The 217849-nt window shown below is 49.3% G+C and overlaps 69 protein-coding genes across 69 annotated transcripts; 31 read left to right on the forward strand and 38 right to left on the reverse strand.

The window, feature by feature from the left end:
* Positions 1 to 2519: 2519 nt before the first annotated feature.
* On the reverse strand, positions 2520 to 2837 carry FSUBG_845 (uncharacterized protein; the record flags this gene model as incomplete). The annotated part of the gene is made up of 1 exon (XM_036686860.1): positions 2520 to 2837. The coding sequence occupies one exon, from the start codon at positions 2835 to 2837 to the stop codon at positions 2520 to 2522; it is 318 nt and encodes a 105-aa protein (XP_036543431.1).
* A 317-nt stretch (positions 2838 to 3154) lies between these two features.
* On the forward strand, positions 3155 to 4114 carry FSUBG_846 (Allergen Asp f 4; the record flags this gene model as incomplete). Its single annotated transcript, XM_036686871.1, has 1 exon — positions 3155 to 4114. The coding sequence occupies one exon, from the start codon at positions 3155 to 3157 to the stop codon at positions 4112 to 4114; it is 960 nt and encodes a 319-aa protein (XP_036543432.1).
* Positions 4115 to 6399: 2285 nt separating this feature from the next.
* On the reverse strand, positions 6400 to 9867 carry FSUBG_847 (uncharacterized protein; the record flags this gene model as incomplete). The annotated part of the gene is made up of 7 exons (XM_036686881.1): positions 6400 to 6423; positions 6614 to 8183; positions 8237 to 9038; positions 9088 to 9171; positions 9225 to 9281; positions 9334 to 9498; positions 9552 to 9867. 7 exons carry the CDS (start codon positions 9865 to 9867, stop codon positions 6400 to 6402), a joined length of 3018 nt encoding a protein of 1005 aa, XP_036543433.1.
* Positions 9868 to 10643: 776 nt separating this feature from the next.
* FSUBG_848 (uncharacterized protein) lies at positions 10644 to 12170 on the forward strand (the record flags this gene model as incomplete). The annotated part of the gene is made up of 3 exons (XM_036686892.1): positions 10644 to 11184; positions 11236 to 11348; positions 11406 to 12170. The coding sequence occupies 3 exons, from the start codon at positions 10644 to 10646 to the stop codon at positions 12168 to 12170; spliced, it is 1419 nt and encodes a 472-aa protein (XP_036543434.1).
* A 12-nt stretch (positions 12171 to 12182) lies between these two features.
* On the reverse strand, positions 12183 to 13725 carry FSUBG_849 (alpha beta-hydrolase; the record flags this gene model as incomplete). Its single annotated transcript, XM_036686903.1, has 5 exons — positions 12183 to 12760; positions 12811 to 13024; positions 13100 to 13394; positions 13446 to 13551; positions 13608 to 13725. 5 exons carry the CDS (start codon positions 13723 to 13725, stop codon positions 12183 to 12185), a joined length of 1311 nt encoding a protein of 436 aa, XP_036543435.1.
* Positions 13726 to 15910: 2185 nt separating this feature from the next.
* Positions 15911 to 20161, forward strand: FSUBG_850 (uncharacterized protein; the record flags this gene model as incomplete). Its single annotated transcript, XM_036686915.1, has 1 exon — positions 15911 to 20161. The coding sequence occupies one exon, from the start codon at positions 15911 to 15913 to the stop codon at positions 20159 to 20161; it is 4251 nt and encodes a 1416-aa protein (XP_036543436.1).
* Positions 20162 to 21487: 1326 nt separating this feature from the next.
* FSUBG_851 (dihydrolipoamide acetyltransferase component pyruvate dehydrogenase complex) lies at positions 21488 to 22986 on the forward strand (the record flags this gene model as incomplete). The annotated part of the gene is made up of 2 exons (XM_036686925.1): positions 21488 to 21805; positions 21931 to 22986. The coding sequence occupies 2 exons, from the start codon at positions 21488 to 21490 to the stop codon at positions 22984 to 22986; spliced, it is 1374 nt and encodes a 457-aa protein (XP_036543437.1).
* A 745-nt stretch (positions 22987 to 23731) lies between these two features.
* Positions 23732 to 26255, reverse strand: FSUBG_852 (c6 zinc finger; the record flags this gene model as incomplete). The annotated part of the gene is made up of 3 exons (XM_036686935.1): positions 23732 to 25519; positions 25569 to 25939; positions 26048 to 26255. 3 exons carry the CDS (start codon positions 26253 to 26255, stop codon positions 23732 to 23734), a joined length of 2367 nt encoding a protein of 788 aa, XP_036543438.1.
* A 545-nt stretch (positions 26256 to 26800) lies between these two features.
* Positions 26801 to 28369, reverse strand: FSUBG_853 (uncharacterized protein; the record flags this gene model as incomplete). Its single annotated transcript, XM_036686946.1, has 1 exon — positions 26801 to 28369. One exon carries the CDS (start codon positions 28367 to 28369, stop codon positions 26801 to 26803), a length of 1569 nt encoding a protein of 522 aa, XP_036543439.1.
* A 1005-nt stretch (positions 28370 to 29374) lies between these two features.
* Positions 29375 to 34927, forward strand: FSUBG_854 (SEC7 component of non-clathrin vesicle coat; the record flags this gene model as incomplete). Its single annotated transcript, XM_036686957.1, has 2 exons — positions 29375 to 30643; positions 30695 to 34927. The coding sequence occupies 2 exons, from the start codon at positions 29375 to 29377 to the stop codon at positions 34925 to 34927; spliced, it is 5502 nt and encodes a 1833-aa protein (XP_036543440.1).
* Positions 34928 to 35372: 445 nt separating this feature from the next.
* Positions 35373 to 36531, reverse strand: FSUBG_855 (uncharacterized protein; the record flags this gene model as incomplete). Its single annotated transcript, XM_036686968.1, has 2 exons — positions 35373 to 36328; positions 36378 to 36531. The coding sequence occupies 2 exons, from the start codon at positions 36529 to 36531 to the stop codon at positions 35373 to 35375; spliced, it is 1110 nt and encodes a 369-aa protein (XP_036543441.1).
* Positions 36532 to 37082: 551 nt separating this feature from the next.
* FSUBG_856 (DNA-directed RNA polymerase III subunit RPC7) lies at positions 37083 to 37972 on the forward strand (the record flags this gene model as incomplete). The annotated part of the gene is made up of 2 exons (XM_036686979.1): positions 37083 to 37202; positions 37295 to 37972. 2 exons carry the CDS (start codon positions 37083 to 37085, stop codon positions 37970 to 37972), a joined length of 798 nt encoding a protein of 265 aa, XP_036543442.1.
* Positions 37973 to 38471: 499 nt separating this feature from the next.
* FSUBG_857 (uncharacterized protein) lies at positions 38472 to 40124 on the reverse strand (the record flags this gene model as incomplete). The annotated part of the gene is made up of 4 exons (XM_036686990.1): positions 38472 to 39270; positions 39319 to 39505; positions 39578 to 39885; positions 40054 to 40124. 4 exons carry the CDS (start codon positions 40122 to 40124, stop codon positions 38472 to 38474), a joined length of 1365 nt encoding a protein of 454 aa, XP_036543443.1.
* Positions 40125 to 40474: 350 nt separating this feature from the next.
* On the forward strand, positions 40475 to 41627 carry FSUBG_858 (pre-mrna polyadenylation factor fip1; the record flags this gene model as incomplete). The annotated part of the gene is made up of 4 exons (XM_036687001.1): positions 40475 to 40639; positions 40691 to 40743; positions 40803 to 41035; positions 41089 to 41627. The coding sequence occupies 4 exons, from the start codon at positions 40475 to 40477 to the stop codon at positions 41625 to 41627; spliced, it is 990 nt and encodes a 329-aa protein (XP_036543444.1).
* Positions 41628 to 41863: 236 nt separating this feature from the next.
* On the reverse strand, positions 41864 to 42790 carry FSUBG_859 (uncharacterized protein; the record flags this gene model as incomplete). Its single annotated transcript, XM_036687012.1, has 1 exon — positions 41864 to 42790. The coding sequence occupies one exon, from the start codon at positions 42788 to 42790 to the stop codon at positions 41864 to 41866; it is 927 nt and encodes a 308-aa protein (XP_036543445.1).
* Positions 42791 to 43344: 554 nt separating this feature from the next.
* On the reverse strand, positions 43345 to 44224 carry FSUBG_860 (uncharacterized protein; the record flags this gene model as incomplete). The annotated part of the gene is made up of 3 exons (XM_036687024.1): positions 43345 to 43841; positions 43930 to 44039; positions 44091 to 44224. 3 exons carry the CDS (start codon positions 44222 to 44224, stop codon positions 43345 to 43347), a joined length of 741 nt encoding a protein of 246 aa, XP_036543446.1.
* Positions 44225 to 44863: 639 nt separating this feature from the next.
* Positions 44864 to 45735, reverse strand: FSUBG_861 (peptidase m50B-like domain protein; the record flags this gene model as incomplete). The annotated part of the gene is made up of 2 exons (XM_036687035.1): positions 44864 to 45478; positions 45538 to 45735. 2 exons carry the CDS (start codon positions 45733 to 45735, stop codon positions 44864 to 44866), a joined length of 813 nt encoding a protein of 270 aa, XP_036543447.1.
* Positions 45736 to 47052: 1317 nt separating this feature from the next.
* On the forward strand, positions 47053 to 47781 carry FSUBG_862 (methyltransferase 13; the record flags this gene model as incomplete). Its single annotated transcript, XM_036687046.1, has 1 exon — positions 47053 to 47781. The coding sequence occupies one exon, from the start codon at positions 47053 to 47055 to the stop codon at positions 47779 to 47781; it is 729 nt and encodes a 242-aa protein (XP_036543448.1).
* Positions 47782 to 49131: 1350 nt separating this feature from the next.
* On the forward strand, positions 49132 to 51438 carry FSUBG_863 (FRE1-ferric (and cupric) reductase; the record flags this gene model as incomplete). The annotated part of the gene is made up of 1 exon (XM_036687056.1): positions 49132 to 51438. The coding sequence occupies one exon, from the start codon at positions 49132 to 49134 to the stop codon at positions 51436 to 51438; it is 2307 nt and encodes a 768-aa protein (XP_036543449.1).
* A 1993-nt stretch (positions 51439 to 53431) lies between these two features.
* On the forward strand, positions 53432 to 54723 carry FSUBG_864 (uncharacterized protein; the record flags this gene model as incomplete). Its single annotated transcript, XM_036687067.1, has 2 exons — positions 53432 to 54081; positions 54135 to 54723. 2 exons carry the CDS (start codon positions 53432 to 53434, stop codon positions 54721 to 54723), a joined length of 1239 nt encoding a protein of 412 aa, XP_036543450.1.
* Positions 54724 to 55820: 1097 nt separating this feature from the next.
* Positions 55821 to 56663, forward strand: FSUBG_865 (glutathione S-transferase; the record flags this gene model as incomplete). Its single annotated transcript, XM_036687078.1, has 1 exon — positions 55821 to 56663. The coding sequence occupies one exon, from the start codon at positions 55821 to 55823 to the stop codon at positions 56661 to 56663; it is 843 nt and encodes a 280-aa protein (XP_036543451.1).
* A 200-nt stretch (positions 56664 to 56863) lies between these two features.
* FSUBG_866 (uncharacterized protein) lies at positions 56864 to 59844 on the reverse strand (the record flags this gene model as incomplete). The annotated part of the gene is made up of 2 exons (XM_036687089.1): positions 56864 to 57474; positions 57525 to 59844. The coding sequence occupies 2 exons, from the start codon at positions 59842 to 59844 to the stop codon at positions 56864 to 56866; spliced, it is 2931 nt and encodes a 976-aa protein (XP_036543452.1).
* Positions 59845 to 60477: 633 nt separating this feature from the next.
* Positions 60478 to 61932, reverse strand: FSUBG_867 (chromosome condensation; the record flags this gene model as incomplete). Its single annotated transcript, XM_036687100.1, has 1 exon — positions 60478 to 61932. The coding sequence occupies one exon, from the start codon at positions 61930 to 61932 to the stop codon at positions 60478 to 60480; it is 1455 nt and encodes a 484-aa protein (XP_036543453.1).
* Positions 61933 to 62991: 1059 nt separating this feature from the next.
* Positions 62992 to 63779, forward strand: FSUBG_868 (uracil phosphoribosyltransferase; the record flags this gene model as incomplete). The annotated part of the gene is made up of 3 exons (XM_036687111.1): positions 62992 to 63171; positions 63224 to 63323; positions 63373 to 63779. The coding sequence occupies 3 exons, from the start codon at positions 62992 to 62994 to the stop codon at positions 63777 to 63779; spliced, it is 687 nt and encodes a 228-aa protein (XP_036543454.1).
* An 85-nt stretch (positions 63780 to 63864) lies between these two features.
* FSUBG_869 (DNA ligase 4) lies at positions 63865 to 66877 on the reverse strand (the record flags this gene model as incomplete). Its single annotated transcript, XM_036687121.1, has 2 exons — positions 63865 to 66736; positions 66795 to 66877. 2 exons carry the CDS (start codon positions 66875 to 66877, stop codon positions 63865 to 63867), a joined length of 2955 nt encoding a protein of 984 aa, XP_036543455.1.
* A 1559-nt stretch (positions 66878 to 68436) lies between these two features.
* FSUBG_870 (Mg2 transporter like) lies at positions 68437 to 70495 on the forward strand (the record flags this gene model as incomplete). The annotated part of the gene is made up of 2 exons (XM_036687133.1): positions 68437 to 70100; positions 70336 to 70495. The coding sequence occupies 2 exons, from the start codon at positions 68437 to 68439 to the stop codon at positions 70493 to 70495; spliced, it is 1824 nt and encodes a 607-aa protein (XP_036543456.1).
* Positions 70496 to 73101: 2606 nt separating this feature from the next.
* On the forward strand, positions 73102 to 74845 carry FSUBG_871 (alkaline phosphatase; the record flags this gene model as incomplete). Its single annotated transcript, XM_036687144.1, has 2 exons — positions 73102 to 73641; positions 73697 to 74845. The coding sequence occupies 2 exons, from the start codon at positions 73102 to 73104 to the stop codon at positions 74843 to 74845; spliced, it is 1689 nt and encodes a 562-aa protein (XP_036543457.1).
* Positions 74846 to 75402: 557 nt separating this feature from the next.
* Positions 75403 to 77307, reverse strand: FSUBG_872 (peroxisomal serine-active lipase; the record flags this gene model as incomplete). Its single annotated transcript, XM_036687155.1, has 1 exon — positions 75403 to 77307. The coding sequence occupies one exon, from the start codon at positions 77305 to 77307 to the stop codon at positions 75403 to 75405; it is 1905 nt and encodes a 634-aa protein (XP_036543458.1).
* Positions 77308 to 78664: 1357 nt separating this feature from the next.
* On the reverse strand, positions 78665 to 79428 carry FSUBG_873 (NADH dehydrogenase; the record flags this gene model as incomplete). Its single annotated transcript, XM_036687166.1, has 2 exons — positions 78665 to 78873; positions 78954 to 79428. 2 exons carry the CDS (start codon positions 79426 to 79428, stop codon positions 78665 to 78667), a joined length of 684 nt encoding a protein of 227 aa, XP_036543459.1.
* Positions 79429 to 79971: 543 nt separating this feature from the next.
* FSUBG_874 (RPL34B) lies at positions 79972 to 80691 on the reverse strand (the record flags this gene model as incomplete). The annotated part of the gene is made up of 3 exons (XM_036687177.1): positions 79972 to 80160; positions 80415 to 80538; positions 80654 to 80691. The coding sequence occupies 3 exons, from the start codon at positions 80689 to 80691 to the stop codon at positions 79972 to 79974; spliced, it is 351 nt and encodes a 116-aa protein (XP_036543460.1).
* A 1801-nt stretch (positions 80692 to 82492) lies between these two features.
* Positions 82493 to 83006, reverse strand: FSUBG_875 (uncharacterized protein; the record flags this gene model as incomplete). Its single annotated transcript, XM_036687188.1, has 3 exons — positions 82493 to 82692; positions 82755 to 82818; positions 82881 to 83006. 3 exons carry the CDS (start codon positions 83004 to 83006, stop codon positions 82493 to 82495), a joined length of 390 nt encoding a protein of 129 aa, XP_036543461.1.
* A 1533-nt stretch (positions 83007 to 84539) lies between these two features.
* Positions 84540 to 85166, forward strand: FSUBG_876 (uncharacterized protein; the record flags this gene model as incomplete). Its single annotated transcript, XM_036687199.1, has 1 exon — positions 84540 to 85166. One exon carries the CDS (start codon positions 84540 to 84542, stop codon positions 85164 to 85166), a length of 627 nt encoding a protein of 208 aa, XP_036543462.1.
* Positions 85167 to 87803: 2637 nt separating this feature from the next.
* Positions 87804 to 89591, reverse strand: FSUBG_877 (chitin deacetylase 1; the record flags this gene model as incomplete). Its single annotated transcript, XM_036687210.1, has 6 exons — positions 87804 to 87873; positions 87924 to 88097; positions 88157 to 88277; positions 88429 to 89142; positions 89192 to 89256; positions 89308 to 89591. 6 exons carry the CDS (start codon positions 89589 to 89591, stop codon positions 87804 to 87806), a joined length of 1428 nt encoding a protein of 475 aa, XP_036543463.1.
* A 1057-nt stretch (positions 89592 to 90648) lies between these two features.
* FSUBG_878 (chitin synthase) lies at positions 90649 to 92994 on the reverse strand (the record flags this gene model as incomplete). The annotated part of the gene is made up of 3 exons (XM_036687221.1): positions 90649 to 92230; positions 92282 to 92904; positions 92950 to 92994. The coding sequence occupies 3 exons, from the start codon at positions 92992 to 92994 to the stop codon at positions 90649 to 90651; spliced, it is 2250 nt and encodes a 749-aa protein (XP_036543464.1).
* A 2648-nt stretch (positions 92995 to 95642) lies between these two features.
* Positions 95643 to 97077, forward strand: FSUBG_879 (Vi polysaccharide biosynthesis vipA tviB; the record flags this gene model as incomplete). The annotated part of the gene is made up of 2 exons (XM_036687232.1): positions 95643 to 96254; positions 96307 to 97077. The coding sequence occupies 2 exons, from the start codon at positions 95643 to 95645 to the stop codon at positions 97075 to 97077; spliced, it is 1383 nt and encodes a 460-aa protein (XP_036543465.1).
* Positions 97078 to 97584: 507 nt separating this feature from the next.
* Positions 97585 to 98783, forward strand: FSUBG_880 (chitinase 1; the record flags this gene model as incomplete). The annotated part of the gene is made up of 3 exons (XM_036687244.1): positions 97585 to 97770; positions 97827 to 98058; positions 98107 to 98783. 3 exons carry the CDS (start codon positions 97585 to 97587, stop codon positions 98781 to 98783), a joined length of 1095 nt encoding a protein of 364 aa, XP_036543466.1.
* A 333-nt stretch (positions 98784 to 99116) lies between these two features.
* Positions 99117 to 100046, reverse strand: FSUBG_881 (uncharacterized protein; the record flags this gene model as incomplete). Its single annotated transcript, XM_036687255.1, has 1 exon — positions 99117 to 100046. The coding sequence occupies one exon, from the start codon at positions 100044 to 100046 to the stop codon at positions 99117 to 99119; it is 930 nt and encodes a 309-aa protein (XP_036543467.1).
* A 1894-nt stretch (positions 100047 to 101940) lies between these two features.
* Positions 101941 to 103535, forward strand: FSUBG_882 (DNA repair rad9; the record flags this gene model as incomplete). Its single annotated transcript, XM_036687266.1, has 5 exons — positions 101941 to 102054; positions 102115 to 102252; positions 102302 to 102665; positions 102714 to 103327; positions 103374 to 103535. The coding sequence occupies 5 exons, from the start codon at positions 101941 to 101943 to the stop codon at positions 103533 to 103535; spliced, it is 1392 nt and encodes a 463-aa protein (XP_036543468.1).
* A 59-nt stretch (positions 103536 to 103594) lies between these two features.
* Positions 103595 to 104683, reverse strand: FSUBG_883 (alpha-tubulin suppressor; the record flags this gene model as incomplete). Its single annotated transcript, XM_036687277.1, has 1 exon — positions 103595 to 104683. One exon carries the CDS (start codon positions 104681 to 104683, stop codon positions 103595 to 103597), a length of 1089 nt encoding a protein of 362 aa, XP_036543469.1.
* Positions 104684 to 105012: 329 nt separating this feature from the next.
* FSUBG_884 (prephenate dehydrogenase (NADP+)) lies at positions 105013 to 106862 on the forward strand (the record flags this gene model as incomplete). Its single annotated transcript, XM_036687288.1, has 3 exons — positions 105013 to 105128; positions 105681 to 105727; positions 105829 to 106862. The coding sequence occupies 3 exons, from the start codon at positions 105013 to 105015 to the stop codon at positions 106860 to 106862; spliced, it is 1197 nt and encodes a 398-aa protein (XP_036543470.1).
* A 206-nt stretch (positions 106863 to 107068) lies between these two features.
* On the reverse strand, positions 107069 to 108548 carry FSUBG_885 (uncharacterized protein; the record flags this gene model as incomplete). Its single annotated transcript, XM_036687299.1, has 5 exons — positions 107069 to 107366; positions 107420 to 107781; positions 107834 to 108151; positions 108206 to 108388; positions 108435 to 108548. The coding sequence occupies 5 exons, from the start codon at positions 108546 to 108548 to the stop codon at positions 107069 to 107071; spliced, it is 1275 nt and encodes a 424-aa protein (XP_036543471.1).
* A 1184-nt stretch (positions 108549 to 109732) lies between these two features.
* On the reverse strand, positions 109733 to 110359 carry FSUBG_886 (60S ribosomal protein L32; the record flags this gene model as incomplete). The annotated part of the gene is made up of 4 exons (XM_036687310.1): positions 109733 to 109841; positions 109895 to 110016; positions 110107 to 110231; positions 110323 to 110359. The coding sequence occupies 4 exons, from the start codon at positions 110357 to 110359 to the stop codon at positions 109733 to 109735; spliced, it is 393 nt and encodes a 130-aa protein (XP_036543472.1).
* Positions 110360 to 110828: 469 nt separating this feature from the next.
* FSUBG_887 (40S ribosomal S16 protein) lies at positions 110829 to 111502 on the forward strand (the record flags this gene model as incomplete). The annotated part of the gene is made up of 4 exons (XM_036687321.1): positions 110829 to 110894; positions 110963 to 111034; positions 111161 to 111250; positions 111302 to 111502. 4 exons carry the CDS (start codon positions 110829 to 110831, stop codon positions 111500 to 111502), a joined length of 429 nt encoding a protein of 142 aa, XP_036543473.1.
* A 755-nt stretch (positions 111503 to 112257) lies between these two features.
* On the reverse strand, positions 112258 to 113796 carry FSUBG_888 (aar2 containing protein; the record flags this gene model as incomplete). Its single annotated transcript, XM_036687332.1, has 1 exon — positions 112258 to 113796. One exon carries the CDS (start codon positions 113794 to 113796, stop codon positions 112258 to 112260), a length of 1539 nt encoding a protein of 512 aa, XP_036543474.1.
* Positions 113797 to 118229: 4433 nt separating this feature from the next.
* Positions 118230 to 119769, reverse strand: FSUBG_889 (transcriptional regulator; the record flags this gene model as incomplete). The annotated part of the gene is made up of 4 exons (XM_036687343.1): positions 118230 to 118258; positions 118310 to 118642; positions 118709 to 118889; positions 119053 to 119769. 4 exons carry the CDS (start codon positions 119767 to 119769, stop codon positions 118230 to 118232), a joined length of 1260 nt encoding a protein of 419 aa, XP_036543475.1.
* A 13363-nt stretch (positions 119770 to 133132) lies between these two features.
* On the reverse strand, positions 133133 to 135637 carry FSUBG_890 (ATP-dependent RNA helicase DBP2; the record flags this gene model as incomplete). Its single annotated transcript, XM_036687355.1, has 7 exons — positions 133133 to 133179; positions 133237 to 133389; positions 133446 to 133574; positions 134033 to 134140; positions 134199 to 135167; positions 135220 to 135344; positions 135492 to 135637. 7 exons carry the CDS (start codon positions 135635 to 135637, stop codon positions 133133 to 133135), a joined length of 1677 nt encoding a protein of 558 aa, XP_036543476.1.
* Positions 135638 to 136439: 802 nt separating this feature from the next.
* On the reverse strand, positions 136440 to 137952 carry FSUBG_891 (kynureninase 1; the record flags this gene model as incomplete). Its single annotated transcript, XM_036687366.1, has 3 exons — positions 136440 to 137360; positions 137414 to 137751; positions 137808 to 137952. The coding sequence occupies 3 exons, from the start codon at positions 137950 to 137952 to the stop codon at positions 136440 to 136442; spliced, it is 1404 nt and encodes a 467-aa protein (XP_036543477.1).
* A 780-nt stretch (positions 137953 to 138732) lies between these two features.
* FSUBG_892 (NADH dehydrogenase) lies at positions 138733 to 140603 on the reverse strand (the record flags this gene model as incomplete). The annotated part of the gene is made up of 3 exons (XM_036687377.1): positions 138733 to 138806; positions 138865 to 140169; positions 140249 to 140603. 3 exons carry the CDS (start codon positions 140601 to 140603, stop codon positions 138733 to 138735), a joined length of 1734 nt encoding a protein of 577 aa, XP_036543478.1.
* Positions 140604 to 144872: 4269 nt separating this feature from the next.
* FSUBG_893 (uncharacterized protein) lies at positions 144873 to 146495 on the forward strand (the record flags this gene model as incomplete). The annotated part of the gene is made up of 3 exons (XM_036687388.1): positions 144873 to 145367; positions 145469 to 145532; positions 145591 to 146495. 3 exons carry the CDS (start codon positions 144873 to 144875, stop codon positions 146493 to 146495), a joined length of 1464 nt encoding a protein of 487 aa, XP_036543479.1.
* A 193-nt stretch (positions 146496 to 146688) lies between these two features.
* FSUBG_894 (hydroxymethylpyrimidine phosphomethylpyrimidine kinase 2) lies at positions 146689 to 148833 on the reverse strand (the record flags this gene model as incomplete). The annotated part of the gene is made up of 11 exons (XM_036687399.1): positions 146689 to 146733; positions 146782 to 146861; positions 146916 to 147090; positions 147170 to 147292; positions 147343 to 147408; positions 147457 to 147607; positions 147658 to 147817; positions 147871 to 148258; positions 148341 to 148423; positions 148476 to 148657; positions 148781 to 148833. The coding sequence occupies 11 exons, from the start codon at positions 148831 to 148833 to the stop codon at positions 146689 to 146691; spliced, it is 1506 nt and encodes a 501-aa protein (XP_036543480.1).
* A 758-nt stretch (positions 148834 to 149591) lies between these two features.
* Positions 149592 to 153865, reverse strand: FSUBG_895 (sexual differentiation and meiosis ste20; the record flags this gene model as incomplete). The annotated part of the gene is made up of 3 exons (XM_036687410.1): positions 149592 to 151316; positions 151375 to 152872; positions 152919 to 153865. The coding sequence occupies 3 exons, from the start codon at positions 153863 to 153865 to the stop codon at positions 149592 to 149594; spliced, it is 4170 nt and encodes a 1389-aa protein (XP_036543481.1).
* A 1866-nt stretch (positions 153866 to 155731) lies between these two features.
* Positions 155732 to 156694, forward strand: FSUBG_896 (urate oxidase (uricase); the record flags this gene model as incomplete). The annotated part of the gene is made up of 2 exons (XM_036687421.1): positions 155732 to 156515; positions 156570 to 156694. 2 exons carry the CDS (start codon positions 155732 to 155734, stop codon positions 156692 to 156694), a joined length of 909 nt encoding a protein of 302 aa, XP_036543482.1.
* A 488-nt stretch (positions 156695 to 157182) lies between these two features.
* On the reverse strand, positions 157183 to 157780 carry FSUBG_897 (ribosomal L13; the record flags this gene model as incomplete). Its single annotated transcript, XM_036687432.1, has 2 exons — positions 157183 to 157701; positions 157760 to 157780. The coding sequence occupies 2 exons, from the start codon at positions 157778 to 157780 to the stop codon at positions 157183 to 157185; spliced, it is 540 nt and encodes a 179-aa protein (XP_036543483.1).
* Positions 157781 to 158342: 562 nt separating this feature from the next.
* On the forward strand, positions 158343 to 159373 carry FSUBG_898 (Superoxide dismutase 1 copper chaperone; the record flags this gene model as incomplete). The annotated part of the gene is made up of 4 exons (XM_036687443.1): positions 158343 to 158366; positions 158475 to 158604; positions 158660 to 158737; positions 158859 to 159373. The coding sequence occupies 4 exons, from the start codon at positions 158343 to 158345 to the stop codon at positions 159371 to 159373; spliced, it is 747 nt and encodes a 248-aa protein (XP_036543484.1).
* A 4229-nt stretch (positions 159374 to 163602) lies between these two features.
* Positions 163603 to 165418, forward strand: FSUBG_899 (oxidoreductase; the record flags this gene model as incomplete). Its single annotated transcript, XM_036687454.1, has 6 exons — positions 163603 to 163617; positions 163682 to 163831; positions 163886 to 164221; positions 164271 to 164432; positions 164488 to 165342; positions 165398 to 165418. The coding sequence occupies 6 exons, from the start codon at positions 163603 to 163605 to the stop codon at positions 165416 to 165418; spliced, it is 1539 nt and encodes a 512-aa protein (XP_036543485.1).
* A 561-nt stretch (positions 165419 to 165979) lies between these two features.
* On the reverse strand, positions 165980 to 168150 carry FSUBG_900 (glutamyl-tRNA synthetase; the record flags this gene model as incomplete). Its single annotated transcript, XM_036687467.1, has 5 exons — positions 165980 to 166693; positions 166763 to 167020; positions 167073 to 167462; positions 167515 to 167625; positions 167683 to 168150. The coding sequence occupies 5 exons, from the start codon at positions 168148 to 168150 to the stop codon at positions 165980 to 165982; spliced, it is 1941 nt and encodes a 646-aa protein (XP_036543486.1).
* Positions 168151 to 168991: 841 nt separating this feature from the next.
* On the forward strand, positions 168992 to 170515 carry FSUBG_901 (uncharacterized protein; the record flags this gene model as incomplete). The annotated part of the gene is made up of 4 exons (XM_036687478.1): positions 168992 to 169049; positions 169156 to 169214; positions 169274 to 170365; positions 170420 to 170515. The coding sequence occupies 4 exons, from the start codon at positions 168992 to 168994 to the stop codon at positions 170513 to 170515; spliced, it is 1305 nt and encodes a 434-aa protein (XP_036543487.1).
* Positions 170516 to 171582: 1067 nt separating this feature from the next.
* On the forward strand, positions 171583 to 172365 carry FSUBG_902 (SNF8-like protein; the record flags this gene model as incomplete). Its single annotated transcript, XM_036687489.1, has 1 exon — positions 171583 to 172365. One exon carries the CDS (start codon positions 171583 to 171585, stop codon positions 172363 to 172365), a length of 783 nt encoding a protein of 260 aa, XP_036543488.1.
* Positions 172366 to 173224: 859 nt separating this feature from the next.
* Positions 173225 to 174413, reverse strand: FSUBG_903 (uncharacterized protein; the record flags this gene model as incomplete). Its single annotated transcript, XM_036687500.1, has 3 exons — positions 173225 to 173596; positions 173802 to 174077; positions 174216 to 174413. The coding sequence occupies 3 exons, from the start codon at positions 174411 to 174413 to the stop codon at positions 173225 to 173227; spliced, it is 846 nt and encodes a 281-aa protein (XP_036543489.1).
* Positions 174414 to 176621: 2208 nt separating this feature from the next.
* Positions 176622 to 178946, reverse strand: FSUBG_904 (ATP dependent RNA helicase; the record flags this gene model as incomplete). The annotated part of the gene is made up of 4 exons (XM_036687510.1): positions 176622 to 176684; positions 176748 to 178442; positions 178497 to 178570; positions 178622 to 178946. The coding sequence occupies 4 exons, from the start codon at positions 178944 to 178946 to the stop codon at positions 176622 to 176624; spliced, it is 2157 nt and encodes a 718-aa protein (XP_036543490.1).
* Positions 178947 to 179033: 87 nt separating this feature from the next.
* FSUBG_905 (ATP dependent RNA helicase) lies at positions 179034 to 180315 on the reverse strand (the record flags this gene model as incomplete). The annotated part of the gene is made up of 2 exons (XM_036687521.1): positions 179034 to 179803; positions 180288 to 180315. The coding sequence occupies 2 exons, from the start codon at positions 180313 to 180315 to the stop codon at positions 179034 to 179036; spliced, it is 798 nt and encodes a 265-aa protein (XP_036543491.1).
* Positions 180316 to 182860: 2545 nt separating this feature from the next.
* On the reverse strand, positions 182861 to 186152 carry FSUBG_906 (NAD-specific glutamate dehydrogenase; the record flags this gene model as incomplete). The annotated part of the gene is made up of 2 exons (XM_036687532.1): positions 182861 to 182894; positions 182950 to 186152. 2 exons carry the CDS (start codon positions 186150 to 186152, stop codon positions 182861 to 182863), a joined length of 3237 nt encoding a protein of 1078 aa, XP_036543492.1.
* Positions 186153 to 195508: 9356 nt separating this feature from the next.
* On the forward strand, positions 195509 to 196034 carry FSUBG_907 (mitochondrial import receptor subunit tom-22; the record flags this gene model as incomplete). Its single annotated transcript, XM_036687543.1, has 2 exons — positions 195509 to 195602; positions 195661 to 196034. The coding sequence occupies 2 exons, from the start codon at positions 195509 to 195511 to the stop codon at positions 196032 to 196034; spliced, it is 468 nt and encodes a 155-aa protein (XP_036543493.1).
* Positions 196035 to 196875: 841 nt separating this feature from the next.
* FSUBG_908 (adenosine deaminase) lies at positions 196876 to 198259 on the forward strand (the record flags this gene model as incomplete). The annotated part of the gene is made up of 4 exons (XM_036687554.1): positions 196876 to 196952; positions 197015 to 197684; positions 197745 to 197757; positions 198171 to 198259. The coding sequence occupies 4 exons, from the start codon at positions 196876 to 196878 to the stop codon at positions 198257 to 198259; spliced, it is 849 nt and encodes a 282-aa protein (XP_036543494.1).
* Positions 198260 to 198359: 100 nt separating this feature from the next.
* On the reverse strand, positions 198360 to 201129 carry FSUBG_909 (mitofusin; the record flags this gene model as incomplete). Its single annotated transcript, XM_036687565.1, has 2 exons — positions 198360 to 198706; positions 198756 to 201129. 2 exons carry the CDS (start codon positions 201127 to 201129, stop codon positions 198360 to 198362), a joined length of 2721 nt encoding a protein of 906 aa, XP_036543495.1.
* A 512-nt stretch (positions 201130 to 201641) lies between these two features.
* Positions 201642 to 202491, forward strand: FSUBG_910 (uncharacterized protein; the record flags this gene model as incomplete). The annotated part of the gene is made up of 4 exons (XM_036687577.1): positions 201642 to 201647; positions 201713 to 201988; positions 202042 to 202299; positions 202351 to 202491. The coding sequence occupies 4 exons, from the start codon at positions 201642 to 201644 to the stop codon at positions 202489 to 202491; spliced, it is 681 nt and encodes a 226-aa protein (XP_036543496.1).
* A 2092-nt stretch (positions 202492 to 204583) lies between these two features.
* Positions 204584 to 206366, forward strand: FSUBG_911 (phosphatase; the record flags this gene model as incomplete). Its single annotated transcript, XM_036687588.1, has 2 exons — positions 204584 to 205825; positions 205872 to 206366. 2 exons carry the CDS (start codon positions 204584 to 204586, stop codon positions 206364 to 206366), a joined length of 1737 nt encoding a protein of 578 aa, XP_036543497.1.
* Positions 206367 to 208920: 2554 nt separating this feature from the next.
* Positions 208921 to 212746, forward strand: FSUBG_912 (uncharacterized protein; the record flags this gene model as incomplete). Its single annotated transcript, XM_036687599.1, has 4 exons — positions 208921 to 208994; positions 209055 to 209242; positions 209323 to 212643; positions 212700 to 212746. 4 exons carry the CDS (start codon positions 208921 to 208923, stop codon positions 212744 to 212746), a joined length of 3630 nt encoding a protein of 1209 aa, XP_036543498.1.
* A 1293-nt stretch (positions 212747 to 214039) lies between these two features.
* FSUBG_913 (ARO80-positive transcription regulator of ARO9 and ARO10) lies at positions 214040 to 217211 on the reverse strand (the record flags this gene model as incomplete). Its single annotated transcript, XM_036687610.1, has 4 exons — positions 214040 to 214401; positions 214456 to 216236; positions 216291 to 216560; positions 216622 to 217211. 4 exons carry the CDS (start codon positions 217209 to 217211, stop codon positions 214040 to 214042), a joined length of 3003 nt encoding a protein of 1000 aa, XP_036543499.1.
* Positions 217212 to 217849: the final 638 nt, after the last annotated feature.

Here is a 217849-nt window from a genome sequence, read left to right on the forward strand (position 1 = left end):
CAGTATTTTGATATTCGCTAATCTGAGCACTCACAGCATATGAAGAAGCGTGATGTATGTAGTCTGCAAGCCAGCCGCACACACTCATATATCAACCCATGGTCTCCAGTCTTGCAATCTCTTGCTTTGTCTCACTGCTATTTTAATCACAGTCCAGCTTCATTTTGCGAAAATTATTAACGAAGGCACGGAGTAACAGAGATTAGGTAGGAGCGGGAGCTTTATTGAAGATCCCTGGATTATGGCCGAAGATCAAACTCAATTCAGCTACGCCGTGCCCCTTTTCAACAAACCGTAGGGAGTAGGATTGAATGCGATGATGGTTGTCAGTGTTTGACATGAGCTTTCACTCAATCTCGCTCGAGGAGAGCCCTAACTAAAAGGTTATCTTGTTGATGGTTCTCCTTAAATCAACATGGCCTGAATAATACATACACAACAGTGAGTGCCAGAAATAGCAACATTCTCCACATATGATGACTATAGCCACCCAAGCACATAATAGTATCACCAGGTACGGAGTCATTAGTTAGTTATTGTCGGGAAGGATTCAAATGAGACGTAAGATGCTGACTTGGCAATTAATAGCTCACGGCGGGCTACTTTCCCTGTTTCTAGAAGCCGTGACGATGCCGTGTTGATGAGACAAACACAGTCAAGAGCCATGGGCAGAGTCAAAGACACTGGTTGGCGTGTGAGCGTGTTACAGAGACAATCAAAAGAAGCTCGAAGCATAAATGTTAGTTCAATGGCAACATTCCAGTCCAGCGAGGGAAATACTACTCCGTAGAATTGTACATAATATCAGTTGATGGTTCCCTCGCCCTCCTGATCTGCTCGGAAGGAGGATTATTAAAGTATTCATGGGTAATATTCTCGATCCAGTTCTTAAAGCCGGTAAAGGAACAGGACCCCTTGAACCCTGGTCGTGCTGGGGTTTTGCTGTAGGTAAGCCTCGTATAATATTCACTTTCCTTAATGGGCAATCAGTTCAGTTCAGGATTGTAAGCAACCGGACTAGGCTTGAATAGGTAGGCTTTCAAGGTCTCGCACGAACAAAGAATATTTTGTTTCAAGTTTTTGAAAGACGTCTGTGTAAGGGAAGGTATTCCTTTGACTCTTGGAGCAAGACCACGCATACCTACCTTATCTTAGCACCATCAAACAATGCAACCATGCATACCTTATTAGCTTACTTAGGTGATTAGGCCCCGATCGCAACAGACCGATCTGCCGTGCGTCACCGCCTACCGATTCCAGCATGTCTCAGCTCAAGACTTTCCTTGTCGAGTCAGCGACAAAGGGCAAAGGGCCTCCTCTCCGACGTGAGTGGCTGGATGGACAGTCTCATTTCCACTGCCCCTAGAGATCATGCGCATGCTGTGGACGGCGCTTCTGGCCGGCATCATTCCATCGAGGGAAGCGAAAGTGTCTAATTTGATTATGTCTCGTCAGCCTTTTTTTTGTTTACCACCTACGTACGACTACGTATGTACGTACATACTGCACTGTTTGGAAAGGAGGCGCTTGCGTCGTCTGGGGCAGACAGACCAGACCACTACGAAACACACCAACGAACGGGTCGAACGGTGAACGAGGCAAGGAGGGCGCCGCCTCTTTTCCACTTAGCGAATGGGACTCTGGAGATGCCACGGGAGAAAGACAACAAGGTTTGTTTGGGCTGTTGGGGAAATAACGCCAGTAGCTTATGCCACAGCGGCTGTTGTCACGAATCGCACGTATACATGCATCGCTGCCACGAGTATCACGATTTGCAGGTCACAGCACAATTGCATACAGTTGCGCATCCATCCGATGGGTCCACGTATTCAAGTGTCGATTCACCGCATTCATGATAGCTGCCACGACATCCGACACCTCAGTTGTTCACCAGTCAGACAGATAGATACCACCAAGGCACCACTGTACTGTACATGTGCAATATGCAAATGCAAGCCAGTATGCAGGCGTACGAGCCGTCACCGACAGAAACAAAATCACTCGACACACTGACTGAGATGACTGCATGTTCCTTCTCGTGGCAGCCCATCACTTGCTTTTTCCGTCCCCAGCGTTTCAAACAATCTCTTCTCACTGATCACCACTGGATCGCGGCATTCGTTCTTGTCACTTGCCCAAGAATAGAATATGAACGACTTCATTGACCTGAAGGAAATGAGCTCTTCATCAATGTCCCGAGAGCTAGAAGGTGATCAGCGGTTACCCTACCGTCCTTCTATGCCTTAAGCTCTTTTCCGGTCTAGCCTACCGCTGGAACCAGTGTTCCTGTTTTCCGTTTACACATCTCATCAATAAGTCTGGCATAATCTGCTGACGCGGCCGGCGATCTGGTGTCTCTGGCGGGTTCGATTTTCTGGCAGTGGACCAGATCAAAGACTCTACGAGGCCTGCCAGGTCTAGCAGGTACAACGACCTGGTTGGCTATGTCGGAATTAGGACGACTGGGAGGTGAGATGGCCCAATCAAGTAGCCTTGGTACCTGGCAGGGATAAAAGCCATTACCCCTGGGGCTTTCGCGGAAGCAGAGCTTGAACTTGGACTGAAAGGGTGTGGTGGGCCTGGTCCATGACCTTGGCATCAAGTGCTAGCGTCGTTTCTGCATTAGTTAGCCCTGGTGTTGATACCGGTGCAAGCGTTGCTGGTAGCTCGCCCACTTCCCAGGTCCACATCCCAGTGCTGCATACATATGCGTTCTGGGCGAAGGAGACGGAGAGGGATGTGGGAATTGCAGCAAGGGTCTTGTCCAGCGGACCTGAACTTGCAGGGGCGTGCGTGCCGGCTTCTGATGAGAACGGAAGAAGAGAGATGAGAGACATGGTGTCCACACAGACACCACGCCACGCCTCCCAACTCGGGTTGAAAGGAGACTCAAAGACACACACCCCTTGCTCACCTTATAACCCTCAATTCCTCCCCCTTCTGTCTCTCCTTCGATTCTTCACTCCTCAGTCTTTTTGGATCACGGCCTTTGCCTTCTGTCACTCCTTCACAGCACTACGCTGATAACACTCTCTTGAACCAACTTACCTTACAATCCTTATAAAAGGCAAAAGGAAGTATTCCGGAAATACAGCCATTTACCAAAAGCCGTCACTCTTCCAACACAACACAACATATACACAAATCACTCAAAATGAAGGTCTCTTCTTCCGTTGTCATTCTGGCGGCCGCCCTCGGCGTCTCTGCCCACCCCAGCGGCCACGCTCACCAGCGTGCTCACGCCAAGCGCGACTTCGTCGTTGCCAACAAGCCCGTCACCGTTGTTGAGTACGCTACTCAGGTCGTCACCGCCGACGCCGCCCCTGCTACCGCTGTCCCTGAGGCTCCCGCCTCTCCCAAGGTCGATGCCGACACCGTCCCCAAGGCTGCCACCAGCGCTCCCGCCGCTGTTGCTTCCACTCCTGCCAAGTCCAACAAGAACAAGGGCAAGAAGCACAACTCCAGCTCCAGCTCCGGTTCAGGTTACAAGGCTTTCTGCGGTGGCAAGAAGGCCAAGCGTGCCACTCTCGAGGACATTGCTTCCGTTGGCAACACTGGTGTTCCCGGTGACTTTGGCTGCAACATCATGAGTGTCGATGCGGATGTCGCCGACAAGTACGACTACACTGTCACCTTCAACAACGACCACGATGGCGACAAGGAGTGTGCTTGCTGGAACAAGATCGGACCTGATGGCAAGATCGACGGTTTCTTCGCCCAGAACGTTGCTCTGGAGTTTACTGTTGCCGCCTCCAGCTCGCAAGTTGTTGCTTTCGACAGCGACTCCCAGGGTGGCTGCGCTTGTGCCACCGGTAAGGTCCCCACCACAAAAGACAACCTGTGGGCCGGTACTTGGCTCGAGTTCGACTTCGGCAGCACACGAAACAAGAACTGGTCTGGCGCTGACGCCTCTTGCCTTGTCTCTGCCGCCGCAAAGCTCGACATCCCCGGTCTCCGAGTCTGCGACACCTCCGACAACACTTGCTCTACCATCAACCCCGGTGGCACTGGCGAGAACGCCTACCTCGGTGGCATGGAGGCTGAGGACGGCATTGGCATCAACACTCCCGCCAAGCAGGTCCGCCTCACCGTCGACATTGACTACTCCGCTTAAGCTACATCGTAGCGTGTGGTTTGGTCCATTTGAGAGCTGGACCTCCGCGTAAAACTTGATTTTATAGAATTGGGCTTATTCTATCTATACCTGGTGTTTACGGTGCTCGGAATTCAGCCATCCAGGGCGATCCTGGATCTTGGCTTTGGGATCTATCTATTATACCTTCTAACATATATATATTCATAGTGTTATGACATATATTCATTTCTCCTGCCAATTGCTTATCTTGTGACTTGTAATGTGATTGAATGTGTTTGCTTCAGATTAATTAATTGCGTTGATCCCCCGCCAATCCCCAGGTTTGGTCAATCCTTTTCGCCAAGCGAATCATCTATCTATCTTGAATCCGTCCCGATCGCGCCGAATCCTATGAGCGAAAGGATCGAAACCCGCGAGAAAACGCAACTTGTATCAACAAGATGGCCCCCAATGCAACGACCAACAGTGAGGGAGACCCACCATGATCAGCACAATCTTCATCTCGATTTATCGAAAATCTCTGCCTCTTCCTTGCGTCTTTTTTTGTTCTCTTGGAGTTCTTGGTATGTTCCTTAATGATGGAGACATGACAATCAGACTTTTCACAATAGGCTGTGAACTGCCCACGAGAAGCTCTGGTGGTGCTACTAATGCAGGTTCAGCTTCCATCCATTGTTTCAAGATAGGGAGGGGCTTAGTGGGCCTTTGTCCTTGTTTACAGTGCATATGCAAGCACACAACGTAACGCATCGCAACGCTTACGCGGAATATGTTTACTTTTGTTGGTTGCACAAGCAATAAGCTTCAGTATATTTTCGAGACTAGAGGGTCTTTGAGCAACCTCGAGATCACAATTACTCAGCTGTGACGGAGGTGGTTGAGAAATGGTGTCACACAATCATCCGTACTCCGTAATATACCTAGGTAAGGTACCTAGGTAAGTAGGTAGGCTTCATTCCTCGGTAGCGGGCCGCACCCTACAACCACAAAGGTAAAGCCATGTAATGTGCTGTGCTGTGCTTGTCTCCCTCTAACGAGCAACTAGTAGAAGAAACTTTACCCATTAGCAGCAACCGCTGATTCAACGCTCGCTCGCTTCTGAGGCATAAACTTTGTTCTTGTGGGCTTTTGCCTCCCAACGGCTTTCGGTACCTGAGTACTGGAACCAATCAGAGCAGTCGATGCCCTGACTAGTACCTGGCAGATCACAACGTGGCGTGGGTGGAGACAATTGTGTACTGTGCTGTACTGTACCTACAGAGCTAGAGAGCCCTGCCCTACCCTACATGACAGACTTTGAAAGTAGGTGTGCTGACTCAATCGTGACAAGTCTTTTAGCCTTGGATGTCACATGCTGTGGATGTTCTTGGCGGGTGCCTGTCTTTCTTTGACTCACGATGGCACTGTGGAGTGAGTTAGTATCACCGAGTGAGTTTGAGATGGTGGGGACGATAAGTCAAGGTCTGTAGAGGGTTGTTGAAAAAGGTGGAGGTGTTTAAAGTGTGTGCATTGTATGTGATGTTCGATGCATCTTGCTTAGAAAGGTCACTGAAGGAGTTGTTGAGAGTTATCATTGTGTAGCATTGCAGTCAGTACCCCAACAGCCATCCAGTCACTTTCTTCAAACAAGACCCTGGAATGTTTTGCAAAGCAACTTCTCGCAGAATTCATAAATCGCTCAAGAATCAATCTCTGTAGTCTAAAAGTTACTGACAGAAACGCTAAATAAGCACACCGATCGGCGATATCGTCCCGTGGACCCAACCCAAACTCAACCCAACTCAGTAGCCATGTGTCAAGCCCAGCGAGAGTCCACTCGGGCCGTGGCGATGTGATAGGAACTGCTCAACTAGTGGCGAAGAACACCAAAGACTCTTAATGAACAGTAGGTACTTGATTCGTAAGGTGGAAGCCTGACAAACAGGTGGATTGCCCGCTGAACATGATTCATGGAGAACTTTTAAGCTACTGGGACTAGAATATGCAAAGAGAAGTTTTCATGGTCACTGAGTGGGCTACCATGAACGTGCAGTCTAACAAGTAGTGTAAGCAATCGGCTGGAAGAAAAGAATGTCACTTTGTGGCACACCGTTGCATTGTAAGTCGGTGATGTTATAGCCTATCGGAGGTTGTGTGCTTGAGAAACTAGCAGTGACTGCATGAGGGACCGTTAAACTTTAGTGGAGTTTGTCAACACTTGGTCGCGGTCGGTTCACTGGTGCAGGAGTTACTTGAATCACTATAGGTAGTATGTATGCTTGGTAGTTGTGGAGGGTATAGAAGGCAGTGTTTGATCGACTGAGTTACGTGTAAGGACAGGCAAGCCACTGATAAGAAAGTATAGAACAAGTCCAACATCTGATATAGTTGGATATAGTTAGTGACGAAATATATACAAGTCCTCATCGCTTATTACGCTCAGAAACTAGAACTACCACAACTGCTGCCCCCTCCACAACTCGAACTACCACCACAGCTAGAACTACCCCCTCCACAACTTGAATGTGAATGACTGACACTCTCTGCAGCGAGAGCAGCAGCAGCAGCCGCCTCGGCCATCCTGATAGTCTCCCCACTTGCACAGTCTGCTGCATTGCGTGTTGAACTTCCACACCCGCTTGCGCAGACATGGCACGGCTTCTCGGACGTTGGACTGAAGTGGGAGTCGCTGTAGCAGCCATCTACGTGATCCATGCCTATGTGGTGATGGGGCACTAAGTTGAGCCTATCAATGTCGGGTGCCGGGTTTGTACCTCCAAAGTCAACATAGTTGTGCTGCGTCAAGTCTACGTGCCCGCCGAAACGTCGCTTTCGTAGGTAAGCTGGCATATCAGGCAGACCGACACGGCCATCTCGCTGTAGTTCATACGCCTCGATTTGCTTGGCGCGAGTGAGGGTTGCCCAAGGAGCAATAAAGAAATGGCTGTAAACTCCAGCTTCGTAGTAGTGGCTGCATGGCTGAGCACGGTGAATACCGCCAAGTTTGACTCTTGCTAGAGACGGATCAAGGGTGCTCTGTGTAAGGTCTTTGTGCAGCCATGCAGTGGCCTTTTGGAACTTGACCGACTGAGCCATGGCTGCAGCGGCTTGGTGAAGAACAGACATAGCCGAGAGGACTGTAAGTCGGTTCCGCATCCATGAACTTGCAGTGGCACCTTTGCCAACAGCTGTCAGGTCCTCATCAGTCAACGCTGGTGCGTACATGTGACGGTCGCGTGAGAGATGATGCGAGGATATAGACCATGAGTCGAATGGGAAAGCCCAGACATGCTTGGCAAGGTTGCAGTCACCGCATTTGGTAGGATATCTCCCATAGGCCTCTGTACAGTCCCAAGGATATAAGTCCTGGTATTTGTACAGCGTGCTGCCAAAAGCACCCCAGTCATACCAATACTCTTGATATGTATCGATGATATCTGATTCGTCGTGACGTCCAAAGTGGAAGCGGAGGAGGTATTCTTCAGTGAGCCCGAACGGAACATCAAACTTGGTTCGTACACCTCGTCTCTTGTATCCCTCATCCGGGCATACAAAGCTCATGGTGTAGAGACGGGACACATCAGAAGACATGCCACCAGGCTCTCCATTGACGAGAGGCTGGAAGAGTGTCTTGTCGATGAGTGAACTGCAGAAAGTCTGACAATTGTTATGTGTTGCACTCCAAGCCAGCTTCACGTCTTGGTTCAGAAGCCGCCCTGAAATACTGCCAAGATATACCCTTAGCCTAGGACTGAGCAGCGTCTTGAGTTTCTCCAAAGCTGGCTCAAGTACTTTGTCGATTAGCTTGATTTGATCAGAGGTAGGTAATCCAGGATCGTCGAATGGCTGTTTACAAGCCGCCAAGAGATCCTGAACGATAGAAAGTTCTTGATCATGAGAAGCATAATCTCCGCTGAATGGCACACCAACGACTTGCTTCATGATGGCCTTGTATCTCTTGCGGTCGGTAGCCTTTCTTTTACGTTTCCATACAGGACGATCCTGGCCGCCCCCAATTGCGAGGTCTCTGTCAGGCATTGTCTGCAGGTGGAACCGTTCGTGGAAGATTGGCATTTCTCGAAGAGACACGAGGACACCGCCTTTGGTACTGGATTATCTGTAAGTTGGTATTGGCAGGGCGGCAAGAAAAGAATTACTTACTGTGCGACCCCGTTCTCAATGACGATAGGGCCAACACGGAGTGCCATATGAACATTTCCGTAAGGATACTTCTCCACGTACTTCCTGAAGAACAGGGGGATATCTCCGTCTTCTGCTGCTTCTTCCGCCACGCTGACACTAGTCGAAGTAGGTGAACGATCGTCTGCATGCAAACTGGTCTGCTGAACAGTCTTCATCCTCTTGAGCCGCCCACCCCGAGGCCCGGATTCATTCTTCGACTTCGGCTCTTCCTCGCCTTCGAAGTCACTAACATCTCCCTTGGCAGAAGATGTATATCCATAAGACCAGGTATACCTGTTCTTTTGCTGTTCCTCCACTCTTGCCTTCCAATTGGACTTCTCAATATCTTTCCGAGACCGAGGCTTTGCCCCTACACTGCTTTGAAGTCCGAGATATTTTGCCTCAGCGACTGCATCGCCGAGTTGAAGAAGCTTACATTTACCCTTGACGTCGCTGCCATAGCCAGTGTGTCCTTCTAGCCAGGATATAGGGAACAAGCTTTCATCGTTGCTGGCATCAATGATTCTTTGACACGCACACAACTTCCTACTAACCTCAGGCGTGATTGTCTCTGATAGGATACAGTGCTTATAGGCCTTTGTATATGGGTCTTTTCCGTAGTAATGGCTTCGATAACATTCTTCGCAGATTATGCCAGGATCGGAGCCATCGTCGTTGCGAATGAACATACTTCCGCGAACAACTTTCTTGCATTGCTTTCGCATGCAACGAAGAGGTTCGAAATTTGGAGTGAAGTCATCGTTGAACTTTGAAAGTGCGACTACCACATATGAGTAATGTAAAGAGGCACGTAGCAGGAACGGACTCACGTTGGGGAATGGCTGGCCTCTTCCAGAACCCGAACATGTCAGGAGGTGGACGATGCTCGATCAGTTTTTCCATATCAAGAAAGCCTATGCGTGTGATCAGTCACGTTGCTTGAGTATTTGCAAATGTCATCACATACCAGCAGCTTGGAGGAGGATCCATGCTCTATGCTCCATTCCTTTGAGCTTGATACCAGCTAGAACTTGTAAGTGTATCTTCTATTGACGTTTGTAAATTGCTAGACGTACCTTCAATCGATCCTCTTACATCACTCTTGATCTGATCACTTGCTTGCTGTGTAATTCGATCTGATATGGAATCGATAATAGCATCTCTTGCGAACTTGCGCCCATATGCCTTGCTTTTCGTTGACCAATTCTTCTTGAGCCGAGCCTGTTCCTGCTTCATTTTCCCTGTGAAATGTTAATACGATTTCACTATTGGAAAGGATCTCATACCTACTTACCATATCGTATGGCGTGTGCTCGAGATTGCTGACTGACCGAGTCAAGAAAAGTATCGAAGCCATGGATGAGATCATCATCCTCGTCTTCGATAGAGACTTGAGCGAATTCTGGCTGCTGCCACGCTTTAAGCGTGCGAACGATGTTCTCAAGCTCGGCCTTGACTCCATCCCAGTACAAGCTCTCGAGCTCCGAGAGAACATGGTCTTTTCCAGGGCCGACACGGGTCCATGATATGTCAGGCGCAGAAGTGATGTGGGATGAAGGCAGCGAAGATGCTGCGAGCACAGGGAGAACCTTTTGCCTCAGCCGTGACATTGTGAATGACTTGGAAGAAGAACGGTCGTCGATGGTTCAAGCTGTATTCGCCGGTAATTGTCGAGCGAATATGATCATTCTTATTCACACGATGAGGTATTTGGCGATATACGAGAAATAGGCATCATAATTATTGCTTGGTCTCCAAGACATTCATTGTCGAAAGCCTCACAGGCTGCCTTCTCGTTCTGATGCTGCGCCCCAGCAAGGGCCCTGTTTAATTACCTACCTAGGTAGTTCAGCTCGCCCGACTAGAGTGTTTCAACATCCAAAACAGCAAGATTGTCGCTGGAACTTCAGTAGCCCACCTCTAAATTCCGCAACCTTTCAAGACATTTCCGCTAGCCGAGGCAGATTAAGAGGAGAATAGGCAAGGGATCTGATGGCTGCCTATCCGTACCTATGGATAATTACCTCTTGCCAAGATAATCGACGCTTAGAAATGATGCGTCTGCAAGATACGATACAGCAGATGTCTATCGAAAATGGTAGAGGCGTAAAGTACCGACAAGGATATATTGCTAATGATAAGCGCTGTTGCCCAGTTTCATCGGCGGCTCAGCCCTGTGGTTCGACTCATCTGATGCTCTCTAATCGTCTTGGTCTGATCAAGGCATACCAGCTCAGACCGATGCTGGATATCAAGACTGACTGGCAACACCAAACTCCGACTACTCTTTTGTGATCCAGACTTAACCACTTATACTTGAAAGACCCGGCGCATTTATATTTGTTTCTCCAACCGCTTCGCCTTGATACCCAAACCTCACTGAAAGATGTCGCATCTCATCGGTTACAACACAGGTGCACTTCACCAAGCCTGCAGCGACTTCAACAACAACATATCAAAGACATACTATCCTTCAGCCACCGACTTGGATGAAAACCCCATCATCCCTAGACCTGACATCTTCAGCGAGCTTGATGACTCCCATAAAGATAACCTACCCACTCCAGTGCAATGCGCTGTTCACCTAGAATTGCTTGAAGCTTTTCATGCATTGCGTATTAAAATTCTCGACTCAAAGAAACTCGACAAGGCGTTCAACTTGGGCGAACCGACCAAGAAGATCTATCGCCGCAAGTATATCAAAGGCTTGAAAAAGCATGTCAATGAAGAAGTTACACTAAGAAACCCGTCGTGGGAGGCCAAGCGGGACAAGAAATGGACGTGGTACCTTGGAGAAGCAGCGCGAAGGTTTTTGGTATGGGCTACCAAGTTCGATGCTTGGTTGGCTTCAGCGATGGGAAAAGACGGCGTCAACGATATGAAGACTGGAATATCAATGACTGATTCCTCATGGCTGCCACCCGTGGGTGAGTATCTCACTTCTTCCACAACTGGCCAGTAACTGACCATTCAACAAGATATTCTGATGATATGGCATGCTTTCCTCCTTAACCCTTCTGACTATCTGGACTACTGTCGAAACCAGCACTGGGACTACCTCCCGAGGGTCAACTTCCCTTGGAAACTTATTGTGCGTTTATACCAGGCAATGCCACCAACTCCGTAACATGAACTAATTATGATGCAGCACGATTCAATCAAGTCGCAAGGACCCATTCGTGATACCTGGGTAGTCACTGGAAAGACCTGGGAAGTTCCTGAAGGAGAAGCAGTCATTCCAGGCACTCTTCTCAAATCAATTATCCAACAAGGCAACATGATAACACAAGATATTGGCAAGCCATATACTTCTCGCTTCATTGGAAAACTCGTCGATAATGTCGAGCGCCAACGCGTCTTCGTTGAAAAGATGAACGCTCATCTATGGATACGAAGCCCAGCACTGCAAGGAACCCTTCGCCGAGCAGTTGAGAGATACGAGAGGTATCTGAAGCTTTTCGCTCTCTATCCTGGCAAGATGCTGGTCCCTGCACTCGACATTGACCTCGTCTGGCATACCAGTCAACTCTCAGCAACAGCATACCTGAATTCCATGGAAGCACGTTGTGGCCGCTTCATTAACCATGATGACAAGATCAAGAAGTCAAAATTGGCTGTCGGAAACGACGAGACTCAGACTCTCTACCGTATTCGTTTTGGAGAGGAGTATACGGTTTGCTTGTGCTGGGAGTGTCAGGCTATTATGTCGGCTGTGGAGAATTCTGCTGATGGAGATGATTTTCTTGGAGAGTTGCCAGTTTCGGGGTTTGCCGAGACCCTCGCCGACAAGATATTGGCTGATGTTCAGTTTTATCGGGCTGTGGAATCTGCAAGACGGAGAAACCATGTGAAGTTGCCAGTTCGGTCAGAGGACAAGACGCATTCTCAGAATTGGCCATTAGTTACTCAGTAGAACTATTTTTGATCAAGAACTTTCTCCTTGTAATCTCCCGTCTGGCTTCCAGGCTGACCGATTGTTGAAAAGTCCATGTTCTAAAGCACCAATCCTTTCTTCGTAGAACCTCTTGCCATGAACAGTAACACGGCAGAAGAGCAACTTTTGGAACTCTGAAGAACTTATTTCAACTGCTTTGAGACTCATCTGATTGTCAACGTAGCGCGTCAACAGAATAAGTCGTGGTCCGACATGGTGGTAGAAAGGCTGAGGAAAGCGCCAAAAGTTTGATTCTTTGACTGGAAAGTCTACAGAATCGTCTGAAAGACGGCGTTTGTCATCTCTAGTAGATCCTAAAGCAGCGCTGACTATCCCCTCGCTTGTTTCGTGCTCAGAAATGGCTGCCTTTGGTAGCAAGTCTAGCATTGCTCTGGCGACATCTACCAGAGATAAGATGTAGGGTTTGTCAGCTCGCGTAACCACATCAAACTCATTGATCACGTTGACGCATGTAGTTCCGCTACTTGGCTGAAAGATATCAAGATCAACGTGCCGGGTCAAGCAAGGAGGTGCTCCAAACGTGACACACGAAAACCTCGCTGACTGGTCTGTATCTTGTCAGCCAGTTTCTCTTTCCATACTTGTTTCCATAACTTACTCAAATCTTGGTTAGATATATGGCGAAGATATAATAATTGTGATACAGCTCCGCCGGCGGAATGCCCCGTAAAAAGAATGTGAGGTCTCTTCCCACTCGTCTCGTCAAAAGACTCCAGGTACTTGTTGACAAGATTTGTGACAATCGATTCCAGAGCTCGTGCACTATTTAGAAAGCCAGAATGTGCCTTAAGGTCGTCTAAGCATCCCTTTGACTGTTAGCTGGGTGAAACCCTGAATGAGGTGACACCAAAATGGCTTGATGAACAAATTGGTGAAAGGGAACTCACAATAAAACTTTCAGTCGTCCTGGGCTGAGCATTGGCATTAACAATGTGGTCCATCTTACTAGCACTTCCGCGTATTGCTAGCACCAGAACCGGTAATGAATCAGTCATCGGCGAGCCTGCCTTTGCCTCGACGACAGTTGATGTGATGAGTTTTACGGTCCCGGCGAAAGAGCTGTCGACTACTTGATCACGGCGAAACGTGCAGTAACTGGTATCAGCCAAGGTGCTCTCGAGATCATAAGTCCCACGCGCACACTTCCAGGCCGCGGATATGAGCTGGACTTCAGATTGAGACCTATAGAACCGAGTCAGGATGTTTTCCTGGAATGAAAACGGGAATACTCACGGGTTCCATTCTATTGATTCGTCATCGTTAACCTTGGAGTTGGTATACTTGGCTGCTTCTTGATCTAGACGCTCAAGCAGCTGCCGAAGCTGTTCATTCAAGCTACCTATTGCAATTCCAAGTCAGTGAGTGCTAAATCAACAAGCTAGACTTACGACTAACCATTCAGGTTGATCTCGCTCAAGGTATCAGTCAGAGCGCTCGATAATTCGTACGCAGCAACTGATGCCCCGCCTGTGTTGCTGGCTGAGTATGCAGTCTTTGAAGAGGATGAGCCCATGATAGATTGTGAGTTTGTGAGTTTGTATACGAAGTATTTATTGACGGACTTGGATCTGCATATGGTCTTGACGAGTGAGTGTTCTATTGCACAAAGTTTTGGGCTGACATTGTGCTATAAGAGGGAGCTAGGTCCGCTGCTTTAGTATAGTAGAGGGAGCAACACCATTAAAAGCACAGGCATTATAAACTCGTGACTGCTGATGCTGCGCCTCGAAATTTATACAAAACTGCCTTTGTCACCTAAGAAGGGATCTTTTGATACAAATTTGATATTGATCTACGAAAGTGAAGATCATTGTTAGGTAGAATAGAATAATTATTGATCTACACCAGAGTTACAGTCTCTCAGTTTAGCTCCAGATCCAGCCCAAAGCCGTTGGAAGATCAAGATCTCGGCAGCCCGAGCTCTTCCGTGGAATCAGACGACACTAGTGACATTCGAAACGTCGCGTGAATTGAGATAAGTAAGTCTTTGCTTCAGATGTTTTTTCTTGTACCAGGTTGTAGGGAGAGCGATCTGAAACCTCTTGTAAAAGCTTCCGGATTATCGGGAGTCAGGCATTCACACCACAGTATGTATCTGGCTAGATACCTTAGTTAAAGTATATTTTCCCAGGGCTTCCAGGGACTGCTGCACTGTGAATTCAGGTGTGACTATGCTCCAACACCAACAAAACACAACCTAATACATCAGTCACATCACATCTTTGCTGGCGACGACAGCACGCAAAGTTCTGTCTCATCCTTGCCGCTTATTAGGCAAAGCATTATATCTGACGACGCGACGATTACATACAGTACAGCATCAGCCTGACGGGGCACTCTCGTCCTGTTAATTTACCAGGTCAAGCAAGTTCGGGCCACAAAACAAATGCCGCTCGCTCGCTTGTTGACGAGAAAACGTTTCCTGTCAAAAATGTTTGGTTTGCTAACATAGTTACATACATACATAAATACAGGCATCTGCAGCTTGTTTAATTGAACAAGGCAAGGATTTATTTTCCGGTGATAATCTTCAGCATTGCCATAATGCGCCAAGTCATGGGTATAATTTCGCCTGTGAGTGATTTGTTCAAGCGCATGGATAGCAGGGGTAGGTATCCTCACTTTATGCAGGCAAGCAAGCAAGCTAGCATCTGGGGAACACAACGTCTTTCTGGGCAATTCGCCTTGATGAGCTAATGAATGCTCACCAGACGATAGTGTCCTCCTCCTCGAAAGAAAGACATTTCTCCGTGTATGCAACCACCCTTGCCCATAACCTGCGGCTGCTAAGAAACAGCAGCGGAACGGTCTACCGCAGTCCTAAACGCCTCATCGCAAGCGACGAAAAACAATTGAAATCATAGGGTTGCAGTGCTATCGAATACCCTGGCCAATAATTGAAACTTACGTCTGCTGTGCTGCCAGGTCTTCGGAACTCAAGGAGAGTACCCCTGTTGGGCCTGTTTCATCTAGACTCGGCTTATCCTCTTGTGGGCTACCGTCTCCTTATGACACGGAGAAGCGATGACATTTTGAGGCTCCTCCGACCAAGACATGGGACGGGGAACTGCAGACATGCAAGTGCTCGCCTGCTTGGCCTTGTAAAACTGTATTATAGTAGGGCATTAGCTCTCTGTTCCCTTGGCCTGGGACCTCCCTATTACATTCTGCTGGCTAGCATTACACATACATACATGTATAGAAAGTTGACTTATGCGAACAAGGAAGGCCTTGATATCAATCTTCCAATGTGATTTGTCTCTTCTCTTCTCTTCTTCCCCTTCGTCACTTTCTTACTGGCATCTCACTAGCTTAGTAGTCACTTGCACTTTTGTCTGTTTTTGCTTCTTGCTTACCTACCTTTCGTCTCTCGTTGAAAAGTTTCTTCCAATTGTTTTCCAGTCCTGCTTGGCCTTGGCTGCATTCATTCTTTTGTCTTCGTCACTCTCTGTCTCTGTCCTTTCTTTTCCACTTCTGATACGTTTCATCACGTCACATCTGCTTCAATTCCATCTCACGAGAACCTGTTTTACGACTTATTCTGCTACGATTGCTCTCTCGACATGGAGATATAGAATCCTGGGAAATCTCCACGGTAGCATAATCTTCAGCATCATGGTTTTGCTGCCAAACATGATAATGAACCGACCATGCACGATACTGAACACTCTAGATAATCACACAACTTTCTATCGACGATGGAATCTCAAGCGGAACAAAGTACGAAGCTTGCTCGTCCAATGATACGCCAGCCCGTTGACTCGTATCATCGACATATCCGCGCTGTCCATGGAGTCGAGAACTCTTCAGAACCTGGATCTTCAAGTGGCTTGGGAAAGTCAGACTCGCACCGACTTGGGTCAGCTTTGTCAGGCTCCCAGCACGGAAACGTCGCTTCGTTCTTCGACTCCGAAAGATTGGCCAGCTCTGCTGCTCCTTTTGATCCAAGCAATAATCCTTCACCATCAAGAAGCAGTGGAATACGATGGCCTTTTCTGGGAAGCATCAAATCGCGAATGAGCCAGGCTTTCCCTGATTCGCCGCGTCTTTCGCCATCCGAACCTACTCAAATCGAATTACCATGGCGCCCAGTCTTTCTGCATCGACGAATATTGGCCATCTATGCTGTTGTGTTCGTTGCTTTGATAGCAGGAGTGCAAGTTGCACTTCAGTTATCTGAACACAATGGAGGCCTTCACGAGTCCGACGATCTTTCGAGATATCTGTGGCAGTATGGAACAACTATAATATTTATTCTCGTGGCTGCTTTCTGGTACAGAGTTGAGTTCCAGGCTTCTGCTTCCATGCCGTGGATCCGCATGTTGAACACACAGGTTGAAGCTAACAAGTCTCTCTTACTGGATTACGTTTCTCTTTCTGAACCGGTGGCTGTCTTCAAATCAGCTAAAAACAAGGACTGGCTAGTAATGATTCCAGTCATTGCTGGCATAATCTTCAAAATAATAGTCATTTTCTCTGTGGCTTTCATCACACCCAAAGTCACCACCGTTGCCAACCACAAGATCGCTACAACAATTCAATCAGAATTCGCCAACAGCATTTCCGGGTTGGAAAACGTCGGATCCTTGCCGTATTTAACTCTTGCAGCTCTGGCAGTTGACAATATCACTTTTCCAAACGGGGTCACATCTCGAGCAGCTTACACGCCATTTATAAGCGATATCCCCGAACTGAAACAGATCACAGCAGTTGTGGACGGATTTATCGGTGGCATGGACTGTGAAGAAACCGAGCTGACTTTGAACTCGATACGACTGCAAAACGGGAATGCTATGTTGTTGAACATGACCCTCTCGGATGGAAAATGTTCCTCAAACCAAACGATCACAAGCACGAAACTCGCCAACTCGAGTAATGAAGACCTTTCGAGAATGTTTCTTGCGCTTCAGCCAGCTCGATGTGGAAATTCTGCGAAGGACGATGATCAGCGAATAGCTGTTATGGCTGGCGTTCTGGATGCCGATATCGATCAGCTCAAGCGCCAATCAAGGACATCAAATAATCGTCTCAATGGCACAATATCGTCATCTGCTTCATTTCTGTGCAAGCCTAACTACATCATCACCAGGATAAAGGTTTCTAAAACGCCCGAGGTCGTCCTCTCCGTTATCCCCGCCCAACAGGCGACAAACACCACACTAAGTCAAGTGCCAGCATGGACCGTCGCTCGAGCTATGCTTGACACCTTTGAGTCCGGCCAAGCAACAGACCTGAAGTTGTTGACAGCATCCACGAACTCGTCGTACAGCCGAGAAGCCATTCTTGATATTGACGAAGCTATGTCGGCTGCCATCGCGTTGAGTACAAGGGATGGAGGGGATTTGCCGAGTCTGGCGTCTTTAACGGAGAATGATACTCTGAGAAGACTTTCCGAGAATTTCTTGACGCAGTATTCGGCCCTAATTGCTCGATATGCCATGATGGAGCCATCGACTAGCACTTCAACAGCCATCGCAAGCTACGTTGAACGCCGTATTGTCGTACGACCGGTGCCAGCCTACATCATAACTACATTTCTTGCTATCTGCTTTGTTCTGGTAATGTCAACAATGTTCCTCGTTCCAAGGAAAGGCTTCCTCCCACGAGATCCCAGCACCATCGTTGGAATGGCTTCAGTTGTGGCACATAGCCACCCGCTGGTAGAATGTCTGAAGGGCATGGGAGCTGCACCCAACAAGGCCTTGAGGGCAAGACTTGATGGCTCGACCTACCTGAGCGGAGCTGAGGGTCACGAAAAGTTGGAGAATCCCAACCTGGGCTATTACCATATCTTTGGAGGCAACGCACCTCCTGCGAACGTTCTACCACGTCGATTCGACTCCTCAGGATGGAGACAACCTGTAACATTGCATGGACTGATTCGGTTGATTTACATCCTTGTTCTTGCTTGTATCATAATAGGATTCGAGATCTCCCTACGAGTGTCGCAGAGGAATGATGGGCTAAGGACGATGAAGGACGATGGAGCGTACATCGCATGGACTGTGGTGCCAGCCTTGGTGCTTCTGTTAGTAGCCATGTACATGCTTTCCTTGGAATGGTGGACAAGACTTCTCTCGCCGTTTTCGCATCTCTCACGTCGAGGAGAGTTTGAAGAAACGGTCGGACTCAATCTTGTGAATGCATTGAGGCATGTTGCGTGGTCAAGGGCTCTGAAGATCCGTGATATTGCTGCCCTGGCTGCCATCTCTGGTGGGTTTGTTGCACTTCTCATGGTAGTCGCAACAGCTCCTCTGTTTGAGCCGATGCCAGTCGGCCAGAACACCAGTATCGCTTTGCGTACCGAGGACTTCTTCGCCAACAGTCTAGCATCCTCCAACGACGATCCTATCTGTACTGACTGCACCAACGATACCATCATGGCATCGCTGATACTGGCCGGCGACGCACCATACCCCCCTTTCACATATGCGAATCTCAACGTACCGAATATGTCGCTAGCCGAAGCGGTTCAAGGGAGCGATCTCACGTTCAGTGCACGACTTACAGCAATCCGCCCAAACATGTCATGCCGACTGTATCAATCCGATGAGATTTCCACCAACCTCACCCTCGAGTACAAACTTGACGATAGGATAGTCAATCCACTTCGTGTCGATCTCGAAGGCGAGACCTGCCGAGGAACTGGAGAGCGCAATGGTAGCAATGCAATTATTGGGACGACAATGACTTCATTTCCTGCAAATGGCAGAAGCCTGAGTAGGAATACACTCTTCGGTGTCGGCTTGAGAAAGACAGCGTCATCGCCGCATTGTTCGGACTGGCTATACATATGGGGAGAACTAGTCGATGTGGGCATTAGTGACATGCCAGTGAGCAGCATCAATGCCCTTGCCTGTAACGAATCCATTGAAGCAGTTGATGTCGATGTTCTCTTCCACGGACCCGACGATTTACGTCTCTATCCGGACCATCCTCCTATTCCGGTCGAAAGCACTGCCCAGGACACGACTGTCGCCATTCCAGAGCTCGATTACTCAAAGCTCATCAACGTAACCTCAGACGGTCTCCTTGACACCTTTTTTGCAATGCTGAACGCATCTCAGTTCGCAATACCCGACAGCACATTCAGTGGCTCAACTCCCAGTGCCGCAAACGAAGTCCAGTCTGCTATACTATCCCAGCACGGAATCATTAGGGCACAGTCATTGAACTTCAAGAGTCGACGGCGTTTGTCCTCAAGAGGAACATTCCCAGTCGCAGATGGGACAAATATTGTCAGCGGTATCGATCCTGATGAGCCGGTTTCTCAGGCCGTCCCAGTTATCAGTGGCAGTCAAGTCACAGAGAGTGTTCGCCTTCGACAGGATGCGATCGCCACTCGAATTCTACAGGGCATCGTGGGCGCCTTGGTGCTTCTTCATATCATTTCGTGGATCTATTGGAGGCGGATCAGGCTTCCTCGTTCGCCAACGACCATTGCATCTGTGACAGCACTTCTTGTTGATGGCAATCTTTTCAAATCACTTCCCCGAGCCGCACAATGGCAGCCAGACAGTGAGCTTGAAGCCATTTTTACAGAGCGAGATACACCGCAACGATTCCAGCTTGGGTTCGACCGTAAAGGACGAGGTAGAGGACGTGACGGCCGGACAAAGAAAGAAGAAGGCAACTTCGGAATCCGTGCAATCGTTCGCAAGGAGTATATAGCAGAGGAAGTGGAAATGAGGCCACTGCCTCCTCCAAAACCACCACCAAAGCCGGTCAAAGAGCGGATCGGAGTGGTTCGTCAAGGAACGGGATTGCTTGGGGAAGACGGTACCCCAAGGAAATCGGTGCTGGTTACTAAAGGACACACAAACAATTCAAAATCGAAGAGCTCCAAGGGCTCCTCGGGGACCAATGGGCCCAATAGAAAGAGATCCATCTCATCAGCATTGAGTGTACCAAAAGAGATGGTGAAAGTATGGTGGGCTGGTGGAAGTTGAGATTGTAATGGACTATGAGAGCGTGGAAAAGTATAAAGATGATTTGATACCTCGCATATTAGATGTATGTAATGATGATAATTTAGATTTCTTCCATTAATGATCATGAGTTGGCACTGAATGTTTGATAACTACCGACTACTTGCAGTGACTGATCGTGGTCTGCTCAGGACAAGAAGTTATTGCTGCTCAAAATCATCTGCCCACGAATGGGCCCATAGAGCATCACGGGTTCCATGTCACGACACCCCGCAACTTTATTAACAATGCTTTTTCTCCATATGGAAGAGGTGTTTGCATCTGGCAGTTGAAGTCATCAAGGGTCTTCTCCAGAGTGTTTATTCCCGTGGACAGACAAAAACTTGGATAAAAATCGACCAATTGAACCCCACCACAATCCGGGCCGATCTGTCCCGAAGTCAGGATGGACAATTTGCCCGAAGAAAATTCAGCAACTCCGGAGTGCGAGATAAGATACTTCAGCAGGGCCTTGATAATTGTCTCAACATAAATATCAGGAAGTATTGAGGTATAGACATGTCGGTCAAGCTGGGGGACTTGGGTGGGGTAATAGAGTGCGATTGGCAAAAGAATGCTTCAGCTATAACATTGATAACTCTCACTGACTTACACATGCGTTGTTCGCTATTCTTGTTCACCCGGACTTCGCTCATATCGCGTAATGATCCCCCGAACCCAAGGTACCATGATGGCGTTCACGTCCCTTTTTTTTGTTGCGAGCTCCAATCCTTCCAATTTGGCGGGTCATCCCAGTCCCGTGTATGAGGGCTAAAGTTCAGTAGCTTACAGTGCATCAATCCCCTAAAGTCTTTGAGAAATGGCCCCAAATGCCCTGAATCTGCCCAAATGTTGTCCTCTCAACGGTCGCATCGGAACTTGAGAACCACTAACGCTGGGTTCTCTTCAAGGCCCCTGCAGCCACTTTGAGTCCCGAAATGGTTTAGCCCACGCCAAAGCTTCAAAGTACCTCACTCTTCGGAGCTCAACACGCAAAAAACTCCACGTCTATCCAACCCCAAGAATTTCCTCCGATCCCGACTCTTTCTCTCCCTCTCCTTCTCACGCCAGAGCTGCATCACTCTCCGTCCTTGATCTCTTCGCTCCGCTCCTCGAGTTTCTGTTCGTGACCGTCAGTCACGCATCTCGATACTTCTGTTTTCAATTGCCCTTCCGGCCGGTGAGTCCTTTTCCCAGAGCCCCCAAAATCCCCAAAAGTGGCTCAGCCATGTTCATATTCGCGCTCCCCCCCATGCCCATCACCGACTAACATCTCTGTCCTTCAGAAAGATCTTAATACCTCCCACAATGCTCAGCGCCGCTCTCCGAAGGCGCGTTCTCGCCCCTACCCACAGCGCCCTGCGAACCGGCTTCGCTGCCCACGTTGTGCGACACTATGCCTCGTTCCCCGAGCACCAGGTCATCAAGATGCCCGCTCTGTCGCCCACCATGCAGGCTGGTAACATTGGCGCTTGGCAGAAGAAGCCCGGTGATTCTATCGCCCCTGGTGATGTCCTGGTAGAGATTGAGACCGACAAGGCCCAGATGGACTTCGAGTTCCAGGAGGAGGGTGTCATTGCCAAGATCCTCAAGGATGCTGGTGAGAAGGATATTCCCGTCGGCAGTGTAAGTTCCTCAATTTTTTTGAAACCACTCAGGTCACCTCTCGGTCCTCGGGGTATTTACCTCCAACGCTCGATATCACCCACTGCTGTTGAATCATGTCACTAACATGCAATTCTCTGATATAGCCCATTGCCGTCCTTGTTGAGGAGGGTACCGATATCTCCGCCTTCGAGAAGTTCTCCGTTGAGGACGCCGGTGGTGACGCCGCTAAGCCCGCTGCCCCCAAGAAGGAGGAGAAGTCCGAGTCCAAGTCTGAGTCCGCTTCCGCCCCCGAGCCTACTCCTGAGCCCCAACAATACCAGTCTCAGGGCCGTCTCCAGACTGCTCTCGACCGTCTCCCCAACATCTCCGCTTCCGCCAAGCGACTTGCCCGTGAGAAGAACATTAGCATCGATGGCCTCAAGGGTACTGGCAAGAACGGTCAAATCACCGAGGAGGATGTCAAGAAGGCCAGCAGCAGCCCTGCCGCCAGCAGCGCCCCCAGCGCTACCTACGAGGATATCCCCATCAGCGGCATGCGCAAGACCATTGCCAACCGTCTGGTCGAGTCCACCCAGACCAACCCTCACTTCTACGTCACCAGCTCCATCTCCGTCAGCAAGCTCCTCAAGCTCCGCCAGGCTCTGAACAGCTCTGCCGACGGCAAGTACAAGCTCTCCGTCAATGATTTCCTCATCAAGGCTATCGCTGTCGCCAGCCGCAAGGTTCCCCAGGTCAACTCTAGCTGGCGGGACGGTAACATCCGCCAGTTCAACAACGTCGACGTCTCTGTTGCCGTTTCCACACCTACTGGTCTCATCACCCCTATTGTCACCGGTGTTGAGGGCCGTGGCCTCGAGGCCATTTCTAGCCAGGTCAAGTCTCTCGCCAAGAAGGCTCGTGATGGCAAGCTCAAGCCTGAGGAGTACCAGGGTGGTACCATCTCCATCTCCAACATGGGCATGAACCCCGCTGTTGACCACTTCACTGCCGTCATCAACCCTCCCCAGGCTGCCATCCTCGCTGTTGGTACCACCAAGAAGGTTGCCATCCCCGCTGAGAACGAGGCCGGTGTTGAGTTCGACGACCAAATCACCCTTACTGCCAGCTTCGACCACAAGGTCGTTGACGGTGCTGTCGGTGCTGAGTGGCTCAAGGAGCTCAAGCAGGTTCTTGAGAACCCTCTTGAGCTTCTTCTGTAAATTAGGGGTGTAGCGTCAAGTGACCCCTTGAAAACCGAATTATGCTGGGAAAGATGAAAGGGCTGGTCCAGCGAGGAATGACTTTTTTATAGAACAGGAGGAGATGATCTCTGAGGGATGGGGATGCGGTAAGGAGTTTACTTGGGATATCGTGGGGACACCCATGAGAGCATTCCTGGGTAAGGGTCGGTGAATCACGACGACGATGAGCATCTATGAGGACACCCACAGAGCTTCTTCGTCTGATCACGCCGCAGCATTCGTGGAAGATTTACGAGGCCGGAAAAGCCCGTGTACAATGACCATTGATTAATAATGTTATATCTTTTCGAACTTGGGGGGTGTTTTGGACAAAGAATCTATTGCATATGCCCTCATTATATGTTTCCTCCCATTGCCTGCTTTACGACCGCCGTATGACTACTGAAACTGTGCTTATACCGCATACATCACGACAAAGTTTGAATATATATATATACGATTCTCCCCTCATGCGATCAATGGCTTGGTCTGAGCGAAGCAATTGCTGAGATGGGTCATCTGGAGACCAAGTTCTAGCTGTCATGATATAGTAATGGTCTAACTTATTGACTAGGATCCGCAGAGAAAGTAGCAGGTTTGATGGTCACAAGATAAGCTTAGTAGGGAAGAGAAGCGGCTGCCATGTTAAGTGCCCAGGTACATTAATATACAAGGTGAGATCTTCCTTTATCATCAAGTCATTACATATCCCTCAACGCCAGGTTCAAAATTGTGATACAACGGATGGATCGACAGAGTCAAACTGCTGAGGCATACCCATGCCACCTCGAGCCCAGTTGAAAGTCCCCATTCCATCTAGACCAAGATCACCACCCATTACCATCCAGTCAAAAGGCATCTCCATAATGCCCTGCATGGCATCGCTATCAATCGCTGGCACATCGATGTGTATAGCCTCTTCGTCTTCAGGCTCGTCAAGCGATAAACCTTCTCTCTCGGCGACTTCTTTCAGCAAGTCGTAGGCTTTTATACTCATACTAGCGCCTGTATCAACGACTACTTGATCGACGTCTTCCTGCGGTAGTCCCATTTCGAGGACCTCGGCGAGGGCGAGAGACACAACAACGAAGCAATATCCTTTTACGCCTGTCTCTCCAGCACGTATACGTCTCTCAAACCAAGTCTCCGCACTTTGGAGAACGGCGCGAAGTTCAAAGAGGTTCATGACAGGGCCGCCGCCGAGGCTATCATTCTGCTCCTCTGACTTCTTGATAAATTCGAGTGCAACAGAGAAAAGCGTTTGAGTTGGGATCACACGGAAGACGCCCGCTCCGTTTGTGATGAGGCGGTTAAAGCTGACTACAGGGTCCAGGGAGCCTCCAGGAGAAGAAGTGCCGTAACGAGGTGTCGATAGGCCAGTGATCTGCGCGAGCTTCAGAGACGAGTCGAGAAATACTTTGCGAGAGTAGTAGTAGGTTGGATCGGAGGCGGAGCGGGCGACCATTGGTTGATGAAGAGAGAGGAAGCAACGGTATGTGAACATTTGAACAAGAGAACTGTGGAAGTGGGTAAAGATTGTTCGCGGCTGGTGCCTCTGGGCTTCTGATAGAGCAGCGAGTGTCTCTGTTAATGTGCGACATGCCTTTGTGAGTTCGGAGTTCAGCCGGAGTGTCTCTGCATATGACTCCTTGGATCTAAATTCGTTGACGTGCTTGATAATGATGAGGCGAAGAGCAAAGGACTTTTGGAGGGCCAGCTGGACTGACATGTCAGTCAGAGTCTCGGGATTACCAGTTGGTTTTCTATCAGAGTCTGGCTCGTCTGTGAGTTGATCATCGTTCAAATCTGCTGGGGAACGTGTATCGTAGTGTTTCGAGGAGAGAAGAGGGGGCCCTCCAGCATCATAGGAGCATTGTAGATTAAGCTCGAGGATGGTTGCCCAGAGGCGGCGACGGATCTCGGAACGGTAGACGGACATGTTACCAAGATGCCTTGGGTCCCGATGCAATCCCATGTACATAGCCTGTCTGACCAGACTGCCTGCCGAAACCCAGGTAAGGTCCTGGCCAATCGCACAACACGCTTTGGCGATGACCAGCATACACATGATCTGGATACCAGCGATAGTCATTCTGCTCTTCTCAGGTGGTATCACAAGCCAGATTTGGGCCTCATGGACCCACTGCATTGAAGTCGCACGCAAGCTGAAGACATCATCGTGAAGAGTTGCCCCGATAGCCATACATAGCTGGAGCTGAATCAGGAAAACCTGACTGGAGGCTTCAGGATTCTGCCAGTATCGCTCATACTCGGACATGAAGGTTGGACGGTGAAGAATCCGGACTACACCCTCGAAAGTGTCAAAATAGGCACTAACGAGCTGATCGGCAAGGCCGCGCTCAGGAATATTCTCGCCCAACTTGTCAGTCGACACAGCTTTGTAACGATTTGCTTTGATGGCGCGACCCAGAGCTTTACATTTGGCAAAACCAGCGTGGTGTTGATTCTTGCGAGTCTCTGCCTCTTTGAGCATCTCAAAAACACCGGGGAACTATAAGATCTGGTTAGGAAGATTCTGTTACGCGCTATGGACTACTGACCATATGTATGCCGTTCATCCAGTGGCTTTGACCAAAGAACCTCGTCTTAGAGACAGTCCCCTTCATAGGAGCCGACTCCGCCTCCTGATCGTCGGGCTCTATAAACTGGTCTTGTCCCGGTTGTGTGATGTAACAAGACTCGGCTAGCTTCTGCTCCAGCTCCTTGACCCTCGCAGCCAGAGCGTCAACTGTAGAGGCTTCTGAGTTAGATCCTATTGTTGAGCTCGGGATGCTACTGGATTTCTGTCTTGCAGATGAGTTTGATGGAGACTGTCTCTGGGTAGACCCAATGGCTGGGGCCGACCTGGCCGGCACCTGGGAGTTTGAGTCTGAACTACCAGCATTACCTGTACCTTTCTTGACACGTGAAGCTGGTATGTGAGTTGGAGCATAAGTACAAGGTGATATCTTGGATTTGACGCAGTTCACGCAAGGTAGACTACGATCACATCGAATCTTGCGGCGCCGGCATTGCTCACATGAGAGGGCCGGCCGGCGCCGCTTCTTCTCCGTCTTGGCGGCCGAAGACACGGTTCCACCACCGGCAGTTGCTGTTTCGGCCGATAGATCAAAGGAAGTATCCTGCAGATCTGTCGCTTCTGTAAGGGTCTCCTGACTTGCATCTAGCGGAGTATTAAAAAAGAAGCTGGGGGTTGAGAGTGTGATTGGGGGTGAATTGCCGGGCATACTTGATGGATCGACCTCAAGAACTCGGCCAAGAAACAAACAAAAAAAAACAGCCAGGCACGGCAAATTCAACAATGCGAATAGTCTGGAGAAAAGCTGTAATTTGAAGTATATGTCTGGGATACAATGACTGGGGATATGGGCAGTATCATTCGGTGGAGATGCAAAAGGCCGAGCCAAAAGACCGAGATTCTATAAGTGACAGTGGTGTAAGCTAACCCTATAGGGAAATGGTAAAGATCCCCCAGCAGTTGCTGATGCAGAAGCAGGCGATTCCTGCTGATTATTAGTGTAAATCTTAAATGATTCTAGATTGCCAGAGTAAGATTCGGTTGAGGGTTGGTCCGATTACTATATAATGCTCGGACATACGTGGACTTTGAGGATTTAAGACGTCAACTGTTTAGTGCAATGACTACTAACCTACGGAGTACGGCACCGGACTTATCTTATCAATCAAGATTTGGATATGAATTCGTACCCAGTGACTGACTGTATTAGTCTACCTGTCTACGTTTTGAACATTTCGATACAGAGTACGCGCATCATGCTTCATCATCATCATCGCCATCAGCCCCATCCTTCTCTTGCCATCCCTCTCTTGGCTTTGCAGCTTTGGCTAATAGGTTCCTCGTCACTTCTAACCGAAATATTTGGGGCCCAGTTTCTTCATCACTCTTGCGATGCGCCTCCACCCAAGTTCGGATTTGCCCTCGGACTTCCTTGTTGCTCGTAACAGTAGTCAAGCTAGCCGCCCACCCGTACATGAAGATAGACAACTTAGAGCTCTTGAAGCCACTACTCAAAGCTACGTCATGGGCGACCTGAGGAAGGGACCCGTCGGAAATACCACCGTCAATAGCTTGCATATCCCATGCCTCGTCGATTACGGAAACAGGTATCTGAATATCAGGTGGTAAGGGGTAAATGGTGAGCTGCTGAAAACACTGCCTCGTGAGGTCTGATGATGTTCCTTTCACATCGTCACCCCAGGGAACCAATAATCTCCCTCGCTCGCGCTCAGTCTCGGTGCCAACAGTTCGTAGTACTTCGTGAAAATGATCCGCTGCTTCACGGGTACATACAAGCTTGCGGCCTGTCAACACGGGGTACAATACACGAGACATGAGACCCCCTTCATGAGCGTTCTCTTCGTCTATCTGGGCACGCGTCGTACGCGACTGCCACGGTTGGGGTTCAAGTCTGAGGTGAGTCAAGTCGGAAATAAGATCGATGAGGATGGTGTGATCAAGGTTGATGGTGGATGTGAGTGATGCAAGCTCATCGCCAACCAGATTGTCAATAGCTTCGTTAAGCGGAGGGGGGGATGCCGCGGCAAAGTCGCTATCCTGATCTTCAATGATGACTTTGACCAGTGGATCAATGTGTTCTAGTTGATCAAGGACTATGTCAAGCTCCCTTTCACCTCGACTAAGACCAGTCAGAACCAGTCGTATCTGAGGGAATCTGTATTCGTGACGATTCATTCGTGCAGCATTTACCAGCCGTTGTACGTATTTTGCCAATGGGGTATCCTCCCACTCATCTCGGTCGACTTCATCGCCGAGTTCATGGTCACCCCATCCCCATCCGCTATCGTTCAACTGGCGAGCGAGTCTATCGCGAGAGATAGCTTTAGCAGCAACCCATTCTCGTCCTCCTTGAACAACATCGACCTCAACGCGAGCTTGTTCTTTTAGGAGTCGGTGCAGATTGTGTTTCTCCTGCCCTGAGACCTGTCGTTTTTGGATCTCCCGTTTTCGCAAATCTTTTGACGAGCCCTGAAAGGACTGATTTATAGCAACAAAGCTATGGCTTTTCTTGAGACGGTTCCACTGAGCAATGCTCTGTGTTGTTGTGGTGGCACTCGCATCAAGCTTCTGTTCTCGTTTTGTGCGTTGCAAATCATCAAGACTTGTACTTGAGACTGTTAATTCAGTGACAAGGTTGGATAATGTTGCATTTTCCCGTTCCAATGTGCGTAAGAAAGTTGGTAAGCCAGATGTCGATCTAGATTTCAACTGTAGAGCTTGGGTGAACTGCTTGACTTCATGTATGGTAGTGTCAAGCAAAGCCAACTGCCCTTTTGCCGAATCGAGCAGTTTCTGTTCCATTTTGTTGACTTGCAACTTATACGGCGACCTCTCAGAGTTAGGTCTAGGGGAGGCAAGAAAACTTGCGTGACAAAATAGCTTATGTAAGCTTGAGATAGACTCAAGCAAATTTGATAGCCACTTGGTAGGTCTTTGGAATGCTTATTTTTGGCACCCATATTAGATGCCGAAGTTTTGCTCACTATAAGGTAAGGAATGTCATAACTTAAGAGGTTAGCTCATATACACTGCAGATTTTGAATAAGCCGCAATCGACAGTTGGCATACGTCTTGAACCAAAATAAAAACTATAGTTGAATTAGCCTTTCGTGAGAGAAGTTCCTTGGCTGTTGATTTAAGTAAGCCCTCTCGATATCTCTCAGATAGATCTATCTTACTTAGGCAACACAGCAAAAATACTTCCACATCTGTCTCCATGAATCTTTTTCCTGCAGGCTAAGAGCACTAAGATGATTAAGCATTCCCTCAGCCACATGTGGCTATTGAAATGACTTAGAGAGTTGTACTGGTACCTGTCTGAGAAGACACTACGTCCATTCTTGGCCGCTAATTGGCGGGCAGCTTACGAGGCCTTCCCTGGGCTAGGGGTCCCGTAGTTAGAGCTCATTTTCGGGAAGCGGAGCCTCTGGAAACGCTGTCCACTTTGACTTCGTACCCCTGGTACTGTACTTGTTGCAGCGTAATAGCTTTGAGAAGGGTCAGAAGCTGACAACAACACCAAGACACGGGCTATTTCCCTCTTCTCTCATCATTTTTGTTGGCTTCTGTCCAATCTGTATACCCACAGCCGTAATTCAAGTTCAATCTGTGGGCTGCGCCGAGACTTTAAAGGTTCCTTTACGTTGGAGACACATGAACTTAGCTCCCTCTCCCGCAGCGCCCACGTCTCCTTTCTTTAATTGCCCAGGGAGCGACATCAGCTTTACAACCTCTCTCCTTCGACTTCAATCTTCTCGACCCTCTGCACCCTAAGCGAATGGCCACTGGCCCTTTTTGCGCTCCCCCATGAGCTCCCTCAAATTTGTAGTGTCCTCACTAGAGGCCATTGCCTCGTCCAAGGATGCTCAGCGCAACAAGCAACTAGCCGACTCTACTACCAAAGCACTTGAAGCCATCAAAGAACAGGACCAGCTTCCTGATCCCGAGATCGTTTTCGCTCCTCTACAGCTAGCTTCTCGATCCACAAATGTCCAGCTTACTACGACCGCACTCGATTGCATCGGCAAGCTCATCTCATACTCATACTTTTCCGTTCCAAGTAACCCCCCCGAGGGAACCGAAGAGGGTGCCGAACCTGCCCCTCCCCTGATCGAGCGAGCGATTGATACGATATGCAATTGCTTCCAAGGCGAAACGACGGCTGTTGAGATCCAGCTTCAGATTGTCAAGTCCTTGCTTGCCGCTGTTCTCAATGACAAAATCGTCGTTCATGGTGCTGGTCTCCTTAAGGCCGTCCGCCAAGTCTATAATGTCTTTTTGTTGTCGCGGAGCACGGCCAACCAGCAGGTTGCCCAGGGGACCTTGACCCAGATGGTCGGTACTGTTTTTGAACGAGTCAAGACGAGATTACATATGAAGGAGGCTCGCCTGAACCTGGAGCATCTCAAGCATGGAGCCAGCAATGTCACGTTCGACCAGGCCGATACCCCAAACGGTGCCAATGACCATCACGACCGCGACGAATCCCCAGCTGAACACTCCGAAGCTGCGAATGCGTCGGCCGAGCCTCCCGAGAGTGGTGCCAAGCTTACATTAAAAGATCTCGAGCATCGCAAGAGTTTTGACGATTCGAACCTAGGTGACGGTCCTACCATGGTAACGAGACTTCAACCCGAGCGCAAGGAAACAGGCACCCCGGTCTCTGACCAGGCCGGTCATGAGTCTTCACCTCTGGAGGATGGCGAGGTGTTGGACGCTGAGGACGAGGTCTACATCCGTGATGCTTACCTCGTCTTTCGCTCCTTTTGCAACCTGTCAACCAAGGTTCTACCATCCGACCAGCTTTACGACGTCCGTGGCCAGCCAATGCGCTCCAAACTCATTTCTCTTCACCTTATTCACACCCTTCTTAACAACAACATTGCAGTTTTCACCTCTCCATTTTGTACTATCAAGAATTCAAAAAGCGGCGAGCCAACGAGTTTTCTTCAGGCTATCAAGTTCTACCTTTGTCTAAGTATCACGCGCAACGGTGCCAGCTCTGTGGACCGGATATTCAACGTTAGCAGCGAGATCTTCTGGCTGATGATTAAATATATGCGTGCCGACTTCAAGGTAAGACTGACGTATGCACATAAAAGATGAGATAACTTACAAGGATGACAGAAAGAGATCGAGGTATTTTTGAATGAAATCTACCTAGCACTGCTTGCGCGAAGGACTGCGCCTCTTTCTCAAAAGTTGCAGTTTGTTACAATTCTGAACAGATTATGCGCTGATCCTAAGGCACTTGTTGAAATTTACCTTAATTACGACTGTGACCAGACAGTCGATAATATTTACCAAACCATCATCGAAGACCTATCAAAGTTCTCTACCACTCCGCTTACTATTACTACAATCAACGAACAAGTCTATGAAGAGATGCGACTAAAGACAACGCCTGCGAGCGAGTGGCAGCTCAAGGCAACACTTCCGCCCCCTCTGACCGTTGCTCATATTGCTCCTCATCAGGAAACCGAACCTGACTATCCTAAAGAGTATGCAATCAAGCGCCTATCTATCGAAGCTTTAGTTGAGACTTTACGATCCATGGTGAATTGGTCGGCACCCATCCGAGGTGATCCAGAGCCTCCACGCTCCGAGAACCACGATCCCAAGGCTTCTCTCGATCTTCGACCGTCAATTGATCCAAGTATCAATGACAGCATCTCTCGTGTCGAAACCCCTCTACCACCATCAACCCCTATATTGGAGGATGACCCGGATCAACTGGAGAAGGAAAAGGCAAGGAAGACAGCCCTGATGAAAGCAATTAACCAATTTAATTTCAAGCCGAAGAAGGGTATCCAGATGCTTCTGCGCGATGGCTTCATCCCGAGTGACAGCCCAAAGGATATTGCCGAGTTTTTGATAAAGGAGGACAAGCTCGATAAAGCGCAAATCGGCGAGTACTTGGGCGAAGGTGACCAGAAGAACATTGACATCATGCACGCATTTGTCGATACCATGGAATTTGCCAAGAGAAGATTCGTTGATTCTTTGCGCCAATTCCTCCAGTCCTTCCGTCTGCCTGGTGAAGCTCAGAAGATTGATCGATTCATGCTGAAATTCGCGGAACGTTACGTCCTCGGAAACCCAAATGCCTTTGCCAATGCAGACACAGCATACGTGCTGGCCTATTCAGTCATCTTGCTCAACACTGATTTGCATAGCGTCAAGATCGCCAAGCGCATGAGCAAGGAGGAATTTATTAAGAACAACCGCGGTATCAACGACAATGCTGATTTACCCGATGAATATCTCCTCGGCATCTATGACGAAATCGCCGCCAACGAAATCGTCCTGAAGAGTGAACGTGACGCTGCCGCAGCGGCTGGCAATACCCCCGCCCCATCAACCGGTATCGCTGCTGGCCTTGGCCAAGCTCTTTCTAACGTGGGCCGCGATTTGCAGCGTGAGGCCTATATGCAACAATCCGAGGAAATTGCTCTGCGTTCTGAGCAGCTCTTCAAGGACCTGTTCAAGAGCCAACGCCGCAAAGCCGGCACAAAGTACATACTTGCAACGTCGTTCAAACATGTCAGCCCAATGTTTAACGTCACCTGGATGTCAATATTCTCTACACTCTCAAGCCAGATCCAGAAGTCTCACAATCTTGAAGTCAACAAGCTGTGCCTAGAGGGTATGAAGCTCGCCACTCAAATTGCCTGCTTCTTTGATCTGTCGACACCCAGAGAGGCTTTCATGTCGGCCTTGAAAAATACAACGAACTTGAACAACCCACAGGAAATGTTGGCCAAGAATATTGAGGCACTCAAGGTCGTTCTCGAGCTGGGACAGACTGAGGGCAACGTTCTTCGTGAGTCATGGAAGGACATCCTGATGTGTATCAGTCAACTCGATCGACTTCAACTCATCTCGGGTGGAGTCGACGAGAGTGCTGTGCCTGATGTGTCTAAAGCTCGTTTCCTGCCACCACAGAGGTCAGAGACCTCTGATTCTCGCTCTTCATCAAACTCCAAGAAAACCACACGGGCCAGAGCAGGAACTGCATCCAAGGGCTTCTCCACCGAGATTGCCCTGGAGAGTCGCTCAGATGAGGTGATTCGTAGCGTCGACCGCATCTTCACCAATACCGCAACTCTTACCGGCGAGTCCATGGTTTACTTCGCCAGAGCTTTGACAGAAGTCAGTTGGGATGAGATCAAGGTATCTGGTTCCAACGACTCACCTCGTACATACAGCTTGCAAAAGATTGTTGAAATCAGCTATTACAACATGAACCGTGTAAGATTCGAATGGAGCAACATTTGGGAAGTTTTTGGTGAGCACTTCAACCGTGTTGGATGCCACAATAACATGAACATTGTGTTCTTCGCTCTTGATTCTCTACGTCAGCTGTCAATGAGATTCATGGAGATTGAAGAGCTCGCTGGTTTCAAGTTCCAGAAAGATTTCCTGAAGCCTTTTGAGCATGTCCTTGCCAACTCGCATAATGTAACTGTCAAAGACATGGTTCTCAGATGTCTGATACAAATGATCCAGGCCCGTGGAGATAACATCCGATCAGGCTGGCGGACCATGTTTGGTGTTTTCACAGTTGCTGCTCGTGATCCTCACGAGAGCATTGTCAATTTGGCCTACGAAAACGTCAACCAGGTGTACAAGACCAAGTTTGGAGTCGTTGTTTCCCAGGGCGCCTTCACCGATCTGATCGTATGCTTGACGGAGTTTTCCAAGAACCTCAAGTTTCAGAAGAAGAGCTTGGCCGCTTTGGAACTATTGAAATCCCTGATTCCTGCTATGCTCAAGACACCCGAATGTCCATTGTCGCAAAAATACAACAATATCCCACCTCCAGATGGCGCCATACAAAATTCCGAAAAGCGATCCCGATCAAACACATCTGTTGAGGAGGGTTACTGGTTCCCTGTTCTCTTCGCCTTCCACGACGTTCTCATGACTGGAGAAGATTTAGAAGTGCGATCAAATGCTTTGGAATACTTCTTCGAGACCCTGCTCAAGTATGGTGGCACTTTCCCATCGGAGTTCTGGGATATCCTGTGGCGTCAACAACTCTATCCTATCTTCATGGTGTTGAGGTCTCGGCCAGAGATGTCTAATGTCCTCAACCACGAGGAATTGTCAGTATGGCTATCGACCACTATGATCCAAGCCCTGCGGAACATGATCACTCTCTTCACACATTACTTCGATGCCCTGGAATACATGTTGGACAGATTTCTGGAGCTTCTGGCGCTTTGTATCTGTCAGGAGAATGACACAATTTCGCGAATCGGAAGCAATTGCCTTCAACAGCTAATCCTCAAGAATGTGACCAAGTTCAAGCCCGAACATTGGAATAAGCTTGTTGGTGCTTTCGTCGAGCTCTTTGAGCGAACTACCGCGTACCAACTCTTCACTGCCACTGCAATCAACAACACGGCTTCCATATCACCACCACCAAATGGCCTCGAGTTCTCGTCGGCTGCCTCGGGAACCACGCCTATGGATGAGACATCTCTCAAAATTAACGGCAAAGAGGAATTGGAAGATGACCACAGTGTTCCACCCCCGTCAGCTGAAGATGAGCTCCAGACACCAACGGCTGACGCCCCTCACATCGCCCTTGAAGAGTTTAAGCCATCTTCCAATCTTCAGCAACAGCCTGTAGTTGTTACAGCAGCCCGAAGACGATTTTTCAACCGAATCATCTCTCGTTGTGTCTTGCAGCTCTTGATGATCGAGACGGTCAATGAGTTGTTCAGCAACGACACTGTCTACGCACATATTCCCTCGGCAGAGCTTCTTCGCCTCATGACTTTACTTAAGCGGTCTTTCCAGTTTGCCCGCCGCTTTAACGAGGACAAGGAATTGCGCATGAGACTCTGGCGTGAGGGTTTCATGAAACAGCCTCCCAATCTTCTGAAGCAGGAGAGTGGCTCGGCAGCCACTTACATCTCTATTCTTTTCCGTATGTTTGCGGATAATGCGCCTGAGCGACTGGAGAGCCGGCCTGCCGTGGAGGATGCGTTAGTGCCCCTTTGCAAGGATATTGTTCACGGCTACACTACTCTTGAAGAGGAGAGCCAGCATCGCAACATCGTCGCATGGCGGCCCGTTGTCGTCGATGTTCTAGAAGGCTTTGTCACATTCCCTGAGGATGCTTTCAAGAAACACATCCCCGATTTCTATCCTCTTGCGGTTGAACTTCTCACCAAGGACCTCAGCGCAGATTTGCGATCATCACTCCTCCTGGTCCTGCGACGAGTTGGAGAGGTTGGCCTGGGTATCGAGGGCATGACACAAGCGGGACAACGGCGAGACAGCGAAGCCAGCAGAGCTACAGCAGAACCGGTTGGCGACCGAGAGGCGGACGCAAGGAGAATGCTTTAGGATGGGCGCCCCCCACGGTTGTTGACGGTGAGGAGAAGCAGGGCGTTGGATGGATTATTAGAGAATGTTGGTTTTCATGACGTTGTTCTAGATACCCCAGGCTATCCCATACGGCGGTAGGCCGGCCTGGGAATTCGTATTATGAATTGTATCGGGATGTGACAATATACATGTATGTATTCAAACCCATCCCATCGGTGCTGGCCATTATTTGATCGTGGGCATCAAGAGCTTAGAATGACCCGACAAATTCATACTGAGTTCAGTCAAGTATTTCGTCATATGCTGTACAGAATCTCACATACAAGATGAGGGGATAAAAGTTTGATATCTTTTTTTATTGATGTGCTGATCTACCTTACAGTACTTAGGTAGAACAACTGGCCTCTCCTTACTTCTATATTCTTTCTTTCTTGTTCCTAAGCTCCGTCGAGATCATACTGCGCTAGTCGAGGATTCGACTGATGTACCTAGCCAATGGTTCTGCCTCCTCCTGTATGGTTCGATCTGGAAGCGTCTTCAGCGCCTGCTTTAGTTCCTGATCTTGTGAACTCGCCGCTTTGACAACATTTCGCACAATAGCATCCTTATCCGCCGAGTCTCCTGCAATTCTCATGATGCTCACGAATGATTCGTAAAAAACGATGAGAGTCTGATGCATGAGCACATCGCTTGTGTCCACCATGCTTAGCGCTGCCCATTGGAGTAGTCCATGTCCGATGGACTCATCGGCGTACTCGGGAAGAGGAAACAAGTCTGGGAATGGGGATATGGCCATGGCACGGGGATGAAGCGCAGTAAGTCGGGGAATAAGTCGAAGAAGACGATCTTGAGCAAAGGTTGCTTGACGGTTGATGATCGCAGGTCGGCATAGTGAGACGATGAGTTCGAGGTAATGGCGATCCCAGATGACCAGACGCCAGAGACTGGCGTGACCAGGGACCCGGCGCTTGATGAGCTGTGTTTCTGCTTGGCCGGTACCATTCACGCCGTTGGACATGGTTGTGTCAGGAATGAAGTCGCAATCTGTCTCTAGCAAACTGCCTAGCACTCTGGTAGATCGACCGCCGACATCTGCATCCGGGGAGTTCAGCCATATCCGAAGGAGCTCCTCAACGACCTCAGGCAAAGAGGCCAGGGAATCAACCTCTGTAGGACTGGAGGCAGCCTTGTGAATGATGTTGAGAGCGAGTAAATTTGCGCCAGGAAGCGGTGATTGGAGAGCAGAAACAAGAGATTCAGCACCGCCGAGTGATAGACACTGTGTGAAGGAGAAGGGAGAAAGAAGCTTGGTGGTCAAAGAAAAGACGACGCTGAGGCTTGCAGGATCTTGAGTGGTGGTCTTTAGGAGAGACATGAGCGGAGGGAGTAGAGTTGGCTGAATGATAGGAATGTTTGAAGCTGTAGGCAGTCAGCGTCTAGAGCATCTGGGTTGTGGGTGGAGTTTTACGTGTAAGTTGAAGCTCAACATGGTCAAAGAGCTTGTTGTTCAGTGGTGCATCTTCATTTCCTGGCTCATGAAGTTCAGTGAGATGGGCCAGTAACTCTGCCAGGCCGGTGACAGGAGCGCTGTCGCTGGTTTGGGGCACGACTCGCTCACTCATGGTTTCTTTACACGATGTTGATGAATACGCAGCGAGGTTGGCAAGTGTTTGGCTGTGGTTGTAGTTGAGTGTCCGTCCGTGTTAGTAGGTGATTGCAGTGGATGTAAGCTGCAAGTTCACGGAGGGGTACGTAGTCTAGGTAGGGAGCCTGAAGGGAACACCACGTAACATATCGACCGTTGAGAGATGCATCTAGAATTTCTGTGGCTACAAAGTTACCTAGTTACAAACACTGAAATCTAGCGCAAGCACATTAATGTTATCATCCTCTAATATTTGATGTCTCTGTAGAATAAAATGCAGTCAACTAGTTACAACATGGAACCTACGCCTGCTCAGCGGGGCATCGTCATGGCGGAGAAATTCCGCCCTCTCTTTTTTCTGTCCGGCGCATTCCTATAGAACTTAACTTACACCCCGCAAAAAATCATTCTGCGTCAAACCTCAATCGCGAATAGTAACAGCTACAATCACAGTCAGCCTAACTCGACCCGCCATATAAATATCCCCTCGGCCTTCGAATTGACTCCTAACTCGACGCGCGCACTCTAATGTCTCGAGGTGGTCGAGGAGGCGGCCGTGGTGGACGCGGCGGCGGTAGAGGTGGAAGGCCCAATGTGCCCTGGGACACAGGCGATGAACCTGATGCGCGACCATCTGAGCTATTTCCCGTATGTTCTTGTATTCTGTGCTCTATGGCCTTGTCGAAGCGCAGGAATTGTGTTGTGACTCAGTGTGACACACGTTGCTGACTTGCAAACAGCCATACCTCGTTCCTACTCCCCGAGAACTAGCCTCGCACGAAAAAGCAGCTGTACAACACTATCTTCTACTACGGCATCAAGTCCACGCCTCTCCTCTATACACGTCCAAACGCACAGCTCTCAATGACCCAACAGCACCCCGCAAACACTACGGCCAGGCACAAAAGAATGCCCGCTTCGGCATCAAGAGCAAGGCCTCTTTAGACCCCTTTACCGCCGTGCCTACCTACTCCCATAAGTTCGTTCGCGAGGAACGTGCTCTTCCAGATTGGTCCAACCGTCCAGTATGTCGCGAGCTCTTCCCTATGGAACTCTACGAAACCATCGACGCTGCATCCGCCAACGACGGTGGTCTTCCAGGCGGTTTCAAGCGCCGGAAGTTGGAGCTCAGCAGCGTTAGCGCACTTCCTAGTGCAGAGGAAGCTTTTGGTATGGGAGGGGATGGCGAAGACGAGATGCAGGGCCATAATTTACTTGAACGGTTACAGGCGCTCAAGGAGGAGGAAGGCGACGAAGCTGGCGATCTTGAAGACGAAGAAGGCATGGAAGAGGAAGAGCAGGATGAAGTTTACGACGACGAGGATGCGGGCGATTATGACGCCGAGAACTACTTTGACGGTGGAGACGAATTTGACGACTATGGCGATGATGGCGGCGATGGAGAAGGGACCTATTAGTTGGTCGCTAAATGCTTTCACAAGGATAACAAAAAAGAGTATTTTGGAGAGGGCGCAGCGATCATTTGTATACGTATATATATATATATCACGGCACAGCATTGGTTTGATACCCAAGTCCGCGATCTTCGTGGTCGTGGCAGATAATGAACTTGACATATTTGGATCAACCTTGCGATGTTGGTCTTGTATCCTTGTGAAGCTCAAAGCCTTGAAATGCCTAAGAGAACATGGGTATCTCCAGATATTCCCCTAACTTTACCCCCTCGGCTCTCAATAACATCAGCAGCTTTTCTTTTGTCGAGTAATATTCATACATGTCGTAAGGTTGTATCCTCACTAAATTTCCTGCTACAGTTGACAATCCCGTATCCTACGCTTCGCCCAAATAATGCTTCTATGGCCCTTTGTCTTCAAACATGGAACGGACTCTTGCAATGTCCAACAGACTGGTATTACCGCAGCGCATCCCTCTCCTTATCATTCATGCCGCCGTCTTCTACGCATTCATGCCCATAGCGTAAACTCCACTGTCCACAATTCCAGCCTGGAGGCGCGATAGCCGTTCTCGAGTATCGGCAATCTGTCCAGCCTGTGCAACAATGGCGCTTCCCGTATCCCTGAGCGCCAATAAAACCTCGTTCAGTTGATCCTGGACGACTACGCTGCCAGCACTACGGTCTCGTAGAGCTCGGATCTGCTCGTAAAGGCCGTTCTCGACACCAGGCATATCTCGCTCAATATCGCCGCGATATTCATCGAGACGAGCCTTGTACTTTTCAATATCATCACATATACGGTTGAAGTAGGTGATCAGATCTTGGGCATCCGCATGTGTCGACGCAGCATCTGCGCCCCCGGAATCAGCAGCTGGAGCCTGGCTGGCGAAAAGACCTGTTTGGTGATAGTGTGTCGGGAGTTTGAGGTTATCGGCGCCTCGGAAGCATAGTCGGGCATCAGCGGCGTTCTTTCGGGTTTGATCCTGGAGAGCTTTGACGGTCTGGATATCGTTGTTGAGGGCAACTTGAACAGTTCGGAACTTTGACTCGACAAACTTGACGTCTAGACCCAGTTGCTCAATATCCTTCTCGTGCTGGGGCATGAACTCGCCAATCTCGTCTCGCATCTTGATAACTCGTTGGATACCCAAGTCCAGCAACGCAATTTCATCTTGTACGGGCTTAGCAAGGTCATCGAAGCGGGTACGGGGGCGAATGCTGTCGTAGTTGATTTGAACGGCTGAGACTTGGTTTGTGGATTGGCCGAGGGTGTTGTTCTGCTGAGGCTGTGTTTGGCCACTGCTGAAAATTAGTGACTGTCATGACAAGGAGCTTCAAACAACTCACAACAGACTGGTACCGGTAGCGGGCTTCGCCTGAGATTGACCGAAAAGACCTCCTGTATTGCTTTGTGTATTTGTTGCTGTAGATTGGCCGAACAGACCTGTGCCAGTTTGTTGAGGCTGCTGAGTTTGATTTTGGGTAGATTGGCCGAAGAGGCTGGTGCCAGTCGTTGCAGGTTGCGCTGTGTTTCCTATATTTCCCCAGTGAGCTCCCGAGATTTGTGGCTTCTGACCAAACAGAGCAGCTCCAGTCTGCTACTGACCTTGTTGTTGGGTGTTGTTGGTGGCAGTGTTGCCAAAGAGCCCAGTGCCTGTGCCTGTGCCCTGCGTCTGTTGAGTGTTTGTTGCGCCGGTAGCGCCAAAGAGACCACCGCCAGCTGCGGGCGTAGTTGTTGTCGCTGTCGTCGACTGTCCAAATAGACCGCCTGTTGCAGGTTTTTGCGCAGCGTTGCCAAAGAGAGACATGGTGCCTGTTGCGCCTGGCGCTGTTGTTGTGTTGGCGGTGGGCGTAGAGGTGGTAGAAGAACCGAAGAGACTACCAGCAGCGGAGGGCTTAGAAGCGGCGGTTCCGCTGTAGAATGGAGTGCGCCGGTTAGTAAGAAGAGAAGAGAGATGGACGAGGTTGCAGACGAGATGAAGGTGACGAGCTGAGTTAGGTTGGGTAGGTAGGTAGTGCTGAGTAGGTTGGGTGGATATGATGGATGGTGAATTGATTGTTTTGTTAGAGTGTGGAGCTTACAAGGCGTTAGCAGCACCAGTGTTGATGCTTAAACCACCTGCTGGGCCGCTTGCTGAACGGATCAATGACATACTAAGGGCGAAAACAAAGCCCTTTGATGGAATGCGACAGTGGCTACAAAGTTAATTTCACGCGATCTGCCCGTGTTTTGACGCCGCGGCACGACAAAAAAGTCTCCAAGCTTGTTGGAGAAGATGGCGCTTGGTCCATTCTGGCCTTCGGTGAGACTCGGTGAGTATCCCCGGAGCTGCGGTGAGTCGAGTTCCGGAGAAATGCGGCGCCGACCAACCAATAGCTGCTTTATTGTGAGAGCTTGAGCTTGACGTCTTTGTACTTACATATCAATTCTCGATATCGACCAATTATAGCCGCAACTACTTGATTTTACACTTGCCAAACCCTTATTGCCAGAATCGCAAACATGGATATCGACGACGAGGATGATTTCTATGTGCCAGATGAGCCAAAGACCGAGACCACAGCTCCAGAGGATAAGAAGCCAAAAGCAGATGATTTAGAAGAAGGCGAAGAAGAGGATGAGGGTGCCGCTATGGATGAGGATGATGACTCTGACGAGGATGACTCGGTATGCGATCTGCGACACGTCTAATACACACCAACTGACATAATTTCTCAGGACATCGACATCATCACAGAGCGCAAAGATGGCACAAAACCAGAACCACCACAGTACGCTATACCTTCGGGCGCTAGGTTCTGAGGTTACTAACTAGTCCTTCCAACTTTAGACAGTCCAAGTACAGTGATATTCGAAACATTCCCCAAAGAACAGCTTCAAGCGATGTGCCAACACAACCTGCGCCAGCACGTAAGGACTCAGAATCACGACCATCAGTTAACGTTGCTGCGCCAAGCGCCGACAAGACTTCTGCTGCGGCATCTAAATCAACGATAGACGTGAACGTAAACCCGATTCACCCTGGAACTGGAAAGCCTATAACACAGGTCAACATTGACGAAGGTTAATAACTCTACCGATTGTTGTCGCGCAAATACTAACATGAGCAATTCAAGACCTACCAGATAGTGACAAGCCATGGCGAAAACCCGGTACCGATATCAGCGACTACTTCAACTACGGCTTCGATGAGTTTACATGGGCGCTTTACGCTTCCAAGCAAGAGACCGTCCGAGGAGAATTCGGAGCCGATGTCTTTGCCCAGAACAACAAGAAGATGATGGAAGACTTCAACATGATGATGATGGGCGGTATGGGTATGCCAGGAGCCGGCAACTCGGGTGCTCAACAAGGGGGAATGCCTGGTGGAATGGACGGTATGCCTCCTGAAATGCAGGCCATGATGCAGCAGATGATGGCATCAGGTATGGACCCGAGCCAAATGGATCCCAGTCAGATGAACGCCATGTTCTCTGGTATGCAGAATGCTGGAGGAGCGGGTGCACAAGGAGCACAGGGTGGCCAAGGGGGTAACTTTGGCGGTGGTTTCGGTGGCAATCAAGGTGGTTTTGGATATGATCAAAATATGTCTGGAGGCGGAGGAGGAGGAGGCCGGGGAGGATTTGGGGGTCGCGGACGTCGGGGGAGATGGTAATAGCCTCTCTCTGAAGTTGCCCCTTGTGAATTTCACAGACCAAAACCAATGGGCTTTGTCGATTTGTTAATGGGAGAACCTGGCGTTGGGGCATTTTGCCGATAGGCATGGGACCATGATAGATTGGCTCTCTTCACGAGCTACCGTACTCAGGAGAACGAGTTACCACTGAGTGTAGGCTTGAATACACGTCTTGAACTTGTCTCTGTACCTGCAGATTATACCCAAAAAAGAAACTAGTAGCTAAGCTTCACTTCAACGATCTTCGCTGGCTCTGTCTTTCCGTCCACATGCACTGCATTTGCTCCACAAGTCGAAACGTACAGAACTCCTTCATCCTCACCAAACACACATGCTGTTGAGCCTGCGACATCGAATGCCTTTGCTTCACCCGCCACCACCACAGCCTCTCCACCACTAGCGGGGATTCGTACGACGGTGTTTGATATATTGGTGCACACGTACAAGGCCCCATCGTGAGCTACAACGAAATCATCTGCGACAAGTCCCGGTGTAAGCGTTTCAAAGGAACCTGCAGCCTGGGCTTTTTGCGTAACGAGTACACGGTATACACAGAAACGGCTTGTCGTTGTGTAATAGACATAAGTTTGCTCTGAGAAGCGATCGACTTTGATACCATTAAGGCCAACTTGAAAAGGGGCATCGGCTGGAATTGTAAATGTGTCGTCTTCCAGGGTAACGTTGTATGATCCTGTGGCAACACTGAGCTTGTATACTTTGCCATAGAGGCAATCTGTGACGAGCGCAGTGTTTTCATCCCATGTAGCTATGCCGTTGATCATGCCAATCTCAGGCATATCGGCTATCTTGGTTACCTTTGCCTGTTCACCAGTGAGATCTGCGACCCAAATACTCCATGATCCAGGTTTGGGCTTGGCACCTCCGATCATGTCAAATGAGCCTGCAGCTACCGCAAAGACATCGGGCTTGAGACAACAGATGCCGGTGAGTGCTGGGTTCGGGATGTCATCTGGAAGAGGGACGCTGAGGATCTTGGAGCCACTTGATTTCTCAGGATCAATCTCCCAGACCTCGGGGACATCGAGGCGAGTTGCCAAGATAGTCCCGTTTGGTCTGAGAGTGATGTTCTCAAACCAGGTTGGCTGGGAGTCGAGCTGGAAAATAGTTCGAGTATTGGACATGTTCTCAGTGTTATGTTGTGAACAGCTTCTTGAGGTTCTGGCTCGTTCAGCCTGGTATATCTTTTAATACTGAATTGCTACATGTAACAATTGCCTTTGCTTATCCACCGGGTAAGCAGGTTGCCACATCTCTTATTACACAGTCCTCGGGATGCAAGAAGACTTCTGACGTTAAATTAGGTTGCCAAAATTACTTAGTCTAAGGTTCTCTAAATCTATACTCAATTATACTAAATCAAACTAAGCTTACCTAAGAATTTTTATCACCTAAGATAGAGGTCCTAAGTTTTATTGCACCCCCTTGACAGTCAGCCTGAGCGAGACCTACGCGTGAGATGCAGGATTGATCACCATAGATGGGCATCAATTAACCAATGATAAGATATTTCCTGCAGGATTCAAGATACCTGGCCAAGTAATGGTTCTGGCTATTTCAGATCGAGTGCTCTTTGTCTGCTACGAAAACGAATTCCTGTTCGATGACCATATAGACGTCATTCAGCTTGAAGACGATCTCGATAGGGCTCACAGCGAGCAATCGTCTTGCATCTCACCTAAGCGAGTCTCAGTCTCTGAGTGAATCTAAAGTTCTGCTCACACCAAGCTTCAAGTTCCTTTCCATCAAAGCGAGCTGAACCAGCCTCGTATACCACATCTCCATCGTTAAAGACACAGACATAAGACTCTCCATCAACCACATTCAATGCCAGCGCATTTATAGAGACCTCCTGATCCTGTTTCTGACGCAAAACCGGCTCCAGGTTGGCATATTGACCCCGGAGATCGAATCTGAAGCGATTGTCCCGATACTGCGCAACCCAAGCGTTACCTACACCAAGCCAAAGACTGTCAACCGCAGATCGAACGGCGTCAGATGTCACCTGTAAGCCTCGACGGACTATCTCATGAGGGAGCTCCCACTTCTCAGTTCCATCGTCTACACGAGTGTAGAAAGTCTTGTTAGGACCGAGATAGAGGAATGATGGGCGTTCAACATCATGTTCTGTGTAAAGATCTGCAATCTCCCCATAATCCTCAAGGTCAGAACTGTCTGTTTTCGGTGGTCAGTCAAGTCAACTGCAACAAAAAAGAACACCACTTGCTTTGTGCGGCAATATTCCCTTGATGATAACGACGACATTGGAAGAAGTGTGGATCGGGACCAAGGATGATGTATGCAGTCTTGTCGAGCCCCTTTCGATGATCAAAGTCAAGTTTTGGTTGACCTCCCATCCCTCTGTGAACTCGTCTTCCACGCATGTCAGCAGGCATACCTCATACTGTTACTCTGTTGACTCACCCGTAGCTTCTTGCTGGGCCACTAAAGAAGTAGCTCTCTCCTGCGAGGCTTACGGTGGCAGTTTCATGCGAGAAGTCTTCTCGCTGCGTTGGTCGACCGATGAAGGTACCGGGAACAGAATAGGGATCGGACATCTTGCAAGGTTGTTTCTCGGTGAATTGGTTGCAAGCCGGCTGGAACATCGTGGGGGAATAGCCAGTATCTATATACTTGACGTGATAGAGATGCTAGCAAATGTTTCTGCTATTGATTGCGGGCACCTACCGCTTTTCTTGTTTCATGAGGCTAGAGAATGGCTTTACTACAGTCACAATGGTACTACAAGCGGTCTGTCAGACTCAAACGAGTTGTGAAAGGACCGACTGTGTCTGAATAGGGGCATACAATGGGCGTCTTGATTTGGCGAGATACCTCAAGTTTGCCGAATGCAATTCCACACCATAACCTCATCAACATTGCAAACATTTCCGAAACTGGCCTGGTCGATCTTTGTGATGTAATTGTATCTGTTTTTTTCTTTAATTATTATTTCTGTAGCAAGGAAGAATCGGCTTCCAAGGGGTATCAAGGCAAACACGCTCCTATACGCTGGGTATTTGTAACACATGAGGTAGTTGTGCTCAAACCACCACCTGGCCATCCAACCTGTTTTCGTTATCATAACGAGACGTTTCAAAACATCTGCACTAGCTACAACCTCCGGATGATTCCATGCCTAGGTGTGTATACAGCCAGCAAACATGAAATTTTGGTCATATCCTCAAACATGTAGCTCAGGTAGGTATAAACTTCTGTGAATCCTTCTCTTGCTGGGCAAAGGATTGCGAAAAGGCCGCCAAACCAGCAACAATGCCAGCAGCCATGAAAAGAACCGAAATGACAGCCCAGATGGCACCCCAGCACTGCGATGAGCCGCCATATCGCTTTGCGAAAACACTCGCGTCGGACTCGTTGACTTTGCGCAGGATCAGATCGTCGCAAATATCCCACACGCTGTACAAGGAAGACATGACACCAATGAATAGGACGACGAATCGCAGCGCTTGGGCGTGTTCGATGAACCAGCAAGCGACGAGGAGTCCAACGGCGAGAAGAACAGTCGCAATGGTAAGCCAATCACGCTTCCCCCACCAGAGCGTTAGCAGGAAGCAAACGCCGAGAACGATACTGGCGATTTTGCTAGCCACGATGTTGAATCCGCAGAAGATGAGTAGCGCGCCGATGATGGAAGAACCGAGATAGCCAGCGGGCAGTGACAAGCCTTGACTGCCGCCGTAGAAATGTGTCACGCCACCTTCGTTCGGATCAAGAGTGATTGACTTGACATGGCCACCTGTGAGGAGAACAGTAAAGGCGTGGCCAAACTCGTGAAAGGCGATGACCAGCATCTGCGCGTGTCAGCAGTTAGTTGACTTGGTGATTGTTTGTTAGGTGTTGGGGTGCATACCTTGAAGGGCCAGAGGACCATGCGGACGTAGGGGACGTTCCATAGGATAGCAATAGCCACAACATAGACGCCGATGATGCCCAGTGTGACTTGCTGAGTGTGGGTTGGGTTCTGGAGGTCGCGTCTGGTTATGGTGTTGAAGGTGTTTTCAGCTGCATATCCCAAAGCCAGCGATGAAGGATCCGGGTGCGGAGCCATGGTGATATCTTTGACGGATTGAGACTCGCTATCGAATCGGTTTTACGGGTGAGAACCTAATTGCGTGCGACTGGTTGTAGAGATCTGTTGGGCAGTGGATGGTGTTTACTCGAATCGCAAAGTCAATAAACGAAAGAGATGACTTTGAAGCAAGGAAAAGCGAGTAAAATCAGGGTGTGATTGTTAAAAGACAGATTTTTATTAAGCCAAGTTCCCCTCCATCGACTGACATTCGGCAGCAAACGCCTCGTAAGCCGCCGCTTCACGACTTCTCTTGGCTTGAATTCAATTCAATTCAATTCAATTCCTTGCGTGGTGTTGACGCGGCATTTCGGGGCGGAGCTGAAACAGCGCCTCGCTCTAGAATGTGGCTGGAAATAACCGCCATTGGCTGGTATTAATAGGGGACGGGGTTGCTAGGCTAGGGGAGGAAAGAAAATATAAAACCTTAACCCTAAGTAATAAAAATATTTAGGTAGATTTAGCCTAAGTTTAGGGGATCTTTGCTAAGTTTATTTTGGCACCCTAGATTAAGGTCCGGTGTTTTCTTGCTCCCTGAGGCTAAGGTACTAGGTTGGGAACACCCTGGAATACCTACTAAAGTACCCCATTAAAACTTTGACGTGACTACGTCATCTGCCTCTGAGAGACACACGCACGACCTGGGCTTGGTTGAATAAAGACGGTCAAGGGCCCTCCCAAACAAAAGTCGGCAATTAATGTTTATTTATTCGGAGACAATGGACCCCTGTTCCTATTCTACAACTTATTCTAGGCTAGACCCGAGCCACGCTATTTTATGCTATAAGAAAAAGACCACTAAGCTTGGTGATATCTTCCTGAGCATCAGGTATATTCAATGATCTCACTGATAGGAGACCGCTCCTTTGACACGCGCTTCATGATACGTATAAGTACACAATACAGATAACTCTGAGTACCTTACAGTGTCCAGCTATCAAGCCCCATAGTATGGGTGTACAATGATGATGACCATCATGACAATAGCGGCAAGCATTGCCAGTCCCTAATTGTGAACTTGCCCATTTGGCTAGCATTCATCTTTCTCACCGAAAGAAAAGCAAAAACATTGACATGAAGCTTCCAACTTCTTCTACCGCCCCATCTATCACTGCCAGCAGTCCCAGTTCTGTGGGCCCAGATAACGAACCAACAACCAGGATTTGTGCAAAAAAACCACATTGTCATGATACCGCAAAGCAAGGACCTTCTGGCTGACCTCAATCGATAACTCAGCTAATAAGCGGCTCTACGGATACTAAACAGAAAATACTACCTACCTAACGTTAAAAGACCATGGCATCCGCACCACAGATCCCACCCATACCCATCTCCCCAAGCATCTTCCAGACCACACACAGCGCCTTGGCCTTGATGATGGCCTCCGATTTCGAGAAACAGAGCTACTGGCACAAGCGCTTCTCGTCCGAAAAAGCCTTCGAATGGCTTCTTCCCTCGGCCGATTTCATGCCGCTCGTCAAGCCCGTTCTCGACCGGCTTGACCCGACCACGGCCCGCATCCTCCACATCGGCTTCGGGACAAGCGACCTGCAGAATCATTTCCGATCGCGGGGCTTCCGCGATATTCTTAACATCGACTATGAACCACTCGCTATTGATCGGGGTCGCGATCTCGAAGAGCAAGCCTTTGGAGACATTCAAATGCGATATGATGTGCAAGACGCTACACAGCTAGATCTGTGCGAAAAGTTTGATCTTATCGTTGACAAAAGTACGGTTGATGCGATTTCATGTGGTGGTGAGATGGCGCTGCGGCGGATGGCTGCTGGTATCAAGCGTTGTCTTGCGGACGGTGGCGTTTGGATCTCGTTCAGTTATTCAGCCTACCGATTTGACCTGGATGACTTTGCGTTTGACGTTGAGGTCCTTGCCAAAGTCTTGACTCAAAAAACGTTGCCGAATGATCCAGATATATACCACTGGTGCTATCTTCTTCGGCCGAAGCCAGATACCACTCCGGGTTCCCCTATAAGTACGGACGACAACCCTGCGGGAGAAGGCTGAGACTACAATGCGCTTATCAAATCAAAAATGGCTATGCAATTCATTGCTGGGATGGAGTCCCATTGCTATAGAATAGTCAGCTTTGACCTGACGATGCGCCAGCTGGCTGGATAGTTCTCTTTTGTCCCTGATTGGACAACTCGCGGTTCTTGGATTTTCTTTCCTGTGAATAGATGTTATCAATAATGGGATTAATTAAAACTTGATACTATTTTATGAAATGCCTACAAACTATTTTACCAGAGGGTCGATCGAACTTGATCCTCGACTCAAGGGTAGCTATTCTCCACTGGTTTATATGGCCGAGCGACAGAATCCACGTTACCATGTTAATCAAAAGTACATCATATCTTCCGACTTGTAGTCTCTCTTGGTAAATCTGAAGAATGCAATAGGTACCTAGAAGTCATGCGTGAAATTCTCTCGGGTGTTCATGTGTGAGGTCTGGTGATGGGATATTGAGATATGGGAACCACTTGTAAGTTCAATTGTTTAGAGTAAGGCACTTGTACGTATCAAGAGCTGTATAAGGTCGCGAAGAAATATCGATTAAGTGAAATGGAGAGTTTTGTTCTACCTAGGGCTTTATTCTTCCTGAAATCGGAAAATCCTGCTACACCTAGGTAACTTCTGGGCAACTTAAAGAACCGCATGTGAGCTTCCAGATCAGACACGCTTACAAGGTGATCCGAATAAGGTGGCCGGAATAGTAATTCCACCAGATAGTCTGTCTCGAAGAGTTTCTACAAGACAAGATCCAATCACCACTAGGTTCTAGGATTTGTCCCAGATGGGGAAACCTTCTCAAACGTGCTCATCCTGTGCCAAGACCACAGGCATTCCCAGCTCAACGGTCTCAACCACTATAAACGAGCCTATCAGGCCATTGATGACAGACACTTACACTTAAGAGAGCATGGATTTGTTCTAGCCAAAGAGCGGGATGGTGGCATTAAATCTGAGTTAATTTTATGCTTATCGTGACTACCTACAGAAGCAGACACCACCAGCATGAACATTGTCCATCACAAACTTCGGGTCAAGAGTTTAATCACTCTCAAGCATACCTTACGAGAGATCTGGACTTTTATCAAACCTTGATTCATCCTGAGTTTGTGCTTCTTTAGAGTTGAACCTTGGGCATCCTAGTTATCCCAGCCAAGTTCACAGAAACCAGACCCAGATCACTTATTCCCCTCCACTTCAAATCGAATAAGATAGACCCCTAGCCAAGACAAAACTTGCTCACCGTGGCGTGTTATCACCCCAGCTCACGTCTACTCGCAAAGACTTAAGGCTCTCGATGCCCACCTCTGTGTGTCCAGATTGTAGGATCACATCCCAACAACTATGGTTCAATCAAAACCAGTGGCTTTAGCAGCCCTCATAACACTATGTGCCACTGGCGTTCAATCCGATGGCACAGGCCTCATTGGCTGGGGAAAGACAATGTATAACCCAACCTGCTCTTTCGCCTGTCGACAAGTTATCCGAAAGCAACAACTCTCCTGTACTCCTACCGAGTCGACCGAGAATCATGGGACAGCACATAATCCCGTCACGACACCGCCCGATTGTTTTGTGGAAGACCAGGTCTTTCTTAAGACTATGGCTCTTTGTATAGACACATACTGTCCTCTCGCAGGAAATCCTTCTATGAGTCTGGTCCAAGACTATTGGGCATCGCATCTTGGAACAGGAACTATTGGAAAGTCTGACTATGTTCCGGTCATGTCGTATGAAGATGCTTTGAGTGCGGCCAGGGAAGACGAATCAATGGCTTCCCATAGCACAAATTCGACGTCTGGTCACAACAATGGTAGCCATCATAAGAAGAGGACTGGTATTTTCCCGCGCCATGGTGGCCACGATACCTCTTCTCACGAAGGCTTAGTAACTTTCAATGTGTCAAGTCCCTTGCCCGTCACCGCTGGCGGAACAGAGCCCCTCAACGAGACCAGCTTCATCGGCCCTGAGGACTGGCAACTCCAGTATAACTATCTCTTTGACTTTGAGGCCAACGAGGCTGGCCATACAACGATGACTCTCACCGTCACACTCGTGGCCATCTTCCTCCCAGCTATCATTTCTCTATTGAGATACATACCTGGTCTGACTAAGAGTCGAGGATGGTCTTACTGGCAATCATTTCTCATTGTCCCAGCGGTGTTTGGTAAGCGACACCGTGAGCCAACTGTTGCTGGTAATGTTCCCAACAGTGGGCAGGCACTCTACATCGCCTTAATCAGTACTCTCAACATCCTGCTCTGGCTCGGACCATATACAGTCCATCAACCTCAGGCTGGTTTTGCCTCCCTTAAGATGCAGACAATCAGCGTCGTGGGCAACCGGGCAGGTGACATGGCAATGGGCAACGTTGTGGCATTGTTCCTATTTTCAGCTCGCAACAATGTTCTTCTTTATTTCACGGACTGGAGCCATAGTACATATCTCCTGCTGCATAGATGGCTTGGATACTGGGCTATCTTCCATACAATCGTTCACTCTGCCATGCTTCTCGCAAACTATGTCATCCAAGGCACCTACGAAGAAGAGCTGGTACGCGAGTACTGGATTTGGGGTATTGTAGGAACAGTGGCAGTATGTGCGATATTGCCCTGCTCCCTGCTGCCAGTCAGGCAGAAGATGTACGAGTTCTTCCTTGGGTCGCACATAATCTTAGCCCTCCTCTTCCTTATTGGATACTACTACCATATCTGGTATCTTTATGAGTACAATTGGGGATACGAGATCTTTGCATTCGTGGCTGGAGGTATTTGGGGTCTCGAACATGTCGTTCGACTAGTTCGCATGGCTTGGCAAGGTAATCGAAAGGCTACCATTTCGACCATTTCAGATGTTGACGGAGAGTATATCCGAATCGAGATTGATGGAAAGCCTCTGGAGGGTGGTGTTGCGTATCTTGCTTTCCCTACACTTTCGTGGCGTTTCTGGGAGACTCACCCCTTTTCCGTCGCACATTCTGGCTCATTGACTAGTGAGAATAGCCACCAGCCATCGACAACTGGTGCCAAAGAGGAAAGCGTGGCAGTCTCACGTGGTTCTGAGACAGACGCCGAAAAGGGTGTTAATATCAACCAGAACACTTCAGTTGTTAGCGCGACTGAGGGGAGATCTACTGTATTCTATGCTCGGGTCCGAACGGGCACGACCAAGAAACTCGCATCACGGGTGTCTGGCCAGCAATCTGAAGCACTTCAACTTCGGGTGATCGTCGAAGGACCCTACCATCATTCTGGGGATATTTCACCTCAACTCTCGCACTGCAAAGACATTTTGTGTATTGCTGGAGGTATTGGCATCACAGCCTGTCTCCCATATCTTCGGCAAGGCGCTTCAGGCAATACCAAAATTTTCTGGTCGAGCCGCAAGAAAGGTCTTATCACAGCCCTAACATCAGCTCTTACTGATCTGCCAAGGAGTGTGAAGGTCGAAACGGTTGTGGGGGAGCGTTTGGATCTTAGGGGCATCTTGACCCAAGAATTGATTGGAGCGCCAGGTGATGGTGCGCTGGCGATTGTCATGTGTGGACCTCCTGGTATGGCTGATGAAGTGCGTAGAGACATTGTTGAGATTGTGAGGAGCAACGCCTTATGCCGCGCCTATGTGCTCTTAGATGAGGCCTATTCTTGGTAGTTTTGGTGGTGGTATGTCACTCAATTAAACAATCAAGATGACGATCTGCCCACTTGACGTAAATTCTACACTAGATGATCTTGAATTAGAAGTGTTCATCACTATAAGACTACGGAGTAGATGTCTTGTGTAATCAATCTTCATTTCATCAGGCCCAAGCTGGCGGGACTCAACTAGACTAGACTAGCCATTATGAGAAACGCGGACCGAGCGGATATATCTACTTGAACTCTATTCAGAGACGTTCTCGTTTCAAGATGAACTTCTAGATCAAGCTAGATTATTCTGTGTCGCATTGACCTATGTTTGACGTAAACGTCAATTTCGGCATCGATAGTTGGAAACTTTGAGTTGCACATAGTCTAGTATGAGTAGGTATGCTATGTAAAAGTTCCTCAGACCATCACCGTAAGCTATCGATGGTTGAATTTCCCATGTGGGATATTCTCGTAATCAGCATCGTATACTGACTACTCAACTGAAGCGGTCAGCATCTGCATGTCATTGGTTCTGTGGCCAGCAAGGTCACGTTGGAGATCACGAGTGCAGCGTTGACCCGAGCGAATAATTGACAAATACCAAGAGCTAGGTACTTGGTACTAAGCTAGGCCCAGAGGCACAGTTCTCACGTTTTACCCCTGGCAGCTGCATCCTTGACATCCGATGACTTGAAGCTTGGCCCTGTAGAGAAGGACAATACTACCTACGTAAGGTAGCCTGTAGGTAGGTACTAAGGTAAGGTAGGTGATGGTTTTGACATGCGGTGGCGTTAACTAGTAACAGCGCTCGCTCTGGAACCTCCTGTATGTGAGACCACCTGCCTAATGTGTATTTTTCTTTATCACAATTAGGTATTCGTGGCGTTGAATTAGTTGTAAAGCTTGGGCCCGAGTGCCCAAAACAAAAGACCACATGGCATCAAAGTATGTCTGTTCTGAAGTGTGAGTGCAAGAGTTCGTTCACTTGACATGACATGCAGATCGATTGATACATACCTATCTAGCTGAGGGAGCTGGTTAGAGTTCCCCGATACCTATAGTTAGACGTTGGATCTACAATTACCCGACCATACATACATAAAAAGCAAACAACAGAATTTTCCATTTTTCTGATGTGCATATAAGATCTGTGTTATATGCCAACAGCTGTCAGAACGACAACCAATGATCCAGAGACCCAAAGTAAAAAACGGACCGACCTCAACCAAACCTGTTGAGCCAGCTGCGAAACAAGTCAAGTTTCCAGCCCTGGCCCTGGCCCTGGCCCTGCTACTCGGCTGTGACATCCCAGCCTCTGATCGTTCAATGATAATCGACTCTTTGAGGTAAAAAGCCTCGGCTACTGTATGGATCCGCATCCGCTCCGCCCGGAAGCCAAACCTCGAATAGCCTAAGGCCCTAAAGCCCCCCCTCGGCCCCAGCGTTAGCCCCGGCAGCTTGGTCCAGAGCAGGCAATTGAATGTCAAAATCCGTGGGTTTCCCCCGAAGCCTCGACGCCATTTCCATTTCTTTAGTGCCTGTCTAGCCGTCTCTCACTGAAGCCCTCAGGCCCTTGCTCTGGAGATTTTTTTTCTTCTTCAAGCCGCTAAACTAGGGTCCCCTGGCTCTTGCATTCGACCACTGATGATGGCGTCTTCTAGCGTAACTAAGCCCTCCCATTCCCTTCTGTAAGCCATTAGCCATCACCAGGAACCCGCCGTCACGCGAGGCCCGTAGGCTCGCAAGCAAGGTACGGTATAATCCACTCTTGGGTCTTGGGCTTAACAACGAGGATCTCAAGGGTGTCAAGTTGCCCTTTACGGCTCCATGCGTGGAGGCGGGTCTACGCGGAGGCGAACGGCGAACCGTCCGTCCCTCTCTTCTATCGGCTCACTAGAGTAGAGTAGAGTAGAGTAGGTAGTTATAATCACGCTCCCTCTGCTTCTGTCACCCGCTGCCGCGGGCGTCTCTCTTCTCGATTCACGATACCAGTGACTGACTGACGGACTGACAATATGCGCAATCCACCGCCAGAGGTGATGGCCTCATGGCCCCCGCCAAATTTTGTCAACCCCGTTCATCGTGGGCCTACACTGCTCATTGTCGAGGTCACTATCATGTCTGTGGCCATCCTGACACTCATGGCCCGTTTGTACGTCCGTATATTCAAGGTCAACAAGCATGGGCTCGATGACTGGCTGATGCTGGCTGCCATGGTAAATATCCCTCCCAACTCAACCCAACCCCAACCTCGGCTGCATGTGCAACCGACGATGATCATCTCCAATGCTGACTTGTGGGACTTGCAGGTGTTTGGTATTGGTGTCACTGTCTGTGTCATTCTTGCAGCTCAGCTCTACGGCTGGAATATCCATGTCTGGGATCTCAAGAAGTCTCAGGCGGAAAATGGTCGAAAGGTTTCACTCGCGGCCCAGACACTCTTTCTGTTTTCCTCGGGCCTGGCAAAGAACTCCATCCTCGTGTCATATCTCCGTATTGCCCCGGCCAAATCTTGGCTTCGTCGTTTGACTTATGCCTCACTGATTCTTGTCACCTCACTCATCTTCATTTTCCTTATTGTTCTTTGGACACAATGCAACCCAACCTCTGCATACTGGAAGCTGGACGGAGGTGACAGCTGCCGTCCTGAAGGACCCAGTGTACTGTAAGTCACTATTTCGAGTTGTTCCTGATAATCACTAACGATATACCTTTTAGGAGCCAAGCCATTACCACTGTCATCACTGATCTCCTTGTCTGCGCCCTTCCTCTACAAACACTCTTCCACCTAAAACTACCTTTCTCCCAGCGAATGGCCCTCATTGTCGTCTTCTCTCTCGGCCTCATCGTTGTCTTCGCGGCCTCTATGCGCGCATACTATACCCATTATGTTACCGACGAAACCTACGATGTCACCTGGCAGGGCTTCCACCTTTGGATCTGGACAGCCGTAGAGGCCAACCTTGGAGTTATCTGCGGCAGCATACCAGCACTTCGACCCCTATTCCGAAACATGTTCCGATCCAAGAGCAGCAGCTACTACAACAAGACGAACTCTCACGCTTATCCACCCGGCACAGCTCCAGGAGTTGTCACAGTCGTCACCAGCCCCAAGAAGAACTCGCGAAACTGGACCGATAGTTTACAAAGAAGCTCCAAGGGGGTGAGGATACAAGACGACCATATCGATATTGAAGGAGGATACAACGATGCTAGACGACAGAAGAGCTCAGATAGCGGAGCGTCGTCACTCGAGATGGACACGTGGCCACCAAGACCACAGCCTAGATCTTGGCCTACAAATTGACGAGGTATGATAATTTGACATAGTTTGGCGTTCTTGAGACTTGCTGGGTGGGATTTGGATAAGCTTTGCGAAGCAGGAATGGGCATCATGGATGAAGGTCTACTACTTTACTAGACACCAAAAAAGGATTCAAACAGAACTTTGCTCAACTGAGCACGACATGATTAAAAACCTTTCGTGTTGACCATATATTGATTCCCCTCACAAAACTGAATGGCATCCTCTTATCCCGTCGAGTGCAGAGAAGACAGGTTTACCCGTAACGAAGAAAGGCAACTTGTTCTGGAATTTATTAGCCGCAAACTTCCATTCTCGAGCCAATTGACATTCCACGACCACGTGAATTTCCATTAGCTGAAAGTCAAATTACATGGGCAAAGCTTGATTGTATTAGACCTCAAGCCCGCAAATGCCAAGCCTTCGGAGATTTTGTCCTTGTAGCGATGTGATGGGGTTAGGTTAGTACCTAAGTAGGGACCTTGTGAAGACAGCCTAGGTAGGTCAGGTTAGTAGTTATTCCCGGCTATACCCTCTGCGCTGGCAACACGAGATCAAATAATTCAGTATGATAAATGGGTGAATAGATGCTTGGCATCATACGACATGTGAATCAAACAGTGACATCAAACCTAAAACTACTGACGTTTTGTACGTACATGATCTCATGTTGAGCTCCAACCCCGCCTACTCCATTCATCCCCACTCCGTCCGCCCCGTGCCGTCCGGCTTCAGCTCCGGATCCTACATATCTATTCTCGACCGAGTACGTATGACACAATGTGAATGAGCATTGAGTGTCAGTAGAGGAGCCAGAAAGGGCGTATATGTCCAATTATGACCTAAAATAATGCTGACATCATCTTGACAAAGGATTGATTATTGCATGCATTAAGAGGTTGGCTCCCAAGGAAGGGATGGACCCCACTCCTCCGCAGCCGATCCCGCATCCCGCTCCGATGCAGGTGAGCTGAACTGAGCTTCCTTCCTTCCTTCCTTGAGACCGCCGTATTTATGTAACATCGTCTCTCTAACGACTCTATCTCTCCTCACTTTCATCTTCTAACTCTCACATCAACACCTAAATAAGCACCATCGCCATGTCTCAGCCAGAACCCAAGCGTGTCAAAACTGATGACGATGCTCCCTATGAGCTCATCTACTGGCCAGTCATTCCCGGTCGCGGCGAATTCGTCCGTCTAGTGTTCGAAGAAGCTGGTGTCCCTTACTCAGACGTTGCGCAGAACATAGAGAAGGGCATGAACGCAGTCAAGAGTCTTACTTCTGCAGACAACATCGGCGATGAGCATAACCCACCTGCTCTAGCTCCCCCAGCCCTCAAGCACGGCGATCTTCTCATTTCTCAGACGCCCAATATTCTTCTGTATGTCGCTCCAAGGGTCGGCCTGGCGCCCAAAGAAGGAAACGGCGTGTATCATCTCAATGAAATTGTTTTGACGATCCTGGATGGTCTTGTAAATGAACTCCATGATACTCATCACCCTATCGCCATTGGTCTCTACTACGAGGACCAGAAGGAGGAGTCCAAGAAAAAGTCCGAGTATTTCATCAAGGAGCGCCTCCCCAAGTATTTCAAGTACATGCAGCGAGTGCTTGACGCCAAAACCAGCGGTGAGGGCCCATGGTTATATGGCGACAGCTTGACCTACGCAGACCTCGTACTTTTCCAGGTGAGTGACACTTCCACGATGACCAACAAGTTCTTCCCCGAGTCGCTAACAACCCTCCAGGCTGTCGATGGCACCAAGTTTGCCTTTCCCAAGTCTACCGAAGCATTGAATAAGTCTGGTGAATACGACGGCGTTTTCAAGTTGTATGATGCTGTCAAGGAGAGGCCAAACATCAGCAAATATCTTCAGAGTGACAGGCGCAGGAAGTACTCCGAGGGAATTTGGCGACACTACCCCGAGCTGGAAGAGTAATAATAGCCTAAGGTTCAAAGATTCACTCCCCAGACAGAAAATTTAGCCCGTGACATTCACGTCGAAGAAGTCCAAAATGGTAGCATGCTTTTATTGCCTAAAGAAACTCCAGAATGCTACTATAATACCCAAGTTACCATTCCTTTTTCCCAGCCCAAAAGTGTATTGTAAGACCTCCCGGTTTATAATGTGTTCATAAATCATGATCGATGCCCATAATATCCTGTATCAATGCTGTCATGCCTGACTTGGATATTATCTTTCCTCCGCTGGGACATCGAGGGATCAACGCCCAGCGTATGATCATCCCACTCTACAGCAGGCCTCTTCTCACCCGTTCGCGTCGTCAGCTTTCCATACAAATATGTCCCTCCCAATTCTCGAATACGCTGCTTGCGTTCCTCCCCGTCCATGTCCGCCATACCACTGAAGTGATCTACCATATTGCTCTCGCTCACGTAGTACATAGCTCCAGCAATGGAGCGAGGATCTACTGGCATATCAGGCCAACGGACAATGAAGCTGAGGAGTATGGTGATTGCCATCAGAGCCAGAATGCCAACAGAAAGTCGTGCGCAGATATCGTGGGAGACTCGTACTTGTGATAGCGAGTAAGGGATGTTAGCAAGAAGAATTGGCATAAACTCGGAGAAGATGGCCATTAGAGCGACCAGACCGGGAAATATTTGTCCATGCTTGATCGCAGACCAGAAACCAGAGAAAGGATTCGTAGGTCTCGTGAGCAAAACTGAGTTGGATGCTGACTGGGGACCATGCGACATGACCTGATATGGCACAACCATAGCGATAGCTGTTTCGAGTCAGCTTCAACCGAATTAGGATGCTTCAAAGAGAACTTACTGATAAAGAAGGCGGTCCAGCTAAAGGAGATAATAACTCCAAAGGCGGCAAACAAGAATCGAACACCAAAAGTCTGGCTGTTCATGAAGTTCTTGAAGGAAGATGACTTGTCGAGTGTAAGATGGTAGTATAGCAGAAACACCATTAACCCAACCAGGAACAGCAGAAATACTAAACGCCAGGCGAGACCGAGCATGAGAAATGGGTTCCTTCGCCCCTTTGCGACTGCCTGCGTGTCCACAGAACTCGACTCTGAGAGCGGATGATTATGCTGAAGGTTCTCCCTGGCATCGTCGTAGAGAACAATGCCATACTCAGTCCGGCCTGCACGGTTCTCGAAGAATCCAAACCCGTATCGCTTCTCTGCCATCTCTTTTTCGATTCTTCGCTCAGAGTCTTGCTGCGGTCTGATATCTCTGTTTGAAGCCAGCGATGCAACTCCTGCAACACTCCAGGGGTTTGCATACACCCCAGTGTGGAAATTTCGAAGGAAGAAGAGCAGACCGCAGAGCAGTAAGACCATCAGACCTAAAACTGCAAGGAGGATGCGTGACGATAGTGGTGAGACACCCAGGGCCGGAGCACAACCCTCATAAGCGTTGATTTTGCACTGGCCGTGCATCTTGAAACCGACTGCTTCGACTGCTAGAGGCGTCAGAAGCGCTGAGAACGAGACGATCAGCATCGTGATGAAAGGTACTGGGTGACCATCGACAAGACCATTGAAAGGCTCTACAATTCCTGCCCAGCCACCAAAGTGAAGGTTCATCGACTCTGGTCCCATAGCACCGTCGACCCGGTTCAAAGCGTGGAAGGGCTGAAAGAGTTGGGCGTTGTAGTCGATGACTCGTGCAGGTATTGACAGCATAACTGCAAGGATGGGAGGAAGAAATTTGCCCAGGAAGTACTTTCCAGCATCGAGCTCATACACTGTTACCACGGTCTTGACCACTCCCCCGGTTGCTCCAGCTTCTGATGCATCATCGGTGCCCGTGGGGGCAATTGTGGTGGTCTTTTCGTAGGTTTTTGTTTTCCCTTTGATTGTCGATATTATCGTCGAAGAAGCTGTTCGTGCAGATGTTATCGTCTTGAGTTTGTCGGTTGACTTGGTAGATATGATTGTCGTAGGTACAGCAGACTTGGTAATTGTTGCTAGCGATGCGGCCTTGGTTGAGATTACTTGGTTAGTCGTGAGCAGTCCGTCAACTCCAGTCTCAACGATGTCAACTGTGGTCTCAAAAGCGTCGATCTCGCTGACAAATGTTTCGCCTTCCTGAGAAACAACTACCCCGACCGTCTCGATATCCTTGACCTTGGTGACATAGGTTGTCGGGTCCAGCTTCTCGACTTTCTTCACGGTGTGGTCGTCTTCGACAGTCACGACATTAATAACAGTGGGCTTCGCCTTTTCTGTCAGCTTAGGCTTGCCAATAGGCTTCTGGTCTGTGTAGACAGAAGTGATAGTGATTTTGCCATATGAGACATAGGTGCTCGCTGATGCCGTCGTTTCTCCAACGCTTTCGTATTGAGTAGGAGCCGCCTCGGTGATGACATGCGACAGAGTCTTTGTTTCGCCATCTTCTACGATAGTGGTGTAGATAGTCTCGGTCCTATCTCCCTCCAGAGTAGACGTGTATGTGGTCACCGCACCGGGAAGAGAGTAAGCCTGGGTAATCGTTATAGCCTCTGTGTAACTGATAGTGCCAGGCGCAGCGGAGTCGGAGTCGGAGCCAGAGGGATAGACGACCGAGTAGCCCACACTGATACTTGTGAAAACGGATTTTGTTGCCTCTCCCGGCCTGGTAGTGACGACCTCGGTGACGACCTTTGTTGGGATCACGGTATAGTCTACGCTCGTCATGGTAGAACCATCCTTTACCGTTGTTGTAAGGTCCCAGTGCGTACTGTATTCTGTGGTCTCAATCGTGGTGGTGTATTTACCTGTCGTGCCTGGTACAGTAACAACAGTAGACACGTCGCTCACGATGTAAGTTGTCGCGAGTATTGTTTGTCTTGCAACTTCAGGAGTCATTACCGCATCGTCCCGTGGGAAATTCGGGTTGACATTGTTGCTTCTCTTGTGGATGATCTTTGCTGTCCCATCTGAGTTGGGCATTTTTATCAGTGCCCAGATGACTAGTCCCATGACAGCCAGGAGAAAGGCGACCTGGCCGATGATAAAGTACCATCTTAAAGCTGTAGGGCGATAAAAGGTCCTTTTCTTGCCGGAGGGGAATTTCTCTGAACTGGTGTCCCAAGATACATCGTCTGTGACTTGGGGCTCGTAGCGCACGTTGACGCCAGCCTGGTGAGAGTACATGGCGATGGTGACTCTGGAACCCTACTTTGGGACAAAGTAAGGAGTGAATAGACTATTGTCGAGACATGGAGGAAATAAGTCACTATTTACTGCGAAAATCAATCGAGAATGGAGGGAAAGAATAGAACAGAACAGACAATAACTATAGGCTCCCACTTATTACCAAGGGCAGCCCAGCCTCAAGATATTATATGCATATCTAAAAACAGACCAACAACACCTAAGTTAGCACAGCCCAGTAGGACTCAAGGACCCCCAATGGTAATCGTTTACCGCTGCGAATATAAAACAGAGTGGCGCCCACCCAGGTATAGGGCTGAATCCCGTAGCAGGGGTTGATCCTCTCTGGCCTTTGCCATTGGGCCTAGCATGAGACAAAGCTGCGAAGCTAAGGATCGAGAACAAGGATGCGGCTGAGGTGAGCAGAGGGTGCCAAGCCAAGAATATCCACCAACTGCCGGACGGACGCTCCTCAATTGGGAGCCTGGGAGCCTCCTTTCATTGTCGTGACCATTGAGAGCAACTTCAATGTCGCGAATAAGACCATCAAGGAACTTGTTGTCCTCAGCGAGGCTGCAAGAGTTGCCTCATCATCCCCACACCAAATGGCCGGCTGCATCTTTAGGCAGGTCTCTATACTGTGCACAACAATTTGCTATACCCATCGCTCCATCGTAATCCGCCCATGATAGCGATCATCAATACTAGAGCCGTCACAACACTGGCCGTGCCATAAATCCATGCACTTCGCCGCCTCAGAGTGCTAAGTTCAGCAACCCACGTCGAAATGGTCGTCAAACATCCACAGAAACCATCTTCCATGCCCTCCAGCACCTGGCAACCGATGACTCCGCCAACCGGCACGTGTGCGAGATCCCATGACATGCCCAAGATCACAGTACCAAATACATTAGCAGTAAATGTTCCCAGAGGAAATGTTTTCATCTTTCCGTTGAGGTAGAGCGACAGGTAGAAGCGTAGTAAACAGCCCAATGGCCCAAAGATCAGCGCGAAGAGGGCTTGACCACGCCAGGCATTATGTGGTGGGAATATGGCGAGAAGTACTGCACCAAGCCAGCAGCCCAAGCCCAGAAACACACCCAAAGGATCAAGTACCCGTCGGCTCAACGAGAAGGGAATTGATGGCGTGACGCGCTCAAGGCCAATAGCCAGGTGGGCACCTAGGAACAAGCCAGAAAGTGACAACGATACAGTGGTGATGATGACAGCTAGCATCGCCATGAAGGAATAGCCCCCATTGCGACTCGTCGGCGACTCTGACCACCCAGGCGTCTTCAGTTCATTAGACAAGGCCAAGAATACGTCCTTGATGAAACTCGAAAAAGTCGTGAAGCTCCCACAGAAGCCCGTTGCCATTCCGATGTACAGAGGAATCGTCTTCTTAGTCGCAAGATGCGCTCGCTTTGCCGCGTCCAAGTCTGCCCCCACCTGCTGACTTGAGCCAGATCCATTTGCTTCATCGTTTTGCTTTTTCTTGGCCCGCTTGATAGCTTCGTCGTAGGTCGGAGTTCCCCACTCGTTGCGGAACAGCTTGCGATCCTCGGCAAGAAATCCCATAACAAGACTTCCACTAAAATTGGCCCATATCGTGTTGAAGATAACGGGAGTGCCGCTGTAGCGCGTCAACGCAGTTAGGCCCAGACGCGCTAGTACTCCAAGTATCGCGAATAGCACGAGATACGAATGCGTGTAAAGGCTTGTGAGCAATTCTGACGTTTTCTTCTGTGCTGCGTCTTGCGGTATAGGCTCTGGTTCGACGGGGGTATCAGACCGGACAAAGTTGGCGTGTCCTCGCGGTTGGCCTTGGGTAGGACATGGCGAGAGCTCTTGTAGCGGAGGAACAGGTTCTGTCTCGTCGAGGTTGCTATAATCTTGTGGAACGTCGTATGTACCGGAATCGATTCGCTCTGCCCGCGTTGCCAATTGAGCTGTTGTTTTGGTTGTTTCGCCAGGGGTCTCCCTTTGAATCGGTTGCTCAGTTATGTCGCCCAACTCAGCATAGTCGTCTGGCGCATTGTGCGTCCCAGAACTCGATTGTTGCTTTTGAGCGGCCGAATCGTCAGCCATGGTTTGATCGTTGCGTTTTCGTCGAGGAGCCAGTCACTTCAAGTCAGAGATTGCAACATGCTAGACTATGGCGACGCAGTTTGTGGTAACGAGTCATTTTATTTGGACGGAACAAGTTCTTGCTGCTGTTAAATTACGATGTCTAAGGTTTATTAATGATATAGTTTGTGGCTAGATTCGTCGGATATGACGGCATTAAAGGAAAGAAACATCCCGAGCTCGCTCTGCCACAAAGAGATAGAGATAGTTAGGTGACTGGCGTTTTGATTTCCATATTGTGGAGGCGTTTTGCTGTGGAGTCACTTGAGTTGAGTCGAGAGGAGGAGAGCAGAGAGCAAGGGTTGGCTAGGTTGGATATATAGGTAAGAAAAGAGATAACAAGAGCAAGACACGGGCGATAACTAGAGGAAACAGCACGATAGATAGATAGTTTGCATCTTGGCCAATAGCATCCAATTGATGCCCGAGCAAGTATTTGTTAACAACAAGCATGAATATCTAAAAATGTTGAGTCCTCACCGCGTTTCAATGTAGCTCCTAACTATCGCTGACAGCGGTGAGCTCCGTCTTATCTTATCGCACCCCGCCGCCATCCTCCGAGCATTCCCCTGTAGCTTAAGCTCTAACCCCGCCGACATACGCTACCGCCCGCCTCGACTATCATTGATTGTCCTTGTGATCTCTCTTGGAACGACGATTGGACTGGGTATCCAATCTCACGTAGTACCAACAAACTGATAAACAGGTACGGATACTGTACCAACTGTACAGCTAAGCACAGTTACAGGTACTGACAGGTACGGTACAGTCAGTCAGTGCTTAACGTACGTGTCTCCAAGCAAAATACCTTACCTTACCTTACCTTACTTACCTGACACTGCTTGCTCACATACAAAACCCCCCTCCCTCTCCTGTTTCTTTCTGTTTCTTTCTCTCTTCTCCTTCTTCTTCTCTCCTTGGCTTCGTCCCAGCATCTCATCTCGTCTTGTGATGCTTCATCGTCTCCTCGTAGATTCTTTACTTTTGTGAAATAATACGTGCATTCGTACTTGACTCATAATGTCTTCGTTGCCTTCAAACGTCCATGTCTCTCAGCACCCGTGTCTACGGGCAAAGCTGAGCCAGCTTCGCTCAAAGACAAACGGTCCTAGAGACGTCAAATCACTGATTCATGAGATCTCTCTGATTGTCTCTTGTGAAGCTCTCGCCTCGTCTTTGGAAGCCACAGAAGGGACTCAGGTATGAAGCATAATAGAATTGGTGCTTTCGAAGCCTCACTAACCATGATCAGGATGAGACGCCTTTGGGCTTCCAGTTCACTTCCACAACAGTGCAGCCAAGTACCATGTGCCTGGTTCCCATTCTGCGATCAGGTCTTGGAATGGTAGACGGTTAGTTCAGTCGCTGCTTCACTCATACTGTCTAAACTGACCTCTCCAGCCGTGCAAACCATGCTCCCTATCCCAATTCCTGTTCATCATCTGGGCATGTACCGTGAGCCTTCAACTCTCGACCCAGTCGAGTACTACAACAATCTTCCCCAGCAAGTCCCGGGTGACTCCTCCAGTGGCAATGCTAGTAGTCTTGCTATCGTGGTCGATCCTGTTATTGCAACCGGTGGAACCTGCGCCGCCGCCATCCAGACCCTTCGTGAATGGGGCGCAAAGAGAATCATTGTTCTTGCCGTTATTGGAGCTGACGAGGGTGTTCAGAGAGTCGCTGCCGAGTGGCCCGAGGGATGCGAGGTTTGGATTGCTGCAGTGGACAAAGAGTTGACCAAGGATGGTATGCTGAAGCCTGGTCTGGGAGATGTTGGTGATAGGCTGTTCTTAACTATCGGCAAATGAGTGCACTTTACGGGCTTTGGGCGTTGTATTCTCATCGCATTAACACATAGTTTAGATAGTATACATCATAAGAACCCCATATTCCTCAAGCAATCATAAACTGCTCCTCGTCAACTAATGTGCTCTCGTTCCAGCACTCGTCAATCCATTTCCCTGTCACTAATCTTGGTTGCACGCGCCTTGAACTCAGTTCTTTTCGTGCCATATCAGCGGCCTCTCCCACTTGCATCGGGTCGTCGCCCTCGATCACCACATGTGTCACAGACAGATCATTGGTGTCATCTGTAACATTCCCCCCGCCGTACTTGACAAGGTGCTTTAGCCTCGAAATCTTGTTGTCGCCAGCTTCCACGGCATGAAACAGCACTACGCAACGTCGGAAGGTAAAGCTCCTCAATCGTCCCAAGTCTTTCCCATGTTCCTCAAGCTGTTGGAGAAATTCATCCTTGTCAAAGTGCGTGCCGTCCTCAATCTTAGGGATGTCGCGCATTAGCTCTCTGAGTTCTTCGATGGAAAGATCCCGCGCGTAGCTGTCCCCAAACTGATCTGTGTTATCTTCTGCCGCTCGCTGTAATTCATCAGTAGCGTGAAACAGATGCGAAGGTTCAAATGGCAAAAGAAACGCCCCCAATTCCTGCTCGAGACAGTCTCTTATCCATTTGGGGCGAATAATGTCAACGGCCCCTCCTTTAATGAGGCTCGCCACCTTCACCACCTTCTTGTCGGCTATCAGGACCATGTTTGTCCCTGGCAAGGCTCGTTGTACGACTGTGCCGCCATTCTCCTTGATGATGGCTTCAAGCTGGGTCTTGGTCTTTTTATAAGGCCGGAGCGCTTCTGAAAGCACGCAAAAGTCCAGTCCCTTGAAAAGGTTTGTCGTTACTCCCTTGAACTCGGGTACAATCGCGTCTTCTCCAGCAATGATCAGCTCTCTCTTCACTCGCTTGGGATTGCGCCGCTTCCTGTCCTCAACCGTCATCGCCTTCTCCTTTGACTCTTCATCAACTCGCTCCTTCAACTCCTGGAACTCTTCAAGGGAGAGGGCTGTATCCCAAGTTCGGTCCAGTCGAAGTCTTCTGAATCGCGGGAATCTTAGTGTGAAGCCTCTAGCAAATTGATCTGAAGGCCCAACACTGGCTGCTTTCACAGAAACGACAACAGAGTCTTTGGGTCGGATCCAGACATCTGGTCTCTCATACTGTCTAAGCTCTCCTCCTCCAAGTTCGATGTACTTTGATGGCGGATTCTTCTGGTCCCATTCGATCCATTTGCCTTCTGTTCGATGCCGAATCTCCGCATAGTCTTCTGCACGGAAACCGCCACCGACTTTGAAGAAGCTGAAACATTTCTCCGGATCGGCGCCAGCTTGGATGTGATTCTGGGTAACACGCAGCCCACACAGAAAGCTTGATAGCATACCACCTCGTTTCCCTGAACCATAATAGCCACCAATAATGACACAGTCGAGGGACTCGCCAAACTCGGACATGTATTCGGGTTTGACCTTGAGCCAGTCATCATTTCGACTATTGAGACGGTACATAGATCGCGGGTTCTTCAGCACAAGGCCTTCAGAAGCATTAGCGACAACCTCACGGAGAAGAGGCTCGATTGCGTCGGCACTCGTTGCCTTAGCGTAACTATGAATTTCCAGTCGGCGATGAACAGATTTGATAGCCTTTTCCAAAGCCCGATGTCGATCACGTAGGGTATATTGAGTCAGAGGTTTGTTGTTCAGGTAAAGGATATCAAAAACTCGGAACAATGGCCTGTGGCCTGCTGAGTCTGTGTCAGACTTATTCTTCTGTTCCGAAAGCGCAGCTGTTTTGAGGGTGCCAAAAGGCACTATCTTGTCGACACCCATATCCCAGGTGATCATTTCGCCGTCCAAGATCAAGTTCTTCACTCCAGATGCAAACGCGTTTTTCAAATGTCTAGTTAGACTTGAGTTTTCGTCTTGAAGACCATCGCCATAGAGATAGGTGTAATCTTTGGCTTTCCGTGACCAGAAACAGAACCTTTTACCGCCAGGGTGGCTCTTGTCTTGGACCATATGGACTTGCATACGCTCACCGTCCAACTTTTCCTCGATCCAGAATTCGGTGTCTTCCTCGGTTGGTCGCAGAAGAGCGATCATTTTTTCAAATGATGAAGGCATCTGAAATTGTGCGAGCTGTGGTTGGAAACATTGCATCAAGGCAACACCAGTCTCCTCCTGCTCAAGGCGGGTTTCTGGGTCATGCAGCTCCCAGCAAACACGTCTTAGACTTGAGGACACACTGAATAGAGCATCTCCGTCTGGATGCCACAAGTCAAGGAAAGTCTTCTCCGTGGCCCCGACTTTCATCTGCTTGAGGACGATCCGGATGAGCCACATGAGCTCCTCTGAATTCATGCGATTGTAGAAAGTCTCAAAGACTCGCAGGTTCTCTGCCTCTCCTGTTGAAGCAGCGAGCTTATCAAGCTGCTCATTGACTTCTGCAATGGTCATATTCCCAACCTCGGTGCGCATTGGCCTCTTTGAGATGACTTCAAAGCATCGTCCTGCGAAGTCGCCCGCCAAGCGCGAGGCAGTTGTCTGACCTGGTAGCTTCCAATGCAACAGGTTGTAGCCATCCTCGGAATTTTTGTCGATTTTCATAAGCTTGACGAGCAACTTTCCAATTGTGTTTTCTTTGAGCCCATATACTCCACGGTCACGGTCTTTGTCTGGCAGGATCAGGCGCAAAGCGGGATAGAAATCAGGACCAACTTCTTTGCGCCATCGAGTGATGAAGCGCTCTATAATGTGCCGACGCTGTTCATGAGGAGAAAGCTTGTTCACACCGCGGAATCCTTTTCTAGGGCCTGCACCAGTGGCATTCTGCTTCTTGTTCTCATTGAGGGGGTTGAAGACTTCTCGAAACAGTTCAGAGAAGATGAGCGTCTTTGAGTGATTCTTTGGACGATTCGGAAACCTTGGGCAGGGTCAGTATGTATGAGGATAGAATTTTTGACGGATGATGAATTGCTCACTTTTCCTCAATCTCTTCGCGAGTCATGCCCACGATGCCATATTGGATGTCGTCTTCATGCTGTGCCTCATCAGTTTGCGACATGATGTTTTGTTTACTCTAGTTGTAAGCTGGGGCGGTTGCAAAGTAGCGATGTATGGAGAAAGCAGTCTCGAAACTGCGACGATGATTATGAAGAAGAAGTGCGCAACAAATCATCGAAATGGGATGCGTGATGTTTCTCTCAAACAAAGAGTTCTGCCATTTTCTTTGTTCAACTGCTCAAGTCAGATTAACGTGGGCGTGAATGAGCTACCTTACCTATGCCCGGTCTGCGCAGGAGCTCCAACTGGGGCGTTGGCGGTTGCTGCCTGTAACTTCACCAGGCTACAGAGGCAATTGAGGGCCCGAGCTTACTTATCTAACTACCCTGTACTTCTCGTTATGTCAGCAACTGAAGCGTCTATCAACATGATCACAACAGAGGAGATGGAACATTGAAGTGTGATTTGCTACGCCTTATTAACTTAAATGGAAAGACAGGATCTTCTGAAAGCTACACATGACGTTGAGTATTAGATAGGTACTTTTCAGAGTGGGTTTCTTCTTTGATGATAATTTCTGGAGAGGGCCATCAAGAAAAGTCTAATAAGAGAAGGTAAGGTAATCAATGAGTTTCGATAATACTAGAAAAGGGTTGATAAACAGCATGTACGGAGTAAATCTCTGTTATATTCATAAGTTTGGAAGCGTCTGACTTTGATTTGTGGTTGACTTCTTAAAAGGTGGTCTATTGTCAGTCTTTCAGTATCGAATTTGGTACTCTGCAGTCAAGATCGTGACCTATTAGTGCAGTGCTACTGGCTGCTTTTCCAGAACCTTGCATTTTGTAAATAAACTGCGTTAAGAAATGATTCGGTGGTCCTTGCGGTCACTGAGACTGACTATTGTTTCGGGTCTCTTAGAGACTCATGATCAATCATTTCTCGCGTACACAAATAATTAAATGAGGCCGCATTCGACATTGATTACCTATTCTGTGTTGTTCTATGCCGAGACGGAAAAATGTGGATAAGAAGCTTGTTATTAAAGCTTGGCCTTGGAGTATGAGATTGCTCATCGGCGATTGGCGTGGAGATTTATCGTGAAAGACCTCAGGACGTCATTCATGATGGCATTCTTCCATGGACCAGGGACGGGTAATCGGCTTCAGCCCCTCAAAGTCTGGACCTTTAGAACACACTAAATTAATAAATGGCCAGGTTATTTAACGGTGGCTGCGATATACGAGTTGAATGGTTGAATCCAATGCTCCAGGCCAGGCCATTGAGAAACAACCCCCTACTCCCCTAAACCGACCACTGAAATTGGTGCCGACGGGCTGAACTTCCCCTGCATCGCGACGCCGCGGCGCATCCATCCATCCATGAGGAATCGAGCACCCTTGAATTTATTTTTATGTGAGTCTTAGGTAACTCGAACTGGATCTGATCCTTTTCATTCCTCTCTCTCTCAGCTGAGCTGGTAGTTAGGCTTTCTACAGCTTTGAAGGTTACTTTTATTCTACGCGCTCCTTCGACTGGCTGCAATACATGCATACCTAGGTACCTACCTTACTCTACTTAATTCTCGCGCCTTTTGCAGGGCATCCTCCCATCAATCCAATGTCAAAATCACGAGACTTCGCTGTCCCAGCGGAGGACGATAACGCAATGCAGCCTCAGGACGATATAGAGCAGAGCAGTCGCCAAAGCCATTCTTCAAACACCAATGTATCTGACGAGAAGGATCAGCATGTCCGCTACAACCTCACCCTCAACACGCAGAACCTCTCCCCGCCCAAGGCCGAGCCTATGCGGCCAGTGCGTTCCGACACAGAGGTCCATCGCGAAATGACATTCTCGCCCTCGATATTGCGACGCCGGATGACTCGCGCCCCAACATTCAAGACGGTGGAGGATTACGATGAGTTCGACACTGCATTTGGCGATCGCCCTGGTTGGCAGCCTGGCTCCGAACCTGGCTATGACCCAAAGCTTCCTGACGGAGGTCATGCTTCGATGCCTGCTCTTCAAGCACACTGTGAGATTTCTGTAATCGACTTTTCGCAAGATAAAATGGTTAAGCGCCACTTCGATAATGTGAATTTCATCGACTTCCTTGAACAGCCAAAGGAAGAATGGGCCAAATGCCGATGGATCAACGTCAATGGACTCAGTTGGGATGTTATTCAAGCAATTGGCAACCACAAGGGTCTTCACAAGCTTGCGCTGGAGGACATGATGCAGATTAGGAATCGGACAAAGGCTGATTGGTATCCCAACCACGCTTTCATCGTCATGACCCTGCAGAAACTTGTCCACCTCGTAGACGATGAAGATGACACAACCAGCACCAGCAGCACATACTCTAGCAAGACGCTCGGCGCTTTGAGAGGCTCAGTGAGGCAGCTTTGGAAGACTCGCAGAGCAGCCGACCCCGAGAAGGACTTTCAGACCTCGCTACAGCCACAGGACCCTATGACAGCAGACCTGCAAGAGACGGGCATGATAAGGACATTGCAGCGTTATCACGCCTCGGGAAATGAGGCACGCACAGAATTCATGGAGAGCCATTCATCCCTGACTCCATATCAGATGGCAGTGTCGGCAGAGCAGGTCTCTATATTTCTAACATCAGATAACACGGTCATCTCTTTCTTCGAGGTCTCGGCGGGAGACATTGAGCGGCCCATTGTCACCCGTCTGAGTACCCCAGGCACTATTCTTCGCGAGTCCAATGACGCATCCTTGTTATGTCAGGGCATTATCGACGCTATCATCGACCTCGCCATACCTTTGACCTCTATTTACACAGACATCATTGCCGATATTGAGCTAGATGTGCTCACATCGCCAAGTATCAGTCAAAGCAAAAAGCTATACATATGCATTAGCGAGATCAACAAAATGCTGAGCTTCCTCAACCCTATTGACAACTTGGTCAATGTGCTGCGGGATCACAAGACACACATGACCCACGACCAAGCCATGCAGGCACTGGAGAACCCTTCAACTGGTGTTATTGTCACTCCCATGACCCACACATACCTAGGCGATGTGCTCGATCACTGTATTATGATAACTGAAGCTCTACAACAGCTCAAACAATCATCCGACAACCTCATCAACCTTATCTTCAACACCATATCGGCCCATCAGAATGAATCGATGAAGCAGCTTACCACTGTGACCATCATCTTCCTTCCTTTGACGTTCATAACAGGATTTTTCGGGCAGAACTTTGCGGAAGAGGGATTCCCCGAAATCCACCATGGTATTTGGTATTTGTAAGTGTTTATTTTATCCAATGTTCAGGGGATACGAGAAACTTGGGACCTCTATCCTAAATCACGAGAAGACTTGAGATAAATCTGGGATAACTTAGTCCACCCTGAGACTAATTATTCTGGCACCTTGATCAAGAGTCAGAAGTCTTCTTGCTCCCTCGCGCTTGTTTTCTTGGGACGGGCTGTTTACAGCGCAATACTTTTAAAGTAATGCACAATACTAACAACATTTTAGCTGGGCCTGCGCCGTTCCGACTGTTGTAGCGACCATCTTGATTCTCATGAGAGAGATGATTTACAACTGGCTGGTGCGAGTCGTGCAACGAAGACACATCCTTACACTTAGGAAAAAGAAGAAGCGGTCCAAGCAGCAAAAGATCAAGCTTAAGGTGTGATGAATACGCTGCGGGCAGGTAGGAGTACTCAAGGCCTTTATTCCAAAAGACAACAAGACTAATGGAATTTAGCATCAGCTTAGGGAGCTTTTTTGATGGGCTCGTTTTTGGCGGCCTGTTATGAAGCCCGAGATGCTTTTCCTCTCCAAGGGCTGCTTATGAAGTTGAACAGCGGGAACATTTGCATTAGTGATACCCAAGTATTGGCAAAGGAGTGAGCGTGATTTATCTATGAGTGCAGTGAATTTGAGAATAGCATATATGAACAACTTTACCAAGCATATTGGCCCTTTACAGAAGGTGTAAAAAGGCTGAGAACAAAGCAAGCTATAATGAAGTGGCCTATGTAGATTTATGCATCAAAGAAAGATGTGTTCTTGAGTGAATTCTTAATAGTGTTATAGATATCTCTATATGAAGTTGAGATTAGACTTGATGGATATAGATAGTAGAACGTATACCTTCCAGGTCTCCGTCTTTACACTGCATACGACGAGGGTGCTAACGTCGTATCTCACAGCCACAACATCCCCCTTTCCATATCTGGCATTATCCCCTCCTTTTTAAAACGGTAACCCAAGGTAGGTACTCGGAGTTACCAGAGCGCAACGGGTCAGACTTGAGCATTCTTTGACAGAGAAGGGACAGGGCCAATCCAGTCAACTCTCTTCCTTGAGGTGCACCAATACCCCTCAGAAGATGTTGTACGAAACGGAGGAGGTCTAGTACTGGCTCTGCATGCGTAAGTCAACAGTTTTGATTCAAGCGTCCATCAGCAAGCAATGAAAGTAACTCATGGCGCATCATAAGGTTGTATGATATAGTTAAAAGACTGAGGGTATACATATCAAAATACGACCAACTCCTGACAGCTTTGGCAGTTGTCATCCCTTCCGTGCGCCGCACTCATAGAAATACATCCTTCACCTTCAGCTTGAGCTAGACCTTCTAATTTGGCTTAATTTATCGTACAAACGCTCTCTCTTAACCTTGCCTGTTGCCCGGGTGGTAGAAATAAGGATATCCAGGAACCATGATAGAAGGGCATTCGAACCACCATCGCGGGCAACAAACGCCATGTGTCAGAATTATTCGTGTGTTGTGCCAGCCAGCAACACAATGATCGGGGAGAGTAAAGGGGAGCTCGCTCAGACCCTGTGTTGTCCAGGCATCTGGATCATTGATTCGGTGGATTTCTTGGTATACTCGGGGGCAGGATGTTTCGAAAAGGAGTTGGCCATAACATCCGCAAAGATTTAGAAATAAAACGTAACCACACATGTGGGCTATTGAAAACTCGTTCTGGGGGCCCCGTTGAGTAGCATGAGTGAGCCCAGAGAACGAGAAGCATAACGATGGTCCTGGTGGCTGAGCTTGAGGCAAGTCGTTTGAGTCTCAGGACATATCATGGTCAGCATCTTCGGATTGTCGGTAGAGATGAAGAGTGGTGGTTTGTCGTTCGTGGTTCGGACGCCGGCTGCGAACCTTCTGATTGTTTAAACAGTTTGCGCTTCTGCTCGGTTTGAGGGTCATTGTTAGTACCAGGCTCATGTGTAGCAACTTGCCCCTAACGAACTGTTTGACAGCCGCTCACTTATGCCGAAAGCAACGTGCAGCTAGTTACTCCGCGCATGAATAGCGAGGCACAAACCATTCTGTGGCACCAACCTGTCATTCTTGATCCGCCAAGACTGAATCTGACATGTCGGTCTATGGACCAAGAGATTCTCAGTTCTGTTGGCTGTTTAGTATGACCACTCGGCCATTAACGAGCGGGAGGAAACATTATAGCATGAGAACGTCGTTCTCGAAGGGTGAGATGAAATACGATGGCCTTTGGCCTAATCTTGCTATGAATTCACAGTACATTGTACAATGAAGTCGGGTGAAGTACATGCTCGGCTCAGGCTTATACCAGTCCAATAAGCTTGAAATTTGAGTTATCGTATTGGACGGGTCGTCGCGAGCCGTCACCGCCTGTTGAAACAACGGTACGGAAGTCGGGTCTACTTCTTTATTTAAAGATGGATCTGTTGGATGCCCCGGTGAAAGTGAGGGTCGTGAAGATGCGAGTCTGTAGAGGTTTTGTAGAGAGAGTTTCTTTCATATAGGTAGAGTTCGACCACCTATAGCCAGTAGATAAACACATGTGAAGAGAGAGTCAAATGCATATTTGGAGACCACCCAGAAAAGAGTAAACCCCCATGATCTCAATTACCTTAAAATTATGCTCGCGTGGTCAAGATAAGATCTCACCATTGGTTATCTTCTCCAAAAACCGATTATCAGTGAGCAATAGACCTTCATCCCGCTCCACCCACGTGAACCACTGATGTCACCCGGTCCACCGCTGATGGAACTGTAAGCCCCCTGTAACAAGCTCTGAAGCTACCCCCGCATAGCTCCAACTCGTAGTGTCGCATAACCAAATCGCCCATCCAACCATTTTCTGTCGATTGTCTTGTCTTGTTGCACCTTGCACAACCCAACACTCTCCCTTCTTCTTACGCGGCCAGATACCGTACAATGGTTTGTCTCTCCTCTTCTTCCCTTCTGCCTCAGCCCGAGACTTATCTTGTCATCCCACGTTTTCTTTCTAGCTGACAATGTCTTCTCCTCAGGCCAACGAAAGCGATCCTCTCTTGTCCGGTGACGGTGACGGCCGCTCCGATGCTCAGGCCGATAAGGGTGCCCGGAACTCGCGACTCCGTGAACTCGGCCTCTTTGCCTGGGCTCTGATTGCCACTGCCGCCGTCATTGTTGTTGCCATTTGGACTCAGCATGAGCAGCAAACCAAGCATGATCACAACACGCCCGCCTCTAAGCGAAACCTCGTCTTCATGGTGTCAGACGGCATGGGACCTGCACCTTTGTCCTTGACGCGTAGCTTCCGACAACACGTGGAAGAGCTTCCCTACGGCGATACCCTCACTCTCGATAAGCATTTCTGGGGCACGAGCCGGACTCGCTCCAGCAGTTCCCTGGTTACAGACAGTGCTGCTGGTGCTACAGCCTTCTCCTGTGGCAAGAAGACCTATAACGGTGCTATCTCTACACTCCCTAATCACGATCCTTGTGGAACCGTCCTAGAAGCTGCCAAGCGTGCTGGATATCATACTGGACTTGTTGTCACAACAAAGATCGAGGTATGTATGGCTAGAGAGTAACCAAGTCATGATGAAACTAATCATTACTGTCTAGGATGCGACTCCAGCCTGCTTCAACTCCCACGTGGTCCTCCGCGAGATGGAAGACGAGATTGCTCTTCAACAGATCGGAGAAGGTGTCCTCGGCCGAACTGTTGATCTGATGCTTGGTGGTGGCCGCTGCAACTTCTTGCCCAACAGCACAGAGGGCAGCTGCCGAGCCGACGACACGGACGTGATCAAGATTGCAAAGGAAAAGCACAACTGGACCTACACCGATAGTCGCGCTGGCTTTGACGCTCTCAAGGGCGGCAACAACGTCAAGCTGCCTTTGCTCGGACTCTTTGCCCCAACTGACATCCCCTTTGAGATTGACCGCCGAAACCACAACGACGTCTACCCCTCGCTGAGCGAAATGGCCAAGACCGCTCTTCGCGCTCTTGAGAAGGCTACTGAAAAGAGTGACAAGGGCTTTTTCATCATGATCGAGGGCAGCCGAATTGACCATGCTGGCCATATCAATGACCCTGCAGCTCAGGTCCACGAGGTTCTTGAGTATGACAAGACATTCCAAGCTGTTCTCGACTTCATCAAGGAGAGCAAGACTGAGACTGTTCTTGTCGCAACCAGTGATCATGAAACTGGTGGTCTTGCCACTGCTATTCAGGAACCTGGTCACCTCCCGGTCTACAACTGGTACCCCAAGGTACTTGCGAATGCTACCGCTTCAGCTGAGTGGCTTCACGCCAAGCTCCACGCACACATCGCCTCTGATTCCAACATCAAGAAGAATAAGGAGAAGCTAAAGAAGTACATTAACGAGGAACTCATCGTCCGCGGTCTTGGTATCTCCAACGCCTCCGATAAGGAGATCACCACCATTGCTGATCATCCTGAGAGTGCCCTTGTCCTCTTCTCGGCTCTCATCTCCCTGCGCGCTCACGTCGGTTGGAGTACCCACGGCCACACTGCCGTCGACGTCAATATCTACAGTTCTGGTGGCCCCCGAACAGAGAACATCCGTGGTAATGTTGAGAACACCGATGTTGGCAAGTATCTACGTGAGTATCTTGAGGTTGACGTTGACGCGATCACCTCGGAACTCAAGGAAAAGATGAGCAAGGCCAATCTTCAAGATGTTGGCATGGAGGCACTCGACGAAGTTTGGTCTCTTGGTAACAAGTACCATGCTATTGAAGTTTAATGGACATACTGCATTTCTTAGAATGATTATACGACTTATATGGGTCTAGCAAGAGGTGGGTAGGGAGATCTTGATCAAGATATGTAGAGTGGTATACCCAATCTATAGTAGATTTACTTATTAGCCTGCCCATGATGCATTTGAGCTTTTTGAGTTTTCATACAAACGCAACTACAGCAACTTCTTAGCTGCTGTCTGGACATTTGAGACAGCGCTCGATATATATCCCCTCAATTTACATGGAATCAGATTATCAAATTCATCACAGGCATCCCAGGCATCCCAGCATGGCGCCAGTGGCACCCAAGTTTAAATGCGTTGACCACTTTCAATTCAATACAGACCCGAAAAATTGGGTAAAATATCATATCTGTTCAGTGACCGCTACAATGCGTGACTGCGATCAAAACGCCGAGCAGCCCATTATCTATACGCTAGTTACCAATAAAAACCACCGGCCAGACTCCTGGTTGTTAACTAAGCCAATACTTTAGACCAATAGACTCCTCACTTGTGACCATTAACCCCCTTAACCAAACGCCTTTCACCCTTGTCCATCATGCCTGGCTTGCAGGATCCGAGCCAACATTGTATCGTACATACAGACGATCCAGGAAGTGCGAGTGACGGATCCCATTAGGCCGCGCCTTGGCAAATGTGTCGATAGCCTCTTGAACACCGAATTCGCACCGCTCAACGAGATAGCATACGATAAAGTATCCCGTGCGGTTGAAGCCGTAATGGCAGTGCACTCCAATAACACATTGCTCGGGATTTGTCCAGCCTTCGGCAGTAGCGCGCGCAGGCTGCCGACTTCGAAGGTCGTCAACTAATTTGATAAAATCTTTAACCTCACGATCCTCTGGGGGTATCTTGGAAACTGTGGGGAATTTATGATAATGGATTCCGGCTCGTTCTAAGCCGCGGGGGTCATAGTGAGGCTGGACTTTGGAGATATCAATGATATCTTTAACAATAGAACCCCAATTTGAAATAAAATGCTGTGGAGAATGGACATCATCCACTTCACGAAGTGTCTTGAGTGCCCGGAAAATGGGTTTTCCAGTACGTCCAATCGGCTCGGATACTGGAGTAACAGACTTCCATTTGTTGAGGTTTTTGACGTCCCATTTTCCCTCACGGTTGAGGTATTGCAGTTGCCAGGCCAGGGAAAGTCTTCCAGTAACGTGTGTGGCCAGAAAATCAGAAATCAACCCGGCAACGGTACGAGCTGAGCAAGGGGCGTATAAGACAGCGTGTGTTGCAGGTAGTGGCATAACAGTGGTCTTTACTACCTTCCTGGGGTGATTCGGTTGCGCAGGTAGTTCAGTCACAGGCTCGCTGGGGGTTGAGGGATCATTGGGGCTGTCTTCTTCTGAACTGGGAGCTGCCGAAGACTTGGGCTTTGTGAAGTCATCATCATTGATATCTTCAATAGCTTGTGGAATATGATCCTGCGGTCTTGTAGAAGTGCTGACGGGGGCCGCAGCTTCGGCGATAGCCTCGTGTGTCTCTTCTGATGCCCCTGTTTCTGGCAGATTCTTCTCAGGGTCCAATGCTTTAGCAATCTTTGTGGCTGCTTCAGGTGAAACAGCAGTGTCCCCCTTAGCACCTATCAAAAAGACGGGGATATTTAATCCTGCCCAGACCTCTAGGGTCGGGAGGCCGCCTTTAGGTTTGCCGTTGTGATAGAGTGGTAGAGCGCCATTGGCATAACGCCTAAAGACCGGGGTTCGACTCTGTCTGTTAAAACGATATTGGAGTTTTCGGGTGGCCTCATCAGCATCCTTTCCAACGAAACGCCTGACGCTGGTACTGTTGTGTCCTCCCCAACCGGTCCATACTCGCCACAGATCAAAGATCCATCCCGGAGCCCAAAGTCCCATCCGAGCCCACCATGTCATTGATTCATCCGGAGGGCTTGACACAGGGCAGATAGCCACCAACCCTACAATGTACTCAGCTAATGAGGTTGTGTGCTCGACTTGCGTGTTGGCCAGCTTAGCAGCGAGACTTGTCCCCATGCTATGGCCGATCAGGACCACTCGTTGGCCTGCGTCCTTATCTCGATAGTCCTCAATAATTGTTTCCAAAAGCTCTACCAAAGCATCCGTCGTGTAGGCTTCCCAATTGAGGACCGAGAAATCAGATCGACCACAACCGGGGTAGTCAATTGCCATGCAAGTAGCCACATCCACCAGACTACTCAACAGAGGATGGAACTGGGCAACAGAGCCGCCCAAGCCATGCAGAAATACCAATAGTGGCAATGGAGCAGGTTCTTTGGGTAGTTCGTCTGCCTTGATATGTTGTCGGTAGAAAACCCGAATTCCAGCGTATGTGAAGCGACTTGTTGTATAGGACTTGAACTCTGAATGATCCTTCAGCAAGGTCGGGTCCGTGAGGTGAGGGTCAGTGGAGTCGATATCGTCCTGTTGGACGCTCACTGCAGGAGAGGCCATAAGTGCGCCTGGGGGGCTTGTACTCGGATATTGGCGGAGGTGTTATAAGTTTGTTGCGAATTTTCTATAATTCATAAGAGAGAGGGACTGAGTCGCAATTGGATTTGAGTTCAGGTTGATTGTTTAAGTTGCATCAGAGATTGAAGCTGCTGTTGAGTCACCAACGAGGTATTGATAGGTATTACACACGAGTAAGGTAACACCAAATTCGCGTGTCTCTCCGACCACCGCAGCTGTCTCATACAATCGGCATGAAGTGAGTCAAATAGTGCAACGCCGCAAAGACTTGCAGTTTCATAGAGAAGCCCGGTTGACGACGGGAACTTGTTCAGAACGATCAACCCAAGGCCCAGCCAAGCTTTTGAAGTTCTTGGATCCTAGGTATGTGCCCCACGCGAACCGCGGTCAGGGCGCGCCAAACAACAAAAATTTGCGCGAATTGTGACCTAAAAATGTCAAAATTCGATGCTGAATTCGATGATCTTCAGTGTGGATATTGTGTAGCGTTGCTGGATTGACATTGACGATGAGACTGGAGTTTTGGTTTTGAGTAATTGTCAAAGTCGGGGGAAGCAACCAATTACACAATTGCATCATACCTTGTGGGCGAATTAGATCGCCATTTGGGGAACCAATTATTTGTGCAGGAGTGAGGAGGCATGTTGTGCATGGAGCCTACCCTGAAGATGATAGGATTTCTGAGTACCTACCTTACTTTCCTCTCCAGTAATCGTGATTCTTTTTATTTATATTATTAACTTAATCAAGTTGGCTTCGAGTATTGCATTTTCGACAATGGCAATACGTCTTTGGCTTAGGGACTGCGTAATTGGATAAATAATACGGGCAGTCATGTGCAACAAGTGCAAGTACTCCATATCCATTACAGCCCCCAGGGGTATCAAATGTTAAATCTGGTACTTCAATTAGTAGCTAATCTGCTGTAAGATAGATGTAGATTAGCCTAGAATTATCTCTATTAATATACTGAGTATATAATATCTTATTAGTATTTGTAATTCCGTTGTGGCAAAAAATACCTGAATAATCGCAGAAATGCACATTTGATACCCCTGCGGACTGTACCCATTATTCTTGGTCATGTTGACTCTGGCGACACAAATCCCTAGCCTCGACTGTTGAAAGATATATCACGGCATTAAAGAACGAATATAGAATTTGAAGACTGGGAGCTTTCCGAACCCCATGCCGATTGCTTTGTATGGGCATAATAGTCAGTTTGAGGACTCGCCATTTCCCTGTTTTAAATAGCAAATATATGCAGCATCTTGCCCTCTCGTTCATACTCTTACAATAAAAATACACTTTCGAAGTGCGCCTCTCGGTTCAACTGTTCTCATTCCGCTCCAACACCGTCCTTCCATCCAATGGGTATTAGAGCAGCTGCTACGTTCGAAACGCCCCGTTCTGTGGCCAACAAGTTGAACTGCGCAGCTGCATTTCTCGTGTCTAGAACTTCGATTCGCATGCCGAGTTCCGATATAAGTCGTCTCGTTTCGGGCGCCAATGGCATGATTGATGGGCCGACTCCGATGATAAGAAGATCTGTAACTCGGTTAGCAAAGGGCATTCAATTCAAGGATGCAAAATATGTCGTGACGCAAGTGACGAGTATGAGCACATACCAGGTCGGGGCCATAGTAGATCAAATAGCGCAAATGCCTTTGGTGGTAGCTCAAACTGGCCCTTCTTGTTGACAAGGTTCATTGAGCCTTTGGCCTCCCACGGACGCCAATTGAACACCTCGCCATCAATCAACAAAACGCCGTTGCCGCCTGTCACAGTAATTCCGCTGTTCAGTCCAAATCCATCATACATGCACACGTCGACCGAGGTTGAAGGCGCTGGCGTGTTGCCGAGCACGTCGAGTTCGGCAAAGTCGGTTGGGGGAGGCTGCGCTGGTGGCTGTTGGTTCTTTCTCCGGCTCGGAGGGGTGTGGAAAAGTCGGCGACTTGATGTAGAGGCTTGAAAACGAGGTGAGACTGTCGATGTGGCGGCCCTAGAAACTGAAGTCGCGGATCTAGGTTGAGGCACCTGGACGAGAGCTTGGCACACTGCTCGTTGTGCGCTGCAAGGCCGGATAAGACTTCGCAATGCCATGACGGAATGCCAATCGTGACAATATCGTGGGTTTTGAGGCTTACGGTTGTGGTTAAGGAAGGGTTTCTCGTTTCAATGTATGAATTGGAAGAGATTGTCAAAGTAAGTGGGGGATAGATAAATTTAGCACGTCATGATTTCACCTCGCCTTATTCAGTCTACGAATTTGAGATGACACAAATGGAGAACATGTTCAAATGACAGGGAATCAATGAAACACATATTGTCAACCTGTGGATGTAATTTGACCCAGTTGGCGCCATTAATTTTTATCTCACTTTCATGGTCATAATTTTTGACACCTTCGCCACACCAACAATACTTCATCACTCATGCATGATCCACGCCAGCTTGATGTTCTTTCTCATTCAAGTCACCAAGAGGATAGTAGCAGTCCTAAGACGGCGGACGGCCAACCATTTGGCACCGGCCCGATGTATCATGCAGTCCCTTTTTGCCTAATGAACACCAAAGCAATGAACCGAGTCCTCAGAGTTCCTTGCCTTTCCCACGCAAAGCCTAACCTAGCAATGGATATTGCATTTATTTCTTCTTCTGGCTCTGCTCCTGCTCCTTGAGCACCTTCTTGACGATCTTCTGCTCCTCAATAAGGAAAGCTCGGACGATACGGTCGCGGACACAGTTGCCGCATCGGGAACCACCGTAGGCGCGCTGGACGGTCTTCTTGGGCTTGGAGATCTGAGAGTACTCGCGGGGTCGGAGAGCGGGGATCTATACAAGAATTGAGTCAGTTCTGATGTTCCATGGTAGATCGAGAATCCTTTGCGTCAGAGAGTTAAGACAAGACGGGAAGCTGGTTGGTTGGATGGGTCATGCTGAATCTCCTTCCTCTCGTAATATGTAAAAGCCTTGGCCTTGACGCTGCACCCTCTCACTGCATCGCAAACCAGCCAGTGCCCGTTTGCCGTCCTCGTGTTGTCTCATCCCTCGTGTAGCAGAAGATTCGCTCGTCTTGGTCGACTTACGCCTGAGAGCTTGGAGCCGCAGTCACCACACTTGGGAACGGTGCCTCGCTTCTTGATATGCAGCACGCGGAGCTCACCACCGGGGGTACGTATGGTGCGGGTGGTGTTGGAAGATGTGTTCCAGCTAGGAGCATGGTTAGTTCCTGATCGTATGGTCGAGTCGAAAGTATGAGGCTGTATGGAGAGAACTGGTATCTCGACATATTGAGACTCGACAGTTTCGTAGGGAAAAAACTCACCCGTTGCGGCGGCGGTAGGTGACTCTGTGGTTAACCATTGTAGCGGCTTGGTGAGTTGACTGAGCTGCTCGGGTTAGTTGGTGTTGGACGTTGGTCGCGAGAGTAGGAGAGGAGATTTCGCAAAACACTCGAGTTGTTAATTCTGTGTGGGTGTGTAAAATTCGTGGTGGGACTAGCGTTCTTAGCACGTGACACAGCCACAGTGGCTTTCCGCCAGCCGCAGGTTCCGCTTGAATGTAAAAGAGATCTTCAGGGTAGGTAAGTGGGGAGGAAAGAAAACTCTGGACCTTGATCCTAAGCAATGAAAATATTTAGGTAAATCCAGCCTAGACTTAGGGGACTCTTTGCTACGTTTATTTTGACACCCTATATCAAGGCCTGTATTTTTCTTGCCCCCTAAGGGTAAGGTAGTTCCATTTACGGAGTAGTTGGTGGTGATATGTAGATAGAGAGAAGCAACATGCTTCATTTATGTCAGTTTCGCAAAAACAGAGCATATCATATCTCTGTGCTTCCCAAAAGCCACCGTTGGGCGAAAAGAATTTGCTATTATCCAATGGCTAGACGCTGCGTTACAACAGTGGGATGGATCGACATGGTGAATTAGGCTTTGCTTTTGAGACCGAAAAGACCAAAAACTCAGCATCAGTCGCAAATTGACTCTTTGAAACATTCAACCAAGTTGTTTAATCTTTTAATTTGCTCTGAGTAATATATCCGGTGCCGGCTCTGGTCATTCCTCCTTGCCCAGCCAAGGCTATCTACCCATGGTCGATCTCGCGGCCAACTCAACTACTTGTATTCACATGCATACAAATGTTATTTAGAAGTTTTACCGAACACAGAAACAGTAGATACCGAGATGCTGAGTCTTGACTGAACCTGATGCCACATTACGTTGACGACAAGTCACAATGTGACTCGATCAGTTCTCAGCATGAAATCATATCTCTATTATAGCAAATATTTAGAAATAAGGTCAGTCGGTAGAAGATAGGGAAATCGCTCATCTCCATCACTATTGGTTCTGAGTTCTCCCCCCGAAAACTTTGAGCCTGCTCAAGCTATACACTCTCTATGATTTGGAGATGCAGAAGAATATAAGCTTTTGCGGTCCACGTTCCACACGCTTCATAGAGAGGCCTTAGTAAATAACATGTAGACTAGATTAAGCTAGAGATAAAGATTGTAAAAAGTCCAATGTCACTGTTCCATTATGATCTATCCTTCGTGACTCGGTGTCGGCCCTGATGTATCCTCCGCCGTCAGGCAATGTAATGCGGTTGGCGAACCGAAAGTTAATATAAAGCTACGGAGCCGTAAGGAAGCCCATTTGAAGCAGGGGGAACGTAATTTCAGGGGCCTCACAGTCTTGGATCAGACCTTAGGGCGTGCAGTCGAAAATGGTCAACCTGTCCCTGCACTCGAGGAAGAAATAGTCTTATGGAAACTTAGGGGTTATCTCCCTCGTTCCCAAACTACAGATGCAAATCAGGACAGTTTGACCGTGACTGATCACAAACTCTAGAGGAGTGCCCCGAAACATTGTTTCCTTGCATTGAGCTTCTGGTTGCCTCATCGATAAAGAAGCAACATCAGAATTCATAGTGTCGACTATAACCAATGAGCAAGGCGGCGACGATTGCATCTACGATCCATCGGATCAAGAACAACTGTAAAGTACTTTGTTCTAAACTTGATAATATAGATGTGCCGTCTTCCATTAGTAAAAAAAAGTTCGAAAGCATTTCCTGCACTACTCTTGCTCCTATCATTAATGTCCCAATAATGTAGTTAAACCATCCATAAACGCCTGTGCTATATGTTCCATGTATCTCATTATTCTTCATCCATTCTGAACCAGTCTGGGTGATCATAATATTCCCAAGTCTTGATACCCGTGGGCTCTTCCTCTTTCCTCTTCTTGGCCTGCGCAAAGATTTCACGACTTTTGTCGTCGCGCATCAAGTCAGTAACCTCCTTGATGTTTGCTTGCGCTTCATTGACTGAGTTCATGAAAGCTGCAAACATGACATCGGCTATACATAAGTGATGGGTCAGCTCAGGATGTTTCGGAGTATGAGTACACCAGGGAGCCTACGTGAAGGTTGCTTTTGCACAAGCGGCTTGATCATCTTAGGAATGGTGTCGTTCAATTGCCGGACCTGAAACAAGAGCCTGATGAGCAAGTTTGCATCCCGTTTTCTCACGTTGAAAACAACGTTACCTTGATGTGCAGAAGCTTGAGGCGTTTCATGGCTTCCTCGAGGCGCGCTTCATCCCAGTCATCCTGGCCGGCTGCATTTGACGCCTGAGCCTGAGCCTGATTTTGGACGGCAGGCTGCTGGTTCATGTTTGCGAATGGGGTAGGAAGACCGGTAAAAGATAGGATATCCAGGAGTTGATGGCGCTGAGGAAGCAACACGAGATCGCAGGTGACCGAGCGAATGAGAGGCTTGCGTGGACAATGGGGAAAGGATCAGACTTGCAAAAGTGGACAGGGCTCTATTTTTATTCCGAGATGGATACCAAGGCCTAGCAGAAATGGTCAGTGCTTGCACTGTAGACTTTGTTGATGCAGGGAAATATTCTAGAAGTAAGGAATGGATTGGATGGATGCATACTCCGTACAAAAGATTAACTGTGTCTTCCTTCGTCTTTGCCTTGCGTGACGTGGGGCAAGCGTTGTCAGTTAGGGGAAGGGAAGAAGCTTTGACGTTTAGATTCCCGTTGGTGCAACCAAGTTCAATGAGACCGTAAGCACATGTAGTTGGAGTAAAGTACCTTAAGCTGAACCGTGTTGAGGGAACGAGTCTCGATTGAGCAAGGGACCAGGAACCAGGAACCAGTGACCCGTATAATGGGACTGCAACTGTAGCTGTAGCTGTAGCTGCGACTGAACTGAACTGAACCGAACCCGTCAGAGTAAGCCCGCACCGTGTCGATCGATGGAGGTGACATACCTCGAGTTCTCTGTCTGGACACGGATATTGTCAGTGTATCACGGGCATCTAGGTAGAAAAAGGGTCTACGAGAGAGACAAACACCTCAATGTTCATGAAACAATGGAAGTCAAAGCCCGCAACTGCTGCGTCTACCCGTACCAGCCGCCAACTCTAACGCTCTATTCAGCCCGTCCGTCACGTGCTTGGCATCCAAACAGCCTTTAGGTGATGATGAAGCCTCAACAAGCCTGAGCTTCTTCACACCCCCTTCGAACCGTTTCCCCGTTTCCACTTGGAGAACCTGATTTATATCAAGGCCCAGTGCCTCCGGCAAACATATCTCTTTCATCACAAGCCTGCAATCGTTCTTACTCTTTATCTTCCATCGTCGCACCCGCTGAAGCTACACAAAGTCACCATCTCAACCTCTCAGCACGTTGCTTGACCCCTCCACACCCTTCCCTACTTACTTATCCACTCCGTTCATACTGTCAGGTACCTTACCTCACCTTGCTCTGCGCGAAGCTACCCCCTGGCTTGTGCTTGACGTACAAAACGACGCTTCGCAGCATCCATCAGGTACGTAGACTGCACCCTGCTGTCACCTATGGCCCCGCCTTTCTGCATGTCTGGCTTGTGAATGGCCCGCCTGGCCCGGACCGGATCAACACTAAACCTTGTTAGGTCCATACCTGTATCACAGTTAGAACAGTGCGGGAAAGTTGAACCCAGCCTTTTGCATACCTGCCCTGTAAACTACACCATCGCGACCAAAGCCAAAGCCAACAGCATCTCTCGTCCATTCGCGATTTCATTCTACGCCACGCATTCGGTCCTATTAAAGCACTCCGAAGCCTTTTCTTCTTGGGCAAACTTATTTGCCCTCTCCGCTTTATCTTAACCGTTCCGTTGCAACCGCCACCCTGGCTCAATCACTCGTCATGCCGAATACACCACCTCCAGCGCTATTACCCCCACCAGAAGGTATATTTAGGACCTTCGAAGATTTGATGGCTTCCGTCCAGCGCGTTGCAAAGGACCAGGGCTACGGAATTGTCAAGCTGCGCGCTTCAAACTATCGCGACGGAAAACCCACCCGGTATGACCTCGTTTGCGACCGCGGTGGTGTCAAGTACAACAGCACTGCCAAGAAGCGCAACCCTTCGACGCGCAAGATTGATTGTCCCTTTCGCGCCAAGGCTGTGTGTGAAGTTCAGCTCGGAAACCAATGGCGTTTTGCTATCCAAGAGGGGCGTCACAACCACGAGCCACGAGCTCCCTCTGGCACGCCTGGCCAGGAGAACGCGCCGCTGGCTACATCGATCCGATCTTTCACTAATAAACTCGACCGCCTGAACCACGACATGAACCAGGGTCTGATGCGCATTGAGCAGCGTCTCGACAACATCGAGAAGCGCATGGACAATCTTGAAGCCCGAGCTGGAGGCGGCTACGAACCACGCTTTCAGGCTATTGAACAAAGACTCCAGGGGATGGAAGGCCCTCGCATGGATGGGATGGGTATGGACGATGTCGAAACACGTCTTCTAGCCTCGACGGTAATGTAGGAAAATGGCCAGTTAGGTGCGGACACGCGGCATCTCGCCATGGACAATCACCAATGAGTATCAAGATACCTGGTCGATCTGTCGGGAAACATCAACGCCTACAACGGCGACGGAGTTCATATCAACAAAAGTGGTTCACAGCGAAGTGACTTGTGAAAGTTATACGGTCGTTGGTGGTTCTCAAGGATTTTTGCTAATGACAAAGTACGAACTGTTCAGGGCGTTTAGGGAAAGGAGCCTACAAAGTTGAGGGCTATGTGAGATTTACTACTACCACTACCCTTGATGGGGTTACGCGCATGGGATTGATTCGTTTGTTTTGTTCTTTTCGACTTATTACCCTTCTGTCTCTATTTCTTCGTACGAGAGGATGGCTTTCTTATTGTGGAGATATAAAGTCCAGCGTGTACATTAAGAAGTCGGCAATCAGCCGTGTGATGTTTGACAGATTATTATTTACAATCGCATCAACTATTGCCGACATGTTTTTCTTTCATTGCCGATTTTGCCCTGTGCCCCGACTTGATCTACAATACCTACATGTTGCTACCCGTCTGAGGCTTAGCCATGCCATGTCTCGAAATGCTCACTGACCAGGGCAGCCGAGCTTGGGCCCTCTCTAACTAACGCACGCTTCCATGTGGTATTCCCCTTGTGGACATGGCCATTGACGCCTCGCACACTGTACAATGGGTACTTGTTCATTGAGGCAAACAACGTTTTCTGGTAACTAAACTCTAGATCACACTGGCCCCACGCTTGACAGATCTGTTTGCGATGAGGATATTGTTTTTGCTTTTTATGGCACTTATCCAGCACGAGCTCACCGACACGGAGCATATCTCGATGAGTGTTGATCGTGGAGTTGGTCAAGAGGTGTCGGTCTAGTGCTGGGGCTCGAACGTGGTGACACAGGCCACGAGAAGTATCAGATGCATACCTAGGCAGTGGTAAAATCAAGATCCAAGCAAGATCTAGGGGGACCACGATCGCCTTTGTTCTATGAGGCTGGGATACATGCCCCATGGTCTGGGCTATTTTTGTATCCAACGATGAGCAGTTGACTGGTTGAGGTTGATGATTTCATCATTGGCTACTAACCTCTAGAACATGGTTTTCCAACCAACAATTGTTTGCTGTCTTTCAACAGGTCGCGGCATCATTTCAACTAAAACATGGCAATCGAGCAGAGATCTCCACCAACAGAAGATCCGAGAGGTGACAATGCAGTTGCATCTTAATCGAGTTAGTAGCATGATGCACCGACAATACAATCACCTTGTGAGAACTTCATTTAAGTCTGAGGCCTGATGTCAGTTAAGAGCTCTATTTCCAAGAGCTGTCCTCCTTATTCGTCATCATGAAACGCTGGATGATAAGTCACAGATTTCAGAAATGGCGCTTAGCCACCGTGACTGATGGAAACATCCGGAACATGCGGTGCCATGGCACAAACGGCTGCCGCTTAGTCGACGAGTGCCGCCGCCTCAAACGCTGACAGACAACGGCTGGACAAACAACACTACCTAGATTCCTGGCGGTTGTGCAAGGCGAGGTAAGGCGCCTTGCCGCTGGTCGATACTTATGGCTGAGAAACTTCAGGTCTGTCTAAAGAAATGCAGAATCCAAGCTGAAAAATAACTGTGGACGGTTCTCAGACATACATGCACGTGTAAAAGCCATCGGCAGCCTCCAAACGCCCGCCAAGTTACCAATTTGAGCTGGCCGAAGTTGGGCAAAGTTGATCAAGGCAGATATAAAGGTATTCCCCTATTGACTGGGCATTTTCACGCCCGGAGATGCTCGGAGTTGCTGGTATCCGTGCATCTGTTGACACCCGTGCTATATCTTCGAGGAGATTACCCGCACATAACAAAGCATTGTAATGTATGCAGATTTGTGAGATACAGCGGCTGCATGCATTCTGCCGCGAGCGTGGCCAGATCCGCGGCGCCTGAATTCACAAGGGCCGGCACGTTGTGAGAGTGACAGATCCTAGTTGTTTGTGCACACAAGAACACAGCCGACATATCTTGTGTCACCTGGTGGCGCCGGTCGAGTCCTCATAGGAGTAAAGCCCCGGCGTTGACGATAAAATAACATCTTGAGTTTTTGTTTGTGATGGCTTGGCCAGTAAGAACAGCAATAGCATTATTCTCACATATGTCCGGTGGATTTACCAAGAATTTCGGACGTTATTACACAGGCTTAAGAGATCATCAGACAGGGGCTGGTATATGGTTGCTTTTGTCAACACGGGCCAAGTACTGCACTCCGCCGTGTTGGGCCAGTTGGACTCAAAATCGAGTCCCGTTGACTTGTAACTCAGCTGCGTACCCGTGCTGTTTGCTGAGAAATTCCAGGGGCTGGTATTTCCTGCATTTTGAGGTACTAGGACTTTATGATCGACTCGTATGAGGTCAGAAGGCGTCGGTATACACCACAGAGAGACATGAGGACTTGCTGGAAGAGAAACCATAAGAGTCCAAGACCTATATGGCCTTGCGCCAATACTACTTTGAACGTCAAATGCCTATTTGCTTAAACCACGTCTATGATATGAAAGTATATAAACAAAGGTGAGTTACCATATAGTGGCTTGCAGCTCTACCGGAGGTTGCATCAAATTCCCGCGCCTCACTCAGAGGAGGTGCAAGTTCCGAAGCCACTCTGGCATCCAGTACCACAATATGCGCTCATCTTGCCACTAGATACGCTATTAGACCAAACGTAGTAATGGGACGAGAGAGAACTTACCAGTTTCCGCTCTTGGAGCAGCAGTCTCCGTATGTAGAGCCCTTGCATGTCTGGTGATACTTGTCACCGCAAAGACCATTGGCCGAGACAATGAGAGCACTTCCAGTAGTCCACTTGTTGCACTTTCCAAAGTTGGATTGACAACCGCCATCACAGTATCCGGATGTTGAGCCGCTGTAGAAGAAATAGTTGGTCAGTGGCTTGTCTGCTAGGGGCTAGGGCTGAAGACTCACCAGAAGCTGTTGTAGGAGCAACAGTCTCCCCACTTGGATCCGGTGCACTTTGCGCCGCCATTCTTAGCACCGCATGTGCCATCCTTGGTAGTAGCAGCGGTCGCGGTAGTCGGTGAAGCAGCTGTTGAGCATATCAGTACTTGCTTTCTTGCAGCTTTGTGGGTTCAAGATAAAGCTCCGAAACAGCCGAGTGATACCACATGCTTAAAGAACCTCTGTGATACATCGGGGCATGCCTCGATGGAGTGTATCGTGCAGGTGAAAATACTTACAAGGAGTGGCACTGTATACAGGCACTGAGGACTTGAATTTAGGATCAGTGACATACCAGTTCTCACGGGCATCTCCCAGACACTCTCCGACGGGAACGGCCTTGTATCCCCTGTCCTTGATTGTCTTTATCATGAAAGCAGTGAGATTGTAGGCAGTTTGCTCCTGAACATCATGGCTCAGCTCGATGTAAGCATTGGCCTTAGCATTAGTGGAAACGCCTTTAGAGAAAGTGTTCTTGCTAGTCTGTATCTTATCGGGAGTGTTGTTCTCAAAATCCTTGGTGTCGAGGTTCCAGTTGATAACATGGTAACCAAGCTTGGTGGCATAGTCAAGGCAGCCGGACACTCGGTTGCAGGTTCCGTACGGGGGACGGAGGTACTTGGGGAAGAACCCGAAGATGTTGCGGAAGGCCATCTCATTGTAGATGATCTGCTGCCGACGGACCTCGTCACTTGAGGCAGTGAGATCCTGGTGCGACCAGGTGTGCGAGGCGAGCTGATGACCTTCGGAGTACATCCTGCGGAGGATCTTAGGCCAGCCTGTAGTTTCATCATCGATCTGGCCCTTGCCAAGGTTGGTACCAGTGATGAAGAATGTCGCTTTGATGTTGTTCTGCTTGAGAACATCCAAGACTTGGTCAGTGTACTTATAAGGGCCGTCATCAAAGGTCAGGGCGAAAGTTCCAGGAGTAGTGCAGTTGGTGATATACACATCTATGTATGGTCAGGTTGGTGGTTCAGGTAGCGATACTTAGATACTTACTATAAGGGACCTTGCCGTTAATTGATCTGGGGATGTTTGCTGTGGTATCACCCTTGGGCTTCTTGCTGAACGTGAGTTAGGTCAGGCGTTAACGGATAGATCGGAAACCAACATACTTTCCATCACAGTTGCCGTTACTATAGGCCATTTGGCATTGGGGTGAAGAGCAATAAGGCGACGTGGTGCCACAGTAGCCAGCGGCAGAGCAACATTGTCCTTTGGGACAAGAGCCACTATCCTTTCCACAAGAGGCTCGTTTCTCGAGCCCATCAGACTGAACTGAAGCATGCTCATGGCGAGCAGCGATGTTGAACTCAGCTCCCTTGCGTCTGGCCATAAAGTCATGTGCAAAGACCATGCTGGGCAGAGCAGCCAGCGACAGGAGAGTAAGAGACTTCATTATCAAACACTAACAGTTATCCAACGAATCCTTTTGTGCCGAAGAAATAAAGACTGAGGATCGACATACAGGTGCACCACAGCTTCTAGATATAAGTACGAGTCCTTCGTTTTGGACCATTGAGTACTTTAAATCCTTGATGCCCGCCAGACATCTTCAGGACTATTCTCGATCTGAACAACGGGCCTTGATGACGAGAGCTGCATTACGGATGTTTTCTTTTGTGGATAACAAAGATAAACCATTGACGTAAAGTTCTTTTTTAGTCTTGTTCTCCTATTTTCAGCTCCAACGACAATGACGAGGCGTTGTTGGCTTTGACGCTTCCACCGGTAAAGACTCTCTCTGTGGGTCATGCAATGGTCAAAGAAAGGATCGACTATACCATTACTGATCGGCTATTGGAGAAAGAAGACATAGTGCAATGATAAGAGTGAGCGAATTTGGTCACTTTCGTCATGTGAGGATCCCAAACATGGAATGCCATACACCATCAACGATTGATTGTGCCAAACCAATTCACCATAGTTGGAAATGTTTAGCCCATGGCGTTTTACACCACCCCTTGTTCCTGGCAGTAGCCGCACTTTACCAGGAGAGGTACGGGATCGACACGTTGTTAGAGGAGCTTCTGGGCCGCCGCTCCCGATTCTAGCGTGGTGGCTCTAGCCTTTGAGCTAACTATGTATGTAAATGTAAACGCCAGTCTTTCAGGTGGTGGGTGGGGAGACCGCGCTTTGATGTAAGTAAGTTGACGACGTTGAAAGAGGCGGCTGAGGAACTCTACAAGGATGTCTTTGTGAGACTCGAGGGCATAGCGGTCGGTCGATACCTAAATCCGAGGATATACACGTACATCCCAATGCTATCTATGCACCCACATCGGGATTAACTAACATTTAGAAGCTTTAAGTCTATCGTATTGTGGCTTTGGCGCCCAGCTACTGTAAACTACTAATAACCGAACTACCAGAGTTGAGCAATTGGCGGCATGTATACTACAGTCGGCCTCCGGACTGTTCCTCCCGCTGCCGTCTCAGCAACCTGGTTCCTTGCACTATTCAGCCCGTGGTGAGGTTGAGCCACTGCTAGAGCCCTCTAATCTTTGCTTTTCCTGAACCCGGTCTTCAGGTGTTTCAGCGATGACCTTCCTAGTCTTACCCCAGCCAAAGCTATCCATGTTAAAAACAGCAAATACCATGACTGCAATGTTCAGAAATGGTCCGAGAACAACGAATATGAACAGGCCAAAAAGATACTGAAACCTCTCCAGCATCGACTGAGGAAGCCAGACAGCCATGATAACATAGTAGATGAGTGGTACAATCATGATGCCTGCAAAGGCCATAATGATCCACCACGGCTGATGCATAAAAGCAACGATCATGCATCCGATAGAAGCAATTACAAAGACATTGAGACACCACGTAAGGACATTAGAAAAGGCCAAGATTCGTTCCCACCATTGGCAATGTCTTGCTGTCGTCAATAGCAAATCGTTGCTTGTAGCTCCAAGTGTCCAGCGGCGGCGTTGGGATAAGAAAACACTCCAAGAATGAGGCACATCCGTGTACGCTCGAGCTCTCAGAGCCTGTCGAGTTTGCGCCTCTGGGAAAGTCGTAAGAAGCTGACATATGTGATTTCTGTCTTCAGAGGCAGTGGCTCGGATGCGTGTAATCATGCCATCAAGTGGTCTAGGATAATACCCAAACAGCTCTACCAGCACCTTGTCACCGCAAGTCATGTCGCAGATTCTTAGCAGCTGACAACATCCTGGCAGACATGAGACCTTTTTGGTGGCAATGGATTGATGCAGTCGTCTCAAGCCTTGAGCAATTGTGTACTCGGCATTCTGATAGATTGACCACAGATTCCAACTGCCGTCCTTGAAATCGACTGCAACATAGCCACAAACGCCCACGGTATTTGCGTATTTTGATTCTTTAAGCAGCTCTGAAATGCAGCCCTTGTCAAAGACGGTGTCTGCATCCATGCCGATTAAATGGTCCACTTGACTGACCTTGACTTCTTGTGTAAGCCAGTCGGTCATTGAGAGCAGGAATTGTGAAGAAAATATCGTAGTGGGGTTGGTGTTTCTGATATTGAACTTGTACAGAAATGAGCGGATAACAATGAGGCTATCGCGTTTCCCCTGATTTTGCTCTTTGACAATGCAGTAGAATGGAACGCCCTTGTAGTAACCCCATGAGATCTCGACATCCATGGCTTGACCATCCCAGGCTCTATAAGCTCTGGTGATCTTCTCACGGTGGAGTTGCTCGACAAAAATGTCTTCATTGAGGTACTGGGATGTTGTTTTCTCCATTCCTGGCCCGCGGACACGGCCGTCGCAAATGACCATGATACCCCTCTTGTGGTTGTCAATACCAACTTGATCCACCAGAGAATCAAGGGATTTGGTACATTCTTCCAAGGTTTCGTTGTAACAAGGCATGATCATGATGAGGTCCTCAAGATGATCCGGCTCAATGATCTTCTCAGCAGAGATGAGGTTCTTGAGAGTGAAACAGATGATGGAGGCGATCATGATGCAGTTGAGAACAAGGGGGAATGAGATGAATGGGATGTAAACATAGTAATAGCGAGGCCACCACCAAGAGGCAAATATGAACATAAAACTTGATCATGTTAGGATTATCTTTATCTTGTGTAGGAGTGTTGAGACTTACTTGACAGAAATCAGAAACGCAGTCATGATATGCTTTTGCCGAGTGACTTTCCTCTGACCGTACTTCCTCAGGTACTCATCCAAGTTCTGAGACTCGGAGTCAATCTCAACCTTTGGGGTAGGAGCGGTATTCTCCTTCAGGATTGAGTTGCGAGGAGAGGTTTGAGTGGCAGTGGCAGTGGCAGTGGCAGTGGCAGTGGCAGTGTAGTCGACGGCCGGGACCGAGACATCTTCAATACTATACACCGACTCGCTGTCCCGTTGTCGAGCTACCGGGTCAGGCAGCCTTGGACAAGGAATTATGAGGTCTTTTTGTTGAGAAGACTCTCCAAGAGAAGGGCTGCTTGGCTTAGTGGGAGGGTTCGACGAGAACTGGGAGACAGATGTCTGGGCAAAGGATGACTTGTATGAGAGGGAGGAAGTGAACAATGAGGGGCCAATGCTTTCATCAGACGACCTTGCGTCGTCTTGACTGGTTCTCTCCAGGATGTCTCCCAGAGATACATCACGGAAGTGTCCCTCTTTATCTTTGAGAACATATTTGTTGTTTGGACCCTTGGTAAAGAACGACGGGAGAGGGGGATGGCTCTTTTCCTGCTGTGTTCGGCTTCTCCGGGGGGCACTCTGTTGCATGTTAGCAAGGCCCTACTAACGAGAGAGTTGACTTACAGTCTTCTCAGAAGTACTAGCTTCTGGAACATGAAAAGTCTCCATGTTGTTGGTAGTACAAGCAGACAATGGTTCTTGGAACGGATGAAGGAGAAATTAGAGCATATGGCAAGGGGCAGATAACTTCTACATCAAGAGATAAGTTATACTGAGACTTAAGCTTAACATAAGCATCATTACTCGATATTTCACCCCTATCATAAAAGAACACTCCTTTCTCTTCCTGGATCGAGCTCCATGTTGCCCAGTCTGCCAACTTCTCACCGTCAACTCTGACGCGATCATGAGCTCGGACATCTTCCACTGACGTCGATCACCTCCATTCGTGAACCAAAATTTTCTCTTCTCTTCATAATCGCTCAAAGGATACTGTTCTGTGTTTTGACCCCTATCACCAAGTCCAAATGGGGCTTCATCTTACACTGAGAGGGTTGTCAGAAGTTGATCGCGATGATGATCATGACCAGATTAGTAAACCCGGTACGGAGTGTTTTGAAACGCAAACTAAAGAAGAGTAGTTTGCTAATTAGGCAAACGTTCCATTACCGTCGAAGTTGGTGTTGGCTCTGATGCCACCAACGTCACGCCGTCTGGTGGTGAGCCCTTTTAGTCTCTCGCGGGCCCAAGACGCAAGACTTGCTGCTCCACCGATCGAGGAACCATGTCGATCGGATTAGCAAGGTTTTGCAACGTCCGGCCGTCGAGAGAAACTTTTTAACGGTTCTCTGAAACCAGGTATCTGGGTTACCTGGAATGCGGCAAGTCTTCTAGCGAGATTCCATGTTGGAATGGGGAAGCCGGAGGCTTTGCAAGTAAAGTCTCCTATAAGTGCTGCTACTCTTTATTGCAACAACAGAATTCTTCATTGATGTTAGATTTGGAATAGCTAGGCTAGGTATGTGTCACTTTGACAGCTTGTCTGAGCACATCACCTTCTACCAAGTCTCGTAGTGCCCACCATTTCCCTCATTAGCCATGCACCGATGGGATCGTTGGAGACAAACAAACACTCTCTAGCCGATTATTCAACTCTATGCAACCTTCAGCTTACTGAGGAACTCCCGTTCAGGTTGCCCACTCACCTGAACTAGCTAGAACTTGTCTTTAGGCCTTCCATGTTGTGAAAGAGGGTGTGTTCCTCACCGGATGAAGACTCTCCAGTGGTGATAAGGGCGTCCAAATTGTGCCTAATGCATGAGATCAACTAGCTGCATGATACTATTTGCAAGTTTCTGTTTCTTTTTGGAACCAGGCAGACATGAGTGGAACTTGACGTGAGTCGTGAATATCGACAATCATGGGCCAAACGCCATAAAAACTCGGTAAGTCAGCTTATAGCCCAATTAAACAGTACATCTAGGGGTAGAAGACTGGATCTAGCTTCAGCATCTTGTTCATATGCTCTCATGAGGCGTCATCATGCTTAGATTTCTTGTTTATGGGTGGAGTTCTGGTGTTGAAAAGCAGGGTTAATGGCAAACAAGTCTCCCATGTGTCGATCCAGAGCAAACTCTTAAGCTCATATAGCTTACCTTTCTAGGATTTCTTAGTCAGACTTAGAGGTATAGCTTTGACCTCGTACAGAAACACCACGGGTTTGTGATTACAAAATTCGGGCTCGCCGTATCCACGCTTACCTCGGAGAGAAGCTCCAAAATATAGCAAACACCCATGACATAATGATGAACTAAGCGATCTATGGATAAATTAAGAGCTGGATTTTAGTTGGAGCATGGATCTAAGATCACTGATATTGTAGCCGTAGCGATATTTCGGAGTGTCATGCTAGTTTCTTATTCACCATGACTACCTACCATAGTAGTACCTTATGTTGTTGCTGTCTGAAATTAGACGCCGAAGAACGCTTCCAGCCTATAAATTGAGTTCAGTCAAGTGATATTTTTAATACTGGATTAATATCGTATGATCGTCAACACACATCCCCTCGATTCGAGGTGCCTCAACATCATAAGGAGTGAGCGGTGATACTAACAAAGGTTAACTAACAAACAGCAAACAAAGTGGATGCGGCTAATCTAGTCACGCTCTAAAACATGCAACAAAGCTTACAGCCACTGATGCATCAACATGAGGAAGCCGCTCAAAACACCATCTTTCCAACGTTTCCCAGGATTTCCGCTCGGGAGGCGTCAGAGTTAATCCAACATAACCTCATGTTGCCCCTGCAGAAGTCCTGCCAAGACCAACAGTTCCTGACTTAGCTTCCGTCGTTTATCTCCTTAGGTGAGACACTTTACTATATCGGGATGATCGACTTCTCAAAGGCTCTTCGTGGAAAAAGATCAACGTCGACTGGAATGCGGAGCCAGGAGATTGAATCTAAAGCCGGACGATTTTGGTTAATGCTCGCGATTGGGTACCCTTTAGTTCCTATGGATCAGCTTTGCGATTAGTAAATTGGTAGAAGAGGTAGAGGTCGTTTGTTTCATGATAGTGATGATCTCATCGTGGAAACATCGTTGAGAGAGGCGGTTCGCTTCGGTGTTGCTGTGAGAAAGTTGAGTGATCTTCAGGAACCAAGGCACAAGCTATGGATCTTGCGCAATAGAGCTTGGAACATGGAAGTACAATGGCTGAGGGCATATAATTAGATGTAGGATGTCGGTCAGTTACGTTCATGCTTCGACTCCTCATATCTCATCTACTATATTCTTCTTGTCTGCTCAACAGGAATGGCCCAAGTGATGCCTCCAAAGCCAGTGGCTAATCTGCCTTCCTTGGCTGAGAACAAGATTCTTCCATTGACACCTCCCGGGGATTCTTCTCCTTGGCAGCGTCTCGATAATCACTTTACGTTTTATCCTGACAGCCCTCCCCTGAGCTCTCCATCTCCATATACAGATGATTTTGATCAGTCACTCTGTCAGTCCGTTGAGGTCAGCCAGAACGATGAGCCAGTCATTGCTGTCATCGGTGTTGGCTATGTCGGCACACATCTGGTCAGCTCGTTCTCTTCAAAATACCAAGTCATTGGGTTTGACGTCTCTGCAAAGAGAATCAAGGACCTTGGGGTTGAGTATCAGGGGCAAGAGAATGTGCATTTCTCTCGGGAGTCACAAGACTTGCGAAGAGCTACGCACTTCTTGATATCAGTACCAACACTTCTCAGACCCGACAAAACTATCGACTCGTCCTATCTTCGTGATGCGTTGAAGACTGTGGGTGAAGTGGCTCGTTCTGGGTCAACGGTTGTGATTGAAAGCTCTGTGGCGGTCGGTATGACCCGTCAACTACTCGGTTCATTGGCTGCCAACCGCCAGTTCTTCGCCGGCATGTCTCCCGAGGTAAGTCTTCCTTCGTCCAGATATTTTGGGCTCACATACTAATGATTCGTAGCGGGTCGATCCTGGCCGCGTCGAGCCTCCTGTCCAGTCCATCCCAAAGATCATCTCGGGCTTGGACGATATCACCCCGGGCTCCCTCGACGCTATATACAGAGTCTATTCTACTATCTTCGAGACCGTTGTTCCAGTTTCGAAGCCAGAAGTAGCCGAGATGATGAAACTTTATGAAAACTGCCAGAGAATGGTGTGTATCGCCTATGCCAATGAGATGGCAGATGCATGTATCCCACATGGCATCAACCCATTTGAAGTCTGCGAGGCAGCCTCTACAAAACCATTCGGATATATGCCGTATTCGCCTAGCGTTGGCGTGGGCGGACATTGTATCCCAGTGAACCCCTTCTATCTCCTCTCAAACAGTCGCTTCCCTTTGCTCGAGTGCGCTACACTTGCGATGCATTCTCGGCCATCAAGACTAGCCGAGAGGGTGCTGGAAAGACTGAGACAAAGAGTCACAGGAAGAACGCCTCGGGTTCTTGTAGTGGGCATGGGCTTCAAAGCCGGCCAGTCACAGATCGACAACTCCCCAGGAGCAGATCTCGTCAAGAGTCTCGCTGTTTCGCGTGAAGTGGACGTATATTGGGCGGATTCTCTAGTCAAGCAATCTGCACTACCTCAAGTACGTCGTCTCTTAGATGAAGACTGGAGAAAGGATGTCCTGAGGAAGTTTGATATTATTGTTGTAGCCTCCAGGCAGACGGACTTGAGTTTTGATACCCTGGATGACCTGGATGGAGTCGAGATTGAGAGATGGTGTCAGTGATTCATAGTATGGCAAACGTATATTCAGCAACGTAGGTGTCCATAGATTGTCAATATTGCAATAAATCAAGTATCGCACCACATAAAACACGCTGCATCACGTTTATGCAAAGCTGTTGCTGCTGCTGATGGCGGTTCGTGTAAGTGGCAACTGAATTCATACTGGTCAACTGGCTGGCCACGCATGTCTCGCCATTTCCGCTTCCGCCTCTTCTTTGGTGCCCGATGATCTCATATTTCTTTTCGTGACGACTATAAATATGACATGTTTTCTTTTTCGAATCGTTCAGCAAGCGGCTCTTCCAATAAATCATCAACTACCTACTTGCTAACTCTTGGACCAACGAAAACACGGCACCTGTGGGTCAAGCAAGTACTGACTGGGCTGAGTCTCTGTGCAACGTGAAACTATTGCTTATTGATACCTAAATCATTCTCTTATACCTAAGGAAGGCCTCTTCTTTTTGTTCTTTCTTGGTCTCTTCATTGCTATTTGCGTCCGAACAAAATGTCGAACCAATACATCAACGCTGTGTACTATCCCTCGTGGCGCTGCTATAAAGAGCGCCCTCCTTCATACCTAGACACTGCTTCAATCACTCACATATTCTACGCCTTTGTTGGGTATGTTTCCAAAGCGTCAAAATATTCTCAAGCTAATACAGGCAGTGTTAACGAGGATGGTACACTTCGGGTACGTAGTCCTATTCGAAACCCTACAGCTATACTGTTCATTGACTTCATCTGTAGTCCATCGATGATTGGGCCGACAACAATAAAGTAGTAGATGGCGAAAAGGGCTGTCTCGCGGCACTTCGCAAGTTGAAAGACCAGCACCCTCATATAAAGACACTCGTCTCGATAGGTGGTGGCTCTAGCAGCAAGGAATTTCCTGCACTTGCAGCAAGCAAAGCTGCAAGACAAACCTTTGCTCGCGAGATCAAGGAGTTTTGCGACGCCCATCATTTCGATGGAGTTGACAGTGCGTTAATATCCAGGCCAAAGTTGCTCCAAAGTTAACCTCCAACAGTTGACTGGGAGCACCCTCAGACTCCAGAAGCTGGAAAGAATTATGTTCTGTACCTCCAGGCCATCCGAGAGACCATGCCAGCTCCGAATTACCTGCTGACAAGTGCTCTTCCCACTGGCGAGTACTGTCTCAAGCATCTCAATCTACCAGTCGTAGCCCAATTGCTCGACTTGCTCAACCTCATGGGCTACGATTTCACAGGCGGCTGGACCGACGTCTGTGGTCATCATGCGCAGCTCCTACCTCCAAGCAACAACCTCAACGAGGTGTATCCCACTCTTCGCAAGTCATGCCAGCGTGGCGTCGACTACCTTCGCTCGCAGGGCTTCCCAAGCCGTAAGATAATCCTCGGCATTCCAGTATATGCCAGATATTTTGGACAGGCTCGTGGACCAGGACATCCTTTCAAGGGCTCGGGCGAGATTGACTACTGCGATTTACCAGATGAATGGGTAGCAGGCGCAAAGGTCAACGAATCCGTCGCAGCGGCATCCTTTGTCGATACTAAAGGAGACAAGGGCTTCGTCTCTTTCGATGTTCCTGGCACAGTTTGTGTTAAGGCGAGGTATGCCAAAGCAATGGGTCTAGGTGGTCTCTTCTACTGGACGGGTGCTGGTGATCGAGTAGGCCATCAGAGTTTGGTCGCTACGGGATGGAAGACACTTCATTCCAAGTAGCCGCTCGATTACAGGGGACTGATTCATGAGACACACAAGATACTTCACATGAGGTTATTTTAGAAGATGAGCCTGGACCAAGACTGGCTTGTTCGTTTTATTTGTTTTCACCTACCGTTGACTACCGTACCAGAGGGCATATATTTACCCAGCAATGTTTTGCACTACCAAAAGTAGATCCTACACGAACCAGGCTATTCTGTCCTTGAGGGGAGACATACCTGTGAAATCAACTACCAATTTGGGTGGTGAAATCTACTGTTCGCATAAGAAAACTCTGATTAAGAAACGTCAGTAATATCACTTAGTGATGGGCTTACCTTGTCAATGGGATCATTTGAAGGCATCAGCATCCATGAACTGATCCCACAATGCGTCCATCTCCTCCTGGTTTGGCTCTTCTGCCTCTGCCGCTTTCTGTTTGTCTTTTCCCTCTTGCGCCGCCAGACAGTCGCGTTCTTCCTGTACTCGACGTTCCTCGTGAATCTTGTTATACGAGTCAACTAGTTCTGCAAACTGGGGAATTTCAGTTTTGGGGATATGGTTCATCTCTGGATTGATCAGGCCCTGTACGTCTAGCATCAAATCCGCTGGCTTCACAAAGACTCCGGGGGCATCGGAGGCAGATTCTTGAGGTTGCTGCTCAAAGAGTTGAGGCGGAGCCATCTGACCGGGCTGCGCAGATGTTGTAAAGAATGGGATCTGCTGCTGCCCTAAGGCCTGATACTGAGGAGACCATTGAAATCCATACTGAAAGGCTGGCTGCCAAGGGAACGCAGGGATTGCCTGCTGCTGGGGGGCCGGGTCTTGACGATCTCTCATGTTTGCAGAAGCCAACTGGGGCGGGGAGGCACTTCGGCGACGATCACCAATATGTTGAATACGGGCTGGAAGAGGACAAGCAGCTGGGACACTGCTTCGCCTAGGGCTTACCAATACGGCCGGTGTCTCCTCACGACTCCCAAAAATGGAGGGATTGTTGCTCACGCTCCGTCTTCCAGGCCGACGTGAATTGTTGGAGGCTGTGGGTGCTGATTGTGCCAGCAGACCCGACCCATCGTCATGATCAGGCTTGGGCTTTGCGATGGCACGGCGACGTCCAGGCCCAGGAATCGGGCGAGATGCCTCTTCTCCTATAACAAAGTGCTGTAGGAGAAAGCGGTTCTGGCTGAGTTGGCCACGGGTTGAGCGGCTGGAGCGGCGAAGACCCTGTTGCTCGTTAGTGGAAGTCTCAGCAGGAGTTTTAGGGGAAGAATCGGTCATTTTGACAATTTCTTTTCAGGTGTTGATTTTACTCGTTTGTGCAGAGGTGAGTGAGCAGTTGGGGATGATATGGAGATGATAAGTGCTTCGATTGCTTCCAGTGACTATTTATGTATGCCATGACTTCGTCTGCCACTGGACTGGAGATGCACTGTTCTTCATATCTTCGGTAACCCATTGTGATGGGCTTCAGGAAATGTTCAAGTTCAGCACTGAGAAGCTGTGTTCTCGCAAAGGATGCATCAACATCTGATAACGGCATTACATGAACAGACACTTATGCCGTGCCATCCTTTTGTACCGAATAGCAATGCACCTGTACTAGAAGGCTGATTAAGAATGAGAAGTGAACAGCAACCTAATAAGAGCTATGTCATGATCATTAATCAGCGAACAAGAGACCATGGAGGGGATCTAGTCGCTGAGAACTCCATGAACCAACCGTCATTTTCTGATGAAAGGACAAGGTTGTGTGTGAAAACGATTTCCTTGTTATTGCAAACGCTAGAGCCACTCTAACACTTTACTTGTGTGATAAAAGTAGAAGAGTGTTGACGCGTAGATATCGAAGGCTTAAGGGTGGGATTATCGTGGCTTTTCGTTGTGATGGTGTTTCACTTGGATAGAAGAAGGCAAGATTTACATGCATCAAGCTTGATTTTGGAACAACCATGTTAAGCCCTCCCTTTATGAGACGCAGGAAAATTTATGGACCTTTATCCCAAGTGCCGAAGTAATTGATCTAAAAGTATCCTAAAACTACCCTAAATTTAGCTAAATTTGCCTAAATCTTTTATATCTTAGGATAGAGATAGTAAGTTCCTTGCTCCCTCTCTATGCATTCCAAGATATGCCACCAAAGGGACGATTGTACTGTGAATCAACATCATTTACGAAACCAGTGATAGAAGATAACTTGCTAAATGATTTATTCAGTTTATTCAAATTGTGTTAATATTTATAAGTTCTTTCAGCCAGAAATAAAGTCATACCTACCTTAAGCAACCTTTACTAGGTACATCATGTGTGGCGTGACCTTGACACCGCCACTAAGCCTACGTCACTGAGCGCCAAAAGATGTCACTGGCGAGAAATCGTAGATCGAATTACAGAGAGGCCTCTCCCATGGTCCCTGCCAAGGCAGCGATTGGATTGGGCTGAGATGTCGTATAAAGTTGATCTGCAACCCCCCAACACCTTATTTTCCTCGTAAACAAGCTTCTTTCAACGACATCTCTTCAACTTCAACACAAAGGTGAGCACAAGCCTTTCACTTCCGTCAACCATACCTACCTGAGCTAACAAGACACGTCTAGATAACCATCACTTTCAAACAAACAAACAAACACATAACATCATGGGTCTCTTCTGGTCAAAGGGAGTCGGTGGTCGCCATTTCGGCACCAGTGTTCATGTTGACAAGCACGGCGTCCGACGGGGCCCTTGGCGATTCTCTCTCGGAAAGTTCAGCTGTTTCCGTCGCTAGGTGCCTCAGCTGCCTAGTCGCTTGAGATGGCTGCACCTAAACAATCTTTTGATGGAACAACACACGTCTTGACGGCGCTGGAACGATGACACGACAGTAATGGATTTTTCAGGAGTTTTGGGTCGGATGAGGGATAAATATCAGATTGTTCCTCCTAATAAAACTTGACTTTTCACCAAATTGAACTTGACTGTGATGACGATGTATTTTCCTGGTGTTTTGCTCATCAACTACAGGGTAGGGATAGTGGGGTTCCGGATCCACACTCGTCAACTCCGACTTGTCATGGCTGCTGCTCTACGAACGTGAACGTGTGCCTGCCATTTCAAAAAGAAGACATTGACTTCACAACTGTCTTCAAACATGGCAAAAATATTTTCATGAGCAATTCAAACAATTCAAAGCGTCATGGCGCTACTCAATTTCACCCTCAGTGAGGAAGGTGTTTCCGCCTTTCGCGATGCCCTCATCTGCCTGAACAAGTTCAGTGACGACGTTTCACTCGAGGCCCGCAAGGATTCAGTATGTTCAGCATGTGCCAGAAGGCTCCCATCCAGCTCGTCACTCACATCTCACCTCTAGTTTATTCTCACTACCCTCAACACCTCAAAATCTGCTTACGCAAGTGTCAGATTTGCAACCACCAAGTTCTTTTCCCGGTACCAGTACCAAGGAAGTCGCCAATTTCGTGACCGTTTCTACTGTACACTCTATATCCGAGTAGGCTTAACTCTCCCCTCATGTCATGGACCATGCTGACCATCTGAAGGCTCTGATCTCTCTATTTCGAAGCCGTACGGCGCCTGACTCACAAAGAGATGCAGAGAAGCAAACGCTCGTCGACAGATGCGATGTCGCAATTGAAGATGGAGAGGGAGTTCAAAGTCGATTTATCGCACGTCTTATCTTTCGAAATGGACTGACATCTACACACCGTCTCCCATTCGAGGCTTCCGTACCAATCCACGCCAAGTTCAACAAACAAGATGCCCCCCACCACTGGACAATCTCTTCACGCACATTGCGGCAGCTCATGGATCACTTTGGCCCTGGGATTGAGTTCCTCGATATCAACACTGATGGAGATCATGTAAATTTTACTTGTTTCAGTGAAAAGACTGTGAGCGAGGATGGTGCGTGTCTCTTGACAAAATGCTTGTCTATAAGCTGACATTGAATAGCGGTCTTGAAGAAGCCACTCCAAACGTCAATCGCCGTCGAAGCGGAAGAGTTCGACGAGATTGATGTGGAAGACAAGCTTCACATTGTAATATCCGTCAAAGACTTCCGCGCTATTATTCAACATGCTGGCATCACAGGCAACGATGTGTCAGCCCGATACTCAATCCCTACACAACCTATCCAGCTTTCATATACTGGCGACGCTATGTCATGCGAATTTCTCGTCATGACTGTTGGCGAGCGCGGGACCAACACTGGCCAGAGGACTAAGAAAGGACGCAAGAACGCAACTCAGAATACTGGCCCGCGTCTGGAAGCTACATCACGGCGGCCGAGCATGGCTCCTCCAGAGTCACAACCAGCACCCGCGCCTGTGCCTCCTCCCCCATCGTTGCCTCAGCATAACCCAACACCACAGATGAGCGCTGCTAGAGCCAGCGCTTCGCGCGTAGGGGCGTTTGACCTTCGGCCCTCGCAGAGACCGGCACCACCAGCGACTAACAGATCCGAGAGTCTATTCGTTGAGGATGAAGGTTGGGAGCCTATCAACTACGAGGATGAAGAGCTTGCAGAGGACAATGCTAAGCTGGGTTGGGATCATAGCATTGATCCTGTGAGTTGAAAAAGCCCTTCTTGTGACCGCGTACTGACTATAGTAGAACGCTTCTGATATGGACGCGAGTCGCTTCTTGGAGAACCTTGCTCCTGTCGAACCCCAAGCCGAAATTCCCCATCCACCACCAACAGATGCTGAATCAACATATATTGAGCCAACACAAAAGCTGACAGAAGTCGAAAGTCTAGCCCTGTTCCCCGACTGAGGACTGAGGACAAGGAAATGCTATGGAGGATGAAAGACGTGGCATGTAGACGAGTCTATTCACTCAGCTGTAATGAATACCCAACTGGTAGCACACCCTGCCCCGACTTCTCCTATTTTAGAGCCTGGGGGAATGAATCTAGATGAAGCAATGACATTCCACCGACCCTTGACATCGTTATTCTCAACTTGGGGTCCACAGTTGCCGTGTTCACCCCATCCCCATGATAGAACATCGCCTGCGGAAGAGAGAGCAACAACATGTTCGCTGCCGATTGCAATCTTGCTCAGCTCGGGTAGATTCGGTGGGGGTAGTTGTCCGTGATCATCTCGTCCCCAGGCTTGTAGAGAACCGTCCTTTCGCAGTACATAGATATTTCCCCAACTTGAGCCTACGTCCAACCATTCAGGACATGTCTCGGGTGCACCTGAACGAATATTCCATTTGTCTGAACCTAGAACCTTCATTTGTCCGCTTTGTGGGTCGCCAAATAGACATGTGAATTCTCTGCCACAAACAGCTCTTGTGATCTTGAAGTCGATGCCCTCGATCTTTCGAGGAGCATGAAGGACTTGGCCTGGCTCACCAGCTTGGGACTTTCTCGCATTGCCCCAGCCGTAAGCATCGCCATTGTCGAGAACTGCAACGACGTGCCCCATGCAAGCAGCCAAGTCGACGACTTCTGTTCCCAGGGGTGGAAATTCTCGAATTTGGGTTGCTGATGGTGTTCGAACGATGAGTTCTCCCAGACCTAGTTCGCCTTTCAATCCCGCCCCGAGACTAAAAACTCGAGTCTTCTTTCCATCTGCATCTTTAGCCACAGCGATAGAAGCCTCCCATGTTGCCGTGATCAAGGCAATCTCGCCAACTGGAGATTTTCCATTCTTGGTAAGCTGAATCTCTCGGAACACAGCTGCATCTGGACCAGTGTTCAATCCACATGCACCAGGCGTGGGATCGCCACTCCAGTAAATTTGGCCAGCTTTCGTAAGAAGCAACGTATGGTTCCCACCCGCTGCGACTTTTGTAATGGGGGAGGTTGGAGGGCCAGGATGGAAGAGGACCTGCTTCGGCACTGAAACGTCTTCTTTGTGGCCAATGCCCAACTGACCAGAGCCATTGGAGCCTAACGCAAACACGACCTCCATTTTAAAGAACGAAGCGAAATTATGAACTCAACCAGTGCAGTCATCAAAAGCTCCTCCCTCCTCTTGAACTTCTACGTCCTTCTCTTGATGCTGAAGTGGATAGCTTCATAGATCCACCTATCGCTATAACGCGAAATATTGATGGCTTACGTAACGCGCTTGAAATCTCCACCATAAAGAAGGTCGCGAACTTTTTTTTCACTCTGACTTTTTCTTCACTCTCAAACACACTCTTTTAAGCTTTCCGCACAAAGCTCTTTCAAAGCACTGTCGCTTGAGAGGATGTGATTCGTGTTTCCTGCTCTTGCTATCCTCGCGCAGCAGATAATATGGCTTCACAATCGCAGCCCGTCCCTGAGGGGATGGAGAACTTCGTCGTCGGACTGATTGGTATGGGCGATATGGGCAAGATGTATGCCGAAAGGCTGTCTGCCGCTGGCTGGAGGTAAGTCTTGAATCCATTGCGATTCGTACTTCCAGCTCCAGCTCCTTTTCTTCAAATGGTAAGCCAACTCTTCCTCCTCAACATCCACCCCCCTCACCTCTTTCATGATGACTAGAGCGCATTTGGCTCGAGCATTGTTCAGGGACGCCTGGTGTCCGTTATGGCCATCAGAACCGGACCTGTGCTCTCAATGATGTAAACGCTTGCTACCTTAATTATCAACTGTCTGAATTTTCACCCATCTACCTCATTTTGTTAGCACTTCTGCATTGACACAAAAGCTAACAACTACAAGAACAGATACTCTCTCCTGTGAATGCAACACCTAACCTGATGCCGAGTGGCTAACGGCGGATCTACTTTAGAATTATGGCCTGCGACAGAGAAGAGAATCAGGAACAGCTTCAGAAAGAATATGCTGGAAATGTATGGCTCAGTAATTCCTGTCTGCTCTGCCTCGCCCCAAGTCGCTGAAGCTATCAAATAGAAAAATATAGAAATTTGTCGAAATGGCCACTATGTTTCCCGCGCAAGCGACTACATCATCTATAGCGTCGAGGCCGCCGTCATTGACCGTGTAATTGCTCAGTATGGACCATGTACGCGCCCTCTCTTCGTATCCCTTGTGAATGTTTTCTTTGAGCGTCTCTTCTCGAGGTTAAACAGTAGCCATCATCTAGACACTGACTGTTGTGACCAGCTACCAAGCTTGGTGCCATTGTTGGAGGCCAAACCTCTTGCAAGTCCCCCGAGATCGCTGCCTTCGAGGCTCACCTCCCCGCCGACGTCGATATTATCTCGTGCCACTCACTTCATGGCCCCAATGTTGATCCGATCAACCAACCCCTTGTGCTCATCCAACACCGCGCCCCAGACTCAGCTCTTCGAAAGGTTGAGACTGTCCTTAGCTGTCTCCGCTCAAAATTTGTCCATCTCTCAGCCCGCGAGCACGACCGTATCACCGCTGATACTCAAGCAGTCACCCATGCAGCCTTCTTATCTATGGGCAAGGCGTGGCACGCTAACAAGCAATTTCCTTGGGAGCTGAGTCGATATGTTGGCGGTATTGAGAATGTCAAGGTCAATCTGATGTTGCGCATCTACAGTCAAAAGTGGCATGTATACGCTGGCCTTGCCATTCTCAACCCTGAAGCGAGTGAACAGATCTCACAGTACGCACGAAGTGTCACCGATTTGTACAAACTCATGCTCGAAGGAAACCGCGAGGGTTTCAGAGAACGAGTCTACCGTGCACGCGACAAGGTATTCGGTCCATCCACGACCTGGGACACACGTCCCTTGCTCGAGCCGTCGATCTTATCGTCCTTCTCGCTTGGTACGCCTACTGATGAGCCTCGACCCAACAACCATCTCTCGATCCTTGCAATGGTCGACTGCTGGGCAGCACTCAACATTGTGCCATACGATCACATGCTCTGCAGCACTCCTCTCTTCCGCTTGCGTCTTGGTGTCACTGAATATCTGTTCCGCAACGAAGATGTCCTTGAGGCAGCCATTGAGACTGCAATTGAGGATAAGACGTACCGTAGCGATGATCTGGAGTTCACTTTTGCAGCACGGGCCTGGGCGGAGTGTGTGAACCTGGGGCATTTCGAGACATGGGAGAAGCGGTTCGTGAGTACTCAGCAGTTCTTTGAGCCACGATTTGAGGAGGCCAAGGTGGTGGGCAATCAAATGATGAAGAAGATATTGGAGAATTCCAAGGATAATTAGTAGAGATGGACCAACCATAGGTTAACAAAAGAATACTCCGACAGAAGCAAATGTTCCAAGACTCCAGACAAAGCCTGACTCGACCAAGTATCAACCAGTCCGACAACCTTTCAAACGCCGCAAAACCCCAGACCAGTTTTAAGTGCACCGCCAAGTCTTGTAACCTCACTGGTTTCCCAAGCACACACTTTTCATAACCATCATCTTTATACCTGAGTCACCACATCGGGAACTCTAGCCTCAATGCTTTCCTCTGTAATCGCAACACCATGGTCAGTTCCGAGTGACATAGTCGATGGTTCTTCGCTATTGCTCTCGTTCTCGGCCCCTGAGGACTTGATATTGGAAGCTTCGCTGAGGGACGAGGTGGTTGTTGAGAATGCATTTTCGCCACCACCAAAAAGGCTCCAAGAATATCCATCCAGAGGAAGGATATTAGACGTACTAGACAACATTTGATCAGTCAGACGGCGACGTGCGGATCTCGGACCAGGAGTAGTGGGACTGCGCCGTCTTGGTTAATAAGGCCGGCTTATAACATCACTCTAAACACTTACCGAGGAATCCGTGTGGCACGCCCTCTTTGTCGTGGGTGCTGACCGTGGGTTTGGTCATCTTCGTGCTCGTCAGGCGCCTGGAAAGTAGCCAGCCATGGCCAGGGGTTTCCCAGCAAGTCGGGCGTCGAGGCAATAGTCTCTACGTCGCCCTGAGCGGCATCGGCCAAGACCCTCTCCTCGTCGCGCATGCGTTGCCTTTTTGCAGCAACGTTCTTAACAGTGGGCAACTGCCGTGCTCCTCTGAGTCCAGAGATTGTACTCCTAAGCCCGTTTCGAAAAGGTTGGTTCTGATTGTGACTTGCGAGCATACGGGCAATCTGCTCGTCAAGCAGTTCCATCATTCGACGATTGCCGATCTGAGGCTGGATGCCTTGGTCAACAACCTGCTATTGATTATCAGGGATCTAAACTCACTCTCGGGCGGTGCTCGTCAATATGCCTAACAACATCTTTGTCAATGACTGGCCTTCCGCCTAGAGACTCGAAACCAAAACCGGCAGCAGCTGTTGGAGTAATCTCGCCATCGGCGACTGCATTGAGGCTCAAGAATGCCCGATCTACGCACACAGGGCGGCATCTCTGGCAGATCTTGTACTGACAAAGGGTTTCTTCATCAAGGTTCCGTCGTCCCTTATCACTGAATGAAGACTCGAAACCTAGGGGTGGAAGAAGATTGCTAAACAGAGCGGAGGTGCTTTTTTGTCGTTCCTCCTTTGCAATGACCTCCTTTAACTGCCACAGATATCAGTATATCTCCAGGGCTACAGGAAACTATTGTTGCCTCACTTCCTCTCGTTGTCTGAGGATAGTTGCAATTTGATCTGGTCGGTAGGATGCCATCTGCTGGGGAGTGAGTTCTTGGAGGAAGCTAAGTTTGTCGCGTCGGGCTTCTGCGCTGCCTTTTCGAACAACCATGTTCTTGCGAAAGCTGAAATCCAAGTAGTCCATGCATGGCTGCTCTCCAGTTAGCTACCAAGGTCTACCAGATATTGCTCTTCCGTGGAAGGCCTCTCACCAGTTTCTCTTCAATCATCTTCTCGTGATCCTGTGTACACTGGTAGAGCCAGCCAAACTGACCGGGCTCATGACAAGAGGAACATTTAGAGTCTGCGTCGTAAATCCGGGTCATGGTGAGATGGGTGCATGTTGGTTTATAGGGTTGCTGATGCATCAACCGTGGTGGTGGTAGAAACGCCATTGTCATGCTAGAAAGGCCAGAATCGGCGAATGTGCTCTGAAGGTGCATTAAATCAAATACTTGGGCATATAGAGAAGACGACAAGGTTCGGAGTAAAGGAGCCCGAGTCAAGTTGTAAGAGGCTGGTTGACTATAGACGATGCCGAGTATAAAGTTGCTTCATGATATTGAAGAGGTTACCAAGAAGGGGAACGAGAGGGGCTCAAGGGAAATTTCCCATTCAAATGGAATACGGAAAGGGAAGTTTCTTTTTACTGGCAAGCTGAAGACGGGACCTGAGGTTTGGCTTGTCGTCATGGCTGGCTGTTATGCCATGAGATTGGGCAAGTGCGAGGCAAGTGGCAGCTGCCTGCCAACCGCCAGGGTAGCAACATCAAAGCAAACTCTTTTTTATAGATACCTTTTCCAGGCGAAGACTTCAGCCTTCAGCTTTTAAAAGGTAGATGCTCTTGAGATATAGTCAAAGATGGGTTGCAGCTGGTTCTGCTAGACTTTCATCATGCGGTCCTAGGGCATCAGTTTGCTTCACTTCAAGGCTGTGATCTTTGTCATCAAGTCACAGTTTCCTCCAGCGTACGATTGTCTTCTTGAAAAAGCAGCGAAGTGGGTTAATGAATTTGTTTAAGAACGACAAAGCCCTCAGGCATTCATCCTCTTGTCGTGATTGTGTCCAGTAGCCAGGGAAGACGCCGCTGGATTGTCTTGCCTTGCGGACTATTGCAATCAAATTCGGGTTTGTTTAGGCACCAACGTCATAAGCAAGATTCGCTGCACAAGTGAACCTGTCAACATATTGATGCTCTTGAGGGAGCGAAATGGAGCCGGCATGGAGTCTTGTTTATATTCATGGTCTCATCCACAATTCACAATATGTTCGCCCATGCCACCATCAGAGACCTCATCAGTTTCGAGTGGATCAGACATATATTCCATGTCACTTCCGCCTCAAAAGAGATTTTGCTACTCAAGCGGTTGATGCCAGATATCATTGTCGTTCAACGGCGCGTTTTTTTATTCTCTAGCATGCCATGGAGCTATGTGCCAGAACCGCAAGTAACGCAAACCCCTTTCCGATGCATAACCGTAAAGCAGCCCAATAACCGATCCATTTCCTTTTAAACCTCGGTGGTAACCTTCGCCTTGGGGTTGGTGACCTTGACACCCAGTTGCTTGGCGCGGGCAATGATGTCAACTCGCTTCCTCGACGAGACGTTGTGGGCAATCCTGAAATCATGGTTAGCTACAGTTGGTCGAGTGAGATTGGAGGGAGAGCGTACTCGGCAGCGTGGGTTCGGTTGTGCATAAGGAGAAGCTCGACATCGTTGACGTTGCTGACGAGGAAAGCCTTGTGACCGGAGGGGGTCATGTAGCGGGTCTTCTTGTTGGAGCCATAGCCGATCTGAAATCATGCAACATTAGCACTAAGTTCTGTCTCCCGCCTGATGGAAAGTCGATAATTCACGTCAGGCCTCGCAAAGGTTCGACATACAGAGGGCATGGCAATGGTGCCGCGGAATCGTCGTCGGACACGGCTGTCGATACCCTTGGGCTTGCGCCAGCTGGGGTCGACACACTTGAAGCGATCACTCTGGTGACGCTCGAAGCGCTTCGTGCCTGCACACACAAGTCAGCATTTTGACTATACCATCACTCGTTTCTCCTTCGTTCGCTCGTGTTGTCGCAAAGGAATGTCGAATTTACGTACGCTTCTTGACGATCTTGACGTGCTTAGCGGCAACCATTCTGTAATGTGTTAATAAAGCGTCTTGGTTGATGGTAGATGTGGTTTGCTGACCTGACGACTGCACAGGGGACGGTTAGTAGAACGTTGAACTTCGGCTGTGAGTTGTTAGACGCACGAAAATTTGTCAAGGTGGGCAGTCCGGCTCACAATGCTCGTAGTGTTCACGTGCAGTGCCCTAACGAGGGTCGATGGTTTTGGAGATATGCGAGTTTGCCGTGGAAAAAAGAGCGTGCAAGTCTTACTCTGAAAAGGACTAAGTCCGTTGATGTAATTTTGTCTACGAGGTCTCAATTTTTCGAAGCCCTGGCTTTGTGCGTGGGTCTTCTTCTCATTGGCTGAAAGAAAGTCACGGTCCCACTCGGCACTAGCGCCTTTCACGAAAGAGACAGAATCTAAACTCCCACCAAAAGATCACCACGCTTTCAACCTCCGCCCGCCGCCCAACGACAACACCAAGACCAGCAATCATGTCTACTCAGTCAGTGCAGTGTTTTGGTAAAAAGAAGACCGCCACCGCCGTTGCTCACTGCAAGGTACGCGAAATTCCAGCAAAAAGATGAGAGAATGAACCAGAGAGGCTGACATGACTTGAAATTTCCAGGCTGGCCGCGGTCTCATCAAGGTCAACGGACGACCTCTCTCTCTCGTCCAGCCCGAGATCTTGCGCTTCAAGGTACGAATCACGAATGCCTCGACCGTTTACGAAAGCACGTCGTTCAATTATCGAATCTGATATGACGATGCTCCCGGATGGTGTTTGTGTCTGTTGGGAACCAAAGATTAACACTCTTTTCCTTAGGTCTACGAGCCTCTCCTCGTTGTTGGCCTCGACAAGTTCGCCAACGTGGATGTGAGAGTCCGCGTCAGTGGTGGTGGCCAGGTGTCTCAGGTTTGTTTCCCTTTTTTTGCCAATATATACGACAGGCTAACTGTATGTTAGATCTACGCCATTCGACAGGCCATCGCCAAGTCCCTGATCGCCTACTACCAGAAGTTTGTTGATGAGCACTCCAAGAACCTCCTCAAGCAGGCTCTCGTCCAGTTCGACCGAACCCTCCTCGTTGCCGACAACCGCCGATGTGAGCCCAAGAAGTTCGGTGGTAAGGGTGCCCGCTCTCGCTTCCAGAAGTCTTACCGTTAAACGGTCAAGACTTTTGTCGGAATGGGGCAAAAAAGCGTCGAGCCGGAGCGTTGGTGCAGTGGAGGATACTACGGGCAGTGCGAAAAAGGGACTGGAGTCACAATTTCCCTGGTTTGGGGATGGGTTTCCCATTAGCATTTGCATGGTCTTGCTTTTGGCGGATTGTAAAGGATCTGGCAGGCAAATGAAATCTTCAAAGTTAACGACGCGGCCCGTGCTGCTTCGCACTGTGATGTTAATGAATTGCCTCCTTGCTGGACTCGCTCCGATACTCAGTTTCCATTTTTCACCTGTGACGATAACTGTTTTCGCATTTGACAAGAATATGCAAAAAAGAGCATCGGGCTTGTTTCCGTCGAGTCAAGACCATTTAATACAGGCAATGCAATTTGCAATTGAGTTGAAACAGCGTTGCTGACCAGTTAGACTGCTGACCGTGGTTTCGAACCATTACCCTTCTCTCGTGCCATCATAATCAACCTAGGCCTGTTCAATGGGTTCAATGCATTAATAGACGACAAATGTTTCGTACTTTGTTGCTGCTACGAGGACAAATCCCAACTCCTAACTCCAGCTTTGTAAACTTAATCGTCCGATCGATCCAACTGCATTCCGATGGTGAGCTAGTCCTTGCACGCAAGGTAACACATTATGCTCTGTTTCTTCCGTCGCGTCCGGAACCTCCTTGCTGTTGTTGGCTTTGCCAGTCTCCCCTAATATTTGGAAGCACGAAACATTCTCGTGAAATAGCATATCTAGTCGTTCCACGAGACAAGATCGCGTTGTCGTCCAGACTCATCCAGGTCAACAATCTCTGGTGCCCATTCTCCACGCTCATCTTCGGCTGCCAAGTCAGCAACCTCCAGCTCGACTTCCTCGCCATCTTCCATCATGACTTTGCCTCGGCGTAGATAGTCTCCGCGAAGATCCCAATCCAGTGTACCAGTCACAACAGCCTCAAGTCCTGCGAAAGCTGTAGCAACAGTCAATTGCTCAGATGTGGCATTGTTCCCTAAACCCTGCAAAAATTCTTCCAAGCGTCTTTTGTAGACCGTAAGTGAAAGTCGAAGATCTTTCGTTTGTGACTCTGCAGTATCAAGAATTGAACCTTCCAGCCAGGAGGCGCTATACGTGAGTTGGGCCATTAAGGTTCGAATGAATGCGGCTGCAAGAGACGGTCGGCGGAGGGGGAGGAGATGAGCACGGAGAAAAATCTTCAGCAACATATGCCACCATTGCTGGATGCATGAATCGTTCCCAAGGTGGACGCCTACAACGAAAGAGAACTGGAATTCGCCGATAACGTCGTCAGGGCTCAGATCATTATCAGAAGCATCAACCTGCGACAAGATATAAGGAGTTGCATCCGTGGCTCTTAAGGTCCGGTCGGCTCCGGTATTATCTGTTGAGTATGTTTTGGTCCGTTGGCTAAATGCGAAGTCGAGCTCGCGAGCCTTGAGCAAAGAATTTGAAATTGAGTTGTCAAGTTCCATCTCACCAGCCATGAGTATCGACCCCTTGACACGATCACCGGTATGTACCGTCCAGTTATCGTAGTTCTGTCCCGTCACTCGATTGAGAAGACTCTCTGTGATCTTGCCAGTCAACTGTTCCCACATGTTGAGATTTTTGTGTGAGGTAGCCTGAGTAAGTTCACCATTGGCGGCGTTTACTGCACTTGGATCTTGATAAGGGACAAGTTTCGAGTGGATAGTGTCGAGATTATCGGCTTGAATGCGGGCTTCAGCACGAGCTGAATCACCCAGAACCTCATTGTATCTATCCCACTGCATAACATGGACAGTGTCGACACTATTAGTGACAATCCAGAAACCACAGCGAGCAGAGAGGCCGCCTGGGTGAGCAACCCAGAAGAAATGAGCACCTGGGGGTATGTCCCTGACGCCACCAAAGTGCTTAGCTGTGAATGATATTGAGTCGTAGCCAACCGTGAATACTTCGGGCAAGTCCAATATGAGTACCACATCTCCGCCTCCCATGTTATGTGTTAAGGGTTCCCAGCTTGGGCTGTGGAAGGTGTTGGATGAGCCATGTTGAGAGGTCTTGATCACAGCATTCTCACTCTGTCCCGAGGGAGGATCCAAGGGCGGAGGGCCATCACCATCTTGTTGCTCATGAGGCGTCTCGCTGACTTGGTGAACATGAAGAGTGCCCAGAGGATGTGTTCCTAGTACAGACACGGACTTTGCAGAGCCACCGCCGAAAGATGCGCTTGAGTTCGATTTCGTCAAACCCTTAGGTCGTGACGGGATGGACGGGAGATCTCCCTCCATTTTGACAAGGTGGCAACGGGTCCTGCCTGGAGCGGGCGACGGAAGCTAATAATCTTGAATATTCGGATAGTGTTACTCCAATATTGATATTGAGTTTCCGGGTGTCTGAGTATTGATGCAGTACGAGATATGATGGGATGTAAGGGTACAGTACAGTGCTGAGGCTGATAATGCTGAGATGGCGGGGTAGCAAAAAAAAAGCAGGCAGCCCAGGTTACCTAGTTGATGAAACTTTGTCAGATGTGATACAATCAAGACTCAATATGCGTCGGTACTTGACTTAAATTTAATGCAGTTTTAAAATTCCTACTCTTCTAAACTCAACAAAGGTTCCGGGTTTCTTTTGGCGATTTCTTTGCGTGTTTGACTTGGCAATCCTCTTCGTATCCAGGGCTTTCTTCGGCCGCGTGGCACAGCCTAGACTACCTTACCTATGCACGACAGCACGTCATCAGCAAAAGGCACGAAGGGCTAAATGACATTCTCAGACAACGAGGTGAAGGAAATTAATATTTAAAGGGAGACGGCACATTTATTGAATAACGCAGTTGTGACCCAAATTCACCGCTGAGATAATGTATGACTTTGGGTGTGATTTGGTGATTGATTGCCTGATGTTGCCTTTTCCCACTTTTTTCGTCAATACCTTTTACCTTTTACTCCATATGAGCATCACTTCAGCAAGACGAAAAAGACATCATTTAACGATAAATGCCACTTTTTGGTATTAGTTTAATGCAGTGCTTGAATATCTTCACAAGCAAAAAATACTTTGAAGCCTTTTCAACAGCTCTGTATCATGTGAAACTGTGAGTGACATGCCACACCCTCGAGTCGTGGAGTCATTGATATCTCAAACTTCAGCACTTGCTTGTGAGTCAAGAAGAAAGCATGTGGTCAAGCAGTCGGCCCTATGATGGGGGTGAGTTGACGCATCCCCGGAGCAAAAGCATCTTTAGATTTCTGGCTGCCTCGCTTTCGTCCCGAACCGCATTCCCGCAAGCCTCCAAATTCGATGTTTCAACGGTCATCTGGCCCACGGCTGTACTCAACTGATTATTCTGCTGTAATGTCGATAATAGTAACGATGCACGAGATGCTGCATAGTTGGTCACTCAACCACCATCTCGATAGTCTTATCAGAGAGTTGCTAAACCCAGCAGTCCAGAATAGTCGAGGCTTTGTATGTGAAACACAACACATGCTTGCTATATGCCCGATCATATAGCCGCCAAGAACTATCCTTTCAGCTGTCATCCCAAACCAAAACTTGATGGGCTACTCCTCCACCGCACGCCCTGTTTCGACATCGCATCGCATCCTTCCTGGCTCCCTGCAACGTCACCACACATTAACCGCAACGAGGTAGAGCCCTGCTATGGATCGATGCTAGAACAAACACCGCCACTATCATGGATCCCGTAAGTGCCGGTCAAGGATGCTTTGCGTGCGTCCGTGTGCGGCGTAAGTTTGCTACCATGCAGAGCTTGTGCATAAACCCTGGCTCAGGCTCGGGATGACCGATAGTCGTATCACCGGGCTTTGTCTACTGGGAGAAACACCATGATTATTGAGAATAGATTCCTCTAATAGGTAACTATTCTCCTGTAACAGAGCATTACTTGAGTATAGGTCGAGTATACTGGTGGAACAATCTCTTGGTGGGCTGCGATGGGGTTGAGAGTGAAATCGTCCCACATATATACCTACGATGAAACATAGCAGCAATTCATTCCAAGGTCACAAACGTTTATGAACTGTCCCGGAAAATCAGATACCGCATTCGTGGTTACAATTTTGTGGTTGGACAGACATATGCAGCCAACTTCAATATGTATGCATGTAGTTCAATTTAAGCGTGTGCTCTGTGACCTCAGCCTTACCTGTGACACGACAGCCAAATCATTGTGTCATACCGTTGAACTTCAAGACAAACCGTCAAATGGTCGCGTATCACGTACCTGAATCCACCCAACTTCACACCCGTCTCAGACTCTAAATCCCCGCACCGTTGACAAAGTATAAAATACCTACATACATTAGTACTTGCGTATTCAACGGCCAGCCATTGCCGTTCAGGCGTGTAAAGGTAAACCTTGGTTTGACGTCCCGAGACAAAGGAACTACTAACAACTGAGTTCTACACATGCGAAAATTAGTTTCATGGGGTATACATATACAGACACGAAACAATTCTGGACCCCAACAGCCCAAGGGCCATGACCCATGTCTTGTCTCTCCTCTTGTCTTGTCTTGTCTTGTCTTGTCTTGTCTTGTGTTACCTGACAGTTCACTTTGCTAGGTACTAGAGGCTTGCAAGTAAGGTAGGTAACGTCAGTCAGTAAATACTAGGTAGGTACCTCGAGCACTAAAAGATGAGCGGCTAAATTCTCCTAGCGCCGCGTGGTCGACCCCTTGTTCATCCGCAACGGCATCAGTCACACTCTCACACACACTTACTTTGGGGTCCTTTGGCTGCACGCTACGCACGCACTTTTCTCGCCTTGTTTCGCTTCGCTTTGGCCTTGGTATAAGTTAGTTGGCTCGCTTTTTTGTTCTAGTTGGAATTCCCCCTCGCTAGGGTTTTCTTTTCGCACGCGATCCAGTACACGCCCCCCTTGTTTACTTAGTACATACTTACAGAGTACCTTACTTTAGTCCCCTTTCTCGATGAGACGTTACAGCACCGCGGGTAGCTCATCGGCACTCAAGGGTGGTGGTTTATAAGGCTGCGACTATCGCGTCCAGACCCTTAAAGATGACTGACTCATCGACTCTCGCTCAATGGCATACCTATATTGAGTTATTCTCTCCTGACTCGAGTTGCATCATAACCCTTGTCTATATCATGAAACTCTATCCAACATTTGTATCCATATTGTATATGCGCAGTAGATGCATGGACCTCAAGCAGCGCCGTAGAATACAACTTCACCCATAACTTCTCACATTTCTTTCCCCTTTCCTCACATGGATCCCAGCTGTAGATCCTCTCGAGTATCTACCTAGGTATGTCGGGGCCGGCCATCAACACCAATCGCATATGTATGTATGTACGCATACGCACACACCACACACACTGGCCTCTCGCCAATCTATAGATCTGCTGGATATATCAATTTTGCCCCCTCCCACTTGGCGTTGCTTAAAGCCGAGAGACATGATCAGACCACTTCCATCCATTCTACCTCCTTGTTAATAAGCTAACGTGCACTACACATGTACGTCAGGCGCTTCCATGTCTTGTGTTACCCGACCTTTCCCTTCTCTACCCTTTGCCTTGCCCATCACCACCATCACCCAATCTCCAATCCTTGCCTTTGGGCTCTTTTGTTATTCACACCCTTGACTTGGACTTGGGACTATCCGCGTAGATTAGCGTCTGTAGCACAGCAACACTACTCGACCACCCCCATCTGCAGTATGTATGTATTGTGTGCAACACAACCCTACCACGGCACGCCACCCACGCTTAACCAGGTTTAAGCATCATTCCCATGTGTCTTGATCGATTTATGCCTCTTCTGAAAAGAGGTAGGGCTGGTTTGTGACCCGACAGACCGGTTCACTAAGTCTTTGTCGCATTCTGAAGTCGTTTTGAGGACTTGAGTGTACATAATTCATCATTTCAAGTTTACTCCTTGTTTCGTGCTTCTGTTCATTCAAGACTCGAAAATGGCAATATCACTGTTCAGACACACAAATCTGATTTAAAGAAACTCTTTTACACTTGTGGTTTAAAATTTGTACTCATTTCACAGAATGTAAACGCCCGTGCGATCCTCATATACTGTCGATGCATCTATTCGTACCCCCCTGATTGGCCCATTTGACAAGTTTAAGTGAGGCCCGTCTCGTATAAAAAAACATATCTTCAATACCACACCACACCATTGTCCACACATATGCGCAAGCAAATGGTGGCCATGCCCTCCGGTGCGTCATCAAAGACAAATTGCTGCAATTCGGTTTGGCATGACCCCAAAGCATAACAGATCGTCGTAAATGCAAATAAACACGCCAAACCTCCGGGACCACCTACCCCTGACCAGAACCTGATGATGATGAAAAGAAATTGACAACTCCTTCACTCAAGATCTTCTTCGAGGGCATATACGTGTAACTCCAAGAAATGAAACCAAGAAGAAAGGGTCCAATAGCTGAAAGGATATGCAGGAACCCAATGGAGATCTAGGACCGGCCAAGGGGTTATGCGAGTCCAAGTAGAGGAGTAATTACCGGGCCGAGAAAACGTTAGGTTGCGTTTCTTCCCCTCCAAATCGGCCACACGCTCTGAGGCGTCATCAGATCACCCTAATGACAGCTCAGAAGCACAGCGATCATTCCAATATAATACAGCGGGTATCAATCTTCTTTCTGACTTTTGGTGAGTTTCCTCCTCTAGTACCTTGATCCTTGCTTGACGATCTGTCTTAGTGGCTTGGGGGTTGACCACCGTTTGCTAAGCCTGGTTAGTTCATCCACTAAGTCACCCTCTGCCTCTGCAACATACATTGGTAAGGAATGCCCTGACTGGGCTGCGCGTAAGGCGAGTGAGGTTGATAATTCGAGTACATATGGCTGTTGTTATAGTCGGGGAGAGGCTGCTGAGGAACCCCAGAAGGTGGTGGCGGGTACTGAGCAGGCTGGTATCCGATGGGAGGCAGCTGAACTGTTCGTCCCGGGTAGGATGAGGTAGGCGTGCCATCAGGACCTTGAGGATCACCACCTCCATTCTGAGCGGCGGCGGCAGCAGCAGCCTGGCGTTGTCGCTCCTCTTCGGCCTTTCGGTTGGCTTCTTCTTCCTTCTTCCTCTGCTTCCACTCCTTGCGGATCTCTTTGAATTCTATAGTCATTTGTTAGCCATGTGCGCTCATCGACAAACATATATGCGCAATCGTGAGCAGCTTACCTTCGGGTGTTCGCTTCTGCCCGTGAGACTGCATGGTAACGTGAGCGTTCAAGTGGTTCAGTGTGCCGTAGGCCTTTTCACAGCCATTCCATCCACACTTGTACATGCGCTCAATCTCCTCGTATCGTCGCCGAGGTCGTTTATGCTGTTGCGCACCTGGAATGGGAACGAAGGAGTAAACCTGAGAAAGTTAGTAATGCTCGTAGCTCAAGTAGCAGGCAATTCATCAAGCTGAACCAAAACTGGAATAATCAACGCGTTTCTCACATCTTCAACGTGCGCGCGCATTGCACTCTCCTCGTTCCAGTTCACACGTGAACGTGTCTGCAAAGGTCGTAACATACCTGGTTTGGTCGTGCTTGAGGTGGCGCAGAGGCAGGGTTTTGGGCGTAAACTGGGTGACCGGGAGTCAAAGGCGCACCACCGTGCTGAGGGTAACCAGCCCAGTCTGGCCGAGGTTGCGCATACATGCCGCCACCTGGGTGGGAATAACTGTGTGTCATGTCTGGGTTAGGCGCGTAGGGGGAATGCTGCCCATACGAAGCGTAAGTTGGGCTCGGCGCGGCGATGGACGGATCTATAGGAACATCGTTGTCAGATTTGACCGGATGGGTCTGATGGCTACGCCCATCCTGCTGGGGCATTGACGGACTGTTCTGTTGTTGCGCCATACCTCCAGTGCTGGTGCTGCTGGTAGGGTGGTATGAACGCTGGACGTGCTCTGGGAAAGATCCTGATCGGGCTGACTGAGGATAGACGCCGTACTCGGAGGTGGGAGTGGCTGAGGTCGAATAATTGACTTCCTGCTTGACAGGATATTGCGCAGCAGATGCGTGATCTGCCCTCGAACCTTCAGAATTGGTGTCGCCGAAGTTGCTTGGATAGGGCGAAGGCAAACCTGACTGCGAGTACTCCGTAGCACTTCGTTCCATAGAGTTGGGAGAGCTGAGGAGCGTGTCAAGGGTCGCCTCGGAACCAAGTTTCGCGATATTGGAGGCAGAATGCAACGATGCGTGGTTGTCAACAAAGGTATGAGGTTGCTGTGTTGGCACCAGAGACATGCTACAGCTCCACGGGGCTGATGATAAAGAAATGGCCGGCGAGGTTTTAGCTCAGACCCGCGTCAAGTTGGTGTTTGCCCGTAGCAGGGGAAAGAAGTGCAATATGGCTGAAGCGCTTGCAACCAGACTTGCGGCGGCGCGGCAGTATATGTTGTTGGCGGCGGCAGTAGTAGCGCCGTTTGCAAGACCAAAGGTTGGTTTATGGTTAAGTGTGTGATGCGAGCTCCTAGGCCGAGTCCTTGAGCGCGGATCTTGCTGGGGAGGGGAGATAGAGATGGGGGAATGGAGCCTAGGGCAAGGATAGTTCGGTTTTCCTCGATCACAGAGAGGTCGGGCTAAGTCGCCCGTAGCTCTTGGGGAGCGACGCACTAATATAGTGCGATGTTGAAATCGGTCTGTTAGGTGGCTCTGCCGAAGGCCCAGAAGCAAAGAGGGCCTAGCGTCAAGAGGGGGTGCCAAAGTGTATCTTCCCACGATACACTGACTCTCGTCTTTCTGAGCGACTCAAGGCCTTGCAGGGGTGGGGGGTGCTTCTATGCTATACTACACGTACGTCTACGCAAGAAGCCTTCTCTAATGACGGAGAACTCGAAAGAGAAGCGGGACCGAATAATTTTGTGAGGTCCCAAGGCGAGAAATGAATGACAGAGTGTGATGGACAACGTACATACACTCCTCAGCCTAGGGGCTAAAAAAATAATTGTTGCTATCGATGGGACCAGCCGTCAAGAAGCGTAACGAACGTGTGTATAGTTGTATGTATGTAGGTATGCGCGTCGAGGTTTGGATGACAGTCGAACTGGACTGGTCTGACTTGTTTGCTAGGCTGGAAGATACCGAAGTGCAACGGGTCGACGCGAAACAGTCGGTAACGTACCGCACAGTAGGGACAGCGAGCGAGCGAGTGAGTACTGAGCAGGATGGGATGGGACAGTCTAGCCAGCACACTCAAGCATAGCTTAACCCAGGGCAGTGGCAGTGGGATCCTGCGCTTACCAACCTTGGTGGATAGCGTGTGTTTGTTCGAACGAGAGGGGCGTGCGAGATTTGCGTGCAGTTTTTACAGCGATGTCGATTACTGTAGCAAAAAGTACAGCAAATGAATCCCAAGTTGGGGTATTTCCGTCGTAGTGTGATAGATGGTGAATGGCCTGGACTGGGCCACCTAGACAAGATGGGCTAGGCTTGGCTCACAGGCAAGAAATCTGCTAGCTTGCTCGAGGTCGATCGTTCTGCCGAGGAGTCCCCACGTCGCCGGTGCCGGGAGCCGCTGACTCGTTAGGATTTGAGCGAAAGCGGCGAGTAATTACGAGAAAGACTAAGCGTCTTTTCAGGGGAGACCTTATGGAAGGTTGAGGTAAAGCTCGAATTCGTATGGCGTGCGGAGAGGAATTTGCTGTCGAGTTGGGAGCTTTGAGGTAAGAGGAAGGGGATAAAAACACAATTGCTGAAATTGAATTTTTTTTTTTTTCTTCCCTCTCCTCTTTGTCATATCAAACCTACCAATAATAAAAATCCAATTGAGAAATGCACCCCCGGTGCTGCTGGAAAGAAGCAACGCATCAAAGACAGGATGGTAATTATGCTGAGCCAGAGGAACGGGAGATCCCTGTCCCCTGTACTGGTAGCTAATGTACCTTAGGAGCTTAGCTACCTGACCTTACTGTGTGTGTCCTGGAATCTGCGCCTGTCCTGCTGGCTGGGAATGGGAGGTGGTCTTTGCTTTGCTCATCAATATGCCCCCCCTGTTTGGGTGCAATCACACACGCAGGATGATGACTTGCAAATTTTGGTGACGGAGTGTGTGTAGAAGAGAATCGGCGAATTTGGTCATGATTGTTCTTCTTGCCCGTCTTTCATTGAATGGGTCCCTTGTACGCTTTGGTATTGATCACGCCTTGTCGTGTCGGGCTATCGAGGCTGAACGCGCTGTCTGCGGCCGAAAAGCCACGACGTCTGGGAGACACGATTGTAACGCGAGCTCTGCCCTGCTGTTGAAGGCCATCACGAAGCCAGCATGATGGCGAGGTGACCAGGGGGAGAGAACATGAATGACATGGGTAGTAGCCGCGTGCCCTGCGCTCTGGTACCAAGGTCCACTCAGAGGACAACCCCGTACAGGATCCAAGGGCCCAAAGGAATGTCCACCCTTGCCAACCCTCCATGATCCTCGGACGGAACCTCCTCCACCCAAATACTGTACGTACTGTGCAGAGGTACGCCGTAGATCTGCGGCCTTTTCCACTAGCCCAATCAATGTCGACGTGGCTGTGATTGAACCACAGGAAGAGGCGTCCAGGATGCTGGAGTTTGAATGCAGCTCGGGCTTGGCTAATTAAGTCCAAAGAGGGGTTAGCACTGAGTTACCGATAGGACAGGGTGCCAACGGGCGACAGAGGTCATCGATCAAAGAGATTGAATGGGGTTACTGGGCACGCGGATTGCCACGGCCGATGGAGGGAGAGATTGCAGAATCCTCTTGTGACCTCAACTGACTCAAGGTCAAGACCGAGACTTTTACAAGCAATCAAGACGGAGTGTTCGTATCGTACGCGTACGGGTATGTGCCGCTGAGTCGAGGCCGAAGAACGTGGCGGCGATACCCCAATGGGTGTGAATGAGCCCAGCGTCGTGGTTCCCAGCACACGCTAGTTACAGTCGAGCGCAAGCCAAGCTCAAGGATGGATCAGAATATTCTCCGCGACACGGTTGTGTAACGACAATTTCGCTGCGCAACACACGCGATGCTATGGATAGCGAGGCTTGTTTGTGACGTGCCAACGTGGGATAGTTGGTCGATGTGGAATCGACAAGTCCCTGACTTGCAGGCCATCATCCTCTAGCAAATGTTTGGATGCCGACGCCGTTGATCGGGCTAAGGTTTCCGTATCCGCCATTTTCGAGCTGGCTTCAGGGGGATAGCTAAGTGTAAGGTAGTGGCTCTGGTCTGTAGTTTTAGTTCAGCCCTAGAATGCGTTTACTTGGTTTCTGAGATCGGTAGGCGCTATGATTTGGCTGGCGCCTTGGGGACGAGATGAAACGGTATCAGAAGCAGCGCCGTCATATCGACAGTCCACAGCGCGCACAGTGGCTATCATCCAACTAGGTACTTGACTTTGTTGCGCTCGCTCTCTACGGAGTACCTCAGGTATAGTATGCCATGGCATTGTGGCTGATACTGTAACTGGCAGGGACAGGGAAAAGCTGCGTCCTCGGCACCTTGTACGTATCAGAAACAGCAGGGCGCGTGATAGATTGTCGGATTGGCGTGCGGAGAGTTGGTCCAATTTGACTGGTAAGTTATCGCTCAGGAAGGACGAAGGTTACCTTATGTTGAAAGGCAACACGAGATGAAGGAGAGTGACCGAGAAATTTAACATCAGTCAGGCGGACGGACACGTCGCTTGATCATCTCTCGCCCTTATTTTATTTTTGACTCCATATGTGTAACTCAAAGCAATGGATAAGAAACTCCAATGGCTCGCTCACAGCGCACTGAGTTTCCTTGTGCCATATACAAAGTACCTACTGTACGTGACGAACACTATTATAGAACCACCACTGAGTATTCATAGAATCTCAAGATGGAATATTTTTGGAAGACAGGAAGCATAACTGGAAGCTAAATAAAAAGTCTAATTCTTCATTGCCAATTTCTTTTTCGTCCAAATGATTCCGTCTATGGATTGAAGCAGCAGTAACTCTGGATCGAGAGCTGATTGGATCCTCACTCTCTCTGTCTTCCATTATGTCCGTGAGGTACTAATAAGGTACTTACCATGGGTAGCTCGAAAAATTGTGAATTCTTTCGATTGGCTGTTAGTCTGCTAGAAATTCAAGTCTATGGCCTTTGGCTGTGTGCATGGAAATCAAATTCGGAAGGTGAAGGGAAATGAGGGAGGTAAGGTACCTAAGTATCCGTACTGTAGTAGGTATCTCCAGATCTTCAAAATCTCGACTTGGTTTCCTCTCCACACACACTCTCTCTCTACGACCACCACATCTGAGTTCTTTGTTTTATCTTAACAACAAACAATTATCAGGTATCCAGGCAAAAATAAAGTAGAAGAAAAAAAGATGCCATACCTATTTGCCTGTTTCAGCCTTGTCAGTTTTCAGATTGTTTCTCTTTACGCACAGCCTCGCACAGTACATATTGCAAGCAGGAGTCGCTTCTTGGCTTCTTTATTTGTGGGCGATCTAGCCACACAGTCTTGACATCCTGGCAGGTTTGGCACATTTCTAGTCAAATGATCTGTCCGAGAAAATCCAGGGTCTAGTTAAACAAGATCCTAAGCGACCCGAGCATCTGGGAGGAACTAAAAGGGCCTAAATGCCCCAAAGAGGCACAGTAGGTTGGTCTACTGTAGCTGGCTGGTGTCTCTCTAAGCCAATAAGTGGATTACCTTGCTTCATTAGCCAGGTACTTCAGCTAACCTGTTCGTCAATTCATTCAGAACAAAACTCCAAGTCATAGGGAGCCAATACGACTCGAGGCTCAATGCCTCCGCAACCAAGAACAGCAGCAGGATTGTCACTTCTGCCGCACCACACCGCGATGCATCAATACGGTGTCTGACAACACATGTATGCAGACGCTTCGTTCATTGGGCCAATGGCTGTTGAATATCGCCCAACCAAGCGACTGGGCCGTGAGCCCCAACTCTTGCCCCAGTCAAGCAGGGGAAGCTTTCATGAAAGCTGCCGTGGTATCGTTGTCTATGTATGTATAGCCCTCCGTTGATCCAAGTTCTCATGTCGTCGATATTGATATGATACGCCCCAAGTCCCAATTCGCACAAATTGGCCTGCCACTATTTTGGACCGAATGACACCATTACTGTTGCACAACCCAAATGGAAACATTTAAGAACGCTCCACGTGTTGACTTGGTTCTGTGTTTCCACTGAACCTACAAGACAGTCTCAACTGATGCTCACGTGGAGTATCCACTGATGCGCAACCCATGCCGATTCTAGCACTTGTGCTTGGGTGGCTGGGCCCCAGTGCGACTCTCACGAATTATAGCTCTTTCGCGACATGAGGTAGAGGAGTCGTCCCACCACCGTTGGTCGGCGTTTTGATTGGGGGCTAGGTTTTGCAACGTCGAGGGTCTCTGGTTTCCATCTGAAGCACTGTGCCAGGAGGGACACCCACACCTTCACCATCAGGGCCGACGTCAACCTCAGCAAATTTGTCCGTGCGCCTGATATGCAGGCGGAACAACTTCTCATTTCCTTCTTGGCATAGATGCATAGACACCTGAGCACGCTGTCTAAGATGCTTCCTGATCACACCTGCTAGTCGTTCATCTCTCTGGGGCCTTCACCCAACTCCTGAAGGACTTGGAAGCTATTCCACTGAGACTCAGGGTCAACATATCAAATCATTGTGTCCGAGATCGCCGTGTGGGGGGACTGGACAATGCCAATGGTGTGGTCGGGTCACTTGGGCGCCAGTTCACGCGCCCGCACATGGAGGACAACCTAAGTGTGTCCTAGCTCCCCTGTCACGTAAGTGACAGAATTGCTTCCTCAGCCCTGACTCGCTTTCTGACCGTGTTTTTGTCCGCAGTTCAAGAGACGAGTCTCTTACTTGGTTAGGGTGATTTGAAGCCTTTAGTGTTTTGTCCCAAGTTGCGGGGAACTGGAGTTACTGGTAAACTTGCTGGTCTATGACTGACTACCGGCATGAAGCAACGAAGTTCGTTTGTTCGCACCAGCAAATCATGATTCCAGGTGGGGTACAGAAGCACATTCGCCTCTCCCTTTTGATGCTTCGTGAATGCAACCCCTCCTGAGCTCCCTTCCTGACCGCCTTCGATTCGATGCATTCATCCGAACGTCCAATTGTTACGCAGGGCGAGCCTGCAGACAAATATGATAAAGCAAGCATGCTGGATTTCTTTTGCGACATTACATTTGGACATGGGTCCACACAAATGGGACAGAGGACCCCGTTGATGCACACTTTGCCAGTTTCTGCAGGGGAGCAGTTGCCTAGACCGACAGCATGCTAGGGTTGAGTAACGCTGTACGAAGGCTGGCCAAGAAAGATATTCGAAGCTCGTCACTCTCGTCAACTATGGCCCACATGCGTATGTACGGGGTATTTCTTGGAAACATACGGAGTACACAGACAGTATCAAGGCGGTGAGTAGCCCCTGTCATTGGCCTGCCCCGTTTGCACCATCACAAGACGCAACAAAAACAATTCAAGATCGAGCTTGAAGATTTCCATTGACCGACGCGTTTGAAAGAAGATTCAAACAGTCCAACGACGATACCAGCCCACTGGAAATCTTGCTGACTTAGTGGCTTCATACTAACTTAGAATGGGGTAAGCCGTCTCCGACATCTTTTGATCGCAGGCGTGTGGATATCAATGGACGGTTTGCCGGCTTTGGTGTCCCCGCCCAGCACTGAAGTCAATCTGGATGGAAAATGAGTTTGTGTCAATCGAAAGACAAACTCATTCATCCCCGTTGGCTGAGCAAGCCCGTGAATGAATCGATCAGTGTTGATGATGAGTCGCAGTCTTCGGCGAAGAGATTGCCCAGAAGGGGAAGCTCACATGCAGCAACATTAGTACCCAAATACAATGTTTCTTTCTGATCCGGACATATCCTTTTTATGGCTTTTTTATCTGAAATCACTTGAGGAGATATCAAGACAATTGTTCCTCTGAGCCTGAGATGGCGTGCATTGCCAATTGTGCATAGGACATCAGATACCTAATTGTCACCCTTCCAGCTGCAGATACATCTTATCAGATGGGGCAGATGTTGGACAAGGGGCACTGAACCAGTTGCTTGATTTACCTGGGCTGCTCGCTAACAATCTACTGCAATGATCTAGTCCAAGGCCACCTCTACAAACGCGATTACGGACAAGCCCTCAATTTTGTTTCATGATTATGGAGGGTTGCCGAGTCAATGATACCATGAGATTGAATGCAAGACTTGCGCCGTATTGCGGCCACAGTGCCCAAGCATCGCACAGATACCGATATCTCGGAAACACAGCCAGCCGGGCTCTATCCACTATTGAATCAAGGGTAGGAAACAAACAGCGAGACCTTTAACAGCCAGTCAGTAGCGCTGGTTTGAGGACCTTAGCCACTTAGTTCCAGTGGCCAAGTAGATCATTGACCACCCGGTCCTCACGAGATGGCGGATGTCACTTGCATATCCAGGAACGTGTGAGGCTACGGCAAGCCATCCAGTGTGACGGTGGACGGCAGTCTGCCTAGTCTACGTTGCTGGTGTCTTTGATTCCCAGCAAACGTGGGCTAACTAGTTAGAAGCCGGTCAACCACGATCAGCTTCCCGTGGTCCTGGGAATCTCCCGCACGCCGGCGGCTTGTCATGTACAACATCAAACAAAATCGGGCAGCGGAACAGACAGCACCGGTTAACTTTGTTTGAACTGTCACCTTCGGGCTTCATGACTGTTCGCCGATGGTACGTACGAGGAAGACATTTTCGAGATGACCAGTCATGTTACTGATCTACGGGCCAATCTCACTTCTTCTGGATGATTGATGAAGGCCCACCACACCGCGAGGACACTCAGATCTCGGTGGGCTGAGCGGCGCTAGCGATCTACAGAGCGGTGGGCATTCGTAGAGCCCTTCAGTTCAGCTCATTAGCGCGCATCGAATTGGGTCTGGTGCACAAGTGGAATTGAGACTTCTTCTCCGTAAATTGCCCTAGCGTGTAGCACAGACCTGCAGAGTAGAGGCTGGCGATTTAATATCGTTGGCCTCCACTATCAAAGCCTGTTGCTAAACGAAGATGTTCTGAATCCAGTTATTCAGATATTTGACAGTTCCTTGCAATCGGTAGGGGCATAAGTCAACAGAAAGGCGATCATCAGGGTTCTCTCTGTCATCTCTTTTGGCGCAAAGCTAACTCGATGCTGCTCGGCACGTCAACAATTTGTCCCTTCCCAGAGGCCACGAAAGTTATGTGGCTTCATATCATGAAATATGGACGGATGCGTTGCTGAAAGAAACGGCACAGTCGATACTGCTATCTAGGCTGGCAGGGCTGGTTTGGAGAATTTGTCGTATTCACTCTCCCTGAAAACAGAAAGGCACCTGTGTTGCTGGAAACAGGCTTGTCGGGGTCCTTCGCACGTTCCTGGATGTTGTTTCGCTCCTAACTACGATAGGTTGGCATTGGATTAACTCACAGCCCCCTGCTAAGATCTGGTGCTGAAGATGCCCAGCCATGCGGCTAACAGAACTGACAGGCTAACTATGGTGGTCCAGCCGCTTCCGATTACTCAACTTCGTCTAAAGAGGAGGCTGGTGGTAAGATTCCTCGTGCGGCTATTTAGTAAAATAATACGGCACGGGTCAGGCTGAACATATCCAACCTCACTGGAGAAGCGCTATTAACAAACAGATCTCAGAACCATACTACATTAACAAGAGCCCATCCTGGCACGGCTCCTTGCGATATTTGACATTCAAGGTTGAGACAGATTCCGTGACAGGGAAATGAGATACGCTGCAACAAAACGTGTTGCCGGCGGCAGTGTCCATCCGGCAAAAGAATCCGCCACCGACGTAATTATCAGGCTGGCGATTCATTGTACGTTTCCAGCAATTCTGCCAGTCAGCCATGCGTGGAATATCGCGCTCGGAAAAGACACAATGTTGAGGGGATAATGATGGGGTATGCTGAGCAAATACCATACGGCACTGTACAGTGCTGTGAGGTAAGACTGGATACAGAAAGAGTTCGGTCCCAACAGCATGGGGCCTCGCTTTCAAGGTGTGGATCCTATCTCATACCTTGCACCCATGCATCACAGCAACAGGGAGACCCAGGAGGTCCTCTCTAGCGTCCCCGTGATGGTTCTCATCGGCAGGGCCAGGCGAAGTTGCCCTGGCTATCGCGGCTCGCACATGGACCTTGGCTGTTGGTTTCTTTTCCACCTTGTCGATGTGTGCTGTTGCATCATCAAACGCCCATTAGCTAACATTCGAAGATAATATGCGCGCCTTTCTAGGTCTGTGGACAGTGACGTAGCAAAATGCATCACCGTTAAGTCAAGAAACTCTGCTACATATGGGCGTGCGTCAACTAAAAGAGACGCAATGGGGAGAACGGATATTGGGTCATTGACGGTGACATGCATGATATTTCCCATGACTGTATGCTGAAGCAGGGCTATCTACTCCGTAAGGACTGTCAAAAGAGGGAGGGGGTTTCACTCCCATGGGTCGATGATTGCCTGCGGAACCCTGAGCGGAAAGGGGAAGTCGTATGCGTCTACCACACAGCATAATGACGAGCAAACACACCGACAGATATGTTTCGGTCTGGGGGGTTCGCCGCGGCAAGCGACAAAGGGGAAGTGTCATATGTCACAACCTTGGAACATCAAATCAAGCAAAAGGTGACAAAATGATATGAATTCATTCATTCATTCATACATACATTATGCTATACCATGCATACCCGGGCTAGAGCTGAGCATACATACATACGGAGTAGAGTTGAGCGAGCACGGCACGACGCGGTATTGACACTGATTGCGCAGTGGTCTGGGCTGAATCTTTAGCTAGAATCACCAGTCCCCGTCGCGTCTGGAGAAAGCTTGGACGGACCAGGACCAAGGGATAGACACAGGGGGGGGCCGGAGGAGCATTGCTCAATCAATATCGAGCACCAAGCCTCTGGGAAATGCCACGCCATAGGCATACGGCGTGCTGGAGATGAATGGTATTGGTCCCGGAGCCACGCCGGGCTCCAAGCTCTTGCCTTCATTCCTGGGGTGCATCTATGTATGTAAGTATGTATGTACATACGGGACGGGTGAGGAGGCACTTGGAATCAGACTCTCGCCCAAACACTCTGTTCTGGGAGTCTGTCTGTCTGTCTCTTGGCCGATCCGCACACTCTCGCTCGCTATTCAGCCTTTGGTTTGTGGGCCCCCTGCGCCCTGTCGTCCAGCCGTGGCTGTTGTTTCCTGCTATCTATCCCTGCAGGTAGGTAGTGGAAACTGAACAGCTTCTGAGCCTCTCCGACGGACCTTGATCATTTTTGTCCGTATACCGTAGATTCCAAGTCAGGTGCTGGTGCTGGTGTTGGTGTTGGCCAAGCATGCCCATACGTTTCTTTCTCTTTGCTATTCTCCCATGAGGCGTTGGATTGCCTCCGTACGCCTACACCCGTCGCCGAATATTTTCGGTGGGATTTTTGAGCTGAACTTAATATCCCCATCATGGCAAACAGAGTCCATCTGAGTTGCCTCAATGACCGCCGGAGAGGCTGACCTGCGTGCAAATGAGTTCGGGCAACATGGACAAGTTGGGGGAATGGATCCGAAACCTGGCGTCGTGTCTGAGTCTGAGAGTCAGTAGAAGAGCAGAAGTCATGTTAGGCTGTTCTGGAACTTTGCAAAGGTTTGGGGCGTTTCCCATCAGAAGGCGGCGAAACCGTCTAGGTCAGCCATGACTGACTCGGCCTGGTACGTCGTGTCGTGTCGTGTCGTGCCATGCCCTAGTTATCGTATCGCGCCGACAGACAGACAGACTATCCCATATGCCGCTATTGTTGCCGTCTTGCACGCACATCGAGGCAGCGACACTCAATCTCGAGATTCCATGTGCGTCACTGGATAATTTCAATCGAGATTAACATTGTTCTCATGATGCGCGCCCGCGTCTATCCGCACCACATCGACATCAGCCTTGATTTGATATTCAACCTGAGTAGTGCCCAACTCTTGGTCAGGGGCAAGGCGGGGTCTATCGATGTTGATCTTCATGATTACAGTACATCTCATTCGCTACCCTGTAGCTGAAGTCATGGGAGTATATTTTTCTAATTCTCCTCATCGATCGAGTACTTGGGTCGTCAGTTTGAGGGGCTGCCTTATCCATTTGGTGGTGAGCCCAACCTGACAAATTGCTGCAGCATTGTCTCGTAATTTGGGCTATGTATATGCTTGAATGTGCTACATGGTCTTGCCATTCGTGAAAACTTGATACATGGTTGGCATGTCCTGAACTGCCAACCTAGCCATTAAGGGGAATCTCAAGATATTGGGCTGGGCATAAATATTTTCTGCATATCAGTTATTAACCCAAACAAATCTTGGCCTGAAAGATAGGTCATGTCTTGCATATCGTTGATGATGATCTACCAGACGCTATTCCTTGATCTGGCATACTCATCCGGCGCTATGGGCGGATCACGACCAGCCGTTGGTGTTGAAAAGCTTGTCTCACCAGGCACTCCTGGCACTCCAATATACTGAAGCTATTCAATTTCAGGGCTTCCCCAAGTCTTGGCCAAGACAGAAAAGCTGACTACTATCCCGTGGTGATCAGTCAACTGCTCAGAGAAACACGTACGCCGCCAGGTTGCCGTTCATTATGTTCACAATGGCCGGTGAGATCTTACGTGGACGGATGCACCGGTGATAAGTCTTCGCTGGAAGCAACCGATTTGATAACTTACCCAGATCCAGGAGCAGATCAAGCCTGACAGTCAGCAGCTTGAAATAGAAATCAATCAAGTCCGGCTGACCAAAATATGATGTCAGGGCTTGAATGGTTTGACCGAATGAACTCTTCAAGAACCTTTGCAAGAGGGACGACCAGATACCAATTCAAGTCTTGAGCCCACAGCCAGCAGTTGCAAAGAAGAGCGGAGAAGACGAGGTAATTCAAACAAGAGCCAGAAGGTGATCAACCCGTAGGTATGCAACCAAGGCTCTCTTTGCTGCACCACCATCCGCAGAAGAGTCCTGCTTATCAAACACATTCTTAGCAATGAATGCCCTTACTAGACTATATTGATACACTGATTAATGCTACGTCCATGTTCCTATGGCAGGATCTTTCAGTGCCTCAACACGACACGACTTTTCATGTCACTATGCTATGTATTGTGAACAGGCCCAAACAGAAGGTGGCTTGAAAATGAAAGATGCTGACCATCCAGATTCGCCGCTTAGAGAGGATCGCACAGCCATAAGTCAATGATATAGGACCTATAGAGAACACGCCCATAGGCCTGGGTGCTGGATTGGCTGGGTCAAGAGGGCATAACGGGGAGTGTCAACGAGTCTTGCTTGTGGCCCTTTTGCACAAGGGGAACTCAACTATTCGTACGTGAGATTGATGACGACAGAATTGGTTGCATTCTTTAATGCCAACAATTAAGGTCTTACCAGCAGGCATACGTTGATGAGTACGCCTGCTGATAAGGGGTGATTGACCAAAGCCAGAGGAAAGTTGGATGATATCCCGCAATGTCGACGAAGTTTGAGTAGCCGTGCTAGATTACTACAGAGTTCACGAGCTATCGCGCAGCTCTGGACAGATACTTGTATACCTCGATGGCCCAGAGTGTTAAAGGGCTGACTCTGACGGTAAGCCGAGTCCGCACACATGAACATGTAGGTGCATACAAGCCCAGGCGACAGACAGACAGCCAACTAACTAACTCGACAAAGCATTCGGTGGCCAACTCTCTGTCAATTCTGTCAGCGTCTCGAGGCACCAAGGAAACCCGCTGGTGTACAAAGGTCCCTAAGGAGATAATCGTGGTCCTAAAACACAAGGCAATTATCCTAGATACATCCAGACAACAAGACGCAAACTTCAAACAGCATCGAGAATCATCTCTGGCACTGAAAATACAACTGATTGCGATTAAAACCTGTGTCTCGTTCGATGGGAGCACGAGTTTGGGGAGAGACATGGAAACCAACTCGTGCGTGTGAGAACCGGGGATACTACCAGAGCACATCGGTTAGGGAGCAACCGACAACATCAAAGGCAGTGATATACCCCGACATGTATGTAACAGTGACCTAGGAATGTTTCTCTCCAAATACTTCGACGGGCCGATACTTTTCTGCAGGTGCCTAGTCGCGCGATAGCTTACATTCAGATACGGATACACTTTGAACATAGAGTGAGTCGTGTTAATTGAGTGAACTACAATTGTCTATTGAACATACAGCTCGACTCTTGACAGATTGTCATCGGCCTCCAGAGCACGAGGCCTCCAATAAAGGTGGGATAGTTCCCCCTATCTCCACCTGCGAGCGTTTTCCATACCGCTCGACACGATATCATCATCCCAATCTAAAGCCATTATTTCGAATAACATAAAACAGAAAACGAGAAAATGCCACATAAAGTGCGTGACCAAATCGATCCGCAATCAAACCAGGAATCCAGACTCGCATGACGAGTCAAGTCTAATCGAATCACCTATCTCTAACAAACAAACGCCTTGGGTGTCATATACTTTTGAGAGTCCGAGGATCCGTAATGTGAGGCTGCCTGATCCGTATCACCAGAGGGTAGTAACCCACTATGAATAAACCTCTTACCACCGACGGTTACGGTTGCCGATGGGCTGGTTGTTGGCGTTGGCTGGAGGTCCAGTCAGCTCGATAGGTATCTAGCTGTTTCAGCGTCGGCGATACCCACCTCTACCACCACCACCGCCGCGACCACGTCCCCATCCACCGTAGCCGCGTCCACCACCGCCGCCGCCATATCGAGTCATCTCAGCAAGGCGAGGGTCAATCTGCTGCTTGGCCTCCTGGAGAACATTGACAAGATCACGGGCCTGCTTCTGGTCTAGGAAGATCGTTAGTATGTACCGTACTGAGATGATAAAGCTGAAGGATACTCACTGTCAGTAGTGAAAAGGGTGATAGCGGTACCGTTGGCACCAGCACGGCCGGTACGACCAATTCTGTGAATGTAGTCCTCCGAGTTGTTGGGGTAGTCGTAGTTCAACACATGAGTGATGTTGCGCACATCTTTAGCAAGAATGGTTAGCAGGCGAAGCAGGGGTTTGTATAGCAACGTTCCAGCATGGAAGATGAAGGTGAATGGCCAAGCATATTGGCAGGCCATCTGTACTTCACTCCTAGCGGAGATGGGGCAATAGAAAGTGCGTCAAAATGCCATCCTGGAGTATGCGGGTCATTGGGTCCTGGGTACAAGAGAACCTTGGCCAGCAGCTTGATCAAAGGCAATAATATGCCAACTCCACACTCGTACCACGGGGGTGAGAACGGTACAAGAGTGAACACACGTGAGTATAGCAAAGTGAAGGCTACACAACGGATCAAGACCCCGTTGGTTGAGAACCAATTGGACACGATAATTATCAGGCAGATTCGCACAGTCAAGAGAGCCCCTAAACATGAGAGTAAAGTACAGCAAGTGCTGTCGCTGGAAGTTGCCATGAGGATGGGGGGGTGATGATACATACCGATACCACGCGAGGCTACGTCAGTAGCCACCATGATGGGGGACTTTCCAGTCTTGAACTGGTCAAGCACCCAATCACGCTCGTTCTGCTGCTTGTCACCGTGAATGGCTAGCATATGTTAGTAGCTGTTCTGTCATATTGTTGTGGGATGATGCATGATACTTACAGAGCGCAGGCCATCCATCCTGGCGGAGGAATCGAGTGATTTCGTCGGCAATTCGCTTTGTACCGACGAAGATGAGGATCTTGTTCTCCTTGTTCTCCATAACCTTCTCAAGGTGCTTGATCATGCGGTCTCGCTTCTCCATGTCTGTGACAACCTCGACGATTTGTGTGATACGGTGGTTGGCAGCAAGCTCCATGGAACCAATGTTGACCTGAATGAAGTCCTGGAGGAAGTCGGAAGCCAGAGCGCGGACCTCCTTGGGCCAAGTAGCGGACCACATCAGAGTTTGTCGGTCAGGTCGAATCTGGCCAATAATCTTGCGAATCTGGGGCTCGAAACCCATGTCAAGCATGCGATCAGCCTCGTCGAGAACGAGGTAAGTGACACGACGCAAGTTAGTCTTACCAGCCTCAAGCATGTCAATCAAGCGACCAGGAGTGGCAATGCAGACTTCAACTCCTCGAGAGAGATCGCGAATCTGAGGACCCTTAGGGACACCACCGTAAACGCAAGTGTTTCGGATGCGAGAAGATCGGCCAAACTTCTTCATCTCTTCCTGAATCTGAACAGCAAGTTCACGAGTAGGGGCAAGGACGAGAACAATAGGGCCGTCGCCAGGAGCAAGGAGAGGTTGAGCGTTGATGTGGACAATGGAGGGGAGACAATACGTAAGAGTCTTTCCGGAGCCTGTCTCGGCAATACCAACGACATCACGACCGGAAAGGGCCATGGGCCAACCCTGAGACTGAATAGCAGTAGGGGCAGGGAAGCCCTGCGCCTTGACCTCATCCATGACATATCTGGGGAAACCAGCCTCATCGAATGTCTCGACGGGTCTGGGAACATCCTTGCCAGCGATGGTCATCTGGTGCTTGCGGCGAAAAGCTTCCACTTCAGCGTCAGATCGGCTTGAGACATCAGGGTGCTCCTTGTAGAAAGACTTCTCGAACTTGGGGAGGGCGTTGACATCTAGATGAACGTTAGTAGGCGAAAACAACAATATGGCAAGCGAAACACGTACCCCACTCTTGGTTCTTGAGGCCAGCGCCGAGGGCGCCCATACGGTCACCGCCAGCACCTCCTCCATAGCCGCCTCCGAAACCACCTCCTCCGCCGCCGCCGCCGTAACCATTTCCGTTACCTCGGCTGTGTTAGTGTTAGCGAAATGCGATAAAGAATTAGATTGAAAACACATATGTTGGTGGTTGGGCGCGTTGTTGCTGGGGAAGCGACCACGCCTCTAAGCTGAAACCACCAAATCTGCGCTCAAACCACAAAGAAAAATCGACTTACCCTCCGTAGCCACCACCGCCGTAACCATTGCGGTCACCACCTCGGTCACCACCACGGTCGCCGCGATCACGGCCGTAACCACCACCGCCGTAGCCACCTCCTCCGCGGCCACCGCCGCCGCTGTATCCGCCGTCGTAGCCAGACATTATTTCAGATGAAGAGAGATAAGACGGAGCCGTTTGGAATGGACCCGTCTAGGAAGGGGGAAAGGGGAGTATTAGAATAAAGAGAGACGTGGGATGCGCTATATAATATCTCGAAGTTACGAGATTAGCCTTCTGTTTGATGAAGAAGGAGTGCGCGCCCGAAGGATGAGATGATGAATGGGAAAGGGAGAGATGAATGGAGGATGTGTGAAGTTTTAAGAGAACAGGCTCGGACGCGCTGACCATGTAATTTTTTTTTTTTGCTTTCGCCGCTAGGCAAGTCCGCCTCGGAGACCCATATAATACTCGAAGGCGGTGGTATGATTGGACCAGGTTGGTCCACTGAATATGAACCCTTAAGATCGCCACCTTAGTCAGGAACCTTGTGGATTCCTACCCTATACTTCCAGTTTTTTCCACAATTTCTTATCGTAAGACCTCACATAACAACAATCGGTTTAGGTAGCTGGTGTTAGTTCTTCTTCCATTCTTTATCTATATGTAGTGCTCTAATTATTTGTGGGGCAAAACACAGAAACGAGCGTTGTGTCCAGCAATTGCGTAGCGCCGGCATAGGTTGTTGATAAATGCACGTCCTAAAAGTCAGTGTATAATACTCCAGGCGCACGGATAGTAAAGCCTAAGTGTATCAGGAACAGCCCAAAACACTCACGCCGAAGAGATTGCTGTATGTCTGTAGTGGTAGAGCTAGCATGAAATAAATGCATCAATTGTCATAGCGCGAAATAGCTGGTCGCATATTGAATAAGTCGGTGATAATCTGTTACTCCCCAGTATCTACCTACTCATCCATTTGCTCCTTTTTCCACTTTGCATCCAGGGCCTCCTCTAAAGCGCCCCTGAACGCACCGACAAAGCCCCAGCAATCTAAGAAGGTATTATACAGCGGCGCGGGTGCTACTCTAATCACATTAGGTCTGCGCTCGTCAACCAGAACGCTCCGCCTCTCAAGACCAGCCATAACCTCATCAAGCAGTCCATCGGCCAGGAGAATGCTCACCTGCGCCCCACGACGTTCTTGCTCACTGGGCGTGATGATCTTCCAGTATGCGCCCATGTCCTGCGGCAGTTTCTGTAGCTCAGAGACGAGATAAGCCGTCAATCTGGTGCTCTTTTCCCGTAGAGGAGCTATACCACCGGCTAGCTCGAATACCTCGAGGGAAGCACAAAGGGATGTTATGTCGAGTACGGAGGGATTGCTGAGTTGAAACCCTGCTGCGCCAGGAACAGGAACGAAACCAGGCCTCATCGCGAATCGGTTCTTCTTGTCGTTTCCCCACCAGCCGGCGAGTCTCACGTTGTGCGATCCATCGTCCCCAACCTGCGTGTGACGTTCGTGAACAAACAGACCTCCAATACAGCCTGGTCCGCCATTCAAGTACTTGTATGTGCACCAAGCAGCCGCGTCGACGTTCCAGTCGTGTAATGAGAGAGGCACGTTGCCTGCAGCATGAGCGAGATCCCAAATGACGAATATGCCACGCTCGCGAGCAAAACTAGTCAGATGTGGAATGTCGAGGAGCTGGCCCGAGTAGTATTGGATACCTGGAAGGAGAAGCACTGCAGTAGTGGAGGCGTGCTTCTCGATAATGGACTCCACATATTCGTTAGAGAGAATGTCCTCGTTATTCGGAGGCTCAATGGTGATCATCGAGTCTTCAGGACGGAGTCCGTGATGCCGTATTTGTGTCTCGACAGCATACTAAGCATTTGTGTTAGCACCTCAATTGCCCAGTGCTGAGTTGAAGCACTGACATGATCACTTGGAAATGCTTTGCTCTCTAGTATGATTTTATGCCGTCCCTTAACATCGGGCTTGTAAAATGCCGCCATCAATAAGTGAAGATTGGCCGTGAGAGTCTGCATGACAGCCACTTCGCTGACCTTGCCGCCCACAATTGGGGCAATCATCTCGGCCGCACGAGCATCAACGTCTAGCCATGTTGGCAGAGGAGAGTCATCGAGGGGCTTGAAGTGGCCCTGTACACCTTGTGTGCGCCATGTCGCGAGGTATTGCTGTATGCGATCCAAAGTGCGTTTGGGCTGAAGACCGAGAGAGTTGCCTACGAGGTAAATTGCTCTATCATTGGCACCTGCAAGAGTCAGACCAATATCGAGGATACGCTACATATCAGAGAAATACACTGACCCGTGCTGTCACTGGTAGGGAGAGTTTTGCGAGCTACATCAGCTTTGGAGGGGATGTTGAACTCGTCGCGAGTGTGTCTGAGAGCATCATTGGAGTCCAGCTCGATGGCGTGGTCCCTGCCAGAAAGCTTGGGGGAGTCACTCATGGTCAAGAGCACAGGACAGATCAGGTTATATCGTGCAATGGGTTGCCCACCTGGGGTCTAGGGAATGAGCAATTCTCTTCCCCACGTTACGTTCTATGAGCAAAGTTATTAGTACCTAGCTAACAGAGGCGACAAGCTCCGCATATCGGCTTGACGCGGGGAGCTTCTGCCCCGCAGTCAAACTTGGGAGCCCCGACCATTTGGAGATGCAAGATTTGATATCCACATGAAGAGCATGAGGCCAGCCCAGACATGGCATCTAAGTTGCATATGATGCAGAATCTTCATGTGAAAGGTAGATCCAAACCTTCATCATACTGCCTATAGTACGTACACTACGAAAGATCAACTCAAAGAGGGCACTCACAGGCACAAGCAAGACCTGCGTATTTGTTCACGATATGAAGTTTTGTTGATTCTTTTCCCCCCATCTTCCACAAGTCTCCCTGCTTTTCGCTTTTCTGCGCACTCTAGCTATGTCATACAAGGGGCCTGCCTCTCCCATCTATATCCGTGAACAAAGAAAAAAATTACAGAACCAAAAAACGAAGTAAAGAAAGACCAAAGCGAGGTTTACAAAATGAAGCATCCCATCCCAAGCCCGATTCTAATCAGACATCTATTAGTCCGGCCCAGTTAATGCACAATGCTCCAAGTACACCCTCCCAAGAACAGATCGTCGTAAGATGCAGTCCGTGGACAACATAAAGTCCGCTGCTATCGCATCTCATATCAGGGTATCGAACCTTGTTGCATAAAAGGTTTTGTTGGATCGAGGGTTTACTCGCGAGAGACGTCACGGCCAAAGGCCTTGGACTTCAGCCAGTCAACTGCGACCAGCACACGGTTTCGGGCTAGGGAACTCCTGTTAGCACGATGGATAATGTCAATGATAGTTTGTGATGAACTTACTGCTGAAGCACATAGAGAGGTAGGCGCTTCGCCAGAACAGGTAGGTCAAGCCGCCGCCACTGGCAATGTTACCGTTGAACCAAGGAACATCAGCAACAGCCTTCTCGCTACCAATGTAGGCCAAGCTACCCTGGTGGGAGTATCGGAAGGGCTTAACGTCCTTGATTCGGCGAAGCTGCTTCTCAAGGCTCTCGATCTCAGCGGCGACCTCAGCAGAGTTACCCTGCTTGAGGTTCAAGCTGCTGCTGAGCTCCTTGATGCGAGCCTCCTGAGAGTCAGTCTTGGCCATGTTGTTGAACAGGCGGGCCAGGAAAGAGCCCTCCTGGGAGGCGACCTGAGCTGTAGGGGCGTAGCCAGCAACGGCGCAGTCACCGACGGCCCAGATATCGCGGGTGCCCTGGACAACAAGGTACTCGTTGACAGCGAGACCACGGCGAGAATCCTTCTGGGCGGGTACCTTGCCCATGAGGTCACGGACAATGGGACGAACAGCGTTTCCGGTGGCCCAGACAAGCAGGCCGTAAGGAATACGGAGAGTTTGCTTGCTGCCATCGGGTCCAGCGCACTCAGCCTCAACAAAGTCCTCTGTCACCCTCTTGACCATGGTCTTGAGCTTGATGTCAATGTTCTCCTCGCGTAGGGTGTTCTCGGTGTACTCAATGAGCTGCTTGGAGAAAGAAGGGAGGACGTTGGGAAGGGCCTCGATAAGAGTGACCTTGAAGCGCTGGCTGATTTCGGGAATCAGCTTCTTGATGTCGTCCTCGAAGAAATCACGGAGCTCTCCAGCAAACTCGACACCAGTAGGGCCACCACCGACAACGACCATGTGCATGAGACGGTCGATCTCTTCTTGGGATTGACCCTTGAAAGAAGCGCGCTCAACACAGTCCATAATCTTCTTGCGGATCAGCTGGGCATCACCAATCTCCTTGAGGAAGCAACTGTTCTCGCGGACACCGGGAATACCGAAAGTGGCATTCTCAGCACCGACACCAATGACGAGCATGTCGTAGGGGATCTCAGTCTGAGAGTGAGGGCCCTTGCCCTCGGTGTTGTCCTTGATTTTGACAACCTTACGGTCAGGGTCAACAGAGGAAGCCTCAGCTTCGTAGTACTTGACGGCACCCTTCTTGTGGCGGAGGATGGTGCGGACAGGCTCCATGATAGAGCGGTGCTCAATGAGACCTGTTGTGCATGAAGGCAGGAGGGGAGTGAAGAGGAAGTAGTTGCGAGGAGAGACGACGATGACATTGTAATTCTCGGTGTCGAGGTTCTTCAGGAGACCAACAGAGCCCCAACCGGATCCTAAGGAAGGGTATTGCGTCAGTGACTTGGGATGGTATACAGGAGGAGCGCCTATAGGCATGGGCGCAGAATTACTCACCCAGAACGACCAGAGTCTTCTTGGAAGGGTCAGGCTGGTACTGCTCTTGAGGGTGGCGGTCATCGTAGATAACATAGCATGTGTAACCAACGAGAGCACCGAGAGAGAGGTATGTGAATCTCCATGTCCAGCGGAGGGTTCGTCGAATCTTGCCAGGCTTGGGCTTGGGCTTGGGGGCCTCGTCAGCATAGGCCCTTCGGAAGGCAATACGGCCAGAGTTGTTGAGTTTCATGGCGATAGAAGGTCGAGCAGAGGTCTTGGAGGCAGTAGAAAGGGCGCGAGTCGCAATGCGACTGCTGGGGGCCATCTGGCCGACCCGGGAGAGGGCCGTCATGGCTCGCGCGGAGGAAGCCATTGGGAGGATCTGGTAGAGAGGAGCTCAATTGGGAGCGATTGGAGGGAGAAGGAGGGGAAAGAAGAGGAAAGAAAGAATACAGGACACAGACTGAGAGTCTCTGGACCAGATGAGGGCGTCGCGAGCGGATGGGGCTGGTGACGGACGGAGGTGAGTCGAAGGAGAATCAGTCACAACCCACGAAAGAGGGCGAGAGAATTTAGGTACAAGAACTGGACAGTGAGTGAAAAGAGAGACCCTCATCGGCTGGCCGGACACTAGGTAAGTAGGGTGTAAGAAAAGATGATGGCATAGTTCTATTCGGTAGTGTTTGGCTTCTTTTTGCTCCGTCCTGTCCCCCTCGAGATAAGACATCCCGTCTTCCATTTCTTGCTTGTGTTTAAGGCTCCACTAAAAAGTTCAGGTTCCCTGCCCGTGCCTTCAAGGCTTCGAGCTTAGCGGAGCGGGTCGGCGTGGGCTTCCGTCCTCAGCTGCACGGCCCTGAATGAATACCTAGAGATCCATTCATCTTTGATTTGGGCGGCCAAATGATAGGTTTCGGAGCTGATAACTCGTGGTTACAAGAAGAGGCAGGGTTTTGTTTTCCTTCTGATATCTCTTCTCGTATCACAAGCTTGTCAACCGCTCTGGCTTGCGATTATCACTTATCACTTCTCGTCTCCAAATTCAGACTCCAATAACCCAATCCAATGGACCGGACCGGCTTTCATCATCAACCCCGATCCGCAGCTTTGGTTCAGATGAAAGTTGCAGTGCAGTTAAAATTGGGGTTGATTGCTCATTCCAACACCTAAATTTTTTGTCAACCTTTGCCCTCAGGCCCTCTCTACCTCTACCTCTAGCCTTTGGCCTTCTGGCCCTTGGCGTGTCCGGCCCGTTATGAACTCAGAACTCACCGAAACTCCACTAACTTACCGAGCAAACCCCCTGTATAGGTACACTTCTATTTTTTTTTTCTAATATCATGACGACTGCTGGCGACAGCGTCAAGGCGAAGGAGGCGGGCTTCCTCCTCCACTAGTCGTGATAATTCTGCCTGATGCTATCACAACGACGTGCATAATTCTGCCTGATGCTATCACAACGACGTGATGCTATCACAACGACGTGCATTGCTATCACAACGACGTGCATAATTCTGCCACACCATCACCATTACCACCACCGCCAGTACATATCATTATCCTCTATCTTTGTTCTGCTGCGTGGTCAGCTTGACATCAATCTCGGTGTCTCTCCGTTTCCGGCCGTCCGGTTCGCTTTGAGCAGAGAAATGTGACATGGCATTCATTGTGGACTGCTTGATCCTTGAAGCCTTTTTGGCGAGTGATAGAGCGCATGAGAAACAGCCTTGTCATGAAAGACCGTTACTTTATTTCGGCATCCGGAATACGGGAACACCAAGTACCTATTCAACATCTTGCTTTTTATGTCCCCAATCTTGATCCTTGAGGCAGTCCACGCTGCAATACATATCCATTTAATTCCAGTTTGCCAATCAAATGCGGTCATTTCCTGGATTTCAAGCCTGCAGATGGAAAATCCCGACCCTGAAGGATAGGGGACTGTCAGCCGTCGGTGAAAACCCGGTTTCTCGCGCTCTCATTTCTGATTTCTGAGGTGTTAGGAGACACCACGGTGTGTCGGTGAGGCTTTTAACCATTGGCGCGGATTAGTCCAACATTGGATACAGAGCGAACGACATTAACCGTAGGAACTTCAAAGTGAAGATAGTAGAGGGTAGTTAATTTTAGGTGTCCATCGAAGATACGATGCGCGATTTGGTCTCGTTTGGGAAGCTCCTAGCGCATTCACATGTCGCTAACAGCCTCTCACTTACAAGAATCGCGGTATTGCCCAAATAGGTGAGCGAATGGTAGATTTGCCGCTGTAATTGGGTCGCAATTCATGACAGAAGCTATTGTCTTATATCTCTCATCCCGTTCTTCTGAGTAATTGCTCCATGTCTTGCTTGCCATTTGCTGGTTGCTGATCAAATTTCGTGGCTTTGTCTAGGTATCATTTGCGTGGGGTGATGACTTGTATCAAAACACCATCAAGATATTTCTGCCTCGCCCAACCTTATCACAGTGAAATCTAGATAAAAAATGTAATCCCCAGATCTTGACGTGATTCTCGTACTATACCCCAGAATCAGATAAACATTGGGGGGTTGTAGTGCATCCCTGACAGCCAGTCCATCTCGGAGCCGCAGTCACATCTCGTCAACCTTGCATCCGTAGAAGCGCACACAACTCGTCTCGTCTCTCACCATGAACCTCAGCCCGAACCCTTAAAAAGAGCTCACTCCCCTTTTCTGCCTAGTACCCGCCGTGCTCGCTCGCTCGCTCCCTTGGACCGGGTGGATCTCACCGTGGAGCCTCAAGAAGAGAAAACGTTCATGTCCGCAAGCGCGCTAATGACGGATCCGCGCTTCAGTGCGTTCTGTTCGTGATGGTGAACATGGACATGGGCGAGGTATGTGATTGGAGCGCGTTCTCAAGTGGCTTCGGTGAGAGAGCACGGTGAGGAAGCTGAAGACTGCGTCTATTTCAACTTCAAATGTCATTTAGTTTGTGCGTGTCTGGGATGTGGTGATGGGGGCAAGATATTGCTAGCCCTCTATGGGGACGGCCACTCGGTGAAATTCGACACTGATGAATGCGATTGGATGTTTAGTACCTATGTATGTATTATCAAGAGCGGCTTTGTTCATGACGGGGCATGTGACGGTTTTCCTCTCTGGGCCATCCTACCAGTTGCAAGTTTATTGTCTTGTTTGATGATAAAACACTTCTTCTTCACGAAACAACAGTGACGACATGTCCGGCCGCTCTTGATTGTCATGATGGCTGGAGCAGCATTGGACAATTGCCTGTCTCCACTACAGATGGAATCTGGGACTGAAGCAAAAAGCTTTTTCAGGGTCCATCAAATGATGACTTTATCCACAAATGATCTAACATCAAACATCCTCTGAGTCTTTTGATATCGGACCGTCTTGCATGCGCCATGAATCGCCGACTTTGCTGGCGGGGACCGGCATTTGATGTGCAAACCCCAGATGAGGCTGATGGAAACGATAGCCGATATCATGAGACCCAATGTGTCCAAGGTTGAAGATTCCGAAGCAAAACGAGCTTCAGATCGTTGAGTGTGTCTCGAGTTTGAGCATCTGAAGCAGCATAGCCAACCACCTGTCGATCATTCGAACCATCAGACATGGACTTCACCTGATGATAGTCTGAGCGTTAATCGACATCATATCATTTATCCTCAACTGCATAAGCCGTCAAAGAGGATTTAATCCTTTGTAGATTGCCAATCTATCACAGAAAACCCAACTGATGAAAAACGAGCGCAAGCAGTGACAACTACACCCCTGCATAACCCGTCTTCATCAATCTCTTGCTTGCGACAGAACAGGCTGAAACAGGAGCTTGTTGACTTTGAGACGTGCAACCCCTGCCGCTAGGAACCTACAGGCTACAGTACAAGCTGAGGCCACCCGTCGCTAACACATATGCAGCCATTTCTGCACCAGCCCTGTTAGCACACCAACCACAGGCTACCGTGCTTCCATCCTGAATCTCAGTTCTTGGGCAAAGAAGCGACACCAAGCGTTTTCTTCAAACAGCAGACAAAGACTCTTGAACTACCATGTTCGGTTTGAATGTTTCGTGTTACTCGCATCGTGCCCCTGGACCCTGAGATCGCTCGCCTTGGCTGTATGTATGTACTCCGTACTGATCGTATGGGGTTTTCACCTTAACTACCACCGTTTATGGCTGTCAGATCCTTGTCTTTATAATGTATCACATCGTATCGTATCGCATGTATAATGTAACTGTTGATCGTGTCTCATCCTACGGACCAACTCCAGCTCTAACGTTAGAGGTTCCTCGCGCTTCACTTCCTCTCTCGTCCATCCATCCTCTCGTTTCTCTTCCTCCTCAGTCAGCAGAAACTCCATTTCTCGGTTTTTGCATGTCATAAACCGCCAAGCCCTTATATTCTTTCCTTTGTCCTTCTCTTCCTTTGCTCTTGATCAAGGCTGGACCTTCGTTTGAATAACACCTTCTTTTATCTGATCAAGTCAGTGACTTGCATCATTAAAACACTCATTTCCTGATCCCCAGACTATTCACCCAAAGCCTCGGGTATCCAAATCATATCAAGACGTACCAAGGCATACCGAATTATAAAGACCCTTGATCCATTAATACTGTTTGTTTATAATCAACACAACTCAGAATACCTACTTCGACAATGGCGCCCTTTGATGAGCCCCATCACCTTCGGTGGCAGAGACAAGCAAAGAGGGCTTTTGGTGCGACTCTGCCGGATTGGACCATCGCTGATGACAGCGACGACTATGATGTTCACATTATGAAGAAGCGCACAACAAGGCCGAGAGTCAGACGAAGCAATGTTCCAACGTCATCCAGGGAGCCTGAGGTCATGATCAACATCCTACGAGAGCCTTATGCCAAGCGGACCGATACTATCGACCCTGCGACCGAGAAGCAGAAGCAGGACGCGAAGAAGGAAGATAGTAGCGACAGTGAGAGTGAAGGTGACGACGCAGCCGACAGTGGAAGTGAGAGCGAGAGCGAGGACGAGGATGAAGAGCCCAAGAAGAGCAAAGAAGACAAAACCAGTGACGACGGCAACCCCCTCAACATCAAACTCCCTGCATCATCGACAAACTCACCATCAGTCGACGCTCCATCTGCTGAGGGAAGTATGTCTGATTCTCCTTTGGTAAGTCAGCTCCTTGACCCGCTCGTGGATCATATCCAAGTCGTTTCGGATTGAAAGACGTCAAATGCCAGGCAAACTCGGTCTTACTAACTCCTCTAAAGGTCGAAGGTGGTGATGGTATTCATTCCAATGTCCACAAGATCCTGCTGGGTGTTGGATCCGTCGGTATGCTCTACCTGTCCACCTCACCTATAACATTATAGACTGCTAACACGATATCAAGGCGGTTTTCTATTCCTACTTGGAATTGGGTTCCTCATCTGGAAGTTCTACTCAAGGAAGCAGTCGCCAAAGAAGCCTCCTCCCATTGATGACATGAACTTCGACAAGCCCAGCCGCTTTGAAAACCTCGTTTCCAAGGTGCCTTTCCTCGGATCACGCTACGGTCACAAGGGCTGGTACACAATTGAAGATCCATCCTACTCTCCTCCATCTTACTCTCCACCCCTCGCTGAAAAGACACGGCCTCAGTCACCACTCTTCATGCCTAAGCAATCTGACAATTTCCTCACAGTGCCCAGTCTACCATTCGGCGTTTATCGTACGACTGGCGACAGAAGGACAGGGGTTACAAACTATGACATTGACGCTGTCAGTCCTACAAGCACAACCTTTGTTGAGCGCGCTGTCGAGGTCCAGGTCGTGGCTCGTCATGATCCCAAGGACTCTCTGAGCACACCGTACAAACCGCAACAACACAAGCGAATTCCCTCTACCACACCATATGCCTACGATGTCGGGCGACGTCAGACCGGTGTTAGCGAACTCTCCTCGATCTCCTCTGGCTTCGGTGACGGCGACATCGTCGTGACGCCTACCACTCAGACCGTCCAAAGTGTCCCATCGCGACCAGAGCCTTCACGACAACCAACATGGAAGTCTACCAACTCTGTCGGTCGCCGTGATACTGTATCTACCGTAGCTTCAGTCGATACACGACCACGCTTCCGCTCAGTGAACTCGTGGGTGAAGCAGCAGAATGGGCAATTGCGACGAGCTCAACGACAACAAGAGAACAGCCTTGATAGCGACGCTCCCCCAGTTCCGCCTCTGGCTCCCCCTCCCGAGCAGGACTTTAGATATATGCTGCAAGACGATGAGAGACCACGCCCAGTGGAGATGGTATAGGATGGGTTTGAGAAACATGCATGATATATAGAGGCACCTTTGAAAGGAGTATGGCTGGACCAGGCGTCAGATACCTACGTTGGATTTTGTGACATAAACAAGGAAACATACGGAACCAAGTGTATACTCAATTCTATGTCTATTAATTGATCGATCTAGTCTGCTTCTCCGGTTTTTGTGTATGTATATTGACTTAGGTCCGCTGGGCAGGGAACATCTCCCAAAAGCCAATTTCCATCTAAATCGTATCAGTCAAAGGTCACTACTTCAGAGGACGATAATATACCTTAAGAGCGTGGATGAAGATCTGAACAAGCTCCTCAATTCGCGAAGGTGACTGCAGTTGAATATGCTTTTCGAGCAAGGCTACAAGTTGGTTAATAGACAGATAGATACTCGACGAAACTGAACAAGACTCACCTGAGCCCAACTTGACAGCATCGGTGTAGTCCTCTTCGTTGTAGTTCTTGATCCACGCCCAGTATGTGTTTCCCTCGCGGACAGTCTTCTCATGGCCAAGTAGCATCTTAGCTGCGGCACCATAACCAAGAAGGCACGGAGCAAGAGCCATTTGAAGACCAAGCCAATCGCCATTCTGACCAACGTCAAGGACATAACGAGTGTATGCGGTGCAGGCTACGGAGAAAGTCAGAAAAAGATCACTTCACATGAACCTGCTTGAACTTGCCCTGTTTCTCTGGCGTGGCACGAATCTGCTCGATGGAAACGCCGAAGCTCTCGCAGTATGAGGTATGGAGCTTCAGTTCATGCATGATATGCTGAACAATTTCGGTTGCCTAAAGAGAGGTCACGAGATTGCGTACAATATAGAGTCAAGAGAACATACTCGAGAAATATCCTCAATGTTTTGCGCCTTGTAGGCAGCCAGGGCGTTGGCACGGGAAAAGTGAATCTGTAAATAATGATTAGCTTGGGATCTTTATATGTTTCGAAGACGAACCAAGTATAGGTAGTCCTGAATGATGTAGCCCTTGAAAGATTCGAGAGGTAGAGTTCCGTCACCCATAGCCATGACGAAGGGATGGTAAACAAACTCCTTCCAGACGTCGCGGACATCAGGGCGCTCGAGAAGCCACTCGATGAAGTAGCCGCTGTTTAGCGAATTAGTACAACAACAGATGGTAAAGCTTTCTGAACGTACGGAGCAAATGGAAGAGTGTAGGTCGAGTGGAAGTGGTTTAGGGGACCATGCCCCTTACCAAGACCAGGGGCTGTTCTAATGGCAGCTTCAATGTATCGGCACGCTGACCGGACAGCCGTAGGTGTATTAAGTCCCTTGGCCAAGTTTGATGCGATGGCCGCTAATAAACTCCTTAGTATGTGACTAGAGTTCTTGGGTAAGTTTGTCACTTACACGCCAAAGAGCATCCCGTGCCATGAGTACTCGAGCTCGCCTGATATGGGCTCTTGACTCTGACAACCTCACCATCACCACCAACAAGAACGTCCACAACAATTTTTCTCTCTTCTTCTGTATCAGCCACAGTCAAGTCCTCCTTCATCGGTCGGTGTCCGCCCTTGACGAGCACCCACGTAGGCCCCAGGACTTGGATTCGCTGGGCTACAGTCTCAAGGTCTTGCACACTGCGAACCTCGGGGGCTTCTTGGCCATTTTGAGAAAGAATAAGAATGGCTTCAGGAATATTTGGCGTAAGGACGCTAGTGTGCGGTAGAAGGTGCTTGCAGAGATGTTGGATGGCTTCATTGGGGAGAAGTGTTGCACCAGAAGTCGAAACCATGACCTGGAAGTTGATTGTTAGAAAGGTACAGAAATAGATAGATATGTATGTATGTATGTATGTATGTATGTATGGAGACACATACTGGATCTACGACAAGTGACAGGATGCTATGCTTAACCATGCTCTTTGCAACCATCTCTATTGTCTCTGTAGAAGCAAGCATGCCTATCAAGGTGTTAGTCATTGTGTGACACAGCAGGATCGTTGACCAATTTACCGGTCTTGACAACATCGACACCGACATCTTCAACACAGGCATCGATCTGCTGAGACACAAAATCGGTGGGAATGACATGAATGCCCTTGACGCCTTGAGTGTTTTGCGCAGTAAGAGCCGTAGTGGCTGTCATAGCGTAGCAGCCATGAGCAGCAATGACCTTCTGATCCGCTTCAAGTCCACTGATGATTTTCTGTCAGCATATATTGCGATTGAAGATAAAATAAAAACATCACGAAATCGCCTGCAAAAAGCTTCATCGTGCCACTCTGAGTACCTAAGGTATAAAGCAAAACTATACTCACGCTCCGCCCGAACTGTCTGACCCCGCGATGACAAGCACTCGCCCTTGTACCATGATGGAGGTTATCTTTAGGAGGGTTTAAAGAATGACAAGTATGGTGATTCTACCAAGAAAAGATACAATATGATATAGGTGTCGTGAAGGAGTAACTTGGCCTCGATCGGAGCTGAGCTCGCTCTTAATCCCGCGTTCGGTTACTCATGGAAGCGGCGTTGGTTGGCATTGGCAGGCGATGCCTGTGGATGGTTCTGGTGGGGCCGAGTAATTCACCGTCATCACCTATAATTGCAAGTCGTACATAAGTACATACGTTCAACATCAGGTCATGATGTTACTCCCTGAAATTGCCCGGCTAAATGTACGCAAACTCAACATACCTGCCTACTTATTAATATCTTCAACATCACGAATGCTTGTCGTAGGTAGACTGATTTGTAATTTGGGTATATGATGCATCGATGCTACTAGCAGTCGAATTACGCGAGCAATGCTTTAGTATCTTACTACAGTATCCTCAACCTCAACTTGGTCTCGTTCCAAGAAAGAAAAGCCGTCTCGGATAAAACCAGAAGTATCCCTTCTTCCATGTTTTGCCCAAAACTCCATCATCCAAAACCCAGACCAGACACCAATGCGCTTTACAGCGACTAGTTACTCGTCACAAAGATATATACAGCTCAAGACCCGCCTGCCACCCCTTAACGTGCCATCGTGATTCTTGTCATTGGTATCGTGTAGTTGAAACTTTCCAACGTCGTGTTGCTTTTGGCTATGTAGTCATCTTATATCTCCGAAATATCATTGCCCATGTCTCATCTCCTCAACCTGAGAGGAGCTGGTGTAAGATCTGGTGGCGGTGCCGGCGGCTCGCTGATGCTCCGTTGCCTCTCTGTCCTGTCATCCCCGGAGCTATTTTCGCCCTCGCCGCTTTCATCTTCACTTTCCTCTTGGCTGTTATCATCGCTACTGTCGTCATCTTCGTCATCCTCCTCCTCATCGAACACTATTTGCCGCATCACGTTCTTGTCGAACAAATCTATAACCATCCTTCTCACCCCTAACCGGTAGTGGTTCCATTCCATTGCGCTCATCACTTCCTTGAAGAACTGTGTACTTTTGAACGCGCTTGGTTTGTGTGCCCGAAGCTTCTGGAGGTCAGTAAGCGCCTTCTTGTAGAGGACCATATTTCCCAGGTCCACGATGAGTTCCAGCACTCTTCTGTTAATATCCGCCTCACTCAGCATAGCAGGTATTTCTGCTGGCTCAAGAGGTGGTCGAGCGGCGCGAGGTGGTGGTGCCTCCTGGGCTGTCCTTTGACTTGACGGCAGGGTGATCGACGTTACCGTCTTTTGTTTCCACGCTGTCAGTGATAATAACCTTGATAGGTCATTAGGAATGCAGAATCCAAGCGAGGTACCCATTGGTGTTGTGTTGGCATCCCATCCATGCTCAGATAGAATCTCCAGACCATGTGTAGAGCGAGAAATCAGACCAAGAACGAAGAATGCAGTGCCCCTTAGACTCATTACTTCATGGGTCTCGGCAATTCGAATGATATGCTCTACCACGTCGTTAGATTCCAAGAATGGTGCTCCGAGTTCCATGGACCCAACGTTGCCAACAGCCCAGAGGCAGCCCTTCACCTTCGTAAGCATTTCCGCATCTCCCTTATCCATGCCATGCTCACGAATCGTAGCTGCAAAATCCTCAAAGTGACCTTTATCACTCAGCAGCCTACATCCCTCCTGCGTACGGGTCAACTCTCGATAAAAGTGCGGCGGTACATGGTTGTCATGGTAGTCCCCGTCCATCTCACTGTCGTCAAATAAACTCATGCGAGGATTGTGCTCGTCGGGATCAACGAGGAACGCTCTGGCCAAGCTTGCCTCTATGACCCTAACATATGTATCGTTCCGTCCCAAGAACCAGTCGTCCATTTCGTTACTGATGTAATCCAGTCCATCCAGGTAATGGTATCCAATGGATGTTGATAAGAACCGTAAGAGCAGCGGTGCTCCGATTTCTCCCAGGTGGTCAAGAGCTGGCCGGCATTCAACAATGTACTCCAGGTAGGTCTTGCGATTACAGGCTTTCTCCAAGATCTTCACAGCTGTAGCACAAACCTCAATCTCGGGATCGTAAAGCTGTGTTACCAGAAGCTGAATGGCCCATTTCGAGTCACTGACGCCACCCTGTCCGTTGTCGGATGGTACCGGCCGAATAGCGTATTTGCGAAGGGCATTCGTTGCATGAATTCGGATTTCCTTCGTACCGGCGGTCAAAGCTTTAGACAACAAGACTCGAGGATGGCCCTGGACGCTATAATCGAAGCTTGACAGAAGTAACTTGATGAGGTCGGGCCTCTGCTTCAAGTCCACGATGTGATACATCATATTGAACATCCTCCAACGCTCTAGCAGTTGAAGGCCTTTAGGATCACCACTTAAAACACCAAGCATTGAGAAGTAGCCCGCGCAAAGTGTGTCAGTGACTCGATCTCTTGAGAACATTGGATACTGGGCTGTGAGGCCGCTAGTCTGGAGGAAGTGGTGTTAGTGATCAAATTCAGGAAACCATAAGAGCAAAAAGTCTTACCGGATCGCATTGTGCTAGACACTCAGCTATCTGTCTGAGCAACTTGCTGTCTGCCAAGAATTTGATTCCCTCAGGAGACTGAAGCAGAGAGTGCATCAGAGCACAACCAGCTCGGACATACTTCTGTGTGGCACGAGTGTTTTTGACATTAGCAAACCTGTATTTGAAAGGCCGATAGAAGCTGATGATTCTCTTCATGAACTTGGATGCTTTGATGGCCTCTTCAAGTCTCTTGCCGCTTTGTAGAGGGCCGTCAATGATCTTGAGAATAGTCTCCCAGTTCCACTTAGCATAGTTCGAGCTGTTGAGGACATTACTATCGATCAACAGTTGCCGGAAAGTCGCATCATCAAAAACCAGAGATTGGTGGGATTTGGGGGCCTCATCAATCGCGGATATGTCATTCGAGTTGTGACCTGACGACAGCGGCCCGGATAAGGCACCCGTAGGCGCACTTCTGTACAAAGTACGACTGACACTGCTGATCTGGTAAACGATTCCCGATGCGACCCAATGATCATTGTTGCCAATGTTGGCAGCCGACGTGAAGAGTTCTGGCAGGAGGTGAAGCTCGGCGCTCCAGGACGGAGGTAAGAGGCGACTGGCAAGTTTCAACACCTCGCTAATCAGAAGGGTCGTCTTGCGTTGGAGAGTTGGATTCTCGTCCCCTTGAGCAATCTTCAGTAGCACTGGTAGGAGGCCTGCTCGAATGAGTACTGCCAGTAACAGAGCTGTGTAGTGCTCGACGAAATTTTGTTCGCCGCTGTCTTCTTCTGTGAACTGTAAGTGGCTCTTGTCCTTTTGGTTTGACTTCAAGTTCGCAACTCGGCCGTAAGTTGTCAATCTCCTTCCAGCAAGAAAAGAGGTTGCCCACGCTGGCGGTTTGATCCGTAGAAGTGAGAATATAAGATCAAGAATGGTCTCCCGAACCACATCGCTCGGCAATAGCATGCTCGTGATCAAGGATCGAATTGTTCGGAGATCATACATGCAGAGAGTCATGAGCCCTGGCCATGACTTCAAAGCTGTTGCAATGGCTTTGGAGTTCTGTTTCATGATACTTTCGTTGGTCAGGAGATGGTCGGTAAAGACAGTAAATAGCACTTCCAGACCATAGCCTGGCTGTATGTATTTCCGCTTTCGGGGTGAGTCGAGCAGGTATAAAAATGCAGAGGTCAAACTCTCGGGGGATTTGTAGACGCCTTCTGAAAGGGCCTCGGTCAATGGTCCCAAGCCACCAGATGCCACCAAGAGTGCTGGATCTTGCACTATGATTTCTGCTAATGTCTCAATGCAGATAGGCCTTAAACGGTCCAAATCTCCCTCGGCCGGCTGGGCATTTGCACGTCGGTCTTCTCCATGTTCTGCAACTGCAACGATCGTGCGCACCACTGCTCGAGAGATCTCTTTCACTCCGCCTTTTACATCAAGAAATGCACGGACGAACTTGAGGGCCTGCTCGCGTTCAACATCCGCTTTGCGGTAGTTGTTAAGTGATCTGATCATGTCAGTAAAAAGGGCGCGGCCACAGTCGAAGTACGTACCGTATCACCAGATAATCCGTGTTCAAACTCCGGATCTTCTTAAGTGATGCCACGTCTGAAATGGCATATCTGGTCATTCGGTAGCCAGCAGCCACGACTTCGCGACTCTCGCTTAGGAGCATTACCTGCATGCGGAGCCCAAAGATTGACCAGACCAAGTCGTACTTCAGAGTTGGGTAACGCTTAAAGAGATCGACAAGCTGATTCCCCCGTGAGACGTAGTACTCCGGCATCATGCCCTCAACCTCCAAGGCCTGGAGCAGTTCCGCAAGCGCAAATGTTGGACTTTCTGTTGGTTCCTCATTGTCAGATTCTACGACAGATCGTGACACGCTTTGTGGCGAACGCAGTCCAATTGGTCTCCCGGATTCGATAACGTTGCTCTGGGTACGATTTCGTTTTGGCGTCGCAGGTGGAATCTGTCGTGTATGTTGAGCATCTGAAATCTTTTGGCGCAAGTCCTTGATACGCGAATTACTAGCGTTAAGCTCCGCCTCAACCTTTTGTCGTTGCTCTTTGGTCTGCTTCGCTTTCTTAGAGTTCAGCGCCTCGAGCATGTTCTCACTCCCCTCCTTGATTTTCATCTCACGGTTGAGTCGTTCTTTCAGATGTGCCAGAGCTTGCTCAGCTAGCGTGTCTGCGTCATCCTCTTCCACCTTGTCCATGAAGCTGCTTGGGTATATTGACCCCGCTTCAGTCTTACTTCCAGCCCGACTACGCAACTCTGAACTGAAGCTGCCGGGAGCAACATTGAGACTACTTCCCCTTGGCGCAAAAGATACGGCCGAAGCCGAGAGATTTCGGGCGTTGGCGCCATTGGGGGGCTGTAGACCCGAATCCCCTCGGTCGAAGCTCGTGCGACCGGATAACTGCTGAGGCAGGTTGTGTTGTGAAGGTTGGCTTGGAGGAGTCATGCCCTTCTGAGCTGCTGCAGAAGAGCTCAGCATATCAGCGGCGAACAGCCCACCGATTGGGACTGGGCCCAAAAGTGGTGGAAGAGCATTCGTTGATCAACGGGTGACTGAGGTGACGAGTGCGGAGGATGCGGTCGCGGTCAAGGTTCGTATGCGTTACAGTGACTTCGATTGATAGGCGTATATTCGTTCGCGGAACGGCGGTATGAAAGGATTGTCTAGATCTAATACTTGGAGCGATCGTGATGGTGTGTCGTATGTATAACTCCGACCGCGTTTTCGGGGGGTCGCACCGTCAGTGAAGCTCTAGTCTATCTGGACAGCGAAACTGAGTCAAGCTGGAGTTTCAAGAGAGCGGAGTTGTCGCCGAAGATGTTGAAGGTAGCTTGCGTGGGTTCCAAGGCGACGGTGGGTGCGAAAGCAAGCAAATGATGTAGCCACGATATGGGGATGAAGGTCCGGTCTACCAACAGAAGCAATAACCAGATTGATGCCGTACAGAACCTGGCCTTTACGTAGATACCTAGGCCAATATCAGAGCAAAAACGAGCGAGGTTCAAGGACCAGTTTGGCAGGGTTTCCAGAGACAAGAGGACAGGTGATTGGAGGATCGAGAACAAAGGTTGCTGGCTTGCGGGCAACCAGGGCCTAAAGTGGAGGCGGACAAGACCCAGATGGTGATGCATTCCATTTACAGACCTGCCCGGGACACTAAAAGTCAACCTTGTGCTCTGTAACTAAACTGTGCTGCAGCCTACAGTTGCTGGCGGCTTCACTAGAAAGTTTGGGAAAAGCTCCATCTGGCACAGTAGCGTGCTGTAGGTTAGATGCTCTGAGCTTAAAGTGTTTTATTCCGGGGTTACGATGGATTTACTATGTACGAGAACATGCATGAAGCTGAGGAGCTGAATATTGAGGAGCTGAATAACCGAGTTTGAGAGCCAGTGCTGATAGCAATCGAGGATACATTACGATCAACCTGTTTGGCGCAAGGCAGCTGATTGTCGTTATATGCCTTCGTCCTCATATAAGCATAGAGCTTCCACATCACCAGAGCATTTCAAGTTTGGGCAATGATTGTCTCGCCATCTGCATCCTTGACCAGTTTCACATGCCAATATACATATAAAAACAATAAAAGAAAACCCCCATACTCGGAATATACTGGTGCTTCGTGAGGCCATCAACAAAAATGTGAAAGATACCATACAGACTGCATGCTGGCGGCTTGTAACATCAAACTCATCAGTCCGGAAGGCATAAGAACTGCCTTGATCGAAAATACCAGAGTCCTCTCGCCGCATGATCTTGTACCACATCTTTTCTGCAACCAGAACTCAAATTGTCTTCGTATCGCAGGAATCATGCGATGTTGAGTCGCATTATAAGATAAGATAGACAAGTCAAGATAAGAGGTCCGATGGCTCCAGGCGGGCCCCGATATACGGGATCGAGGGCATCGGCGTGCTCCGGGGCCCGGCACCGACCCCCATCGCGCCATGGAAAAGCTTCAATTCGCTAGGAATTGCAATGTCGGACATTGAATTGATCGGCCGTAGGCGCTTGTTTTCTGATCGCCAGCGTCCGTCTCCGTCCGTTGAGCCGCCTAGAGTAGCGTTGTTTGGTTGCTTTGTCTCTAATCACCGTAGCCGGAGCCGTCACTATCGCTGGGAAGGGGGGCTGACATCCCAACCATTCTGCATACTTGCTAATCTACTTATATTTAAAAGCCTATCCCTCCCCTTTCCTTCTTTCAAACCATACCGTTCTTAATCTTGACTCTTGAAAACATTGCCATCGCTCATCTCTTGTCGCAATACACTGAACCTGAAACCTTATCTGGTCTTATCCGGTATCAATACACGTCTTCACACTTTATCACACAACAAGCATCTCACTATGCCTTACGTATCTGCTGCTCGCTATGGCAAGGACAATGTCCGCGTCTGCAAGGTTGATCGTGATGCCTCTACTGGCATCCAGACCGTCACTGAGATGACCGTCTGCTGTCTTCTTGAGGGAGAGATTGAGACTTCCTACACCAAGGCCGATAACAGTGTTGTCGTTGCCACCGACTCTATCAAGAACACCATCTACATCACCGCCAAGCAGAACCCTGTCAACCCTCCTGAGTTGTACGCCTCTATCCTCGGTAGCCACTTCATTGAGAAGTACAGCCACATCCATGTTGCCAACATCAACGTCAAGACTGTTCGCTGGCAGCGTCTCGAGGTTGACGGCAAGCCTCACCCTCACAGCTTTTTCAAGGATGGCGAGGAGACCCGAAATGTGGAGGTTCGCGTGAGCCGACAGGAGGGCATCCAGATCAAGAGCTCTCTTGTTGGCTTGACTGTGCTCAAGAGCACCGGTTCTGCTTTCCACGGCTTTGTTCGCGATGAGTACACAACTCTTCCTGAGACTTGGGATCGCATCTTCTCAACCGATGTTGATGCTACATGGAAGTGGAAGAAGTTTGACTCACTGAACGCCGTCAAGGCCTTTGCTCCCAAATTCGACAGTGCTCGAGAGGCGGCACGCAACACCACCCTCAAGACCTTCGCCGAGGACGACAGTGCTAGTGTGCAAGCCACCATGTACAAGATGTCTACCCAGATCCTCGGGTTCGTGCCCGAGATTGCGACAGTCACTTACGCACTGCCCAACAAACATTACTTCGAGATTGGTAAGCCTAGAAACCCTTCCCCAAGTCCCCTGTTGATGCTAACCTCTTATCTAGACCTGAGCTGGCACAAGGGACTCAAGAACACAGGCAAGGATGCTGAGGTTTACGCGCCACAGTCTGGCCCCAATGGTCTTATCAAGTGTGAGGTGTCTCGTGACAACTTGCAAGCAAAGCTATAAGGGGTATTGAGAATGGTTATATTCTGCGGCGATAGATGTCAAGATGGAACGTTATAATGAACCCAGGATAAAGATTGATACCAAGCGATGAACTTAGATTCTAGTACTAGATATGATTTGAGTAATTACGTTAATTTTGCTACCTTTCTGCCTCTTCTGACCGCAATGTGTTGAGACCTGTACTGTTTGTATTTTCTCACTCATGCCCTTTTTATGACTTGGTATCGATACATAGTATATGAGCTGTAGTGGCATACTCAGGGTATATATCACTGGCAGAACGTGAACCAAACCTAGTGTCTCTGCACAGCAGATGAAATGCACATTGGACATATCATATCATGAAAAACGTTGATAATTGCTTGGTGCTAGATCATAATACGCCCAAGATATTGGTACAAATAGTACAAGGACTCTCATAGCCCATCCGCATACTCCGTAGTTTCTACTGCACAGCTCCCTCGTCCCATAACCACTCCCGCAATTCCTCATAATCGCTTCTTATCGCCATTTCGGACCCTTTCGGTGGCCTTCTCCCAACCCTCAGCTCCCACTGGTACACCAGCAAACCGTATCAAGTTATCCTTGTACGGATGAGCGTCGCCCTCAAACGCCTTAAGTCTTGCCAATCGCTTGTCTCGTAGTCGGTTCTTGGGCAACATGCCGCGCACAGCCTTGCGCAGAACCTCGCTGCCTCCGTGCGCCTCCATGAGGGCGTCCATTGTTACGGTCTTGAGGCTACCAGGTCGTGTTGTGTGTCGGTAGTAAGGCTTTTGCCACTTCTTGCGGCCTGTTGTGTGAAGAGCGGCGCAGTTGGTCACGACAACGTAGTCACCGCAGTCGGTTGAGGGGTCGAAAATCGGCTTGTGCTTGCCCATGAGAAGAACGGCGATGCGAGATGCGAGACGGCCGAGTGAAGGTGGTGTAACGCCGGGCTGAGTAGAGAGTGTGGCATGAGGGGCGGAGGCAGATACACCATGCCATACCCGAGAGTAGGCCAGTTTTGTCTATTTGATATTGGTTAGACAAGAGAAAGATTTGAGGACGTTCATCCTATCAGCTCACCAGGCCGACGACTTGCGACATGTTGGAGGCTTTGAGAGATCAATCTCTCACAATGAACCTCCAATTGGTTTGATTAGCCGCAAAGCTGGTAGAGGAGGGGTCAAATCGTCGTGCAGCTTCGTTTTGCTGTATCGCGAGATCTACCAACACCGAAACGCTCAACCAGAAAGTTTGGATCCAGATGCCAAGGATTGATTGCTGACTCAGGAAGAAGCAAAGTCACGTGCTGATAGCTTAAATCCCCCGCCGAAGCCACTGCCTGACCCGCTTCCGGGGTGCGGGAAGTGTGCGACAACGGCCGGACCCCGATGCTGTCACTCGATTGTGGATTTCAAAGCACGAACAAAACCCGCCCACGTCTTGCTACAACCTTGTTTTCTAAGCAAATGCCTCTCAAGTTTACACCTGCAAGAGTATTTACAGCTGCTTCTTTCTTCACAATAGCTGGTTATTCCGCATATCAATATCGAGTCTCACGTATCAGCTCTAACACCACGCCCCCCACTTGTTAGTTCTCCAACTTCTATGCGATTCTCTTACACTGGAAGTATGAAACTAACGGATCAACGCAGCATCTATCAAGATGACGGCCGATAACTCGTTTGAGGTGCGCACAAAATTCTGAGCTATGAGTCATGGCTGAGAAAAGGGGACGAGGAGAGTTGTTGAGATCTTTTCCCAGTTTCTAGGAACTAATGAAACGTCCTGAAAACAGACCCTCTTTGCTGTTCCGCTGTCATGTGACGGTTGTGTCAAGGCGGTTTCAGACTCTTTGTACAAGCTCGGCGGTATCAGTAATGTGGAAGGCAACTTGAAGGACCAGTTGATTTCTGTCAAGGGCACCGGTAAGGCGAGCTAACTCACCGAGCCGCGTATAAGCTAACGGTGCCGAACTTCCAGCTCCCCCATCAGCTATCGTAGAAGCTATCCAAGCCACCGGAAGAGATGCCATCTTGCGTGGAACGGGGGCCTCAAACAGTATGTGCAGAGCAGTTACTCACCCTCCTGTGATACAATCACACGGCCATCGGACTGCCGGCTCCTCAAAACTTGGCTCTACAACTTGGTACGATGGATCACTGACCTTGAAATCTGACAGGTGCCGCTGTGAGTATTCTCGAAACATTTGAGGATCCTGTGGATGGTTTCTATGAAGAGCCTAGCAGAGATGTAAGGGGGCTAGCAAGAATGGTACAAGTTAGTTCAGGACGGACATTAGTCGACTTGACTATCCGCGGCGTTTCGCCGGGAACTTACAAAGCTTCGGTTCGCGCATACGGTGACTTGAAGAACGGTGCGACCTCAACGGGTCCTGTCTGGACAGGAGAAGACAAGAAGCCTCGGGGTGACCTTGGTACTATTGAAGTAGGTGAAGATGGACGGGGCGCAGCCTTCATAGACCATGCTTTCCAAATATGGGAGGTTATTGGGCACGCCATGGTTCTGACAAGGCAGGAAGAGAAGGACGAACCACTGAAGAACGATAAGGACACCGTCGTCGGCATTATTGCACGAAGCGCTGGCATGTGGGATAACGATAAAACGGTGTGCTCATGCACAGGCAAGACGCTTTGGGAGGAACGAAAGGACGAGGTCCAGAAGGGAATGCTATGATAACGAGGCATTTACCAAATCAAAGTCGGCAACCAAGCCTGGACATTAATGCTGAACAGTGCCAAGAAGAGTATTATTTCTGATTTATGGCATGATGCACACTCTTTGTTGAAGGCTTGTCGTCCCTTCAACTGTTTCTCCGCAAACTTGAAACAAAGCCCATGCAACGCGAGTTGGGTTGAAGAGTGACAAGTGGAAGATCTGTAACGCATCGACGGTGCTGCGGCGAGATGTGGTGCGATATCTGACCTAGGGACAAGATCGAACATGGGTCTTTTCCATGATCATGGTTCGATATCATTCCAAAGAGGCAATATCCTTCGTGTTTAGCTGTGCCTCACGGAAAAACTGATTCTCGTACTCGTTCACTTTGAAAGAATTCGGAACTGATTTCTACGGTTACATATCCACGTGATAAAAGCTGGTAAACGGCTGATGAAAGTTTGAGACTAAGGCATAGACGGCAAGTAAAACCTGAGATCCAAGGCTTCAATGCATTGGCAGTAAGACCTTGCTGGGATGAAGATGAAACCCCGGAGATCAGCCACAGAATTATGCGAGACAAGGGTGTAAGTGACAGCTGTAACATGTTCCATTGGCATCTCTACCTTGACGTCAGTCACGATAGGCTAGCGCTGCCAAGGTGAACTTCGGAGTAGATCGACTGTTTCGATGCCTCTAAAGAGAAAAGAATATTCAGGTGAGTAAAGGATGAGACGAAGGGACAGGGACGATACCTGTTCGTGTGTATGAGAGACGGGAGGAAATACAAGGCTGAGGGTTAGCTCAAACCTTCGCATCAGGATGGTAGATAAACTCAAGATCCGATGTGCGATGAGAAACAGGGCGAGATGAAGGAACAAGAAACTGTTCAAAGTTGAATTTGGAACTTGGATGCAATACTAACTAACCTTGATGGATACATGATCGACTATTGCCGTTGAATCCGCTCGTACTCTGAGACAGACAGATAGATAGGTCAATATATGACTATTCCACATGAACCATTTTCATGATAACACCGTGTGTAAAAATTCTGGAGGAATGCTGGTTCTTTCATTAAGATTAACCAATGGCTTTGACTCGCTTGTTAAGCGATGCCAACAAACATTTAACTTTTTTTTTTTTTTGTTATTAAAGTAGATATCTCCATACAAGGTACGTGAAAGTGCCTGATTATACTGTCGATTTTAAGCTCATCAAATAGTTTCCGGTGTGAGATTGTATCAGATATCTCGTGCCTGAACGTCATGACGTCTAGAAACTTTCTGCTACGTCCCCGGGTCTCGGGCTGTAACCAACTGGCACCCCTGGCTTGGCTCCATGGGGCTCCGGATCACAATATGCCGAAAGGTTCAATGCAACACAACATGCACTGCCGCAGTCGTCGTAAGGCCTCCCGCAGAAGGGGAGTACATCTATATAGTTGTTGACCCGGTAAGGAGGCCAGACGGGGTCAGAACGTCAGGAGGAAAACTCCCAACACAGTCAGGCTTGAGAGACTGGATGAAGAGCCCGGACTGGTGGTACGCTATGGATACTCGGTACTATATCGTCTACAGCCAGATGCGTATTGAGTGGGCGCATTAGCGTCGAGGGCTGGCGGCAATGGAAGCAAGGGATAGGCCGGGAACACTTCAAGATGAAGATGCTGTAAAAAATCACGAGAGCAAACATCATCATCTGGTATTTGGCTCAAGTCATGAAAGTAGTTCCTGTTGGTGCCGGTTTCTTCCTAAGCTCCGTTTGCCAAGATCGCTTGAGAGTCTCCCTAGTGGCCGGCCGGGTTGGATCTCGGCTCTTTGTTAACGAAAGCACAACGACTGTCGTTTTCACTCACCGTAGATCCACTGGCCCTCGCATCTTGGCAGCTTGGGCTGGACAGGTAGGTAAGTACCACTTGCAACGCTCATTTCGATCCCGTGCCTTCGGGACCGAAGCCTGAATAGAACAAAACGTAACGATCGAGTCCAGCAACAGTAAGTTATGTTAGTCTGCTGTATGTTCCATTCCTTTGGGCCTACGCTGCAGGGTCCATCACTCTAAACTGCCCACATCAGGGCGCTTAAACCCAGATTGGGATTGATCGAGAGGATGGAACGCACGTCATTCGACACCAGCAGCTTGGACACACAAACCCATCCCATCCCATCAGCCATGGCGGTCGACCAGGGTATGACTTGTTGGCATTGTATGTAAGTTCGACTGAGGATTCCCATCGTGAAAGAGAGAGGAGAATTGGAGTAGGTAGCCGCCGAGGAGTGGGCCATTCAAGCAAGACCCTGGTGTAGTGGCCAATGAGAAGATGCGCTTGAGAGTGACCAGCACCTGTGACAGTCGCTGCAGCAGGTGCATAAAGTGACCCCGTTGTCTAAGCAAACCCTGGCAGAACCCCAAATCTTTCATCACAGTTCGCATAGAACCTTTCGATTACTTTGAGGCATCTGACGACGCTGCTGAATGCAGTGGTTCGATCCAACATGAGAGCTAGTTTCATGAGGGTAGGATGCACCAATTTAGCTCTCATCTATGTGAGAAAAGGAAAGACATCACATCTAGCTAGTAGATCACATCACAGGTGATGGTTATGCATTCAGTCTTTTAGTCTACACCGTCAAACAGCCAACTTTTCTTTTTCGAATTCCCCGATGTGTATCCATTATGCCAGTGGAGAAGAGGTACAAGATGAGGATTTTAGGTTCCCAGCTCAAACCCGGCCCGGTAAGAGTGTTGGTAAACCTCTTACATGTGGCTAGCGGTCGATCAGACGTTGCACATACACCGAGGCAAGTATGTAATGCATTTCAGATCTCAGATGCAGTCGGAAACATTGCTGTAGCAGAGGCAAGAGGAAAAGAAAAACGTGCGAACCCTTGTTGCACATCCCCCTGGCCCGCCGCTGAACAGACCTCACAGGGAATAAAACTTCTGACGTTAAATCAAGGTGTCAGAATAAACTGGTCTAAAGCTCTATTAAAATCATAGTAAACTTACCGAGTCTTTTTATCGCTGAGGACAAAGGCCCCAAGTTTTCTTACCTCCTCCCCTTGGCAGAGACGACTGCAGAGTGTGGTTGTAGAGCGTCAGGTCCCGCGTAGGCCGTGTGACAGCCATCATTGACCAATTCCCATCGTCTCTAGGCGCTGGGTCTAGTTGCACCAGCCACTCATCGGTTGTTGTGCCGTATGTCATCTCAAGCATTGCTGCAATCGATCACTTCCATCACCGCGCCATTGACTCTTGGCTCGCAATAAACTCTGGTTCGATCTAGAAATAGGCCATGAAATTGGCAGTTTTGTTCTTTGCAGACGTTTTGATTCCATGCCAGGTGTTTGCAGTTGAGCCGGAAGGGAAACATCGCATTTACATGGACGATTTCTTGGCTTATTCTCTCAAGCTAGATATAATACCGACAACTCAGCCTCCCGATCTGTCGTTCGCTGATCAGTATCCTAATTGTCATCTCTTTGTTATATCGCGATAGCTGTTGCATACAATTCAATACCCCGTCCGTACAATACCTAGCTTTGTTCTATACGCGTTTAGGTCTCGAGTCAAGTCCAACACTCACCTCAGAGCCTTTCAACCTCAGCAACCAATAACTCTTGAAGCTATAAAAAGAATACTCCAAGAGCAGACAGAATCGACATACGATCCAACCTAATCTCCCATCGATTACCTACCTATATCACAAAACAAACCAATCCCTTCATCGTCTAGTCACCAAGCACATCTTGACTTTCCTCTTTCTCTCTCGAGGTAGCGCCACTGGCTCGGCCGCCAAGACATCGAGACTTATAGTGCGCCAATTGCTAGCTTCAGGCCCCCCTCCACTCCAGCACCGGACTATCCCTGCAAAGCCAACCCCCTGTCCCCTAGCTTCAGTGAGGTGTCCGCCAGGCCCGTAGGTACTTGGCATACCCCTGTACCCCCGTACCGTGCCTAGCGTACCTTACCTGGCCCCCCGCCGCCATTCGACCCGACCGCACCGCACCTTCCTTACCTCTGGTCACAGGTGCTGCCCGCCGAATAATAAGTTGGGACAGCCCTCATACATTAAGCGCCCATTCTGAGCCCCTCAACTCTCCCTTGACTCTCGAATTTCTGCTATTTACCACGAATATCCCCCTAAACTGTTTTCTATTCCCGATCATACCGCTCCTACATATCTATCTACCTATCATTCTAAATTCGAATCTGCCGTGGTACTTTGCCCTGCAACGACAATCATGTCGTTGAAACAGGTACACACACTCCTCTACTGTTATGTCTTCCTGATCAGTCCACTAACTCAATTCCTCTCTACAGGAAATCGAGACCTGGGTGGCAGCCCTGGGCCGCTACGATAACAATGAATTCGAAGAGGCTCTTAACGAGTTTGGTAAAATTGGTGACACCAGCAAGATCCTTTTCAACATGGGCGTGATCCATGCCACACTCGGCGAGCACGAGAAAGCTGTATGGCAAACATTTACAGACTATACAATTTAACAATACTAATTGCTTGCATAGGTCGAGAGCTACCAACGAGCCATTCGACTTGACCAATACCTCGCTGTTGCCTACTTTCAGCAAGGAGTCTCGAATTTCCTCCTCGGCGACTTCGAGGAAGCCCTTGCCAACTTCAACGATACACTCCTTTACCTCCGTGGCAATGCCATGATCGACTACGCTCAGCTCGGCCTTCTATTCAAACTCTACTCCTGCGAGGTGCTTTTCAACCGAGGTCTTTGCTACATCTACTTGCAGCAGATGGAGGCTGGCATGCAGGATTTCTCGTATGCTGTGAAGGAGAAGGTGGTGGAAGATCACAATGTTATTGATGATGCTATCAGAGAACAGGCGGAGGTTTGCAATCCCATCAAATTTACCCTGACTGCTCATCTAACTTGATCAGGGCTATACTGTCTTCTCCATTCCTGTCGGAGTTGTCTACAGACCCAACGAGGCCAAAGTTCGAAATCTCAAGACAAAAGATTATCTTGGCAAAGCTAGGCTTGTGGCAGCCTCAGATCGTGCCAATGCCTTCACTGGATTTGCAGGTTCTGAAATCAAGAACGTAAGTGGTTCTCACAAATTCTATGTTGCAAATTTCCTCGACTAACAGCATTTAGGCTGGTAAGCTAGAGGTCAAGGATGACCGGCCTGCCGACAACATTTCCTTCGCCGCTACAAATCTCGTCAAACCTGGTCTTTCGTCTCGGAGACAACAATCAGAACCTCCGAACAACCGAAATGTATTTCCGCCAACACCTCCACCCGAGAACGAGCGCCCATCTCGTGCTGCTTCTGTTCGCGGTGGGAAGCCTCAGTTGGCTAAACTCAACATACAGCAGGCCGAGCCAAACCGCCGGTATGAGAAGGCAGCTTCGCCACCAGATAGCCGTTCTCGGCCCATGCCCGCAAGATCAGCATCTGCTGCTAGTTCTAGAATGATGCAAAGGGAGCCTCAACCTCTTCAGTTAAGACCCCGGCAGATCCCAGAGGAGACAGGGTCACCGGAGGATGTCTATGCCATGTACCAGGGAGGCGATCCTTACCGAAACTCAAGAGGGTCTACCGGCAGTCGACGCCAGAGACAACAACAGTATTCTGAAGAGGAAGACGGATCAGATTATGAGGGAACCATCAACGAGAACGACTTCGAGATGATCGGTCAACGCCGAGGTCCAGGCTCTGTTTCAGGTCAACGTGGTAGCCGACGACCAGAGATCACAAAGATCCGTGTCAAGGTCCACGCCGATGAAGTCAAACTCATCATGATCGCTCCTGATATCAAATACGAAACGCTAGCCGACAAGGTTCGCGATAAGTTTAATATTAGGCGACGATTTAAGATTAAGGTTAAGGACGAAGACATGCCCAATGGGGACATGATTACAGTGGGCGACCAGGATGACCTGGAGATGGTGATTGATAGTGTTAAGGAGGAAGCAAAAAAACAACGAGCAGAGACTGGCAAGATGGAGGTATGTGGAAATTTCCCTCCTTATGGTGCTGAGCCCATCGCTAACATGATTGCAGATTTGGATCTTTCAACTTTAGACATATACCCTGACAGCGCGCATTTGCATTTTTGGATATTTACGAATTTCTATCTATCACGAAGCAGTGGCTTGTGAGTTGGCCAAGAAATCTCCAGAAAAGACCTTTTTCTGTTCTTGGATTTTTACCATTATCTTAATCTTGTACTTTTCAGAGCATGTCAAAATAGTCAGCATATCAAGGGTTTTAAGTTAGATAGCAGGCAGGCAGCCGGAGTCCGGGGTATTTGATTTCTACCTACCTATCTAATCACTCATACGGAGGGAATCAGAGAAAAGAACAGGGCGAGACCCGAGGGTTCGTATTTAACCTCAATCATGACTTTATGATAACACCACGTTATTATCCATCGTGAAGCAATGAATAGGCGTTGATAATAACTACCCCAGTCATGCCAGTCATTGAATTTGCGTATAATTCTACAGCTACTCATACAACTCATCTCTAATTTTATCCAAAGCCCTGCCCTCAATACTCAATACTATAAATGGCCAATCGACTGGATGACTTTCCATATCTGCCGGATCTGTTCAGCTTCTGAAGCCAGCACGCCTCTGTTCTTTACCCAGTCCTGGCAGGGAGTTGGCCACTAGAGTCTAGTTCACCAAGCAAAGAAGCCACGAGATTTGCACGGAATCGCCACTCGTCTTGACCCAACACATCAAACAGAATGCGGGACGACTTGCCAACGGCCTGTGAATCACCAATCGCGATTAGGCGAAGAATAGCATGTAGGTCGGGAGCCTGGTCGGAAGGGATGCTCTCAAATAAGCGGTCAACGGCCGTTCCCCAGTCATCATTTCCTTGCACGGCCTTGTTGACCAATTCAACCAAGTCGAGACGCGGGGCCTCGCTGACGATGGCCGCTCGGTAAATTTCAGGGGGAGGGCGCCAGAAGAAGTACGGTAGCAAACGGGCCAAGTTCGCCACAGAGGCATACCGTACGGTTTCTTGAAAGATGATCTTGGAGGTATACGACTGAGAAGATTCTGATGAAAGCATGGCTGGAACAGGAGATAAAGGGGCGGGCCAGTTGAGAGCGGTGCCTGTGGGCTGGATGGGCTTGTAGTCATCAGAAATGGACTTGGAGGAGGCGGTGATGGCATGAACTTCGTTGACAAGGGGAGTCACAAGGTAATCTCTAATGAGTTCCTGCTCGCGAGATGTATGGCCGGCAGGAGGTGTTTTCGTAAGGAGATTTCGATACTCGTGCTGGAAGAAGTCGAGCTTAGTTGGATTAAGTTTGATGCCACCTCGGGTGAACTTGTAAGTCAACTGATCGATAATTAGCACACGTGTCATGCAATATTGACAGTCTGCATCAGCTTTTAGAAACAAACTTACGTTTTCGGCAACATCGCTGAGAGTTCTCGGTGTCTTCGCATCTCTCTTCGTAGACGCACCTAGGTTGGCAAGCCACGCCTGTAGAGCCATAGGAAAGACGTTCTGGTCCATATACGTAGACAGGTCGACGCTGCTATCACGCTTGCTAAGCTTAGATCCGTTGTTGCTAACGAGAAGGCCCAGGTGAGCAAAGGTCGGGGGCTCCCAGCCGAAAGCTTCATAGAGGGCCAGATGCTTGGGTGTTGATATTAGCCATTCCTATGCAGATGTAAGTAAATATCGCAGGATTTCAAACCATGAGGATACCTACTTCACCACGGATGACATGCGTGATCTTCATTAAATGGTCATCAACTACATTGGCAAGATGGTACGTTGGATACCCGTCCCTTTTCATGAGAACAAAGTCCTCCTCGGGCTCTTTCTTCTGAAAAGGCCCGTAGATCGCATCCTTGAACTTGGGTGTGCCGAAGCGAGTAGAGTCAAGCCGAACGATATGGGCTTCGCCCTTGGCGGCTCGCTCGTCGGACTCAGAGCGTGGCAGAGTACGACATGTGCCGGGGTAAGCCGTAGATTTGCCAGCTTCATGAAGAGCCCGCTTCTGGGCTTCAAGGACGGTTTGGTCACAGAAGCAACGATAGGCAGAGCCATTTTCGAGCAAGGTCTGCGTGTGTTCTTTATAGGTCTCTAGACGTTCCGACTGATTATTGGATCAGTACTAGGTGAGGGCGATAAAGTCAAGGGGAGCTTACTTGTCGATAGGGGCCGAATGGGCCTCCTTTGTCAGGACCTTCACTCCATTCGAGCCCGGCCCATTCGAGATCTTTGAAGATTCTTTCTTCAGCATCAGGCACCAACCGATTCTTAGATAATTAGCATGTGTGATTGCAAACCGAAGTCTTGCACATCAAAAGACTTACTTGATCAGTATCTTCAATTCTAATAATGAAATCACCGCCTTCTGTAGCCTTGGCCACCAAATTGTTGAACAATGCGGTCCTCAAAGAGCCGAGGTGTAGATATCCAGTAGGTGACGGTGCAAAACGTGTACGGATTGGCTTGTCGGCTGATTGTCCAAGGATATATCGCTGATTTGTTTCTCCCCCTTTGACCTTGGTCTCCTTGTTCCCAACATTCTGATCACGCTTTTTCAGAGCCGCCAGTCTCGACGGTTTCTTAATGGGTCGACCGTGTTTTCCTCCTTGTTCATTGAATTCTTCTGAAGGACTTCGAGAAGCCTTGTTTGCTATATCAGAATGTTGAACATGTTGACGACCAACAGAGCTTGTGAAGTTACGACGAGCAAGAAGAGGTATTGGATGATACAAAACCCGATATTGCATAAGGTTTCCTGAAAGCCTTATCGGGTGGCTTAACAAGGGCCTCATATTGAAAATGTGCCTCTCATGACAAGCTTAGTACTAAACGAGTGTGAGTGAGGAAACCAGTCTCATGAGATTGTGGAACGAATCGTGGCGGTGCATGGCGAGTCAGACAGAGCAGTCCGCCACACTCTGGCTGCTTGTCTCGTAGCCTGCGATAAGAGTCAAAATTTCTTATCAGTGGACATGAGAGACCCTGAAGTTTTGATCGCATCGTTAGGTAGGTACCTTACCTAGACAATGGAGGGGTAGATAATAAGAGACATGAGAAACTGTTTGTTTCATGTATCAAAGGTGCAATGAATCCAATACTGGATTGAATTCATATGGACTAAAAAGACCTTTATCGGCTCTGCTGAAGCTAATTTTACTTGCAACAAGCAAACAGAATCGGATTTGCTATCAGAATTGGAATGCCAGGCGTCAACGAACATGACGCAGGCAAAGAAAGTCAAGTTCAAACTGAGACAACTTGTATGATAAGAACAGGTTCTGCATTTGAGAGTTATAACATCAGAAAACGTCAAGCTGAGAGTGTATTTATTATCAAGACAAGACTCTCTTGACTTGTACTGTTTTGTTTGACTGACATACTTCCATTGCTTTTGGTATTGGATCTTTTCTCTTTTCTTCTTTTCCTTACGTACCCCGCGCTCCAAATCCGCGCCAAAAGATTTTCTACGGGCCCCTGCTCTGCTCTTGCACTCAGCCAACAGAGTTGATCGACGGAGCGGACCAATTCTTCATCCTGCATTACATTACAGTACCTACAGTACAGCATAAGTACTGTAGCCTACCTACCTACTAATTTTGCTGTACCTACCTTGCTTCATCTCCGGTTTTCAAGATGGATGAGAACCCTTTCAACGCGGGCGCTCCTGGCGCCGAGGAGATCGATCTCTATGGTACGTACAAAAAGCCAAGTTTATTATTCCAGCCACTCGTTCGTTATCGCCAAATTTGTGGTGGTTGATAAGCAAGGCCTGCCTGGCTAACCAACTCGACTGCTAGAACTCCTCGAGATCGACAGAACTGCCACACCAGATCAGATCAAGAAGGCTTACCGCAAGGTATGTGATCGCGGATGGTTACACAGATCGTACAGCATTTTCTTACAAATTCGAAATAGGCCGCCCTGAAGTACCACCCAGACAAGGTCGCCGAGGAGCATCGAGAAGAATCCGAAGCCAAGTTCAAGGAAGTCACGCAAGCCTACGAAATTCTCAGCGATGAGCAGAAGCGCGAGCTCTACGATGTTCACGGAATGGCCGCCTTCGACAAGTCCCGAGGCGGTCCTGGTGGTCCTGAGGTCGACCTCAACGATATACTCTCCCAGATGTTTGGCTTTGGCATGGGTCCCGGTGGCCCTGGAGGCCCCGGAGGCCCCGGCGGCGCTCGCCGACCTAGACGTGGTCCTGACGAGGAGCAAGAGTACAAGGTGACGCTCGAGGAGCTTTACCGTGGCAAGACTGTCAAGTTTGCTGCCAACAAGCAGGTACTTTGCGGCCAGTGCAAGGGCTCTGGCGGCAAAGAGAAGGCCAAGTCTGCTTCCTGCGAGCGCTGCAAGGGTAATGGTATCGTTGAGGCCTTCCGTCAGATAGGGCCTGGTATGATGCGCCGTGAGACCGTTATTTGCGATCACTGCCAAGGTGCCGGTCAGGTCTTCAAAGAGAAGGACCGATGCAAGAAGTGCAAAGGCAAGCGAACAACACAAGAGAAGAAAGTTCTCGAGATCTACATCCCCAGAGGCTCCATGCAGGGCGAGCGTATTGTCCTGGAGGGTGAAGCCGATCAGTACCCAGACCAAACGCCTGGCGATATCGTCTTCACACTAGTGGAAGAACCCCATGATGTCTTCACCCGCATTGGACATGATCTGTCTGCTGAACTGACTGTATCACTTGGGGAGGCTCTTTCAGGTTTCTCACGAACAGTATTCAAGCATCTCGATGGACGTGGCATTCACATCGAGCGACCTCAAGGCAAGATCCTGCGACCAGGTGACTGCCTCAAGGTTCCCGGCGAGGGCATGCCTATGAAGCGTGGCGAGACCAAGGGTGACCTCTACCTGATTGTCAAGGTCGAGTTCCCTGAGGATGGCTGGCTGAAGAGCGAATCGGAGTACCAGACACTGCAAAAGATGCTGCCTCCTCCTCCTGCGAACATTGAAGCTGAGGAAGTTGATGAGGTCGAGTATGAGGACGATGCTGACATCGAGAAGGTAAGCATATTTCCTTGTGGCTGAGCTTGAAGCCAGTAGCTAATTCGGTGACAGATGGGTGAGAACTCGGGTGATGGCCGATTCGGTGGTGACTGGGAGGATGACGAGGACGATATGGGCGAAGGCCAAGCTCAGTGCCAGACCCAGTGATCGGTGATATCTCTGCATCGACGAAGATGGAAGATTCTTAGAGACGTGAAGTTTCTGGTCTGGATTAACGAAGTGATGACTATCTCACGATCAGGGGCAGGCTCGCAGCCATGGCGATGGCGGTGCTAGGGCAACAGGTTTATCAGTATCAGGGCCAAAGTCAGAGGCTTCCAGGATGATATCAAAAGGAGAGACGGCTGAAGACTAGTTCATTTTGGAAAGGAAAATCCAAAAAAGGTGTCATATCATGACAGACCATACACACCGAACCACACCACTCTTGGGTTTAAAGAAGGAACAGGTCTCGGTCTCGAAGGCCGAGAGATTCCGTTGCAGGAGATACATGATAGATAGACTCGTGCATAAACATATTGTAGAGGCTTGAACTTTGAATTTATGTAATTAATTAATTGGTGAGATGTTGTGTTGTGTTGTGTTGTGTAGTGTAATTGTGAGCGAGAACAAAGGAGAGTGAGAGACAGAGCGAAGTGAAGTCGGGCTAAGGCGGGAAATTGCATCGTAGAGGTTGAGCTCGATAAAGGTACCTTACTTCAATTCAAAGTGGACCCACCACCTCTTTGGGCTGCTTTAGTCGAATCAACTTACACCAAACAATTCCAAAGTTGATCACTTCCTTTACGTTGACAAGTAGATGAGCGCCAATCTCTATAGGGGCTGATTCTAATGACAGGCTTTGACTCTTACGGGAATTTTCTATCCACACCTAAAGCATCCGATCGGATATGCTACTAACGCACTCACCTCAATCAACAGCCAACTGGTGTATGAGAGCAACGAGTTCTCCCTTATCTTCCACTGCCCAACTCTTTATAGTAAGGCATCTTGAACAACATATCTTATTCAGAGTTTCGGGCTTGAACACGGTTCATATATATATATATATATATATTAGTACTTAAAACCATGCGTATCGAGGAATCTGTCTCACAATCGTGTCTATCTAGACCCACCCCCGCCATTTGACGTAATCCCGAACCTCCACCATCAACACCAACCTTGCCTTACTTTACTTTACTCCTCCAACAATCTCATCACAAACTTCCAAAATGTCACGCAAAGGCGTAGGCCTTGCGGCCTTTGACCGCTCACGCCTCACATCAGCGCAATTCGCATCTCATGGCTCCTCTCTGCGCGCCAACAACGCCCAAGCTCTCGAAACGCAGCTCGCCGTGTTCCGCTCCCTCCTCCAGCAGTTCGCAAACACGCACGCTCGCGATATCCGCTCCGATCCCGCTTTTCGCGCCCAATTTGCTCGCATGTGTGCTGCCATCGGTGTAGATCCACTAGCGAGCAGTAATAGCAACAGTAGCTCGGATGGAAGCTCTATATGGGCGCAGTTACTCGGAAAGACGGTCAACGATTTCTACTTTGAGCTCGCTGTGAGGATTGTCGAGGTTTGCGGCGCCACGCGCGGGGAGAATGGAGGTCTTATCGGTCTAGCAGAGCTGAGAGAGCGGGTCGCCGCAGGACGTATGGATGGCGCTGATCCCATTGCTGACGATGATGTCAGGCGCGCTGTACAGACGCTTGCTCCGCTAGGCGGTGCGTATGCTGTCGTGCGTGTAGGTCGAAAGGAGTATGTGCGGAGCGTACCCCGTGAACTCAACGATGACCAAGTCTCGGTCGTTGAGGCGGCGCAAGTCCTGGGTTATGTGAGTGTCAGTATGCTGAGGGATAACCTGGGCTGGGATAGGGCACGCGCCCGAACCGTGATAGACGATCTCGTTGCGGGCGGCATGCTATGGGTTGATAAGCAAACAAAGGGCGAGTGGGAATACTGGAGCCCTGGGTTTATGGCCGAGGCAACTGCTCCTGATCAAGGCGACTGAAGCACCCCAAGGCACTGACTTCTCCCCTATACAAAGTGTCCCGAAACGCGGCAGGCCATACGACTATTGTGGCAAAGCAGAAGCCCCGACCGCGGATCTCATAAGACAAAGCGAGAGTGCTTGAAACTCATGAGACGCCCGCCTGTCTTGTTTTGGTACCCCATGCAGTCAGGCTACCAGACTGATACATCGAGCCTCCACTCACTTCACATGCCATGGTGAGTTCACCAGTTGAATAATACTTCGCATCCGCAAATAGTCCCGACACAAAAGTCCGAAGCCACCATCAAGAATTTCCAGGCATTATGTCATGATATCATGCGGGAGACGCGAAGAGCCCTTCCGAAATGATAGGCCTCAAGGCCTTTCGCTCAAAGTTCTAGACAGATAGATGTCACTCACGTATCGGGGTTCTTATTCACATATCCTCAAATTAGGCTCTAACAGGCCGACCAGGTAACTCTACTATAGAAGATGTATAAAAAAGATAAAAATACTAGTTCATTTCATTAACCAGCAACTCGCACATACAAACATACATCTTACCACTTCCCCTCCACATTGCCCTTATCCTTAACCAGAAATTCTCTTGTAGATACATGTTCAACAGCCTGAGTTCAGGACGGGCACCGGTCCAACTCACCCCCTCATCTCGGGTATATACTTGTCAAGCGACACGACCCATCCGAGCATGGGTTTCAACATCATCCACCCATCGCCAAGAAGTCAATGTTGATTCACTCCTTCGTCACTAGGTTTTCCTCCTCTTTAGATGCTGTAGCCGTTCCTAATGCCATCCATCTCCTACCTGTCCTCATTGGCGTGGCTGAGCTCGGATCGGCGCTTGAGATGGAGTCGCTTAGTAGGGAGGGTTGGGGCCACCCATGCCAGGAGGAGGGTAGTCATCGGGGCGGCCTGGTCGCATATCACCAGCGTTGGATCGACGGTCATCACCGAAGTGCTTCTTGCGGAGAGCTGCGAGACGCTTCTTCTTGGTGATGGTGTTGATGTAGGTGCCGATGATGAAGGACACGATGTTGAAGAAGGGGACCCAGAGCTGGTCAGGGAGGAACTTCTGAGCAAAAGCCAGGCAGATAGGCGAGGTGATCCACGAGACCCGCATCACCTTCCAGAAGCCGACCTTGACGGTAGCACGAACCTGATGGTAGGTGCGAGCGCCGGCAATGAGAGCCATAGCAACGAGATAGACGCTGTTCTGGATAGGAGCGATCTAGGGGCTGTGTTAGCGACTGATGGTACAAAACTGGGTCCTTCAAATCTCGCTCAAGTTGCGTTCCCAAGTTTTCTCCGAACATGAGCGCACTTCAATCGTCTCACTTGCAACTTGATCGTACAGGTTTGTTCTGTCAAGCCATCGATCTCTGCCTCTACATGCGCGCGAGCTAGACAATCAAGGAATGTTGCTTATAACTTACAATGAGATTGCTGACAAGAATCTGCAGAATCTTGGCGCGCAGGCTGGTACGGCCCTTGAAAGCCTTCTGGAGCGCCCAGATAAGGAAATGGCCTAGGGGAGCGCTGATGAGAGCACCATATGCGGCCATCTTGGGAACACGAGCAGTGAAGTAGTTGCCGTGCTTGTTGCGGTCCTTGGCGAGCCATGAAGCGACGAGCTCCTGTGTACCAGCAAGAGTACCAGCGGTGAGCATCTTGGTGCGCAGAGGATTATCCTCAAGCTCTTTGATATAAGCCTACAAAGTCGTCAGTCATGATCAATGTCGTTTCCTTCCAGGATCTTGCAGAGCCATAGCATCATAGCTTGGGGAAGTAGCTTATGCGCATTCTAGCTCCCAACATCCTGAGCAGGTCAGATCGGGTCTCTAACGTACCGCCAGATAACCCTTAGTACCAGCATTCTTCATACCACCAGTCAGAGCTGTACCGATCACAGCAGAGACGGGGTGGTGGCCCTTTGTGCCGGGGATCTTGCCAGCCTCGGCCTGGTCAAGCATGTCGCCCATCTTTTCAGTGGCATCGTGGACCTTTTCCGACACCTTGGTGACGGTTTCACTCTTGAAGTCAACCATGCTTGCTATTATTCGGCTATATGGCGGCGATGGTGAAGGGTATGATTAAGGGAGAAGCGCGTTCTAGTTCGAGGTCCAGATAAGAATATTATTTTGATCCGACTGAGGGTAAATTGCTCCAGGTTGAATGATGCCCTTGATCTGTTGGATCTTGGTTTGTGCTCACGGCGCGCTATGTCCTTCTTCGTCGTCGTGATCGTCCTCGTCGGATATTATCGTCAAAGTCAACACGGCCGCGACGGCGTCATCAACGGGTCGAGTCAAGGGTCAGACGCGCAAGAGAGACTTTGATCGAAGCGTCAGTGAGGATGTTCAAAATTAACAGGTGGGGTCTAACGATCGCAGATCGTTATTGACATGGGGATGAGGGAATGTGCGCGCTTGGTCGCTCAACAACAGCAGCTGGACATGACAATGGACGACAGGAGACAGGACTAGACAAGATGGTGAGAGAATATTGGAAGGCAAGGATTGAGGTGGGTCAGAGTCAATTGAGGTTCTCGTGAGGTATCTAGCCAATGGCTTTGTTTACTCGAGCAACAACAAGACCAAGACCAGAGAGGTTGAGGGAAGCGCCGCAAGCCGATGATAACGGGTGATGGAAGGTGATGGATGCTGTTGTTGTTGTTGACGTGGAGATCCAGCTCATCCCGGTCCAGGGTAATCGAAACAGAGACAGAGAGGAGAGAAAATAAACTTACAAGCGCCGGTGCCGAAGGATGATGATGGTGGTGATGATGATAAGTTGAAGATGGTGAGATGGGGGAGACAGACGTGGAAGTGAGTGGAGCGTAGCGGTTGGGTTGGGTTGGTGTTGGTGTTGATTTGTTTGTCTCAGGCCTTTGGTGCTAAGGATGGATGGAGGTAACCGATCTGGGGGGGGCCTTGGGGGAGGAGTGCGTGCGTGCTGAACCGGGCTGGAGTGGACTTTGACTGGGAGATGAGATTGATGGGCGAGGAAGAGAAGTCAAGTCAAGTCAAGCTCAGCTCACTCCAGACGCTTGAGCTGCAACAAGACAGGGGCAACGTCCAAAGACGGTGGCTGGGACAAGTAGAGTTCGTGTACCGTTGCAGCATGGCGCATAGCTAAAAAATACTCAATCGATACATTTAATCTGCCCAGTCCACAATGCCTCGGCCCGCTGTAAATAACAACAATCGAGCCAACCAAATCTCTCAAAACAAAACAGTGTTTACCCCTGGTAAAATGGGTGCCTCCATTCGGCAGCTTCAGCTACCGCGGCTCCAGCTCCCAAATTGGCGAGCTTGCGTGCTGACATCCACTCAGACCGACAGAATCCACCAGCTTCCTCTTGTGTACAGCAACCCACTCGATAGAGCTCCCCAGGCATTGAATGGCTAGGGGAGGAAAGAAAACACAGGCCCCTGACCCTAAGTAATAAAAATATTTAGGTAAACCTAGCCTAAGTTTAGGGTGCCCTTTACTAAGTCTATTTTGACACCCTATATCAAGGTCCGGTGTTTTCTTGCTCCCCGAGGAATGGCCAGGTATCTATTTCAGCCACAAGTATCCTCGCTTCCTCTCCCACTGCCACTTCGGCTGTCTTCTCTAGACCTCGGCCTCCTCCCATATTCTCGACCACGAAACATGAATGAATACCTTCATGTACTATCTGCACCCCTATCCTCACTCGCTTGTTCTGCACGACACCACATAATACTACCGACCTGGCCTAACCTCTTTGGCCTCTTCGGTAATCATGGCTGGGACGTGTTGGAAAAAGAGTGGCTGGGTCAATCACTTTGCATACAGAGAGCCACCACTCACTCCATGCTCATACAGGGATCCCTTCACGTGAAAATGGCTCCTCCGACATCCGGAATCTTCTCGCTATAAATGATGATGTATGTGTATATATATGTATGCAAATACTTCTTATCAACAGAGGCGCCCTCTGTAAACTACCTAGGTCCCAAGGATATGTCAAAATGCCCAAAGCACGGCCCGAGGATTCGATTCATGCCAATCCTCGCTCAATCAAAAGCCGTGCCCTTCAAACGCCTATACCTAACACAACGGACTGTCTTCGTGGACGTGTCCAGAACCAGCAATCCATATGACCCTAGATAGTCAAGTCGTTCAACGAACCAAGAAAGAGATCTCCTTTTCATACAGAGCTAGGCCTCTGGCCCAGCTGCTAAAGCCAACGATGTATTCGAAACGCCCTCGTGCTTCGATATGTTGTTTCATACGGAGCCGCGAGACCGTTGCTTTCTAGCCAACCAGTCCCCGAGCATATTGTCGAGTTGCTGTAGCTGCGTTAGTATTGCAGAATAATGTATGCCCAATGAGGCGACGATGAAAATACTCACAGTGGTAATCTCCGCTAGCTTCGCGTTCTGCTCTCTAAACATACCACTAACCACCGGATGGTCTTTGCTAACGGGCTCCACGTCTGTCTTGTCGTACACGACCATGAGAAGATCTCGAACGTGCTCACCATCGTCAAAGAAGGCACGAAGCTTCTCGTCATCCCAGCCAGGTTCTTTGGCACTTTTTGTTGAGCTACTATCCTTGGGTGTCTCGTCACCAGGCATGAGCTCTGGTGACGGTACATCGGAGGACGAGCGACCTTCTTGGGACGACGTGTCGATCTCCAGTGCTGGTGGCCGTGTTGCGTTGACAGGTGACACCTGCACCGGTGATTCTGACAGGCGATCCTTCTGGCCTTGGCCTGCCGCTGTGGATGCGTTCGGCTTGGCGGTTGCATCGAAGCTGTCAGGGAACGCTCCTGGCAGTTGTGGTCGTAGTCCACCTTCGGGCTTCTTCTCGACGGGTTGCTCAGGTGTCGTGCGGTTCGTAGGCTGAGACACATCATCCTCGTCGGAGCTTGATAGTTCATCCAGATCCATCAATGGACGAGGCTTAACTGTCTTGATTGCCCTGGGCTCGCCTCCGGTGCTTGCGCTGCGGCCCAACGCCTTCGCCAATGCCTTCGTATCGTCGTGTTGTGCAGCGGCTGAGGAGGAACGTACCTTGGCCGAATCCCCACCACTTTGTGAATTTGATGGTACTTCATGTGTCTCCTGTGTCTCGGGATTGACGATCCGCATCGATGCTGGTGGCACGTTGGACACATCGTTGACCCGAGACTCGGCCAGATAAGCTGCAAGTTCCATTGTTGATGAGGTCTCCCCCTTGCCAGGAGATGCCTCAGTTCGGGGGAGTTGCTTTTGAAGTTTGCTAGTACTCCGTTGCGGTTGTCTGTCAGGTGACGCGACCTCTTCAATTGACTCGCTGTCCCGAGGCTCCGATACGATATCCATAGAGCGCTTGCCAAAAGATTCGTCATCATCGTCAACCGATTTCTTTCTGTCCTTTCTGGAAAAGAAACTTCGGATGGCGCTCGGCTTCTTTTCCTTCTCTTTCCGAGACCTATCTTGGTGCTTCTTCTTCTCCTTATCGGACATGAGCTCCTTGTCCAGCTTATCAAGACTTCCTCGGGACTTGATATCCTTGGTTGTTGAGTCCTGGGAAGGCCGAGGTTGATTGTCGTCTCGTAGTAAATTAGGCGTGAGAGTGATCTTCTTGGTCTCGACTGTTTCATCTCTAAAGAAAGAGTCGGTGTTTCTGACAGTACCATTTCGGGATCTGCTGGGGCCTTCCTGCTTGTTGTCGAATAGTATTTCCTCACTGCTTCTCGTCTCATCTTCCTCTTCCACAGTGTCGACCTTTGACGGCTCCATAGCCATTTTAACTTCTTTATTTGAACGGGGCTTGAGGGGTTCAACCCTGGCGCTCTCCTCTGATGAATCATCTTCGATGATCGATATTGTTGAAGCTGGATCTCGATCTTTCTTTTGTTCTTGTTGTTCTTGCTTTGCTGTAGTGGTCGAGCCGGCGAATAAATCGTCCAAGTCTTCTTCATCGGACGAATAGTCGTCGATCTCAGTGTAGTCATGGTACGTTGGGGAAGTGAATGTGACCGTTTTGCGTCCAAATCTAATTGGCGACTTGAACGTCTGTTGCTTCTTCTCCGCCGTATCCCCCAACATAGTTGCAGAGAGCTGCATTGGGTTTTAGTAACAGTTTTGGGTGAAAGACGAAGTCAGTTTACATACATCGACGTTCCTGTGTTTATTCAGACGTGCTAGACGTTCTGTTGGCGTCTCAATATGCTCTGCGGGTAGATATCCTGGTATTTCGTTAGTCACTAGCCAGTGGAAGCAGAAATCTTTGCACTTACCAATGCTGCTGTCTTTAACAACTCTGACTAGCCACCAGTAGCTGTTACTATCGTCTAGCAAAACCATAGTGTCACCTTTGGTGGCATTTGCTTGACCTTCAACGGTAGCCACGAAAGTGTGAAGCGCGTAAACGAACTCGAAATCAATGTCCTCTATGTCTTGTAAGCACTCAACCGTCCAGCCGGAGTCAATGAAATTGTAGTCGTCAGGAATGGAGAGTGCAGAATCATCGTCTTCAAAAGATTCTTCGTAGGGAACAGTAAGCGCGGGATCGAAGTCAGGCGTTTCGTCGTCGTCAAAATCCGAATCAGATAGATCCAGCATTGGATCACAGTCATAGAATATATCCCGCTCTCTGTTATCGACTACGGTGCCCTTTCCTCCAATACTCGATCCTTCATCAGAAGGATGCTAGCCTTCATTACTGTTGGACCTAGGCTGTGGTTCCACTTGCTCAAACGTTTCGTGAAATTCGGCCGTCGAATTGGACGTTGTCCAGCTATCGTCGGTTTCGGGTTCGGCGTCGTTACTGTGCTCGTCGCGACCGTTATACTCACCATGAAGACGATGATTCCGGACTTTTGTGAGCAATGCTCGTGAAAGCTGCGCAATTGCGCATGGGCTGGGTACACAGTTGGGGGGTTCGGGATATGGCGAACAAACTCTGGTGCCGCTTGAACCAGGGATACTCGGAGTACTACTCCTCGGCGGAGGTAGGGAAGAGACACGTCGTGGCCATGCCGCAGGGGCAGCGACGGGGTAGCACCCACCATCTTCAATCGAAGGCGAACTTGAGATCTTATCCATCATGTCGTCATCGAGGTCATCGTCGCCGTCGAGCTCGCCCTCATCCGAAGATGAGACGCCTCCATTCTGCGCAATTGCCAGTGCATCTTCTTGGTTCATATTGCTATTGTTGTCGCGTGCGCCCTGTGCGCGAGTATTCCCACTTGTAGAGTTTGCGACAAGTTCGTCTGCAAAGGAATCAATTTCGTCGAGGCTATTGCGGTTATCGAGAGAGACTCTTGGAGAGCGTCGCTGTTCGTCTGCAATGTCGTGGGTGACCTCACGAATAGTCTCAGCTTGGTGGGGACCTAGGGAGTTGGCGTTGCCGCCCAGGCGTGGGCTTTTCGAGTGGTCCTGAGCGGATGGAGAGTGATGATCTTGAAGATCGATGGTATCTGCGATCGGGGAAAAGGTTCGTCAACGTCAGTTTGTGGTGTCGTCAAAAGTAGCTTGTGGGCACAAGGAATGAGAAAGCAGAGGACTAAGTCGAGTGGTTGGAATGTATCGTGATTTGCAGCGACCCCGGAGAGCAACAGAAAGGTTCGAGCTTGGACAGTGACCGGGGGGCAAGGGTAGACGAAAGTACGATGAAACGTAAAGAAAAAGAAAGTAATAAAAAAAAGAATGGGCAAGGGAGTAGTTGGCCGAAGGTCTACCTCAAAGTTCAAGGGTTCTTGTAGTATGTATAAAGGGGGCAGGGGAAAGAAGTTGTACTCTAAGAGGGACCGACGAAACAACACGAGCATGAGGCTGCGCAAGAGGCGATGCACCCCAATCGCAAATGCCCAAGGCTGAGGCTTAGGGTGACATTGGCGTTGGCATCTCGTTCCAGGTATAAAGGCAGGACAGGACAGCAAAGGCAAAACACTAGGCACATACCGGCTCTGACGATCGATGGTCGTGTCATTTTGATGGGTAGAAACGACGAGCGAGGCCGTCAACAACAAGTCACTCTGCTCTAACTCTGTCCCTAAAGGCGCAAGGCACCAAAAGATGGGATGGGATATGCTTGACCCCTGGCGCCAGAGAAGCGCCGTCTCAATTTTTTATTTCAAACTCGGGTGTTGGAGGCTGACGGCTGGGGGCCGGGTTTTTTGTTGTTGCCTGTTTACAGCACAGTAGTCTATGCCGTTGCGTGAGAGTCGGGCGGTAGATCCTTGCGAGGATGTTCTCGTCCAACTCAGAGGTACCTGATTGCTTTATTTGTTTGTTTGCTTGCTTGCTTCGGTCGTTGGGGGCGTTGCGATATCAGGCTTTCGGTCGTGGTACTCGATTGGATTTGGTGTCGCTCAGCGTGGTGAACAAGGTTGCGCCCGTAAAAGTAAATCGATCAACCAATATGCCCAGTGGCCAGCCACGGGCTCGTCCAACATGAAGCTGTTTCTGCGCAAGTGAGTGGGAATGGATCTCGGTGTCGAAAAACTGGAGAGAACGAGCGACGATCTTTGTTCCGTGTCTGTGTGGGAAAAGGATGGCGTAGCAGTGCTGTAGGTAGTAGTAGTAGTAGTAGTAGTAATAATAATAATAATAAAGCAAACTGGCCTGGCCGGGCCCAAGTTTCGTTTCTGGCCGCCCGGGCACCAAAAAGGATTGACTCCACTGCCGCAGTGAAACTACCACTGATACTGTCACTGTCAGGCACCTCTATTGGTATGGTCACTGATTCAAGAGGAACAGGTCCAACGTTTTCCACCCTAACAATCCCTCTAGAATCTTTTAGCAAATTTTCAGTCTCCTATTCTAACCACGTAGTCCAGATGCCAAAGCCCCTAATGCACTCTGTCTATCGCAAACGGGTAATGCTAGTGCCGAGGAGGACGAGCCCGTTGAATGGAGCGTCACCCGTTTCAGACAACTCGTCCATCCAAGTCGAAAGCAGCTCGATAATCGAGTGCAAAAAGACCTACTGCACGGAAACAAAAGTGGAGGCTGCGGTCTCATGGCCGGTCTATTAGACCATCTTTAGGGCCAAGACGGGAGAGAACGATAAATAGAAGCAAAAGAAAAGAAGAGCGCGTGATGAGACTACGATACTCCCTTCTCCCTTTGAGGGCTGAGCCAGTCAGAATAAAGGACCATGATGCCAGCTGCAGCATTGCTTAAGAAGTGAGCTAAAGAAGTCATACAGCGCTGTAAAACAACGATTGCTTACCCATTAATAGTGCATTTACCTTATTTATATCAATTGCATATCACTTGCACTACCTACCTTAGTACCTACTAACATTAACTACCTTACCTTGTATAGGTACGTAGTCTCCTTTTGTGGTGGCATTTTACCTCGCCCCGATTCCGTGGCAAGGACGGGATGGAGCGCGTTTCCCATTAAAACCCCTGAATGATTAGCGGTTCCAAGAAACCGTAAACTTTGGCTCTAACGCAGCCGGGGAATCGTTCAGGGCCACCCGCGTCTCGGCGGGGCCTTTGAAACGCTGAAACGTCCACAGGCAAAATGGGTCTTGCTCAGGGGAAATTAATTGTCTTCATTGGCTGTGAGCAAATGTTGTCGTCTCTTTTCCAGCTTCAATCCACTTCATGAAAATAAGACAGTCAGTCCTTCAATTGACTTTTCAACGTCACTAAAGTCATGTAATTAAATGTCACGATACATCTGACTTTGTCAATTTCATGCTTACTCGATTTCCAGGCCGATACTTTGTGTGGCAATCACTGTAACCCTCAGTGGCCTCAAAATCACTTCCGTAGTCTGTTGTCTGTAACCTCACAAGTCAACCACACCATGAGGTATGCAGTGCAATTACCCAGCATACCATTGGATTGCACCAAAACACCGTCTTGCAGAGGAGATAACCATTCGCCTCTTAACATGTGCTTCTCTACCAACTCGACCATCTATACAGCAGGTCAGCCATACAGCCTTCGCCACGATAAAACCATTGTACATATGAGGAGCCCGTGATACGACCTCACGCATATGTATCTGCATGCAAGTTGTTGTCCCGCCAATGAACTATCAACATGAAATCAATGTGTCTACTTAACACGTGACAATGTCATGCATCTCATGTACCAGGTCCCTAGTCTAATGCGTTCTATTTCTATCACACTCAGCACGACTAATAGATCACCTTAGATCACTTTGATCAATCAGATCTTCCGAGACAATCATTTGTCTCAAAGTCTTTCCTCAGAGTGCAACAGCAGAAGCCACCAGAAACAGCACAAGTTTCACTGGATGGACTCACCAAGTAAAGTCACTGGTGGGGGAAACAAATATGAACTTCAAAATCTTGATTAATATCGACTAAATAAATATAGTCTTTTCTGACTTTTCTTTAACCTTGACCCATTCATTAGGCCCATGCCAGGGCCGTCCCAAATATGGCAAACACACCGTGACAATGCTTATCTCTCAGAGAAAACAAATAATGCTATGCTTGTAAACAAATCAAATCATACGCTTCAACACCGTTCCATGCAATCAACTTTTTTTAGTTGGCGATCTGGGCCATACGCTTAGACATACTGTTGCAATAGTTAGCATACGTTCTGATATCGTGTTGTCATGGGTTAAACTTACAAGTCGTAAAAGGCAAACTGGCTGGGGCTGCTGCCGAACTCGTACACGAATCGACTGGCAAGGTAGGAGCCGAAGATGCTTCGGAGGTAGGAGTCGGGGATGCGAGCGATCAAGGTGTCGAGACCAATCTTCTCCAGGAGAAGACGGGGCAGAGCATCTTGAAGAACAGATCGGCGGATCTTCTCGTTATCCCAGAGGTCGGAGTGCTGGAGCTTCTCATCGAGATCGGTAATGGCAACGGAGAGCTTGTCAGAGAGAATAGATCGGGGAGTTCCGGTCTGCTCGTGCTCGCGCCAGATAGCCTCAAACTCAAGACGGGCGTTCTCCTGAATCTTGAGCTGAACTTGCTTGACGTAGTCCTGGTAGAACTGAGGAGCCTCGCCCTGAGCGTTGTGGCACATGTTCTCAGCGAAGCCCTCGTCGTCGAAAGACAGAGAAGCAAGAACCTCAAGGGAGGACGATGTCACACCACCCTTGTTGGCAGAGGCATCCTTGTACAGAATGCAGCCAGCAGCCTCGAGGCGAAGCTTAGCCTCCTGGGTAATGAAGAGGTTGGCTCCCTCAACGAGGTAAGGGATGATGCACTTGCCATCCTTGATGAGACGGTTGACCGAGATGAGGTCAATGGAGGCGGGACGACCACCACAAGGGACGAAGCAGTCGACACTGCCAGTGTCACGGAGATGGAAGGTGTTACGGAACGATGTACCGTTGTTGATAGACTCGCCATTAGGGAGAGTGATGTTGACGTCGTCGCACAGGACTCGGTAACCCTCGGGAGACAGCTTGGAAACATCGTACTCGATGATCATCTTGCGGCCGTTGGCGAGGCGCAGAAGCTCGTCACGGTCGAGACCGTTGGGGTCAGCAAGAACTCCAGAGCCATCGACAATGGCAGTGTACTTCTCGTTACCAAGTTTGATCTCATTGCTGCCCAGGTCACCATCGGGGCCACCAGTCTGCATCTTGCGGATGGTGGAGGGGTCGAGCTCGAGCTTTCGGTAGATGCCCTTGACGTACTCACGAACAGACAGAGTGGTCATGCCGTAGGTGTCGTGAGGAATACCACCAAGCTTGGGAGACTTGCCAGTGAAGAAGGACTTCCACCAGGGGGCGCCACGGGATCGAGCGTGCTCAGTAGCCCAGTCGACCAGCTCAGCGGTATTCTCATCAGGGCCCATGAAAATGATCTCCTCCTTGCCGTAGAGGTCGACAATAGGGTTCTTGATGCCAGGGGTTTCGGCGGGCAGAAGAAGATCAAGGATACTATCGATGTACTTCTCGAAAGCCTCACGGGCACGGTTCTGCTGCTTAGGGTCCAATAGAATAACACCCTTGGAGCCACCCTCGGGGATGTCCTTGTTCTTGCGCTGCTGTGTGCTGGCAAGACCGTAGTTCTCATCGAAGATGCTGCGGGCGTTGATGCCGTAAGCCTCTTTGTTGCGAGACTTGACGATTCGGATGCCACCACGAGAGATATCCTTGAATCGGAGGTGGAAACCTCGAGACTCAGAGCTGATGACGAGGAACATGCCGTAGAGGGGCTTGGGGTACTCGACCTCGGGGAGGAAAGATGGGTCAAGACGGAAGCTCAGGGCGACCTTAGTAGGGGTGAAGTAGTTGGTCTTGAGGATAGCGTTGTTGAACACACGGAACGCAGTGAGGACCATCTCATCGTGCTCGTTGTTGACGTTCTTGGCGATCTTGTCCTTGAGAGCGTCGTCGGAGAGAACCTCGACGGACAGGCTGGAGGAGACAACCTTCACGGGGTCCTCCTGGTCCTTAACAAGGTGGATGTTGGCGAAAGAAGCGTAAAGAGCACGAACGAGACCGGGGTAGTTCTGAATAATCTCATAAATATACTCAGGGGTAAAGGTCTCGGATCGGAGACGGCGCTTCAGGTTAGAAAGGAGGGCCTGCTGAGCGTTGTTCTTAACATCCAGAAGCTCGGCAAGAGTGGAGTACTCTGGTCCCAATCGGTTCAGGAAGTGCTGAACGAAGACCCAAGCGGAGTGGGCGTAGACGGATTCCTGGAGGCTGAGCTGTCCATCGAGGAAAAGGTTGTGGAACTTGTTGTGGGGGAGACAGTAGAGGAGAGAAACCTCCTTGGAGATCTGGTCAATGGACTCCTCAAGAGAAGGGAACTGCCCACTGGTCTCGACGGTGTCAGAAGCAGGTCGGAGGTAGACACTCATGACGGTGATACCGTTGGAGAACTGCTCGAGGTACTTTCGAGATGAGGTGACGCCATAGTAGTGGTAAAGGTCACTGAGGGCAGAGAAAAGACCTTGGGCAGTGCGAGAGCGGAAGGCAACGACCATTCGCTTCTCATCGGTGTTCTCAATATCGAAGACCTCGATGACAGGACCAGCTCGGTTGACGGCGAGCTCAATGATGTCCTGGTAGATTTGCTTGGTGTTGTCAGTGGCCTTGCGGAGGAAACCGTTGTCGGCAATGAGCTCAAGGTTAGTCTCCTTGGGGTCGGTGTGCTCAGGAGGAGTGGCAAACTGGCACTGATAGACGAAGTAACATCGGAGAGTGGCCTTGGAGCTGGGGCTCACGACAGCGGGAGATCGGAAAGTCTCAACGCGGTACTTGCTGGAGCCGGGGTGATCAATGTACTTGGCCTCAAGGCGTTCTTCATAGCGAGGACCAGCAGTGTTGGTCTTGCCAGCAACGCTGGTGTCGATGTAGATGGCATGATCGTTGGCCTCCATATCCAGTCGGATCTCCTCCTGCTTATCCTCGCGAGCGAAGGAAGCGACCTTAGCGGCATACAGAGAGGTGATGTGGCTGGAGATGACATCGGGGGTCTCAAGCTCGAAGTAGACATCATCGATGCCAAGCTTCTCGTAGAACCACTCGATCTGCTCATCAATTTGGGGCTCAGGGACGAAACCAGCAGCTGAGATGATAGACTTCACAGTCTTCTTCTGCTCAGGCTTGCCAGTGAACTCAGGGGCAATGTAGCCAACGGTGGCAGATCGCAGAATGCGGTGACCGTTGCCGCCGTTGCCGTTTTGTAGAGGAACGGAGAAGTGAGTAGGCTGAGGAGAAGGACCACGGCTGGCCTCAACGGCCTTGACGTTAGCCACGGGGTTGGCGGAAATGGCAGTCATGTTGGATTCCTGATATGGATCTGTGTACTCAGGGAAGGTCTGAGAGGGCAGCATGTTAGTGGGCGATTCTGTTATAGACGCCATCTTGGCGAAATGCCGAGATGTGGAGTGAAGTTTGGTGGTGTAAACGCAAGACGAGGAAACGAAAGAATGGGAAACAGTGAATGGATGAATGAGACGGAGACGAGATGAGCCAGCTGCGGGTATCTTATATAGACAGTTCGGCTCAAGCAAACCAGGAAGCCTGACGATAACAGTGTTCTCCTGTCGTCACCGCTGTAGCCAGCTCAACCAGAGTTTCGGTCAGAGCTCGTGACTCAATGCGAACTAAGGAGGGCTGCTGACCCAGAGAGGCTGCCCTGCGCCCGTGAAGGCCAAACTCAATGATCTAGTGATCATTGGTATTGAGCCCATCCCGGGAGGCTCATTCCAGGTCCTGTCCGGGGCGTCCAAGCTTGCACTCACTGGACGCCACTAGATCGGGGACCTGAAAATGCACTGCAGATGCTGGGGCTGGGGCAGGGCCTGGGGCAGTTTGCAGCACCGCATGCGAACCGCTCAGCTCGCTGGGTAGCTTATCTCTGATACGGAGCACCAGAATCCCGGTGTAAGCCGCCCGGGCCGGCTCTCGTATTCTCGCCATATGGTAGTGGAAATCAGGGGGAAGCCAATCAACGGGGGCATGGATTCGCGATAAGGGCAAGATGACGAAGGGGTAGTGGGCAGTGCTGTAGTCAGATAAGACTTATCCGCTACTTACCGGCTAGAGTTTGTGACGATCAATTCGTTTCGTCACTGAAAATAGATAATTCCAGGTCGGTAATGCCGAGCTTATAGCGGGGCCTTCTAAAAGAAGATGACGAGAGGAAGTTATTCAGAAGAATAACAACAAGATTGTCGTAAAGGGTTCTCAGATGAGAGGAGGGTTGGTTAGAGTTCTGACGGCAGGTTAGTATGGATATCTGTCATACACTGCCAACTGAGTGACTAGTTAGGCGTTTGTTTAACTCGGGGTGCACGAACTCAGCGCAGCCATCCGTCAGCCCTGTCGTAAATAGAAACTGAAGACGGTATGTCTAGAACAAGAGATAACAAAAGCTCTCTTGATACGTCGAGGTTGGTTTGAGATGACGAGGTTCAAAGCTCAAGCCAGGACAGGGGAATATGATCTCTAAATAAAGACGAGGGAGGAGTGATAAGGGGGTTCAAGGTAGTAGACAGAAGAAGGCTTCTTTTAGTGAGGAGAAGCAAATGCAAAATGCAATAGGTAATCAAAAAGTTTGAGTGAGGTCAAGTGACTTGTCTCTCCAACTTTCGAAGCCAGAAGATATTGGGACTGGCGATGGAAGCTTTATATACTGTCCGAGTCTAAGTGTCTCTCAACGACGACCCAGAAGTCTACGATGGTACAAAGTACCTCCCAATCTTTTGCAATTGGGTACGTACCAGCATGAATGTCTCCATTGACTCCAAACATTGGATGTCGACATATTGCCTTCTCTTACACCGTCTCGCCTGTAGGTAGGTACCGAGTAAAAGTTGTCACGCTGCCATAAAAAACCACATCCCTTGCCAGGTCCTGGTCTTCCGCTCACCTTGACCACACACCCTAACACCCCCTTCCCGCTTGTGGGGCAGACCCTGCTGGGAGTTTGCTGGGCATGAGGCCCGGCGGGTGTTTATTTTGGGGTACGTGTTTGTTTTTTTGCCTTTCATTTGCACCGGGCAGACCGGAGAAAAAGTGCAGCGGACAGCAATAGACACAGCGAATGACCCCCGCCACAACTCTCTTCAGGCACCTACTGTACGGCGGCTTGCCTACAGGACATGCAGCACATTCACAGAGCTTATGATTTGCCCGGACAGTCACTTGGTTCGATTTCCTCATATTTCACTTGGCAATCAGCAAAGCAGGAACTTGGCATACCCAAGAAGAGATAGAACCCAGCAATTCAGATATTAAACATCACCGGCCCGGTCGTCCTGAGGCCTCTCCTCTCTTCTCTTCTCTTCTCCTCTCCTCTCCAATTGGTACTTGCTCGCTACAGTACTGTACCACTACCACCCCTCCTGAAGCGGAGCCCAGCCCGGCCCAGCTAAGCCCGCCAGAAGAGTCGAGAAGAAAGAATTTTGGCTGCAGCAACGCCCCCGATCGTGATCATGACCTCACGGAGTACAGTGCAGTTACCTACGAGAAAAAGTCCCATTCAATTACCCAATAGTGCCTCTGGCCTAAACCTCAAGGGGAAGTCTTGTTTGGAACCTGACTTCTCTCGCCTGGACCAAGCGCCTGGTTCCTGAAGTGTCAGTACAGTACTGTACTGTTGGTGAGGGAGTCGTGGGGAAGAGCCTTAAGAGGCCCGGTTATTCGAGGCTCTGCAGTTTTTGCATAGAATCCCGCCTTCTCCAGATTTTCGTTTGACATCACTAGTGCAAATTTGTTGCCAATGGGAGAGTTGTTTACTAGACTTCAACTCTTCTGCCAGTTTACGTCGACATCTTGTAACAACTTGGCGCACCACACATTCTCACATAATGGATACCAGCGTTTACTATGGAATGGCTTGAAGAGTTTTCAGAGACTAGCTGGGTCAGGACAAACGCTCTATTTGACAGGTTGGTCACTGTAAGTCGACATAAAGAGCCTCCAGCTCCATTTGCAGACTCTGATAACGTAAGTCTACATAACTATCCATGCGCTATGCATGAAAACAGCACCATGCACTTAGCCTCTTTCGCTGACCAAAACGGTGTGGAGGATGGTGCGATTCAACTCAATTCACTCACCACTCACCTTGGCTTGGTAGCTTGGCTTGCCCTGCGGGTTTGTCTCTGCGAGTCATCGCCAATGGCAACTTCGTGACATGCAGATGCGACCTTGAATTCCGGTTTTTCAATGTTTGTTCTCTCTGTTTTGGGTTTCAGAGGATTATTACGACGTTGGACTACGGTATCTCACAAGATCCCGGTCAACATGCACGTTGCCCTGACTGTGCTTGTCCGACTGGTCGTAATAACTACCTGAAATGATGTTGCCATGATGTGCTTCAAGCTGTGCCGGGCCGTATTGACATAAACCTTACAGTTCTGACATGCGAAACGGTCAGGCCAACAAGAATGATGATTCGTACGAAAAATGGATCGATCGCCTGCATCTGACTTAGTAGGTACCTAGTTCCACGTCTTTGACATGAACTTCTAGTGATGTCTATTTGGAGCATGTTTGATAAAAGTCATGTAGTTTCGGACAACATCGTCTCCAATGGGCCCATGTATCAACAATTGTGTCAGCCCATGGTTTACGTGGTGTAAGATAATGCTGGGATTTTGCATCAGCCAAGAAACCATATGCTTTGGTTGGTTCTGAGCCTGCCAACGAGCGACGAATAGTTCATGTCAATGGAACCTTGCTCAATTGATATCGTTCTAAGCCATCGAAATCTTGACCAAGCCAAGAATCCGCCTCAAAGGGTACGGTACCTGAACCGAATTCCTACACGACTCACTACCCCAGACGGGAAGCTGGCGTTGAACGCTGACCGCAGCAGCAAATGCCAGGCGAACTAGCTGAAATGCCCTCGTACCCCAGACAATAGAGCCCAAATCTGGCTCACCTGACTTAAAGAAAGCAAAGCCAGTGCTCACCGAACTTTCCAGACCTTGGCCATTCTAAGGGGGACGATCACGGGGCCGGGACTAGTCTCGATTTCTAGGGGGAAATAATTTCACCTTGGGGGAGATCCATTCCCCAGATCCAGTAACAGTCAAGATCATGAAGTTAAAAAAAAATGTGTTGGCAAGGTGATAATTCCCACCCTTCTTCTTCCCCAAGATACAGGCAAGTACATACATACTAGACAAGGGAGCAAGGGAGAGCACAGCACACCGGTAGGCTCTGGCTCTGACCTGTCGCTATTGAAGGAGCCGGACCACGACAAGGTTCCTCCGGCCGTCGCGGGGCCGTTGGTTCGGTACTTACGTACAGGTACCTTCTCCGGGGTACCATCCATCAATGACACAATGGTTGAGGTCGAGGAGCGCACTTGACTGCAGCACGAGGGGTTTCTATTGCGAAACGAAGGGCAAGTCTGGCATAAGATGAGAGTTGCACAACATATCATGGCTTTCTTGAATGATAGAGTTAAGACAAGATTGGTCTGTTCGTCCTTGAGCTGCCCTGTTGTCATCAACGATACTACTCTTCAATGATTCATCTGACCTGCAACAAGAGCTCTAGTTCTCCAATACCCCAGACTCCAGACTCTGGACAATCCCCCTCGATGTTTTGAGTTTCTTCCCCTCTTCCTCTCTCCATATGTTACGCAAAAAGAACACGAAAATACGTCCCTGTCCCACAAGGAACGGAGTCCGGCACCCACTCTCACACTCAAAGCTCCGGGACAAGCAAAGGCCCCCGGACTCGCCCGGAGAGCCCCACACGGCCGAGGTCCGGCAGCACCGAGAAGGCCTTTTAAACTTGGATCTGGATTTCTATTACCCCCAGGTTTTGCCCATGGCTCCAGTCTTCCCCAGTCTGAGCCTGATCTGGATCTGGGCACAAGGACAAGAAAGAAAAAAAAACTTCATAGCTTTCCCCACGACCCGCTTCCATCTCATCTCCCGTCATTTCCATTACCCCCGTTTTACTTGATCTTGCAGCTTTCGTGACAGCCACCGTTTCCCTTTGTTGCACTGCACGGCACAGCCAGTCAATTTACACCAACCAGCCAACCCCTAGGGGAAATGGTATCCATTGCATTACCTATTGTTTCTCTCGTACGGGACCGTAGCGAGTTGCGTGCTTGCCCTGTGGCCCCGAGAGCCGTCCCCAAGCTTTCTTGCTTTTACTTTGCCGCCGTCTCGTGGCCTCTTTGGTTTGTCATGGGCGTCTTTGGTTAGCAAATCTTCCCTGTGTTTTTACTACACCCCGCATCCGGCGCCTGGAGGCGGACGCTGTTAACGCGTCACGAGGTGGGCAGAAAAATATCCGTAGATCGAACTTCTTTTTAGGGGGTGTGGCTAGGGCTGTTCGTTGGACCTGGCTGGCTGAGTGAGGCGCCATCCCTTGACGACGATATTGTTTTGACCACGATGTTTGGAGCTGAGTGTTTCCTGACTTCTATTTCCAGAATCTCAGCCTGGGGGTTGAGCGTTGTCACGCCCACATTCCGCGTGACCTTTAAGATTTCAATTGCTATTTCATTGGTCAATTGTGCTGTCAGTTGATTGTGCCTGTGCTTTGCTGCGGCTTGTAATAGAACTATACGTAGGTAGTTAACATACCCTGGGCCTGAGCTCTCAAAACCTGGGGAAGGTCAAGAAAAGGATCTTGGGTCAAGAGCTTGGCTGGGTTATCGGATCATGCCTTTACCAGGTTGAGACCTATGCAGCATGTATGGTCTTTCACCTGTCCATGTACAAGTATCTGAAAGTTCGGCCATTGGCTTACAACACCCTGGTTACCTTCTCGTAAGGTAATGATGAATAGTCGAATCTCTGACGTGCTGTTCCACCATCGAAACCGTTATCTCATCATCTCTAACGAGTGCCTACGTCTCCATTCTGGACAATACGGTGCACTCCCAATGTCCCGTCACGCCTCCACCATGAACCGCTTGTTGACGACGGTGACGGGGCGTCACGAAGTTGTGTCCTTCGTTACGAATGCATCTCGAATATGTCTCCACTCAGCTGCCCTTTTAAGGCACCGTATGAGCGTTACGCTGGATGTGTGAATATGTAGAACCGTACCGTACCGTACATAGTGTTACCCACCTAATTTTCTCGAGCTTCCATTTGGCTTTGTAGAAGTTTCTATTTTTGTTCTCATTACAGGTACCTGAGTTCATCACATCATCGACTGAATGGAAGCCGTCTTTTCCGGTCTTGTTTCAGAGAGATTACTCTGTATGCTCCTCGTGTTCATGATCACCTGCATATTCTTTCGAATCTCGGCAATAAAAGGTTCTTTTGAGGCAGATGATGAATTGTATAGAAAGTCAAATACGCACTGTTGTCATAATAAGCTGGCACATGGTTGGTTTACTTGAGTGACGGGCCAATCAGCACAACTCTCGACTAGCCCAAACCTGGGGACAAACTGGCAACCTCCGGCATAATGTCAGTTCTGTTTCCTCATTAAGAACACTTGCTTGCCTACAAAAGACGTCAATTATCACTTCGTTCGACAGTACGTATTCTGCAAGTACCTACGATACCTTGCTGGTGTCTGGCTGGCCATTTTTAAGGTGCCACCAAGTGGAATGTTGGGGAAGAGTTTTCCTCGACGACGGCAGCTAGTGGCTGAGCGAGGGGCCCCCAGAACGCCTAGACACTGAGATTCCCTGAGGTGTCACAGGTGGTGAGCAATCAACTCCACCATCGAGGCCATGCGCTGCCCTGTTTGTGGGTATTGTTCTATCCATACCCGGCCGAACGTGCTGCCGGCCCCCGGAGATCCTCAGGTACCATCCTCGTACCTTTAGTAGTCTACTTGAGCCGCTTGCAGTGCCCGCTAGGTACATATCTGATCGGCTAACGACGCTATAGCCAGATGGATTCGACCCAATGGCACCCATGCTTCTGTGGTACACCGTCCGGGGATCAGGGTCGCCCGTGCATGATCACGATAGCTTCATTGACCCTTTCTTTGACGAGTGACGGCCCGCCATGGAGATTAGAGCCCATACCTGGCGTCTTGCGGTGAGTGGGAAACAGTTAGCTTAGACGAACCGGAGCTCCAAATCACTACCCGGAGGACGCAGTCACAAAGAACGGAGCTCTCTGACCAACAAACAGGGCCAGGGAGCTTTCCCTGACGGTGTTGACGAATGTATTTTGTGGTACCTTGCCAATAGCTATGGCAAGGAGCTGTCGCCGTATCCCAGCATCATATCACATCCCTTCTTTCTGCTCTTCAAATTCGCATCGCGGGGCAGCCCCTCCCAACAGGTACACGCAAACCAACGGCACAGACACGTGTTGATTGCAAATGTGACCTTGTGCATTTTTGTTTTTCGAATCGAGGGAGGTTTATGACGAGTCTTTACGTTCAAAGCTGGAAAGAATTGTCAGAAATTAGTTGCTCGTCAACCTAGTCCTGTTGTGTGTGGTTGAGATGGGTATTGTAGGTAGCCAAGTGCATGGTGTAAATAAAACGCCAGTTTATAGGTTGTCTCTTACACGCCGTTAACATCTCCCGTCAAGTTCCCCAGACAGCCCAGGCTACCAGGGTCCCGATTACTTACCCAAATCGCTCACCTTCACACCGTGGCGGCGGCCCAAGCGTCTCCTGAAAGATACACCTCGTCCATTCCATACCAGGCTGTACGTACCATTGCTACCATGTTGCTTCTCCCATTGCGAGTCCAGAAAGAAATGTCCCTGAGATTCTGAAGCTTAGCGAATGTCTGAGCAGAGATTGCCCAATCGGCGGTTTCGTCCCCTGTCCATCCACTCCTTCACAACCTAAGGCATCACGGCCTCGACAAGTCTACAAGTTACACCAACAACATCACACGGCATTCTTTGGTATCGTAGACGAGATATCCAAAGGATCACGAGGTTCGTGCCTGTATAACTATTTACCTATTCCATGCTTCGTAATCCAAACCCCTTGTGCGAATTGCATCGGATATGTTTACCGCTCATCACGGCAATTGGGTCTATATTTGTCGAATATACGTAATCCCCTTGCATCTCGATACAGTGAAACGGGCTGAAAAGGTCACGATGCCAGATGTTTAATTGCCAATGGCTTCTCATCAAATATTGACGAGCTCCATCGAAGGTCATGTGTTGTGCCCCTTGGGACAGGGGAATAAAAATTACGTACTAGTCTCGTTGCTTACAGGATACCAAAATCAACGTCTCAAAGCGATCTAGAAGCTAGGTCAAACTTGAACACTCCAACAACTCAACAAGACAGATTCCAAACTTCCACTCCCGACTTTTCCGGTCGTTCCTCTTTCTCCCTGTGTCTCGCAATATGTCCATGGCTCTCCTTCTTCCCTTTTCTATCTTTTCCTAATTACAATACTCTTGTGTACGAAATGTGACATGGACGAGAAACAACAAGTATAGACACAAGGCCCATACTTACCAGGTAAAAGTCAGGCACTGCATATGGCCTTCTAGCCAAAGCTACGTTCGGTCCCAGAAGAAACCGTTCGCAAGTCCCTCCCGATTTCTTTTTGGGACTCTTCTGAAAGGAACAAACCCATCGATTCATGTTGCTTGTGCTGCAAATCATAGCCGCGAAGTCGCAGGCGTATGGTTAATCAGCTTTGCATATTACGTGCCAAATTGTGTCTCTTGGACATGTCATCTTTTCTGAGAAGTGAAGGCAATAGGAGCTTCTCGAGTTGTCTCTAGACAACGTGGTCTTGCTTGCACGCCTTCTATGCCAGGCACAGATTGGTTCCCTTAGAGACTGGCATATTCTTGCCGGGTTCAGTGAACATTGTCATATGGCCCTGCGGTGCATTGTAAGGCAGCATGTATGTGTCGCGGTCCTTTTGAAAGATCCAAATGCCAGCTTGACCTATATGAATCTTGACCAAAAGACCCATTACATCGTGGAAGGCTCACACGACTTCGGCAGAATATTGCCGTAGTCATAGTGGACAACATGGAATTCCTGAGTGTGGCATTCATACCGCGAGTATCGGCATCAGCATTGAATGGCTGAAATAGGTTGCGGCAGGATCATTATCGTGTTCGAGGCTATGAGTGTCGACTTGTACTCCAAGACTGGGGTTATTCGAGCACGATGAAGGGGCAAATGGCCGCCCATCGCTCGATTTCCAGCACTTTATCCCGAAGCGCGCCTCCACTGTAGAATGAACGTGACATGGTGAGATAAGGAGAAAGAAACTAATACTCCATATTATCTCGGAGCTCTGCTGCAGAACGCTCACAATATGTTGCTGACCACGGCCTAGAAGTTGTTCAAGAAGATGTCATGGGGATGAATTTATTCAATGTATATGCATTAGAAATGATAACAATAGTTCCATTTTGCATTCTCAAAGTTCCTCCTGTACTTTGCAGTAAGAGGCTCGATGACGGTTGTCTATGGAGGCTGCACGTGACGATAGTCGCTGAGGTGAGGTGGTGACGGAACTCATCGGCTAAACCAGGGTGTCGTAAGTGGAGCACTCAAGCAGCTTCCAAAGAAAAATTACTCCCATGACATCGTGATGCCCAACGTCAACGCCAACTCATCAACCAGTCACCGAGAGAACATATTTTCTTATCGGGCGTAGATTTGTCAACATCGCTTATCTCACCAGATTCTGCCACCAATTCCGATATATTCACAAGCCTTGTGATTTGGGCTGCGACTATTCGGCAATTTCTTCTCCACCAAAAGCTCTTCAACAGCTCTTAATACCTTGAACAACCGACTACTCGACACAGAACACCTTTAGCTATTCAAGATGGTTACTCTTACCGAGGTTGAGGACGAGCACTTCCAGCACCCTCAGGCTGGTCCCGATGTTGAGGAGGACGATGAGGACTACTCCGATACTGGTAATGAACAACCCCGCGCCTTTAATCGCGATATTGTGCATGCTAACAACGCCCGTAGACTCCGAGATTTCCAACGAGTCCGACTACGATCCTTCAGAAGAGACTCTCGCTGAGCGACTATACGCCCTGCGCGACATCGTCCCACCAACTACTCGCTCATGGATCTCCGGCAAGGCCAACACCATCGGTAACGCTGCCTGGAGCGTTCTCTCTTTCAGTGGCACGGGCGCTTGGGTGCTCACTACCTCTGCCCTGTTCTTTGGTGTTCCCTTCGCTTTGTCTTTCGCCGAGGATCAACAGCTCACTGCTATGGAGCAAGAGTACAACATGCGACAAAGCGGCAGCGAACTTTTGACCGCTGGCTCCGAGCAGAGCACCGCTGACCAAGTCGGCGCCGCCCTTGACGGCAAGCCTGCCCAACCCTCTCTGTAAACAATTAAGTTGGAGTCACGCAATCGAAAAATCTTGACCTCACGTTTCTGGGTATGAGGATATCTTAGACAGTGCCTTTTGTTGCCGGCGCAGTCATTGTTGAGCCGGAAAATGCGGCTTCCCATGTGTACAATAATTGTTTACGGCGTATATGGCCGATGAAGACCTATGATGGATGCAACTGGGTTTAACCGGGAGGAACGAGAAGTGCAACGTATCCACGGCGCATGGTTACCGGTGTAAAGTGTAAGATGGGGTTGGTAATGGCAGCGATCTCATCTCCTGGAAAGGCGGTTTCACATGTATTTTGTCACATTAGAGCTGTATCATTGACGACTTATGTGTGAGCTTTATGTAAACCACAGCTTGTTCTACCTCGGTATCGCACATTGCTTGACTTGAGACAATAACGATGAGTGGTAAAGTTACGCAATGTGATGAAATGGAAAAGAGACTCCGAGTCACAGCAGCCTGTTCGGCCAAGTGTGTGTTGCTCTTAATGTTTCAGATAATCGGGATGACGATGGAGGATCTCCATCAAGTTCAGGGTAGGTATTCTAGTTGAGACTAACTTGTATGGTAATGAGTAAATCGGTATCAATCCTCTCCATTACACCCTGACTGACTAACTAGAGACTCTGCATATTCCCAGCTGAGGCTGAATAAATAGCTGTCACGCGAACAAAAAGGCCAACCATGGACTTTGTTGGGCTGCCAAAGATAGAGGTTGTTTGTTCACACCCCACGTTCCATGTTTGTGATACTGACGATATGCAAGCTTCACGCTCATCTGACTGGGAGCATCTCACGCCGTGCGCTCCATGAGGTATGGCTACGTAAAATGGAGACAGGCAACACCGATTTAGAAGATCCCCTGATCGTCATGCCTGAAGGGAAACATGATTACAACCTGCAAACGTTAGTCTTGCCTCCATCGATTGGCAGTAATGGACACAAGTTGACAACACAACACTCCACAGCTTCTTCCCGCTTTTCAGCAGTTACATATACAACCTTATCACAGATGAGGAATCTGTTCGAGACACCACCAAATCTGTATTGACGGATTTTCTCAAAGATGGCGTCTGCTATCTCGAGCTTCGAACAACACCACGCGCCACGCCTCAACTCTCAGCAGAGCAGTACATCTCAACTCTTCTTGATACAATCTCGTCATTTGAGTCTCAGAATCCCCAGCTGCACACTCGCTTGATCCTTGCTGTTGATCGACGACACACCCCTGAGCAGGCTGCTTCCACCCTTGAGCTTGCTCTGACATACCGTGAGCAGGGAGTCGTTGGCCTGGATCTCTGCGGTGATCCAACAGCAAGGCCAGCAGGCGAGATAAGTGTCTTCACACCTACGTTCCTAGAGGCAAAAAGGAAAGGCTTAGGGATCACGGTTCATTTTGCCGAAGCTGAGGCGAGTGGTTCGAAGGAGGAGTTAAATACGCTGCTCTCTTGGGAACCGGGCAGGCTGGGACATGTGATCTGGGAGGACGAAGAGACCAAGAAGGAGATCGCAAAGAGAGGTTTGTGTCTCGAGTTATGCCTGAGCTGCAATGTCAGAGCCGGGATGGTGTTAGGCGGCTTCGAAGGCCACCACTTCGGGCACTGGAGAGGTGTCAACGGCCCCAAGATCTCACTCAGTGTAAGTTCCTGAATCTGTGTTCACCAAATGAAGAAAAGTGAAGACTGAAAATGATCATAGACTGATGATGTGGGTGTGTTCGGAAGCCCATTGTCTAACGAATATAGACTAGTCGCGGAACATTTTGGCCTTTATCGCCGAGCTATATGTGAGCTTGCGAGACAGCCTATTGATGGTATATTTGGAGGGGAACGGGAGAAAGAACGGTTGAGAAATATCATGTGGACACATTGAGCTTGACAGCTGCTATCGCTATGACGTGAAGGTGTCATGCTGTAGTGCCCGGACAGAGTTGTCATGATATAATTAGGAGGCTAATGTATGTGGTATCAATATCGACGTTATCATTTAGGCATAAGCTATTAGAAAAGTGTCTACTCTAATAAAGTTGTGTTTACTAGCAAGGCGTATTGCATCGCCCACGAACAGCTATCGAGCGGCTGAAGCATCAATAGTTAATTCATACTGCTATGACTCGCTAACAAGGTATGAGGAGAGAAGTTGATATCGAAGCCAAATCAGGAGCATCTCGTGTTCTTCCATCGCATTACATATGGAACGTCCCTGCCCATTAACGCCGTACTTTTTCGGTTCTCGTCTCAATATGAAACGTTAACGTTAACCTCATCGGTAAACATCCAAGTCGTGTTCGTCAAAATTCCCGTAGCCTCATCATCAATGCATGCCAACTGGTGGAGTCTCAAGGTCAACACCTTCAACCCTGGCGCGCTCACCGTCGCTCTGGCGGATGAGGTTGAGGAAATAACGAGACGCGCGCTCACTCTCGCCCTTGACCTTGATAGTCTCCTCTCGCTTTGCGCTCAAGTCCTTGAGGCTTTGGTCAAGGCCGACCCGAAGGTTGTCAGCGGGAATGCGGAGGACCTTGCGAACGGAAGAGGAGATGCGAGAGGAGTTGGAGTGAACATAATCCAACTCAGCAAGCTGAGTCGAGATCTTTGTAGCAAGGCGAGGAGGCAGGGAGTTGGGAATTTGCTGCAGAACATAGGCAGATGCAGCAACAGCTATTAAAAATTAGTGACTTGACTATTGGAATTCACATGGTTTACTTACCAGCCACGAGAATGCCAGGAATGATGAGCTGGCGTAGGTTCTCGTTGCTTAAGATGCGAGTTGCTGTGAGAGCCTGGTCCATCCACGTGTTCATACCAATCATCCGGGGTACAACGGCGCCGGCAACGGTAAGGGCCATACCAGTGCCAGCAAACTTTTCCTGTCGCTGTAACAAGGTAGTCCAGTCGACAAAGTCGATCAGTTCCGTGGGAATATCGACTTGGCGAGCAAGAGCATCTCGCTTGCGTCGGAACATAACATCAGGTCGGAATTGGAGGTTCTGGAACTCGTCACCAACGTGCAGGATACCCAGTTGCTTGATAGCATTGACGCCATACACGGTCTTTCTGCGAGCATACTCTTCGCAGTTCAAAACAGAATCTGCGATGCGAGACAGCATAGCTTCCTTGAGGTCCTCTGCATATTGGAAAGCATTCCAGATACCGGGGTAAGGTACATCGTAGTGGCTGCTTCCAGAATGGAGAATGGCCGAGTTAAGAGTGTTCCGAGTGTAGTCGTAGACGTCCTTGCATGTCTCCTCAACGTTGGCATCAACTGACTCGCTTACTTCGGTCTTTGCCCTTCGACTAGATTCCAACTGAGGTTCAAGCTCCTTCAACTCCTGGGTCACTCGCTCCAGTTCCGATTGAGCAACTTCCTGGTTGACGTTTGCAAGAGTGTTGACATCATTCAAGATGTTGAGCAGATATGTTCGAGCAGGTGCAAGCTTCGATCGTGCACGCTTCTCAAGCACGAATCTTCGCAGCGATTGCTCCAGAGCCTCGAAGTCTCGCACCTTGTCAAGATCCTTACCCTTACCCTTGTCATCGCCATCACCAGGATCACCACTGCCTCCACTTGAACTACCGCTGCCACCAGGACCGCCAGGAGGCGAGGGGCCGACAGGGATGGCGTTACTGGACACAAAATGCACAAGCTCGGAGGATTCCTTGTGGGTTCGGGGACTGAGACCGGCAACCTGGTCAAGAACCATCTTCTCACATCGCTTTTTGTCTCGGATCACATCGAATCCGTTAACAACAATGAATATATAGGCCTTCTCAGCAGCAGCAGCCCAAATAAACTCCTTGGCAGACTGTGTAAAGTGATTTGCAGCGGAAACCACGAACACAACCACATCGATCTCTTCCTGTCGGGCAAAGATGGCAGTCGTTTTGGTTGTATCCGAGTTAAGACCAGGAGCGTCGATCAAGGCAATATCCACCACGCCATTGTTCAGGAGAGATTCGTCAATGCTTCGGCTATCCTTGACATAGATCTTGCACTGAGTGTAAGTCTCGTTGTCGATGACAATATTCTCAAGTTCCTTTAGTGAGAAAACATCGTAGGTCGACTCGTCGTTGCGGTCGTAGGGCACATTCTTATGTACCGCATGTACCTCTTCCACACCAGAGTTCTCCCTAGCATCCAGCACCTCACAAAAGATAGCAGTGCAAGGTTGCTGATCCTCAGGAAGAACCTTTCGACGGAGGAGAGCATTACAGAAAGTTGATTTGCCAGCATTGAGATCACCTGTGATAAGAACCTTGCTTGCAGTATCCTCGATTCGTTCGCGGAGAGCTAGTAGATGCTTGATGCTGGAACTAATTTTGCCATCGAGAAGCGATGCGATGGAGCTCTTTTCCAATGAATGCACAAGCTCGGCCTGGTGGAGAGCACCGAGCTTGAGATCGAGCTTCAAGATAGAGAACTCTTGAGCAATTTGTGGTGAAACGAGTCGGGGCTCGGGTGTAGATCGAATCTCAGCGGCTCGACTCGATTCGGCGGAACCGTCTTCGACCGTCGTCATGGCACGTCTTAAACCAGGGTTTCGGAAAGATGACGAGCCTTTGCCTTCCATACCCGTGTGGGCATGGGCAAAGGCGGGCCGTGAGGAATGTTCGGAGGAGTCGCGGCGAGCTCGTTGAACGGAAGGATAGTGTGCGGGCCAGGAAGCATTCATTTCTTGTAGATTTTGAAGCAGTTCGAGCACCTTGTTGATGGAACGACCGAGGGTAGCACGATGAGCATTATACCACATCTGATGCACGGCACCCGATGCAGGCCGGTCGTGATGCATTGCCATATCCCATGCTGCGGCGGAACTCATGGAACGGTCATCGCCAGCTATACTTCCACCGTAGCCTGAGTCGACGTCAAGCATGCTCTGGAGACGGGCAGCATGTTCGGATGTCATACCATTTCCGACAGTCATATATTGGACCCGAGAAGAGGACGAGTTTGTGGGTGGCGGAGAAGAGTGGTTGCTGGTGGGCGCGTCGGAATGGCCATGATCATTGTCACCATCAGAATCGGGTTCCTGGTGCAGTCGGGCCTTGCCCTTTCCGTTACCGCTGAAATAATCTTGGCTCATGTTGAATCGGTCTTTAGTAGTTCGAGCGGCATATTTTGGATGAGAAGCGAGGGGAAGAAAATATCCTTGGAACCGTGATGCCGATGTAATTATGGCGGTCGGTTGGAGAGGCGAATAAGAATCATTGACAAGTCAGTCGAACGACCCATTTCTGCATGATTTTTGCTACGTACCGATTCCCGATTTGATTGGCGAAATCTGGAGACTTTGGGCGCTTGGACCAAGCGGGCTCTTATCGTGCCGTATCGTCTCGTGCAAGCAATGGAAGCGGTCTTTCAAGGTTGGCCCAGTCCGATTACGTAGTGTCGGGACATCCGTAGCGCGACAAGGCCATCGACTGACTATTAGCACGCATCTGGATCAAGTCTTGATCTTTTTCTCGCTGCCTTGCGCATTACCGCCGCCTACTTATTTACTATTCGCAAGGACTCTTCCCCTATACCGACTCTCCGACTTCTCTCTACCAAGACCTACCCTCTTTCATCCGCCAACCACCACTACCCCCGCACATCATGAATGTAAGAACAGCGGTGTCGTGCGACAATGCGGCGCGCCCATGATGGCTAATTCACTCACGATATAGATCCTCGAATGGGCATTCGGAAAGCGCATGACGCCCGCGGAGCGTCTACGCAAGAACCAGCGCATGCTAGATAAGGCCATCCGTGAGCTTGATCAGATGCGCGTCAAGCTGGAGAAGCAAGAGAAGACCCTTATTCAACAAATCAAAACGAGTGCCAAGAATGGCCAGATGGGAGCTTGCAAGATTCAGGCCAAGGATTTGGTCCGCACGAGGCGATACGTCGAGAAGTTTTACAGTATGCGCAGTCAATTACAAAAGATTTCGCTTCGCCTTCAGGTAACTGCATGCTTGGATACTAGCGTAGACCAGGCTGACTGGATACGATACAGACATACAGAACGAACGAGCAAATGATGCAGGCTATGAAGGGCGCTACCATGGCATTGGGAAGCATGAATAAATCGATGAATCTCCCCCAGCTTCAACGAATCGCCATGGAGTTTGAACGCGAAAACGATATCATGGACCAACGACAAGAGATGATGGACGATGCCATTGATGATGCCATGGATGTGGGAATCGAAGAAGAAGGCGACGAGGTGGTAGAGCAAGTTTTGGAAGAGATTGGTGTGGACTTCAACCAGGCGGTAAGTCATAAAGGTGATGCTATGCTAGCCTTGCCACTAACACAATCACAGCTCGGTGAAACACCTACCGCCCTGGGAACTGCAGCGGTACCTGAGGGTAAGATCGCTCAGGCGGTTGGTGGTGGAGGCGGCGGTGGTGGTGACCCCGTTGATGACGACCTTCAAGCAAGACTGGATAGTTTGCGAAAATAGACGAACAGACAGGGCTTCCTTGAAGCCTTCGGGGTTTTGGTTCAATGACCACCGCCATATCAGTTCAAAGGAGGGTTCACTACCAATATCGGGACCCTTCAGGCCACAGAAGATGGTCATATGTCCGATGTCATGATCGACCTTTGGCCATGGGAAGAAGAAAGAGAGCTTCATGGTACTACGTTTGTTCCGGTGCATTGGTGTCTGGAGAATTGTCTTACATACCATCAGCTTTGCAGGTGTTTCTGTGCTTTATAGAAAACAATACTCGCTGCTTGTCAGGCCTGTTGAAAACATGGGCAACGCTTAACCAACTTGTTGGGTGATTTATGTCTACTTTAGTTTGTGTTGATATAGGTACTCGCACTGTTATAAACATCCTCAACTTGGATGATGGGTAAAGTAGAATCTATGCGGTCAAACAAAACGGTATCATTTACAAATAAATGTGCAGCCTATCTGAGTATGGCTTTGACGGCAGCCCCAGACCTCCACGTGTACAGCCGGCAACGGCTTTGGGGGAAATAAGTTGGACGCATGAGAACGGATTTGATCTTAGGATAAATTAACTCCGAGCCTGTTAGCTTCGCTTCATCTGACTGACGACAGAGCCGTTGTGGGATTATTTAGATGCTAGTTTCGGATGTCTCGGGGCGAGGATGGCTTCCCTCGAACCGACTTATTGTTGGAAACATATCAAATGTGTCAATAACTAACACGCAAAATCAGGGTCCAGTTAATATGCGTTTCCTAGAGCTGATTCATTGCCCAGATCGACACATCCATTCCTGTCGAAACCCAAAGCCGAGAATCGCAAATTTGCCCAAGATCCGTTTGCCTGCACAGCGCTAAACAGCGCGGTCGTGAACCAGTAAACGTCACTAGCCCGTGGATACGTCAGTGGCCAACAGCCAGACACAGCGTACAATCAGATCTTGAGGCACCTCCAGCTTAAGCGCAGCCCCCGCCCCCACTGACGCTCACCAACCGGCCCCGTTACACCAGCTGCAGTGCGTCAGGTAACATACTGCGCCCACCACGGTTCTGGTACTTTATTAGCCCAGCTAATTCATCCAACGAAACGTCCTAAAGCAACCTTGCTTGCCAACTCTTCATCAACTACGACACGACTTTCTGTAGACTCGCTGGCTTGTATTAAGCCTTAACTTGATCCGCTTACCTTGCAGGTGCAGAGCGTTCCTCTCTGTCCTCTGAACACATTCAAGTTCAACTCTCCAGTGTTGAAATAGCCCTTCCACATTCAGCGCCAGGTACGTTCGTTTACTGCTCCCCTCAACGTATTGCACTGCTCTATTGGAAGGACTATCAAGTTACTTCGATACATGTGTTCCCTCTGTTCTTAGTTCCAGCCGCATTATGATCCTCTTTATTGGACTCGTGGATTATCAGATCTATATGATCACCTATTCCCCGCCAGTGCAGCCGCTTCCCTTGTGGCGTCTACGTCACGTTTCTTGATTTACGATGCGCTCAGCATCATGCCTCTACTTCATCATACCCAACGGTCGACACGGTTCATTGGTGCTGCATCGAGTTTAAGTACGGCCTTGTCCCCGCCGTCTGATAGTCCCAATGGTGCGAAGTGCGGCCATCTCCAACAACTATCACCGAGGGCACAGCAGAAGGCATACTTACCAGTCCGCGCGCTTCGCTACATCATCAGCGTTTTCCTTACAACCTGCACGCATTCATTTCTCTCTTCCTATTCTCGTTTATCTATCATCCTTGGCGAAATCGAATGACGTTCTCGGTTCATCCTCTCTAACTCTTGCAGGTCTGTCTTGCGCCGACGAATTAAATACGCCAAGCTGGTCTCGACCAGCACCCCGCCCTCTACCGTTACCACGACGGTATACTTCCACAGCCACCCGCAACGCTCGCGTGTAGCGATTCAGCAAAGTCCTACTCAGACGACGATAGAACCGATACTAAGCTTCAGCCTTCCGCAGCATTAACAGTGCTGACATCCCTCTCTGCGCAACGCCACCTAGTATTCTCTTGTTCCTAACGCAAGCTGGCGAGCAACAAGCGTCGCAGTCTCTCCTCGACTGGAGGAAGTCTGCTGAATAGAATGTTTGGCGGCAGTTCCAACAACTCAGCGGGCAACAAATCTGAGAGCGATTCAAAATCCGATAAATCCCCTTCTCCCGAACCTGGCCCAGGCCTCAGCGCTCCAGCTCCGATTAAGACGACCGATCAGGCTGCAAGCGGTGAGAAGCGCAGTGGAAATGGCAGTCCTCCTACTCGACAAGATACCGGTGGATCGACCGACAAGAAACGCAGAAGCAGCAGCGTTAGCAGTCGGGCTAGCAGTCTTCTCGCCTCCGCCAAAAACTCGCTCAACTTCTCCCAGAGCAGTCGCAGCGGGGGCTCTGAAGTGAGCTCCCAGACACCTCTCCAGAAGCTTGGCAAACAGGATCCCGCTCTTGCAGTCCCCCAGGGTCAACATAATAACTCTGCTGGAGAATCCATCCCGGGTCCCAAGTCTACGTTCCGCGTTGGTGTTTGGGAAGATAGGAACAAGAAATGCCGTCGCACTATGGAAGACACTCATGCCTTTCTTTATAATTTTGTGCAGACTCCAGCCTTAAATGATATGTCTTTAAAGGACAAGCCTGAGGGCGAGGATCGGGAGTCTGTTTCCTCCGACATGGTTGAGTCAGACAATGGCTATTTTGCTATTTTTGACGGACATGCTGGCACATTTGCAGCCGACTGGTGTGGCAAAAAGCTGCACCTTATTCTGGAGGATATCATACGCAAAAACCCCAATGCTCTGATTCCTGAAGTCTTAGACCAGGCCTTCACGGCCGCTGATGCACAGTTGGAAAAGCTGCCCCTAAAGAACAGTGGTTGCACTGCAGCTGTTGCAGTCTTGCGCTGGGAGGATCGAGCGTCGAATGATCGATCAGCCATCAAGTCCGCTAGGCCGGAAGAGCCTGTTGAAATGGACAAGGCAAAAGATGGAGCCTCGAATGATGAGACAACCAAAGCTACAAATTCAAAAGGAAAGGGTAGCGGACGACAAAGGGTACTGTACACCGCAAATGTTGGTGATGCCCGCATCATTCTTTGCCGAGGTGGAAAGGCTCTGAGACTTTCTTATGATCACAAGGGCAGTGACGAAGTCGAGGGTAAAAGAATCGCCGCCGCTGGAGGCCTGATTCTCAATAACCGCGTTAACGGTGTTCTGGCTGTAACCCGGGCTCTTGGTGATGCCTACATGAAGAAGCTTGTCACGGGTCACCCTTATACCACCGAGACGGTCATTCAGGCCGACAGTGACGAGTTCATTATCATTGCTTGCGACGGAGTAAGTTGAGCCTCGGATGCAAGTGGAAACTACGAGATGCTAACAGCCACAGATTTGGGACGTATGTAGTGACCAGGAAGCGGTTGATCTCGTGCGCAATGTTGAGGATCCCGTATCAGCCTCAAAGCAGCTTGTTGACTATGCACTAAACCGCTTCAGCACTGACAACCTGTCTTGCATGGTCGTCCGACTGGACCAGAACAAAGAGGCTGCAGTTGAGGTGGAAGGTGCAGCGTCCCAGGTCAGTGAGGCAGACAAGATCGTCAGCGAGACTAAACAAAAGATTGCAGACGGTAGCACGCCTGCCGTCGGTGTATCAGCGACTAGCAACGCGCCCCAATCCGAACCCCCTATAGCTGTTCAGGAAGGGAATTTTGTGCCAACTTCACTGGATGAAGTGGTCACAGAGGAGCCTCCTCATGTTGTAGATCCAAAATCGGATGAGGTTCCTATATTGAATAAGGCCGCTGTTGAAGAGGCCCGCAAGGATAAGCCAGCCGCAGACAAGCCGGCGGAAGAGAAGCCCACCGGGCAGGCATAGTTCAAATACACTGGGTAGACATGAGGCACTATGCACATACCCCAGACTACTTATTTGGTCTCAGAGCAAGAGCTTCACCATTCAGTGAGGGCGGGATAAGGATCTAGCAGATTATTCGTCTCCGCCTAGAACATTCCCCATGTCGTTGGATCAAGGCTTGTAAAGTGCGGTGATATGATGTGCATACAAGGTGCTGTGATGGGATTCATGTCTTGAGTGGGCTTACACAGCGCTGAAATGAGCTTGATCAGCCTTGAGTTGTTTCTATAGGTTAGATGAGGAGCGCCCTCGTACATGCGAAAGGACGGGTGACACTGCTGATGCAGCACAATGGTGTATTGATAATAACATGATTACGACTTGGAACAAGAGTCGATCCTTCAGTTCATTCTTTGTATCTTATACTTGTTGCTCCTCAGGTTATATATGTATTGCCATCTACTGTCATTCACCAGCTCTGCCTCTCTATAACCGTATTGCAACGTTGACGTACAATCTCATCAGCCTGAACAGACGAAGCGGCTTGTGTTGAATGCTTTGATTAGAGTAACTAGTTACTCCGTAGGTAGTTATGGATCCCACTATTTGTTCTAGGATGCTTCGACTGAGCTTCTATCCTTCTAGTCAAGGGATAGACTGGTACATACGGATAGTGAATCGCTAGTTTGGCGTCAAGGCTCCATTCTATTGACTACAAGTGATTGGCAATTACGGCGTCACCCACTATGTTGCAGACAGTCGTAATTGGGACCGACCAAACAATCTCCTGCAGACTCATAATATCGGTCGTTCAGCGTAGACGACCCCGTCGCAGAATGTCGCGTGCCAACGGTTGTATTCTGGCTCTGACATACATATGTTGACAAGGCGACGGGTTCTGCTTCCAAACGTTCCGGAGTCGGTAAAAGCCAACGCCAAAATGTGTTTACCTTGTCAACTTACCTTAGATGGGGGTGGACGGTGGAGAAGCCGGGGCGGGAGGGTAGGCGTAGGTTACCTTGCTGCTGGCTGGAGTGGCTTTGGAGGCTTTTTGACGGTGGCTTTGATCTACCAGAATTGGAACTCTGGATCAAACTTAGATTGATTTTGATAGAGGTCGAGCAGGTATTGAACTCTGTGAGTCATGATGATCTCTTTTCTTGTCTGGCTTTGCTGGTTTGCATCATAACTACCTTGTGTCTTTATATATAGGTATGTTATATGTGTACTTTGTACGAGGCGACAAGAGAGATGAGGCTAAATCGTCATCTCGTCTAGTTGTCGTCGTTTCGTTTCATGACACAACTCTTTTCGTCTATGTACAAGTTTAGTACTTTGAGGTATTGTTTAGGTATTGTCTCGTCAAAATTTCTTGGTTCTTGTCATGCAGCCAACCCTAAGTCGTCGTCCAGTAGCACTGTATGTATGTATGTATGTATGTATGTATCACCTTGTGCTTGCAACTTTGTGTGATGGTTTCCACTGGCTAAGTTGGGTATAGTAAGTAGTTCTGGATTGGGTTGGTTGTCTTGGTATACCCGATCCCTGATGGGAACCCAAGACGCTATTCATCATTCATTCCAGCGAGAGACTCCCTTTTTGGCTGGCGCGCAATTTGCACTCTAATGGTCAACATTGGAGTAGGTACAGTAATTGATTGACATTTTATTTATGTCATGATTGGGGCGGTTTGTCAAGCGTTGGCGTGCCAGATTCTTTTCCTTTTCCTTTCTTTTTCAGTGGTGCCATGCTTTTCTTCTTCTGTTTGAGTATATGTCTCAGCCCATGATGTAAAAAAGCACCTGTTGTGCGTTACCCGATCTTGTTTGCTGCCGCTGAGTTTAATAACTTTACCTACTCCGTGCCCATCGATTGATCGACGCCTCGACCTGGGGGGACTTGCAACGGTCCTCTTTAGAAAACCGAACCCAAGTTGGACAATGAAACTTTCGTTCTCTCATGCGCATCAGATAAACAAAAGACAAACAAACAACGCAACAGACCAACACAATTCTACTCATTGGGTTCATGGCTAGGTAGTTAGGTATTATCTTATTAGATATACCGAGATCCATGTCAACTGGACAGCCTTGCCCCTGAAATCTGGTGCTGGCCGCTGCCCCCCCTCCCCCTTGACCCGCAGGTGCTAAGGTACAGAGGAACCCACCCGCCAAACCTCATCCAGTCGCCAGGCATCTCGACTCGAAACGACCCCGAATTATACTGGAGTGGACTAGCTCTATTCTACTGCTACCCTCTCGACTGATTTGGCAGATTCCCCCGTCTTTCGGGAGAGCTTCATTTCTAGTTGTTCTCTTTCTTTCCCTTTCGCCTTTTGCCTTTTCGACCTCGTCCTCGAATCTCGTCTTTTCGAATCTCGACCGACCTGGAGCATCTTTGCGAGCTCGAACTATTTGCAGCTGCTTTTGTGCTTCTGCTCGCCTTTCTTTCCTTTCGCTCCTTTATATTAATTAATTTTTCGACCTTGCAAGTCGGCGGCGTCATTTTAGCCTTTCCACCTCCCGCTCTTTTTTCCCGCTTTGTCTCTCTCTGATCTACTTGTAACGGAGGCACCATGTCGTTGAATGGCTTGGATGATCCAAAGGTTCAGGAAGCCCACGAGGCCGCTGTCGCCGAACCGGGAGGATGGTACGTTTAACAATCGTTCTCATACGCTGAAAATGAACCGTTAGCTAAATAAATGTTCAGGTTCCTCCTCAAGTATGCGACTCGCGATGAAGTCGAATTGTTAGGTCGCGGCTCCGGCGGCGTGGTCGAAGTGCGCAACAATGTCGCCGGATACGAGGAGACGAGTCCTCTCTACGGTTTCTTGAGATATCGAAGAAGGAACGTGGTAATTAAGTATCTGCCTGAAGATTGCTCTCGTCTTATCCAAGGTCCGTACCCATTTCCTGCCCCCCGCCGCCTAGGCATATCCGTTCGCGACTTGATACACTGACACGTTTTCGATATACAGCGAGAGTAGCTGTTCACTTCAACGCCATCTGCGACCGATTCTCGCCCTACGATACCATTTTCGAAATCACCGAAGCCAAGGAACTCAAGGATACCAAACTATCGGCCGCATGCTCCCTGCATGCCGCTTCAGGGTCAAATTCATCATCTTCAAGCTCGTTACGCCGAAGACGATTAATGGAGATTGCAGAGGAGGAGGAAGAGGAGCACCACCAACGCGCCTCAAAACGCCAATCAGTTGCCGAGGACGACGAAGACGGCGACATTCGACCTAAGACAGCCAAGACAAGTCATGACACTGTCTTGCCTACGGAGACAGTCACGCTAAATTCAGAGCTTGCCGCATCTCCAGAGCATAGCAAATTTACTGACGCTTCAACATCCGAGGTACCCAACTTTGTTGGCGCTGATGACAGGCCCGTTTCTCCTTCTCAATCAGAAGCACAGCCGCGAATGTCATCGCAATCAGGCCGGCCCGACTTGTATTCCTATTCATCATACAACTACGGAAAGCCCAAAGTGAAGCTTGGACCGCGCCCCTCGCTTGATACAAACGGAAGACCACGCACTGCCGGCGCATATCGCCCCGTTTCTCAGATGCCTTCCGGCTTTAAGTTGTTTGGTAAGGGCTCCAAAAAAGAGAAGAATAGGGACGGCCCGGCCACCGCCGAGGATACTTCTGTCGAGGACAAAGACACAGTGACTGAACAGGACGGACTACAAATTGTGCATACAGAACTCACCCGCCCCGCCACAAGCTCTGGAGTATCTATCCCTGGTTCTCCTGTTTTGCCTATGCCTCCGCCCTCCAAACCGATTATTTCACCGGAAAAGGCGAGGTTAATGAAGGCTATGAAGCTCCGAGAGAAAAAGAAGGCAAATATGGCAGCTGAGGCGGCAGGCGCTCCGTCACCCCCTCTTGAATCCCCCAGACCTAGCGATGGCGATTCTGCAGACCGCATAGAGGATCATGAAACTCAACACGAAACAGAATCCGACCACCCATCCATCTCAAATGCCGACTCAGGTATTGGATTGGATGCGTCCTCCGCGTCCATGAATAATGATGTAGCTTCCGATCTCGCCCAGACCGACTCTCACCCTGATAGCCCAGTCATTGCATCTTCCGAGCCGGAGATATCTACCAAAGCATCTTCGCTTTCCGAATCAACAGACGAAACCCTGCACCCAAAGAACGAAGATGAACATGGCCTGGACGAAGGCGAAGACGAGAAAGTTGACAATGTCGAAGCCTCTAATACACAAACAAGCGAAGAAACTGCTACCGCTGAAGAGTTGACGCCGGTGATTGACTCCCTTCCAAGCAAGGACGAGGAGAAGATCGAGGATACAACGCCAGAGCCTTTACCAGAGACTGACACCAATATTTCAGCTCTTGAAACGACAGTCTCAACTGCTAGCAGCCAGCCCACAACGGACCATGCTCCTGACGCATTGGAGACAACTGAGGTTTTGGCCAACATCAGCAAAGTGGACGAGCCGCTGTCCCCCACCATTGACACATCCAATATCCTCAAGTCGAAGTTCTCGACTCAGGACCTGAAGACGGAACCACGTCCAGCATCTAATTCCCCTAACCGAAGTACTCGCGAGAATAGTCCCATCATCGTAACAGAGAAGGATGAGGAGGAGGAAAATCACGAGGAGCTGCCCGAAACAAAGCAGCAAAAGCGCAAGACCAATATCGAGCCTATCAAAACAGACTTCGCCGAAGATAAGGACCGTCTATCTGACGATGAGGACTTGATGGAAGAGTTGCATAGCGCGACTCTTCATGAGGCGAAACCGATGACCTATGCTAAGAGCCCTGTTACTCCAGTCTTCCCTAGCCCAACAAAGAGCGAACGATCTCCGACAATCATCCGCACCGTTTCGAACCCTGTTCACGGTAAGCTTCTTGCCCCTGGCGATGTCACCACAAGTTCGGCGCGATCTGTGAGCTCAGGAGCTGCTTACTTGCACAAGGTTGCTCAGCAGCCTAGTGGACCCAGCCTGATTAGGAAATCTACTGTGGGATCAAGTATCTCGCAACGCATCAAGGCCCTTGAAAAGCTCTCAGCCCACACTGGCGAGAGCACTCTCAGTCCTACACCTACTCCCTCAAGCCGAGAGAGACCATCTTCGGCATTCTTCTCTGTGCGAAGAAGTCGCGAGCCCAGTCGATCTCCATCAATTGCGGATCGAGCTAGCTCTTTCAACCGCCAAAACCTGCGAACACCACCTTCACGATCTGGTTCTCGAGACGAGTCACCTGATAGAGCTAGAAAATCTCACAGGGAGCGCTCAAACTCGGTTGCCAGTCGCTTGTCTAAGTTTGAAGCACATGCGCAAGAGCACGGCGGCTCACCTGAGTCGATCTCGGTCACTGCTAGAATAGTGCGAGATCCGAGCCAGAACGCAGCCAAATCACTTGAACCACCAAAGGATCCATCAGAGTTCAACCCAGTGGAACTTAAGGAGTCTCCTCTCTTGGTGGACCACCAGAAGTCCTCACCAGTATGGACCCCTGCAGCGCTTGAGCTTTCTAAGGAGACCATTCTTGAGCGCCGTATGTCTAAGGAAGGCCGTCGATCAGAGTCGAAGAGTCGGGATAAGGAAGACCACTCTCGAAGGTCTTCTCTAAGCGTCGTGAGGGATTTCATTAACGACCGCCGCAAGTCTCTCACTTCGCCATCGTCTGATGCAGGTGGTGCCAAGGGCTCACAGTCTCCCACCCGCCCTCCATCAACTCACCAGGGCAAGCGGCTTTCAATCAGCAGCCGACGGTCATCCATCAGCCGCGACAGGGACAACGTGCTTTCCCCTACAGCTACTACGGAGAGCTCAGCCTCTGGTGACGAAAAGTCAAGCACTGAGAAGAAGAAGTCAAGGGCTGGTCGATTCATGCGTCGTCTATCATCCCTCTCCAGTTCACGTGGTAAGACCACGCCCCCTACTATCCTCTCGCCAACTGTGCACGAGGAGATGGCAGAGCCCGTTCGACCTGCGACTACTGCTGGCCCCCCCTCCATTGTGTCCTACATGGGTGATGTCAATGTGCAGTTCCCCGACAACCTTCTCTGGAAGCGACGTAACATGTGTCTGGACTCTCAGGGCTTCCTCATTTTGAGCGCTCTCCCGGCTCAGAGCAGCCGCACTGCTCAAGGCACAAAGCGCTACCACATGAGTGACTTCCGATCTCCCTACATCCCTGATGTCGAGGTTCAGGAGTTGCCCAACAGCGTTGTCTTGGACTTGGTTGATGGCAGTAGCGTGCAACTGGCGTGCATGGACCGTTCCGGACAGATGGGCATTCTTGACGGTAAGTGTCGCCGATTTGCGTGGGTTATATACAACATATGCTAACAGCTGAAACAGTTCTTCAAGAGGCCCACGCCAGACACGCTACCTCATTCAGCCTGTGATTTGATGCCCAGATCTTTGCCGCAGCGTCTGAGACGAGTCTACGGTAACATCAACCTCGGGCCGGCCACATGTTGGCCCCCGTTCGTCCATTTTCTCTGTTACATATAGATGGCAATCATCTTGCCGCCCACCACAAACTGCCTTCCACGTCTCGCGATACGTTAACGGCCTTACGACATCCCCACCCATCTACCTACATCTTGGCTTCAGAGTGTATACTACCGGCTTGAGTGTCTGATAAACCGCCAGATGTTTTTTTTCTACACTTCACGTCGAGGATTCGAGGATTCTCACATTCCTCGACGTTCCTACCAGACGTTGTATATTCCCTTTTAAACACGCTCAACTCTAGAGCCTTTCACATAATTTTCTATTTGTGTTCTCTTCACATGTTCAACTATGTAACTACGCATGATACCACACACTTTCCCCTTTCATCGAGTAGCCCCAACGGCTTTCTTTCTCTTTTTTTTGTACCCATTTCTATTTCACACATACGAGCCTTGTTTGTCTTCTTCTTCTTCTTCTTCTTCTTGACACCTGTTGTTTGCTATTTCCACCTGCACAGTCTGTCGGTTCTCCTCGTCACGCGAGGGCATTCATCAATGCAAAAGGGAGGGGAGGTGGGAGGTTTGGATAGGCGATGGATGCTATTCTGATTTTATTAGGGACGGAGAGGAGGAGGTTAGTTGAAAATGGATCAGACCACTGTAGAAAGAAACACGAGCTATTTCAAGTCCCATCATTATCCGACTATGCAAAGAAGCGACTTGCTTCATTTAGGAGGTATCTTTATTACAGACGTAAGTCATCACGATGAGAGTTGTCTAGTCTTTCGACATACGTCTATTGGGTCTTTTCAACTTTTTGTGCTGCTTTTTTGTTTCATAAGACCATCAATGTGCAATAACCCCAATCATTGCAGTCCTTAACTCCAATCATAAGCCCATCGCATGTACCTTTTGGTTTTGTCGCTCAATATGCAAAATTTCTCCTTTGATTTTCGTCCTTTGATTCCTGGGTTTCCACGCTTATTGTTGTGAAGCGTTTCCTGCCACAAAGCCACTATAATCCTTGCATTCGGCTGGTACTGTTCATTTCTAAATCTCTGCTCCACCGTCGAAGACTTCAATTTTCCATGGATATACATGCTCTCAACATCAATAAAGTGTAATAAAAGTTGGTCCAGCGAGAGGTTGGTCTTTGGCTAGTCAACTTGCAACCTGTAATGCGAGAAGGTATAACCATAGAGAACCTCTCAGCACACGAGGATGAGGCAAAGCTCGGACCGACTAGGCGTGGCTTGTTGATGGACCAGAAGACGGATCCAGTCCGGGGAATTGAGAGGGATCCATGGCCATGTACTCGAGAAGATCGAGACCACCAACATTGACACCCTCAGGTCCCATAGCAACGGAAGGATTCTCCACGTTTTGGAAGAAAGCTGGGCCAGGAGGCAGATACCACATCTCGTTGCCTTGGTGGTTCCAGTCTTCAAAGAGACTGACATCCATATTGGCAACCGCATTGTCCACAATTGTAGGTGTAGATGGACCCATCGAGCCCTGCCCAGGATAGGGGAAGTTCTGGGCTGATAGATCAAACGGCGTCGCTGAAATATTGTTGGCCTCGTGAGTAGGAGCCTGAGCTGGCGCTGAATTAGGGTCGTCAGTATGAGTATCAACACCCCTTTGTAAAGGATGCTTACCGTTTCCGCTGAGCCCATCTCGGAGTCTCTGAGCATGACCACCGACCCAGTTGGCATTGCCGTCGCCGTTCGCAGCAACACTATCGCCATTCTGGGTCTGGCCATCTGGAACGGGACTTTGTCCCCTGCCAGAAGCCTGCTGCATGGTGGGAGCCTGGATGAATCGGTTGCGGAGGCGGCTCGTCAGAGACTCGAGAAGGTCTGCAAAACGGATTCCCAGATGGACGTCGTCCACGACGCAGTTTCGGAGCGCCTCAACAGTTGCGTCCATCAATTCGATGCTCATTCTGACGTCTGATCTTGGGGCACCGAGGGCAAAGGTCTTGAGCAGGAACATGGCACCACTGATGATGCGGAAATATGTTCGCACGGGAGCATGCTTGAGATAGTCACCGGGTAGAAGACCCTCGACGACTGTGCGAAGAAGATTTCGACTTCCCTCAACCACTTCACGGATGTACTCCTGATCGTGGGCAGTGAAACCACCAAGTTGACCCAGAGGAAGCTTCCCATAATTGATCATAGTTTGGGGCGACAACTGCGGGTGACCATTCACAGCTGATGCTCCGTGGTGTCCCGAGTTAGCTGTCGCCCCGGCTTGGTTGGTGCAGCGTTCGACAACGGCTTGAAGCGACAGAGAGTTGATGTAGATGCGTACATATTGATACTCGATCGTCAGAATGTGTCTGATAAACTCGGGCAGACGGAACAGCTCGAATTCTCTCCACCAGTCGCGGAGAAGAGGTTCAAACTCCTTGAGGATGCTTATGTACTTCCCGTTCTGGATGATTTGTGTGGTATACTTCCGTGAACGGAAAATCTTTTCGTTACCCATCTCCATAGCATTGCTGATGCCTGCCCAGCAATGAATAATTTGATCATCCAGTTCTAGATCGGGGACATAGTTGAAGTGGTTAGACAACGAAGAAGGGTTCGTCCCAGGAGTTGTTCCATCCACCGAAGTAGGCCGGAATCGAGCCAGAGCAGGATCGCTTCTCCTGAGATGGGCTGGAGCCATGTTGGTCCAGCCGAGACGACCTGCTAGTTGTGTGGTATAAATAAGCAAGAGACGTTTAATTCGGAAAGCTCTCTGCCGATATGATTCTTCTTGATACTCAGGGCGAGTGATAGCGTCGTCTCTCAATAGCTCATCGATATCATCAAAGACACCCAGCTCATATGCCAGTCCGTTTGCAGTGCTGAGCAACATCCAGCACATTCGGTCACTTCTCCATGCCGGCTCGAGCCAGCTCTCAATCCTCTTGCCGCCGAAACCAGTACCCAAAGTCTTACTTGGGTCCTCATCGGCAGCTGTGATAGCTTGAAAGCTAGCTTCCATGGGAAGAACTAGTTCATCGGTAGCCTCGGTGGGCGGGAAGTGCAGGGCGCGAGGATGCCACTCGGTCAGAATCATCAACGACTCAATTGTCCCGAGAGTTCGCAAACTGCCCTTGCGTAGTCCGCGCCAAGGTGCCGTACTGCTCGTTTGAGACTCATCAAAAATGGCACTGGTGCTTGGTGGCACGCAAAAGCCACCGCCAAAGGCTTCTTGTCCCCACAAGCATCGCTCGATCATTCCCCGTAAGTACATCCATAGTTGCTCGTGGATTGCGTGCGATCGGCAGTGGCCGCCGGTGCCAGGCATTTGGCGGTATCGCGAGGCAATCGTCAGAAGCGTAACGGTCAAGATAGGCTCTTCGTAAAGTAAAGTGACATGGGATGAAGGGTTGCTGAACGTGGGTGGCGATATAGGTGTTAAGGGTGACAGGTATTTGTAGTAACTATTAGAAGAATTAGCAAAATAATTCTGACACAAAGATTAAAGGTGGTCTTACTAGTCAATGTATTCGATAGCCTCGAGGGCTGTGAACCAACCAGCACGAACGAACCGGAAGCGTTGCCATGCCTTGATAGCTTCGGCATACCCGGGCTGCGAGCTAAGCTCGGGCCGTGAAAGCGCAGGGTCGATGGGCTGCTCCGGCTTTGGTGGTTTGGAAGTCGATCTGGGGACATAACCATAAGGGCCAGTATCCTGAGGCGGGGGCCGAGGGGGCGCAGGATGAGCAGATGAGGTGCTTTCTCTGCGTTCACGGTCAACAGCGGGACTGTTTAGGAGTTAGCATTGCGCCTGGAATTGATTGAGGGTCGGGTAGTCGCAGATCATACCTATCCGTCGCAGCTTTATACAACAGGTCTAGTGCATCCTGGGGACCAAATACGCCTCGTCGCATAACCGTCTGAGCCTCGATGTTCTCAAGAGTCTGGTTGGCATCACCTTCCACTCCCCAGTCATCCCTCCCGCGACCTGCCCTGCTACCATCAGGACGACGGAGCGGCTGGGACTGTCCCCGGGAACCCCCCGGAGTCAAGGGGACATTACTGTAGGATCTGCGTTCGACAAATGGCGGAGGGCTCGCATTTCTATTAGTTCGCTTGCGACCATTTCTCGTGATGTAATCGTCCTGATCACTTGCATCATCATCCGTCTTGCGCTTGCGACGAGTAGCACTGAAATAGCAATCTTTGCTCTCGCGACGACAGCGCACACATGGAGGATCGTGGGGGTTGTCGACACTGCCAAGATCGCATCGCACTTTGCGCCGCCGACAAGGGATACAAGCTTGGTACACGCGCTTGTGTTGAGGTGCTTGGTTTGCGTTTCCGCCAGGTGTCTGCTGCGCTGAGCCTTGTGCGTTGTTGATCGATGCGGCAGGACTCGAGTCTGAGGCGCCAGAAGCTGGTTGATACGGGGCCATCATCAATGGCTAAGAGGAATTTGGATGAGGTTTCGTTGATGTCCCTCGGCGATTGGGATGCCGAGCTGAAATGGAGATGGTGCCGGGGCTCAATAAGACGCCCAGCGCAGGCGTCGACGGCGACGTCGCCGTGCTTGAAGCAGGCAGGTCAGCTCAAAAGCGGGCGAGGCTCAGATTGACAGGCGATAAATAAAACGACAAGGCTGATAGAATATGATGTCGCGGTTCGGTTTGCGGCGGGTCGGCGAGGGAAGACAAGAAAGCGTGGGCCGAAGAGAAGCGGACTGGGGGGATTGACGACCTTTTTGGAGTTCTTCTAGGCCGCTGGGTTCGGTGAGTAGGTAGCTTGGCTTGTATATGTTAGTCTAAGAACAGGACCCAGGACGTCGGACACAAGGGTTTTGATTCGAGTGCCCTGTGCGTAGGTTAGTAGGCGATTGTCCAGGCAGGTACGTACCCTTATAGATAAAGACTCGACAGTGGAACTAGGTAGGTCGATGCGGGGGATGATCACTCGAAGCCAGAGACAAAGCAATCTCGAGCAGAGCCAGTCCAATGGAGTCTGCAGCCTCAATTGGTCAGGGCAAAACGTGCTCAGCTAACAGAGACCTGGGGTAAAAGCTTTTCTCATTCCCTGT

The sequence above is a fragment of the Fusarium subglutinans genome (assembly GCF_013396075.1).
Source record: "Fusarium subglutinans strain NRRL 66333 chromosome Unknown NRRL66333_c0000004, whole genome shotgun sequence".
NCBI lineage: Eukaryota > Fungi > Ascomycota > Sordariomycetes > Hypocreales > Nectriaceae > Fusarium > Fusarium subglutinans.